Genomic DNA, 214,389 nt, shown 5'->3' with positions numbered 1-214,389 from the left:
GGAGTCACTTAGCCAACGCCGGGACACAAAAGCCTACTCAGCTGCTGGCAGCATCTGGAAACAAGCTCTCTGCTGCTTCTGCTGCAAAGAGCCTGGTATCTGAAAGCTCTCCTCCTGGCACCACGCTGGAGGCAGGTACTCACTGTGCGGGGCAAGCTCTTCTGTCCTTTCTGTGTGGGCCTGCTGCTCATAAACAGATGACTTACCACTGTGACCTCCGCTTTCTACTTGTCTTCTTTCAGCCGTAAACCCAAGAGAAAACAAATCCAAACAGGTGAACTAACCTGTCCAAGGTCACATGGTTGGTCTTGGCTCTCGAGCTCAGATTCCTTCTATTACAGTCTCCTCTGTTTGCCCATCTCAATTTTCTCATTCCTAATTTCCCCTATGACTTGTAAGTAAATAGTGTCTTTTAAAGTGGTTTTCGCTTTACTATATTAAGCCAATAAAGTGGGGAGTTCTTGGAAGAAATACAGTGTATATCACCAATACTTGGAGTAGAAAAGAAGGCTACGGAGGCACATTAGAAATCATCTGTTTCCACCCAGCAAGGGTAAACACTCCCCTCACATCACACACTGACAGCCAGAGCCCAGAGCTCCTCACTCCAGCCACAGTTCACCCCGCTGTACCAACCCTCGGCCTGCAAAGACAGAGGCTAGTGACGGTAACTGATGGTGGTGGGCGCCTCTCTGACGTCCCTGGGTCAAGCATTGCGTGATGGTTAGTCGCGTGGAAGTGTTTTGTACACATGTGAACTGTGTGCCAGGAACCTGGCGATCAGGACTGGACCTTGGCAGTTCATAGTCCAGAGTTCCGGTAGCTCCCACTCTTCTCTGGAGTAACCGAGTGCCTCTCTGGGAAGTAAAGTGCTTAGTATCATGCATGGCTCATGATAATAGCTAGTTTTTCATGTGCATTCTGGAATCTCTTAACAAGGGATGGATGAGAATGGTACTGTTATTTTCCCCACGTGCAGATAAAGAAACTGAGGTATGGAGAGCTAGGGAGTGGTGGAACTCGCTGTACAGTCCATATTCTTAATCATTTTTAAATGTTTATTCAGTTTTGAGAGACAGAGAGAGAGAGAGTGCAAACGGGGGAGGGGCAGAGAGAGGAAGACACAGAATTCGAAACAGGCTCCAGGCAGAGCCCGACACAGGGCTCAAACCCACAAACCGTGAGATCATGACCTGAGCTGAAGTCGGCCGCTTAATTGACTGACCCACCCAGGTGCCCCTTAATTTTTTTTTTTTCTTTTTTTTTTTTTTTTATGAAATTTATTGACAAATTGGTTTCCATACAACACCCAGTGCTCATCCCAAAAGGTGCCCTCCTCAATACCCATCACCCACCCTCTCCTCCCTCCCACCCCCCATCAACCCTCAGTTTGTTCTCAGTTTTTAAGTCTCTTATGCTTTGGCTCTCTCCCATTCTAACCTCTTTTTTTTTTTTTTCCTTCCCCTCCCCCATGGGTTCCTGTGAAGTTTCTCAGGATCCACATAAGAGTGAAACCATATGGTATCTGTCTTTCTCTGTATGGCTTATTTCACTTAGCATCACACTCTCCAGTTCCATCCACGTTGCTACGAAAGGCCATATTTCATTTTTTCTCATTGCCACGTAATATTCCATTGTGTATATAAACCACAATTTCTTTATCCATTCATCAGTTGATGGACATTTAGGCTCTTTCCATAATTTGGCTATTGTTGAGAGTGCTGCTATGAACATTGGGGTACACGTGGCCCTATGCATCAGCGCTCCTGTATCCCTTGGATAAATTCCTAGCAGTGCTATTGCTGGGTCATAGGGTAGGTCTATTTTTAATTTTCTGAGGAACCTCCACACTGCTTTCCAGAGCGGCTGCACCAATTTGCATTCCCACCAACAGTGCAAGAGGGTTCCCGTTTCTCCACATCCTCTCCAGCATCTATAGTCTCCGGATTTGTTCATTTTGGCCACTCTGACTGGCGTGAGGTGATACCTGAGTGTGGTTTTGATTTGTATTTCCCTGATAAGGAGCGACGCTGAACATCTTTTCATGTGCCTGTTGGCCATCCGGATGTCTTCTTTAGAGAAGTGTCTATTCATGTTTTCTGCCCATTTCTTCACTGGGTTATTTGTTTTTCGGGTGTGGAGTTTGGTGAGCTCTTTATAGATTTTGGATACTAGCCCTTTGTCCGATATGTCATTTGCGAATATCTTTTCCCATTCCGTTGGTTGCCTTTTAGTTTTGTTGGTTGTTTCCTTGGCTGTGCAGAAGCTTTTTATCTTCATAAGGTCCCAGTAATTCACTTTTGCTTTTAATTCCCTTGCCTTTGGGGATGTGTCAAGTAAGAGATTGCTACGGCTGAGGTCAGAGAGGTCTTTTCCTGCTTTCTCCTCTAAGGTTTTGATGGTTTCCTGTCTCACATTTAGGTCCTTTATCCATTTTGAGTTTATTTTTGTGAAGGGTGTGAGAAAGTGGTCTAGTTTCAACCTTCTGCATGTTGCTGTCCAGTTCTCCCAGCACCATTTGTTAAAGAGGCTGTCTTTTTTCCATTGGATGTTCTTTCCTGCTTTGTCAAAGATGAGTTGGCCATACGTTTGTGGGTCTAGTTCTGGGGTTTCTATTCTATTCCATTGGTCTATGTGTCTGTTTTGGTGCCAATACCATGCTGTCTTGATGATGACAGCTTTGTAGTAGAGGCTAAAGTCTGGGATTGTGATGCCTCCTGCTTTGGTCTTCTTCTTCAAAATTCCTTTGGCTATTCGGGGCCTTTTGTGGTTCCATATGAATTTTAGGATTGCTTGTTCTAGTTTCAAGAAGAATGCTGGTGCAATTTTGATTGGGATTGCATTGAATGTGTAGATAGCTTTGGGTAGTATTGACATTTTGACAATATTTATTTTTCCAATCCATGAGCAGGGAATGTCTTTCCATTTCTTTAAATCTTCTTCAATTTCCTTCATAAGCTTTCTATAATTTTCAGCATACAGATCCTTTACATCTTTGGTTAGATTTATTCCTAGGTATTTTATGCTTCTTGGTGCAATTGTGAATGGGATCAGTTTCTTTATTTGTCTTTCTGTTGCTTCATTGTTAGTGTATAAGAATGCAACTGATTTCTGTACATTGATTTTGTATCCTGCAACTTTGCTGAATTCCTGTATCAGTTCTAGCAGACTTTTGGTGGAGTCTATCGGATTTTCCATGTATAATATCATGTCATCTGCAAAAAGCGAAAGCTTGACTTCATCTTTGCCAATTTTGATGCCTTTGATTTCCTTTTGTTGTCTGATTGCTGATGCTAGAACTTCCAGCACTATGTTAAACAGCAGCGGTGAGAGTGGGCATCCTTGTCGTGTTCCTGATCTCAGGGAAAAAGCTCTCAGTTTTTCCCCGTTGAGGATGATGTTAGCTGTGGGCTTTTCATAAATGGCTTTTATGATCTTTAAGTATGTTCCTTCTATCCCGACTTTCTCAAGGGTTTTTATTAAGAAAGGGTGCTGGATTTTGTCGAAGGCCTTTTCTGCATCGATTGACAGGATCATATGGTTCTTCTCTTTTTTTTTGTTAATGTGATGTATCACGTTGATTGATTTGCGAATGTTGAACCAGCCCTGCATCCCAGGAATGAATCCCACTTGATCATGGTGAATAATTCTTTTTATATGCCGTTGAATTCGATTTGCTAGTACCTTATTGAGAATTTTTGCATCCATATTCATCAGGGATATTGGCCTGTAGTTCTCTTTTTTGACTGGGTCTCTGTCTGGTTTAGGAATCAAAGTAATACTGGCTTCATAGAATGAGTCTGGCAGTTTTCCTTCCCTTTCTATTTCTTGGAATAGCTTGAGAAGGATAGGTATTATCTCTGCTTTAAACGTCTGGTAGAACTCCCCTGGGAAGCCATCTGGTCCTGGACTCTTATTTGTTGGGAGATTTTTGATAACCGATTCAATTTCTTCGCTGGTTATGGGTCTGTTCAAGCTTTCTATTTCCTCCTGATTGAGTTTTGGAAGAGTGTGGTTGTTCAGGAATTTGTCCATTTCTTCCAGGTTGTCCAGTTTGTTGGCATATAATTTTTCATAGTATTCCCTGATAATTGTTTGTATCTCTGAGGGATTGGTTGTAATAATTCCATTTTCATTCATGATTTTATCTATTTGGGTCATCTCCCTTTTCTTTTTGAGAAGCCTGGCTAGAGGTTTGTCAATTTTGTTTATTTTTTCAAAAAACCAACTCTTGGTTTCGTTGATCTGTTCTACAGTTTTTTTAGTTTCTATATTGTTTATTTCTGCCCTGATCTTTATTATTTCTCTTCTTCTGCTGGGCTTAGGCTGCCTTTGCTGTTCTGCTTCTAGTTCCTTTAGGTGTGCTGTTAGATTTTGTATTTGGGATTTTTCTTGTTTCTTGAGATAGGCCTGGATTGCAATGTATTTTCCTCTCAGGACTGCCTTTGCTGCGTCCCAAAGCGTTTGGATTGTTGTATTTTCATTTTCATTTGTTTCCATATATTTTTTAATTTCTTCTCTAATTGCCTGGTTGACCCACTCATTCGTTAGTAGGGTGTTCTTTAACCTCCATGCTTTTGGAGGTTTTCCAGACTTTTTTCTGTGGTTGATTTCAAGCTTCATAGCATTGTGGTCTGAAAGTAAGCATGGTATAATTTCAATTCTTGTAAACTTATGAAGGGCTGTTTTGTGACCCAGTATATGATCTATCTTGGAGAATGTTCCATGTGCACTCGAGAAGAAAGTATATTCTGTTGCTTTGGGATGCAGAGTTCTAAATATATCTGTCAAGTCCATCTGATCCAATGTCTCATTCAGGGCCCTTGTTTCTTTATTGACCGTGTGTCTAGATGATCTATCCATTTCTGTAAGTGGTGTATTAAAGTCCCCTGCAATTACCACATTCTTATCAATAAGGTTGCTTATGTTTTTGAGTAATTGTTTTATATATTTGGGGGCTCCGGTATTCGGTGCATAGACATTTATAATTGTTAGCTCTTCCTGATGGATAGACCCTGTAACTATTATATAATGTCCTTCTTCATCTCTTGTTACAGCCTTTAATTTAAAGTCTAGTTTGTCTGATATAAGTATGGCTACTCCAGCTTTCTTTTGGCTTCCAGTCGCATGATAAATAGTTCTCCATCCCCTCACTCTCAATCTAAAGGTGTCCTCAGGTCTAAAATGAGTCTCTTGTAGACAGCAAATAGATGGGTCTTGTTTTTTTATCCATTCTGATACCCTATGTCTTTTGGTTGGCGCATTTAATCCATTTACATTCAGTGTTATTATAGAAAGATACGGGTTTAGAGTCATTGTGATGTCTGTATGTTTTATGCTTGTAGTGATGTCTCTGGGACTTTGTCTCACAGGGTCCCCCTTAGGATCTCTTGTAGGGCTGGTTTAGTGGTGACAAATTCCTTCAGTTTTTGTTTGTTTGGGAAGACCTTTATCTCTCCTTCTATTCTAAATGACAGACTTGCTGGATAAAGGATTCTCGGCTGCATATTTTTTCTGTCTAGCACCCTGAAAATCTCGTGCCAATTCTTTCTGGCCTGCCAAGTTTCAAAAGAGAGATCAGTCACGAGTCTTATAGGTCTCCCTTTATATGTGAGGGCACGTTTACCCCTTGCTGCTTTCAGAATTTTCTCTTTATCCTTGTATTTTGCCAGTTTCACTATGATATGTCGTGCAGAAGATCGATTCAAGTTACGTCTGAAGGGAGTTCTCTGTGCCTCTTGGATTTCAATGCCTTTTTCCTTCCCCAGTTCAGGGAAGTTCTCAGCTATTATTTCTTCAAGTACCCCTTCAGCACCTTTCCCTCTCTCTTCCTCCTCTGGGATACCAATTATGCGTATATTATTTCTTTTTAGTGTATCACTTAATTCTCTAATTTTCCCCTCATACTCCTGGATTTTTTTATCTCTCTTTTTCTCAGCTTCCTCTTTTTCCATAACTTTATCTTCTAGTTCACCTATTCTCTCCTCTGCCTCTTCAAGCCGAGCTGTGGTGGTTTCCATTTTGTTATGCATTTCGTTTAAAGCGTTTTTCAGCTCCTCGTGACTGTTCCTTAGTCCCTTGATCTCTGTAGCAAGAGATTCTCTGCTGTCCTGTATACTGTTTTCAAGCCCAGCGATTAATTTTATGACTATTATTCTAAATTCACTTTCTGTTATATTATTTAAATCCTTTTTGATCAGCTCATTAGCTGTTGTTATTTCCTGGAGATTCTTCTGAGGGGAGTTCTTCCGCTTGGTCATTTTGGATAGTCCCTGGAGTGGTGCGGACCTGCAGGGCACTTCCCCTGTGCTGTGGTGTATAACTGGAGTTGGTGGGCGGGGCCGCAGTCAGACCTGATGTCTGTCCCCAGCCCACCGCTGGGGCCACGGTCAGACTGGTGTGTGCCTTCTCTTCCCCTCTCCTAGGGGCAGGATTCACTGTGGGGTGGTGTGGCTCGTCTGGGCTACTTGCACCGTGCCAGGCTTGTGATGCTGGGGATCTGGCGTATTAGCTGGGGTGGGTAGGCAAGGTGCTCGGGGGCAGGAGGGGCAGGCTTAGATCGCTTCTCCTTAGGTGATCCACTTCAGGAGGGGCCCTGTGGCAGCGGGAGGGAGTCAGATCCGCTGCCGGAGGTTTGGCTCCGCAGAAGCGCAGAGTTGGGTGTTTGCGAGGAGCGAGCAAGTTCCCCGGCAGGAACAGGTTCTCTTTGGGATTTCGGCTGGGGGATGGGCGGGGGAGATGGCGCTGGCGAGCGCCTTTGTTCCCCACCAAACTGAGCTCTGTTGTCAGGGGGCTCAGCAGCTCTCCCTCCCTTTGTCCTCCAGCCTTCCCGCTTTCCGAGCAGAGCTGTTAACTTATGACCTCCCAGACGCTAAGTCGCGCTTGTTGTGGGAACACAGTCCGTCAGGCCCCTCCGCTTTTGCAAGCCAGACTCGGTGGCTGTGCTTGGCCGGCGAGCCGCCCCTCCCCCCCGGCTCCCTCCCGCCAGTCCGTGGAGCGCGCACCACCTCGCCGCCCTTCCTACCCTCTTCCGTGGGCCTCTCGTCTGCGTTTGGCTCCGGCGACTCCGTTCTGCTAATCCTCTGGCGGTTTTCTGGGTTATTTAGGCAGATGTAGATGGAATCTAAGTGATCAGCAGGACGTGCGGTGAGCCCAGCGTCCTCCTAAGCCGCCATCTTGCCGCCGACCTCATTTTTTTTTTTTTTTTTTTTTTTTTTTTTAGAGAGGCGTGGTGGAGAGATAGTGTGTGAGCTGGGGAGAGCTTAGAGAATCCCAAGGAGAGAGAGAGAATCCCAAGCAGGCTCAGCACTGTCAGTGCAGAGTGTGATGAAGGTCTTGAACCCACAAACTGCGAGATCATGACCTGAGCCGATATCAAGAGTCAGATGCTTGACTGAGCCACTCAGGTGCCCCTAGAGTCCATAGTCTTAACCAGGTTTACATGGTTACCAAGGAGCATAGAGAGACGAGGCTGAAATCATGTTTCACTCTTAGACCAGAGCTTATTCACAGAACCTGAGCGACATACAGGAATGGTTGCAATCTCTATGTGATAAACTCAAAATGTTAGCATTCATTAACTCTTTCCGGAAATATTTGAGCACCTATTTTGTACACAGAGTTGTTTTCAGAGCTGGAGAGAAGTGGTGAATAAGGCACGACAGTCTTTATTCTCTTACAGGCAAATGACGAACGAGTGAACACTACTTTCTAATATGATCGAATACATTTAAGTGCTATGAAGAAAGTAAAACAGGCTGCTGTGGTAGCAGGTGGCTCGGTCTCCTTGGAACCAAGTAGTCAGGGAGGGCCTCTATGAATGACCGAAGGAGCCAGCCATGCAAAGATCTGGAGACAGTTCCAAGCAGAAGGGACAGTAAGTGCAAAGGTCCTGAGGAAGATTTTGCTTGGTGTGTTAGTGGTAATAGAACTCTGATTTTACACGAAGAGTTTTCTCCACACTGGCATTTCACTTCCTCATTGACCTTCAGCAAATTAAAAAGATGATCCATATGTTTGTGTTACCTTCAAAAGTAGGAACTAAATTTGGAATAATCAGGAACTTCTTTCCTGGGTTTAGAAACCCACCACCAAAGGCATTTGGACATTTTTCTAGCCAGCAGTTTTGTAAGCAGACCCATAGCTTTGTAGTCCATGTTTCAGTGCTTGCTCCGAAACCCAAGGGAAAGAGGGCAAGCAACCCTAAGAGGATGTGTTTTAGACAGCCCGGCAAATTCACGATGATCCGTGGTCCCTGAGAGTGTAAGGCAGCATACTGAGGAATAAATATGGAAAAGCTGATTCGCTGCCCAGCCTCAGGGCCAAGCACTCGCCTGAAGGGGCCACCTGTATCTTTTAATAGTCTTCTCAGGGACATACTGCCTCTACAGTGTGTCACTTGGAAATTTTGCTCGCTGCCCAACACACTTTGGAGAGGTTATTTCAACTTGCTGCTGCTTTAGGATTCTGTGATTGGTGGACTTCCAAAACCCAAAGAAACCTATGTATCCTTGGCCGCCCTTGGTAAGCGTGGAGAGAATTTCACTAGACAAAAAGCAAAGGTTCTGGATTTTGTCAGATAATTCTTGCGCTGACATTTTTGGGTGTCCCCGAAGCGTAACTCTGATAGCCGTTCTTGCTGTAGCTGCTGCCTGTTCTGTTCTTGGTTCAGACTCATTTCTTGCCAAGATCCGCCAGGAAAGAAGTGTTTCCCGCTGCGGGCCTCACACAACTAAATGGCACCAGACTGAAGTTCCCTGTTCAGTGACTAATTAGCCCGTGGCTTTAGGAAGTGGAACAAAGGATCTACATTTTTGTAGGATGTCACTTGAAAGTGTGAGCTGAATAGCGTCAGCTGTTCAAATAGCAAAGCTGGATACAGTGGGGTATGTGGAGGGGGTGGGTCCCGGAGTGAGGTAGCAGTCCGGGCAAGAAAGGTCTGGGTTTCTCTGAGATTTAAAGAGCTAACACAGAGGTGGCTGCACATTTTATTTTTCTCTAAAAGGAAGGCTGATTTCTAAATGGGTGAAAGGGAGGGGAGCTTGGGTGGCTCTTGATTGGTTAAGCATGCAGCTCTTAAATTTGGCTCAGGTCATGATCTCACCGTTGGTGAGTTTGAGCCCAGTCAGGCTCCGTGCTGACAGTGCTGACCCAGCGTGAGATTTTCCCTCTATCTCTCCCCCACCCCTGCTCATGCTCTCTCTCTCTCTCTCTCTCTCTCTCTCTCTCTCGCTTTCAAAATAAACAAACAAACAAACAAACAAAATGGGTGAAGGTGAGTGGGAGGTACAGGTTTCTAGTTATGGAATGAATAGGTCATGGGGATATAATGTACAGCCTGAGGGATATAGTCAATGGCATTGTCGTAGTTAAATGGTGACAGATGTTTGCTACGCTTGTGAGCACAGCAGAACATGTTGACTTGTTGAATCACTGTGTCATACACCAGTAACTAATGTAACATTGTGTGTCAACTATACTTCAATTAAATAAGTGAATGAATGAATAAATTAATAAATAAAATAACTTAAAAAAAAAGAAGCCTCATTTTGTTGTTTTTAGAGCACTACTCATGTGAACCGTGGGTTGTGGAGAGAGTTAACATTTCTCTTCCTTTGTTCAGGTGAGGTGAGGGCATGGCTTAGAGGGGAGGGATGCCTCTCGGTGGATGTGGGGTGGGAGCTGTTCCAAACTCAACCTCTCCCCAGGCTTGCTTCTGCACCTGAGAAATGAGAAGTTGGATGAGATCCGTTTCCTAGGCTTGCCTGTAGGTGAGTAGCACCTGGAGTGCTTATTCAACACCACTCATCTCTCCGGAATCAGAATTCTCAGGAGCAGTGGTCTGCCTCTTGAGCAGGCATCCCCAGTGACCTTCCTCCTGAAGGATGTCTGGGAACAGTGGCCTGCAGGATCTCTGACAAGTCTTCCGGCCTCAAGACCCTTGGCTAAGTCTGGAAGACAGTGATTCCTAACCAGTTCTGAGACCCTAACGTCTTTGCAAATTTAAGGACAGCTGTGGATTCTCTCTTTAAGAAAAATGTATGTAGACACAGAATACCGAATTCAGTTCCAGGGTCTGTGGACCTTGGTTAACAATTCATACCCTGCAGTTAGCTCTTAGAAGAGAATCTAAGCCTGTAGCCATGTGCCTGGCATAAAGTGGCAACTCACTGAATTTTATGCATACCTCCCAGCCCCTATGATACACTAGTATTATTTTCATTTTATAGATGAGTAAACTGGGGCATAGAGAGATTAACATACCTTATTAAGAGGCAGCTGGATTTGTACCCAAACATTCTGATTCCAAAGCCAGTGAACTTAAATTCTGAGCTAATAAAGTGGTTATCAGATTTGCCTACCTGAATTCATGGCTCTTTTCGACCCTAATATTGCTGACCTGTTCCCTAAACCTCTCCCATATTAGTTTCAATTAACTGAGCAGCTACTATGTACCAGGAACTATCCTAGGCACTTTCCACGCATATTGAAAAATGTGCTCAGAAAATGATGTACAGTATTAACACACACATAGAATCCTGTGTAAAGGTAGGAAAAAAGGTAAATTATATCCCAAGGCTCGGAAAGTTTTTTGGTTATTTGGATAATTTCTCTTCCACTATACAATCAGAGAACTAGAGATAGAAAAAAACCCTGAAGACTTCCTAGTTCAAATGTCATTTTCCTAGGTACCAGCAGAGAATAACACGCATGATCATTTGCAAGGATTAATTCATTCTAGATTCTTAAGTCTAGCCATAGTTTTATCCTATTTTCAGCACTTTAATACCACCAAACATCAGTTGGCTCTCTTTGCCCTGCCAGCCTGAGCCATGAGCAGGTGCTTTGTGCTGGCCCTGTGCACTTCAAGTGCCTTATTTGACTTAAGCTCACAATCATATCAGACCTGCATTTTTCAGATATCCCTTTCTGGCGAAGAACTTCAAGCAGAGATCTTGTCTGATTTCATGCTTACGGGTTTTCCAAGTGGGAGAAATGCACAATTAGGGAACATGCCCAGGGCTACTCAGCAAGCCTGGAGTGGGGCTGAGGGAGGGAAGGGGGAGAGAGAGAGAGAGAGAGAGAGAGAGAGAGAGAGAGAGAGAATGAATGGACGCCAGGGCAGAACTTGTGCCTTCCTGATGATGATTCCCAGGCCAGTTGGGTGGCATCACTTCAGGTTGACCCAGCCAAGATCACACACATCTTTAGTGGGGGGACCCCAAATCACAGATCACATGCTCCACTGATTGTAACCAATACACCAGAAGGGCCCGGCCCACTTTGTGTGGGTGAGACCTGGAGGGGCTCCCGACCTCAGCCCCACGTGTCGGTATGAGTGGCTATCCCAACGGCAGGACCCTCCACAGCCCCACCCTGGGACATTAGCCTCCTCACCCACCATATAGGGAGTGCAGCTGGAATAGGGCGCACCTAGGTGCAGCATTCTCTGTAACTTTTTACCAGGTCAGCCTTGCCCAGTGTGAAGCAACCAACCAGGCAACATCACATCTTAAACACCCATCTGTGCAGGACTCACCGATGAAGCAGGATTTGGGGGGGAGGCGGTCTGGGCCCCAAGAATGTTGAGCCTATTGTTGGGGGTGGGAGTGGTGCAGGCCACCTGGCCTTGGCCTCACCTTGGCAGACAGCCTCTAATTATGGCCTTTGAGGTTTAATAGTCATAGAAGTGTACTGAAATCGTTCTAAGTAGGAATGTTCTCCACGAACCTTTAAAGTTGTACAATGTTTCCTATAGTGGGCTTAGAATGGATTTCTTTTTTTTTTTTTTTAATTTTTTTTTCAACGTTTATTTATTTTTGGGACAGAGAGAGACAGAGCATGAACGGGGGAAGGGCAGAGAGAGAGGGAGACACAGAATCGGAAGCAGGCTCCAGTGTCTGAGCCATCAGCCCAGAGCCCGACGCGGGGCTCGAACTCACGGACCGCGAGATCGTGACCTGGCTGAAGTCGGACGCTTAACCGACTGCGCCACCCAGGCGCCCCAGAATGGATTTCTTTAATGAGTCTGCAAATTAACGTATGAATAGCAGCATCACACAGCATTGTGTGTGTTTGTGTGTGTGCATGTGTGTGTTAAGGTCATTCATTTGCTCAATGGAAAAAATACACCAGACTCTTTGTGTCCTATTTTGACACATATTTTTTCATGGATTTTGTTTTATCTAATTTTTTAATGTAACCTTTACACCCAACTTGGGGTTCAAACTCACAATCCTGAGATTAAGAGTTGCATGCTCTACCCACTGAGCCAGCCAGATCCCCCCCCCCCCTTTTTTTAAATGTCAGGGCTTCAGTGAGTGTAAGTGGCTCAGGTCATGAGCTCTAAGAGGCCTGGAAAGAGCACGGATTAGAGATTTCAGCAGAGGACCAACCCCAAGTCCCATTTCTGTAGAAGCTCTATCCCCAGTCAAGGCTTCCTGGCTACAGGACTCACCAGCACCCCGAATGCCCCACGCTTGGCTCAGCTACTAGCTGTGGGATCCCGGGTCAGTCACACAAACTCTGGGCTGTTTCCACAAGTGCAAGGCTGGCAGGAGAGCATCGTATTTCTGAGTACCCCTGCCTGTGACATCTTCAGAAGTTAAAGATTTGCTTAACAGCTTATGAAGATGTCCAGGGGGTATAGACTTCCCACAAGCCTGACAGGCAACCGGAGGGTGGTAAGCAGTACAGACAGGATGGGTGGCTTGGAAGCCTAGCCTCTTGACTCTGGGTTCTTGCTGGTAAAGCAGGAGAGATGCTGGAACAATTCTGGCTTGGAGAGACCATCAGAAGGCTGGGCTCAGAAGACTGGGCCACACCTCATTTGTGCACCAGAAATTAAGTGAGCACACGCATCGTTCAAGGCTCTGGTTATTTAACAGTGTACAGAGGAGGTTCCTCCCCTTTTGGGGCTTACAGTCTAGAGGTGAGGGGGGGGGGACACCACGATCTGAAATGATCTTATTTATGGCTTAATGCTCTTCTACAAAAGGTTTTGGGGCTCATCTGAACCCACGTGGGTGAGGCGGGGATGGCTTAAATGAGGGATGGTCAGAAAAAGCTAGAGTTCTTCCAGTTCTGAACTCATTGTGCCCTTGGCCCAATCATTTTCACCCCATAGGTCTCAGTTCTGGGTTCTCGATTTATGCATCCCACAAAGAAAGGGGTTGGCTTCCATTCTTGGCGCTGGCTTGGTCGGTCGGTCGGTCGGTCGGTCGGGTCACGCTCTGTGGCCCATCTCCCGCGCGGGCCAGGATGGGACCAGGCCGTGCCTTGGCTCCCTGCCGCCTCCCAGGCACTGACCGACCCCATCAAAAGATCCCTGAGGTTCCCAAAGGAGCCGGAGCTCCGGGCGGCTCGCTCGCGGGCGGGGCCCACCTGTCCGGGCCGGGTCCCCTCGCGGGCGCCCCAGGTGGCTCGGGCGGGGAGGAGCCGCGCCCCGCCCCGCCCCGTGCGGCCGCAGCCACCGCGGGCCCCCGGCGGGCGCGCTCGGAGCCGGGGCCGGGAGCCGGGCTGGTGCGCGGAGAGGCTCGGCGAGCGCGGGCAGCGCAGGTGAGCGGGGCGGGCGCGGCCAGCTGGGGGCGGTGGTCGGCCGGGGGCGGAGGGGCAGGTGAGCCGGGCGGCGCGGCTGCGGCGGGTTGTGCAGGGCCCGCGGAGCAGTGGAGGGCGGGGGTCCCGAAGTCGCCGGGAGGCGAACAGCTGGGAACATCTGGACTGGACGGGGGGCGGGAGCAGGGGGGCCCGCGAGGGTCTCCTGAGTGGCCAGGGCGCCGCCGAGCACCGCTTGCGTGGCGCTGGTGGGGAGAGGAGAGGCTGCGCGACGGGGCTGCCGTTGAGAGCGCGGGGCTGGGGCGGGGGTTCGCGCCGCGGAAGAGCAGAGAGAACTCCCGCCTCTCCTTCTGCGGCGCCGCTGCTGTCTGCCCTTCTTACTTTTGCTGTTGCTGGTGAATAAGCGACACATGCACAGGGGTTAGTTCTCTACCCGGGGCTTCCGAATGGCTGAGTGTGCGCGGCAGCTCTGACTCAGGGGCCTGAGGTTGGGAGGCTGCAGGGCTTTGTGCCTGGGGGCGTTGTGCCTGGGGGTTAACGGGTGGATGGGCGGCCCGGCCAGCCGAGGGAGAGGGGGAAAGGACTAGAGTGCTGTTTAAATTCCGGTTGCTAGCAGCTGTGTGGCCTTGAGCAACTTACTTAACTTGGCTGATTGAGGCTCCGTTTCCTCAAAGGCAAAACGGGTATTATAATCATTAAAATAGCCTTAAGTTATGTGATATTCATCAAGTCCATGGCACAAAGCTTGCTGGAAGTTCTCTCCGTTTTTTCCCCCCTATGTGATAATGTAACACTTTATGCCTCCCAGAGGTCGCCACACATTTCTGAGCAGAAGGGAGATCCAGGAGGCTCAGATTACCCTTTTTTAGGGGGAAACCCTGATGGTGGTGGTGGTGTGTGTGTTTTGGGGGTCCCTTTTTTTCCCCCACTCTTGATTTGTTCATTGCTAGGCCGCCTCCTCGCAGTCTTCCTGATACCATCCTAGAGGCAGGAGAGGTGCCAGGACACAGGCACTTAATATTGCCTGATGCAGTACAGAAATTGATTGGGTTACATGAATGAAATAGGCTGAGGGCTCTAGCTTCAGGCATAGCTGTATCCAGGGGCTCAGATAAGGCTGCAGGACTCATTCTCTCTCATACATATCTCGGCTCTTTTCACCCTCTGTGTTGACAGGTTTTTGGTATGGCGTGACAAATAGCACTGGCACCTGCAGATTTATCTGCTTCTTCAGAGAGGGGGTGGGTAAGGTGGGGGTGGAGAGAGTCTTTCTCTTCTTTCAGCTCCTTTGTCCTTATAGCAAATCTTACTGATAAACTAGACCAAAGCCAGGCCAAGCCATCTCGGTGGATAGGGAGTGGGTTTCCATGATAGGGGTGGATATTTCGTGCCACCAGTGCCTGGGGCATTAGTTCAGCTCCAATTCAGCTGTTGGAGAATGAGGAGGGGCAGTTCCCAGTAGGCAGATGAAAATAGGACATGTCCATTGATTGCACTGTCTCTGCCTTTGCTCACGACCACCTAAACGAAGTCCATAGTAGAGTGTAGACAGCCTGGGTGCCGTATTCACTCTGTCAGTCATTGTCTTCATCTAAGGCATGGAAGGCATCCTGTGTTCGTCTTTTCATTCATTGTTTGCTGTTCATTCATTCAACAGACCCAAAATGGAGTCGCTCGTGCTAAGCCCAAACTGAGACTTAATTACAGTATCCCAGGGCCTCTGCCAAGGGTGAAAATGCTTGCTCTTGAGAAGCTCACAGAAAGCAGATGCAGAGATGACAGTGCCTGGAACTGTTTAACTGTCTGGGGATGTTGTGAAGACCTCCCGAGGAAACTGTAGTTGAGCTCTAAATGGGAGATGGCAGGGCTACTCTAGGAGAAAAAGCCTGAGGGGCTTCCTAGGCCACGTGGTAGGATGTCAGTGCTTGCTGTTGTAAATAACACCGTTAGGTGAGTTACTTAACTGCGTCACTTAAGAAGTATGGAGGTAGGAGGTTCAAGCGGTCACGGCTCCAGGCTGGATTCTCTCGGTTTTTCCCTGCTCTGCCACAGGTTCACTGCAGCTCTGTCACAGCTTCAGGTGATAACATCCGAAGCAGAAAGGGAGGGCTTGCTTCTCAGTGTTTCTCTAGATAACAAAGGATGAAATTTCCCAGAAGCTCCCTATGGCATTAGGCAGAAGGGTCACATGCCCACCTTGAATCGGTCACTGATAAAGGAGAAGAAAGTGGGCTGTGATTGTGTTGTCCAAGCCATCTTCTGCAGCTGAGAGAGGGGCTCGGCTTCCCTGAGCACATTGATGCCCCTGTCTGAACAAAGCTGGAGCTCGGTTGGCCAGGAACGAAGCGAGACTACCTACCAGGCTGTTCGTCAGGCCGTCAGTCAGTGGTTTCTCCCACAGGCGGTGACAGATGAAGAAAGGCCTGGCCTGTCCGGGCAGTCAGGAGAAGTTCAGTACAATACAAGTACAGGGCGTGGCTGAGGGGAGAGAGGAGCTGAGGCTGGAGACAGGCAGTCGCAGGAGTACCCCATGTTAGAGACCACGCTGGCTGTCACTAAGAAGTGTAAATCTTGGTCCCATTCCTCCAAGAACTTACACTTAAAACCTGGAGAAGTTTTTCTGAGTTTTTCATAGTCTTGTTAGAACAGCAACAGTGGCTTACTCCGTGGTGATGATTCTGTAGGGGTGGCTTAGGGTTGGGGGTTTGGGGCTGCATGTACGATTTGAAAAAGCCTCACAGCTGTCCTTCTCTGCCTTCCACTCCCCACTAACTCCCCTTCACCCTCTCCCATATCCCCTGCTAAGAACACTTGCTTGCTCTAAATCATGGCTTCGTTTCAGTATCGTTAGCTGTCTTCAAACTAACAGGCTGGGACTTGGTGCACATGTAGTTAGTTAGTGGTAGATCTCAGATGAGAAAACAGTTCTCCTGACAGTAAATCCAGTGGATGAATACTCAACAGTTCTTTTGGTAGGAAACCAGCCTCTATTGCCTATTGCTTTTAAAGCCTTTAGGCTGTTTTCATTCGAAGTATGAAGTGAGTGCTGCTTTTTGTTTCCATTTGCTATGGTGGACACTGGTGGGCATTTGGAGTTAGAGTGGGCAACCCGGGATGCATCCTCTGTATCTCGTTAGCACAGAAATTGGCAAAAAGACTCGGTCACTAATCTGGAAGAAAGGAGGGAGTGGAGGGCAGCATATTTTGTTGTTTCCACCGGCAGTGCTGCTATGGGATAGCCAGGATCCTTGGGAAAACGTGAAGGGACGGGGTAGGGAGAGATGCCTCGGGAAGTTGTTGATTCACAGCTGTTTATTGAGCATCGACTTGTGCCGGACCCTGTTGTGGGTGCCGAGGATAAAAGAGTACAGGAGAAAGACAAAGTCTCTCTTCTCATGGAACTTACAATCTGCTGGAAGGAGACCTATTTATTTACGTTTTATCTCATATTTCAGGCGTTGAGAAGTACTATAAGATAAATAAAATAAGTTTGCCAGAGGGGTGGGTGGTGGAAGGATGGGCGGAATGAGCGAAGGGGAGTGGGAGATACAGGCTTCCAGTGATGGAACCAATAAGTCATGGGGATGAAATGTACAAATAAGGGACATAGTCAATGATATTGTAATAGTGGCATATGGTGACAGCAACTGTGCTTGTGGTGAGCTTAGTGGTGATGTGCAGACTTACTGAATCACTGTGTTGTGCACCCGAAACTAATGTCACATTGTGTGTCAAATATACTAAAAAAAAAAAAAAGACTCTAAAAAAATAAAATAGGGTAAAAAAAGAGTGAAATAGTTGGAAACAAGCTGGGCATAGTGCTGGAAATCTTCAAGGTTTATTCTCTCTCTGGTTTCCACCAGAGAAGTATGGCCTGAGCAGGTACGATATTGGGGTGGGGGTGGGGGTGGGGTGGGGGATGGGGAAAGACATTCACTTGGAAGAGGGTTACGTATTGAATAACTTGATCTTAAAAGATTTCTTTCATGCAGAATCTGTTTCTTTGTTGTACCTTGCATTGTTCCCAAACGTGATTTACAGTGACTTACAAAATATGGTACCAGGTGACAAGAAATAAGTGTAGAAATATGAGCAAAGGGGAAATAAGTCTTTTCTTTCATCATTGGATTCCAAAATTGTTTAGCTTTGGTATCAAGGAGAAGGAGGAAGTACGTGATTAAAAATGTGATTCATGCTCAGGGGTCATTATTTAAAAGGTGAGAAAGTACATTTTTATGCCTCAGAAAGTTATAACTCATTTGGGGTGTGTTTAAAGAGCCAATTTTATTTGATGGGAAAATTAGTCTCTTTACTAAGGACTTATGTAAAATTTATCTCCCGAGTTGAATGAAAACTAATAGTTTCTTTTTTTTTTAGGTCAATATAAAGTGCATCAAAGGTTAACAGAGATCAAAAGCCTAATTCTGGGTCAAATTATATGGTACAAAAAAAAGTTGGTGAGAAGTTATGTTTGGGCCCATAATGGACTGGAAAAAAATATACACATTCAAATAAAAGTTTCTAGCTTTTAAATGTTATGCAGTGGTAATTTTGAGTGCCTATTTTTATTGGGTTGTTTGTTTTCTTATTGTTGAGTTTTGAGAGTTCTTTACATAATCTAGATATAAGTTCTTTGTCAGAAGTGTGGTTTGCAAATGATTTCTCCCAGGCTGTGCCTTATACGTTTATTCCCTTAACAGTGTCTTTCTCAGGGTAGAAGTTTTTAACTTTGATAAACCATTGTATCAATTTTGATAGAAGACTTTTGTTGTAATATCTAAGAATTCTTTGCCTAACCAATTATTTTGAAAATTTTTTTATGTTTTCTTCTAGAACTTTCATAATTTTATGTTTTACACCAATGTGATCCATTGGGTTAATTTTTGTATAAGTTGTAAAGTGTGAGTCAAGGAATTTTTCTTTTTCTTCTTCTTCTTCTTCTTCTTTTTCAATTTGTCATGTGAAAGTCCAGTTGTTCTAGCATTATTTGTTGAAGGGACTATGCTTCCCTATTGAATTGTCTTGGCATTTTTGTCTAATATCAATTGGTCATAAATATAAGTCTTTATTTCTGGACTCTCGATTCTATTCTGTTGATTTATGTGCCTATATTGTGCCAACACTACCTCTCTCTTGATTATTGTGACTTTATAATAAGTTATGAAAGCAGATAGTATAAGTCTTCCAACTTTATTTTTATCCAGAATTTGTTGTGGCTCTTTTAGTGCTTTCCATATAAATTATAGAATCAGCTTGTCAATATCTATAAAAAATCGTGCTGGGATTTAGAATGGGGAATTGATCCTATACATCCTTGTGAATGTATAGTTTAATTTAGGAATAATTGACACCTTTACAATATTGAGTTTTTCAGCCCATGAAGATGATATGTCTTATCTCTTTTTTTATTTATCCTTTTTGATTTTTCTATTAGCATTCTGTGGTTTTTAGGATATAGATATTGCATGTGTTTTGTTAGATTTATACTTAAGTATCTCATTTTTGGGGTTGCTATTATTGCTAGAATATAGAAATGCAATTTTTTAAAAAATATTGACATATTCTGTTACCTTACTAACAGTAACTAAAGTTACTTATTCTAGAGGGTTTATTTGTAGATGCTTTGGGATTTTCTACATAGTCTTGTCATCTGTGAATAAAAATCTTTACAGTCTGGATGCCTTTTAGTTATTTATTATTTGCCTTGTTGCACTAACTATGAATTCTAGTACACTGTTGGATAAGAGTAGTGAGAGAGAACATTCTTGCCTTGTTTCTTGTCATGGGAGAGAAATCATCAATTTTTCACTATTAAGTATGATGTTAACTGAGGATAGATGCCTATAACGTTAAGGAATTTCCCTTGTATTCTAAGTTACTGAGAGTTATTATTATGGATGGAGTTTGAATTTTATTGAATGCCTTTTCATCGATTGACAAGATCATGTGATTTTTTTGTCTTCATATTTAATACAGCAAATTATATTGATTGATTTTCACATGTTGAGCCAGGCTTGTATTCCTGGGATAACTTGACTAGGTTGTGATGTATTTTTGGAAGAGACTATGCAAGATTGGTATTATTTCTTCCATCATCATTTGGTAGAATTCATTAATGAAACCATCTGGGCCTAGAGTTTTCTTTGATAGAAGGTTTTTACTACAACTTTCATTTCTTTAATAGGTATAGGACACTTTACCTATTTCTTGATGAGTTTGGGTAGTTTATATCTTTCAAGAAATTGTTCTACTTCGCCTAGGTTGTCAAATTTATGGAGATAGAATTGTTTGTGGTATTGTCATATTATCCACTTAATGTCCATGGAATCTTTAGTGATTTTCTCCTCTCATACCTCATACTGGTAATTTGTTTCTTCAGTCTTTTTCTTATTCTGTATAGAAGTTTATCAATTTTATTGATCTTTTCAAAGATCCAGATTTTGGTTTCATTAATTTTGTCTGTTTTTCTGCTTTCATTTTTATTGCTTTCTGTTCTCTTCTTTTTTACATCATTCTCTTTGCTTTGGGTTTAATTTACTTTTGTGTTTTCTTAAGGGATAGCTTTTATTACTGGTCTGAGATTTTTCTTCTGTTTTAATATAAGCATTTAGTGCTATACATTTTCCTTTAACCACTGCTTTAGATGCATTCCACAATTTTATTATGTTTACTTTCATTTTCATTTATTTAAAATTAAAATATTTAAAAATATTCCCTGAGAATTCTTCTTGGCTCATGTGTTATTTGAAACTATGTCACGTGATTTTTTAAGTGTTTGGGAATTCTCCAGAAGTTTTTCTGTTATTGCTTTCTAGTTTATTCCTTTATTGTTTCACAATATAATTTGCATAATTTCTGTTCTTTTAAATTTGTTCACATTTATTTTATGTTCCAGAATATGCTCTCTCTTGGTGAATACTCAGTGTGTACTGGAAAAGGATGTGTATTTGGCTATTGTTGGGTAGAATATTCTGGAAATATTAGGTCTTCTGTGTCCTTACTGATTTTCTTTTCACTTGTTTTCTCAATAACAGAGAGGCATGTTGGAGTCTTCAACTACAATTATTGATTTTTCCATTTCTTCTTTTCGTTCTATCACTTTTTCCTTCGTGTATTTTGATCATCCGTTCTTAAGAGCATACATATTTAGGATTGTTGTGTCCTCTTGGGGAATGGATCCTTTTACTATTATATAATATTTCTCTTTATCCTTGTTAGTATTCCTTGTTCTGGGTTCTACTACTTTGGGTGTTAATAATATAGCTACTCCAGCTTTCTTTTTGCTAATGTTTGCATCCTGTATCTTATTTTTTTACTTTTAATTTGCCTATGTCTGTATATTTAAAGCAGGTTTCTTGTAGACCTCAGATAGTTGGGTCTTACTTTTTTGACCAATCTGACAATATCTGTCTTTTAACTGGTGTGCTAAACCATTCACATTTACTATGCAATTAAACTTAATTAAGATCATCCATTTTTCTGCTGTTCTTTTTTTCTTTCTTTTTCCTATTTCTTTTGTAATGCTTATTTATTTTTGAGAGAGAGAGGGGGAGAGAGAGAGCGCGAGAGAGAGAGAGAGAGAGAGAGAGAGAGAGAAAGAGAGCCAAAGTTGGATGCTTAACCAACTGAGCCACCCAGGTGCCCTTTCTTTTTCCTATTGAGTCCTTTTTATGATTCCCTTTTATCTCCACTGTGGACTTCTTATTTATGTTTCTTTAACATTTTTAAGTGATTATGCTAAAATGTGTGTGTCTATATAAATAAATACATATATATATCTGTAATTCATCAGAATCTGCTTTCAAATTATAGTAAACTGTTTCCCATGTAGTGTAAGGACCTTAACAACAGTATATTTCTAATCCTTCTCTTCTATCCTTCGTGCTTATGGTTATCATCATTTTTTCTTTTACATGTGCTGTAAATAAAACATTGCTATTATTTTTGCTTTAGACCAGGAGTTAGCAAACTTTTTGTCCAAAGGACCAGAAAGTAAATATTTTTGGCTTTGAGGCCACATTTGTTCTCTGCTGCATATTTTCTTTTTTTCTTCAACAACCCTTAAAAAATATAAAAATTATTCTTAGTTCGCAGGTGATACTAAAAGAGACTATGGGCTGTATTTGGCTTATAAACCATAGTTTGCTGACTCCTGCTTTAAACATTCAGTTATCTTTTGTAGCAATTACAAATAAGAAAAAGATGAATTGTTTTTGACTTTCATTTATTCCATTTCCAGCACCCTTCAGGTCTTAGTGTAGATCCAAGTTTCTGACATTATATTCCTTCTGTGTGAAAAACTTCATTTAGCCTTCCTTGTAGCGTAGGTGTCCTGGCCATGAATTCTCTGCTTTTGTTTGTCTATGACCATCCTTATTTCTCCTTTATTTTTGAAAGATATTTTCACTGGTATAGTATTTTGGGTTGACAGTTTATTTTTTCTTTTAGCACCTTAAAGATATTGCTTCATTATCTTTTTACTTGCATGCCTTCTGACAAGATGTCTTCTGTAATCCTTATATTTGTTTTTATATTTAATGTTTCATTTGTTTCCCACTGCATTGAAGATTTTTTTTTACCTTGGTTTTCAGCTGTTTTAATATGCTATACCTCTCTGTGTGTGTATGTGTGTGTATGTGTGTGTATGTGTGTGTATGTGTGTGGCATGTGTGCACATTCTTGGGATTCATCCTGCTTGGTGTTCTTGAGCTTCTTGGATCTGTGGTTTGGTATCTGTCATTAATTTTAGAAAATTCTCAACAACTATTTCTTCAAATATTTTTTTCTGCTCCATTCCCTTTTCTACTTCTAAAATTTGATTACACCTAGGTTAGAAGTTTTGATTTGTTCCACAGCTACTGAACACTTTTGTCTTGTTTGTTTCATTCTTTTTTTTTCTTCTTGTTTTAGTTTGGGTAGTTCTGTTGGCCTATTTTCAAATTCACTGATTCTTTCCTTGGCTGTGTCAAATCTGCGGAAGCATGTTGAATGCAGTCTTCATTTCTGTTACTGTGCTTGCCTTTCAAGTTATTTCATTTAATTCTCTTTTACAGCTCCTATCTTCCTGTTAAAATTATACATTTGATCTTTCATGTTGTCCGCCTTTACAATTAATTAAAGCTATTTAAAATTTAGTGTCTGATAGCTTCAACATTTGTGCTATCTCTGAGTCTGGTTCGGTTAGTTGCCATATCTCTTGGCAGTGTTGTTTTTCTCTTGCTTTTTGCATGCTCTGTATGTTTTGTTGAGAACTGGACATCTTGTACAGTATGTGAGAGACTGAGATAGTTTTTTTTTAATTTTTATTTTTAGAAAGAGAGAGTGAGCGGGAGAGGGGCAGAGGGGGAGAGAGAGAGAGAGAGAGAGAGAGAGAGAGAGAGACAGAATCCCAAGCAAGCTCTGCACTCAGCGCAGATCCCAATGTGAGGCTCCATCTCACAAACCATGAAATCACGACCTGAACCAAAATCAAGAGTCAGAGACTCAACCACCTGAGCCTCCCAGATGCCTCCCAGTTTTTATGTGTGGAAATAGGAGTGCCTTTCTATTATTTCTGCTAGACCTTTAGTGTGGGGGGTTGATCGCTATAGTCAGGAGTTGAACTGGATTTGAGGTTTGTTGTTGGTATGGTTATTCTCAGTGTACCACACACTTTAAATTCCTCCTGTGATAGTTTGCTTTTAGAGTTGGGGCTGGTTTGTCAGCGTCAGCCTTTGCACTGTGCCTCAGAGTGGTCTGTCTCTGTGCTCTTTCAACTTTTCTAGAAGTACTTTGTTGTTATTTGTTACTGGATGTGTGTTAGCCAGTGTCCAGATACATCTGTCTCAGGGACACAAGTGCTTGCCTTCTTTCTTCCTGTGGATATTTGGTTCTCCTCAGATTTAGGGCTAGTTTGTTTCCCTGTGACCTCAGCTTTCTAGTGGATTCAAGAAGGTTCTGGACTTGCCCTTTATCTGGCTTTTTATTTGTTGTGAGCATCAGAGTGATGCTCTTTTCAGCTCTTTACACCCTGAGCAGGAATTAAAAGCCTTGGTATAATGTTTTCTAGCCCTTTTTTTTTAATGATCTTCATGTAAGACCTGGGGCTGTTTCCCTTCCCTCTGTGCTTTATAAAATGTCATTTATACATTTTATATCTACAAATCAGTGGTTCTCAACTCTTATTTTGAAGAACATTAAACAAAATATAAATTTTGGGTGCCAGTGTTTTAATTAATACATGTTGGGACCCAGGTATGGGTGTCTTTTAAAACCTTCCCAGGTAATTCTGATATACATCCAGGCTGAGAACCATGGTCTTAAAACTTTTCCTTTCACAGAGGTATTATTCCAGCATAAGCAACCAAATAAAATTCAGGCTATATACATTCACCCTTGTGACTCCATGAAATTATTTTCTCCTAATTGTGTGTTCAGTGATAGTTAATTGCCTGTGATCTAGACTGATAGTCTCGTAGAATAGGAAGGGAGCAGAGTTCTTCTTAATGCACTTTCTACTTAAATGAATATTCTCCATGACAATCTATAGCTTTGGTGGCACTGCTTGAAGTCTTCTGGGGGCTGGAAACTCCAGTGTGAGATAGTTTTACTTGTTAGAGGTGTTTTCTTTCTATTGACTAGAAGTATATCCATTTACAATCTCCCAAATAGTTTGCCTAATTCACAGCCTTGCAAGCTGTATGAAAAATATCTGTTTGCACGATCTACTGTGTGTTCACATGTGCATGCATACACACACACTCATACTCGTGACGGGTCTTTTATGAAACAGCATTTACTCGAAGTCTTGTACCTCTAGATTGATTTCATGACTCTCCAATGGGCTGTTTTTTGCAGTGTGGAAAATGCTCATCCAGCCCATCTTTCACTAGACAAGCTTTCATTCCGAAGGCTTCAAGACAGCTCCCCTGGTACCTCAGAGTTTTCCTGTGTGTGGTGTGATGCTGGTTCCTTTAGCTGAGTTTCAGCTTCCTCGCTGCTCCAGCCAGTGTCATGCATTAGTTGGGCTGCAATGTCTAGTGTCCTCTGCAAATTGGTGGCTGAGTTAAGAGGCCAGGGCTCTTCAGGAGGGCAGATCAGTTCAGAGTAGAAGAAGGTTCTTTGTCTTTTTCTAGACACCATTTCTAGTCCTGTGGTCCCAATTTAGCGGGAGGTAAATCGAATGGTTCTTGAGGAACATTGTTGATGGCTTTGTAATTGTTATGTGTCCTCCCACGTTTTCATGTTAATCAGGCATTATCCTAATTAGCTCTATTTGCATCTTGATTTTCTGAGAGACTATGAACTCCTTTGAGGTCAAGAAGAATATTTCATTCTTTTTGTCCATAGTGATCAGCCCAATAAAATTAATTCGTTGAAATAACCTCAGAAAATGATACTCCCAGTCAAGAAACTTTGGCCTTTTAGCATTATTGCCTTGCTAACGGTTGTGCTATCAGCCTTACCTACTTACCGACATACAGCTTGATAGCCGTGTATTTCCTTTGGGAAATAGATAAATTGGGTAATTCTTAATTTAATTTTTTTAAGACAGAGAGAGAGAGAGAGAGTGCATCAAGGGAGGGGCAGAGGGAGAGGGAGAGGGAGAGAATCCCAAGCAGGCTTCACGCTCAGTGTGGACCCTGATGCAGGGCTCAGATCTCACGACCATGAGATCAGGACCTAAGCCAAGATCAAGAGTCGGATGCTTAACTGACTGAGGCACTCAGGTGCCCCTAGATAAACTGGGTAATTTAGATGAACTTGTCACCTTAGTAGTCATGCATAAGACACTGTGGCAGGTACTCAGTGAGATGCATAGTATTTTACAGCTTATAGCTTGACTGGGGACACAGGACATGCAAGGTGGATGTCATGAGTACTGTAGTGGTTATGTGCCCCTAGAGGTCACAGAGGAAAGAAAGGTCACACAGGTGGTCAGGAAAGACTTGATTTGGGCCTTGAAGGTAAGTAAGCATCCAACACATGGAATGGAAGGTGTTTTGGGGAGGGAGGATTTGGAGAGAGGAGTAAGCTATTTTAGTAGTCTCCCAAGCTCTACAAAATCTCTGCTGTCTCTGGGAGTGACTTGGATCCATAGGATCTGAGAGAAACTATAGGTAAAATATGGAAGAAAATCTAATTTAAATGGTTTCTATAGCAAGGACAGACACCCACGGAAGGTGATATGCAGAGTGCCCCTCATCCCTGCCCCCCAGGTCTGAGCCTTCAGGGACTCTGACTCTGACGAATGTAGTTTATGTGTCTGTATCTCTGGGACTACTCGTCATCACGAGGTTCAGCTTTCCAGAGGTCATTTCAGGGATGGTAGCCTTAGCAGTGCCTCTTTGTGACTTCCATCAAGTTTTGGAGCCACCATCCATAGCCAGTGACCTAAATTTTTTTCTACTTTCCCTTCTCTGAGGCCTTTTGAACAGATGTTATATGTAAGTGATGAATCACTAAATTCTACTCCTGAAATTATTATTACACTGTATGTTAACTAACTTGGATTTAAATAAACTTAAAAATTAAAAAAAAAAAAAGAAATGTACATTCTTAAAGTATGCCACATCTACCATTCTTTTTTTTTTTTTTTCTTTTTTTGAGAGTGAGAGAGGGCGCAAGTGAGTGAGGGACAGTGAGAGACTCCCCTGCAGCCTCCACAATGTCAGTGCAGAGCCCAAAGCGCGGCTCGACTGCGCCCGAAGTAGGGCTGAAACTCTTGAACCGCGAGATCCTGACTTGAGCCGAAACCAAGAGTCGGTTGCTTAACGGGCTCAGCCACCCAGGCACCCCCATCTACCACTCTTCAAGATCAACTTCGTCTAGGAGACTGTCTTCTGAGTATTCTTGTTGGTAGTGAAACAGTGACACTGTCAAAATAATGCACAATTGGTGTCTTATTGAAAACATTCATTTGGGGACTATTTGCTATGATGGAAATAGGGATGGAAGTACATTAGGAAAAAGGCACTGTGTGTGTTACTTGTCCTTGAGCAAGGGGTGGGGACTACAGTTCTTAAGCAATAACAAGAATTAGAGCAAAAGGGAGGGTTGTGAGTCACCGCCTGCTGTGCTGTACTGCAGGGTAGGTATTAGCATTACCGAGCAATGATACATCATACATTTCTCTTAGAATCCAGTGCTGGAATGGTAGTTGATCTCCTGGGAAGAACTGGGAAATAAAACAGTAGAGATCTAGATAATTCTTATATTTCTCTTTTTGCCTTGGCAGCCAGGAAGCCCAGAGCCAAATGCAAAAATACTCAACTGTAGTAATAATTTTATTTCAAGTTCCGAGTACAGAGATTTCCTGCCTTAAGTTATATGATTTTACCTTAAAAAAATTTTTTTTTCTTATTACCATGGTGATACATGTTCATTATAGAAACTGTGGAAAATAATAGATTACCCCACTAATCAGCTGTTTTCCCACCACACAATAATAGCCACTGGTTTTTTTTTTTTTTTGAAGTTTATTTATTTATTGAGAGAGAGAGAGAGGGAGAGAGAGAGAATGCACAAGTGGAGGAGGGGCAGAGAGAGAGGGAGAGAGAGAGAGAATCCCAGTGCAGGTTCCACACCACTAGTGCAGAGCCCAACACGGGACTAGAACCCATGAACCATGAGATCATGACCTGAGCCAAAGTTGGACACTTAACCGACTGAGCCACCCAGGTGCTCCAACAATCACTGTTTTAACCATTCTCATTTCTTCTAAGCATGTATGTATACCGCCTACGCATGAAATGATACCTTTCATACTGTATTAAAACTCTTTTTTTTTAGCTTACCTTTATAATCATATTCCATGTCATTATATATTCATGTGAAACATTATTTGTGATGGCTGGTATATTGATATCTTCATCATGAGGATGTATCGTACACATTTAGTTTGAACTCAGCTTTTTGCCATTATAAACAACTCTGTCATGTATGTTCTTATAGCTAAATCTCTGAGCACATCCAAAATTATTTCCTTAGAATATAATTTCTTTTTTTTTTTTATTTTATTTTGGAGGAGAGGGCAGAGAGAGAGAGAGAGAGAGAGAGAGAGAGAGAATCCTAAGCAGGCTGCATGCCCAGCGGGGAGCCCAAAACGGGGCTTAATCCCACAATCCTGGGATCATGACCTGAGCTGAAATTGAGTTGGATGCTCAACCGACTGAGCCATCCAGGTGCCCCTAGAATTTCTAGAAGTGACATAATTAAATAATTAAATAAAATAAATAATATTTTTAAGGTCCTAGATATATATTTCTGTGCTGCCTGCAGAAAGCATGAACTAATCTATTGTATCACCTCAAGTTTTGAGAGTGCCTCTTCCCCAAGCCTCCTCCAGTACCAGGATTATTATTTGTGAAAATCTGTATTAGGAAGCAGGATTACTGGCTTTTGGTCAGGTGTGGAGGATTTGGAAGGACCCCATAAAACAACTATGAATCTGGACAAAATGAACAGCCTGTCACTCTGGTAATCTATCAAAGGCATATAACAATCTGGGAAGCATTTATTCTTGAAAAACTGCTGAACTTCGGGAAAGAACAGTAGGAGTCTACGGCAATCTTGCCTGCCCAGCTCGGTGGGCTCAGAGGTGGGCTCCTCAGTGAGGGAGACTGTGCAGACCAGCCCCTGTGCTGCCCAGATCACAGGGACTCGCTCAGTTTGCAGTGTCGGGCAATGTCTGTGCCTTCAGGGTATTTCCAATATTCTGATCTCGTAAACTACTTTGCAGATAATCTTTATAGCTAAAGTTGTGGCATTAGTAATTATTGATGGAGGGTACATTCTTAGACTTTGAATTATGGGATCAAATTCTATACCTTTTTTCAAAACTGTCTTTCAAGACATTTTACCAGTGAACACTTTCACCAGCCGTATATGCACATATCTTACCATAATTATTTTTAAATTGAGATAAACATACATCCCATACAATGTACCCTTTTAAAGTATACAGTTCAGGGGCACCTGGGTGGCCCAGTTGGGTAAACATCCAACTTTGGCTCAGGTCATGATCTCACGGTTCGTGGGTTCGAGCCCTGTGTCAGGCTCTGTGCTGACAGCTCAGAGCCTGGAGCCTGCTTCAGATTCTGTCTCCCTCGCTCTGCCCCTCCCCCACTCATGCCGTGTCTCTGTCTCAAAAATAAGTAAAACATTAAAAATTTTTAAAAAAATAAAGTATATAATTCAGTGGTTTTTAGTATATTCACAAAGTTGTAAATTATCATCAACATTATCTAATTCCAAGATGTTTTCATAACTTAACAAAGAAATCTCATACTCATTAGCAATCATTCCCCATTGCTTCCTCTCAGCCCCCGGGCAGCCATTTTCATGGATTTTCCTATTTTGGACATTGCATATAAGTGGAATCAGTTACGTGATCTTTTGTGTCTAGTTAGACTAGACTAGTTTTACTTAATATGATGTTTTCAAGATTTAAGTTTAATAATGTTTTCAAGGTGATAGCATAAATCAGGACTTCATTCTTTTTTATGATTGAAAAGTATTCTATAGTATGGATATAACACATTCTGTTTATCTACTCATCTTGATGGAGGTTTGGGTAGTTTCCATTTTTGGACTATTATGAATCATGCTTCTATGAACATTCATGCACAAGTTTTTTGTGTGGACATGTGTTTTGGGGTCTCTTTGGTATACACTTGGAATTGCTGGATCATATGGTAATTCTGTTTAACTTTTTGAGGAACCTCCAAATTGTTTCCACAGATGTTGTGCCATTTTACATTCCTGTCAGCGATGTTGTGAGGGTTCCAATACCCTCACATCTTCGCCAACACTGTTTATTGTCTAACTTGATGCTTATGGCCATCTTTGTGAGTATGAAGTAGTATCTCTTTGCAGTTCCAATTTGCATTTTCCTAATAACCTATGACGTCGAGCATCTTTCATGTGCTTATTGGCCATTTGTGTATCTTCTTGGGAGAAATATTTACTCAGGTCCTTTGCTGATTTTTTAATCCAGTAGTTTGTTTTTTTACTGTAGAGTTGTAAGAATTCTTTATATGTTCTGGTACTAGACCCTTATCAGATATACGATTTGCAAATATCTTGCCTCCTCCTGTACATTGTCTTTTCATTCCCTTGATAGTATCCTTTGAAATGCAAATGTTTTAATTTTGATAACATCCTATTTATTTTTTCCTTTTTTCACTTGTGCTTTTGGTGTCATAGCCAAGAAACCATTGCCTAATCCAAAGTCACAAAGGTTTACACCTATATTTTCTTCTAAGATTTTGTAGTTTTAGCTCTTCTGTTTAGATATTTGAAATATTTTGAGTTAATTTTTGTATATGGTGTGAGTTAGGGATCCAAAATCCTCTTGCATGTAGCCAGCCAGTTGTTCCAGCACCATTTATTGAAAAAAGTATTATTTCCCCCTTTGATTGTCATAGCTTGTCAAAAATTGGTTGACAATAAATATATATAATTTACTTCTGTTAATCTCAATTCTATTCGGTTGATTTGTATGTCTGTCCTTATGCCAGTACCACCTAATCTTGATTGTTGTTGCTTTGTAGCAGTTTTGTTACTGGGAAATGTAAATTTTCCAACTTTGTTCTTGTTCAGTATTGTTTTGTATATTCTGGGTCCCTTATATTTTCATATGAATTTTAGGATTAGTTTGTTAAATTCTGCAAGAAGCCAGCTGGGATTTTGATAGAGATTGCATTGAATCTATAGACAATTGAGGATAATTGCCATTTTAACAATATTAAGTCTTTCGATAATGAACATGGGATATTTTTCTAGTTATTTTGGTCTTCTTTAATTTCTTTCAATAACGTTTGGTAACTTTCAGTGTTGAAGTCTTGTACTTCTTTTGTTAAATTTATTACTGAGCCTTTAAATTTTGTTACTGAGCATTTAAATTTTCTTAAATTTATTACTGACCATATTTTTTTTCTAGTGCCGTGCCAATGAAACTGCCTTAATTTCATTTTTGGATTGTTTGCTAGTAGTGCCTAAAAGTGCAATTGATTCTTAGGTTTTGATCATGTATCCTGAAACCTTGCTGAACTTGGCGATTAGCTTTACTGGTGTTTTAGTGAATTCATTAGGATTTTCTCTATGTGAGATAGTGTTATCTGCAAATAGAGATAATTTTGCTTCTTTCTTTCCAATATAGATGCTTTTTATTTCTTTTTCTTGCCTCATTGCCTTGGCTAGAAGCAAGAATACAATGTTAAATAGAAGTGGTGAGAGCAGACATCCTTGTGTTGTTCCTGTGTTAAGTTCCTGATTAACAAGGTGGTCAGTATTATTTACGCTACTTTATGACTCTTTTTATAATCTTCAGAATGTGAGTGATGGAACAAGAGCTGCTGCCTGGTTTCTCCTAGGGAAGGAACAAACAAGAATTGCCTTGTTCTCTGCATTTGAAGGCTTGGCATGGTAGCTAATAGGAAAAAGAAAATTTAATTGAGGAATTTATTCATGTGACATTAGGTGCCAAGGAGTTTGATTAATGCTTTCTAGGATAGAAGCATTCATTATTTAAAAATAAAACTTAAATTTTCCCTGCTAGTTTTTTTTTTTTTTTCCTCCTGCCTTTCCATATGCTTGGCCCACTGTATGCTGCAGGTACTGTTCTGGGATGACAAAGAAGAGTTAAATGCACACTGTGTCTTCAGGATGCTCATTGAAAAGTCTTGGAGGGAACAGGAAATAGGAAGTTTAACATTCTGGCAAGCGGTTTCTATCCAGGGTAACCTGTCAGAAGGAAACGGGTAACATGTGGGTTCCTTCTTGGAGTTTTTGGGTCTCAGTTTGTTGATGGAACATTCACTTTTTACTCCACAGAATCCAAGAATTATAGAGCTGGAGGCTTGGAAATCCTTTTATCCAATGCAACATTGTTTCAATTGGAGGAACCTCTTACCTTATTCAACAGTTGCTGTTCTCTCCCATCAGCAAGTCTTTTTCTGAAATGTTTTATCTCACACACACATATACACACACCCCCTCACACAGCATTTTCCAGCGGGAGGCAGGCCATGTTTAGCCCACTTCTTGGCTCTGTTTATTGCGTCTGGTGATGGAACAGGAGCCGTGGTGCTCATCTTCAGTATGACTCATCTAGGATTCCTGCTTCCTCTTGACTCAGCATTGTCCTTTCCATGGGTGCTTATGACGTGGAACTGACAAGGATGGGGACGTTATCCGACCCCAGATCTGAGTTACTCAGAAAGCTTGCAGGAGGCTGCCTGTTCTATTTTATTGTACTTTGAATTTTCTTTGTAAAGAGCATATTCCATTTTAACCTTGTCAATTCAGGAGATTAAGGAGGATGCATATAAAGTCATACCTGTATGCTCACTGTGAAGTCATCTTTTCAGAAAAGAATGAAAGTGGTTATTAGCAAAAGCAATGAAATAGGCACACACCTTAGCAAAGTTTACAGTTTTTATTTTGTAAGTTAAGTCAGAATTGTATGCTACATATGTTTCCATTTTTACTTTGCTATTTAAAAAGAAACCTTTTATTCCAGCTTTATTATTTATTATTACAATTAAAATAACATCAGGTTACTTTTTATCATCCCACTGGTAAAATGGAATGTGAACCTTACGGTCTTAGGCTACAAAAGGAAATGAATTGTCCCCACAAACCTTTCAAGTTTAATTAACTTTTAAACAAATTTGAAGTTCTAGTTTCCTTTTTTCCTTTTTTATTACAAGGCATTTTTTCTTTTGATTACGTGAGGGGGTGAGATAAGGATGCAGAACTGCTTTCTGGTTCACATTGTTTACTGCATATGATACAGCAGACAATTCAATCAGAAGGGAAATAGGAAAATAACTACTCTATTTGTGCCTTGTAAGCGGTTTGTACAGTCCCCTCCAGTCCCTACGATTAAATGTTGGCTTCTCTCCTTGCAGGCGTCTAAAATGAAATTAGAAAGTGAAGCAGGCAGCATTTTAAGACCAAACACAAATACCGTGTAGGGACAAACCCAGCAAATTGAAGAATGCCGGCATTGCAGGTGGTCATTTGATTCAGGGCTGAGAGAATGCCACGGAAAAGGAGAGGGGATGGGAGCAGGTCCTGAGAAAGTTCTAGGTCGTTGAAAAGCCTCTGGCTATTTGTCCATGTTGAGGGTGGCTTGGGGTGGCGAGAGGTGGGGATCGATTGGTGTTTACAGCAGAGCTCTCCCTAATACATATGGTAAACACACCAGTGAAACATACTGTCACTAAGTTACTCATTACCTCAGTCTAAGCCCTAGAATGGCCCTGGGACTTGCTCATGGGAAGGGGGTAGTTTAGGGTGTGGAGGGCCCTTTCTAGGAAAGGGGGTGGCAGTGTGTAGAGGAAAGAGTGTTTGGACTGGCAATCAGGAACCTGAATCCTGTACTTGGTCCTTCTGCCTTCAGACCATCTGACATTGGATGTGTCACCTTACCTCTCTGAACCATGGTTTCCATACTGCAAGATGCAGGTTTGGACTAAATCTGTGATGTCCAATCCACATTCCCAAGCCTCCACCGAGCCATCTCAGAGGCTGTCCCTGCACCAACAGTCGGGGTTCCTGGCCCCTGCTTCCCAAAGGGAGCAGCCTCAGTTTCCTCCCTTCTGCAAGCTGTTGTGTGAACAAAGTGGTCACCAGAAAATGTTTGAAAACTCCTGGATGGCCTGATCTCAAAGATCTTATGGTTCTTGCATTCCCTTCGTCTATAACTTGGACATCCGGTCCTAGCTGCAGGTGGCAGCCATCAAGGAACACCCATTATTCTGGTCTTTCCCACCTTTCCCAGGAGACACAAACAACAGAAGCCCCATTCTTTAGTCACAGCAAAGCTGCAGGTTGGAGAGGGGTGTGTGCATATAGGATTTCAGCCTGAGACCTCAGGAGCCCACCATTTCTTCCCTCCTATTGGTATAGATTCTCTGTGGCTCCAAGATCAGGGCCTGGGTAATGTAAGTGGCCAGGAGACGTGATTTTTTTTTTTAACGTTTTATTTTTAAAATTTTTTTGAGAAAGTGCAAGAGGGGAGGAGCTGAGAGAGGGGATCAGAGGATCTGAAAGGGGCTCTGTGGTGACAGCAATGAGCCTGATGTGGGGCTTGAACTCACGAACCACAAGATCATGCCCTGAGCTGAAGTTGGACACTCCCCTGATGGAGCCACCCAGGTGCTCCTGGAGACGTGTGATTTTGAGGGCACCTGTTGCCTCCATCTTGTGGCACTTGTCAGCTCTCCACAGGTGCTGTGAGGTTGCCCAGCTCTGAATCTTTACTGGGTGTCCCTGAGGTTAAGGAATAATAACCACCTGTCAGCTGCAAGTTGGGATTCTGAAAGCCGCCTCTCCTGGGAGTCACTCGCTGGTTCGGGTTAAATAAGCCTTTTCTCCCCATGTCAAGTCATTACTTATCTGGGCCCTGTCTTGGGAATCTTTTCCTTTCACTCCTTAGGAATGTGCCTCCCTCTGCCACAAGCTTACCTCCATCTCTTTTGAAACCAGACTGTGTGCACTTCTGTGTTGCCAGGAGTGAGTGAAGTAAGGGAGTAAGCCTTCAATTTCCCTTCTGTTTCAAGCAAATATAGTGCCTTTTGTTACTCGTCCCAAGACGCTCTGGTGAACACAGAAGCCTGCGAGGAAAGGTTTGGCAGAGGAAGCCGTCATGAAAGAACTATTTTAATTGAAGAATATATAGCTGGAGACCCAGGGGTGTTGAGCAGTTTAATTAATGTTTATTAGAAACGAGACTTGCTATTTAAAAATGAAACTTTAAACCTCCTGTCTCCATATCCATTTCTCCCTCATGTCACTGCTCCTTTTGCCCCCTTTTTAATTTAGCAAACATTTATCGAGCTCCCACGATGAGACTAGGCACCTTGTTAAACACTGGGCTGAAAAAGATGAGTAAGACCTAGGCCTTGCCCTTAAGGAGCTCATGGCTAGGCTCAGAAATAGCTAAGCAGATGGTAATAGCACAAAGTGGTCCATGCTCTTTGGAGAAGGTCCTGGAAGCTGGGAGAACACTCAGGATGAGCAGCCAGCCACATGCTCTTAGCTGGGGACAGGAAGTGGTTTCTGCAGGAGGAACCCTAGGGACCTGTATTCTAGAACTAGGGGGGAGGGCATTCTGGGCAGCGGGAGCAGTGGGTCCTACGTGCGAGGGAGCTGGGGAGTTTGGTGAAGTGTAGGGGCTTAGTGTGGTTGGTTGGGGCAGACCTTGAGGGAGGGGTGAGGGGGAGAGAGCAGGAGCCTGGATGGGATAAGCAGGGATCAGGCTGTGAATGACCTGGAATATTTTACTAATGTGCTTGTCAATTTGGATTTTACCCCAAGGTATGGGAAGCCACAGCTAAATTTTAGGCAGCTTGGGACAGGAGGTTTGCAAGCCTGTTTAGCGTGGCAGTTATGAGCAAGTGCTCTGGATGCAAGTGAATGGGGTTGAACCCTGCCTTTACCACCTTTTAGCTGTAGGTAGGCTCCTTAACTGTGTCTCTGTTGACTCACCTTTAAAATAGGGATAAAATTCCTATCTGTCCTATACGGTTCTTGTGAGGAATTAATAACTAAATTTACCTTAAGGTCTCATAAAAATGGGTGTATAGTAAGCACTTATTAAAATTTAGTTATCATTTTTTGGGGGTGGGGGCATACTGTGTTTTGCGTGAGCAGTCACCTTATTATTCATTAAGGCTCCTGCAATTGCGGCTGGCTCTGGGGCTTGGCTGATCTTAGCTGGGCTTCACTGAGCAGTTGTGCTTCAAGCTATGGCCCTGCTGGGAATGCCGTTTGGGTTTTCATCGGCTTCAGGTGGCATCTAAGCTGAGGGCAGCTCTTGCCAAGGCAGTGGCAGAACTGGAAGGGGTAAGAGGAGGAAACCTGCAAGGCTTCTTAACGCCTGGGTTCTTTCCAGCCAAAGCCATTCACAGGCCAAGCCTGAAATCAAGAGGCAAGCGATTATTTTGACTCCCATCAGTGGGAGGAGCTGCACAGCTACTTGGGGAAGGGCATGAACACAGGGAAGGCCGAGGGACCGAGGTCAACAGTGTGAGATTCTGCAGGCTGCTCTCGTGTCTCCTGCAACTGCGACTTCCAAGGGGTTGCTCCGTGAGGAGTAAAGTCAGCACTCAGCCTGGGCAAACCTGAACCCCAGGGGCCTGGCTTCAATTAGCGACTGCCCTGCCCTCGTCCCAGTGCTGACCTCCAGGCCTTGCAAATGCATTGTTTCTCCCGCTTCTCAGAGTCTTTGGAGGAGACCGCACATTGTAGTGGTGTGGGTTTGACTCTAGACTCTGTGGGATGAAACAGGGATGCTAATTTTCTCCCATAATATGCATCGGAAAGGAGCAGAGGTGTTTCTACAGGATTGTTCCGCAGCCTCTCAGACTTCGCAGGCTGCAGTGATATTCTGGAACATGGTTTGTAGCAGATATGAACAGCAATGAGGAGGCTTACTGCTTAAACCCAAGAGTACACTAGGTGTGTGTTTATATGTGTTTTTAGATGCCTCTCTCCTGATACAATGGAAGGAATTGTGTTTTCCCTGGGTTCCCTGGCATTTGCTTTCTATTCCCTGGGAACCTCCTGTGAGGCGTGCCTGCCTCTCCAGTGGACACCCGTAGGCAAATGCTGAGAGAGAGGCAAGGGAGAGGCAGTCTGGTTAGTGTTTATGAGGATGTAACTCTGCCCCGGTCTCCCATACTCCTCGGGGCTTGGGAGCAGGATAGGGACAGTGGTGGGAGGAGTCAGATACAGTTGCTTTGCCAACGTGTAAGATAATCTCTCTGCTTTTCCTGGGCCTCCTTCTGCTGCCTGACAGACACATCCATTCTTCTCCAACAGAGAAGAGAGAAACAGGGACGGCGAGATGTTCTTATAGGTTAGACTTTTCTGTTTTATGTATGAGAAAGAAGTATATTATGAAATTAAATATCAAATTTCTTAACATGCTAGTCCTTTATTAGATTAAAAAATTAAGCAAGATCTCTAAAATTACACTTAATTATGCATAGTATCACACTGAGCAATCGTTTTAGAAATGGGGAGGAAATACTAAAATTTTTTGGTAATGAAAACACCACTGGAAATAACAAGTAAAACATTTAGCAGTATGATTGACATCTATAAAATGCTCAGTAAATTGTAGCACTGATGATGATGATGATGATGAGCATAGTGTCTAGAGAACTGGTCCCTTCATGAGTGTAGGGGACTACAGACAGAGATTACAGGGCTGAGGACTCTCACCCACTGCCTTGCTCCAGAGGAACCTCTCTCACACTTTCCTTCCCTACATGGAAAAACAACAGGCAAATGGACCCAGAAAAGCTCAGGTTCTAAAACCAAGCCAAGTGGCTGTGTACTTTAACGAGTTACAATTTTTCTTTTTTCTTGAAATGTTTTTTTTTTCTAAAAGGCACAATTCAAAATAGTCAGTGCAAGAACAGACATGCTGAAAGCCTAATGGTGCAATTCTATTTTGTTGAGTCAAAAAATAGGACTGGATAATGACGAGTCGTAGCTATGCAAATGAAAAGAAAGATCATCATGTCTTGTGCTTCAGGGTGTGAGTTGATGGCAAAAATCTGTCCATGTTACTTAGTAGGAGAGATGAATTCAGATGAAAACATTCAGTGGCATATTATATATATATATATATATATATATATATATATATGTATAATTTTTTTCCCCTTAAGCACTATTTATGGCTGAAATGCTAAAATAGTTGGTCCATTGTTAGCCTTTCCTGGGTGTCTACTGTGGGCAAGGCTCAGCAAACGAGTCCATCTTTCCTTCCTTCCTTCCTTCTCCAATAAACATAGCCTTTGCTTTCCAGGAGCTTATATGTTAATGGAAATGGCAAGATGCAGACATTAGAAATGGAAAAAAAAACACATCCAAATTTATATAGTACATACTGTGTATGGTAGGTTTCTAATATATCTGGAGGGAAAATCAATAGAGTGAAAATGATAGTTCTAAATCTTCACTAAATTAAGCAATGAATTCTTCAACTTCTTTTATTTTTTGTGTTTTCAGGCCATGGGGCATTCTTTTCAGGTGTATTGGGGTGAGAATAACATTGTGACCCAAGAAGTAGACCCTACCCATAAAATAAGCAGAGAATTCAACCAACGGTTGGTGACTCAGCTACCATGTACTTCTATGCCTTACAAATGTATTTTCAAAGCCTTCGACTAAATGGGAAGAACTAATTTTAAATAGCAATTATTACTTAGCTGACTGATGCCCCATTGAAGATGAAATGGCTTGATGATGACGATGATTTCATTTGTTTATAATCTTTTACTGAGATTTCTTATGAAACTACTATGTATATTTGGGTTTTTCCTTTGAAGTTTTTGTACTTGTTATTTAAAAAGTGAACTGGAATAATTTCCTAACTACGTATAACACCAATGTGCTAAAGTTTTCAAAATAAGGCAATGAGGAGGCATTGTCTAATAGATTAATTAAGACATGCTTTGGACATAATGAGATATCACTTTGTACCCCACCAAACATAGGATATCTTACAAATAAAGTCCAGAGGGTTGAATATTACAAATTGAATAATAGAAAAGCTAGCAGAAAATATTTATTAGGTCTGCCTAGGAATGACGATTTTTATGGCTTTAAAGCAAGAGAAGCAACCAGTGAAGAAAAAGCAAATTCACTTGCATATATTAAAATTTAAAACTTCTATATAAATGAAGAGACAACAGACTGGGAAAATTCACATTACATTTGTGACACATAAATGATTAATATGTGTCATAACTTGAATATATAACTTACTCAAATATATAAGAAAAGGGCTGGGGCCCTAAAGAGAGATGTAAAATATAATAGCTACCATTTATTGAGTATTTTTTATGCCTGCATAGATTTACAAAATCAGATTATAGTGATTGTTTTACATACAGAGTGTTTTTTAACGAGCTTTTCTCACATGCCCAGACTATGTTACTAATTAGTCTTCTAAAACATGGTGTTCAGTGGTTACAAACTATTTCACTGGTAAAGAAGTACAGCCCAATTTTACTTAACTAAGTTTTTAATGCTGGATGTTAAGGTTCTAGAAATATAACTTAAGGTGATTTTTCTAGTGTCTCTTCTACTTGTGAAGCCATGGCTGTTGTTAGAGCCATGATTATGGAAAAATACATCTCAGTGAATGAAATAGTGATTTACAAAGAAGCACATTCTATACAGTTTTTATCAACAATTTTATAGGTAGCATCTGCCACTGAAACCTGGTTTAGCAAGAAAGGAAATATCATTTGGGATCCCATGCTTTACACAACGTGCCATCATATTTACTGAAGGCCTTAGTGAAAGAGACACGTTAATTACCATCCCTGTGAGCAACTCTAGGATAGCAATGACTTGAGTATTCTACGAGGGCACTTTGTCAAGCATGTCATTCCCTTATCTTGTTTTTATAGCAGAGGAATCAAGGCACTAGAGAAATATCTTTGAGGTCACACAAGTTAACAGCAGGTAAACATTAGAACCAGCAGCTCCAGAATTCCCACTGTGTGTAATTACTTCACTGCAGGCAGGAAATGACAGCATTGGGGATAAATGGCATTGTGTTTAGGGACATGGAGGCTGGTGGGAATTCTCTGTGCTCTTCTGAGTGGTTCATTAAGTTAGTTTCTTGCTGAGGTTCTCAGTGCACAGAACTTGGAGGCCTCTCAGCCAGGGACCTTCTTCCTTAGGGTGAAAGGAATCCCCCCACGGTCACCCTCTATTGCTTTGATGGGTTGTCAAGGTGGAGGATATTGGGTGTGGACCTGAGTCATTTCTTAGGCAGTGCAATCTCTTACTGAGGCTTTACGGAGTTTGTGAGCATGTTTTTTGCTGTTAGCTCCTGATGGACCCTGAGGTGGCAAGAAGTACGAGGTTGGTAGTGAAAGGGCAGGCACTGTTCTGACTCCTTACAAGTTCACCCCTTTTCCCGTGCTCCAGAGTTCTCAGAGTCGCCTGGCAAGTGCTGGTAAGCTCATGGAGGGCATGTTTGCCTTGTTTTGTCTCCCTGTGAATGACAGATTTTGAATTTGTGGACTGCCTCCTATTCGTAGGTATCTAACAAAATCATCGTAGGAAACAATGTGGTTGAAAAGTACCACCAAGAGATTTGGTATGTTTGTGGATTCTAGGGTGTTCAGAGACTGTCTGCCATGCTTGGGACAAAGGCTGGTTCCATTGGTTGCTTTGACAAACTCATTCGGTCCTGGAATCATGATGATCTTAATTTCATTGACACCCCCCTTTTAAAGAACATAGCTAAGTATTTAATCACCAAGCGTTCACCAGAGCGAGGACTCTATGCCCTTGCTTTAGAATGTTGAAAGAAGGTGAAATTCTGAGTTCATTTTCTCTTTGTTCAGCCTAGAATGAGCTTGGCATGCTTCCTGGGAGAACACAGGCTGGACTCTACTTACTTCCTGTTGCTTCAAACCTGGCTACACCAAGTGAGGTCTGCAGACTGGCAGTGTCAGTATCACCTGAGAGTGTGTTAGAAGTGCACCTCCTCAGGTCCCATCACCTGTGTTTCTTTCATTAATTAAAAAAAAAAATTTAAATTTATTTATTTTGAGAGAGAGTGTGCACAAGCAGGGGAGAGGCAGAGAGGAGAGAGAGAATCCGAAGCAGGCTCCACTGTCTCAGCACAGAGCCCGATGCGGGGCTCGAACCCATGAACCATGAGATCATGATCTCAGCTAAAATCCAGAGTCAGATGCTTAACCGACTGAACCACCCAGGCACCCCAAACAAACAACACCCCAGAAAGCATAAGACATGCTCAAGTATAAGAAGCACTGGTATAGAGCATCTGAGTTGTTTAACTGTGGAAGGTAGCTTTCTCAGTGCTGAATCCTTTCTCCTGGTCATATTTTTCATGTGTACATTTTGACCCTTAATAAACATGTTAGTTCTTTGACATTTTAATAATTTAAACATCTTTCTAAAATTTGCTTTTTATTAGAAATTACCACATTCTTATTATAGAAGCTTCAGAAAATACAGAAAAGTGAGCATAAGGAGCAATTTATCCCTCAAGTACACTTATTCATAACATTTAAAGGGACATTTTCTGTCTTCTCTATGCATATTTTTTTTAAAACTTCATGTTTCTGTTCCCCACCCCCCCTCCCCTGCCCACCAATTGTAGACCTTCTATATTATGCTTGTGGAAAATAAAGGAAAGAGGAAAACATGAGAGACAGAAACCATCCTTTATATACAGGTGTTTGGGGGTTACATAGTATTATGACACAGTATTTCACTCTTTGCTTCTTTCTTTTGGTTTTAGAGGATCTTCTCAGATAATCTCTGTTTTTAGTTCTTATGAGACTTACAGGTTCTGTTCTTATTTTTTATTTATTTTTAACATTTATTTATTTTTGAGAGAGAGAGAGTGGGAACAGGAGAGGGGCAGAGAGATAAGGGAACAGAGAATCTGAAGCAGGCTCTCCCAGCGCAGAGCCTGATGTGGGGCTCAAACTCACGAACCATGAGGTCATGACTTGAGCTGAAGTCAGACGCTTAACCGACTGTGCCACCCAGGTGGCCCTCCACTTATTTTTTAAAATTTTATGTAATTTAAATAGATTTCTATTTATTAATTTTATATAATCTATTTTATAATCATTAATGCTTCAAATAGTTATTTCCCGGTTAGAATGGAGAATTTGTTAACTTCTTTGTGCAATTGAAAAATTTAATTGACTACTTGCCATTGGGGCATTGTTTTATATTATTTATGAATCCTCTTTGACCAGAATCTTCTTGGTGAGTAGCACAGCCTTTGCTTTTGACAATGTGTAACTACCCTGCTCTCAACTTGCCTGATAGGTTGTCTTCTGAAGGAGAAAAGGAGGGACTGGTTGGATTCCAAGATTCAATGATACCAAGAGAAAATCCTTTTTTTTCTTAGGTTTACTGAGTAGAAACTTCTAGATGATTGGGGAACACCACTGCAAGGAAGCAGGGTTTTGTTACTTGGGTTCTTTGCTGAGGCTGGAAAAATGGAAGACAATCTTTGTCCAAATTTCTGCTTTTTTAGGTAGTCTGGGAATAAATTGGCATGTGACTTTTAACATCTGTAGAATAACTGGCTTCAGCGTTTGAGGCAGGGCAGGGGACATCTGGTTGTGATTTTCCCTGTAACATCGTTACCATGCTTTGTTTTGAAATACATCATTGCCCTTGATATTGCAGAATGTATTATGTTAAGTAAAGAATTCACTGCATTTTTTATGTCCATGGACTAGACTCTTTCCCCAAGTCTGGTTGTTGCAAGTGTACTTCATACAGTTTACCATCCAGAGGAACACAGTTCAGAAGCTAAAGTAACTAACAGGTATTTCCAAATTTCGAACTTTATTTGACTTTTTTCAGAGAATATTAATAGGGATTTAATGTATATTTCTAAAAATTCTAAGTAATATCTGTAAAAATTCTCTCCCATCTCTCCTGCCTCGCACCGTTCCAGATCACCTCGTACCTTTCTGAAGTTCCAGTCACATCTTTACCTGCAGTCTTTATTATGTAGATCGCTTTAGTCCTACTGACTTCTTTTAGTTTTCTTTCTGATAATTTCCAACTAGAGATAGTCATGAAATGACCCACCAACAGGAGTTTGTCCATTTTGTGGGTGGGGAGGGGGTGTGGCCTTGAAGAACCTGATGGGGGAAGGATTGTGACTAGTGATTAATAATAGCTGTTTTCTGTTACACATGCTTCAGAGTATGCCCTGTGGTCCGTGCTTGTTGCCTTGGTGACACAGACTGTGTGTTCTTTAAGAACAGTGGAGTCACTGCACCGAACTATTGAGAATTTATGAGTGTTTTTTCATTGGAATACTGTTTACGAGATGCACGAAACTGGTTGATTAGGACTGAATGGAATTGAAAGATAGCAGATCTTAAGGTACCACCCCCAAACCCTGCTGTGTCACAGATCTTGGCTGATAGCATCTTCTTCATGTTGAGAAGCTGGTTGGGCAGGAAGGATGTGTGGTCTGGATATTGCATTAGCCAGCTTGGCATTTAAACTTGCCAAAGACTTTTGGGGCATTGCAACATTTAAAAAAATGTCCCTGTGGTAAATTTCAATGCTTTTCTCTACTGTAATTCTGCATGTTATTCTTTTATACCAGCGTGACATCTTTTTATAACATTGTTGCACATCTAGTTGCCCATGGTGCTAAGCTGTGTTCTCCACTGTGGTGCTCGGTCCCAGTTCTATAGAAGCTACTCTCAAAGCCACAAACAGTTTTCATTTTTATTAATAGAAACTTAGGATTTTTTCCCCAGGCAAATATGTTGGCTTTTTCTTTCTCTTTTCTTTTCTTTTGTAGGTTGGCTTTTTTTCTTCTTTTTGTTGTTCTCTTGAAATATAGAGATATGCATTTTTTGAAGAATAACTACTGTGGAGTTTTAAGTAAATGAAAATTGGTAAATGGGTGGCTTTTCTCTGTGATGGATAAACAGGTATGTGTTTTAGAAGCATACATCTCGCTCTCTGCTTCTCTCTGATTTTGTTTCTTACATCTCTCCCTGTGAATGTTAGGCTCCAGCCACACTGGCTTCTTTGATGTTCCCCAACATGCCAGCCGTGATCTGCCACAGGACCTTTGTATTTAATGCTGTCTTGAATGCTCTTCCCCATTTATCTGCAAAGCTGGCTCCTTCCCACTCTTCAGACTCAAATATGAGCTTCTCACTGTTCTTGGCTACCTGTAATTTCATCTGTAATTTCACCCCCTTCTTTTGGCCCGGTAATATTTTACATCCTGCTTCCTTCTTTTTTCTTTTCTTCTCCTTACCGCTTGTTAGCATTTAACACAGTACAGTTGACTCATGAACAACAAGGGGGTTAGGGATACCAACCCCTGGGCTGAAAAACCATGTTTAACTTCTGACTCCCCCAGAACTTAACTACTAATAGCCCACTGTTGACCAGAAGCCTTACTGATAACATAAGCATTCGATTAACACATATTTTGTATGTTATGTATATTGTTCAGTATATATATAATGTCAAGAATATCATAAGAAAGAGAAAATATGTTTACAGTACTGTACTGTATTGAAGAAAATCCACATGTAAGTGGACCAGAGAAGTTAAAACCTGCTGTAGTTCAAGGTCCAGCTGTATAAATTTTACTTATTGTTGATCTCTCTTTGTCTCTCATTAGAGTATAACTTTCCTGAGGGCATGGTAGGGTTTATTCCCTCTTGTATTCCCAGTGCCTAGAATGGTGCCTGTACCATCGAATGACTATGATGTCATCACATAAAGTAGTTGATAAATGAAGGCTGGAGGGAAGGAAGAAAGGCTGTGAGTGACTCTTGTTGGCTTCCCCCTGTCATAATTGACCTCCCCCACATTTTAGACAACCCAGTGTAAGCTAGCAATCAGCCCACTCCCTACACGGCACAGCCTGATCTTGAGGTAAATTTGGAGGCTCCCAGGTTCTGGCAGTCTTCACGGTTGGTGAATTGTCATTAGTATTTGGTGTATAGAGGCATGTTCCGTGAAACCAGTAAACGCCCCCTCTCTACACGGTTCTACTATTTCATACATTTCCAAGAAGTCAACAGGTAGTAATAGATACAGCCTGATTGATTTCTGGAAGGGTAAAGACAGAGTGTATTTGCTGTGAGATAGGTAAATGGAATCTTTGGCACTGAGATTCCATTATCTTTTCTCCACGGATAAAAGGTGTATGACTTACTGACCATTTAATCCCACACACAGCATTAACAGTAGTGATAGGTGAGGGGTGTGTGAGGAGAGGGACTTGTAAATAAGAAGATGATAGGAGTGTAAAACCCAGTTTGGCAGGGTCTGCCTGGGATTTTTCTGAGTCCCTGGCAATACTTAATTAACTGCAAACATTCTATTCAAGATAAGACTATAACAGTTGCCTTGGGGAAAATTCTTTTGAGTCAATATTTGTTTGATCTTTCATATAGTATTTTGGCTCTGCTGTTCGTGCTATAGCAAAGTTCCTATTATAAATGCCATTTTCAAGGACTTGCTGTATTTACACATCAGGTCAGTCCTGGAAGGATTAGAATCACTGTTTAAATAGAGACTCTAAGGAGTTTCAAACAAATCTTTAACAGTGGAAACCTTATGTTTCAGCCAGTTGACAAATAATTATTAAAAACTGGGTTAAGTGGTTCGGGGGATCTCAAAATACAGAATAAGATCTTTGCCCTCAGTTGGCTTATAATCTAGCTGTGGGAATAAGGCTTTAATCAGTCTATGTGAGACAAGATTTATGTGCTAAATAATAATGATGGCTACATTGCTGGATGACAAATAGCACTGAGCACGGTCTTAGGGGTTTTCTAACCACGAACTCACTCATGTTGTCTTTCCAGTAGCCCAGTGAGGCAGGCGCTACTGGCTTAGAGTGAATTTTGCATAAATAGACAGTGCTGTGGGAGTTTGGAGAAAGGGGGACCAGGGAAGCAGAAACACGTGAAGGAAAACTTTTAGAAGGACGTCTCTCAATCTACATCTGAAAACCGGGAATGGCTGTGTAAGGGGAAGGAGGAAAAAAAAGGGCATAATGGGCATTTGTTGCTTTTGCTTGTAAAATCGTTTGTGTCTCTTGAAAGTTCTTTTAGTCTTCCTAGACTCTCAGCACACGTGCTTCTGCTGAAGGGGGCTATAAACAAATACGTAGGCAAAACATACAGGAGGTCAGTGTGATAAGTGCTTTGAGGAAAAACAAAGACAGAAAAAGGAAAGAGTGCTGAGGTGGTGGAGGAGGGGATCTGTAATTTTAAATAGGGTGCTCAGGGAACACTAACTGAGGCATTTGAGTGAAGATTGGAGGAGAGAGAAAGAGCTCTCCTGTGGGAAGAGCTTTTTAGGCCAAGGGAATGGTGGGTGCAAAGGCCCTGGGGTGGCAACTTCCCTGATTTGTTCAAGAAACATCAGAGTGGGGCACCTGGGTGGCGCAGTCGGTTAAGCGTCCGACTTCAGCCAGGTCACGATCTCGCGGTCCGGGAGTTCGAGCCCCGCGTCAGGCTCTGGGCTGATGGCTCGGAGCCTGGAGCCTGTTTCCGATTCTGTGTCTCCCTGTCTCTCTGCCCCTCCCCCGTTCATGCTCTGTCTCTCTCTGTCCCAAAAATTAATAAACGTTGAAAAAAAAAAAAAGAAGAAGAAACATCAGAGTGGCTACAGAATACTAAGCAGGGAGGAGAATGGTAGCAGGTGACGTCTTCATAGGCAATGCATGCCTCGTCACCATTGCTTTTGGTGGTGCTGTGATGTAGGAGGAGCTGGTGAGAGTTTTGAGTAGGTGGAATGGGTCTTCCACAGCTGTAACTACTTTCTCCAGCCACGTGCAGCTGTAGCTCCTTTGGCTTTTAACCGGCAGCAGCTCTCAGTTCCTGATCCGTTGCTGACGTGGGCAGAGGTGTTTTGGCAGTTTCATACCCACTGCCTGGCAGGTAAGAACTCAGCCACACAAGCTCGGGCCCTGGGTGAGAGCACCCATATGCGCTGGAGACACCCTTGCCACAACCCTCACAATATATTCTCATTCTGCGTTTCTTCCATTTCCTGCTTGGCACAGGCATTCCTGCTGGAACCACAGCCCTCTTGGCTGGGTCTTTGGCTCTGTCTGGTTCTCACCATCCTCTCTGCCAGGACTACTCCTCTGTTGCTGGGAGTTAGTGCTGGTTCTGGGCTGTATCTGAAGCTTTTGGGGTCTCTGGGGAGAGTTAGGAAGAGCCACTACGCTGCTAGGGGCTCCTTTCCCTTCCCTCTCCTCCCCCTCCCCCCTACCAATGATTTTGGTTCTCTTTCTACTATTGCCGTGTCTCCCTAGATAACAGACGTGGAGACTGGAATTAGGTGTGGTTGACTCTGGGTCTTTAGACACACCTGCTGGACTGTTGCCATAACCCCTTTAGGCAGGGCTATGACATGGGTTTCCGTCCAGCCTGCATTTGTCTTTGATCCTTTACCTTTATCCGGTGCAGCTGGTCTGCTCAGTCACAAGCACAGAACATACCTGAGAGGGAGAGGATGGGAATCCAGGAGGGACTCCACCTGGGGTGGAGGATGAAGACCCCCACCAGGGCGACAGCAGTGTGAGTGGAGAAAGAGGGCGGAAGTGAGAGATCTGGGGGAAGGAAGCCTCAACAGAATGTGGTAGAGTCTGCTTTGTGGTGACTTGGTAAAAAATAGAGTCAAAGCAGGCATTTCAGGATTTACAGATGAATATCGATTCAGAAGTTGCTAATGCAGTGAGCACTTTCAGAGAGTCCTAGAGCTGAGTCATGACCAAGTTATTTAAGAAGATTGTGTTTACCCTGGAGACCCTGTGAGGGTGCAGGTGGGGCCAGGTCAATATGGGTTAAGATGAAAACAGATGGTCTAGTTAATGTTTACTGTAAGGGTCAGCTGGAGGGTCACTTCTGTGAGGACACACCCATGAGAACACATACTGACACACATAGTCTCGCCCATTCCTGCTTTTGGTTTCTGATTTCAGCTGCAGTTGCTTCTGTATTGATCTAAAAGTCCAACTTGACTGCTGTTTGTAGGAACAGTTATAGAGCAGATAGGTCCAACTCAGAAACTTAACAGAGGTTGGGTGATCTAAAGTTCTCTGCCATTTTCTCCCTGTTCCCAGCAGTGGGACTGGAGTTACTAGGGTGCACATAGAAGCTTTTTTTTTTTTTTTTTTATGAATCTAGTATGAAGGAAGGTATGCTATGGGGCCCTTCCAGTGCTGGAGAAGAGTAATTGGGTTGAAAAGGGTTATGACAATAAAAATGTAATGTTGGCATGATTCTAGAAGATGGCTGAACTAAGGCATGTTCCCTCTTTGAAGAAAAATGATAGGTTATTTAAGGTATGTGGTCTCCTGGGCTCACCATTTACTTTCCTGGGAATGGATTAATTTGAGTTAATGTTTATTGAGCTTTCAGAATATCCTATGAAATGCTTTAAGGTTTTAAAATATAATTTGTTTTCTGAATGGGTAATTGATTCATGTGGTTCAACATTTAAAAGCTGCAAAAGGGGCTTCTGGATGGTTCAGTCCATTGGGTGTCAGACTCTTGATCTCTGCTCAGATCTTGATCTCAGGATCATGAATTCAAGCCCTGTGTTGGGCTTCACAATGGGTGTCAAGCCTACTGAAAAAAAGAAAGAAAGAAAAATAAAAGCTGCAAAACAATATTCAGTGAAACCCTCCCACTTCTCCAGTAGGCCAGTTCCTTCCTCAAGGCAACCCATGTTACCATTTTCTGATGTATTTCAGGATCTATCAGTGTTAATAATATTAAAAAAACAAAACCAAAAACAGTGTGGGGCACTTGGGTGGCTCAGTGGGTTAAGCATCCCACTCTTGATTTTTGGCTCAGGTCACGATCTCACAGTTCGTGAGTTTGAGCCCAGAGGCTTTCAGCACAGAGCCTGCTTGGGATTGTTTCTCTCCTCTCTAGCTCTCTGCTCCTCCCCCACTTGCATGCATGCACACACACTCTCAAAAATAAATTTAAAAAAATGTCTTCTCTAAGCAGCTTGCCTTTAATAAAACAAAGGGAGGTAATCATTTATAGCCATTTTGGAAACTTAATTATAATTCCACTGATTTATAAAATTCCTAGATGCTGAAATCTATATATTTGCTACACAGAGTGTGGTCTACACTCTGAGCCCTGGGGGCTTGCTAGGATGCAGTATCTCAGACACCACCCCCAACCTCCTGAATCAGAATCAGACTTTCATAGATCACAGGTGATTCAGAGGCACATGGAAGTTTCGAAGCCACTGCTGTGATTCATTTCCACAGCATTGGTCTCAGGTGGCAGAGTGACTGAGGTCCACATGGAATGGGGAGGGGGAGACCCTCTTAGAAGTAGAGTTCTCCCCCACATCACTCTTCATATTTGTTGCTACAGTTACATGATGGTGATCGCTTCTTAATTTGTGGCCACAGATCTAGGTGGTCTATACATTTTGTGATTATGATCGTGAAATTGAAAATTTTTCCCTTTCCTTCATTTCTCATGAGTTCTCAAATCTTTGGCACTGGCTGTAACTTCCTTATGGGGCCGTGCTGGTGCTAAGTAAATACACTATAAACAAATAATAGAAAAAACAGCCAGTCAGGTTTACATTGACAACTTGTATTTTGATGGATACATGTGTTTATGACTGTGGTTTTGTATTGTTTTGCAGTATGTGTACACTTGATTAAACTTCATGTTTCTGAGATGAGCCATTAGTGTATATGTTTGGGCTAATCTCAGTGTGATGGAATTAAATAGGTCATGGGATTCTGAAAAAAGACCAACCTTTAAAAAGTGATCAAACTTCTGGCGGGGTTGGGAGGAGAAGGAAACTTGTTCTTTGTGAATGGAGAAAGAGGGCCAAAATTACTGGAAGCCTATGATGGATGTACCTGTAAACTAGTGCAAACAATTAGACTATGACTGAGTTTGACTAGGAACTTGTGAAAAATTTAACAAAAAGGAAGTAAGAATGTAGGTCATAACTATATTTAGGGAAGGTGGGTAATTAAAAAAATGTTTCTAATCACTAAAGGATTTATATTCTACAGAATATAAGAGATACATATGAGATACATATATAATCCATAAGTATCCTAAACCATGCTAATGGAATACTTTGGAGGAAGGTCGTGGCAGAATTGGAGGATGAATGAAAACCAGCAGAAACAAAAGCAAGCAGTAAGGAAACCTTACCCTCGTACAGGTGAGACAACTACTGCCTAGGCAGTTGGGGCCAATTCTGCAGAAGGAGGCAGGAGGCTGAAGGGAGGAGCAAGTCCAGGAGAGGAAGGGATTTTATAGGGAAGAATGAGTTTCAAATATGGGAAAGTGAAATGTCAGGATTTAACACTGAAATGCATGAGAACCTTTTTGGCTGTATGTTACTGACAACTGCAAAATCGTTTGCTCATTTGGATAATTACTCACACCTGGACTAATTCTAACTCTAGAAATATATTTTCAAGCAATCTGAAGTTAAAAAAAAATCTTTGGCATAAAGATGTTCTTTAAGGTATAACTTACAATAAAAATGGAAAGTGAGTTAATTGTCTAACCAAAAGGGAATGGATAAGTAAATTGTACAGCCATAGGATGGGATGCTTTACAGCTACTGCAATATTTATGATGTGTTCTAAATTAGGTATGAAGCAGGACAACGATTGTTTGGAAAAACAGGAAGCAATGTTAGTGGTGGTTGTGTGATGGGATTTTCTAAAGACCGTTCTGGATCTAATGTGCTATAGTGAGAATGTACTATGTGAAAAAGTAAAGAAATCCTCACCCTAATTTTAAAAAAGGACTAAGAGTTGAAAATGGACAAAACTTGTGTGTCATTATTCAGTGGAAGATGTTATAATGAATATTTGAAATCTGAGGTGTTGAAGGCATTTTTGTAAATTCCTTAGAATGTGCTGGGGTTGGAGTTAGTTATGTAGAGAGGTGGGAGGAGGAAGAAGCTCTTCATAGGGAGAAGTGAGAACCTTCCTAACCTAGAATGCGCATAGATGGCCCCCATGGGCTTCTGGCTGTAGATAGCCAAGCCGCTGGCTGGCTGGAATGGACAGCCACGGACGACTTCGTGGCCAGTGTCCTGTTAAATGCCACAGAATGCTCTGACAGCTCCTTTTTAATTCCCAGGAAGTCCCTTGCAATATTGAGGTGATGAGGCAAGAAATCCTAGTGGGGGTGCACTCGAGCATTAGTGGCCCCCAGGGATGTCTGCAGGAAGCTCTGGAGAGCAGTGCAACTTCAGGACTTTGCAGTAGCCCAGGGAGGTGACGGCTTTGTGTCTGATGTGGCTTAAATAGCCATCTGGACATAATAGATTAACTTTAAGGGGGCGCCTGGGTGGCGCAGTCGGTTGAGCGTCCGACTTCAGCCAGGTCACGATCTCGCGGTCAGGGAGTTCGAGCCCCACGTCAGGCTCTGGGCTGATGGCTCGGAGCCTGGAGCCTGTTTCTGATTCTGTGTCTCCCTGTCTCTCTGCCCCTCCCCTGTTCATGCTCTGTCTCTCTCTGTCCCAAAAATAAATAAAAAACGTTGAAAAAAAATTTAAAGAAAATTTAAAGAAATCTGTTCCCTTTGTATTGGGAGACCATTGTATTTCTGTAACACTTTTTAAAAAAATTTTATTTATTTAAAAAGACTGACATAGAGCAAGAAGTAGTAACTATGATTCTTAAAAATTTCTCTAGGACTCTACAGGAGCCACTCTAAGGGCTGTTCTTTAAAGTGATTTGAAGCGAGTGGCTTTTAAGGTTTTTGTCCTTTTTTCTCCTATATATTTAATGCCCGTGAGCATGTCCACATGAACACATGCAGAGAGGATTGCCCCATGTTTGGGCTTACCCGTGCCACAGTGAAAAATCAACACCATTAATTAGCACAGTGTGTGAGCCCTATCCTCCAAGTGCTGACTCTCTTTTCAGTGGATAAATTGTGAATTTAAAAACATAAAACTGAAGTTAATCACACTGCCATCTACCTTTCAGCTTGTCATTTGCTGAAAGTGATCTGATGTCATTGAGGAAGAAGGGCAGTTGGAATGCATCCAGTCCTGGTGGTGTAGCCTGTGACTAAAACTGAGCCGCTGTACCTTGAAGCAAAAGGCTGCTGCTGGTTTAACAGGCTGTTTATGAACTGTTCAGCCCTCCATGGGAAAGGGAAATCCTAGAAGTCACATGAATGTGACCGTGAACACTTAGTTTGCCTGGTAGGCTGGCTGGACAAGGTCGGTCACAGTGCCACAATGTCAGGGCCAGAAGAGGGTCCTGGAAGGACTGAGGTCCTATGTAGGTGAATGCTGCCCTCACCTTGCACCACTGCCCTCTGCCTGCCCCCCCCCCCCCACTCCAAAGGTACCATGATCCCTGGATAGAGGCCTGTTTCCCCCTCTGTAACCAGATCCGCATCTGTATTGATCTTTGCTTCCCTCTCTGTTCATGAAATGTTTTGCTCATACCATCTGTCTGTATGTTGGGGGCCATAATTCCTTTCTGTAAAGCAGTGACTTGAAATGTGGAGTTGTCTGCCAGGATAATAAGTGCAGTCTCTTGAAGTTACCTGGTCCTTCGGGTCTTAAATCAGTGACCTTGGTTTGTTCAAGCTATATATTGGTCTGCTTCTAAGGTTGGCACACACACTAAGGGGAACACTCCTGTACATTCTACCTGAGAGGAGCCTAGGGCCCAGCCTCTGCTACTAACTTCAAGGAGAGTCACGAGAACTGACTAATTTTAAAATTCAGAAGAGCAAATCGAAATTTCTAAGATAGCAGTCATTAAATTTTCACCTTTATTTTAATTTTTTTTTTTAACATTCATTTTTCAGAGAGCATGAATGGGGAGGGGCAGAGAGAGAGAAAGAGGGAGGGAGACACAGAATCCGAAGCTGGTTCCAGGCTCTGAGCTGTCAGCACAGAGCCTGATGTGGGGTTCGAACTCATGAACTGGGAGATCGTGACCTGAGCCCTAATCGGACGCTTAACCTACTGAGCCACCCAGGTGCCCTGAAATTTTCACCTTAAAGACCAAGAGATATTATCACCCTGTGGGGGTACCACTGAATTCTATTTGTGAACTCTGTTCTAAGCTCTATGAGGGCAGGCTAGGGTCTATTTTATTCACCCCTGGATCTGATTTTCGGTGCATGGACTGGTAGCCAGCATTCACACGTGCTCCATACTTCTTCCGTGAGTATATTTCCATTTCATAAAATTTAACTCTAACCATATTGTTCTAGCTAATACTAAATTTAGTCTAGATATCACTGACACTTGCTGTAATTTGGACTTTAGCCATAGCTGGCTCATACCAGAGATCAATTCATAAAACCCCCCCTAACACTGATTGCTTTTAGAGGTTCATTTGTATTTTCTATGGCTGCATTTGAAATGGACACCATTGTGCAAGGTTTGCTGGATGGATGTTTTTGGAAGACATTGTGGATTAATTCCATATTAAAGTTCAGAAGTGAGTCTGAACTCCTAGCCTCCCTTAAAGTCTTATTACTTATTAAAATGCCATTTCTATTCATATTTTTTTTCTTGCCTCAATTTTCAGTAGCTGCCTTCTTTTTAGTAGATTTAGGCCTTTGAAAGTAATTCATTCCTGCAGTGGAAATTATGAGTTTGCGGGGGGGGGGGGGCGCGGGTGTCGATGGTGAGATTTGTAGGACTAGGAGGCACCTTTCTCTTTAGACAGAACCACCCTAAGCCATCTCAGAGGAGTTAGCAGACTTCCAGGGAAGGGAGTTTGTAATTTCTTTCATGCTTTTACTTCTCACAACTTTTTGCAGCAGATTTTTTGTTTTCTTGATTTGAGTTCTAATCTTGGTCAGTGAGGGCTTGGTGTCTAAGCAGTGTCCTTTATTTCTCTGTCCTGGTGTCTTCATCTCCAAGATCAGGCTAGAGCCGCGCTCTTAGTGGACGGTACCAGGCCTGGCTATGGAGATGTGTGGTCTGCTAGGGCTGTCCTAACAGCAACTCAACTGGGCAGCTTAAACAATAGAAATGTATCTTTTCACGGTTGGGAGGCTGGTAGTTTGAGATGTAGCTCTCAGCAGGCCTGTGCTTCCCTTTGAAGGCACTAAGTAAGGAAGAGGGTGTTTCCTGTGTCTCCCCCAGTTTCTGGTATTTTCTGGGGCAGCGTTAATTCCAGTCGTCACACGGTGTTCTTTGTGGGGTGTGTGTGTGTGTGTGTGCGTGTGTGTGTGTGTGTGTGTGTGTGTGTGTGTGTGTGTGTGCGCGCGCGCGTGTGCTCAAGTTTTCCCATTTTTATAAGGACGCCAGTCATGTTGGATTAGGGCCCACCCTGCCCCAGAATGACCTCATCTTAACTAGTCACCTCTACAATGACTCTACCTCCAAATAAGGTCACATTCTGAGGTACCAGGTGTTAGGACTTCAGTGTATGAATTTGCGGGGAGGACACGGTTCAGCCCATAACATTAGGCAAGAAGGGCAAATAGAATTGGGAGATCTGAAATAGCAGGCTGGGTTATTTCTCTCAAGTTCTCTGTTCTTCCTTGCTTTTTAAGAATCCAGTATAATAGGAGAATGGCCAACCTGGGATATATGCGTTTGCTATCTGACTGGGATCCTATCTAAAGATACCATACAGAAGTGGTGCCTGGAGGCTCAGTGGGTTTAGTGTTCAGCTCTTGATTTTGGCTCCGGTCATGATCTCACAGTTCAAGCCCTGGCTCGGGCTGGGTGCTGACATTGTAGAACCTGCTTGGGATTTTCTCTCTCTGCCTTCCTGCCCCCCCCCCCCCCCCCCCCCCCCCCCCCCCCCCCGGCCCCAACTCATTTTCTCCTTCCCCCCAGCCTTTCAAAGTAAGTAAATAAACTTAAAACAAAACAGACTGAAGTTAAGGTACGTGGAGTCTTGATTTAATCGGGATGTTTTTATATCAGGGCCTTAGTAACATCCAGTCTTTTTCTGACTTCAGCTGCTACTGTGCAAGGGTGCAGGGTCTGGGTCTGCTACTGTAAACAGGTGGAGACACAGCCGCCTCTTCCAGAGCACTTCTGGGCTTTGTTGGTTGCTGGCTCCTTTGAGATCCCAGATAGAAGATACACTAGAGGATCAAAGGCCTTTGTAATTATTGTCCCCCACCCCCAGCAATTCCTGCTAATGCCTGCAGAGTTATTTATATGGCTATTGCAGGCACTGTGTCTAATTTCACTTTACATACAGGTTTAAATGTTGGCTCCTACGTGCCTTGAACTCTCACTTGCTTTAAAAGTATGATGTGGGGGCGCCTGGGTGGCTCAGTCGGTTAAGCGGCCGACTTTGGCTCAGGTCATGATCTCGCGGTCCGTGAGTTCGAGCCCTGCGTCGGGCTCTGTGCTGACAGCTCAGAGCCTGGAGCCTGTTTCAGATTCTGTGTCTCCCTCTCTCTGACCCTTCCCTGTTCATGCTCTGTCTCTCTCTGTCTCAAAAATAAATCGTTAAAAAAAAAAATTTAAAAGTATGATGTTGTGTAACAACATCTCTGAGGTGGTTTCAGAAGTCCTGTCTCTTGGTGGCATATTTAATTGACTTCCTAATTTTTACATTTTACATTTTTTGAGATACAATTGACATAAAACATTAGTCATTACACATGAGATGCGCAATGTAATGATTTTTTTAAAGTTTATTTATCCTGAGAGAGAGGGAGGGGGGTAGAGAGGGAGAGCATGCATGTGTCCAAGTGGGGTATGGGGGGGGGGGAGAGGGAGAGGGAGGGAGAATCTCAAGCAGGCTCTGCACTGCCAGTGCAGAGCCCAGTGAGGGGCTTGAACCACAAACCGTGAGATCGTGAGCTGAGGTAAGTCGGATGCTTAACAGACAGCCACCCAGACACCCCTGTAACTATTTGTTATTTGTATGGATTGGAAAATGATCACAAGTCTAGTTAATATTCTACACTACATAATAAATCTTGTGTGTGGTAAGAACTTTTAAGATTCCCTTAGCAACTCTCCAATATAGTATTTGTTTTTTTTTAATGTTTTTATTTTTGGAGGAGAGAGAGAGAGCATGAGCGGGGGAGAAGCAGAGAGAGAGGGAGACAGTTCGAAGCAGGCTCCAGGCTCTAAGCTGTCAGCACAGAGCCCGATGCGGGGCTCGAACCCACAAACTGTGAGATCATGACCTAAGCCGAAGCTGGACGGTCAACCGACTGAGCCACCCAGGCACCCCTCCAATATAGTATTAACTGTGGTTCTTGTTCTGTATGTTAATCTCCCCATGACTTATTTTATAACGGGACATTTATACCTTTTATTTTTTTAACTTTAAATTTTTTTTAATGTTTATTTTTGAGAGAGAGTGAGCAGGGGAGAGGCAGAGAGAGAGGGATCATGACTTGGGCTAAAGTCGGTTGCTTAACTGACTGAGCCGCCCTGGTGCCCCAACATTTATACTTTTGAATTCCCTTTGCTCATTTTCCCTACCACCCACCCCTGCCTCTGACGACTGCCTATCTGTTCTCTGTATCTAATGAGCTTGGTTTTTTGTTTGTTTTTTTAGATTCTACACATAGATGAATTCATAGGAATTTCTTTCTTCATCTGACTTATTTCACTCAGCATAATGTCCTCAGGATCTATCCATGTTGTTGCAAAAGGCAAGATGTCCTTCTTTTTTATGACTGAATAGTAGTGTTGTACATAAAAATGTGTACCACATTTTCTTTGTCCATTCACCTGTTGATGGACACTTAGGTTATTTTCCTGTCTCGGCCATTGTAAATAATGTTGTAATGAACATGAGGCACATATATCTTTTCAAGTTAGTGTTTTCATTTTCTTTGGGTAAATAGTCAGAAGTGGAATTAGTGGGTCATATGGTATTTCTATTTTTAACTTTTTGAGGAACCTCCATACTGTTCTTCACAGTGGCTGCACCAGTTGACGTTCCCAAGACCATACAAGGGTTCCCTTTTCTCCACATCCTTCCCAACACTTGTTATTTCTTGTTGTTGTTGTTGTTGTTTTTTATAATAGCCTATTTCACAAGTGTGAGGTGATACTGCAATGTGGTTTTGTCTTCATATTTTTAATTAAGCTTTTTGTTGAAGTATAACCTATAAATGGTAAAGTGCACAGAGAAGAATAGTTTAATGATTTTTCGCTCGCTGAACATACCTGTGTAACCATCACCCTGAGACCCTCCCCTGCCCATCGTGCCCCTTCCTACTCACTACTCCCTTTCTGAAAATAACCATTATTTTGAATTCTAACAGCATTAGTGATTTTTTTTTCTTGGTTTGAATTTTATTTATATGCATACTTAAAAATACATTTAAAGTATCTTAAAATTCTTTAAAACTTTTTAAGTGTTCATTTTTGAGAGTGTAAGTGGGGGGAGGGGCAGAGAGTGAGGGGGTCAGGGGATCTGAAGAGTGATCGACAGCAGTGAGCCTGATGTGGGTCTTGGACTCCTGAACCATGAGATCATTACCTGAGCCCAAGTCAGATGCCTGACTACCTGAGCCACGCAGGCATCCCTAAAATTTCTTAAAATTTTAAATGAAGTGCTTGTTTATATAGTCCCAGTATGTACTTGATGGTGCCTGGTTTCCTTTGGTCATCATTATAGGAGATTTCCTCCAGGTTGTTGGTTCTGAGGATATCCATTTATTCTATAAGGGACGATATAGGCTTTTCTTTCTGCTCTTCCGAGTTCTTGGCTGAGAACCTTGTAATAAAGGAGTAGCCAGAGAAAAACAGTGGTTTGTTAACATGTACACCTCATACATACACCAGAGACACCGAGGGAAAAATAAGTAACTCCTTGAGGTGGTTCAGAATTCAGGATTAAATATGATCTTAGGAAAACGGAGGTGACATGTAGGCCTCTGAGGGGAAGGCAAGTGGTTTTCAGGAAAGATGAAAGGGCCTTAACAGAACAGATGAGAGGTATGATAGTATGTGACAAAGTCTGTCTCGGTGTGGTGTTAACTTCCAGTCTTCTTTCCTGTGATAACCGTCAGTCTTCCTAGTTAATGAAACTCCCAGGAAGGGACTTCTGGCAATTGAGCTCCTTGTGGAGGACGAAGCAGATATGAGAGTTCAGACGCAGCCTCTCCTTGCATTTGCTGGTTTTCAAGAGCCTATGGCTCAAGCTTACCACATCCTAAGTGCATACTTTGAGTGGCAAGTCCTGAACTCCTATGGTCCTATTTTGGGGTGCTATATTCTGCAGCTCTTCAGTTCTAGTCACTGTAGGATACTCCAGCGGGGCCTTCCCATTGGTTACTGCTTTCTGTATAGTTCCTATGTAGATAAATACTGCAGTCACTTCCTGAATGGCTTGCTACCCTTTTTTTGTACGTGTTCACGTAATTCAGCTGCTGCCCTCCAAGATTCGAATGCCTGCCTCGCTTCCTTGGTGTCTGAAGGTCTTTTTTTCCTCTTTATTCTATCCTCGTGGCATTTTGAAGCTTAATTTTACCCTCTTAATAACTATCTGCAGTAACTTCGAGGAGGGAAACATCTGTTCTAGTCTTCTGAATTTTCTGCCACTAATGTGTGAAGAGCTGTGAGCAATGGCAAGTGGCCGATTCGCAATGGCCCGATTAGCGATGGCTGGGAGGAACAACTGGGTAAAGTAATACATCTTTGCTTCTCGTGCTTTGATTGCTGTGGTAGCCGTCAGGAAGCAAGCTGTGATTTTAATTGTGGTACATTCTTTCCGATGATAAATGGTTATGGATGCCTAGACATGCAAGAATTTGAGGGGTGATTTGCATTAATGGTTTTTAGGGGAGAAATAGTGAACCTCCTTCTGCCCACCAGTACCAATTACCATTTTTTTTTTTTTCCAAGAAAAATGATTTACTCAGCCTTCGGAGTAGGAATGATATTACCAATTACTTTTTAGCCTTTGTTTACAATGAGTTTGTCAGTGGTTGATAGTAGTAATGATGATTTGATAAAGGTTGACCACATTTGGAAATCCATACATTGTTGGACATATGAGGCACTTAGAACAGGGTCTGGCACATAGTAAGGACTCAAGAACTGTGTGTATCATTGTTAATTGAAATTATTGGGGATTTTCCTTGTTCCAGCAGGGGGCCCAAGGCTGGTTGGACTCCATTGTGTGGTTAATAATTACCATGTAGTTAGGCAGCTGGAAAAGCTTGTCAGCTGAACCTGGCTGGCTACAGCCATAATTCAGGCCTCCCTTTCTACCTCATTGCCTGTAGGAAATAAGGAATCCAGGGTGTGGAACAGCTTTCTCTCTGCTTGCCTGGGTGCACCTGGGTGTGCCTCCAGAAAGGAAACCTGATGCCAGCACAGGGAGTAGATGCAACTGCTGTTAGATAACTGAAGCCAGTGCAGACATCTATGTTTCCAGGTTAGAGTCTGGAGACCCTGGATGGAGTACCATTAAGTGGGAATAAAGTGGCACAGTGGGGGCATAACTATAGAGCAGTTATGACAAATGGAAATCATGTCATGCATACCCTGCCACTACACTACAACAGCAAATAGCACTTTGCTCTATCTGCTCTTGTCTCTCAAGTTTGACATCAGAGCATTTCATCCCTAGATTAGTTCAGAATGCATCTCCTAAGAATAAGGACCTTTTCCCTTCATTACCAGATATAATTTTAAAAATTTTATGTATTTTTAAAGTTCATTTTTGAGAGAGCATGAGCAGGGGAGGGGCCGGGAGGGAGGGAGGGAGGGAGGGAGAATCCCAAGCAGGCTTCATGCTGTTAGCATAGAGACCAATGCGGGGCTTGAACCCACGAATCATGAGATCATGACCTGAGCTGAAATCAACAGTTGGATGCTTAACCAACTGAGCCACCCAGGAATGCCCAGACTATAATGCTATACCAAGAAAATTAACAGTGACTGTTTTGTTATGTAATACCCAGTATTTTCAAATTTCCCTGTTAATTCAGAAGTGTCTTAGAGCTTTAACATTAGGATCTAATCAAGGTTCATTCATTACATTTGTCATGTGTCCTTAATCTCTCTCAGAACATCCTGTACACCTTCGTCTTTAACTTTTTGGGGAGTTTAGGCTAGTTGTTTTGGAGTGTGTCCTACATTAGGATTTCTTGACGGATTCTTCATGTTTTATTTACATATTCCTATATCTTATGTATTTCCTTTTAAGTGGAAGTTAGGTCTAGAAGTGGGAATCGATTCAGGTTAAACATTATCTTGGTCCATTCAGGCTGTTACAACAAAAATTCCATAGACTGGGTGGCTTATGAACCACAAGAATTTTTCTCACGGGTCTGGAGGCTCACGGGTCCAAGGTTGGGGTGCCAGCAGGTTGGGTGAGGGCCTTCTTCTGGGTTGCAGACTGTCCTGTAGCTAACATGGTAGAAGGGGTTAGGGAGTTCTGGGGGGGCTTTTTTATAAGGCACTAATTAATCCATGGGATTAGCTCTACCCCCATGACCTAATCACATCCCAAAGGCCCCACCTCTAATAATAACACCTTGGGAGTTAGGATTTCAACCTATGAATTTGGGGGGACACAAACATATTATAGACCCTAGCAAACATTTTTGCCCAAACTGTTGTAGGTGATGCTGTGAATTTGCTACTGCAGAATGTCCCGCTGTCCTAGTGTTAACTGATAGAATTGCCAGATCTTTCTACTGTAAAAGCACATTTTCCTTTGCAATTAGTAAGCATTTGTGGGGTGGTTTTTGGCAAAGTGCAAATACCCTGTTTCCTAACAACTTTTCAAACAGGATTTTAGCTTCCTTTGATCCCTGCCTCAATGAGCTATTACACTGGAGTTGCAAAATGGAGATTTTGTAATTCTTTCATTGCTTCTACATGGCTGCTGGCATTCTTTAGAGAATTTTCCTCACTCACCCTTCTGAGTATCACTATAGATTGGTGATTTTTGTATATTTACTTTGTAAGCAATTTTGGCCATTGTCCTTCTTGATCCTCTAGGTGCCCTCTATGTTGAAGGGCACAAAGAAGTTTTATAAACTGACAAGTTCTGTTTGTATAAAGGTGGAGCCCTTTCAGGTAGTTTGTTAATTGTAGGCAACTGGCTTAAAAACTGGCATGTTCAAAAGTATTTAGAATGTTCCAGCCATGGGGTGTATATGTGTGTGTGTGTGGGGTTCTCTTTAAGAATCAACTTTGTTTGGGGGTGCCTGGGTGGCTTAGTGGGTTAAGCATCTGACTTAGGCTCAGGTCATGATCTCATGGTTCATGGGTTCGAGCCCTGTGTCCGGCTCTGAGCTGTCAGCAGAGCCTGGAGCCTGCTTTGGATTCTGTGTCTCCCTCTCTCTCTCTCTCTCTCTCTCTCTCTCTGCCTCTCCCCTGCTCATGGTCTATCTCTGTCTCAAAAATAAACATTTAAAAAAAATCAGCTTTGTTTGGGGGCAGTTATAAAATTGAGGAACCCAAGAAGAGCTTTGATCCTGGGAATTTGCCAAAGAAAAGAGGAGAGTGAGGATTTCATCTAGTGATTTTCTTTCTTTCTTCCTTTTTTTTAAAGCTTATTTTAGAAGAGAGAGTGAGAGCAAGCACGGTAGGGACAGAAAGCGGGGGGGGGGGGGGGGGGGGGGAGGGGGAGGAGGAGAGAGAATGAATGAATATCCCAAGCAGGCTCTGCCCTGCCAGTATGGAGCCCAGTGTGGGGCTTGAACTCAGGAACTGTGAGATCAAAGCCAAGAGCCAAAATCAAGAGTTGGGTGCTTTATCAACTGAGCCACCCAGGTGCCCCTCATCTGGTGACTTATGTTAAGGTGACTTCAGTCTGTTTGTGATTTGAAGCATTATCCTTTCTCAACTTTTTTGTCATGGATACAGAAGAATGAGGAGAGGCCCATGGAAGGGGACAGGAAGGTAGCTCTGTTCCGAAAGCTCATCAGTGAGGACTGGGATTCCCCCAAGGAGGAAGTTAGGCTCTCCATGCCTCTGGGTTAATACTGGCAGCAGGAGGAAGGCCCATTAAACAATTCTATCAACCTCCAAGACATTGCGCAGAATGTTCTCAGGTGCAGTGCCTGGGCTTTCTCCATGCATGGGTACACCTCAGCTGAAGTGTTTAGACCAGAATGGAATGCAGCCTTTTTTTTTTTTTTTTTTACTTCCAAAATGTTTGCAAAATATACTTCCCCACCCCCATGCACATAAACAGTTCCCTAATGTAAAACAGCCTATCCCTATTCTCATACATTTAGTAATAATAAAGCCAAAGGTGGCCACATTAGAAAATGGAAAGGAGCCTCCCCTGGTCTCCTTGATGAGAAAGGCAAGGAGAAAGCCAGTTGGTTTGGTTTGTGAATTGGGGGCTTTCTTGCAGTCCTCCACTTCACACATCCCACTCTGTCCTTCCAGACCTAGGAGGGGAAGAGAGCCTCAGGAAATGAGTTGTCATGGTGTCCTGAGCATCAAGGTATCACGAAGTGACAAGTTTAAAATCCGGTGCTTCCTTCTCTCCTTCCTTTTTTCAGTTTTACTCAAGAGTGTCAGCTCTGAACAAGACTGGCCTCCTTTCAGAACTAGGACAAGGTACATTGTCTTAAGGTATTAAGTGTAAAAGAATTGCCTTGCTTTTTGTGTGGGGAAATGGATTAGTTTTCTAAGGCTGCCATAACAGAGTACCACAGGTGGGTACTGGGTGAACAACAGAAGTTTCTCACTGTGTGTGAGTGTGGGTCTGAGAGTGCGCGAGCGAGAGTGCGCGTATGTATGTTGTGTAAGTCCCTCATACAGTGGAGAGCCTTGCCAGACAGATACTCAGTTACTTGGTAGCAGCTATCAGAATTAGGACCTAGAGCTCAAAGGAAATTCTGTGGCCTCTCTGTTTGGTAGCACCTTCATCAGAATCACATGTGGTGCTTTTTAAAAATGCTCACCTGTGGGCACTACACCGTATCTACTGAATCAGTGTCTTTGGAAGTAGGGCCTAGGAATCTGCATTTTAAACATGTCTTAGGAGATTCTCGGGCAAATAGAATTTGAGGACTGCACTCGTGCCAGGATGTGCTGTTCTGTGTCACCGTGAAGTGGTGACTGTTCTCTCACTTCTCATAAATACTGTTGTAGGGAAATTATGTAATGCTTTGGTTCCTGGTCTCGCTCCTCTTACTTTCACATCTACCTTTAATTGGAACAGGGTTGATGTCTTCTTGCCTTCACACCCCTGCTCTTTGCCTCTGCAAGTATTCCATTTCTGTGGGATCATGCTTCTCTGTGATGGTGGGTAGCTTCTAGAACCTTCTAGGGCATCTAGAAAACGGTAGGCATGTAACTCTTTTGGAGGTTTTCTTTGAAAAGGACCAAGGATAATTGGGTACATTTTTTTCTAATTACTTGTCTGTGTTCAGTGTAGGCTAGACTACACCATCTCACAATATGGTTGTCCTGGTAGGGGGAGTAAAATATCAATGGATATGTTAATATAATAAATGTTCTTTTGTCTCAAGTTTATCTTTTAGTTTTAAATTTTAATTATGTGAGCATGTTGTCTTGTTGATAATTTCTTCTTTGGACCATTGGTGACTTAGAAAATCATAACGTGGAAGAGGAAATGCCAGCCACAGTGCCTCGTCTCCTGCTTCTTGGTGGTGGTACCCATGTTTTTAACAGCCTAAGAACGTGATCACCATGTGCATCTCTACCACACTGACATCCCTCCTCAAAGTATATATATTTTTTTTTTTTTTAGGTAAAGGAATTCTCTGAAGCACTATTTCATTTTGGATAGTACATACAATAATAGGATTTAAACTGAGCGGTCAGTATTTTAGTGTTAGGACCACATGCAAGGGTTAGAGTGTTGTGTGGAGTTGGCCTGACAATTTAGGAGATTTTCATAGCACTCCTTAGCTTTGTTGGAGCCAAGATAGTAAGACGAAGAGTGTGAAGTTTTACTGTCAAAGGTAAGTAGTATCAAATAGACAGTTTGGGCTTTTGAGAAGAAAAGGGGAGACGGTACATTGTGGTGGCTCAGAGCACAGTTTTAGGAATGAGTACTGAACAGATCTACCACATAGTTCCTGGGTGTCATTAGAGGACCTATTTCACGTCTCAAAGTTTGCTTCCTCCCCTCAAAATGGGGAAAATAACCATACTTAAAATAGTGAGGATCAAAAGATCCAACACATGCTTTGCCTGGCATATTCTAAGTGCATTTGTGTGTATGTCCAAGATTCTGTGAATGTTATTTTTTAATATTGAAATGGTTACTTGGCGTGTGGTGTAACAAACATGGATAGAGACTATTTTAGGCAATTAGTTCATCTTAAGTTGTTTGTAAATATATTACACATTCAACTCAGAGTTAATATATTTTCAGGTTGAGAGGGGCTAAATGTGCTGCTGGGTTGGGATGGTGAGGCTGTTTCTGGATGCCATGGGAAGTGCTGGGGTTGGCTGTGTCTGTTCCAGTCCCAGAGGGAAGACTGGTGGCATGCATCCATTTCCCAGTCTCCTAACTCACAGCTAAGCTCTTTGATCTAGTAATGTTTTCTTCATATCCTTTTATACTTGATATGAACAAATGATTCTGTAAGATAATTAAAATACTAAACTCTGATCATATTTTTTCTGGCTGATCCTCCACACTACATATATATATGGTTTGAACATATTACATCTCACTGGATATGCTTGAAAATGTAAGGAAAGCCTCATTTTGAATAAGTGGAGGAAGTAAGTTACTCCTCTTGTCAATTAATCCCTGGTTTTTTGTTTGTTGGTTGGTTTTGATTGTCCCTGTGCAGTCTTGCCCATCTTATAGCTTGTAAGGCTTTTCTTCAAAACACATACTTCAAAATATTTAAGTGATTCAATAAAAAGCAATAAAAAAAGAACTGTTGAAAAGACAAAAATTGCCTAATTGTGCAGAAGCTGGATGAGGGAGTGTTTGGAACATGGTTGTGTGGCAGCCAAGTGCATTTTCCTCCATAGCTGTGGTAGAAATCTTGGCCCTTGGTGCTCCTATTCTACTTCCCTTAGTCTGATGGGGATGGAGACCACCTCTTCTGGGAACCTAAAATCTGTGCCTCTGCCTTGATTTGTATATTGAAGGAGTCAGGGAATTTTTGGTTCTCCCTGTATATATTCCCATTTTCCCTGGAGTGACAATTTTGTGTTCTCACAAGATGCTGAATTAATGATACCAAGTGTATCCTGAAAAAAAGATTTAATATTTCAGAGATAAATGAATCCATCCTTCGAAGGACTTAAGTTTGGCCTAAGGCATTAACGTAACACAGACTCACATGCAGTTATATAGGCTTTTTAGCAAACAGACTGACCTTCTGGGAGTGGTTCAATTTTCAACTGGCCACTGGATCCTAATGACTTACATGGCAAAATGAAATCAATGTGCACTTAAATAATATGATTAAATCAGTCTTTCTGGATCACTGCTTTCCATTTTAGGTTTGTTTTGTTTTGGCTCAAGCCAGAGGTCAGAGGTATTCATAGAATGTTAAGAATGGAAATGATCTTTATTGATAGGATCAGTACTCTTAGCTTTTTCATGCAGGATTGTTGATATTAAACCAGACATAACACAATTCTACGTATAAGACTTAAATAAGTGGGGGAACCTGGGTGGCTCAGTCTGTTGGGTGTCCGACTTTGGCTGTGGTCATGATCTCACAGTTCCTGAGTTCCTTGCGTCGGGCTCTCCACTGTTAGCTTGGATCCTGGAGCCTGCTTTGGGTCCTCCTGTCTCTCTGTCTGGCCCTCCCCCACTTGTGCTCTTTCTCTCTCTTAAAAATAAACATTAAAAAAATTTTTTTAAAAGACTTAAATAAGTGGACCTCCTATAAAAATCTCTTATTTGGAAGAATACTCTGTTTCTTAAGGTTATCTCAGACAATTAGAGAAGATAATTCAGGAGAACAAATGATATTGCTTATATAAGGCAAGTGAAGGCATGTCAAATCTTTTAAACTTGATACAAAAGCACTAAGAGTTTGCATTTTTTAAAATAAAACCTTTTTTTGAGAGACAGAGACAGAGTGTAAGCAGGGGGGAGGGGAAGAGAGAGGGAGACACAGAATCCAAAGCAGGCTTCAGGCTCTGAGCTGTCAGCAGAGCTCAACATGGGGCTCAAACCCAGCTCAGATCATGACCTAAGCTGAAGTTGGACCTTAACTGACTGAACCACCCAGGTGCCCCTGTCTTTATTCAAGTAATTATTCACTTATTTCTAAAAAAAGTGCCTGTTACATGACAGGCATTGATCTTTTTGAAACCCACAGGTAGTATATATACTCCAGCATTCAGCAACATCAATGCACTAAGCATGGGGACAGATAATAATGATGCATTCCTTTCCCGTGAGTTTTGTGAAGTTACTTGTCTTTGAATTTGCTTGCAATGGTCAGAATTATCCTGAAAATGTGTGGGTGCCCTGCATCGAACACAGCGCTTGAAGTGTGATTACATATGGAATAAATTGGCACTCAGTTCTTGATGCCTTGTGTCTAAAAAGTAGAAGTAAGTTTGGGAGAACTCTTCATTCAAACTGAGGTTTTGCAGTAGAGTCTTACACATATTTTCACTTGTATAATTTTGTTCGATTATATCTCTGCATCTTGTGAAGTTGGAGTTTCAGATCTAAGTAAACGACCTAAGTGAAATGAAGGACTTTGTTTGTGCTTAGATGATAAATAAATGAGTGATGGGGCACCTGGGTGGCTTAGTCAGTTAAGCGTCTGACTTTGGCTCAGGTCATGATCTCATGTTTTTTGGGTTCGAGCCTCGTATCGAACCCGGAGCCTGCTTCAGATTCTGTGTCTTCCTCTCTCTCTCTGCCCCTCCCCTGCTCGTGCTCACTCGCTCTCTCTCGCTCTCTCTCAAAAATAAACATTAAAAAAGTGTTTAATACTCAAGCTAGTCAGAGTGGCCAAAATGAACAAATCAGGAGACTATAGATGTTGGAGAGGATGTGGAGAAATGGGAACCCTCTTGCACTGTTGATGGGAATGCAAACTGGTGCAGCCACTCTGGAAAAGTGTGGAGATTCCTGAAAAAATTAAAAATAGATCTACCCTATGACCCAGGAATAGCACTGCTAGGTATTTACCCAAGGGATACAGGAGTGCTGATGCATAGGGACACTTGTACCCCAATGTTTATAGCAGCACTCTCAACAACAGCCAAATTGTGGAAAGAGCCTAAATGTCCATCAACTGATGAATGGATAAAGAAATTGTGGTTTGTACACACAATGGAGTACTACGTGGCAATGAGAAAGAATGAAATATGGCCCTTTTTAGCCACGTGGATGGAACTGGAGAGTGTGATGCTAAGTGAAATAAGCCATACAGAGAAAGACAGATACCATATGTTTTCACTCTTATGTGGATCCTGAGAAACTTAACAGAAACCCATGGGGGAGGGGAAGGAAAAAAAAAAGAGGTTAGAGTGGGAGAGAGACAAAGCATAAGAGACTCTTAAAAACTGAGAACAAACTGAGGGTTGATGGGGGGTGGGAGGGAGGGGAGGGTAGGTGATGGGTATTGAGGAGGGCACCTTTTGGGATGAGCACTGGGTGTTGTATGGAAACCAATTTGACAATAAATTTCATATATTAAAAAAATAAAAAAACCCAGCACAGTCATGGCCCACATAATGCACCTAGAAAAAGAAAAAAGTGTTTAATAAGTGAGTGAATGAATACGTGATTAAAAAGACTATATATGTATCTATCCATCTATCTAGGTATGATAGATTGATTTTTTGACCGCCATTCTAGCCTATTGAAAGTCTTTGGATCTTGCTTCTGGCAGATTAATTTCATTCTTTTCATTTCAAGTGTTTGGTATTTTTAATAATCATGTCAACTGTATCCTCAATGTTAGTAGGACAAGTCCAATGATCAAGTCTTGAGTTATGCCTTTCATGAGCTTCCCTTGGGCTTATATTAATCATAATTGGCATTCTTTGCTTCACATCATTACAAATCCACCTAAGTATACTACAGTCCAGTTTATATTCCTCTTGTCGTCAAATCACTCATCTGTCCATCATTCTACCCACAAACTAATGAACATTTACCCATAAACCAATGTGATTCCTGTGAATCACATACTTTGCCACTTTTTGAACTAAAAGCTAGAAAAGACACAGGTTGTAATCAAATACAGGTGAAAGTAGTTTAAAAGGATAGTTTTGACACCATGTCACAATTCTTTTTCTTAATGTTTATTTATTTTGAGACTGAGAGATTGAGAGCAAGTGAGCAGGGGAGGGGCAGAGAAAGGAGCGAGGATCCCAATCAGGTTCTGTGGCCTGTGCACAGAGCCCACTGTGGGGCTCAATCTCCTGAGCCACGAGATCGTGACCTGAGCCAAAATCAAGAGTTCTATGCTTAACTGACTGTGCCACCCAGGTGCCCTTAGACTATGTGACCATCTTTTTGTGTGTTAATTTTTTTATGTTTATTTTTGAGAGAGCTCTGGAGCGCAAGCAAGGGAGGGACAGAGAGAGAGGGAGATACAGAATCCGAAGCAGGCTCTAGGCTCTGAGCTGTCAGTACAAAGCCCTCCGTGGGGCTCTAACCCACTAACTGTGAGATCATGACCTGAGCTGAAGTCAGATGGTTAACTGACTGAGCCACCCAGGCATCCTGACTATGTGACCATCCAAATCCAATTTTGAGGACCACTGGTTTAGCCACAGTTGATTCAGGATGGCGATTTGCTGGGAAGGTAGGGTGATAGTTCATGTGAGCAACTGTGGTGTCCAGATTGGTTAAGGGGGGGAAGGTAGGGAAGAAGAGTAAGTAGGAGAAAGATTGCTAGAAATCCTGACAGACTTGGGGAGGGGGCGGTGGGGAATGCAGGTTTTAGGGCCTAGCCATCTTAATGTGTAGAAAAGTAAGAAAGCTAGGAGGATGGGAGGTGAGGATTGGTGTGGGAGGTTGAGTTTAAGATGTCAAAGATCATGACAAGATCTAGTATAGGAATAGAACAGCAGAACTGCAGGGAAGACTAAAACGTTGGTGTTAAAGGAGCCAAATAATTGTGATGCTAAGGTGCCGAGTAGGCTTTTTGCATGCATGACGGTAATCTTCGATAATAGCAGGACTTGGGATGTGATGAAGACTCTGAACCAAGCAGGTGTCACTGAAAATGCGGAAGTGATGAGGCAATCTTTGTAAGCCAAGGCAGGTGTACAGCTGTGGAAACAACCTTGGAATTTGAGATTCATAGGAGGCAGATATTGTGAGTTGACTCCTCATATCTGTTCTTCCTTGACAATATAATCATGATTTTTAGCTGAGCATGTGGCTGCCCAGAGTAAGACGACATTTCTCAGCTTACCTTGCAACTATGTAAGGTCATGTGATTAAGTTCTGACCCATAGACTATAAGTAGGGGAGTGCTGCTCACAGTGAACACAGAGCTTCCTTAGAAAGGAAATTTTCTCCCTTCTGCAAACTTGAATGTGCTTGTGCTCTATTGTGAAATGATAGCCCTCTTGTACCACGAGGTAGAAGATACTGCTGAGGGTGGTGGAGCAGTAAGATAAGAGCTAACCTTGGCTCCTCCTGACTTTGTGAAGTCCACCCCTAGATACTTCTTATGTGTGTGTGAGAAACAAATATCTCCTATAACCATTTCTATCTTGGGGTTCTGGGGTTCTATCCCTCATAGTCAAGTGAGTCCTTCACATAGCTCAGGACTGAGAGGAGAGGATAGGTAGCCTCAGCAGGGGAAGAAGCAATAGCTCTAAGAGAACCAGATTTCAGTTTAAGGTGCAACCCATATTCTGAGAAGAGCTTATGGATGCTGAACAGCTATTTTACTTGGGAACAGGGTTGCCAGAAGGTACAGTGGAAAGCTTTGAGGGAAATAGCTGCCAAAGAAAGCAAGAATGGGGAATAGTTTGGGAAGGCAGAGATAGGAATTTACCTCTTGGCAGAGATCAAAGAAGTCAAGGATGCAAGGCAGGTCATTGAAGCTGACCTCAAGGACTCCATGTTTGATGTGGTGGGTATTGGTACAGATACAGCCAACCCTAAACAGGTGGGAGGCCTGACGACCATAGCAAATTGGAAGTAACGTCTCTTCGTGCTGAGGCCTGGGACAAGAATAAGCCCTGGTCTAAAGGGATATCATGATAGTCAAGATACCCTATCAGAATTTTTGTGGATAAGATTGGCAACAGTGTTCAAAAAGGAAATAAAGGTAATACAGTGCCCAGTGTACTGGGATAATCTCTGGTGGTTTCTCACGATCTCTGCTCTTTCTCCAAATGCTTATAGGCCATCTCTTTAAAGATCAAGGGTAGGTATTTTACCTTGGATTTGACATTTTGAGTTGCACATGGCTCACTGTTCGTTATCTGGACAGGACTGGATGTCTTTATTCTCTTTCCATCTGTATATGCTAACATCATATTTTTGTCATTACCTATGGCTGTTAAAATCTTTTTTTCTCTTTCCCTAAGACTTTGCTTTGATATTTATTGCATATATTAGGAATCTGTATTTTACTTTTTCAGCTCTTATTGGTGAATAATTTGATTTTTTTTTTTCTTTTGCTGATTTACAGTTTTTTTTCCCACTTACTACCAACTCCACTGGTTTGGTGATCTTCATCTGTGATTCTTATCAATCACTTTGAGACTCCTTTACATCAACTTTGTCTTTCTAATTATAATGGAACAAGAATTTTCTTGACTTTTTTTGGTACCTGATAGATTCTAATGGAATATTACTTTGATATCATGGAGTTGATATAAAGTGGTGAAGCAATAAACGGGTAAAATAAACATGTATAATGAATGAGGAGATTTCTCCCAGCAAATAATTATCTACTTAATTTTCGGTCCTAAATCAGGACCAAAATTTAATTATTTTTGGTCCCTGTGTGTGAATGAATAGACATAAATAAATAGTATGTAGAGTAAAACTTTTTTTTTCTTCCTTTTTAAATGTTCACATGAGGATTTTAATACCAGAAAGCAATTTCACTAAATGTGAATGAACTTTTGACATAGGAATGATTGGACTCTGGCTCCCATAAGAAAAAATTGAATCAAGCTTTGTAACTTCACTTCTGGAATGCCAGGGATATGATATAATAATCTAGGGGACATACTTTACATGTAGAGATCACAATTAGATTTGCAGAAGCTAATATCCAAAGGATTGTCCGAAAAGTATCTCCTGAACCCCAGGCAGATGGAAATGAATAGAGGCGATGGCCACTCTGGGGCTAACCACTTGGGTATTAAGTTTAGGATATTGGTAGCTATTTGAGCAGAAGCTATTTTGTATTTCCCATAAGACTGGAATTCTTGAGACCATTCATTAACTCTCAGATGGATTCTTCTTTGGAAAGAAGAAAGAATAGAATTAGATTTTACTTTAAACTTATTTTTTTTATAGAGTTCATAATCTTTTATGTTTTTTTTAATTATTTTTAGAGAGTGAGTGCGAGCCGGGGGGAGAGAGGCAGAGGAGGAGAGAGAGAATCTCAACTAGGCTCTATGCTCAGCATGGAGCCCAACACAGGGCTCAATCCCACAACCCTGGGATCATGACCTGAGCTGAAATCATGAGTTGGATGCTCAACCCACTGAGCCACCCAGGAGTCCCTACTTATTTTAAATCACATTTATGGACAATAAGAACATAAGCACCATTTGCAATTGCTATTTTCATGTCTGATCCTTGTCAGTTGGTAGGCCTAACTTGTTCATTATATTGAGGGGGCTTCAAATTACCATGGTGTTCCTTTGTTTGTTTGGCATTACTTAGCCACTTGTTAAAGGACATTAAAGAAAGATGGGCTTGTATCAAGTAGCAACTCCAAAAATAGGTATCAAAAAATAAAAAATGCATTGTTCTGGATTGTGTGACTTTACAAATAATTTTGCATCTTATTTTTTATGTTTTGAAGTTTGAGAGAGAGAGAGCATGCGAACAGGAGTGGCAGAGAGAGAGGGAGAAAGAGAATCCAAAGCATGCTCTATGCTGTCAGTGCAGAGACCAACATGGGGCTCAGTGTCATAAATTGTGAGATCATGACCTCAGCCGAAATCAAGCATCGGCCGTTTGACTGAGCCACCCGGGCGCCCCTTGTATGACTTTGAGTGTTTAAGAAATTTTGTTTTAGAAGATGACAGCATAGACAACATAGCTGATGGACTAAGAGAAAGACAGAAGTTGAAAGGATATTTCCCTCTTTACAAGGGTGGTGTGCAGTACCATGTGATAGCATGTTCCCAGATACAGTTAAAGACCTTTCATTCTCTCAGTGAAAATGCGGGGGTGGGGTGGGGTGGGGGGCTTTTTTCTTCCCAAATGGGAGTTTGGTTAAGTACAGTAGTGATTTGTATGTACTTGGTTTGCATAATAAAACTTAATCTTTGCTAATCTGGTTAATTATTGCTCTGGTTGATGTTGAAGCCATTGGATTCAGACTGACAGCCAACACATGAATGGGGTCATGCAAGAGAACACAAGACCTAGCAAGAGATGTCGAGGAAGTAGAAGGGAGGGAGGGCCAGTGTAACAGTGAAAGGGGGAGAAAGTGATGAATACATCAATGAAGGAAACCAGAGGGACCCACAGATGAATGGGGTGGGGAGGAGGAGGAGGTGATGGTCACAGAGAGAGGGAAGGAGGGAGTGAATATGCAGAAACAAGCCCAAGCGGGGGAAGGACAGAGCGGGGAGAAAAGTAGGAGGTAGGGAGTGAACAAGTTTGAGGAGGTCTCGTGTTTGTTACTGTCCAAATGCCCTCTTGGAGAGTCCTCATGTAGCAAATGTAAGTTTATTGGAAACCAGTTAATGAATGGAAAACCATTGGAGTCCAGTAGCAAAATTACCCTATGAGTTAAATTTATTTCCACTTAGTCCATGCTTTCTGATCTGGAACTTGGGTCCTGAGCCATGTTAATCATTACTGAATATTAATATGGAAATGAGTTTACCCTGTTGCAAGTCCCAGTTTCAATCAGTAAGTAATTATGAAAATTAGTCTTAAAAAGGCTGTGAAAAGGTGTTGCTTTCCAGGCAATAATTAAACCTCTCAGGCATCTCTAGGTGGTTGATTTTTTTTTTTTAAGTTTTTTTTTCTTTTCCAAACTTCTGCAGGCGGAAAAAAATCAGTTGCTGCCGCGTTTTTCATTGGAATAGTAGGTAAGGTACGGTCAAAAGGAGAAGGGAATGAATGGAATGTTTTAGAACTGAAAACTAAAAGATCAGCTGTTTTCTTGCCCAAAGGAAAGTTTGTTTTTTTAAATAAGTGTGAATAGAAATTTTAAACCCTGTTTGTTTTCATGTTTGTGTATTTTTTTGAGCCAAATTTCAAAAATGGAGCTGTATCTCCATCCTCAGTGGGAGCCAACCCAACATGCTAGCCAATTTCAGTTTCTGGCAATTAGTAAACAGGTGCTCAAAAATAGCAACACATGATTATTGTCATCATCTATAAAGTGCCATGGAGCTCTGCGTCACTGCAGAAGTAGAACTTGAAAGACCTGTAGGCATGCTGCTCTGGTGGCACCATGTACCTTGTCTTCCTGCTTCCCCGCCTCCTCCCCCCAAAAGAGAACCTCTTCCACCATGACAGCAGGACAAAGCCCCTTTGAAACTCATTCAAATAGGAAGCCTTCAAGGACATGGTGTAGATGTAGACACAGTTCTTCAACTTTACACTTGCAAAAGTTCCAGTATCAGCAGGGTGTTAGGAATCTCCTTCTCTGCACGCCATAAGCAGAAACTCCTGAGGGAGAGGGGGAAGGGTTGCCAGATAAAATGCAGGACACCCACTTACACTCGAAGTTCAGATAAACAAATAATGTTTTGCTCATTGTTTATCTGCAATTCCCAGTAAATGAAAAAAAGTACTTAAAATATAGTATGATCCCGTTTCGACTTTGGATTTCTCAGTAAAAGGCAATGGCTGTTGACCCATCCGGATGGACTTTAACTGCACACCCTCTGTTTTGTTGGCTCAACTGGCAACCCAGGTTGCATCCCCTCCTTTGGGGAGTGTCAGACCCTGACAGTCTTGGTTCGGCAGCAAGTGAGCCTTTCGTTCCCAGGCTTATGATGTGTTTATCTGTTCTAGAATCCTTATACCTTCCTCCAGAAGGTAGCATAGATATAACTGGGAATAACTATAAAAGGAAGAAGGCAGAATTTTTGGACTGGATCTCATCAGAGGTTTATACAAGTTAGAGCAGGCAATGAAACAAGCCTCTTAAATTAGGTTGCTGTACTGACGTTAGGAAAAGTCAATGGCTGTTGATTCATCAGCAAGAATTACAAGTGTGCTTGAATCTAATCATCAGCAGGTTTGTTTTGTTTTGTTTGGCTATTGGGTCATTCCATCATATACTACCCTACATGATTTTTAATGCACAGACACAAGAGTTATTTAACAAGGAAATGGAAGGGAGTATAATTTTTAAAAAAATGATGGAGTCAATACTGTTTTTTCTCATTACTTTGAGGCAGTATCTTTTAAAGAACTTGCAAATGAAAATAGTAATTGCTTACTTGTTGTAACCTTGCCTTTTGTTTGCTTTTTAAGGGAGTTAACATAGAGTGGTAGAACATCCTAGGAGTCAAGAGACCTGGCCCCAGTGCTCTTTGTGAACAGCATCAGTGTTTATACATGCTGAGTTTCAGTGTGAATTCCTGAGACTTAAATCTTCTGAGGTTACCCTAACTTTTACGTTCTCAAATGGGTTTGGATCCATCTTTTAAAAGCCTATTTTCCCTATGTGAGTTGTATAGTGCATAGACCAAGGGGGATTAAAAATGGGTTGGATTTCTTGCACTAATTTCTATGTTAAGCTTGTTTGCTTTTTGAGTACAGTAGAACCTTGACATGTCTATATAGACAGAGATGTAGAGATAGAGATATATGTAGATAGATATTTTAAAGTCACACTGCTTCAACAGTGAAAAGTTTAAGACAGATGTGAGATGACGGGACTTTGATGCACTGCCACGTCCTGCACTTTTACAAGGCTCTCAAATGCCTTTCCCACATATTGAACTGTCACAGCAATGATCAGTGGCTCAGAATGCCTCCTGAATTCCTGACCAGCTGCCAGAACAATTGCTTAAGTAAATGTTTCCTGATGTCCAACCACCATTAATATCCCCTCTATACAATTGGTTATGAGCTGAGATTCTGAAGCTGTACTGTCTATACTTTAGTGAAATCTATAAAAATTGGTGAGTGTCATCCACTGGACTAGGGAAGGCAGGCAAAGCCCCTCAGAGGGACAGAAGCACTTCTTTGGCATCTATTTCTTCCGAGATTAGAGTGGATCTCTGAACTGCCTGAAGACTCGGGAGGGCCACACTAGTGCCAGTGAGAGGTAACACATGTTCAAAGATCTCCAACGCCTGGCCTTCAATCGCCCGTGAGGAGCCTGGAACCCAATAGATACCATTGTTGAATACCATACTTCCGAATAATGGAGCGTCCTGGTAACCAGGATGTAACGATGCCCATCTCAGGCTTCTCAGAGATCTCCAAAGCTCTGTGTGTAGCACCAGGAGCAATGCCCAGTCTGGGATTGAATGCTGCTTTTTGTGGTGGCTGATCTTCAGGAATATAGTCTTAAGCCCAGGGACTTTCAAAAACCTTATTTTCTGAAAGAGGGAAAGACAGCTAGCACATGGGTGAGGGGATACCTGATTGCTCAACCTGAGTTAGAGCACCTGTAAGCTTGTTGGCACAGCAGTGTAGTAGTTACTAAATAAGTGGCCAGGGGGGCGCCTGGGTGGCTCAGTCAGTTAAAAGTCCAACTTCAGCTCAGGTCATGATCTTGCAGTTTGAGTTTGAGCCCCGTGTCAGGCTCTGTGCTGACAGCTTAGAGACTGGAGCCTGCTTTGGATTCTGTGTCTCCCTTTCTCTGTGCTCCTCCCCTGTTCATGCTCTGTCTCTTTCTCAAAAATAAACGTTAAAAAAAATTTAAGTGGCCAGGGCCTTTGGTCAAAAGTTACTTCTTAGATTCATAGAGGCCACAGAGAGCTATTCTCAATAGGAGTGGTCTCTCCATTGTTTCAGGGCTGCTGCTCTGAATGGGCAGTTTGTCCTCATTATGTTCAGCATGCAGAATTTTACATTCTTGTTGTAAAAAGGACCATTTATGCCAACTTATTTCCTGTCAGGAAAAGACTGATTATTGATATCTGCCAGGGGCTGCTGGGAAGGGATGGGGTGTGGCAGAGGGTGTGATAGTCTAAACGGGATCATACTATATTTTAAAGTTATTAAAAGAGTTGTAGCCCTTTTGGGCCCAGGTGTGTCCCCAGAATGCTTCTCAACTCCGTGTTCCACATAGTCACTGCTAATTAGTTGTCCTTGACACACGAGCTGATGCCAGTTTGCCATTTGAAGTTTAGAAAGTTTTTTTTTTTTCTCTGCTGACTTCTCTAGAAATTTGCCTCCAAAAGCAGCTCTGTGTGTTTTTAAAAAGCAGGCCTTCAGCCTTGGCAGAAAAGGGCCAGGTCTGGAGACAGAAGGGTGGTCTGTTTCAAAAGGGATCGGGCATAACGAACCCTTGTCCTGTTACCAGTGGGTGGTGGGCCATTGTGTTGGGGCCGGAGGACCCTGTAGAGGCTTAGTATCAACTAGAACTAATCAGCCACCATCCCCACTTCTGGGGTTGTTCCTCCTCCCTACCCAGGGCTTTAGGAACCAAGTCTGTTTTACTATATGGACTTTTAAAACAGTAGCTAGGTGTAAGCTATTGTAAAAAGCTAAATGAATCCATTGTTGACCTTACAGTTTAAAATCCTCCTTTCAAAATTATCATGCAGGCTGGGCTGTGAGTTGCCCAGAATTTGGAGTGTAAAAAGCAAAGCAATCAAAATCTGCTTCCCGTCTGAGCTACCGGTAACCCAGGAACCTCCTGCTACCCACCTCTTTGTGGCATTAAAAAAAAAAGTTTTTATTGGGGCGCCTGGGTGGCTCAGTCAGTTGGGTGTCTTACTTTGGCTTAGGTCATGATCTCACAGATGGTGAGTTTGAGCCCTGCATCAGGCTCTGTGCTGACAGCTCAGAGCCTGGAGCCTGCTTCAGATTCTGTGTGTCCCTCTCTCTCTGCCCTTCCCCTGTTTGTGTTCTTTCTCTCTCTTAAAAATAAACATCAATAAATTTTTAATGTTTAATTTTTAAAATTTTATTTTTGAGAGAGAGCACGCACGAGCTGCCAGCACAGAGCCCGACGTGGGGCTCAAACCCACACCTGAGCTGAAGTTGGACGCTTAACGGACTGAGCCGCCCAGGTGCCCCTCTCTGTGGCATTTTTAATTCTCCTGTTGTTTGAACCTACCCTTGTCCATGTTCTAATCTTGCAATGCTGAGCTGTGTCTTCACACAGAACACATTCACTTAGACAATAGACGCTCTTGTTGTCAGTTCTGCTGCTTTCAATAATTTATCTTGACTCGATGTTCATTAGTGCATGCCATTGGCAAAAGCAGAGTACCTCCAAACTCGGCTAATTACTCAGCTTCCAATATCTGCACAGCTGAAAGGAACCTAGCCATTTTCATGAAGGGGTGCTTTTCTGCCAGAGCCAGCCCTGAATGTGGCAGGTGACGGTGACGGGGCTAGCAAGGATGTGCCAAAACCAGAGGAAATCTGGAACCGTCAAGGAAACTGGTGGCTTCCTTTTGTTCCAATATATTCCCCTTCTGCATCCCCATGGAAGCCCTGGCACAGTTCAAAGGCTGGAAAGTAAAAGAAATTTCGGTGTGGGGAGGGTCACCGCAAGTAGCCCTAGAAATTCAGCCACTGATTGACGACTTTTGTAGCAACTAGTGGAAATGCTGAGGCTTAGGTAATGCTTGGCAAGCCATCAAGTAGAGTTGTACCTATTGTTCATTGCACAAGGGCACCAAGCCAACGGGTTAAGTGGGGCCAAGATCCAACCCTTTCTCTGTCTGGCAGAAGGCGATGTTGGCCTGGATGGAGGGAGGCCTTTTTCAAATGCCCGCACAGACACTGTCGTTTCACCAAGCTGTGTACACACGCGCAGAGCTCATCTGCCCCTGGTTGGGCGCCTTTTCCTAATCTGCATAACAGTGCCATTTGGGCTAATGGGGGGCCCTAATGCTTGCTCCCTTGTCCTCAGAGTACATCAGACTGTTAGCTGAACTCGGAAGCCATCTTGGCCTCAGGAGCTTAGGAGATCTCAGAGATCCCCGAAGGCAAGAACCCCATGGCACGAGACGATTTCAGTGTGCACATGACAACAACACATGTAAGGAGTTCCTTCCCTTAACTCTTTGAGTTCTACTCGTTAGTCAAGAAGAAAGTGCCTGTTTGCTACAAGGAGGCATCAGCAAGTGCTAGCTTTAGTTAGCCACACCAGCCACAAAGAGAGGTGGACTTAGAGCCAGAGGCTTTGCAGGAAATTCTTGTAGGCATTTATTCCCAGCTTTAATATTCGGTGTGTTTATATTTAGAATGAGCTATTTTTGCCAGTGAGTTGATTTCTCGTTTTAGTCCAAGTAAGTTGTCACTCCCATGGACTGAATTTAGCACACACCTCCAATTTCATGTAAAAAGACCAAATGTGAGAAGGAATTATTTGAGTGTGAAAAAGAGAGGTCTTTACAGTATAATACTGGTTTCTGATAACTTCTGCTAAGAGAATAAAAGGAAACATTTGCACTGTGGTTGGAGGGGTTTGGGGTTCCAATGTGCAAGTATGCACGTGTGTTACTGTATTTGTGTGTACTTGTTGCATAAACGAAAACTGAGAGGCTGTGAATGTTCTGAATTCCTGAGGGTGGGACTAGAAGATATAGGAGATGCATTTATTTAGATGTTAAGTAGTTGACCCCACATTTTTTCTGTAGGGAAGAAATGGCTGGATTAAAGCCAGAAAGTTCGAGAAGAGGAACACAGCTATTTGATACTTGACTTCATATGTCCCTCTGTGTCTCCTTCATTTTCTCTTTCTCACACATGAGTGTGCTCCCACACACCCCCTCCCTTCCCCACACACCCCCTCCCTTCCCCACACACCCCCTCCCTTCCCCACACACCCCCTCCCTTCCCCACACACCCCCTCCCTTCCCCACACACCCCCTCCCTTCCCCACACACCCCCTCCCTTCCCCACACACCCCCTCCCTTCCCCACACACCCCCTCCCTTCCCCACACACCCCCTCCCTTCCCCACACACCCCCTCCCTTCCCCACACACCCCTCAGCTAGTCCACCAGTGATTCAGATCTGCAGTCTTCCTTGTAGAATGTTATGCACAAGGGACCTCCTGACAGGCAGAACTAAGGGCATTGTTTTCAGACCTCTTCAGGTGAACTGACACATTCAGCTGTTAGTGTGCATATGGTTGAGATAACTGCAGTAAAAGCATTGTTTGGTATCCAGTGGCAACATTAGCTTATGTTTACATAAAGAAAAAAAAGTGTCGTCTGATATAATCTCAGAAAACTGCTGCCACAGGCCTTTGAAACAATTAGTTGAGACTATTTCACAGAGCATTAAGCTTAACAATGTCAGTCTGTTCCTAAATGCTCTTCAAGAAATTTTTTGCAATGAGGCCAAAACTTGGGCTGGCAAAAGGGCAACCTCAAATTGGCAATCTCATCTTTTTCTTTTTTTTTTTTTTTAACAGATTTTTTTTTTTTAGATAAAATTGACCTACAATAAACTGCACATATTTAGAGTATAATTTGCTGTTTTGACATGTGTATATCTGTGAAACTGTCAGCATAATCAAGATAATGAACACCTTCATCACCCCAAATGCTTTGTGTTTTTTGGTTATCTCAACCTCCTGCTCCTTTCCGTGGTGGGGGAAATGCCTTCTGTTATTATAGATTAGTTTGCATTTTCTAGAGTTTTGCATTGAAAGTATGGTATATGCTTATTTGTCTCTGGCTTCTTTCAGCATAATTTTGAGATTCATATACGTTGTGTGCATCATTAGTTCATTTTGTTTTACTTGTCAGTAACGTTCCATTGTATGGTTACGTCACAGTCTGTTTATCCACTCACCTGTTGATGGACACTTGGGTTGTTTGTAGCTTTGGGCTATTACAAATAAAGCTAATGTGGACACTTATGTGTAAGTCTTTGTATGGATGTATATTTTCTTTTCTGTTAGGTAAACACCTAGGAATAGATCATATGGTAGTTGTAGGTTTAATAAACTACCACACTGTTTTTGAGAGTTATACCATTTTATGTCCCCACTAAAATGAATGTTCCATTTCTTGTGTATGAGCTTTCTAGTTCCTCTGAATCCTTGCCAATACTTGACAACCTAGAAGCCATTTTATTTCTTTGTGGTTTTAATATTTCCTGAGTAATGTTGTTGAGCATTCTTTATGTGCTATTTACCATTTGTATATCTTCTTTGATGTGTAAACATTTAAAAAATGGGTCTTTTTTTTCTCATTCATTTGTAAGTATATATTCAAGATGAAAATCTTATATCAGGTATGTGCTTTGTAAATATTTTCTCCTAGACTGTGGCTTGTCTTTTTATTCTAATGGTGTCTTTCAAAGAACTGAAGTTTTAAATTTTCATTAAATCCACTTTATTGATTTTTTTTCTTTTACAGACCTTGCTTTTGGTCTCACATCTAAGAAATCTTCACTTGATCTTAGCCAAAAGGCCGAGAAGCGATCACATCTAAGAAATCTTTACCTAACCTAAAGTCATAAATATTTTCTCCTATATTTTCTTCTAGCAATTTAAAAATTTCAAATTTTACATTTGGGTCTGCGATCTGTGGTGATTTTCATTTTTCTCAATTCATGCAAGGTATGGATCAAGGTTAAACTTTTTGCAAATACACATCCAATTGACCCAGCACTATTTGCTAAAATGTTTTTTTCTCCATTGAATGGCTGTTACACATTTGTCAAAAATCAATTGTTCGTATATTAATATGTCTATTCCTGAACTCTATTCTGTTTCATTGATCTATGTGCCTATCCTGACTTGATTACTTCACTGTGTAGTAAGTCTTGAAATTAAGTATTTGCTTCTGTGACTGTGGGTCGTCTGCATTTTCATATGAATTTTAGAATCAGCCAGTTACTTTATATAAAAAGCCATTGTAATTTTGATTGGATTGATTAAATCTATGGACTGATTAGGGGGGAATTGCCATCTTAACAATGTCTGTCTTCCATGAATAAGGCCGGTACTCTCTATTCAGGTTTTCTTTGCTCTCTTTCGGTAATGTTTTGTTTTCAGTAAACCATCCCTTCACATTTTGGTCAGATTTATCCTTCAGTGGTTTTTGTTTTTAATGATACTTTAAATGACTTAAAAAAGTTTTAATTTCTGATTGTTTGCTGCTGGTATATAAAAATACAAATTTTTAATACTGATCTTGTATCCTGAAACCTTACTAAAGTCATGTCTTTGTAGTAGTAGTAGTGGCAGCGGCAGCTTTTTTGAGCTGTTAGGTTTTCTGCATGTTTGGTCATGATGTTCTACAATAAGATAGTTTTACTTCTGTCTGGATGTTTTGTTTTTGTTTGTTTTTTTTTTTCTTAGACTTGACTTGCTCTACTGGCTAGATCCTTTTGTACAGTGTGGAACACAAGAGATGAGAAGAGATATACTTAATCATAGAGGCAAACATTCAGTCTTTCACTGTTAAGTATGTTAACTCTAGGTGTTTCATAGACACTGTATGATACTCTATCAGCTTTAGGAAGTTCGTTTCTGTTACTAGTTTGCTGAAAGCTTTTTTTCTTTTTATCTGCAGTAGATGTTGGATTTTGTCAAGTGATTTTTCTCTTGAGATAAACATATGGTTTTTCTTTTAAAGTTTCTTAATATAGTAAACTACATTGGTTTTTATTTTTCTGGTGACTTTTACACCAACCTTCTAGTCCTGCAGTAAAACCTATATGGTCATGATACATTATTTTATATGTTAAGTTCAATTTGCAAAAACCTTTGTTTAGAATTTTTGCACCTGTTCTTGTGGGTATGGGTTTGAAGTTTTCTTTAATGTCCTTTTCTGCTTTGGGTACCAGAGAATTGTGGTCTCATAGAATGAGTTGAAAAGTATTCTCTCCTTCTTAGTATTTCTGGAAGAGTTTGTGTAGAATTTGTACTATTTCTTCATTAATGATTGGTAGAATTAATATTGAAAGCATCTCGGTATTTTATTGTTATGTTTTTAACTACAAATCTAAGTTCTTGAATAGATACAGAGCTATTAAAGCCATCCATTTCTTCTTAGCAAGTAAGCTTTGGTAGTTGGGTCTTTCAAGGATTTTTTTTCATTTGATCTAGGATTTTGAAATTATTGCCATAAGTTAGTTCATAATATTCTCTCCTATTTTTAACATCTATAGAATATGTTCTGATGTCAACTCTTTATTCCTTGATATTTAATTTTTTTTTCTATTTTCCTAATCTATATACAGGGTTGTAAAATTGATCTCAAAGAATAAACTTTTCTCTATTTTTCTGTTTTCCATTCTTTTAATTTCTGCTTTTTTCCCTTCCTTATGCTTATTTTGGGGGTTAATTTTCTCTCATTTTTAGTGGAATGAGGTCATTGGTGGAAGCAGAAGTCATTGATTTGAGGCTTTCTTGAAATAGTATTTGGGCATTTAGTACTATAATTTTTTTCTAAGAATCCCGTATACCCTGCATTGTTTTCATTTTCGCTTAATTCAGAATACTTTCTAATTTTATTTTTAACCTCTTCTTTGACCCATGGTTTATGTTTTAGGTTTACAAATATTTGGGGGACTTTATTGCTGATTTCTAATTTAATTCTATGTAGTCAGAGAGCTATGACTTGAAATATTTTTAATCTATTTAGATTTGATTTATGGCCCAGAATATGTTCTGTCTTGCTAAGTATTCCATGTGCATGTGAAGAGAATGTATTCCACTTTTGATTGGTAGAGTATTCTATTATTGCCAACTAGACCAAATTGATAATATATTCTTAATGGTTTTCTATTTGTTTCATCAATTATTGAGAGAAGGATATTGAAATCTCCAGTTATCATTATGGATTTGTTTAATTCTACTTGCAGTTCAAGCAGTTTTTTCCCCACATACTTTGAAGCTCTGTTTAATAGCCTAATAAATGTTTAGGAATATTCTGTCCTCTTGATTACCTAATGGCTCTTTTTATTCCTGGAAATAAATTTATATACATAAAAGGTTTTTCTTTGAAATATACAAGGTCTGATGGTCTGATATTTTATATATATGTGTGTATGTATATATATATATGTGTAAGTGTGCGTGTATGTATATATTTGTGTGTATATATGTGTATATACATGTACACACACATATATATACACATACACATTTGTCTCTGAAATGTACATGGTCTGATGTTTTGACTCTTTGGGTTTTTTGTTTTTTGTTATTTTTTTTGTTTATTTTTTTTATTAGCATGGTGTATCTTCTATCATTTTAGTTTTATTCTATTTATGTCTTCATATCTAAATCGTGTTTCTTATAAACAGTATATAGTTGGGTGTGTCTCTCTTTTTTTTTTTTAATTTTTTTTTTTTCAACGTTTATTTATTTTTGGGACAGAGAGAGACAGAGCATGAACGGGCGAGGGGCAGAGAGAGAGGGAGACACAGAATCAGAAACAGGCTCCAGGCTCTGAGCCATCAGCCCAGAGCCTGACGCGGGGCTCGAACTCCCGGACCGCGAGATCGTGACCTGGCTGAAGTCGGACGCTTAACCGACTGCGCCACCCAGGCGCCCCGGGTGTGTCTCTTTTTTATTCAGCTGATAACCTCTGACTTTCATTTGGGATGTTAGACTGCTTATATTGAATGCGATCATTGATATGGCAAAGTTTAAGTCTTTCAGCTTGCTGTTTGTTTTCTAATTGGTCCTTTTGGGTGTTTTGTTTTGTTCCCTTTTCATGTTTTTCTGGCTTCATTTGGACTGAGGTTTTTAAAAAATGATTTCATTTTAGCTGCTTTATTAGCTAAATAAAGCTTACTAGCTCATTAGCTAATTAAAAGCTTATTAGCTTTATTTGTTTTAATGGATGCTAGGTTTTAAATTATGTCTTTAACTTATAGTCCATCTCAAAGTGATAATATGTCAATTCAGTGTAAAAACTGTAGTATACTTTTATTTCTATTTTTCTCCCCAGCTTTTAATGCTATTTTTCATACATTTTAGTTATGTATATGTAAGAAACCCCACATTATTACATTGATAGAATTTGTTTAAGTATTTTTTTATTTAAATCTCTTTTATAAGTGCATCTTATATATTTATTCTTGTACTTATCGTTTTGGATGTTTTTCATTGTGTAGATCCATCTTCCATTTAGTATCTTTTTTTCTTTTGTTTGAGAGACTTCCTTTGACAATTTTTGTAGTGTAATTCTTAAAGGTTTTCAACTTTGTTTTTGAAATATTTACTGGGTATAAAATTCTATGTTGATGGTTTTTTCCTTTCAGTACTTTAAAGATGTTCAACCTCTTCTCACTTGCATTGTTCCTGGTGAGAAATCTCTGTCCTCCTGACCTTTGTTCCTCTGTACATAATGTGTCTTTTTACTCTGACTGCTTTTAACTTTTTCTTTTTTACAACTGGTTTTGAGGAGTTTGATAATTATGTGTCTTGCTATACTTCTATTCATGTTTCTTGTGCTCTAGGTTCATTGAGTGTATTAGATCTCTAAGTTTATAGTTTTCATCAAATTTGGAAAATTTTTAGCCTATGTTTATTTCTCCTACCCTTATCTCTTAAGAGAACTCCAATTATATGTATCTTAGGCAACAAAGTTGTTCTGTAGTTCATTGATGGTCTATTTTTTTAAAACAATTTTTATTTTTTTTAAGTAGGCTTCATGCCCAGTGTGGGGTTCACACTTATGACCCTGCGATTAGGAGTCACATGCTCCCCCAACTGAGTCAGCCAGGTGCCCCAATGCTCTTTTTGTTTTTAAAATGCTTTTTATTTGTTTCATTTCAGGTAATTTTTTAAATGTTTGTTTATTTTTGAAAGAGAGAGAGGAAGGGGGGGAGCAGAGAGAGGGGAGGACAGAGGATCCAAAACAGACTCTGCACTGACAGTAGAGAGCCTGATGTGGGGCTTGATTTCCGGAACAGTGAGATCACTACCTGAGCTGAAGTCAGGTGCTTAACTGACGAAACCACCCAGGTGTCCCTAATTTCGGGTAGTTTTTATTACTATGTTATCAGATTTTCTAATCTTCTGTTCTGGAATGTTTAGTCATTAATTGCATTCAATGTGTTTTGCATCTCAGATGTTGAAATTTTCTTTTGTAGAAGTTTGACTTGGAGCTTTAAATTTTTTTCCTATATGTGTTGACTTAAGCAGATACAGACTTTAGTTATAATAGTTTTAATATCTCTGTTAATTCTAACATCTGTGTCTCTTCTGGGTGGTTTTGAATGATGTTGTATTCTCCTGCTTCTTAGGGCTGATAATCTTTGTTTGCCAGACATTGTGAATTTCCCCTTCTTGGGTGCTGGATGTTTTTGTATCCCTATACAAATTCTTGAGCTTTGTTCTAGGATGCAGTTAAATTTTTTGGAAAGTTTGACCATTTTTAGTACTCTTTTGTTATTAGCTAGTCAGGACCATAGTAGCATTTTTTTTTTAAATTTTTTTTTAACCTTTATTTATTTTTGAGACAGAGACAGAGCATGAATGGGGGAGGGGCAGAGAGAGAGGGAGACACAGAATCGGAAGCACTCTCTAGGCTCTGATCCATCAGCGCAGAGCCTGACACGGGGCTTGAACTCACAGACCGTGAGACTGTGACCTGAGCTGAAGTCGGACGCTTAACCGACTGAGCCACCCAGGCGCCCCGAGTAGCATTTAGTCTAGAGTGAAGTATTCCCCGTTGTTGAGTGAAGATGCTTCTGAGGACTATATTCTATGCCCCATGAATTCTGAGGTACTGCAATGTAACTAATGGAAATGGCAATTGGTAGACCGTTATATATTATACTCCATTTTAATATAAAATATACACATATTACAGATGCTTCCCTTATTTAGTGATTGTTTTATGAATACATATACAATGTGATAGGAATCAGGTCTAAAAGAGCAAATAAAACAAAATCCTTGCCCTCAAAGAGTCTACATTCTATGACTGGAGACTTACAACAAGGCAATAGGTAAATAATAGCTCAGGTAGTGATATGTGCTTTGAAGAAAGTAAAGCAGAGTAAGGAGAGAGGACATGATGGGGAGTGGGAGAGGGTACAGTAATATGAGTGGGAAAAATTCCTTGAAAAGATGACATTGGAGCAGAGACTAGAATATGAGATAAAGGAACATACCATTCTAGGAAGGACATTCTAGGTATTTGAAATAATAAGTGCTGAGATGGAATAAGTGAGGAGAATGGGTTTGGCTTGCTGGAGGAAGATCAAGGAGGCTAGTATGGTTGGGGTGCTGATAGAAAGGAAAGGGAGGAAGGGTGGGGGTGAGGGCAGAGAAAGAGCATCAGGACAGTGGAGATCGTAGAAAGCTTTGCTGCATGTGGTAAGAACTTTGGGTCTTACTCTAAGGGTGAAAGAAATAATTTAGGGGTTTTGAGGAAGGTAATGGCATGACCTGCTTTACATTTTTAAAGGCATGTAATGTAGCCATAGGGAGAACTGACTATAGGTAAAGGGCAGTAACAAGGAGACTAGATTAAAAGCTGTTAAAATCACTTGGGCCAAAGGAGTTGGTAGTAGTAAAGGTGATAGGGAAATAGTCAGATTCAGAATATATTTAGAAGTTAGAGCCAGCAGGATTTGCTGATGGGTTAGATGTAGGATTAAGAGAAAGAGAATGAAATTAAGAATGGCTCCTCAGTACTTTTCTTGTTTGGTTTTTGCCTCTTCTCCTTGCGTTCCTAATGCTCACAACAAGAAAAAAAAAGTTGCCATTACTAGGATGGAGAATACTGGTAGAGGAGAATCAAGAGTTCAAGTTTGACATGTTGAGTTTGAGATTCCCTATACGATGTCCAGTTAAACATACAAATCTGGAGTTCAAGGGAAAAGTCTGGGCTGGAGTGTGGGTTGAGAGCCATCAACATGTAGAAGGCATGTGAAGCATAGGCCTAAATGAGATCACGTAGGGAGTAAATATACATGGAGAATGAAAGAAGGCTGAAGATTAGGATTATCCTACATGTAGAGATTAGGAAGATGAAGAGGAGCCATCAAAGGTGACCATGAAGGAATGGCCAAAGAGGAAGGGTGATACCTGGGAAAGGGACATCCTAGGAGCGAAGAGAAGAAAGTGATGCAAGAAAAAGGATGGAATATACTATGTCAGTTACTGTTCAGAGTTGAAGAAAATGACATCTTAGAATTGACTTTGGGATTTGGCAATGTGGAGGACATTGGTGGCCTTGACAAGTGCAGTCTTGTGGAAGTGGTAGGGATGAAAGTCTGATGGGATGAGTTCCAGAGAGACCGGGGAGAGGAATTGGCAACAGTGAGTGTGGATGGTCTTTGGAACGTCTTATGAATGGGAATACAGGAATGGAGTGTAAGCAGATATATATGCCTGACATGCTTAGATGTCTTAAAGGAGACACAAGAAAGGGCACCTCGTGGTTACCTCTGGAAGACAGGGTGGGCAGACTTGGGTACAGACTACATAGAGAAAACATTGTGTATTGTTTGATTTTTCTTTCTGTTCCTTCATCAAGCTTGCAGTGCTCTTCATATCAATACATGAATATATGTATAAAGATAGAATATGGTATACATAGTGTGATTAGGATAAACCATTGGAAAAAACCATGCAGAGAAAAGACAGGAAGAAAATGCATAAAATATTTAAAATGTATAAATGCATTGAACTTTGGAATTGAAGTACTAGGAGCTTCCATACAAATCACTTCATGCCTCTCGGCCTTGGCTTCCTTATTTGTAAGTAATATATAAAAATACTACCATCAAGGGTTAGTGTGAAACTCAACTGGAATAATATGTTAAGTGCCTGGAAATTGGTAGTTCCTGGGCCATTATTGTTCCTTTGAATTTTCCATATTTTTTCATGTTTTATTTATTTATTAAAAAAATATTTTTTGAGAGAAAGCATGGGCAGGGGAGGGGCAGAGAGAGAGGGGAGACAGAAGAGCTAAAGCAGAGTCCAATGCAGGGCTCGAACTCACAAACCATGAGATTATGACCTGAGCTGAAGTTGAATGCTCAGCCAACTGAGACACCCAGGTGCCCCCTATTTTCTCATGTTTTAACAGGAACAAGATATTCATGAGTTAGTCGTATAATTAAAAGTTAGAAACATTGAAAACAGACCAGAACAACAGTTAGTAGTGTTTGGTTCTAGGTGATTTTCCATTCAGTATGGTTTCTGTGCTTTTAAAAACAAGCCAACAAATAGTTTCTTTAAATAGAAACAGTAGGTGATTTTTTTTTTTTTTTTCTGTCCAGGTCACCACTGTTTTGTTGAACAAGGGCAGAGGGTGTATAGAAAAGGAGGAGGGACTGCAAGCTCAGATGGTACCTACCATCTGAAAAATTAGTTGGAGAAAATCCAAGGCATCAAAAAATAGGTTAGTGAAATGTGACTTCATTTATAGAAAGCCTTCAAGGCCTGCATCTGTTGCCTGAGTTGAGGTCTAATGTGGGGCTTGTGAAGAGGGTGCCTCATAAGGACAGTTCCAGTTTGACTGTTGCCCTGGTGTCCTTACTTATAAAGTCCCCTTTTACTTCCAGAAGTGTCCCAGTGTGGATGATAAATTCAAAGGTCCCCCTATTTAAGGGATGTGGAACCTGCAGAAGTTTTCGCAGGACTCACTAAATGCTCTTGGATGGTTTTGCTCAAAGATTTGTTTATTGAGATGGAGAGTTGGATGGTGTCAGTCAGATTAAAAGGATGTCCAGGTCATCTTCCAGATTTCAATTCTGTGATGAAATTGAGAAAGGTAACACTTGAGATGGAACAGTGCAGTTTTTTTGTCCTGGCTAGATGGGCAGTATAAGTGAGGGTTCTTAATATAGGTCAGAGGGAGCCATGGTAAGTATGATACGTTGCAGACAGTAAGGCTCTGTTCAAATGAAAAGTGCTGTCATCTGGACTGTTCCATTTGAGTCTCACCATAATATCTAGTTTGGTGTTCTAAATAGGTTTGGGAATCACTAGTAACTGATCTTAGAACAAAACCCAAATCTCCTTAATGCTCTTTCCATTGTAACACACACGTCGGAAAGTCTTTGCCGTGCTCTCCAGGGAAGATTTTTTTTTCTGACTAGGACAAAAAGTGAGTTTAGGTGGCTTCCTGGGAGTGGACTTCCTGGTTCCTTGTTTAGGAGACCAAGTTAACTTCACTCCCTGAGGTGGCTTTGCTACATAAGGTATTGAGAAGAAGTTGAGTTTTAGACAGGAAATCCTTGCCCATTTCCAAGATGTTTTTAAATACAAATGAGCCACCAAACAGAATAGCAGTTGGTTGACTACTGTCAGATTTGGATACCTGCCATTTATTTTAACCTTGGAAATTCCATTGCACCCTTTTCCTCCTCCCAAAAGCCCAGTAAAGCAAAGGGAAGGAAAGCTGTGGACAGAACAGTTAGAAGAGCTTCAGAGGGTTGACTTGATACAATCTGAAGCTCTTGCTTAGTACTTTATTCACATACCAAATTCTAAATTAAGGGATTATACTATGGAATTTAAGGATTGAAAGAAAAAATAGGAGCTTATCACTAATTGTTCTTTGAACTTTTTTCCCTAAATGCACAGTCTTTGGAGAAGTCTTATCAGTATAAATAATGCTTTTATCTCCATGCCAAGTGATATTTCATTTTGATCTAGGAATTCAGGGCTTGGATATATATTTCTTTTTGCAAAATGTTACTTTGTCCTGATAAATTAAGTAGTGAAGAAGAAAAACTCCAAAACAGTTCTTCCCTGCTATCCCGAAATCCTATCAAGACCCGATATATCTGAGAGAAGGAAATTATACCTTAAGATTTAACACAGAAGTCGTAAAGGCTGGTCTCTGTTAAAGCTGGGCTGTCAGCAGCCTGCAAATTAGCACTCTAGGGAATGTTGAAACTTAAAGTTCATCTTTAACATAAAGGGGGTTCACACAATGCTATTCTGAGGGCTAATCTTTAGTGACAGATGCAGAGACAGGAGCCTGAAGTGTTGTTACAAAAACCCAAGCCTTCCCTCCTGAGCACTTTTGACTTTTATTTTAGGCATCAGCCAGTCATTGCCAAGAATATGTCTGAAGGGACTGATCCTAGCTGTTTGAAAGGGCTTGCTTTTGTATACAGTACTTAGAAAATCATGTAGTATTTTGTTCTCTGGCATATTTTATTTATAACATGACCACAGATATCAGTGATCCTAATGATTTTTTTCCAAGTTGATGGCAGCATGGACTTGTGAAAAGAAAGCTCATGGAGCTGGGAGGCAATCCTTACTACAACAATTTAAATTAGATATTATTACTAATCAGACAAGTTTTTTTAAATGTTATCTCAATTTTCACATCTGTAACCTGAGATTCTAATCACTTCACTTTCTGCTTTACTGGAATATTTTCATGATCAAATGGATGATTAGATCCCTTGAAAAGTGGAATCCTGGCTTTGGTAGACTTACAGTGCTCACCTGTATCTGTTTCATCTTCATGGGAAAAGTTCTCTCCCTGGCTCCTCCTGCAATTGGGCAGGCCATATGACTCTTCCTGAGCAGTGGCTTGTAGTTGGACACTGGTCACTTCCGGGCCAGACTGATTAACCAATGTAAGACCGTTTAGGGCTCTTTGCCTGTCGTGGTGATTGTGGAAATATGGTGCCACATTTAGAGCTGTCTGGAATGGTAAGACAGCACATGGAAGCTCGTTAATCTGGGAGAGTTTCCTGGACCCACTTGGGCTTCGAATCAGCCAGAGGTAGACCTACTGTGTCAAATCAGACACTGAGGATTGTTTGTTACGGCAGCATAACCCAACTCATCCAGACAGGTCTAGGTATAAAGAAGTTGTAACATGAAAAAAGGGGTGGTATGTGCAAGAAGTACTGTATCTGCATTTAATGAATAGCCAACAAAACTTTATTGACAATAGGAAGAGAAACAGGATGATATGGTTTTTACCGGTGATCCCATGTGGCAAAATCAAGTAGTCAACACTCAGTTCTCCGCGCACTTGGCCTTGAAGGCAGGGTTTGGCAAGTTTTGTCACTCCCATTTTCTTGAAGTTCTTTTTGATCCTTGGCTACCTAGACACCAGAATCTTGTAGTTTTCCTTCTGTCCTAGTGGCTACTCTGTGATGTTCTTTGTTGAATCCTCTTCTTTTTCAACGTTTATTTATTTTTGGGACAGAGAGAGACAGAGCATGAATGGGGGAGGGGCAGAGAGAGAGGGAGACACAGAATCGGAAACAGGCTCCAGGCTCTGAGCCATCAGCCCAGAGCCCGACGCGGGGCTCGAACTCACAGGCCGCGAGATCGTGACCTGGCTGAAGTCGGACGCTTAACCGACTGCGCCACCCAGGCGCCCCTGAATCCTCTTCTTAATATCTAAATATTGGAGTGCCCCAGAGCTCAGTCTTTGGAGCTTTTTTTATTTGAATCTTTCAGTCCTATCTGCTGTTTGTTTTATTATTGAATGACTTTATGGATTTAGGCATTCTCTTTTATATAGAGTATTAGCCCTCTATCATATATTGCTGATAATTTTCCTCATTTGTCACTAGATTTTTACTTTACAGTTTGTCCATGTAGGCACTTTACATTTCTATATGATAAAATGTCATTTTAAAAAAGGTTTTCAGAATTAGTGTGGGATTTGGGGGATTAGTTAATGTGTGATGTGATGATGCTTCAAATAGGAAATTGGTTTCTATGCTAAAGCCACATATCAAGGACATGTTGCTCACCCATCATAGTTTGGACATGTTCTCTGGGTTGGTAGTTACCTGGTGAAGAATCTTATCATTGCAATCCATATTCTTGCTAAATTACCCTTGTTACTATAATGATTCATTGCTGTGTAACAAAGCCCCCCAATTTTAGCTGCGTCAAGCACCAATATCCATTTATTATCTCTCATGGTTTCTGTGCATCAGGAAATCAAAAGTGGCTTGGCTGGGCAATTCTGGAGCAGTGTTTCCCACCACGTGTATATACATCTCAGGTGACTCATGTAGCTGGCAAGTTGGTCTCCCTTCATGTGGGCTTGAGTGTCCTTATGACATGGTTGTTGGTTTTCCCCAGAGCAATTTATCTAGGAGACCAAGGCAGAAACTCCAAGGTCTTCTATGACCTAGCCTCAGAAGTCAGACATGATCGCTTCCACCTCATGTCATTGGTTGGTTGTATAACAGACCAGCTCTGCTTCAGAGTATGTGTTGGATGTTGGGGAGGGCACTGCTAAGGGCACAACTACCATGAGGTGAGGCTGGGGTACCACAGTAACCAAAGGGTATTATGTGTCTGAGATGTTTTCTTGGGTTTGATACACACTTTTAAACTTAAAATATAGGAATGCGAACTGATGAGTATTGGGTTTTATCCAAGGCACTGTTAACTTGATGCTCTATTAAAAGATACGAGGTCGATGAGTGTCGGGAGACTGAGTAGATGTCATCAGGACAGGTGTTTAGGATTGCACCAATGTAGGACCCCAATACTGGGGTCTAATGTTATTCTTGATTTTTCTACTTCCTCCATACCTCTCTGAATCCAAATACTTTGAAGAAAATAAGTCCCATAGGGACAAGACAATGTTTAAGACAGAGGAAAATAGCTGCTAATAATAGCTATAACTTTTATTTATTAACTACCTGCTATGTGCCAGATATAGAACAGACTCTTCATAAACTACATCTTATTTAGTCTTCTAATCGCCATTGATGGAAGTGGGTATTATCCTCCTTGTAAGTATGGTAAAACTGCTGATCAGAGTGATTCATCCAAGGTCATGGAGTAGTAAGATGGTTGAGCTGAGATTTGAACCCAGGTTCGTCGGTCTCCAAAGGCCATGGTTATTCTACTGCCTATTACTGCATCCTGTTGATATAAACATAGGCACATAAAACCTTTGGGCATCAGAAAGTTAAAAAACTAGAGTTGTGTGTTATCTGGAAAAATTCGTCAAAGGTAAAAGATTCAGGAAAATGCAATCCCAGATATGAAGGCACTCTGAAAATGAAAAGTGCTTTATAAATGTAAGGTGGCAGTGTTATTAATATTATTCAGATCAGAGAAGAAAATGAATCATGTGTAATTCCTCTATTTCTTTAGTCCGATTATAGCAGAACACCTGCCCATTAATCCTTACCCCGTTAAAACAGTAACTGCCTCGCCAGGTAGTACATTGGAATTAATGTGTAATTAAAGAAAATTATCATCTGCTTAGCTATGAAATAGGAATGGCAGTATTTCAAGTTAATATATATTCTAGGCAAATAAACGTTTTAGTCAGGAAACTCTGCTAAAATGTATAATTTAGGAAGATATCAAATCATCAGTTTAAAATTAAAGCATAAAGAGCTTTATGTCTGTAAAAGCATTTTGTTGTAGCGTTGATATGGTGTCCTATTCATCTTCAGTACGAAGACATTGTCTTTCTGACAACTGCTGTGTAAAGAAAACCAGCCTTGGGAATGGGGAAAGCAGGTTTCTCGTGGATTGCCTCTCTTTTGATGTGTTTGTTGGTGGCATTAACACATTAATGATTAACTGAGATGGCGGTCCTGAGGGTGGGGGACGATGTGTAGTCCTCATTATTGCTCCTTGGCACCTGGCCCACAGACACTAGCAGCAGCAAGAGCCTTGATTTCATTTTAAAAGGAGTTGGAAGAATGTGAAGAAGGTCATAGCCATCAATCTGTTATCACTCTGCTAGATGGGATCTCTTTAAGGAGGAGCATGAAACATATTTTAAAACCTCCAATGAAGGCCCCCAAATGACAATGTTCATCTTACCGCTTTCTAATGAAAGTGCTCAGTCTCTGAAGCAGAGCTCACAGTCACTGCACCACGAAATTTGTCTAAGAAAATGATTTCGTTTTAAATTGTCCCAGCTAGAGTCGGCATATGCAGTTAGTACATACAATGAGGCAGATATACAAGAGCTATATATATATATATATATATATATATATATATATATATATATATACACACACACACACACACACGCATATATATGTATACACACACACATACACACACATTTATATTTTTGCAGTTTTATTAGGTTTTGTTAACTTCACATTCTTGTAAGTGGGCCAGTAGTCCTGCTGCAGAGGAAAGAAACGGAGACAGACGTTAAATGTCTAGCTGAAGGCTGCTTATTGATCGGAGGGTGGGAAATAATCTGGAGGAGCTTTAAATTCTCACAGTGTCCCTCTCCTATCACTAGCTGTAGGCATGACGTCTCTGGATATTATGCCCTTTGTTTTATTTCTTTTGTTTTTAAGGAAATTTTAGAAAATAAATACACAGTACTTAGAATTGGAATCCTCCAGCATGGAATTTAGTTTTGTGAAATTTATTTAATTTATTTAATTATTTAATGTTTAGGCACATGCATGTTTGTTTTTGCACAATTAAATTGTATGTTCAAATGTATGGACAAAATCTGTTCAAATACCCATCTTATAAAGTTTTTTGCTGCTATAAAGTCTTAGTAGTATTTCATGGTAGCATCCTAGTCCTTCAAGTTGATATGTCATAATTTATTTTCTTACTGTAGAACATATAGGTTGTTTCCAAAATTTCCTCTGCTATAGATGATAACATAATAAACTTTTTCATGAATATAGCCTCTTTATTTCTCAAGGTATTATTTTTGTAGCTAAAATTTTCACACCTGGATTTAAAGGGTCAAGGCCACTTTCATTGTTTATTGATTATCTTCACGGGTTTGCTTCCCTGAAAGATGGTGATTTTCTTCTCTTTTATATTCTTTATTTTTAAGACTCCATTCTGTACCTAGGGGTTAATATAGTACTGATTTGCCTGACCAAATTTGATGATTGTGTCAGTAAATGGCCGCAGCAGGACATAGAATTCACACCATTGGTTCAAATGAAAATAATTCAGTGGATTGTACCCACAGAGTCAGTGCAGGGTGAAAGGACAGGGGAGTACAGCAGTAGAAATCCATGTGAATCCCAAGCTGAGGGGACAAGAGAAAGAAGAAACCTTCCATAAGGGCTTGTGGTCAGCTCTGGGCAGAAGAGACGAGGGAAACAGTGTTTCGTGAACGCTCAGAGCCGTGGCTGTGGAGGAAGCACTGCCTGCTAGGGCTGGTTCTGCAGAGGGATGCCACTTACCTGGTGATGTTGGACTTGACTGACTAACACCCCCACCCCCCCCCCCCCCCCTCCCCTGCCAGCCAATCTCCCTTTCTTCCCTGGCTCTGGTCTTCTGCCACTGCCTCCATTAGCCAAACCCAATCGGAAGTCAGCTGCCACAGGAGCCTGAGTGATCTGGTCTGCAGGGTCACCCAGGAGGGGGAGACAGGGCAAACCATGGATCTCAGGCTGGTGGAGGTGAAGGTACATATGACAAAAAAAATAAAAACCAAAACCCAAAACAAATAAAAGTAGCATAGTGATGATGGAAAGTTTGTTTCAATGGCAGTAAAGGGCTTATTTTGTAGAATCCTAAGTTTGGATGGATGATATTTAACATGTCTCCGGACTCTAGTTTCTGAGAAAGGCCTTAAATACTGCATTTCCTTTATTATGAAAACTAGGTCACGGTAAGAGTGCAGGGGACTCAGAAAGAACACTCGGCACTGACGAGAATAAGTCTCGAGTCTGTAGGCTGTTTTTGCTTTTTTGGCAGTCTTTGTAGTTACCTTAGGTCAGATGTGATGTTATTCCTTACACTAGCTTTTCCACATCTCTTCCAGCTCCTGCCCTCACCCCTCAAGGTTTTTTTTTTTCAACGTTTATTTATTTTTGGGACAGAGAGAGACAGAGCATGAACGGGGGAGGGGCAGAGAGAGAGGAAGACACAGAATCAGAAACAGGCTCCAGGCTCTGAGCCATCAGCCCAGAGCCCGACGCGGGGCTCGAACTCACAGACCGCGAGATCGTGACCTGGCTGAAGTCGGGCGCTTAACCGACTGCGCCACCCAGGCGCCCCACCCCTCAAGGTTTTGATCCCAGTAGGTTTCTAGTTTCAAGGACACACCAAAGGCAGATTATCTGTAGGAACCTGGTCACAGACAACATTCCACAGGGCAGTTTCTCACATTGGGAGCTGAAGACCTCTGAGCCTCTGTGACCTTGGGGGTTTGTGAGTCTTATGTAAGAATTTTAAGATGTTGCTTTCAGTTGGATTGCAATAAAAATTTTATCTAGACCTATCGTGATCATTAGATAACGGTCTTATAACTGAGCACTGGAACATGATTTCCAATCTACGTTTAGGTTTGTCTTCAAATGAGTGTTGAATAGAACCTATTTAAATGTGGAGAATTCCTAAGAAAAATCAGGGTAGAATTAATTTGATGCCAAAGCACTGTTTACATTTAAAGACCAAATGCCTGCAGAGTAGGCTGATGTAGAAAGACTTCACAGTAGTTCTAGAAGGAGAAGTGAATGAGGAATGCAGACTTCATGTAGAACATGGCACTTAATGCTGAGCTCAAAAGAACCCATGCCGCAGCACTCAGGGACCAGTACCATATGTATTCTCATTGGGGCAGAAGGGTGGTTTCAGCAGAACATCATCTAGCATGTTAAATTACAGTTTTAATTTGAATGCTGTTGAATTTATTGTTTGAGTCACATTTGCTTATACATGTGCCTTGGTTTGTATAGATAAAGGGTGATACATGTAATGATTTTGTACCCAGTTTTCTAAGGAACACACTAAAAACAATAAAGTTAACATTAGAGAAATTAAGGGAACTTGTTTGTTTTTAAAAATTTTTCAATGTTTATTTTTGAGAGAGAGAGAGAGAGAGAGAGAGAGAGAGCATGAGTGGGGGAGGAACAGAAAGAAAGGGGGACACAGGATCTGAAGCAGGCTTCAGGCTCTGAGCTGTCAGTACAGAGCCCAGTGCAGGGCTTGAACTCATGCACCGTGAGATCATGACCTGAGCTGAAGTCAGATACTTAACCAACTGAGCCACCCAGGCACCCCTTTTTCTTTTTCAAAAAAAGTCTGTATATAATTTGAGTTGGACAATTACCATGGAGTTAATTAACACTGTACTGGTAATCTGTCTCTGAACTAAGGGAGGAAGGAAGGAAGGAAGGAATTTTTTTTTTTAATATTTGAAATTCATTGTCAAATTGGTTTCCATATAACACCCAGTGTTCATCCCAAAAGGTGCCCTCTTCAATACCCATCTCCCACCCCCCATCAACCCTTAGTTCTCAGTTTTTTAAGAGTCTCTTATGCTTTGTCTCTCTCCCACTGTAACCTCTTTTTTTTTTTCCTTCCCCTCCCCCATGGGTTTCTGTTAAGTTTCTCAGGATCCACATAAGAGTGAAACCATATGGTATCTGTCTTTCTCTGTATGGCTTATTTCACTTAGCATCACACTCTCCAGTTCCATCCACGTGGCTACAAAGGGCCATATTTCATTCTTTCTCATTGCCACGTAGTATTCCACTGTGTATATGAACCACAATTTCTTTATCCATTCATCCGTTGATGGACATTTAGGCTCTTTCCATAATTTGGCTATTGTTGAGAGTGCTGCTATAAACATTGGGGTACAAGTGCCCCTATGCATCAGTAATCCTGTATCCCTTGGGTAAATTCCTAGCAGTGCTACTGCTGGGTCATAGGGTAGGTCTATTTTTAATTTTCTGAGGAACCGCCACACTGTTTTCCAGAGCGGCTGTACCAGTTTGCATTCCCACCAACAGTGCAAGAGGGTTCCCGTTTCTCCACATCCTCTCCAGCATCTATAGTCTCCTGATTTGTTCATTTTGGCCACTCTGACTGGCGTGAGGTGATACCTGAGTGTGGTTTTGATTTGTATTTCCCTGATGAGGAGCGACGTTGAGCATCTTTTCATGTGCCTGTTGGCCATCTGGATGTCTTCTTTAGAGAAGTGTCTATTCATGTTTTCTGCCCATTTCTTCACTAGATTATTTGTTTTTCGGGTGTGGAGTTTGGTGAGCTCTTTATAGATTTTGGATACTAGCCCTTTGTCCGATATATCATTTGCAAATATCTTTTCCCATTCCGTTGGTTGTCTTTTAGTTTTGTTGATTGTTTCCTTTGCTGTGCAGAACCTTTTTATCTTCATGAGGTCCCAATAGTTCATTTTTGCTTTTAATTCCCTTGCCTTTGGGGATGTGTCAAGTAAGAAATTGCTACGGCTGAGGTCAGAGAGGTCTTTTCCTGCTTTCTCCTCTAGGGTTTTGATGGTTTCCTGTCTCACATTCAGGTCCTTTATCCATTTTGTGTTTATTTTTGTGAATGGTGTGAGAAAGTGGTCTGGTTTCAACCTTCTGCATGTTGCTGTCCAGTTCTCCCAGCACCATTTGTTAAAGAGACTGTCTTTTTTCCATTGGATATTCTTTCCTGCTTTGTGAAAGATTAGTTGGCCATACTTTTGTGGGTCCAATTCTGGAGTCTCTATTCTATTCATTGGCTGATGTGTCTGTTTTTGTGCCAATACCATGCTGTCTTGATGATGACAGCTTTGTAGTAGAGGCTAAAGTCTGGGATTGTGATGCCTCCTGCTTTGGTCTTCTTCAAAATTACTTTGGCTATTCGGGGCCTTTTGTGGTTCCATGTGAATTTTAGGATTGCTTGTTCTAGCTTCAAGAAGAATGCTGGGGCAATTTTGATTGGGATTGCATTGAATGTGTAGATAGCTTTGGGTAGTATTGACATTTTAACAATATTTATTCTTCCAACCCATGAGCACGGAATGTTTTTCCATTTCTTTATATCTTCTTCAGTTTCCTTCATAAGCTTTCTATAGTTTTCAACATACAGATCTTTTACATCTTTGGTTAGATTTATTCCTAGGTATTTTATGCTTCTTGGTGCAATTGTGAATGGGATCAGTTTCTTTATTTGTCTTTCTGTTGCTTCATTGTTAGTGTATAAGAATGCAACTGATTTCTGTACATTGATTTTGTATCCTGCGACTTTGCTGAATTCATGTACCAGTTCTAGTAGACTTTTGGTGGAGTCTATCGGATTTTCCATGTATAATATCATGTCATCTGCAAAAAGCGAAAGCTTGACTTCATCTTTGCCAATTTGGATGCCTTTGATTTCCTTTTGTTGTCTGATTGCTGATGCTAGAACTTCCAACACTATGTTAAACAACAGCAGTGAGAGTGGACATCTCTGTCGTGTTCCTGATCTCAGGGAAAAAGCTCTGTTTTTCCCCATTGAATTTTTTTTTAAAAAAACCTCTTTTAGTGCTAAGAAGACTTTATGAATCTTCATATCAAGAATTTGTGAGGTTTTGAATGATTTAGTAGTGCATATTTAGGAAATAGGATACTAGCCAATAGGATCCCCGTGGCTCATTTCCTTCATGATTTTCTTGTTCAGGACTCTTTGCTGTGGAATCCAAGGCTGATTCTTTCTATTGCTGCCATAACCACGTAGTATAGTGAAATCTTGTAAATGTTTGGTGACTGATTTTTGTGAAGCATTAATTTCATTGGTGGAAAATATTATAGAATGTCTCTTAATTCCTCATTGTATTGCCCCACTCCCCTGCCATGTTGTGTGGATTTTGAATACAGCACTTCTTAAGGGATACCAATATATAGTCTTCTTTGGGGCTGGGAGAAACTGCCTTATAGTTACCAGTGACAATTTTTCTACTGGGCATTGTCTTCTCTGTGCTCATAGCAGATAATTTACATTAACACCCAAGAATGTTGCAAGCACTTGGGGTAAAAACAGGTAAAGCTGTGTTTGGTATTAATGCGTGGGTCCAGTTTTTAGACAGGGGTTATAAAACACATAATGTAATGGAGGCATTGCATGATACCATGAACAGGTGCACATGCTGGAGTGGCCTGGTAGTCTTAACTGGGCAATACATTTTTGTCCTTAGCTGCTCTCAAGACTAGAATAGCTTCTAATGCTTCTCAGGTTGTAGTAACAGGGTGTTTATTAACTGCTGTCTCTGCTCACTGATTCTTCTAATGGAGATCCTCAGAAGCAGAGATAACCTAAATAATAGATAATTCATAAATAACTTGGAACTGGCATTGAAACGTGTTATTCAGTTGCTCCCTTGCCAGTGGACCTTCTACTGTTTGCCTGAGGACTATGTGAAAAGGAGGCTGCATTCCATAAGTTAGAATTCCACTTGTAGGGCGGCTCCTCACCTGCTCCTCCTGTATCACCCCGCTGTCCACATGATGAAAAGTGAGAAAGATCTGGCCACAGGAAGCTTCTTAGGGTTGGCCTCCAGGAAAATTACCCAAACTCTCAAGACCCACGCTCGGTAACCAAATCCCAAGGATGCCTTTGAAGAAGGAAGGCCTGGGCCTAATGTGGGTTGATGAGGTCAGATTGCATCGAGCAGAAAAATTCCAGGAGGAAATAGGGTTTTCTCAGCCAGAGTAGACCTCTCATGTCACATCTTCCCTGCCACCCCAAAACTCTTCTGTTGGTGAGACCCAGGAGCCCATACACATCCTTACCTACTAGTTAGTGCGATGACTTTACAAATCCTTGGTCTCCAAGCCTGTTTGTTGAAGTCAAACAATGTCTAGCCCCAACAAAGCCCTTCACAAGTCTGCAAGTGAATAAGTGGATTACTTTCTAGACACAGCTGAAAGCTTGGCTGCCAAAACACTGTCCTGTCCTCCACCTTCAGGCCTTTTCTTGGCTCCGACTCTTCATCTTCTCTCAGGATCTGACCCAGGAATCTCATTCTGTCAGGAAACCCGTCAACTCTGCTGGTTTCTCCCCACCTCCCTGCTCTTCCCACCTAGATCACAAACTGGGGAGGGGCAGGTCTAAGGTGAGAGGGAAAGAGGGAGTCCTGGTGTGGTCCAGGCTGATGAGGGCTCTGGTGCCCCCTTTGTGCATGGGGTTCATTCACAAAGCGGCACAGCCTCTCCGAGTACTTGAATCACTCCCGTGAATTACACTATTGTCCAGTATTTTATCTCTGACTTCTTTTACCACCACAAGATCCACTTTAGCTTTAGTATTGTTTTATAGAGACCAGTAAAAATATCCGTATAAAATTACCTATGTATTTACCATCTTTTCTGCTTGCCATTTCTTGTATGTCACACATTCCTTTGAGTTCATTTTCTTCCTTTAAAAAAAAATGTTAAAGTTTGTTGATTTACTTAGAGCAAACTGGGGAAGGACAGAGAGAGAGCAAGATCTCAAGCAGGCTCCATACTGTCAGTGCAGAGCCCGATGTGGGGCTTGAACTCATGAACCATGAGATCATGACCTGAGTCAAAATCTAGAGTTGGATGCTTAACCAACTTAGCCACCCAGGCGCCCCTCATTTTCTTAAAGTGCATCCTTGAAGGCATTTCTTCAGGGAACTTTTTTTTTGATCATCAACTCTCCATTTTGTTTATAAGAATGTATTTGTTCCATTCTCCTTTAAAAAAAAAAAAAAGGCTTCATTGGGTGTTATAGTAAGAAAAAATTCAACCAAGTACATCTGAAGATTTAATTGATTTTATTAATGGATTCATGACTTGGACAGTATCCCCTCAAGCTCAGTAAGTAGAGGGGAGCCCTGAGGAGTTGTACAAAAGGGAAGGTTTTGGGGGGTGCCTGGGTTGGTTAAGCGGCTGACTTTGGCTCAGGTCATGATCTCATGGTTTGTGGGTTTGAGACCTACATCGGGCTTTGTGCTGACAGCTCAGAGCTTGGAGCCTGCTTCAGATTCTGTGTCTCCTCCTCTCTGTGCCCCTTCCCTGCTCACGTGTGCGCACGCGTGCTCTCTCAAAAATAAACATTAAAAAGAATTTTGTAAAAACAGAAGGGTTTTATGGGAAGGAGAGTGGCTCAAGAAAGTTATTAGCAAAAGAAAAGATAAGATTGTTCTAGGCAAGGTCACCATACCTTAGGAGAAGGCTAGGGGTCTTACTAGGTGATTTTCCTCATCTTCTTTTGGGAGATGGGAGATCCATATGACAGAGTACTTCATTTGTGCTTATCAGAAAATTCCTGACTGACCTGTTAAATGCTTACGTTTCTGAAGGAGATTGAAACTGCAGTTAGGTGGTAAGCCCCGGTTTGGTGACTTGGCCTAAGTGATGCCATTTTGGACCTGTGGGTTTCTTTTTAACATAGTTAAACATAGTTTTTAACATAGTTTTTAACATAGTTCTTCTCCTAGCACTTTGAAGACTGGATCATTTCTGACTTCAGTTGTTGCTGTTGAGAAATCTTTCAGTCTAATTGTTGATCTTTTTCGTGGCGGATTTTATAATGTCATTGTGGTATTCTGCAGTGTCACATAGACGTGGAATACCTTTTATTCTGCTTAGTGTCTAGTGTTTTCTGTGTCTTTGTATAGGTGTCAATCACCAAACTTGGCCATTATGTCTCAAAACTGCCTGTCCTCCAATCTCACTTCTCTCCTAGGGCTTCCATTGGACTTATGTTCAGTTTTTTATTCTACCCTCCATGCCTCTTAATATCCTTTTAATACTTTCTCTTTGTTGCATTTTGATCACTTTTTTTCTGAACTCTTATTAGTTCAGTGATTCTGTCTTCAGCTATGGTCAATATGAGGTGTATGACCTGTTCATTGAGTTTTCAATTTCAGTGATTTTACATTGTTTCTAAAAATTCTTTTTGACTAATTTGCAAATATTTCTGGTCATTTTTTTAAAAGTCTCTTACTGTTCATTTTTCCATATTTTATTACATGAAGTATTTAATTTGAAGTATCTACATGTGAGACTGCTGAATATTTGGAAATTAAGGGTGTACTTCTGTTTCTGGAAATTCTCATTTATGTTGGTTTATTCTCTTGTGTTTTGAGGAATTTTTTTTTGAGGGCTTATGTTTGATTAAATTGTGTCTCTGTGTCTCATTGTCTGGTGTGTGTGCTCTCACTTTCTCTCATTCTTTGTATTTGTGCATATGCCCATTTGCATACTTCCTGTACTTTTTTGGTGGTCAGGAATGCAAGATAAAGTTTGTTCTATTTATCCGGGATTTTGTTATAGCAAGAGGGCCTCTCTGAGTATGGGCTAGAAGCAGAAAATTTGACTGATCTCTTTAGAGGATGCCCCAGTTCCTTGTGTCCTCAGCCATTAGTTATAGCTAACTTGTGCCTGATTATAGTCTGAATCCTGGAACTACTTTTGGCTTATGGGGTATAATGGTGCCCTAATCACCCAACATTTCACATATTACCTTATCATCTTCTTTACTGATATCCCTGAGGTCACTGGTCAGGGGATGTTTTCAAAATAGAGTACTGCATAGGCAAATGACTTTTTTTTTTCCCCCAAGGAAAAATATCGGATCCCATGATTAGGTATTGAATTTCTTTAAAATATCTATTTTCAGCTAACATATGCCATGTAACTGATTACTTAGAAGAAAAAACATAGCCCATTATCCAAATGGCTCTTTCTACTTGGATATGGTATTGCCATCATTTGCTTCTTGAAACTTAGGTGTGTGTCTCATTTTTTTTTCTACCTGGCTTTGCCTACCATTTGATAGATTTTTCTGGAATTGAAGTACATTTTTCTAGCTGGCTTTTCAGAGCTCTGGGTATGGCATGTAGGGTTTTTTTTTTTTTTCCTGCAAGATTTTATTGAATTCAGACACAAAAACTGTATCTTCAGATAGCATTTGAAATCTCCCGATAGGCCAGTCTCAATAGAGCAGGTTATTTGGCTTCAGTTATAGATCCCAATCATGGACTTGAGGTATATTTCCTGGAAACTGATTCTTTGTCCTGGTTCTAATTACTGGTACTGCATCTCCCTTCATATTAATGATGGGCAGCTGCTAGGATTACTTGGGAGAGTCTCACAAGGATGGAAAGTGGAGATAGAACTGCATTTTTTAATTTGATGTTAATTAAGGCAATCTTCAGTGTTTTTTGCCTCATCTGGATAGACCTTTGAAAGGAGCATGCAAGGTACTCTGTGTTCTCAGTGAGTAATGGTAAGAGGGTCTTTGAATGTGGAACATGTCCTAAATTTTCTCTTTTCAAAAATAACATTTCAAAGCAAGTCAGAATTTCCTTTTTAAAATTTTTTTCAATGTTTGTTTATTTTTGAAAGAGAGAGAAACAGAGTGAGAACAGGGGAAGGGCAGAGAGAGAGAGAGAGAGAGAGAGAGAGAGAGAGAGAGAGAGAGAATCCAAAGCAGGCTCCAGGTTCTAGCACAGAGCCCGATGCGGGGCTTGAACTCACAAACCACGACATCATGACCTGAGCCAAGGTCAGATGCTTAGCTGAACAAGTCAGAATTTCTTAGGGCAATTACAGAGCCATTACCCAGCAATAGGCTGGGTGGTAGAAAGTTCTGTATCTGTTTACTGTTCAGGTGCTCAAGGACATGCCAAGGAAGGGGCGCCTGGGTGGCTCAGTCTGTTGAGCGTCTGACTTCAGCTCAGGTCATGATCTCGCAGTCTGTGAGTTCGAGCCCCATTTCGGACTCTGTGCTGACAGCTCGGTGCCTGGAGTCTGCTTCGGATTCTGTGTCTCCTCCTCTCTCTGCCGCTCCCCGACTTGTGCTCTGTCTCTATCAAAAATAAGAAAAAAAATTAAAAATAGGGACATGCTAAGGAAGAACATAACATCTCTCTTTTATTTTCTCTTGAGAGGCTGCTCTAATCTTGCCTAGTGTTCTGATCCTTTTGATTGTACACCAGAAGAAAATCTGATGAGAATTATGTAGGCCACCTCCCTTAACCTCACAATGAGAGGAAGGGAGAACTCGCCAGGGGAATCTCCTCTCTTTTCTGATGATAAATTGTTAATTCCTGATTGATTGAAATGATATCCTGAGTGGGTGAATAGTAAAAAGCATATGCAACCTTGGGTCCATTGCATGCTTCCTAAAGCTCAGCATATGGGGAATGTACTTCAAACACAGGGAGGTCCTCTGCTGGTTATCTCCTGGGGACATGCAGGGCGTGAATGACCAAAATCTGTAATTTAGTAAGGTTCTTGAAAAAGCCATCTCCTCTAGACTTCTAAGACCCTCATAAGAAAACAGATCTAAGAGTTACTGCATGTGGGATTATTTAAAGCATTAATGGTTTTCCAAGCTTGAGAAAATATAAAATATAGCAAGAAGGGTATTTTTTAGGAGCATGGCCTGAAGGAATTATGACAGATGCCAGGCCTGGGCTGCCCTCTGTATTCGCTTCCACTCAACTACTTTTAGGGAACCAATGCTCAAATTTGCCATCTGAAAAATCTTCTCTTTGGGATGGATCCAGTTAACTCCTTTGTACAGAGGTACAAAAGTTGATAATCATTCAGTAAGGGAATGCAACTCCAGTTTTGTGTAATAGCAAGGATATCTACTAGGGAGGGGAAGTTAACTTGGGAAGGAGGAGTGGGGAGAGCTGAGTGCTTTCTAGAGTCCCAGGCCTTTCTTGTGATGTTGGCAGGATCTGCACCTGGTGGTGATCATGAGCTAGAGGAGACCCCGGTGGACTTTATCCAGCTTTTCTGCTGGGCTTTGTATCTTCAGGGAACCGTAGAATTCTTTTGTGTCCTCTGTTTTTAACTCCATGCCTGGTGCAAGGTAGGGGCTCTGTGTGTACTGACTATTGAGTGGATGTCAGCTCACGGCCTGCCAGCAGGGCTGAGGCACCTGGGAAGGAGGAAGAAGGAGGCATAGAGACAGGTACCTGACATGGAGGGCTGGCATGCTGAACACAAACCTTGTTGTGGTCTTCCTTTTGTCATGGTCCCAGTCCTTCTTGGTACTGTTTTCCCTTTTGCGAGGGGAAAAAAAGGCTCTTTGTTTTTACTCCCCCAGATTTACACTTCTGCTCCATCCCAGGCCCTCATCTTGGGTCCAGGAGGACCTTGTGCTCAAATATAGTAAATGCATCTGTCTCTTCCCTGGATGCCCTCAAGAGGTCTGTTGCACCAGGACTTTGAGCAGCAACTCTTCTCCCTCCACACCTTAGGACACATCTTGCCTTTCTCTGCTTTGGATGTACCCAGGACACAGCCAGGAGCTTTGGCTATTGCTCAGCACGTAGTTTGTGCTGCTCTGCTGATCTGTCCTCCAGCCCCTGCTGCCATAATGGCAAATTTCCAGATGTATTATGATCCTATTGTTCTAGGAAGTAAAAATTTAAGTGCCTTTTGAAGGGGAGGGGAAGGGGGAAAAGTCAAGTGCTTTAATTTGGACATCAGACTGGTTTGGCTTGTGTCCTGTAGCCATTCCATAGGAGTTTATTTAGGCAGACATTTGCAAAGTGATTAATCAAGGAGGGACAAAAGTTAGTCATCTATCTTAGGCACCTGGCAAATTGTTTCACACCTGCAGGTACAGTTCAAGGTGCTTGCTGGGAAACCAAAGGCTTGTGCCTCTGAAAGAGAAGGTCGCACTGAGTTACAGCAGGGCCAGATTAAGTTATTCTCTGTGACTGGGGGGTAGAGGAGCATCCACTGTGTTCCTCCTCCTATTCTAACCACCACTTGAAATTTCCATCCACTTCATCTACATCCCACCAGATCTTTCTACCTGGGGACACAAGGATGCTATTTGAAGTCCGGGTCATTCTTACAACTGATGCGTGACTGGGGAAGGTTACTGAGCCTAAGGACCTCCTTGAGACTCGCCCTCTGCCCAAAGTTTCCTACTTCCTTAAAATAAACTTTCATCCCAGATGTCTGTAACACCAGTTATAATGATACCTTTCCATGTTCACTTGTTTAGATACACCACACTTCTGCCTGCTGTTGGCAGCCCTCCTGAACTAGGCTGTTTTTGTTAATCACGTGGATGCTGTGAGTATTATGTTCACAAGTGGGTGTAGAGAACATAATTTGATTGAACTCCAAATCCTCACCACACGAGCTACTCCTGCTTAGCAAAGATATATTACACAGTTGTGATCTGGAGTTACCTTAATCGCAGGGGTTCTGCCTGCACATGGGTTAAATACTGTGGTTTCTGTATCTTACTCTAATCATCGACTTTTTATGAAAGAACTTGTGACACAAAGCTGTGTCTGAGACTGTTTCGACATGAAGGTGGTTGTTGATCTCAATTTGCGATCCTGAATTCATTTCATCTCCTGTGCTTTTATGTTACGGCTTTCTTAATGTTGTCAACATGAATGCATTTCAAATAACTTTCAGTCCTAATCTTGTGGTTCTGTTCAATGAAGATAAGCAGCAATTTCTTATTTTCCTCTGGGTTACCGGTGGGTCTAAATAACTCCCTTAGTTGTGCTGGCAGGACCAAGTGAGAAAAGATGAGAAAGATGGAGGGGAAAAAAAGATCGAGAAAATATGAGAAAAATAAAGAGAAGGGAGAGAAGAGAGGATCATTTTGGGAAGGTCACTAATTAAGGGCTACAAGTCTCCTGCATCATAGTTTACAAGCCAAGGGTTAGCAAGGGTCTCTCTGAAGGTTCCCAGAAGAAAGTATACGTATGTGTCTTAGGTCAGTCTCTTTTGTGACTTGAAGAGTCATACAGAATATTCTCCAGCATAAGGCAAAGGACATCTACTAGCCCAGTCTGGGGATAAATAAGGTCTAAATAGAAAGGCCAGGAAGAATTGATGATGAAAATACTACTTTCAAAGAGAGATCCCAGAAAAACCCACAGAACCAGAGCATCTTAAGGTCGACAGCAATCTCAGATAACATTTGGTCTCACTTTTTTTTTTTCTTTCGAGATGGGAAAACCAAGACCAAAAGAAGAGAAGTGATGTGCCCAGTGCTGCCCAGTGGGGAATGAGCAAAGCTGTGTATCATGAGCATTTTCCATACAGTCATGCTGACTTTTCTAGAAATGTAATCATAGGCAAGTCAGAGCCGTGTCGCACAGTATCACATACAACTGGGCAGGCAGGAGTTTGATTCATTACATCAAAAGAATAGCTATGGTAATGTGGAGTTCATCTTTGTGAGCAGATGATAGCATTTTAAACTCCTCTTTTTCTTGGCTGAGCCAGACTCTCCCCAGGCACAGCAAACAGAAGCAACACTGTAAGCATAGCCCAGGCTTACACTCGAAAGGTTGACGTGGAAATGCACTTCCCTTCCACCCACCACCATTTGATTTCTGTTTGGGCAAGAGGAAGGGGGCTTAGAAAAGGTATCTAGGTTAATAACATGTAGAAGAGGATTCCGTGTATTCTTTCTCCAGGGAAGGGATCAGATGCAGCTTGAATTTCTCAATTCATGGTAGCTCCAGTGGGTCCTAGGCAAAGCCCCACATCTTGGCAGCCTCTTCTCTTCACAGATGGAAGTGAACTCATTGGCAGCTACACACTGAGAAGGAGCAAGGCTTCAAAACTCTTTCAGAGCTACTTAGTGAGGAGAGTTACTGCTAAAGACGAGGACAACGTATTTCCATCTTACAGATGGGCAGTTTGTTAAGTGCACTTGGCCCTGCCCCATTAAATTAGCCTTCCAATCTCAGTAGCTTGTTGAAAGAATTGCTAGGGCTCTGCTTCATTGCTCCTTGGAAGGCAGTTTAGTAGAACACTTGAGTAGCAAACGTCAAGACAGAATACTGAGACTTAGAATTATGGTCTGCTCAAAGCCCCCTAGCTTCTGTGGACTGATGTTTTTATTTATTTACTCATTCTTAAAATTTTTCCTATGGTATGTGCCTTTGTAGCAACAGAACCAAGAACAATTATGGATCAGACACTTGACTACTTATTTAGTTGTATTTCACAGTTCTTAGTAGATTCTAGACCTCCTGTAATTCAAGTGATTCATGGTCTCTCATTTCTTTAAAAACAATTTTTTAATGTTTGTTTATTTTTGAGAGTGAGAGAGACCGAACATGAGCAGGGGAAGGGCAGAGGGAGACACAGAATCCAAAGCAGGCTCCAGGCTCAGAGCCATCAGCACAGAGCCCGATGCAGGGCTCGAACTCATGAACCGCGAGATCATGACCTGAGCTGAAGTCAGATGCTCAACTGACTGAGCCACCCAGGCGCCCGATGGCCTCTCACTTCTTGCATATCTGGGTTGCTTCCTCTTAGCTACACTTAAGACTTAAAGGGCCTTACAGACTCGTATTCAGGAAGGTGAATGGTTTTAGCTGGAGAGATTCTGAAGTGTGAAGTAGCTGTAGTAAACTGGAGCTGTGTGGTCAATTTAATGAAGTTCATGCACATACAGTGTCATGGATAATCACTGGTCTTAGTCCCTTGCTCCCTATTAAAATGCTGGACAGGGAGTCAGTGGGGTGACTATAAATTAGTCTTGTTTTAAGGTGATAACTAGATACAGTGGTTGATTTCTCCTTTGGAGGAACGCTTAGAGAACATTTTCGGGAACCGTGCCGAGTGGGCAGGTTTCAAGACCGTCAGAGTCAAAATACATTCAGTTGTTGCTCTGTAAGGTACAGGTAGTTCTAGATGTGTTGCTGCAGGATTAACAGAAATTCTTGGGGCATTTGTTTCAATCGGATTTCTCTTTTTTGTAGAGAGCTGTTCTTTGCTAGAATAAGGGAGAAGAAGATGTTAGGAAAATTTCTACCTTCTCTGGGCCTTGGTTGCTGTATTGGGATTCTCAGGTTGGAGCGCTGTGAGCTGAAAGGGTAAAAATAAATAAATAAAAATCATACAATCATCAAATATTTATTGAATGCCCGCTTGGTGCCAGGTGTTGGAGATAAAATATCGAACAAAACATAGCCTCTGCTTTCTGGGCATATGTTGTATCCGGGAAGAAGGAAAACAGGCATGTTTCCAGTGGTAGTAAGTGCTGTGCACAAACAAATACATAAATGGAAAGAAAGCATTCAAAGCAACAAGCAAGCAGAGAAAGGGGGCTGGGGAATGCTGAGATTGCTATTTTAAAGAAATGTGGTCAGGAAAGGTCTTTCTGATAAGGGGACACTTGGGCAGAGAGAGCCAGAGGGAGGGAGGGAGGAAGCCCTGTGGATATCAGCTGGAGAATGTTCTGGGCAGAGGAAGCCCCAGGAAGTAGTCCGCATCTCCCTGAAGCTCTTCCCTAAAGGCACAACTTATTTTCCTTGCTGCTCCTGATTTATAAGCTGAATATTATCACGTTTACCATAGGTTTGTGCAGTAGTTACTATTAAGTGAGAATTATGCATATAATATACTTTATTAGAGCAGTTGTTGTTAAGCACCGAATTCATCATATTTCTATTACATGGAATTCTGATTTTTTTGAAAAACCACAGGCACAAAGAGACTCCAACCCACCAAACTCTTTATTGCTTCTAAGGTATTTGTAGGCATAGAAAACTATTCCTTTGGGGATGGGAATGCTACATAAATGTAGAATTGTTTTACTGCCCCTGCGATTCAGATCACTAGAGTGTTCATCTGAAATAAAAGCAGGTTTGCTTGGGGATAGATTTGAATCAATGATATAACTTGAAATTATGCCAGCAACCCCATTCTCTCACAGTGTATGCTGTGGCAGAGGGAAATGTTGGTGCAGGGGGAGGCAAAGGAATGCACTGGTTTAGCATTAGCCAAATCTGGAAGTAAGCCAGGATCCATCTAGAAACCATGTAGTTAATCCTTGTTGTCAATCACTATCTACCAGCCCAGAGCTATTGAATCGAGATCTTTGGGGTTGGCATACTGGTGTAAACAGTAGTGAAGCAGACAAAGTTAAGCCTATGCTAAATTAATAAGAGGATACCTTCATATTTTTAAACCAAAGTCATTTTAGAATCATGGGGAATATTCATGGAATATTCAAGAATCAACTCCTCAAAGCAGATTACTCCTAGTTACCTCTGACTTTTCCCAGGGTCTCTTGTAATACCCCATTGTAAGCTGTATTTTGTAAATATTGAGGGTTCCTCTAGGTTAAAAGGATATTAACCTTTTAATACTGTTACTGTTTATTTTTATTTTTGAGAGGTAGTGCACCAGTAGGGGAAGGGCAGAGAGAGAGAGTGGGTGGGGAGACACAGAATGTGAAGCAATCTCCAGGCTCTGAGCTGTCAGCACAGAGCTTTACGTGGGGCTCAAACTCAGAAACTTTTGAGATTATAACCTGAGCCAAAGTCAGATGCTTCAACCGACTGAGCCACCCAGGTGCCCCTAAAAGGATATTGTTTAGTGTGTGTATTTAAATATGCTTATGAATGAATAAATATGTATTTTTCAATCTATTTCTATGAAAGCTTAAGACATTTTAAAAGAAAGATTCAGAAACATCAGAAGTCAAATGAGAGCTAATTTACCAAGAAGCAGAGCTGATAGTGTTTTTAACGGGTCCCTCTTTTGATTTTTCCTTTCCATCTCCTATCCCCCCTCCACCACCAGGCTTCATGAGATGTCGTTCCCCTGAGCTCTCAGAGCATACTAATGTAAATCCCAATGATAGTAATGGCCACTTTTTTTTTTAACGTTTATTTACTTTTGAGAGAGAGAGCATAAGTGAGCACACATGGGGGAGCAGCAGAGTGAGAGAGAGGGAGACACAGAATTTGAAGCAGGCTCCAGACTCTGAGCTGTCAGCACAGAGCCTGACATGGGGCTTGAACTCATGAACTTCAAGATTATGACCTGAGCTGTAGTCAGATGCTTAACCGACTGAGCTACCCAGGCACCCTGGCCACTTGTTAATTCTGTATCTGTCCAAGTCTTTCTGAAAAACTGATTATGTCCTTGAGGACAGAATTGCCAGCACTTTGTGTGATACTTGACATGTAAAAGGGACTCTATATATGTTTATTGAATGGATGAGTGAATGAATGAGTTAAGGTATATATCTGGTTCTGAACTTCCTGGTAACCAAAGCAAAAAAAAACCGTGTGTGTGTGTGTGTGTGTGTGTGTGTGTGTGTGTGTGTGTACAATGTATATATATATCAATTGTCCAGTTCTCCTAGGCAAAGAAGATTAAACAGCGCTACTTCAGAAGGTACAATTCTTTTCTTGGCGCTAAGTTCCTGAAAGTATTTATCTGATGAAACACAGTATCAAGGCGGTGAGTTTCAAGAAATGTCATTTTCCATATGCATTATGCTACTCTGGCCCTGGACTAAGTGAAGGAATTCACATAAGCTGCTTCAGTAGAGCCTTGCAGCTGGAGGCCAGCTCTGGCACCAAGAGAATCTGGGTTTTCATTAGCTTCGAACTGGATTCCCTGCCAGAATGTCACTTTCCCAGATGGCAGTGGCCCCACAAGGTGGCTTCTCTTATGCCCCCTGGATGTTATTCTCATGATTGCAACTATCTAGCAGATATCCTCCTGAAAGATTTTACTGTGCCTGTAGGCTGACTGTGTGTGTGAGTAATTACTATAACTGATGCATGTGAATTAAGCGAAAACATCCAAAGGAAGCAAATTGTGAGGTTGCTGTCATCAGTGTAGGATTTGCAGCATGCCTGAGCAGGGTGTGGGTCCTCCTGTTTCTGTAGACGAACTGCACTTGCTGACTTGTAGGCTTTCTGAGGAGAGGACTGTTTCGTGGAGACAAATGTGGATAGCAGAATACAGGTGAGAGTAAGCTGCAGGATGTCTGCTAATGAAATATTTTTTAACCAATTGCCTCTGCGAAGAGGGTGTAGGGCTAAGAACAATGAAGGTATAGTTGCGGAAAGAGGATGGCTTGCTTTTTGTGTGGGTGAGAGAGGAGAAAGGGGATACTGGAAAAATTCTTTGATCCAGCAATAGTATTTACTGACATGTTTTTAAAGGATGTATTTTCTTTTAAGTTGGATGATCAACTAGTACAGAAGACACTGAGTGGCTAACCGTTCTGAATCCCAAGGCATTCTAAGAAGGGGTGAGAAAGAGATGTTTATTGAGTGTCTACTATTTTCCAGGCATTTGTAAAGAGTTTGAGACATTTTTCTTTTCCTCTGAACTCTTAGGGTAATTCTGTGAGTCACACAAGGGAAAACTGCATTAACGAGGGTAAGGAAATTGTTAGCGTGTACTTTATCAAAGGCAATATCACATCCGCTTCCTGTGTTCTAGAGCTTAGGCTGGTGTTATTTTTTTTTTAATTTTATTATTTTATTTTATTTTTCAACGTTTTTATTTATTTTTGGGACAGAGAGAGAGCATGAACGGGGGAGGGGCAGAGAGAGAGGGAGACACAGAATCGGAAACAGGCTCCAGGCTCTGAGCCATCAGCCCAGAGCCTGATGCGGGGCTCGAACTCACGGACCGCGAGATCGTGACCTGGCTGAAGTCGGACGCTTAACCGACTGCGCCACCCAGGCGCCCAGGTGTTATTTTTAAAGTTTAAAAATACTCCAGTGGTTTCCCCTTTGCTCTGAACCCACTGGGGCTTCAGAGCTCTTGCAAGGGGCTTCATTGAAGGACACATCTAGCATTATCTGTGTATACAAAGTATGTGTCTTACAGATACAGGTATGTATGTGTCTCAAAAATATGTAGCCATTTTGGAATTTCCCACTAAAAACTTATTTACAAGCATTCCATCTAGACTGGAAACTCGACAAGAACTGGGATTGTTTTGTGCTTTGTGTTCTATAACTCAAGCACCTAGAACCAGCCTGGACATCATAGTGGCTTAATAAATGCTTGTGCACTTGAAGTGAAAGAATCATTATAGTTGTTTATGCCATGCTTTTTTTTTTAAGTTTATTAATTCTGAGGGAGAGAAAAAGAGAAGGGAGAGGGACAGAGAGAGAGCATCCCAAACAGGCTCTGTGTTGTCCCTGTGGAGCCGGACGCAGGGTTCAAACACACAAACCGAATTGTGAGATCATGACTTGAGCCAAAATCAAGAGTCAGACATTGAACCAGACAGAGCCACCCAGGAGCCCCATATGCCATGTTTTATTTAGTCAACTTCATGTTAATAACATTTACATTGTTTCCATTTTTTCTTCCAAAAGCAATACTAACACATGCTACAAATAAATCCTTTATATATACATCTTTGCCCTTTATAAACAAATATTCTATTTCATTATAATTGATTCCTGGGAGTGGGATGGCTGGGTCAAAGGAATACCTATTTTAGGTCCTGATACAACATTTTGGGGGGCAGTTAGGCACACTGTATCAATGACACTACCTCTTACAGCATGTAAGTGATCTGTTCCTCAACCTGGCTGACATCTGGAGCTCTCAGGCTTTTCCTTCTTATGTATGCATGTATGGTTTTTTTAAGCCAATAAGTTTTTACTTAAGGACTTTGACAAGTAGTTTCTCCCACTGCCAATCACCTTAGTTCCTCCAAAGTCTGAGTCCCTATCTTTAAGATAGCCCTTCTAAAAGAACTTTTGCTCAAACCACAGTTTTCATTGTCAGTCAATCCATAGTGCTTTTAGTTAGGTTTCTTTGATCTCCACTTGAATGTGGACATAACTCAAAAATTCCCCACCTGAACTTACATGAAATGTTCTCTGATCATTTTACTCCAAAGGCAGCGACCCATGTTTCAAATAACTTTTACTGTAGAGCTTTCATGTTTGAAAATATAGCACAGATCTCATTTGGATGGATGTTCAGAAAGCTGTTTTAATTCAGCTCATTCGCTTTTTGTTCTTTTGCAGTGTCCTTAAATTGCAAAATTTGGAAGGTTTCATGATTCATCTAAGTTTCTATTTGTCCTGCTTAGAAGCTTAGGACGATATAGTATGGCTTTTTCCCTCCTGGGTTGAAAGTATGTGGATGATATTATTCGATAAGTTATGTCCTCTTTATTACTCTCTGCACCCTTGTTTGAATACAGGGACTTTGTCTCTTGTCGTTGGTTTAGAGTTTGCTATATGTCATTAACAAGTGGAATCTGCCCTCCTTCTGAGAAACCATGGATGCATTTCTAAACTGGGGGAATGATCTGCCTGTGGGACCCTGTGCTCTCTTGTTCCCAGCCTAGCCAACCAGTGCGAATGAATGAGATGCCATAGGGTGTTCCTGTTGGCTGTTAAGGATACCTGACCTTGATACTTGTCCCAGAAGCAGAGTGGATGGGAAAATATATGGGTAACCAATAGGTCCTTCCATCTAGCAAATACTGTAAAGAGCACAGACTTGTTGCTGGCCTTTTTCATGGGCTTTCTGCAGAGGATTTTAAAGAACTCACAGAAACTTGTGCTCAACATGCTTCAAAACAATGTTAGCTGTACTTTATCTTCCGGAGCGGTGTTCTCTTCCTTTATTCACACACAAAAACTGTGCGAACCAATATATTCCATTTTTGCTTTGGTTACTGGGAAGTTCTGAACCAAATGTAAATCTTAATAACTCATTCATTCATTTATTCAGTAAATATACATGGAGTCCCTGTTACATACCAAGGACTCTAACAGTGCTTGTGATTATGAGCTCGAGGACACAATGTCTGCCTTCCAGCAAGGTGGTTCGAGTTCCAACTCAGGAAGGAATATCTTGCCTCCTTGAGCCTTGCTTTGGATGCTTGCCCTAGAAGGGGAGAGCCCAGCTTTTCCCATGGAACATAACTCCTCTCTCCACTAAACTTATTAGCACTAGAAAGGAGGCAGCTCATTTTCCTCTCAGGTGTAGACAAAGGCTGCTGTTGTCCCAGGGTGAAGGGCCTTTGGTGAGTTGATTAGCACACAGCCTGGACTGCACTGATTTTCAGATGGAGACCATCAGATATAATCTGCCACCTCATTAGGTTGACACTGTTCCTGCCCCCTCTTGTAATAATGTCACTGGAGCACTTAATAATCTTAGGTAAGTGCTGCAAGCATGCACTGCTGAGGTAGCCCAGGGTCAGTGGCAGCAAGATGCTCGAAAAAGCAATTGTTTTCTCATTCTCTGCTCTGTTTAAAGAATAGCTAGCAAAGAAGTGTAATAATTGGGCAGGTTTATCCCTCTCTCTCTACCCCTCCCCTATTCACGCTCTGTCTCTTAATAATAAATGTTAAAAAAAATTTTAAAAAATAATTGGGCAGGTTTAAATGTTAGAGGAGGAGAACTTGCAATATAACTTTTTATCTCTGATTCACACTTGTACTTTTTCAAGATCAAGGGGACAGTGAAGGAGATTGGATGATTGCCATGGACTTACAGAAGAGAGCTCATTTATTTTAGAGAAGAGAAGGCAGAAAGGAGCCCTTAAGTACTTGAAGATATATAAGATAGGCAATAATTATGGACTTCCCTCTTTTTCCAGTGAAAACAGAAATCTAAGTCTTAAACTGATTCAAGGAGGAATTAGGTTAGACTGAGAGCTCGCTGAGTATAGATTAGAGAAGCCTGTGGGTGGGGGGGTGATGCAGACTCAACTATTCCTTTTATATATATATATAATATATATATATATATTATATATATATATATAATATATTAAGCAGTTACTGTCTTGATGGGAGTTGGGTTTCAGGAGCGGTTTTGGGGGTTGATACCAGACTGTGTGCTAACTCACCAACGTATATAACCTGTCCTCAGAGAACCACATGGGTGTGGTGGGAATTGGGGTGGTCATTCTCTGTTTAGTGGGTTACAAGGATGTAGTGGGAAGGGCTGGGGACAGCTGACATTTGGCTCAGTGCCATAGAGCTAACACCATCTTCTATTTAGGTTGGAGCTGGGAAACAGGGTAACGGATGAACTTGTGACTCCATGCTTAAGAGGATGGTGGGGGCTTCCTTCAAAACAGACCTGTCTGGAAGCAACGGGGTAGAGAGACTTCTATGTGTCCATGGATCCTGGCCTAGATTAGTGCCATTTCTCTGATAAGTGAAGCCTAGAGAAGGAAAATGGGAAAAACCTAATAAAGAGCAGAATTTTATATGGATTGGGGGGTGTCCTCCAGGGGACAGGAAGCTGAATCCTTGACTCTCAGAGCCTTAGCCAGATCTGACTCACCTGCTGGACCATGAAGGTCAAGGTCCTTCCACATGCTTAGATTCAAACTTCTTCAAACTTAGCCTTGTTTTAGAATCCTTTTGTAGCATTGGGTTTTTATTCCTCATACTGTCTGAAAAGGATTCCCCTAACTTTTATGATTGGATGACTGAGAAAATAAATGCTGATTCTGAACTTGTAACATATTAGCCTGGCGACTTTCAACAAAATCCAGAATCATGGTATAAGTTCTTTCTCTGTTCTTGAGTCTGCTGTTTCTCCAGGGAGAAGTTTCCTTTGTTTGCCCCAGTTTTGATCATTGGCTATGCATAGAAGGAGAAAAAGCTACAGGTGGAAAAAATAAATATATGTGAGAGAAATGTGAGATTTATAGCTAGAACATAAATTTATGCTATAGGTTTACCATCTGCAAATTTTATTTATGTGACATTCATTTAGTGCCTACTGTGTGTTACGAGGCACTGGTGGGTAGCAGTTAACCCTGCCTTCATGGAGCTTATCTTCTAGTGTGGGAAGCAAACAAATAAGTAGTGAAATCATGTCTGGTAGTGATAAGTAAGGAAAAAAGAAATAAAGCTGATAGGGAGATACAGAGGGTCTGGGAAGGTAGTATTGTTTTAGATCAGCTGGTCATGGAAGACCTTTCTGAATAGGTGACATTGGAGCAGAGATCTCAGTGAATCCAAGGAGTAAGCCATGTATTGTTTAGTGGGGGTGTAAGGGGATAGGATCATTCCAGGAAACAGGATAGCACATGCAAAGGTCCTGAGGCAGGGCCAGAAAGTACTTGATATGTTTTTTTTGGGAGTAGGCAGGGGAAAGAGATCAGAAAGGTAGCCAGGATTCATCAAGTTGGTTTTGAATGAAAGGAAGCAGTCTTCCATTTGTTTGTACTGGTTCTGTTTTGCAGTTTTTGACTGAGCACCTTTACATATACCAGTCAGATAATGAACCTCTTGGAAACCTTGTTGAACATGTTCACTGGTTTAATTGCACAGACATGTTAGCCTTGACAGTTCATCAAAAGAAGGAATTTAAAGGGAATGTGCAAAGGAATTTGGAATTTCTACAGTTTATTAGGATTATCACTAGAGACTTCATTTTATTTAGATGCAGTATTTTTTAAAAGTTAATTTATTTAGAGAGAGAGAGAGAGCGAGCATGAGCGCGAGTGAGCACAGAGGAGAGACAGAGAGAAAGACAGAATCCCAAGCAGGCTCCGTGCTGTTAGTGAGGGAGCCGGATGTGAGGCTAAACTGTGGTACCATGAGATGATGACCTGAGCTGAGATCAAGAGTTGGACACTTAACTGAGCCACCCAGGTGCCCCTAGGTGCTGTATTTTAAATGAATAATGTGACTAAAAGCTTTCTGCCTATTTATTTGAATAGTAATATGAACATCATAAAAATGCAGATACCATCTTTTAGTGAAATTAAATCTTCCCTGTCTCTCCGTACTTACAGAAACAACTACTGTTAGCAGACTGTGTTAGTGGGGTGTGTTTCTAGAATGTGAAGACTTGCAAGTAGCGTTGACAACACTGACTCTGTCTTTGGCCCTCCATCCTGGTCTCACCTCAGAGGCACAGGTGGTGCCACTTTAGAGAACTAGCCTGTGACCTCACCATCATGTCTCTAGCTCCATAAAAGTTGGGTGCCGAGAATAGGGGCAGAGAATAGCCACATATTACCGCCTCCTGCCCACCCACCTGCCATATTGCCCCTGTCTGCGAGTTACCCTGAACAAAACTGTGTAAACAGTACGGAATGGCTTGCTTTGTTTTTTGGCTTTAAAGAACCTTCTCAGTCTGGAGGATACATTACATTACTGACCCTCCTCCACCTTCTAACAAATACCCTTCCCCTCTATTAAAAAAAAAAAGTTTAATGATGTGACTGTACACATTGTTTCACATCTTGCAGATATTAGAACTCTTCCATATCATAAACATTGCATTGCCTCATTCTGTTAATATTCGGTTATCTGACAAGACCATAGTTTAATCATTCCCACATTGATGGACATTAAGGTTTTTATGTCTTTTGTGGTAACAATCAATACTGTGATGAAAATCCTTGCACACTCTTCTGTTTTTGCACATTTGTAAGTATCTATAGGGAGAAAATCCTGGGAATGGATTGGTGGGCACAGGGCAAATGTGCATTTTAAATTTTGATAGATACTGCCAAATCATATCAATTTTCATTCTCACCCTGGCGGAGAGTTCATGTTTTCTTACAACCTAACCAACACCTTGTTTTGCCCTATTTTGTGTTTCTAATATAGGCAGAAAGTGCTATTTTATTGTAGTTTAATTTGCATTTCTCTTAGAGTGAAGTTGAATTCAGAGATAAACAATATTGTAGTTTTGTTTCCTCAAGATTTTAAGTAATCTCCACACCCAGTGTGGGGCTGGAACTTACAACCCCAAGATCCAGAGTTGCATGCTCTACTGAAGAGCCAGCCAGGTGCCCCAGAGATAAACAATATCGTATTTTGGTCAAGGAATGTGGTGTGTATGACCAGGATTCTTTGAAGTCTGTTGAGACTTCTTGGAAACCTAGTACATGGATAATGTTATAAATGCTCCCCCATGCTTTAAAAAGAAAAGTGAATTTGTTTCGTTGGGAATAGGGTTTTGAGCACATTTTTAGATTAATCTTACTGGCAAAGTTCACATTGTCTCTAACCCTACTATTTGTTTTCTGCATATTTTCTCAGATTACCTCTTTCAGAAGAGAACATCTACCACTCAATACATCTTTCCATTTGTCCTTACAGTTGTCAGCTTTCGATGGATATTTTTGTAGGCTATGTAGTTTAGGAACATTGTAGTTATTTCTTCTTGGGGTATTCTAAGCATGAATTGTTTTCTTTTTGTCTTAGATATTAATATTGTTACACCAGCTTTTTCTCTCTTCATGTGGTTTTGGTATCTTTTTTCACATTCTTACATACTTTCTATCACTTTGTTCTGATATTCCAAAAATGTTCATTGAAGACTATAAATGAATCACATTTGTAAACCCATTTAGCATTTTGTATTCTGATAGATGAGTTTAATAGGGTCATAATTTCTGAATTACTGATACACTGAATTTTTTTCTGCTGTATTTTGTATCTGTTATATAAAGCCCTTTTTCCCCTTTTGCTACTTAAAAAATAGTTTCTAGCTTTTGCTGGATTGATCTGATCCCCCACCCCCACCCCACCCCCACACACCGCATTAGAAGCTCATTTAGTTTTCTAGGGCACTGTAACAATGTGCCACCAACTGGGTGGCTCAAAACCCTAGAAATTTATTCTCTCACAGTTCTGGAGGTTAGAAGTCTGAAATCAAGGTTTCAGCCTTGTTCCCTCTGAAGGCTGGGGGAGGAATCCTTTCTTGGGTTATCTTTGCTGCTGGTAGTTTCCTGGAAGTTGTTGGCATTCCTTGGTTTGCAGCTGCATCGCTACAATCCCTGCCTTCCTGGTTCCCTATGGGTCCCTGAGTGATTTCTGCTCTTAGTTTATCATTTCCTTCTCTCTGCTTGCTCTGGGTTTATACTGCTCTTTTTCTAGAATCTTGAGGTGGGGGCTTAGAGTGATTTGCGACCTTTTCTAATATTTGTATTTAATACTATGAATTTTCCTCTCTGAACTGCTTTAACTGTTGTGCAGATTTTAATATATTGTATTTTCATTTTCATTCAGTTAAATATATTTTAATATTTCCTTTAAGTCTTTGTCTTTGACCAGCAGATTATTTACTTTTAATGTTTATTTTTCAGAGAGAGAGAGAGAGAGAGAGAGAGAGGAGAGTGAGTGGAGAGTGAGTGAGTAGGGGAGGGGCAGAGACACAGGGAGACACAGAATCCAAATCAGGCTCCAGGCTCTGAGCTGTCAGCACAGAGCCTGACGTGGGGCTTGAACTCATGAGCACTGAGATGAGATCATGATCCGAGCTGAAGTTAGATGTTCAGCTGACTGAGCCACCCAGGCACCCCTGACCAGTGGATTATTTAAAACTATGTTATTTAGTTTTCAATTATTTGAGTATTTTCCTGGTATTTTTCTGTTACTGGTTTCTGGTTTGATTTATTGTGGTTGGAGAATATGCTCTGGCTGATATAAAATCTTAAAAGTTTGTAGAAGCTTGTTTTATATTCCATGATCTGGTCTCTCTTGGTCTGTGCTTCATGAGAATTTGAAAAGAATGGGTGTTCTGTTTTGGGTTGGAGTGTTCTATAAATGTCTGTTAGATTCTGTTGGTTGATGATATTGTCCTTTTATATTCCTCTATATCCTTGCCAATATTTTGTCTAGTTGCTCTATCAATTGTTGAGGGAGGGTGAGTACATTTTTAAAAGTTTTTACCCCAGAATATATTTCTCCTCTTTGAGGACTAAAATAGTATCTGAATTTATAGGGAGCACTTCTTATCTGACCGTCCAATAGACCTTGGGGGTTAGGTGACTGCGATGTCCCCTCCTTACACCCTTAAAAGCAGACTACACGTGTCAGCTGATGGAGAGAAACACAGTGAATTACGCTGTGGAGGAAGAGAAAATAGTAATGATTTGAAATTCCCACATCCGTAAAAAATTAACTGATCTCTTAATACCCAGGCTTGCCCTGCTCTAGTTCATCTTCTAGGCTTATCGTATATACTCAACCCTGCTGCATGTTAGAACTCCTGGGATGCTTTTTAAAAAATACTGATGTTTTAGCCCCCACTCCAGACCAATCAAATTAGAATCTGTTGGTGTGCCTCTGGGCTTTGGTCTTCATTAAGAGCTCCCCAGGTGAGTTCATTGCCCAGCCAGGGGATTGCCTAGCTAATCTCTCCACATGTTTGTGAGGCACCTGCCATCTGCAGGCCGTGCTAGGTCTGCGGGGGCGCAACTGAGGAAGGTCCTTGCTTTTTCTGGGAATGAGGTCCCATAGCATTTTCTGAAGGTCTTCTACTTGAGACTCAGTTAACATTTCTTACTCGGTTGACCTAATCACAAGTCACTAATCAACTACCTGTGATATGAGTGAAAAAAATTAGGAGGGTGAAGGGAGTTGGAGGGTGGCATCCCAGCATTTAATCAGGGAAATAAGAGATACTGCATCCTTAACATTCCTTATTTTTGCCACTTTTCTGTTTGCTGGGTGATAGGCTTACCCATCTGTACACCCCATTGATATACTTTTCTTATTTCCTACATTTTCTTGGACTAAAACTCTCAAATTCATCCTTTCTCTCTCTACTTGATTGATTAAAATTTACAGATCTTAATTGTTTTCTTTAGGGACTTCTGTTTCTAAAAATTAACATTTTACTTTAAGTTCTAGATGTATAGAAAAGGTGAAAAGATAGTGCAGTGAGTTCCCATGTACCCTACACCTACTTCCTGCTGTTATTACTGTCTTACATTAATGTGGTACATCCATCAAAATTAATGAGCCAATGATAAGTTATAATTAACTAAAGTCCATATTTATTCACATTTCCTTGGTTTTTACCTAATGTCTTTTATCTGTCCCAGGACTCCATCTAGGATGCCACGTTACATTTGTGGACTATCTCTGGTCTTTTAAAATTATTCATAAAGTCAAAGAGTAGCTGTCTTTCTGATAAAACAAGAACATCAACACACTTTAACTCCCCTTGGTTTTTGCATCCCAGCTTCTTGGCTAGTGTCATGTAAATTTTGGTTCCGATTGGGTTTTCAGAACATAAATGCCATTGAATTTTTCATCAGGGCAATAGGATGTTTGGTGGGAAATGGCTGTTCTTGGTCTTCCTGTACAGAGGATGTCAGTAAAAACCACAAGTCTACACCAACCAAGTTTTGGCTATCCTGTTTGATGGTTTTAGAAATTTGTCTTATGAAACTACAGAATGATGTTTTCTCAAATCACCCCACAAGAATGGCAAAGGAAATTAACTGTGTGTGACAAAAACTTGTCTTTTCAATGCCGGTAGTTTCTAGACCCTGATTTCTCTGTCTGATTCTCTTTTGAGGAGCAGAAAGATGGAATCATCATGAGAGGCAGTAAATAACACCCACAGAGTTTAATTGTTTTTAAAATTGCAATGATAACTAATGAAATGCTAAGATGTGAACAGCTGCACAAGAATATTTAATGGATTTCTTGGAGCCATCCCCACTTTTGATGGGACTTTTAAAAAGGCTACTTCATGGAAACACATAGTGAGTACTTGTTTTATATTTCACATATAAAGTGAGAAACCAGCCTGAGGATTGGCAAGAACAGAATTCTGTTTTTTCTGCCCAAGCCGCTCATCTTCGATCTCTTCAGCAGGTGGACAGCACACAGCCACAGCCTAGGTGGGGGCCTGATGGTGGTCAGCAGGCACTGCCAGGTGAGGTGAGATCCGTTCAACCTGGAGAGTGAGGGTTGTCTCTGTGGAGGTATCACCTGAGCTCAGTCTTGAAAGATGAGCAGGATTTTTCACTTGATATGCATATATTAAGCTTGGACTGTGTACCTGTCACTGTTAGGACTGGGACCCTTGGGTGAAATAAGTTATGCCTTTCGCCCTGGGGGAGCTCCCAGTTTGGGGGGGGGGCACTGATGCTTCAGTGGCTGCAGCCTAGTGCAGGGGATGACCAACCGTGGCCCGTGGGACCCAGGCTATCCTGCCATCTGTTTTTCAGTGGCCCATGAGCTGAGAATGATTTTTATAAGGCAAAGAGCATACAGAGATGGGTATGGGGTCCCCCACCACTGCTTTTTTGGGGGGTGCTTCTGGCTAAAGCAGAGCCCCTATCTGCCCCTTTAGATAATAGCCTAGTGTTTTATGGGTTAGAATTGCAGCACACTTGTGGGCTACATGGACACAGCTAGATCAGACTGGGGATGTCAAGGAAGTAACCCCCATATGAGGAATTGCAGAACTAAACATCTGAGTCCTTCCACTTGGTATGCCTTCAAATATACCAACTTTCCTCTTTTCCTCCTCTGATTTTTTTTTTTCCTTTTAAGACTTATTCTTTCATCTGCTCCTTAGAAAACATGGCTTCAGTTGTTCTTGTTGCTGTGTATTGATTGTATTCCTTTTTCTCTCTGTTTCTCTAAAGCAGGGTTTCTTAAATCTATGGCTGGGGCTTCAGGGGTTCTGAGAACCCCTAAAGTGAAAGCCAACCGATGCACTCGTGTTGACCTGGACATAGGGTTCATGAACCTGTCATTAGAATCTCTAAGAGGTCCGTCATTCAAAAATGTTGAGAAAAATTTTTTTTAATATTTTTAATGTTTATGTCTCTTTGAGAGAGAGAGAGAGACCGAGTACAAGTGGGGGAGAGGTAAAGAGAGAGGGGAACCCAGAATCCAAAGCAGGCTCCAGGCTCTGAGCTGTCAGCACAGGGCCTGACGCAGGGCTTGAACTCACGAACCGTGAGATCGTGACCTGAGCTGAATTCGGACACCTGACCAACTGAGCCACCCAGGGACCCTGAGAAACTGTTTTAAAGTGGATTTCTCAAAACCGCAGTCAGTCCTGCTGATGCTGGGTCTGACCAGTGCAGAATCAAGCAGAGGGATTGTGAATTCCCTTCTGTTAATCCAGGCCAGGATTACAATAGCTTTGTTCTCTCCTTTGATGTGTAGTGAGAAGCTCCTCTCAAAGTACTGTGTTCTTGGGCTCCAGGTGCATTTTGTGTCTTTCGGGGATACAGGGGTTATCAGAGGATGTCGGTCTGGATGCTCGAGAAAGCAGGATGGAGAAGGATCAAGGTGTCAGTAATTTATTTGGAAGACGCAAGCTCCAGGTGTGGGCACCAGGGAAGAGCAGTGGGACAGGGATGGAGGTGCTGCTGGGGTGTGCTGGCTGGTACCTTTCCACAAGCCATGAAGAACTGTATCTGTCTCCCAGTAGCTTGTTCACCTGGCCCAGCACTTCTCTAGGAGGGTTCCACAGAGGGGCTATCCCTCCAAATGTTCCTAGGAGGGAGAAAGGAGAATGGGTTTATCTGCTGGCCTCACTTTGTGTCCTTTTCATGTTGGTGACTTTTCATGTGAAGCGGCAACTCTGCTTTGTCTGAAGCTGGCATTCTCCACCCTTCACGACCTGGTCAGGAAGCTGGGTACTGCACTCCACAGTGTGGCAGTCTAGTCCAAAAGTGTGTGTGTGGGGGGTGACCAGTGAAAGTGGAGATGACAGTCACACAAAGGGAAATTGGGGGTAGACTTGATGGAATCAGAGAAGGTACACGAGGCTTAGTTTCTAGTAACAGAAAAGGCGGACCTCTGAAGAAGCAGCAGGTGGAATGGGGGCAGAACCTTCTGGGCAGAGGAAACCTATTACCACAAGTAAAAGTAAGAGAGTGGAGAGAGGCAAGGAGCTAGTCCTGCTGAGGTTGTGTGTTCCTCCTCCTGTGCGTCCATGTGATATTTACTAAGCTTCTAGTCTGTGCCAAGGGGGTATAGGGGTGAACAAGAACAGACATGGTCTGTCCTCTCACAGAGCTTAAAATCCAGTGCCAGAGATGGATATTAATCACTTCATCATACTAGCAAATGTAAAATTGCAACTGTGTTAAGCACTCCCAGGAGAATGAAAAGTAGACTTCTTTGAGAGCCTTTACTAGATAGAGTTGAGCACAGTGAGAGAGGTTGGAGAAGGCTTTCCAGGCAAAATGGCTCACAAACTGAAATAGGAAGGACTGGTAAGAGCTAAGGGCAAGAGAAAGAGATGGGAGAGCTTTCTAGATTGGGGGACACCATGTCCAAAGGCTTTGTGGTAGGGTGGAACATGGAAAAGGTGAAGGTCAGGGAGGAGGCCAATGTGACCAGAGCAGATAGAGCACCAAGGAGAGCGGTTGGGGTGGAGATTGGGTGTATGTGGCCGGGCCATGCCAGGCTGTGTGAAAGGAGTTTCTCTTTTCTCTGAGGAGCAATGGGAAATTGCTGGAAGGATTTAAGTAAAATGTTACAATCACATTAGGGGTAAGAAAACCCCCAGATTTTGTAGACCCTCTGAGCTTGAGACTGTCCTATGAGAACTGTGGCTTTTGGAGCCATTCCTGAAACACTCAAATATTAATGACCCCAAGGATGTGAAGGAAAAACAACTCCAGGAAAATCCCTGAAGTAACAAACGAGCCATTAGAGACTTTTGGACTGGTAGCTGTGGGAGACCCTCACACTAACTTGCTGGCCCTAGGAACATTTTTCAAAGTGATACAGAGCTTTTTTTTTTTTTTTTTTTTTTTTTTTTTTTTTTTTTTTTAAAGACTATTATCTCTTAGACTTCCTAGCAACATTGTCTAGTAGGGAGAGAAACTGGGGGTGCCCACATGGAAAGTTCTAGAACCGAATGTGGAATACAGACCTCTTTCTGAGGCCCCATCTCACCAGTGGTAATGCTGGGTGATGGGCAGGTGAAAGGCTTCTCCCACTCAGTCTTGGACCAGGACTCTGCACGGGAAGGTGCACAATCCCAGGTTCTTAATGGTTCCTTCCTCCCAACCATTGACTCAAATTCTGTTTGAGAATTACTGTGCCTGAGCCCCCAATGCCTATTCTGCTTCTAGGAGCTTTGGGGATCGTTTTGTGGCCCATAACTCTGTACATTCAAAACAAAGCAAAGCAGAAACCCATGGTGAAGGAATTTGAGAAAGAATTTTTTTCAGTATAACTACCAAGTTACCTTTGGCTTGTGATAAACAGAGTAATTCAACTCATTAGCCCAGGAGAAGGTATCTCTGAAGGGCAGCCTTTCTATCTCTTGAAAAGCTTTGAACAGAATTTAAATTAATTCTTATTTGGCAGAATTTATGTATGTATTGTGATTACCTCCAGTCAGAACAAATTGTCTGACGACAGGAAGCCTTAGGATTGGGTAAAGCAGGTTTGGCTGATTGCAAATGTATGCACATGAGCCCGTGTGTGTGTGTGTGTGTGTGTGTGTGTGTGTGTGTGTGTGTGTGTGTGTGTGTTCTTCTCTAATCAAGTCAGTGATGTTAGTAGTCACGTGTTTGAGCTGTGAGTACTTGCAATTCTTCCTTTTTCCTTTAGGATATTTCTAGATGGCTGCAAGAGCAGACCTCTCCTGACCCATTAATCTATGTAGTTTCAGTGTGCAAGCAGTGATAGGGTAATATCTGTATGCAAGGTTCCAATTCCTCACATTCCCTGGAGTGCTCTGCATTTTCTCTTTTGAACTGGGTAGCTGCATGTGAGAAGTTGATTTAACACATCAAATCTTGGATATTCCTTCTAAAAAGCTTTTAGGTACACTCTAAACTGTTAGATTTTCCCTAGAAGATGTTGAGAAAGGAAGAGGGCCTATTTCAAGGCTCTTACCTTTTTTTTGAGTCATAGACCCCTTTGTGAATCTGGTAATACCTCTGAGTGCTCTCCTCGAAAGAATGTCTAGGCTCATACTTCCTTGGCCTGTCTCTTTCTTGCTCTTAGCTCCAGGCTCCACGTGAGTCTAGAACTGCCAGGCCTTTTAATTTTGTAAGACAAGTTAGAAATACAGATTTGTGTGTGTGTGTTTTTAAAAAATTCATTTCTTTAACGGAAAAAAAAAGTGGCCAAATTAATCTCTCTCCAGGCCACTGTAGTTTCTAGATAGTTCTAGAGTCTTCATCTTCCATAAGGTCTCAGTTCCATGTGATGTGTTTGTTTAGTTTCACTTCACTTTTTCACGTGGGAGGCTTTCCTCAAATGTGTGGTGATCCTTGACTGAAAATTCAGTGTGAATGGGTGAGGAGTATATACAGATGCTTCTCTTTTTCAAAGAAGAATGATCCAGTCAACAAGGGAGGAGGGGTGGGGTGGGACATGAAGGGAGACCGGGAGGGAGAATGCATGTCTTCCTATAGTTGGATGCTACTGTTATAGGAGCAGCTTTTTTAGTATGTAGATTATTGCTAAACTCCCAGTTTTCAGTTTTATACTTCATCCCACTGTTCAGTGTGCCCAACACTTCTGAATCCAGAGAATCTTCTTGTTAAATTTTTCCAAAATACAAAGCCCTAGTCTTCTGTAGGAGATGAGGAGATGCTCCAAAGGTCTAAATTGCTCTGCTTTTAAATAATTGCTGTTTTCAACCTGGGATTGGCCCCTGCCTTCTTGCTACTGGGTGTCCTCAGGCATTGAATCTCTGAAGAATTCTACAGAAATAAGATCTTTTCAGTTTCTTTACTGCTGGTTCCTTTCTCATATTCTATATACTCAGATCTCCTGTTTTAAACCCTAAAATAATTATCCCTCCACTATTTTTTTTTTTTTTGACTGCAAGTTTCAACACTGAAGAGTAGCTTAATGTTGCTGCTTCTGGTATTTTTCAGGCCATGTCACACTGTGACCTCTCCCGCCATGATTGCTACTACTCCGTGGAAGGTCCTGATTGTCCAATTTTGCAATCTCTCTTGGTCCTCCTCTTTATCACACTCAGGTCATGGTGGATTCTTGACCCTTGAGCCTTCCTGTGGCTTCCTGATTCCGGTGGCCCTTCTACTCCTGGCCACTTCTCTGTCTCATCAGCTTGCTCTTCATGTGCTCTGCCCTAAATACATGCATCCCTGAAGGACATGCCCAAGGGTCTCTTCTCTCTCTTCTGAAACAAACCTATCCAGCTCCAAGTGCACGGCTGTTACTTGTAAGTAGGGAATCCTGGATCTGTGTTAAGATCCCCAACCTTCTCCCTTGATTTAATCTAGCTCCTATCAATGCTTGTTAGAGATACTTATGTGAAGAATCTGCAGAAATCTCAGATGCACATGTCTAAAACCAAATCCATCTTTTCTCCCACGGGCAGCTCTTTGGTTTCTGTGTTTTCCATTTTTGTTAAGCATGTCACTGTCCTCCAACTCATTCAAGTTAAAATCCTTAGGGCCATTTTTTACTTACAACTTCTCACCCCAGATTCTAATTCATTGCAAGTTTCTATTGCTTTTACCTCCACAGGGTATCACAGTCTGTCCCCTGTCTTTTTTTTTTTTAATTCAATTTAGTCAACAACAGTGTTGTCTTGGCTTCAGGAGTAGAATGCTATAATTCATTTCTTATATATGACACCCAGTGCTCATCCCACAAAGTGCTCTCCTTAATACCCATCACCCATTTAACCTATCCCCCTACTCATCTCCCCTCCAGCAACCCTCAGTTCTCTGTATCTAAGAGTCTCCTATGGTTTGCCTCCCTCTGTTTTTATCTTATTTTCCTTCCCTTACACTACATTTATCTGTTGTGTTTTTCAAATTCCATTTATGAGTGAAATCATATGACATTTGTCCTTCTCTGCCTGATTTGTTTTGCTAAGCATAATACCCTCTAGTTCCATCCACGTTGTTGCAAATGGCAAGATTTCTTTTTTTCATTGCTGAATAATATTCATTTGTGTATATATACCACATTTTTCTCCATCAGTCAATGGACGTTTGGGCTCTTTTCATAATTTGGCTATTGTTGATAGTGCTGCTATAAATATAGCACATGTGCCTTTTCAAATCAGCACTCCTGTATCCTTTGGATAAATACCTAGTAGTACAATTGCTGGATTGTAGGGTAGTTCTATGTCTCCTGTCTTTTGTTAACATTTGCATTGACCTTGCTTAGGACTGCGTCACCCCTGCTTGAATTATCATTCTTGCTGTTCTTCCTACCTCTGCTTGATCTTCTCTTTGGTTCATCTTCTACTCCCATGACTCCCCAGTCCAGGTCTGGTGACATCAAAATGAACAGGAAGTTTTTAAAAACTTCATATTTCTAGACACCTCTGCTCAGGGACTGTGATTCATTAGATCTAGGTGAGATGCAGGGATCTGAATTTTTAAAGATTCTTCCAGTGAGTAAGGCAAATTTAGAGCAATATTTGCTAAATGTATTGTGATTTTAACACAAAAAGCAGTATTATATAGTTTTTATGGACATACACATGTATCTACGTGTTTCTTTCTTTGTATCAACATGGACCAGAAGGATATGCACTAAAGGGAAGTGTTTATTTCTGGGGAAGGGAGCGAAAAGGAGCTCAAGAATATTTGTCTTATTTATCTTAAAAATTCTAAAGCCAAAATGGCGAAGCATCAACGTGATTTTATTGCGAATGGAGAATTGTCATATTACGTGTACTTTCCTTCTATATTAAGCAATTTTGGAATTCTACAGATGATTCTGATACCTATCCAGTTCAGGTCCTGTAGTACTGTATAAGTGCTCATCTAAAGATGTGGATGTAAAAAAAAATAAATAAATAAATAAAAAAAATAAAGATGTGGATGTGACCACATCACACCTGTTTGAAAGCCTTCCATGATGCCCATCTCCTACAGAGTCCATTTCAAATTCCTTGGCATAGTATTCGAGATGCTGGCCTACCTTTCTAGCCTTGTCTTCCGTTACCCACCATTCAGTCAGTCAGTGGGCCAGAAAGCTCTGTTCTTCATGGAAGCTGGAAAATGCTGTTTGCTTTCCCTGGGCTCTTGTACAGATGCTGCTGCTTCTGTACTTTATTCTCTTTCCTGACGAACCACTTTTTACTCATTGTTTATTCTTCAAGATCTCTCTTAGGTTCTACTTCTTCTAGGAAACTCCTTTCCTTTTTAAAATTCCCTTTCTGTATTTCCCACAGAATTTCATCTATATTGCTTCTATGATGTGTATAATATTGTATTAGCCTTTGTTACCCATCTTTGTGTGTCCCTGTCCTCAAATGTAACCTGCTTGAAGGCAGAGACTATATTATTTCCTTGATGTATCTTTTCTTAAGTGTATTTATTTTGAGAGAGAGCCATGAGTAATGGAGGGGAAGAGAGAGGGGGAGAGAGACAGAGAGAGAGGATCCCAAGATGACGGCTCTGCACTGTCAGTGTGGAGCCAGACGCAGGGCTTGATCCCACAAACCATGAGATCATGACCCCAGCCAAAATCAAGTTAGATGCTTAACCGGCTGAGCCACCCAGGTGCCCCTCAATATAACTTTTATTGATCAGCTATTTCTGAGCACATGTGACATGCAAGGAGCTGTTCTAGATTATGGGGGAGATGGACATGAGTAAAGCAGAGTTCTACCCAGACTCTGTTGCAAGTTTTGTGACAAGTGTTCAAGTCTCTACAGGGAGGGGAGAGAACATGCCTCTCTGTCTGGCAGACTTTTAAATTTTAAAAGTCCAATGTGGTTGATGAAACTCACTAAAGACTCATAGATGAGTTGTCTTTTGAGTTGAGCTATTCTGTGTAAGACATGGACAGGGGGACATAAGTCAAGATAGAAGCTTGTTGAATTAATAAATCCTAGGCGGAGGGACTTGAAAGTCTTGGAGGAACTTTGAGTTCTACTTAAGATCACTCAATGATTTACTTCCACTGCCTCTGGACCAAGTGGAGGGGAGCAGTGGAAAATAAGGCTGAGGGTAGGTTTGGGCTCCTTCTACTGTACCTGGATGCTAAACTGTACAGAGATTGGGCTTCATTTGGTTAGATGCCACTGAAAGTTTGGGGACAGGGTTGCAGCATGCTTGGGCTCTGTTGAAAGCAGCAGCGTAGGGCATGGTAGTTAAGGAAGCTGGCAGAGCAGGTAGGAGACAGGAGAGTCAAGCTGGGGGCAGGCTGGTTAGGCATCAGGCCTGGAAAACGGGGGACAGGCATAAGTACTTTTGTAGAATAGAGCTGATTGAACTGTACTTAATCACTGCGAATTATGGAGCTGATTGGAACTGGGGAGCAAGTAGGTGAACGCCCTTGACCATGACTCAAAGAGTTCAGCCTGGGTCCTGAGTAGGAAATGAGTCCATTAATATGAAGAAGAGCATTGGGAAGAAGATGGGGTCTTCTGGTACAGAGGATATGTTCTGACTTCGAATTTTAGTGGGTTTAATAGTATTCTCCAAACTAGATATATCTAGTTAGGAAACCCCCAGTACCTGTGAATGTGACCTTATTTGGAAATAGGGTCTCTGTGGGGCACATGGGTGGTCCAGTAGTTTAAAGGTCTAACTCTTGATTTCAGTTTGGGTCATGATCTCTCAGTCATGAGATAGAGCCCTGAGTAGAGCTCCGTGTCAGGCTCTTTGCTGGGGATGGAGACTGCTTAAGATTCTCTCCCTCTCTCCATTCCTCCTCTGCTCATGCACTAGCATGTGTTCTCTTTCTCAAAAAAAAAAAAAAAAGTCTTTGCAGATGTAAACAAGTTAAGGATTTTAGGATGAGCTCATGCTGGATTTAGGGTAAGCCCTAGGTCCAGTGGCAGGTGTCCTGAGAAGAGAGAGGGAGATGTGACCAGAACCCCAGGAAAGGGGCATGGGCAGATAGAGGTACAGAGTGTAGGTACAGTTATACAGACACACACAACGGAGTGTCAGCAGCCACCAGAGAGTAGGAGGGACATGGGCTCTCTCTGAGCTTCCAGAGGGCTTTGGCCCTGCTGACACCTTGATTTTGGACTTCTGGCCTTCAGAACTGTGAGAAAATAAACATTTGTTGTTTCAAGTCACTGAATTTGTGGTATTTTGTTACAGTAGTCCTAGGGAATATACAGATATGCTCAGATTTTAAAACAGGACAAGAATTTACCAACCTTGAAGCTCATCTGCAATTTTGCTGTCTTCTATGATCGATCCACTGGATCCTCTGTGGACATTCTTGTGATGATCCTGTTGGTGTTCTCAGTTCGGTGAGGGGGTGGGGGTCAGAGAGAGGATGGAGTTGTGTTTTTTATTAAATGAAGCAGGTAGAGTGGATTTTCTCCTTTCCAGGGAAAACTTTTTCAAAAGCAAGCAGCAAAAAAAAAAAAAAGTTAATGAACCCTTACTGAGTTTGCATTTTGTGTCCAACACTATTCTCGGCCCCAAAAAGGAGATAAGAATAAGATTCTCTATAGACTCTTGAGGTGCTCATGACTCAGTACTTGAAACAGAGCCATTAGCAAAGTGAATGTGTAATAAGTTGTTAGAGGTATAAGAAAGATTGACCTGGATAAGGAACCTTATTTTATTTTATTTTATTTTATTTTATTTTATTTTATTTTATTTTATTTATTTTATTTTATTTTATTTTATTGTTATTAATTGGATACTTAAATATTCATCATTGAGTTTCAGATTCTGTGACAGAGTCACTCAACAGTATGTGTCCCTTGATTCCATTAAGGTCAAATTACCCCTTGGTTGAAGGCACCATGCATGCTGATTTAACAGCGGAGCCCTGGAATTTGTAGGCTGAGAAATCATCCTTCCTTTTCTTACTTCCTTGCTAGGAAAATGCTGTGCAGCCCGCAGAATCAGCAGGGGGTGGGAGCACAATCACCCTCCGGTAATGGGAACTGAATAAATTCAAGTGCTGTCTTATCTAAATGGTTTGACAAGTTCCCATTCGCCTGGCTAATTGCATCAGTCTGTTCTCCTTTTTCTTCCATGGGGCTGGGACTTGGCAGGCTTGAGTGTTAGCCTGAGTGTTAGTGGTCCCCTGCCACTGGAATGCACCCTGGACAGGAGCCCCCACCCCATGACCACAGTCCAGAGGGGACCCAGGAGCCTTGTTTGCTGACCCCAGGAGTGCTTGGGGGTATTACTTCTAATAGATTTCACATTTGTTTCAGGACACTCCAGGCAAAGCCGTGTCGAGCTTGTGTTGGCTTGGGGAGGTGGCCAGAGCGAGACTGAGAGCTGGAGGAAACTAACAGAGCTGGAACATGAGCACAGGCTAGGTGCCCCCTTGTGCCTCCTCTGTCACTGGTGACTTCCTGCCAACAGTCCAGTCTCTGGTTCAGTCTGTGGTTCCTCCCCTGAGTGCAATGCAGTCTCCTTCAAACCATAGCACCTGGAGCCAGACCCAATGCCTACCTATGCTATAGGCTAAACATTATCTATGGAGAACAAAAATTAGGCTATGGTGTTCATGGCTCCCAGCACTAACAAAGGACTTCGGCTCTCCTGTATGAACTTCTCCAGTGAAGTAGAAAGTAATTACTTGTAATCATCTTGAGGCAACTAGGAGTCCTCTTGCCCCTGATAATCTCTTGCTCTGGACTTGTTTCTGTAATGTGCAAGGCTCTCTGGTGCCCAACCTCTCCTTTCCTTTTAAAAAGAGAGGGAACTAATGTGGCTTAAAGCATCTGAGCCAGCCTTAGGTATTAAGGCAAGAGAAATTTAGACATGGTTTCTGGGAAAAGTATCTTAAAAATTGTTTGCAGGCTGACTTCTGGTTAGTAGAGAGCATTTGGGAAAGGCAGAGAGAGTTCCTATAGTTTTGGAAGTCAGAGGTCTTGGGACAGGCATTGGTCCCCTGTTTTATAGTTGGGGTCCTCAGGGTATTTGTGAGGTGTTCTTACTTGTCACTTTGGATTTAGAGATTGCCCTGGTTGGGGATAAGGAAATGAATGACAGCGAGGCCCTTAAGAGGAGTAGGAGACAAGAGTGTCCTTGCCACCTGTACAGTCTCCTCTCTGCAAATCAGAGGAGAAAGAAAAGGGGAAGGAGTATTAGTTGTCTTGGGCTGCAATAATAAGTACCACAGACTAGGTGGCATAATCAACAGAAATCTCTTATCTCACAGTTCTGGAGCCTGGAAGTCTGAGATGAACGTGTAGGCAGGTTTGGTTTCTTCTGAGGTCTCTCTCCTTCACTTCCCATGGTCCTCTTCTCCCTGTGTCGTCACATGATCTCCCCTCTGTACAGGTCTGTGTCTAAATTACTTCTTATAAGGACAGCGGTCGTATTGGTTTAGGGCCCACCCTAGGTACCTCATTTTAATTTAATCACCTATTTAAAGACCTTGTCTCTAAGTATAGTCACATTCTGAGGTACCAGGGGGTTAGGACTTCAACATATGAATTTTGGAGGAAAGAGGATACAATTCAGCCCATAACAGAAAGTAATTGGCATTCTACCAAGTTCAAGTTTAATTTTGTATCCTCTGATGAACCCTGATTGCCTTATTGGGTTCTCATCTTTGAAAATGGATCCAGGCCACGGGACAATATTTTTGAGAGTATGTGTGTGTTTACACACAAGAAAGGTTTGAATGAACTTAACAAAAGTTGGAGGATCCGAATGATTACCACAGATGACATTTTCATACTCAAGTTGTGCCCCCATCCACATCCCAAATGCATATTATTGATGCCCTTGGAAGAGGGGTAGAGTAATTACTTGTGACAGAGAACTGAGTGCCTTCTCATGCTGGGGTTTCCTGATTAGACTAGTTGGAGATCCTTCACTTCAGCATCCTACTTTCAGCCTGTTTGGGGCCGGCTTCTACAACCCATGGAAATATCTCTTGTTTCAGAGGCAATGGACTCTTTACCTATATACTAAAAGGCACAGTCTTAACAGTGTTCATTTTGTGTTTATCTACAAAAAACTCTTGCTTTTGAAGTCTGTCTTAAAAAACATACAGGAAGGGGGCATCTAGGTGGCTCATTCGGCTGAGTGTCTGACTTCGGCTCCGGTCACGATCTCTCATTTCTTGAGTTTGAGCCCCATATCGGGCTTGCTGCTGTCAGCTCAGACCCCACTTCAGATCCTCTCCCTCTCTCCCTCCCTGACTTGTGTACTCTCAAAGTAAGTATTTAATTTTTTTTAATGTTTATTCATTTTTGAGAGAGACAGTGTGCTTAGTCGGACGCTTAACCCACTGAGCCACCCAGGTGCCCCTCACGATAAATAAAACATTAAAAACACACAGGAGGAACTCCAGGCTAAATTGTCTATATTTTTGTAAAACCACTTTTGTTGGTCGGATGACATAGTCCCCGTCAACCGAACACAAAAGTAGTAATGAACTTCAGCTCAGCCAATTGTTAACAATCTGGGATGACAGCAGATCCTCCCAGCTGAGAAGTTTATGCCGAACAAAGTGGCCTCGATCCTCTGTGGTTCTTGATTTTTGCCTGCGATTCCCTCATCAGTGTACAGAATTGGTTGTTTCTCGTCAACTTCCCGTGGACATCTTTTGATGACTCATCCTGGGCCACTTTTGTGAATTCAGGTGTGTGGTGGCGTCCCCCCTTGGCACCACCTGCTCTTTTATACCCTCAAAAGGTGAAAACCGGAGTGAGGTGCAGGTTCTCGCTTTCTCTTTCAACTGTTACACTGTCTTGCTGGGGAGGTGCTGTGGAAACACCCATGTTTCCACACAGAAGGCTTGTTCCCTGATGGATGTGCCTAGAAATGCAAAGCTGATGCATGGCAAGCCAGCTACGGGAAGATGTGCTTTTCTAGTTGATTCTGTCAGGGTATTTTATCTGCAGGGATGGAAGTTTCTGGCTGTTGACATCAGCTGTTCGGCTAGAAGCTCATTATCACTGGGTCGGGGGTCAAGAATGACACTGTGTAAGCTGTGGGCACCATGATAAGAAGCACTGTGGAGCACACTGGCCGCATAGTGGGGGTACTCTGGTCTCACTTCAGCTTTGAACATGAAGAACATTCATTAAGATTGTGCGGGAGATTCCCCTAACCCTTAGGGAGGAAAAACTACTTAGACTTTTGTTTCCTTGCTGCTGCTACCGGTTCTGAAATGAGGATTCATGTGATTAATTGGCTCCTTGTGGAGTAGCACTTCTGGCTCTTACATACTGTTCTTAGAATAAAGTTAATGTTTAAAAAAATCAAACTTCTCACATTGTAAATATTCAATACTTGTTGAATTAATTATATTTAAAAAATCATTCCAGGGTAAACAAAACATGGTAAATACTAGCAATGGAATATTATTCAGCCATAAAAAATGGAATTCTGGTACATGGTCTAACATGGATGGACCTTGAAAACATGCTACGTGAAATACTCGAATGGGCAAATATTACATTGCTTCACTCATGTGAGGTACCAAATAGACAAACTTAACAGAGACAGGAAGTAGGATAGGTGTTACCTGGGGCTGTAGGAGGGGGCGGGGGGGTCTCATTGTTAATGGATACAGAGATTCTGTTTGGGATAATGAAAAAGTTCTGGAAATGGATGGTGGTGATGGTTGGATGACATTGTAGATATAGTTAGTGCAACACACAGTTTTACACTTAAAAATAGTTAAAATAGGGGAGCCTGGGTGGCTCAGTTAAGCGTCTGACTCCTGATTTTGGTTCAGGTCATGATTTCACGGTTGGTGGGTTCTAGCCCCACGTGGGCTCTGTGTGGACAGTGCAGAGCCTGCTTGGGTTTTTCTCTCTCCCTCTCTCTTTGACCCTCATGTGCATGTGTGCGTTCTCTCTCTCTCTCTCTCTCTCTCTCTCTCTCTCTAAAAAACTTAAAAAATAGTTAAAATAGTAATTTTTTTGTTATGTATATTTTACCACAATAAAAAAGTCTTGAAAATTGATTCCAGTGCAGGAAGGATCTATAAGACTTCTACAGACTCAAACATAGTTAAACCTTCCCTTTTTTAGACATGCATTGCCTGAGCTTTATTAACCTGTCTGAAGGCAGTTTTTTGGTGGCTCTGCCCCTGATCATCAGTAGAGAAAACCTTTACTCCAGGCAGTTGCCAGGGAACACAGCCTAAGGTAGTGTAGGCCACTTCCCACCCAGCTTTGCAGTGGAGAAATATTTCTGGGAAATATCTCAAAGGATATGGGGTTCATTAACTCTTCCAGAAATTCTCATTTTTATCCCTGGATCAAGCCAGATGATCAGATTGCTGTGTGCTTGGGCTTCTTTTTGGCCTTGCTAAATCACGTTAGTGAATTGTGCTTTGGCATCGTGTCTCACTGAGGGATGCAGTAAGAGGCATTATAGGAGACTCTCTATATATGTAGAGGCCCTTCTAATTACTTTGCCTCCTGACCCTTCAGTGTGGATGTTAAAGGATACTTGAAGAATTTACCCAAGGAGGGGAAGGTTAACACCTCGGGAGAGATTTTCTTTCTTCTTTCTTCCTCCTCCTCCTCCTGCTTTTCCTCCTGCTCCTGCTCCTCCTGTTCCTCCTCCTCCTCCTCCTCCTCCTCCTCCTCCTCCCTGTCCTTCCTCCTCCTCCTCCTCCCTCCTCCTCCTCCTTCTTCGTTTGTTTATTTTGAGAGGGTGGGAGGGTGCAACATCCCAAGAGAGGGAGCTAGAGAATCCCAAGTAGGTTCGTGCTGTTAGTGCAGAGCCCAACATGGGGCTTGAACTCACAAACCGTGAGATCATGACTTGAACTGAAACCAAGAGTCAGATGCTTAACCAACTGAGCCACCCAGGCACCCACCTTGGGAGAAATTTCTTAACAACAAAAAAACACTAACGGTCTTGAAATGCTTACATTGTGTTTTATCTTCAAGTCCACGTGATTATCTTGTGTCTTTTTTCTTCATTGTGTTGGCCGATAGGATGCTCAGAACCTAATTTATCAATCACATCAAGAAATAGTTTAATGCCTTACAAAATACATTTCTGTGGACTAATTTTCCTCATGCTCTAGTCTCTTTTCTGTGTTGTCCTCATGTTGTATACATATTTTATAAATTAATGCATTTTTTTTCTTGACATTAGGTAGTATATTAGAGTTCTGCAGAGAAACCTGACCAATAAGGTGTGTGTGGGTGTGTGTCTAGCGATTGATCAATAGACTGATTTTTAAGGAATTGACTCCCATGATTATGGAGGCTGGCAAGTCCAAAATTTGCAGGGCAGGCTGGAAACACAAGGAAGAGTTCATGTCCTAATCTCAAGTCCAAAGGTGCATAGAGGCAGCATTCTCTCTTCTTAAAGGAACTTCAGTCTTTTCTCTTAAGGCTTCAGCTGGTTGGATGAGGCTCACCCATGCCACCAGGGATAATCTGCTTTACCCAGTCTACTGATGTGAATGTTAATCACATCTAAAAAATACCTTTACAACAATGTCTACACTTGTGTTTGACCAAACAACTGGGCACCATAGCCCAGTCAAGTTGATTAAACACATGAAATTGGCATCACAGATGAGGGCTATAAATATATAATAGGATTTCCTTAGAATTGGGCACAATTGTTGTCTTTTACATTTGCAGATTTGAGTGCTTGTAGAAGAAGATTGCACTTCCCTCCCACCCCCTTATTTGGGTTCAAGTCTCGTGTTGTCATTATTTCATCAGCTGGTAGGGCCGTCTTCCAAAGCAGGGTTAGTTAAATGGCATAGAGTCTTCTTTGTGTGTGGACGTGTTGAGTGTGTGAATGCTCTGACCTGCCAACATACCCTGATATATGTAAGTGTTATACAAAGTTCTGCCAGCTCCTTGGTAAACAGCCATTTTTGTGGAGGGACGTGATGAAGTGTATGATTTCACCAGTTATTACCATTCCCAATTAGGCCCCAAGTGTGTGTTAATAAAAAAGTTAGCTCACTCTCTGTAACTTTAACAGTCTCACCTGACTTGATTCCAGGGATTTCATTCATTTGTATTGTTCAATTGATTATGTTGCTGCTGTTGTAGTCTGAAAGGTCTTCAAACATCCAGAGACCTGCTTTTTGTTAGAAAACATTCCAGATGTGGAGGAATGTAACTCTTCGCCAGCAGTGGTTCTTACCTTATCTTTTTATCTTTGGTAGGCTGGTTACTTTGTTTGGGCACAGACCTCATCACCATTGGAGAGAGGAGCCTGACAGCCGTGTTCTCTCTGAGGTAAGAATGGAAGCGATTACAGACAGTCGTTGGCTTTTCATTTGGGAGCTCAGGGTTAGATGATCAGGGATCCACGCGGACTCTACCTTTTCCCTGTCTCCGGGTGATTTGCCATGTTTTCTAGTCCATCCTAACCATGCGTTGCTCACTTGGTCCTGGGATTTGGAAGGCAGATTTTGGTTTAAGTCCTGTTTCTGGTGAACCCAAGGAGGGAGTCCCCATGCCCAGGGAATGATTAGTGGATGAAAGACTTTTCTGTTTCCCATATACTAATTTGGTCAATTACAAGAGCATCTTCTAGAGGAACTATCCCACTGATGGGGGCAGGAATATGTGGGGGATAGGGAGTGATGCTCAGAAATGTCTGTATCAAGTGAAATACGTTGCTAACTCTCCTTAGCTAACTGTGTGCATTAATTATTGAGCATTTGTAATTATAGAACATTTAAATGTTAAAGATTAGAAAATATTTCCTGATCCAAAAGAGGATGAAGGTGTTACCCCAACAAAGAAGAGGCAAGAGCATGTTTGTCTACTTGGACATGTTTAAAGTTGTACGTTTTACTGAGGACTGCTTTTTATTTCATTCGTTTTTGCCCTTGTGGGTTTAGGTATGGTGCTTAATACACATGTTGACCAGGTTCATTTGTCAGGCCTCTCTTTTCTCAGTGAAAAAAACCAAAAAACAAAACTGAATCTGAGGTCTGGTTTTCTGATGTCAGGCAGCCAAGGCCACAGAATGTCTCTTTGAGGATTCAGGGACCTGAACCTGATCTACTGAGGAATCTTCTTCCTGGTATGGGCTATTAGCTCCTAGCCCAGAAACCTTTTGCCTTGCAAACAGACCTCCCACCTTGCATCTGATGCGTGGGGGAGGCAGCCTCCAAGAGAAGTTGTCTCCCATCAGAGCTGATGGGGCCAGAAATCTTCCTGTTTCTTGTCTAAAGAGCAGATAGAATTATTAGCACCCATGTTTGTTAATGATAATTACATGTTTCAAGTACAAAGCAGAATTCTGTAGAATATCTACTAAGATGGTTTGCTCCTTGCCTTTGTAAAAGGGATGACATTGTACTATCCTAATTAGGCCCCAAAAAACATGTAGGAATCTATATGTTATCACTGTTTCCCCCAGGGCGTGCTGGGTGGTGTGCAAACTGTTACTTCAACTTAAGAGTCTACTACTAATAAACCGAAAGAGTATGGAGATGAGAGAAGGGACAGGCCAACAGTGAGATATATGGAGAGCTTTGGGCTGTCTTCCAAAGCAAGGAAACTTAATGCCTTTTTAGTTACAGCGTTAAACAGTATTAGGAACATCATAATACTGATAAGCATAATAATAATGATAACAATGGCAATAAAAAATAATAACTCTATTAGCACCTCTATCACCATCATCATGACAGCTAACACTGGCTGGCTCCTACTTTCTGCCAGGCGCTAGACTAAGCATTTTGTTTTCTCTCTCCATATGCACAGCTTTCCTATGAAGAAGGTCCTACTAGTGCCCACCTTTTGCGGTTGAGGAAGTGGAGGATTAAATGAAGTAGGTGAGCTGCCCAAAAGTTAGCCAAGCCGGAAGTGGCAGACCAGGAATATAACTGACCGAACAGCACAGAGCAGAGTCCAAGCACGCTGAGGCTTTGACCCACCTGCAGACATTCGGGGCTGGCACTCCACCTGACTTTCACGCTTGCCCCTGCTCACATGCCCTTTGCCTCCTGACCACCACCTGTCACTGACAGTGTGTCTCTTCCCAGTGAGTTGGCCAAGACATTAAAAAATATATAAGCAGCCCAAAAATGTGGGGGGGGGGGGGCGCATGGGTGGCTCAGTCGATGGAGCATCCAACTTTGGCTCAGGTCATGATCTCACCGTTCGTGAGTTCAGATGCCACATCGGGCTCTCTGCTATCAGTGCAAAGCCTGCTTCGGATCCTCCCTCCCTCCCTCCCTCTCTCTCTCTCTATCTCCCACTCCCCTGCTCACTTTCTTTCTTTCCCAATCTCTCAGAAAAATGAATAAGCATCTTAAAAAATTAAAAAAAAAAAGAATGTTAAAGAATGTTTGGTCTATAGGGAACAACAGAAAGATAAGGAATTCTCCCAGTTTTAAAAGATGCCAGCGTTACAGTCATGAACATGTTAGTGTGTTTTACTGCTGTTTTTACCTTTGTGTATCGTTTGTTCACATAGTTCCTATGGATTTAAGTTTTGAAATTGAACAAGTATTGTGCCTTTGTCTCATTAGCCTATTTTAAGGGCTGCTGAGCATTTGAGTGTACGTGGTTAGAGGGCTCTTTAGTTAATTCCACAAGAAGTTTTATCTTTGGGTTCTTCCCATGTGACAAGTGCAGAGTTTCTGCTCATTATGTTGGATAGCTAGTGTGTCTACTGCAAGATGGGTTAGAATTGTGGGGTATCTCTGTGGTCTCACACTGTAAATACCTTGTGTCTTGAGATGGGTCTCTATGGGGTTGGTGGAAGTCCTATTGGACTGAGACCAGGAGACCCAGATTTGGCTCTGCATTGAAACCAGTTGTGAATTCTTGGGTAAATTACTTCATTTTAGTATCTTCATCTGCAGACCAGTTACATCCACTCAGCTCTGTGATTCCATGAAATCAGTTTTCTGAACTCCCTTGATTTATAACATGATCAGTTCCAATCGGTGCAGCAATTTGGGCATGGCTCAGCTGGATTACTCTGAATTGCTTCAAGCAGGAAATTTTGTTTTTCGAGATAACCAGACCTGTAAGCTCTTGGAATGTGGAATGTCTTAGCTACTTTTATATAATCCTTGCTATCTTCACTCGTGTGCTTTCCTCCTTCCTCAACTTTCTCATTTCTAGACACCCACAGAACTGTATGGTACAAAGTATGTGCTCAACAAATATGGCATGAATAAACAAATACGTGGACGGATAAATGCTACTGGTCTTCACCTGAGAAACTTTAGCACTACGGGTAATCCAACTTACCAGATTAATAAGATTGCTTTCATTTAGATGTGGTGGTTTTGCTTATAACAGACAGGAACTTAAGCTTCCAAAGTCTCTCCTAATGTATTTCAGAGTGATTCTCCTACAAAGTTGATTATCAGTTCTTACCACATGTTACAGATGACAGAACACTGACTTATGGAACTTGGCATTTTTTTTCCCCCTTTTGTATTGTGGGGTGAGATAGGTTTTTTGGTTTGGTCACAGCAAAATCGAAGCTTGGAACGTGATCATTCTCTTGCTGTGACCAGCAGAAAAAATGAAGATGTTCTGGGCTCCCTGTATTCTTGGAGCCACATATCAGGACCATGGGGCTTATATGGTTGATTCTGACTGGCTCCCCCTTATTCTCACTTGGTGATGCTGACCTTGAATTGGTTTGCTTTTGCCTTGAAGGCATCTATCCACTTCGTATAATATCTAAGACACATGGTATAAAGCTACCTCCAGGGAAGCCATATCTTGCCATTTCGGGCCCTGGATTGTATCGTGGACTAAAGGGAACAAAATCCTTTTTTCCATGCCATCCACCTTACCCTCTGCAAGGACCTAATTTGGCCCCTTCCTTGGCACAGAAGGCTTGCCTCTGTGTCTCCAGATTTGATCATGCACTGGTCTTAGCTTTTCCCAAGTTAATGTGCTGACTGTGGTGGCCTTACTGGCCCTAGGTGAGTGGGATGAGATCTTGGAAGCACCACGTGGAGGTTGGTTAACCTGCTGACAGACAAGTGGCCTGGTTTCATGTGAACGTTTGTGTTTGAAATGCTATTGATAATAAAGCCTCATTTGTTTAGGGCTCTGTGTCCGTTATCTGTTGCATATAAGAAATCACCAGAAACTTAATGGCCTAAAACAACAACCATTTTATTTGCTCATGATACCATGGGTCACCAGTTTGGGCTAGGTTCTGACTCCTGTTGTCCAGCATCCCTCATGCCACCATACCTAGCTGGTACCTCTGAGGGAGTTGAAAATAGACTTCACTTCTTTTTTTTTTTTTTAAATTTTTTTTTTCAACGTTTATTTATTTTTGGGACAGAGAGAGACAGAGCATGAACGGGGGAGAGGCAGAGAGAGGGAGACACAGAATTGGAAACAGGCTCCAGGCTCTGAGCCATCAGCCCAGAGCCTGACGCGGGGCTCGAACTCCCGGACCGCGAGATTGTGACCTGGCTGAAGTCGGACGCTTAACCGACTGCGCCACCCAGGTGCCCCTAGACGTCACTTCTTAATGGAATAGCTGCAAAGAATTCATGGCCAGGTAAAAGTTCTCATAGGTTCTTAACTTTGATCTGAAAGCAATCTGAATTTTTTTTATTTTGCCTTAAACTATCCTGGAGTAGGGATGGTATTGTCAGCCCACCCGAGAGAAGTCTGGGAAACAGTATGCTGTGTAACATACTCAAGAATATAATAATGATGATAATAATAGAGATAGTAATAGTAACATCAAATATTAATTTGTTCTTACTATATGTCAAAAGGACTGTTTTAAGTCCTTTACATATCATAACGCATTTGGTCATTATACAGTCTTATGGGTAGGTACTATTTTTATGCCCATTTTATAGGTGAGAAAACCAAGGTACAGAGAGCTTAAGTAACTTCCCCCAATGTCAGAAAGCTACTCAGTGGCAGAAGTGGGGTTCCACCCAGGCACACTGGCTCCAGAGTCTGCATTAACCCGAAGTGCTTCTCAGGTTAATGGAAATGAAATCTTCTTGACTCTTGGCAGAGTTCTCCCTTGGACATGTAGTGTTTCTAGAGGCAGGGACATTGGCTATTTGGAGAGAGACATAACCTTTCTGTATATACATGTGGCCAAAAATGGATCCCTAGTTGGAGATAGTAATGACACTTGTCCTATGGAATGGAGACTAACTCTCCTGAAAGAGGGTGTGTGTGTGGGTGTGGGTGGAGATGTCTAGTGATGGTGGTCATGGTCATGCTGTCACTCTGCTCATCTTCTGGGGGAGATGTTTGAAGGACGAGAATATTTAATAATGTCCTCGCTAGCCTTCCAGATAGTCTCTTGTTCTTGGCTTCAGGTAATCAGCCTAAGCTCAAAAGAAAAGAATGTATTCAGCTTCTTGTTTAAGGATGACCCCAGGGAAAGGGTGGGTTGACAGCCGCTTCTATACAGCATTTGTGGTACTACATCGAGTCCAGTCTCTAGGTGGCGTCAGGTGGTTTATGTAAGGAAAATGACAAATTTTACTGACATTTTTAAGATTACCCTTGTCACCATGGGTGAAGTGGCCCATAGCCCCTTCCTTAGTTTGACAGGTTCAGAACACATTTAGGGGCCAGGACTTTGCAGTTGGCAGTAGAATGGGGGAGACACTCCCAGGCTAAGACTTGAGGGCACTTATTCCTGCCACCTAGCATCTTCTCCCCATCAGATCTCATTGTTGCCTCTTGGTTCCACAACTAGCCACCTCCTTCTGATGTCCTTGCCTTCCTACTTTGACTCAGGTTAGCATCACTGACTGCTCCCCTTGCTAGGAGGTGTTTGCCACAACTTCTGCATATGTGAGAACCTGCATGGTCACCCTAATACAGACTCCATCTAGAATCGGAGCGGAACAGTAGGCAGTCTAGACGTGCACAGCCCCACCAGGGAGGGTGGAACGTGGGGTAGGGACGATGGAGAGGACCTTGCTGGTTGCCCTCCCCTCCCACCACCCCTCACCTTCCCACACCAGGAACTTCCCTGAAAGCCACAACCCTTGACTGTCAAGACATCCTAGTGATGCTGTCTCCCTACTGGTGAAAACCATTATATTTATAGTCTTTTCCTTCAGCTAATCTTTTTTTTTTCTAATTTTTAAAATGTTTATTTATATTAGAGAGAGTGAATGAAGCAGGGGAGGGGCAGAGAGAGGTGGAGACAGAATCTGAAGCAAGCTCCAGACTCTGAGCTGTCTGTATAGAGCCTAACGTGGGGCTCGAACTCACGAGCCATGAGATCATGACCTGAGCCGAGGTCAGACGCTTAACTGACTGAGCCACCCAGGTGCCTCTCCTTCAGCCAATCTTGAACAGAGTTCATAATCGTGTCCTGCATCAAATACGTTTTCCTTTTGGGGTACTTCCTTTTTTTCTGATTTGAACCAGCTGGGACAGTTTAATCTGTCCCATAGGAATGAAAACCTGACAGGCAGGTCTCTACAGCAGACATGCTGCAGACAGTGCCTTACTGTCCGTGGTTACAACTGAATGGTTCAGCCTGTCTTTATGATAGAATTAGGGAACGGAACACAGGCAGGAAGCTTCTTTTGTTTCCAAGGCCTTTGGGGCTGTTCTTTCCTGGCTATAAACTTAATTGCTTCCTGGGATGGATCTGTCCAGCAGGCCAGTACCTCGTTAGCTCCCACCTGTGTGGCCAACCGGGACTACCAAAGCCTGCACCTTCGTTTTCCTGTAGGCTTGGTTGGTTGATGAACATTAGCTTTCCTTTGGCTGTGGCTAACATTGCCTGTTTTGGGGCACTGTTGATGCACAGGAGTGGGATGTGAGGATGGAGGGGGTGGGTGAAAGGCAGGTGGGCCTTCTGCGTCAGCGGTGGACAGGATGATGTAGTGCGCTTAGAAAACTGGTTTGCCACAGGGTCCTTGAGTGCACACAAAAGTCCTCCTGTTTCCCGAAGGGGAGGTTGAGTCACCTTATCCCCACAGAGGACATTTCAGACATGGTATTAGCCTGAATCCACTACAGTTTTGACTCCACCCTAGGATTGCTGGGTTTCATTGTTCGCCTTTCTCATTGGTTTTATGACCAATGTTGTAGGAAGACAATACCTGAAAGTTTGTATAAGCCTTTCCCCCTTTTTCCCCTCAGCAGTGAAGAGGATTGCTTAACAATAAACACAGAAAGGGAGTTAAAAAAGAGAGAGAGACGAGACAGAGCTTTGCTCTAGGCTGGCTCTTGGCAAGGGAGTCTGAGTTGGAGAAGGCATTTTCAGTGGTTAGAATGCACGTTTACCTATCTGCACATGCCTCCCTCAGCTTCTAACCCATAGCACCAGGCACTTCAGTAACTTTCTTGTCATCCTCAGTGGCTCCTCCTTGGAAGGTTGTTAGTAGTCCAGCTAAAGCAGAGCATTTCAAATTTAACCTTAAGCAGCTCTTGCAACTGCATCTTCAGGAAATCTTTCCAGAAGAGAGATGAAAACTTCCTCTGTGTCTAAACGTGGCAAGCCCATGCATGATTCTCCTGTTTTCACCATGATCACTTTCCATATTTTTACTGTGAACATCAAGTCCTGTCTACTTCTTAGCCATGTTTCCCACCCTTTCTCCTATGTGGCAGATCTGCATTAACCACTCACTGTGGCACCACCAGCTGGGTGATGAATAAATGTCTTTGCACAGGAATATTACCCACAACGTGTACTCAATCCCAGGAGCCTAGCTTCTCTTGTGCTATTAAGTTTCAGGTATACTTTGGATGTGTGGTCAAACCTTTTTACTTAAGTTTACTTTAGTCTCAGCAATATATTCAATCAGATTTTTACCAAAATCGCACATCGTATGTAAACCTATTCAGTGCTCAGGGCACCTGGGTGACTCAGTCAGTTGAGTATCCAACTTTGGCTCAGATCATGATCTTGTGCTTTGTGAGTTCAAGCCCCACGTCAGGCTCCATGTTGACAGCTCAGAGCCTAGAGCCTGAGATTCAGGCTTTTCAGATTTTGTGTCTCCCTCTCTCTCTGGCCCTCCCTGACTCATGCTCACTCACATGCGTGCTCTCTCTCTCTTTCTCTCAAAAATAAATAAAACTCACAAAAAAAAGCCCTATACTGCTCTTATCCAAAGGAACTCTAATATGAGTTGCCTGCCATCTATTAAATCAGTTTATTTTTTGCCTGCCTTCAGTAGCATTTCATTTGTAACTAAACAGTATTTAAAATTTTTTAATTGAAACATATTTGACATATAACATTGTGTAATTTAAAGGTATAAAATGTTGACTTGATACATTTATATATTGTAATATGGTCACCATTGTAGTGATAGTTAGCATCTCTATCGTGTCACATAATTACCATTTCTTTTTAGTGGTTGGAATAATTAAGATTTAGTATTTCAGTAAGTTTGAATATAACACACCATTGTTTATATTCACTATGTTGTGCATTAGCTCCCCAGGACTCATTTGTCTGCTAGTTGCAAGTAAACAGTATTTTAACGTCTCTCTCAAAAGGGTAAATTAGAGTAATGCAACATGGAAAATAGTGGGGAGATGCGGATTAATTAGGAAATGAGAATCCCTAATGCACTCATGGATTTACTCCTGAGATGGGTTATACTCAGAAAGATTTTCAAGTCTTTAAAATGAACTGCCATGTTAGAGGCTTTCGTACATCGGTTTGTGTTTACTCTGTTAGAAGAAGGCCTTGTATTAGTTTTATATAAAGGATTCCTAAAATAACCAAGCAGTGACCAAGAGCAGAGAGCCAGATGCTGTTCCTATAGGATTTTGCTCCACTAAGATTCCAGATGTCCTCTCTGCCACCTCTCCCCTATCTCCTTCATAGTTCTGTGGATAGCTTTCCTTGAACCATGAGCTGAAATGCAGACTTTAAATACAGAGTTCTGATATGTTAGGGAGGAAAGTGACATTGATTTATTTGTTCTGTTTTTGGCCAGCCTGAGGAACCTGTCTTGTCAGGTAATGAACAACTGCTTTTATCCTAACTGGTGACTTCAAGAGAACGATTACTCATCCCATCATTACCATTCCCCTGAGTCATCTAGGCTGGCTCATATTGGTTCCAAATGAGTAAGAGTCTTCAGGCAGTGGACTTGAGGGCCAAGGTACCTGTTTGGTAATATTAGTTATATAAACGTACCTCGGACATGGAGTCATGTCTCATTCTGGAACGATACTTCATAGGTGCAGGTTTCAGCCGTGTGTCTGTTTGGTACCTTGTATCATCTGGTATACTCAAAATTGGCCATTATAATGGTCAGTATAAAATGATTATATGACTTACCAGACCTCTAGCCTGCCTGCTGTGGATCTAAAGGGCAAAGATATAGCTATTAAAATGAATGGTGATTTGGAGCATCTCTGCCTGCTTAGTGGTCCTGTAGGTTGATCATGGAGTGTTCAGTGGTCATCTCCATAAAGCTACTTTAAGGCCTTGTCCTTGTGATGGTGGGGAGAGCACCTTAACACTTAAGAAGACCTGTGCCATCATAGATGGGTACATCTGCAAGGCAGCTGGAGTCATTTCCATTTTATACAGATACTACCTTGTGGTACTGTTCTTGGGTCCAGTTGTATATGATTTGGAGGACAAACATGAGACTTTCCCAGATCAAATTTGGTTATATGGATAACTGTGGAGATCAGTATTGACTGGCATATGTGTTCCAGGTCTTTCCAAAGTTCAGTTTATTTCAGAGTTCTTTCTTTCTTTTTTAATGCTTTATTTACTTTTGAGAGAGTGTGAGGGAGGGGGAGACAGAGGATCTGCACTAACAGCAGCAAGCCTGATGAAGGGCTCGAACTCATGAACTGTGAGATCATGACCTGAGCTGAAGTTGGACACTCAACTGACAGAGCCACCCAGGTGCCCCAATTTCTGAGTTCATAATATTTATATTCATTACAGATAGAAACTTAGCTTTGAGTCTTAACATTTAAGGCTCAGTTGAGCCATCCCATGTTTATAGGACAGCTTGACATCTAGAAAAGAAGAACATAAAGCAAAATGCTGAATGCAAGTTTGTGGGTTAGTTTAAAATCCTACCTCTTTTACATATTCATAACTAATCCTTTCCAGGTTTAAATAAAATCAGCAGTTGCTTTAATAACAGCTATTCTGTCACCTTTCTCTGTCTTTCAGGCACTTGTAATACATCACTAAACGATATCAGAATTAACCCAAAGTACTTTAGACTGAGCTGCTTGGGGCAAGAACCTTGCCTTCTTCATCTTGAATTCCTAGGACCAAGAAGGACCAAGAAAAATAACACCCCCTGCCCCCCATCACCCACCCAGCCCTGTCCCAACTCTGTTTTATAAGCAGGTATAAAGTAATCATGAAAATAAAGGAAATTGTGATCCTGACATCCTGGCATTTGACAACATGTCCTGTAGTGTAAGTGTTCGGTGGGAGCCAGGGTAAAGGCGGGAGCAGCTGCTCTGGGATCTTTGGACGGGGCCAGCATGGAAAGGCAATAATGCATACCCCACGGTAGATGGATTTTTATCATTGCCCCTGATTCCTGTGTTGAAACAGGAAGGCTCAACCCAGACAAATGCTAAGGAAACAAACCCAACTCTTTTATTACACTCTCCAACATTTATAGCCAAGTCCTATTCGATGCCCTTCTCCTTGAGGCATTCTGGCAGTCATCTTAATGATTTATTTTCTTTTTCACAACCAAAAAACAAATAAAATATTTTATCACCTTTTGGGTAGACTTGATGTCTTTCTCTTCATTTCATCACTTTCTGGGTCTATAAAATTCCTCGTACCTTTCAGTTTTTATAACTCAAGGAAAAGAATCCTGTTTTTCTCATTTCTTATGTGAAGGTTCACCCCACTCCCGGACCTATGTGATTTTTTTTGGGGGGGGGGGAGGGGAAGTAGGATCTATATCCTCAAGCCTGTTGTTGTGTGTGGAGGGGGTGGAAGAGACGGGGGATGGAAAAAGGGGGACTCGAGAAAGGTCATGTGAATTGCAGGGAAAGGTTTTCAATTAAGAAAAATTTTTTTCAAAGCTGTTCTCCACTATTTAAGGTATAAAAACTGTGGAGCCATTGGTGGTGAAGTGTAGTGGGTTGTACTGGTTTAAGAAGAAAATTCTCTACAGCTGATATTAGCTCTGTGGTTTCTTTCCCATATCTACAGTAAAAACCAATGATCTGTGTGAGAGCCCACAGCACTGTGATTACCCCTCTCCATTCTGAATTGCAGGTCTGCACCCCAGCTCCCTGCTTTATAGCTGGCAGGCTCAGTTTTTCTACTCTTTCCCCTTTTTCTCATTTCTGCCTCATTTTCCATATGGCTCCTTGCATTAAGGTGTCAGCAGCAGGATATTCAGACCAGTCATTGTGAGTCACAAAAGCTACTCCACCACATGTGGGTTCATAAGGGGCAAAGCTGTTCTCCGGGAAGCGGGGTCTCAAGTCTGAGTTGATGCAGCACGTGAGGGTGTGCAACTGAGTTTAGTGAGTTTAGTGTGCAACTGAGTGGTCTGAGATCTCTGTCTCCTGCCCCTCAGGTCCCTCCCCCATCAGCTCCCGTGAAGACCAGAGAATTGAAAGGGAACGCAGGGTCCTTACCTTCAAGGATCCTTCAAGGAGTTGATGATTAGTTTTAGGAAGAATGGGGAAGCATTCAAAGAAAGGAATAAAGACTATTGTTAAGTGGCTGGTGCCTAGATTCCGGACCCTCGTGTGCCTAGGCCCCTCTGTCTGCCACTGTAACTTCCTGCCTGCCAGACGTGTGACTTGTACTTGGTCATGTTAACTATTGATTTTTTGCCCTTACCTTAATTAGTTGACTCACAGACTTCCAAACTATGTCTGATTTTTTACTTTGGAGGGGCATTTAGTCTAATCAGGTAAGTAGAGATGATTGACGGGACTTGTCTGATAGTCACCTACATCCTAGCATGACAGCCAACCCGTGGATACTACAGAAGGCAGTAATATTATAACCCTAAAGGGCATCACCAGTCATATAGGATGCATATCTGACAAACTTTAAAATTAGGGTAGCACCTGTCTTTGAAACCAACAGTAACTCTACTAAAAAGAGACCTTCCCCTATACACACACCGCCTATCCCCATGCCTTGAGACACCCAACGCTCTTTGCTTTGAAATGTTTCCTTGATTTTCGTCCTCAGTTGAATTGTTTGGGGAGATTTGAAGTGGATCAGTGGAGCTGTGTTTGCATTTTTCTGGAGCGTGAAAAATAGTGTTTCAGTTATTACATGTGGAGAGATGAGGCAGCAGATGTACAGCCTGGTTTTTAGATTGCAGGTGGAATCAGCAGCATCGGTAGTTAGAGAAACGGCCCCCAAGCATGTGAGCTATGTAGATGCATTCCGTGCTGTGTAGACAGAATAAATCTGGGACACCACAATGTGGTTTTCCTCCCATGCCTTTCTGACCACTCCCCATTTGGTGGGAAAGAGCTTTTGTTTTTCTACTGTTGGGCCTCTCTTTCCATCAGATATGTAGCCAGCTGGCTGAGATCACAACTTACAAAGCTGGCTGGGATCCTGTTGTTGGTGTCCTGGCAGGAAAGTGATGTTTGTTGTAATCGGGCACCTTTGTTGTTCTTTCATCTGGCCATTTCCTCCTGTCTCTTACTCTTCTTCACTTCATTTTTTGGGGAGTCAGTAGCATTGCTTTTTATATAGGAAATGGATGTAAATGACCAATGGCAGTGAAATCGCTCATGCCTTGCTTTTTGGCTTAGAGGGTGGACATTTTGGGAGTCAGTAGCAAGAAGCTTTGCCGTGGGGTCCACAAGGGGTTGGGATAGATGGCTAATGCTCTGAACCAATCTCTCGCCTGTTGGGCACTTTATTGCGCTTTCCCTGTCATGAGAGACTTCAGTAGGTGGTACACAGAGCCTGTTTACAGGACCGATTGTGGTTCAGCTAAATCTGCTGCCCCAGCAGCAAGAAAGCTCAAAGAGTGTCAACTTCTTACACTACCTGGCTCTGTCTCCTTCCTCCAAGAATTTCTCTGCTGCCGCAATCAAAAGTGGAAAAACAAAAATTGGAAGGGAACTAACATTTATTGAGTACTTAACTATAGTTAATTCACTTAATTTTCACTGTCCCTTATTTCCTTCTCACTACTGTCCTGAAATTTAAAGTGCACTGTCATGATTTACAGATGAGGAAGTGGAGACTCTGCGGACTTAAGCAGCTTCTTGAGGTTAATCGTTTCCTACCAGTGGTGATGAGAACCTAAGCTCAGGATCGGAACGAGGGTTCCCCGACTCCAGTTAAATGCAGAACATACCACACCTTGAGAATGACTTGTGTTCCACTGGGGGCTAGAGACTTAAATACTCCAGCTGAGAAGCAATTAGGCTTCCAGCATAGCCTTTTATGCAGAATGCAGCATATAGGCAGCCGTTCCTTGTTCTTCCCTTTGTTGCCATGTAGTAATGTCAGAGCTTTATTGAAATTGTAAAATGGTAGAAGGCATCTTGTCACCGCTGGGATCTAGGGATCAGCGCAAAATTAATTCACAGTTTCTGATCATCTCGCCTTCTCCTGCCCTTCCCAGATGAGACTACACCGTGCTCCCTATGTGTCATGTCCTTTAGCCCATGACAAATAACATAATTGATGAAGTTATGCAGAAGCTATACCCTGTTCACAGAGCAGTCTGTCAGACTTAGACTCTGCATCCCCAGCAATTTGACAAACACTGGCAGCTAACTCACCTTGCTTTTGAAATTTTGTTTTCCTTTAAACTTGAGAAATGCCTTTAATACTTTCCTCCCGATACTGATACATGGGAGACCTGATCTTCTAAGCCGAACGACTGTTTTATGAGGTCCTGGAAGCCTGTTGGTGGTGTACGTTCTTCTTTCTCAACAAAAGGTGTGTCCCTACACTTCCTCCAGCCAGTAGGTCTGGTCAATAAATCCATCAAAGGCCAGGCCAGTCTGGACAAAGCAGGCTTCACACCTTCCCCAGTGGGATGAAAGGCAGCGCTTTAGAGCTCAGTGGGATGGAAATTACTTTTCTTCTCCAGCTCTAGAATAAAAGTGTACATATATCCGTTTTCATTCTTGTCTGGCTCTCCAGTGGGCAGGAGGTTACTTACTGTTTCTTCATTAGCCAGTTGGTAAATACCCAAGGTTGGAGGTCAGGAAAGAGCGTTCTGGCTGTGCCCACTGAAGTCAGATTCCTCCACTAGTGGCAGGCAAAAGAGAGAAGTACGTGCTGGGGGGTCTGCTTCCCTTTCCCACAGTTACGCTTAAGTGCCATCGTTCAGGAATAATTGAATGGGAGGTTTGTGCCTCCAGTTACCAGGCCGGGGATCAGAGAGCCTTACTTTATCCTGACACAATTACAGCTCTGCGACAGGGATTAGAAAGCTCTGCAATTATGCAGATGAGTTACAAAGGCCCCAGGAGAGATTTCACCAAGTCCACCATCTGAATGACTGTCGGTGAGCTGATGGTGCCGATGACCACATTGTGTTGTGAGGTCTACAGCTTTTGTGTAGAATTGCTCATGAAGCATAGAGAGCTATGTCCCATATTTTAAGGAGATTTTCTATTTCTGACAAGGGTGATTAAAAAAAAAACAGGCTTTATTGCTCAGATCAGCACATAGGCCACAGACATGATTCTCTTTCCTGGATTTCCAACCGGGTGTGTTTCTGTTTGCCACGTCGGTGAGTCCTGGAAAGGTGAGTTGGATTTGTTTTTTTGTTGTTGTTTTTTTTTTAAGTGGGCGTTCTGAATATGGAAGAGTTAGTTCACAGAGAGCTGTTAATTCATAACTCTCACAGCCTCTTTCACCACTAATGTCATTGGAAGCGAAGTCATAGTCCCCTTGGGATCCACCCTGAAATGGCCCCGCGAGGGAAAAGGCTCATCTGGCAATGGCCGGTTTGTATGCCATCTGTGTGCGCTTGGGTTTTCCTCAGTTTACAGTCCGTAGCATGGTTCCTTTAGGGGTTCTTTTAGTTAGCTGAGGTAATTCACAAAGCTGGCAAGAAATAGTTGAACCTAAATTAAAACGGAGACAGCTGTATCTTCAGGAGACCTTTTCTACCAAATTCTATCACCTTTATTTATTTTTCCTGACAAGGAGAACAGGAGAGGACACACCAGAATTGTAGTCCGTCCCTTTGTACCTGGCAAGAAGGTGGATTCTGGTCTGCCTAACTTTTCTCTGGGAAGATTTAATCAGCATTTGCTGTCAAAGAAGACAAATGTTCTAGCTTTGGTGAAGACACTTTGTCTGTCTTGATAAACACTGTTAAGGTGACGTTATGCCCTGTGTGAGAAAGTGAGGGGAATACTTTTTTATGATTAGAATACAAAAAGACAGATTTACTAGGGGCTCTGCCGGGCCTTCTCCCTCTAAACTTCCTGATTCAGCGGGCAGCGCGGTCTCCGGTACGGCGTTATGTGCTGTTGTACAAGTGAAACCAGCGGGTTTAATGATTCTCTGCTTCTGGGTCATAATTCTTTGGAAACAGTGAAAATTCCAAACCTGCAGCACTTCTTTATCTTCTCTTTCTCAAGGTGGCTTTTTTTTTTGGGTGGTGCTGGTGGGTTGGTTGGTTTTTGTTGTAGTATGGGGGTGGGGGGGGTCGACCTTAGATGGTCTTCAAAAGGGGACTAAAGTGAGGGAAAAGGAGAAGTAAGCAAATACTGAAAAATGAATGAGTTGGAGAAGAGTGTTAAGCAGACCCTTTTCTGACTAGAAGCACCTTATGTTTCATTTGTTGGTGGGAGGCTTCCCACTGAAACCAGCTTCTGCTGCTTGGGCCCAGCCTGGCCATGTGTTTCCCCATGGCGGCCCTTGGCTGCCTGGGCTGGCCCGCTTGGGGCATTGGGGACCGGCTCTGCTGCAGGCATATGAACGGGCCTGGAGGGAAGCCTGGGTGCCAAAGGCTGTGAAATGATTTTGTTTTTTGAGTTCTCAGTGGCCCCAATTCTTCTCCCTCACCCCCAACTTTACTGAGGTAAAATCGGCAAATGTAGTTGTCTATAAAATTGACAAAATTGTGTGAAGCTATACAACGTGAGGATCTGATACATACATGTATGCATTGTGAAACGATTACCACAATTCAGTCCGTTAACACCTCCATCTTGACCTCACAGGGTTGCACCTCCCCCCCCCCTTTTTTTTTTTTTTTGGCAAAAACGCTTAAAATTTACTCTTAGCAAATTTTAAATATGCAATACAGCATTATCAACTATGGTCATCATGCTCCACGTCACAGTGCCACGACTTATTTCTCTTAGAACTGGAAGTTAGTGCCCCATTTCCTCTATGCCCCAGCCCCTGGCAACCACCATTCTACTCTATTATTTTGACTTTTTTCAATTCTACCTATAAGTGATGGCATACAGGATTTGTCTCTCTGTTTCTGGCTTATTTTGCTTAGTATAATACACCTCCACTTTCATTCATGTTGTCACAAATATCAGGGGTTCCTTTTTTATGGGTGAATAATATTCCATATGTATATGCCAAGGAAATGAATACCATACTTTCTTTAATTCATTCATCCATTGATGGGCACTTTGGGTGTTTCCAGATCTTGGCTGTGGTGAAGAATGCTGCAGTAAACATGGGAGTACAGATATCTCTTTGAGATAATGATTTCATTTCTTTTGAATATATTCCTAGAAGTAGGATTGCTGGATCATATGGGAGTTCCATTTAATTTTTTGAGGAACCTTCATACTGTTTTCCATAGTGGCTGGGCCAATTTATATTCCCACCAACAGTGGACAAGGTTCTCCTTTCTCCACATCCTCACCAATACTTGTGTCTTGTCTTTTTTGATGACAGCCATTCTGACAGGTGTGAGGTGATATGTCATTACAGTTTGACTTGTATTTCCCTAATGATCCAATTTTTTAATTGTATTATTTGGTGTTTCGCTATTGAGTTGTACGAGTTCTGTATTTTGGGTATTAATCCCTTAGCAGACATTGCTTTCTAAGTGTTTTTTCCCATGCTGCAGGTTGGGAGGTTGCCTTTTCATTTTGTTGACTGAAGTTTCTTTGCTATACAAAAATGCTCCTCAGGTGGTCTTCCTTGCCCTGTGACCTTGAACAAAGCCCTTCAAGGGCCTATCTCTGCTTCTTCCTCTGTTTGGGATGAGATTAGACTAGATCCGTGGCTTTTCAGACGTTTTAATCTATGGAACCTTTCACGCATATGAAATGTTGTAATCTAGCCTAATAAAAGCAGTTTTACAAAATCTGACCTATTCTCATTTAAGTGTAGGTGAGGGACCCAGAGTTCCCCCTACCCCACTCAAATCCCCTTAATCTGTCAGAACTCCAGCAGTCCTGTGGGGCCACCTCCATTCCAATTTGATAACAGGCTGACAAAATGCAGAAAGTCGAATTAATGCAAAGCCTAAAAAAGCGGGTGATTTTACCTTTGTCAAACCTGAAGACAGTGTATTTTACAACTTTTAAGTCAACCAACCTAAAATGGCTTAATCCATCATAAACTTGAAAGCACCAATCATTCTTCTCTTTTATATACCCTGTTGCTTGTAACCAGAGTATTTTTAGCTTTGCTGTTGTTCAGTGATGTGCAAATGAACGTGGGTGATGAATTCTGTGAAGTATACCCATGTCAACGTTTCACGATGCTAGCCCTTCCCCCACCCCCGCCTGGATTCCAGAAACCCAGACTCTTTGCCGCACCCCCCCCCCACTCTAACCCTGTACTATACAAAAAGTATATCAACTTTCTCAACCTCTGCATTGATCATGTCAGTCTCCCCCCCAAAATAACCGCATTGTTTGAAAGACCAAAACTCACCTCCTGATACCAACTTTCTGAAAGATCCATGATTATTTAATTTCCTCTCAAACCCTATTCCCCACTTCGTTTTAATATACATTCTATTTTGGTAAGTCATTATTTCCCCCAGTCTCTGCCTCCAAACCTGTGGTCATGCTCTTTGCCCATCTCTGTCTGTCTTGTTTTCCCCATAAAGACCCTTCATCCTTTCTGTTGCCTATAGCTCATCCTTCTGGTCCTTCCATGCTCCGTCTTCTCCCTCCCATGGTACTCAGCAAGGTGGCAGCATGGTGTGGCAGCAAAACCACACAACAGGGAGACCACACTAGAACTACAATCCTGGAATTCTCCCACTTATTCGCAAGATGTCCTTGGCCAACCCCCTTGACCTCTTTGGGTCTCAGTTACCTCATCTGTAAAATGGGGTTAATATCTCCTTTGCCTACCTCACCATGCAGTTGTAACAATCAAAAAAAAAATTATAGGTGAATGCACTTTATCTAATTAGGGACTCTTCATTTTTCATTTTTGTTCTTAAATAATAGTAGGGTATTATTATTCCTTACTGTCTCCTCCTATAGCACCTGACCCTGTACTCACTGCAGTCATTTCATGTGTGATATCTAGTCTGGCCAGTTCTTTAGGTCAAAGATTTTTCTTAAATTTAAAATTTAATTCCAGTGCAACTTTACAGTGGTTATCACAGTGCTGATCACATATTAGGTAGTTTGTGTGGATTTGTTAAATGGAAAATATTGGAGGTCAAAATTCCAAGAGCCAATCATTTTTGGGTGCTGGCAGAAGAGGTCACTTAATTATCAGAGCATACTTGAAATTCTGGCATCCTCCCAAAACAAGACTGAAATTCTAAGGATTTAAAATGGGTGTGGAAGATCTTAGAAGCAAGGTAAATAAGTTATCTGGGTGAGATACTCTTTTGAAGATTAACTGAAGGTAGAACTCTGTTCTGGGACCAGTCATAATGAGGCTGGCAGTCAGTCCTTGGTCAGCATAGCCTTTTAAAAACTTGGCATGCTTGGGACGCCTGGGTGGCTCAGTCAGTTGAGCATCCGACTTCGGCTCAGGTCATGATCTCATGGTTTGTGGGTTTGAGCCCCGCGTCGGACTCTGTTCTGACAGTTCGGAGCCTGGAGCCTGCTTCGGATTCTGTGTCTCCCCCTCTCTCTGCCCCTCCCCTGCTCATGCTCTGTCTGTCTCTGTCTCAAAAATAAAACGTTAAAAAAAAAAAACACCAAAAACTCTGCATGCTCACAACGAATAAGGAGAAAGTTCCAGTGAGTGAGGATGCCACCTGGGCTGTCAGAACTGCACCAGGATTCACTGAGGAGGCTGTGTCTCTGAAATAGAAGAGTGAGTGCTGTTAGTGTCTTAGTAAGTGGAGGGCGAATACTTCTTCATGGAAGTGAAAATTACTTCACTTTGAATCATCAGGGAAGATACCATTTTTTTTTAAATAATTGGAATAACTTCAGGAAGATAAGGTGAACATGCTGGTATAAACTCTCAGGGGGCAGGAGAATGCGGGATACCTTTCACTACACTGGAGATTTAATTTGAAGTGGGTAAGCTGGTGATCAGTAAAACTTGATTTCCCTGCCTCCAAACTTGACTTAGTGTGTACCTGATGCTTCTGGAAGAAATGAACTTGTTGGCTGGTGAAATTTCTTTTTGTTTCTTTTTTGAATGTTTATTCATTTTTGAGAGAGAGCAAGAGACAGAGCGTGAGTGCAGGAGGGGCAGAGAGAGAGGGGGAGACACAGAATCAGAAGCAGGCTCCAGGCTCTGAGCTGTCAGCACACAGCCCGGCGTGGGGCTCGAACCCATGAACCATGAGATCATGACCTGAGCTGAAGTTGGGTTCTTAACTGACTGAAAAACCCAGGTGCCCCTGGCAGGTGAAATTTCTGAGCCAAGAATTGGGGGCATGGGAGCTATTAAGTGTTGGAAATCCTCAAAGTACCAGGCTATCCAATCCCTAGTTTAGGATATGGAAACAGAGCATCAACATAATAGTCTGCAAACCTAAGTGCACCCTTTCATTTATTCTGGGGATATCTGTGGAAAGTCTCACCCAGGCTGCTTTTTTTTTTTTTTTTTTTTAAGAGGAAACATTTTTCCTGAGGCATTTCCTCTACTTGGCCAAACTAAATGTGTTAGATCTGTTCTTTTCAGATTTGCTTATTTCTGGCATCCTCCCTGCGTGGTTTCAGCATAAATAATATGCCTCCCTACCTACTACAAGCTATAGGAATCACTAGCATTTTAGAAAAGTGATGGTGGTAGAGTTAGTAACACTCTATAATCCATTGTTTCCATAGCAACTGGTGCATGTTTGCTGTTTGTACACGGACTGCCTTCACAACTCTCTTCAAACCACTTTAGAGCATGGACCATGTCTTAAATTTTTATTTCTGGTTCCTCATATGGTGCACAGTAGATGTTCAAGAATGCTTATTAAATGCATAAAAAAATGAAATAAAAATGACTAAAATGAATTTTAAATGTGTATATATTTTTGTCTGCAGATATGTGTATATATATGTATGAATTTTCCATTTTAAAAGTTTATTTGATGACTACTTTCTCAGCTAAGAAAAACCTCCAAAATAAATGTGGATTGATTAAGTCAAAACATAACACTTCTAATCCAATACTCAACATAATTACCCACATGAAAGGAAGCCAGATAAGTGAGGAATACATTATGTGACCATGCTGCAGCTGCAGAACATTGCCACATTTTCTTAGATTTGTCCTGCAGGGCCCAGTGAACCCAGGCCTAAAGGAATTCTTATGACAGCTCTCCCACCTGTCCTTCATGAGCTACCATTGCCAAAAGCTATAGAAAGTTAAGCAAAAAGCCTAAGCAGGGGTAGCAATATTTAAATATACAACCACCTAGTAGCCCTCATTTAGCTATTAGATTCCTGTGGTTCTGGAATTTTCCTTGAAGGATTTCACAGCCAAATCAAGCTCATTGGAATATTGATTATTCTTGCCACTGCTTTCTCCTCATGGAAGCTCCTGTCAGTTTGATACTTCTGTATATCAACCTCTATCTCTTATATAGACTTGAACCTTTAACTGTTTGGGGTTAATGGTCAGAAATCAGATGTTGCTGTAAAGTATGTCCTGAGTACTGGCCATGTCTTCTCTACATTCTAAGTGTAGTATATAACGTGCATATCCCCTGTGCAAGTTTTTTTTCCCCCTTGTTAAATCCATTGTCTCATAAAATGCTCCTTAAAATGTGCCTTTCACATCTCCTTTCTTCATTTCACAATAGTCAGCAAACATTTGGAGCCCTGCTCTGTGCCAAGCCCATTGCTGGAGATGAAAGACTAGACTAGGCCTGCCTTCAGGGAGCTTGAATTTGGTAAGAGAGAGAGATAGGACCCCCTCCCTTTGTGCCCACGTTCTTCTCCCCATTGAAGAATCTGACCACCTGGTCCAAATGGCTGCATGGGCTTGTGTGGCATTCAGGGATTAGCCAAGTGTTTTTCGGTAGACCAATTAAACGAAATCACTGAGAAGAATAATTAGGGTCCAAAGCCCCAAACTTAATCTCATATTAACCTGGAAAAATAGCAGCAGTGATTGCCATCTGCTGACATGCCACCCACAGACAGACAGTGAATGTTCTAGGCCGGCCAGGCCTCCCATGAGCAGGACCAGGAAAGTACCCCTGATTAGAGCAATTAGAGCAGCTCCCTGGGCCGGTTCTTAATTTGCTTAATCACACTTCACTGGACTATGCCTTGGGCTTAGGGAGTTTTAGGGGAAGAAAAAATGCAAGGTTTGGGGAAAGAGAAAGGAAACAATTTGAGAGAGAGAATTCGAATTCTCCTCTCTAGTCAGTTTAGGGTTGGCAGAAAAGGAGAATGACATCAATGACAAGGTGTAAATACGAGGAAGCTGATTTGGAAAATGGGTCCTTTGAGTCTTGTTTGGGTGAGAATCATTGAGATCACAAAAGGAAGCAGCTGGTAAGTTCTGGAAACCTTTTTGTGTTAGCCCAGAATCTGAATAATGCACTAAGTGGAGTGTAGTGCATATATTTAAATATTTATGTATAATTGGCTGTTATTTCTTAGCCTGCTCTGCCATGGTCCCATGACTTGATACCCTTGCTTTTAAATGATCGTTTTCTAGATGCTAGAAAGGCATTGTACAGAAAAAGAGAAGAATCCTAGCATACCAAACAGGGAAAATGCAGAAGGAGACCAATTTCAAACCAGAAATCCATCATAGCAAGCTGTCTTTGAGAAGTTTTGAAAGTACTCTAGGGTGGGGACCGAAATGGAGGCGTTTGGAATTGGAGCCCAATTTAAATTCTATCCATGACTTACTTTGTAGTCTTGAGCAAGTTACTTATCCTCTCTTTAAACTTTAAATTCATTGTCAAGTGGGGAGGACAACAGTGCCCACCTTACAGGGATGTTGTAAGAACTAAATGAACTAATGGTGTTAGGTACCTGACACCCATAGCCTTCAACAGATGTCAGCTTGGAAAAGGAAGTCATCCTGTGGGGGGACACATGGAGAAAACCAGCCAGTCGCTGGAAAATCGGCTCTCTGAGAAGAAGGAACTTTATTTTAAGCACTGATGCAATGGCTGTGAACCAAGGTGCTCCATAAATATTGATTGAATAACTAAATAAATGTAGTAAGTCCATTTAGAGTGTTTAAGTTAGGTTATTGATGAAATTAATGTGCATTTTAAATGACTATAAGGAAATAATGGGTGAAAATTTCAAGTGTGGCAAAGGTGTATTTTTGAAACTTTTAGCCAGGAAAATGTTCCTTCTCCCTTTGCCCATCAGGGACACAGAGTTTGATTCCACTTTTTTCCCTAAGACCAAATGATTTGGGGAGCGTTTTTGTAACATTCTAGATGGTCTCTTCCTAGGTGCGGATTCCCCGTTCTTTTGCTGTCCTGTTTGGATTGTGTAGGAGTGAGAGAAGCACACGTTTAAACTACTGATGATAAATACTCTTCTTCCATTTGCTTCCAGAGTGTGACAATTTAGTATCCCCTTGTGATGGAGGGCAGAGGCTCAGAGGTGCAATACCTCTCTCTCATATGTAAGTAGGCCCCACTTGGGGGGTCTCTTCTGAACCAACCATCCATGGGCTACTTGGTTCTGCCCTTATCTGTGGGCAGTGTCTTCCTCTGGTCCCTGGGGTTTCAAGCTTTTGCACAAAGGGAGGGGAAAGGGATTGGCATTCTCTACCTAACCCTAGCCTGAAGTCATTTCTTACACCAGACATGATGAACGAATACTGCCTTTGGAGGAAGGTGTACAAATTTGCCAAAGAAAGGAATGCAGTTCTGGGACCTCCTAGCTACAGGATTATGTAAATCATTCAACACCAGTAAAGCTTAAGTTATGAAAGTAATTTCCATTTGTAGTGCAGCTAATTAGTCTAAGGAAATGGTGGCAGGGGATGTGTTCTGTAACTTCTCAGGAGGTAGCCCTGGCTCTAAAGAGAGAGTTTCAAACTCACCTCTAAGATGTTACATGTGGATAGCTAATATTTGAGTTCGTAAGTTCATACTATCTTCCAGACATTATTCTAAGTGTTTGAGACATATTAAGTCACTCACTTGAGGTCATTATTGTTTATCTCCTTTTTACAATGAGGAAACTGAGGCACAAGGAGGTTAAGTGATTTGTCCAATGCTTGCACTAACTTTTAATGCTTAATTACGTGTAAGGGAACGGAAATCCTGAGAAATAGACCAGGTATAGAAAAATATTTAGCTTGTCACTCAGCCAAAGAGCAGGAATCTGCCCCTTGCTTTAGGTGCACAAGGAACCATTGCTTCCTTTCCTATGGAAGCGAGTCATAGCCCCCTCTTACCATGAAGACTTGATGCTAGGGACTAAGAGAAAGGGTTCCCAGGCTGCTGCCTCTTTTCTACTTGAAAGCCTGAAATCTGGAATCTCAGAATCTCTAACGGAGTCATGGGGATGAGCTATTTCTAATATTTCAAGGAACCTAACAGAAATTGTTCACTTACGGGCAGCCAAATAACCTAGGCTAATAAGTATATAAAAACATTTTGTTTTGCGTTTGTCAAAATTATATATCATGTTAATAATTTAGTTATCTTGTGTGGGTCAGATATTTTCATGGCAATTGTATGTTTTTAATCTTAAAGATGGGTAACTATCCTCTACATATGGTTTAGCTAAATCATTCTAAACATGGAATCTAGGGTCTGGAGTAGGGGCAAAATAGAAATGGACTTTGGAGATGGAAACATTAGCCCCTATTGGCCTATTGTTCAGAAGATGTGTTGCTTATACTCAACAACCACAACATACTCAAATGGATAGCATGTTTCTCTTCTGCAGGAAGGCAGTGCTTTCTACATGTTTATCTATCTTACCTACTTTTTTCTGTTCTTACAGATCACTGTGACCGTGTTCTTACTAAGGTCTCGGGGAGACTTTACTGATGAAATCTGTAAAATGTAATCAGGTTGGTGAATTCTCTGATGTCCACATCCCTACCATCACATCATACACTTCAAAACCAAATAAAAAATGCTATTTTGTGTCATCTCATCTTTGGCTTTTCCAAGCCCCTGGTCCAGTAGAACTATTGAGCTTTAACTAGATGGTAGGTACTCAATCATAAACTATAGAGCCAAAAGAATTCTTTGTTTGAATTTAAATTTTGAGTCTTTTATGATTTATGTGGGTAAAAAATCAAACCAAAAAATGGGGTATACTCTGAGAAGTCTTCTTCCTACTTTTGTCCCCTCTTACTATTTTTTTAATGTTTGTTTATTTTAGACAGCTCACGTGGGGGAGGGACAGAGAGGGAGACAGAGGATCTGAAGCAGGCTCTGCACTTGCAGAGCCCGATGTGGGGCTCAAACCCATGAACCGTGAGCTCATGACCCAAGCCGAAGGTGGGCACTTAACTGACTCAACCACCCAGGCACCCCTTATACTATTTTTTACCCTGTTCCTTCACCTACAGTTCATCGCTCCTATTAGTTTCCTGTATATTGTTACTGAGTATATTTATGCATATATAAGTAAATGCATATGGTAATTCTTTAAGTTTATTTATCTATTTTTGAGAGAGAGAGAGTGCACGCGCAAGGGCGAGCACATGAGCAGGGGAGGGGCAGAGAGAAAGGGAGACAGAGAATCCCAAGCAGGATCCATGCTGTCAGCACAGAGGCCGACGTGGGGCTCAACCTCATAAACCCATGAGATCATGACCTGGATCAAGAGTCTGATGCTTAACGAACTGAGCCACCCAGGTGCCCCCATATAGTAATTTTTATTGTTTTCTCACCAACACACAAAAATAACGTGATATTCATATCTCTAAATCTTTCTCCATTCAGATATATATGTATATATAATCTGTATCCTAGAGCTTTTTCACAGCATCATACAGGGAACATCTTCGCTGTGTTCTATTCCATTGTGTATGTAGAGTTTTAAACATGCACACACACACACACACACACACACACACATTTTGATGGACACAGATTGTTTCCAATCCTTTGCTATTATAGTGCTGCTATGACTCTGATGACAGTGTATCATTGTGCATGTGTACCAGCCATCTTTTGAAGAAATTCCAAGAAGTGAGATTTTGGGTAAAGGGTAAATACATTTAAAAGTTTAATAATGTTACCAAATTGCTCCTAAGGGGTTATCTTTCCACAATCAATGTATGCAAATAACTGGTTTCCCATGGTCTCCTTAAAACACAGAATTAGAATACATTTTTATATGAGACTAGTCAAAATCTGAAAGTTTAAAGTATACTTTTGGTTCTCATTTCTCCTATTTGAAAAGATGCTTAACTTTTCTCCTGGTGTTTAAAGACCATTTTGTTTATTTTTCTATGAAAAGGCTGTTAATGTTCTTTGCTTATTTTTCTGTTAGGTTACTGATAATTTTCTTATTGATTTCTAGTAGCTCTTTCCATATTAGCGAGATTATCCATTGTTTTGTCTGTGACATAAGTTGAAAAAAATTTTTTTTCCAGGTTGTTACTTGTTTCTCGATTCATACTATCTTTTGGTCATACATAACTTATTTAATATAATTGAATGTATCATAATTTAATTTTATACTTTCTGAGTTTTGAATTACAAATGGAAAGGCCTTTCACCCCTCCAAGGAAGTCACTCATATTTTGTTCTGGTACCTTAAGAAAATTTTATTATGGAAAATTTTAAGCACATTAGAGAAATTAGGATAATAACAGATAATAACAGATTCCCATGTGTATTTGAGTGTATTTCTGGATTTGCTGTTCCATTTGTCTAACTACTCATGTGCAAATACTATGCTGTTTTAGTTACTATAGCAATAGAGAATGTTTTAATGTCTATCCAGAGTAGTTATTCCCTAAATGAGATAGTCATCTACTCCAAGTCATGCTCTATAAAAATGGGAGAAAATTATAGTTGGTAATCCAACCTCCTCAGGTCAGGGATAGACTTGATTTAGAAGTTGACAAGGAATGGGAATTGTGCGAGTGAAGACGGTCCCCAAGGAGAGTAGTACTATTAACATACTATAGGAAGGTAAATAGTAATTACATAAGAGCATGAAACTCAGGGCAGGTCCTCATCTAGAAGGTGGGATGAGGAAGAGGAACCCACGAAGGAAAAAGGACATGGTTCTGGTGGTTGAAGCTTGCTTTGCCCTTTTAAAATAGCCAATCCTGGTTCTCTTTGGCAAAGTCGGAAGGCTGATAATAGAGAAGGTTGAAATATTTGCTGTATGTATGCTCCGGGGAACTGATCAGAGACTTGAAATCTGTCGCAGAGCAACAGCCCGGGTGAAGTGTGTCAAGGAGCCCATGCTGTCATTCTGCTCTCGGCAGTTCACAGGTCTGGACTCTGTGAGCAGTCTGTGCATAGACTTGTGTCTCTGTGGGTGCAAGGGTGAACCCCCCCCTTCCCCGCCCCCCATGCATATCTCAGGAAGGGCAGTGAAGATGATACTTCTCAGCCTTCTTTCCAGGAGACAGTACTAAATCTACCTAACAAGATATCTTTGCTGAAAAAGATCTGAGAGCGAGGACTTCTAATACGAGTGCTCCTTGGGGGGCGTCTTGGTAGCTCAGTCGGTTAGGTATCTGACTTTGGCTCAGGCCGTGATCTCACTGTTTGTAGGTTCAGGCCCTGCATTGGGCTCTGTGATGGCAGCTCAGAGTTTGGAGCCTGCTTCGGGCTCTGTGTGTGTCTCTTTCTCTGCCCCTCCCCAACTTGCACTCTCTCTCAAAAATAAAAACATTACTATGAATTCTCCTTGGAAATATATCCAAAGTATTTAGTAGGGTCAAATCATAATTTCTCCCCCCTTTGAAATGCACATATCTGCTATACTCTGTCTATACCCTCATTAAAGCCCAGAGAATGTTAAGATGGTCAAAACATGGGGAAAAGGCCTAGGTTTGGAGTGGGTATAGATACTGAACCTGGATCACTGCTTTATGACTTCATTCCCCAGCAGACACCCTTAATAGCCTTTGGCACAGCCCATGACCTTCTCATCTCCAGTTTCCTCTTTATAACCTGCAGATGAGCACAGAAAACTTACCTTTCACAGGGATGTATGGGGAAGATTAATTAGTTTTCAATGGGAAAGTTCTTTGACAATCAGTCATGTGGTATAGTGTGCTAATTTGAGTCTGCACAGCCATGACTTGGGGTAGCAGCCTGCTGCCCAAACCCTGACACTAGAGGGTAAGTGGAAATCGGTCTGCCTCAGCGTCAAGGATATGGACTTTGCAAATTGAATGAATGTGTGAAGTCAACCTTAGTCAAGCATTTATTCAACACCTATTAGCTGTCTGCCCTGTGCGAACAGTATGAGGCACTCATAGTGGGTGCTGTGTGCATTGGGGGGGGGGGGGTTACCAAGGAGTGGTAAACCTGAAAGGCAGGTACTGTACTTACTGCTAGAGTGGTTATTACCCACAGTGTCGAACAAAAGCCCAGAACTGCAACTCTGGACTAGAAATCATCTGCCATCAATAGTGTGAGCTCAGCATCAATTACAGTGGGCTCCATGTTCCGGCGTACTGAGTAGTAAGTAGGGTCATGGGTGCTTACTCAGTTCTTCACTTTTCAGGTGCTATCCTTACCACATCCCTAAGCTAGTCTTCCCCTTAAGATGCTTTCAGTGAAGGGAGTCTTTGGATCCACTAACAAAAGGGAACTAGAAAAGACTCCCTTTTTTGGCCTTTTTGACTTTGTTGTTGCATGCCACTGTTTTAAAATCTACATTCAAGGTGTGCTTTAAGTACAAGGTAAAAGGGACTATTTTAGGCATTATCATAGAACACTTTCTCTGCCAGTAAGGAGTTTTATGGTCTGGAAATTGGTACAGAATATGGATGAGATCTCCGTGTACATTTTGAGCTGAACTTTTCCTCCACCCTCTTTCAGTTGTCCTTGAGTGAGGGTAGGAGGGAATGGAAGAGAAGGAGGGGGAAACAAAATTAAGAAAGGTGGGTATGAGTAACCTTGGGAGGTGAAGTAAAGGGCTTTTCTGGGAAAATGAGGCTACCAGGAACATTGTTCCAGTAGGAAGGTTTGGTACCACAGAAGATGAGAGGTGTTACCAGATGCCTAACCAAAGGGGGCATTTCAAGAAAACATAGTCATGTAAAAATTAGTGTTGTTTCTCAAAATGTAAGATCTTAGGAAGGAGACTATAGGGCAAAGCACCATTACATTAATATAGGATTCCAGTTTACAGTGGATTTATTATACTCAAGTACACTTACATTTCTGTGTAGTTATTTATAGGTGCTACAATGCAATAGGAGGTACTATACTGAAACCTGAATGTACTAAGGCTTCAGTGGGCTTCAGTACTGTGTCCATAACAACGTGTGTTCTTTTTTCGCAGCTTCTTGATTGAAGTTCAAGAATTTTGCCTATCCTCTGCTTACTTATTTTTTAAATTTTTAAAAAAATTCATTTCTGAGAGCCTGCGTACACACACTTGAGCAGGGAAGGGGCAGAGAGAAAGAATCCCGAGGAGGCTCTGGGCTAACAGCTCCAGGCTTGAGCCCGCAAACCATGAGAACATGACCTGGGCTGAACTCAAGAGGAGGACGCTTAACGGACTGAGCCACACAAGTGCCCCTATCCCTCTGTTTGTTTAATGATACTCTTCAGTGATGGTAGGAGCAGAAAAAGCTGAATTTTGATGGGTTTGTGATATTTGCATGAGATTATAACATATTCTTCAGCTAGATTTATCTATTTAATATTCCCATTTTCTTTCAAAAGCCTTTGTTCTTACCTCGATTGGTTTATAGCATAAATTCAATTGTTGCTTTACTATAAGCCAACAGTAATATTCGCTCTTATGTTCTCCTAGTAAAGCAGTACTGTTTATTCACTACAGCTGTTCCTACTATAAGTCTGCTATAACAATAAGCCATGATACTTTGGTCCAAAGTGACTCTTGGTATTTTAAGACTAGATTCAAGGCTCAGTCAGACACCAGGCAGGCAGATGGCACATTCAAAGGTATATTCAGTCTGGTGAATTGATAGGAGGTTATTTATAATGGTATGGCTAGCTTTGAGAAAACCAGCAGGAGATAGTACCGGACGCCAGAGTTCGCAACAGAGAAGAGTTATTTCTGTTATGTAGGCTTATAGGACAAGGAGAGAGAATGGCTGTCAGAACCCAGGAGAAGGTAGCTCTGGAGTTGGCCACCTGACAGGAACTGAGGGATGTGCTAATAACCAGGCAGGGAGTGAGTCAGGGAACAGGTACCCCAGTCTCAGTCTCTTCCCATTCTCCAACCTCCCAGTTTCTGCCATTACCCAAACCAAATTAGAAGCCCATGGGAAAAAAAAAAAAACTATGAGTGGTCTTCATAACTTGGCTTCCCAAGGCACAGAGCAGCATAGAGAGCGATGGAAGTTGGGTCTCAAGGGGCAAAAGGTGAAACCCGGCAGGGTTCACTTCCCTTCCATCCTGTGAGGATAGCTTGGGAAGATGGTCATAGCATTTTTAAAGCCTGACATAGTGTATGTTGAACAACATGAAAATAGACTAGGTTGTAGTTGAGTAGACCTTCAGTTGCTGAAAATAGAGTTCTTACAATCTCCACATGGTTAACCTAAAATCTACACAAACAATTTAAATGGAAGTTCTTTTTTTTTTTTTTTTCAACATTTATTTATTTTTGGGACAGAGAGAGACAGAGCATGAACGGGGGAGGGGCAGAGAGAGAGGGAGACACAGAATCGGAAACAGGCTCCAGGCTCTGAGCCATCAGCCCAGAGCCTGACGCGGGGCTCGAACTCCCGGACCGCGAGATCGTGACCTGGCTGAAGTCGGACGCTTAACCGACTGCGCCACCCAGGCGCCTCTGGAAGTTCTATTGGTAGAGAAAATGAAAACTTTAAAAAAAATTTTTAATGTTTATTTCTGAGAGACAGAGTACTAGTGGGGGGGGCGGTGCGGTGCAGAGAGAGAGGGAGACACAAAATCTGAAACCTGCTCCTGGCTGAGCTGTCAGCACAGAACCCAACGTGCAGCTCAGACTCACGAACCGTGAGATCATGACCTGAACTGAAGTCGGACACTTAACCCACTGAGCCACCCAGACACCCCTTTTTTTATTTTTTCAATTTATTTTTATTGGTAATGCCTACAGTTGTGTGAGACCTTTAGAAATTTTTGGCTTATTTACAAGTAAGGACTAAAACTTGTTGTGCCCAACCCAGTGCTAAGCAAGAAAGGATATGGTCTTATGTCCCCAGACAAACCCAAGCTTTTTTCAGAGTAGAGTCTAACCCATGGGCTGGAACAGACACGGTAAGGTTAAATGAATGAGAAATATTGGAACTAGGCCTTTAAAGAGGAGTTGTCAGTATGGGTAAGGATGCATGTGAGAGCACAGAACTTGTTACTTTTTAAAGCAGACTTTGTAAGAACCATTGCATCTTATGTAAGCACAAAGAATACAGATTTATCAGAAAACAGATAAATGAAATGCTCAACTTAGGCCCATTGTGCCACGTGTGTTCTAGGGTAGTTTTCCTAAAATTGTTCTTCAGGAGAATTTTACAAACTTCTCTCATATATGCTCAGACAATCATAGAATTTGATAGCTGTAAAACGTGTATTGAATTTCAGTGTTGAGTAGGTGTTGCATGATCTTAATATTTTCCAGTGTGTAATCCATAGAAGAACCAACCTTAAATTTCTACTTTTAGCTTTCCAACTGATTTAATAATTTGACAAAAACAGCAATGGGTAAGGACTTTTCCTTCAATTTTCATGACTTTCTGCAAAACAGATATTTAATATCTCTATTTTATTGATAGGGAAACAGAGTCTCAGAGAAATAGAGGGGTTTGTTAGAGTAGATCAAACAAGTGACAGAATCAGAACTTGCACCCAGGCCTGCGTGCCTACAAAGGCCATTCTTCCCCCGTTATACTAGACAGCATTTACACTTGACTTTATCCTTGTGGGATTATGAACCACTGCTTAAATGCAGTTTTTCTTGTTGCAATTAAAACACTATTTAATGCACATAATTTTTCAGTTTCCTCTGGGAATATGAAATTATGCACATATATATCTTTATATATGTACACTTCCTTCTGCTCCAAGCGGTAATAGTGACAATTTATAGAGCAAGTGACATGCTGTAACTTTGTTATATATGCAGAATGCAGAAATTTTTTATTAGGATTGCTTTTATAAGCTTGTCAGCTTCCAGAGAGTTCTTTGAATAATCTGTCCTGAATTTTGTGACTATGCAAAAGTCAGCATGATAGTCTTTTGCCAAAGCACATAGTTTATTGTTGTTTTTTAAAATGCCCTCCTGTTTTCAGAATGAAACCCACGAACATGTCCTTTACTTGTGTGATATATTTTTAGCTGTAGAATCGAGAATAAAGTTGAGCTAGTGGGAGCTCTATAAACAATGGTCAGTGACATTAAGCCCTAGCACAGGAGAAAGATGACAAGCCAAATGTATAGTAACAATTCTATATCCTGAAGATCTCCCAACTGAAAGATAACAATATGGGTCCTGGAAACAGCTGACATGATTGGTAATACAGTCTTTTATACAGAGTTCTAGGGACACTTTTACAACCTGGCACATAATTAGCACTTAAACAGTCAAGTCATTCAATAAAATAGATCTATGTTTGTGTAGAAGCACATACGTACATGTATGTATGTGGGTGTGCATATATGCATGCACACATATCCAAATGAATTTATTGCCGAAGATTTCTGTTTTGGCATAGACATTCTCTTATGTTAGAATTTATACAGAAAGGTTCAAATGAGAAGGACATCTGTATGAACGCTTTATTTTTATGGTCCCTTTTTTATGTCAGCTGAGACTAAATGAAGTCAAAAGTCCTAGCCATCGCCTGTATGCTGACCCTGAAAGCTAAATTTTCTCAGTTGAGTTGTGTATGCCACATATTAGAGAATGCATGCTCGGCATGAAACATTCTTCCACTCAACAAATGTAGAATAATAGATTCTTAGCCAGCTGTTGGACATTCCAGCCTAGATTTCTATTATGAGAGCTTTGATTGGTTATTAAAAGAAATGGGTTCGGCAAAGCAAGCAAGGATACGGAACATAAAAACAATGCCTTCCATGCCCAGCCTTTGTTGCTGCTTGGTTTATGTCTATGTAGTTCTGCCAGTGGAATTGCTCGTTAACAGTACCAAACACCTGTGCGCCCACAGCTTTCCTGCAGAACTTCAGTCCACTTGTATCTTTCTCTCAAATTTAAAGACCCCCTGCTTCCATGGAAAAGAAAATAATCTCTCTCATTTACCTCCCTGATAGCAGAAATACCTCTATAGAATTAATATATGCCCTTGGCTTTTTTTTTTTTTTTTTTTTTTTTAAGAAATGGCCAATTGAAGGATGCCTCTGCAGCTCTTTGAAACAAATTTCAGGCATTATCCATATGTTGTTTGGTGCTCTCTGTATAACACATAGCGCCCATTAGTTTGAGAATTAAATACCAGGAAGAGTTTCATTTTATCAAATAATGAGAATATGTGTCCCATATGCATTTCCCTTAACGCCTGAAAGGTACAAAGTGAAATGTAATGCACAGCAGAGGAACACCATGCATGGATGTTTAGTGGTTCAGATCTTTCCTCTCTCAGGGTTTTTACTCTGTATTTTGAGAGCCTTAATGTCGAAATGACTTGGCATAAGCCTCCTAAAAATCGTTTGTGGATACAAACTGGGCAACAATTATTTCACCTATGTGAAGGATACTCTCAAATTTAATCAGTTAGCATATATTTATTAGGTTCCTACCATTTGTCTAAATAGTTCAATAAAACATGGCAAACCCATCTGGATTCTTTTTAAAAGGAGTACATTTTCCAATTCCCAATCATCTAAGCTTTTTAATCTTGTTCATGTGGTGTTCTTAACCTTCTCCTCTAGTGTCATCAAAGCCTTCTCAAAAAAGATGTAAACTTGTGTCTTTGACAAAAATGCAGCTGAAAAGCTATTACTTGGGAAGGTTTTTTTTAGTTTTTTTCTTAACATTTGAATCACATTTAGAAAGTTGCCTTTAAAATTGATTAGATTATTTTTTACCCATTGAACACTTATTGCCCCGTATTAACTCATGATTAGCTTTAAGGTTGATTTCCATAATAACTATTTTAATATTAACACTGTTTTTAGATATTATTTTATCAGGTTGTATGTAGTAGAAAAAATCATCTTTAGCACTACAAAATGTACAGCCTTATGCTTAGAAATGAAATATTCATTTCTGTGAAGTTTTGATCCTATGATGAGATTTTTAAAGTTATCCTTGTAAACATTATAGCAGGGATCTGAAATATGGGAATACTGTATATGGTATAACTGGAATTTTTATGGTATAACTGGAATTCTTCATTAATATCCTTCCATAGAAATCATAAAATCCTAGAAGGGGAAGGAACCTTGTCAGTCATTCATTCCAACTTTTCATTTGATTGCAAGAAAGATAATTCCTGAATCCCCTTTAGAAATTAGTGCATAGAACTCAACACTATTTACCAGATTTGGTCCAGCTAATATGGAATGAAGTTGGACAGTTATATCTCTTGATCTTATCTCTGTTCTCCTGCTAATGATATCTGAAGAACTGGGAAGGAAGATACATGAGGGGAAGCAGACACTTAACATTTCTTTTTTTTTTTTTAATTTTTTTTAATGTTTATTTATTTTTGAGACAGAGAGAGACAGAGCATGAACGGGGGAGGGTCAGAGAGAGGGAGACACAGAATTCGAAACAGGCTCCAGGCTCTGAGCTGTCAGCACAGAGCCCGATGCGGGGCTCAAACTCACGGACCGCGAGATCATGACCTGAGCCGAAGTCGGCCGCTTAACCGACTGAGCCACCCAGGCGCCCCCACTTAACATTTCTTTAATGCCATCTAAGTGAAAGGTACTTTATCTATGTAATTATACCCAATCCCCACAACAGCTTAAGAAATTTATCTACATGGCTCTAAGCCTCACTTATCTTATTGACAAATGGGGTTATGTGGCTAGTAAATGTAGAAACAATTTGTAGTTTTCATAAGAAATTGAAGATGATACTAAGAAATGGAAAGACATTCCATGCTCATGGATTGGAAGAACAAATATTGTTAAAATGTCTGTACTACCCAAAACAATGTACACATTGAATACAATCCTATCAAAATATCTATCAAAATCCTATCAAAATACCATCAGCATTTTTCACAGAGCTAGAAAAGACAATCCTAAAATTTGTGTGGAAGCACAGAAGACCCCAAATAACCAAAGCAACCTTGAAAAAGAAAAGCAAACTGGAGGCATCACAGTTGAGACTTTAAGTTATAATATAAAGCTGTAATAATCAAAGTGGTATGGTACTGGTGTAAAAATAGAAACATAGATCAATGGAACTGAATAGAAAACCCAGAAATGAACCCACAACTATATGGTCAATTAATCTTTGGCAAATCAGGAAAGAATATCCAATGGGAAAGAGTCTCTTCAGCAAATGGTGTTGGGAAAACTGGACCATGTTCTTACACTATACATAAAAATAAGTTCAAAATGGATTAATGACCTAAATGTGAGACCTGAAAGCATAAAAATACTAGATGAGAACACAGGCAACTTCTTTGACATCAGCTGTAGCACCTTCTTTCTAGATGTGTCTCCTGAGGCAAGGAAACAAAAGCAAACTTCAAAAAAAAAAAAGCATCAAAATAAAAAGCTTCTGCACAGTGAAGGGAACAGTCAACAAAACTAGAAGGCAGCCTGTGGAATGGGAGAAGATATTTGCAAATGACATATCTGATAAAGGGTTAGTATTCAAAATCTATAAAGAATTTATAAAACTCAACACCCAAAAACAAATAATCCAGCTTAAAAATGGACCAAAGACATGAGTAGACATTTTTTTCAAAGAAGACTATACAGATGGCCAACAGACACATGGAAAGATGCTCAATGTCATTCAGCATTAGGAAAATGCAAGTCAAAACTACAGTGAGGTATCACCTCACGCCTATCATAATGGCTAAAATCCACAATACAAGAAACAACAAGTATTGGCAAGGATGTGGAGAAAGGAGAACCTTCTTGCACTGTTGGTGTGAGTGCAAACTGGTACAGCCACTCTGGAAAACAGTATGGAGCTTCCTCAAAAAGTTAAAAATGGAACTCCCCTACAATCCAGCAATTGCACTATTAGGTGTTTACCCAAAGGATACAAAAATACTGATTTGAAGGGATACATGCACACTGGTGTTTATAGCAGCATTATCAACAATAGCCAAATTACAGCAACAGCCTCCATGTCCATCAACTGATGAATGGATAAAGATTGGAGGGGTGTGTATGTGTGTGTGTATATATATATGTGTATACATATATATCTCTATATCTCCTTCTTTATATACATACACACAGGAATATTACTCAGCCATAAAAAAGAACGAAATCTTGCCATTTGCAATGACATAGATGGAGCAAGAGAGTATTATGCTAACTGAAATAAGAGAAAGACAAATAGCATATAATTTCACTCATGTGGCATTTAAGAAACAAATGAGCAAAGTCGGGGGAAGGTGGGGGTGGAAAGAGATAAACCAAGAAACAGACCCTTAACTATAGAGAACAAATTGATGGTTACCAGCATGGAGGTAGGTGAAGAATGGGTGAAATCTGATGGTGTGATGAACACTGGGTGTTGTATGGAAGTGTTGAATCACTATGTTGTACAGCTGAAACTAATATTATGTTGTATGTTACCTAACTGGAATTTAAACAACAACTTTTAAAAAATGCTGATCCTGTAAAACAAAACAAAAAGGAGAACCAGAATTTTATTCTGGGTGCCCTTTCTGAATCTAAAGCCCATTGTTTTTCCTCCTCTCTAAGATGATTGTATTAACCCTTGGCAGACACATCTCAAATTGAGTTTTTGGCCCCAGTAATGTATGTGAGTACAGACATTGTGTCTCTTATTTATTGTTTTCTGAGTGCTTAGCAGAATACATGGTATAAATGCAAGATTTATCATCCTAATATTTTCAAGATTTGGATAAGCTGGTATGAGTGGTTGAATCATGATCCTACTTTTTCCTAGTGAATGTTGTTAAGAATAAAGTCCATGGTACTCCGTGGGTATTTTGTATTTTCAGAGGAAGACAATGGATTGGGTGGGTATAAGGTAAAATTCTCTCTTGTATTTTGCTTCCGGCACTTAAAAGAGCTAGATTAAATATCTCTAAGGAAATTCATATTTAAACTTAGGAGGACAAAAGAATTTTTTGTGTACCAGAAACAGAACACCTGTTAGAGAAGGTAGAAGCTGCAGCATAGGAGCTGGGCTCTCGATGCCCAAGCAGGTTAGCAATTGAAACTCCAGTCCCCCTGCAAGGAAGGGAACTACAACAGGGTCTCAGCATAGATGCCATGAACACTGTTCTTAAATGTAACAGGAACCAGAGTGTCTCCATTGGCCAACCTGGCCTAATAGCCAGAAGCAAGTAACACAATCCTTGTTGCAGATGATAAAGTTTTTTTTGTTTGGGCAGATTTCTTCTTTTGAGAGGAGTGTTTTCATCTATTCTTGTCCTTCTTAGTAAAATTTCAGCACTCATTTTGAATTTCCACTTGGCCTTCTATTTTTACAAGGGAAGCCGGGCCTATTAAAGTTTGTCATTAAAGTGTCTTACTGTGGGATAAGTGATGCTTTCAGGAAAGTGTGAATATGAGTGTTGATGGGCATGTTGGACTTAGTAGAGCTGCTTCCTCTAAATTATCCATTTCATTTGTTTTATTGGCAGTTGGAGTTAGCCTTGGCTTGCTGACTCATTTTTAGCAACTGTGCAGGAAGTACCAGTATTTACCGCATTGTTTGGTCTCTTCTTTTTCAAATCTCCCTTTGAGTCCATTCCTTTTGAGACCATTTCTTCATCTTTGGACATTCCATCAACTCCTTACTGCCCACAATCTTTGTCTTGTTAAGAAAAGAGTTCCTTAAGATCATAGCTAAGATGTTGGTTCTATTTTTTTAAAAAGTATTTATTGGATATTTACCATGCACTGAGCCTAGACCTAGGGACTTAAAAAATAGTTTAAAAAATAATGTAGGTAATTTCCCTACCCCAAAAGAGAGTTTATGATGTCAAGGACATGCAGCTTGTTGAAACCCCCATCATCTTTGCATATTTTCCGTGGAGGCAGAAAATGCCACATGTAGGATAAGATGCTGATTATTAGACCTGGGAAATAGTCACGCTTCTGGACCAAGTGCCGTGTAGGTCCTTTACTCTGGGCAGTAATAGGCCAGGTGGGCTTTGCAAATGTACACATCTGGCTACCTGCCATTCCCTGGAGTACCTGAGAGTTGCCCATCTCTGTTGAATCTGCCTTTGCAGAAAGCACCCCTTTCTTTTGGCATTCTGGAGCATATCCTACTTGCCAAAGAGAGGATCATAAACCAAATGGAAGGCCAGCACCACAGGTGAGGGGTTTTTGACCAGGCCTACCATCTGTGGGGAAAAATGGATAAAAATATTGTGCTCTGCTGGGGAGGAATGATTTGAGCCATCCTTGAACTTGAGTGTATACCAGATACCTAATGTATATGTGGAACTTTCTTAGTGTCAACTATAAAACCATCTAAGTCACAGGAAGCCAAATCCTGACAGTTGTATTCTGAAACAGCAAGCAGCAGTTCTTAACTGTTATGTTAAGATTAACAGATTCCTTAACAGATTCCTTTTGAGATGCTCAGCCCAGGGGGAAAAATCTATATAGACACAATATTTTGCAAATAACCCTAACAAGCTTACAAGTCACCCCTCCCTGCTCTGAAGAACTCTGCTCTGTGTGATGGTCCTGGAGAAAATACCAGAATGGTTTAGTCTGACTCATCTTAAAGACTTCTTTTTTTTCCTTCTGGAGCAAAATACAAGCTCTACTGTAACCTTGTTCTGCAACAAAGACTGCAGTGAGAGCCTACTCAGCAAAGTCTCAGCAGATAATTTTTAGTTCAGAGTCTTCGTGAAATGATTCTAAATGTAAAACAACTTTCAGATACCATAGTTAGTCATTTGCTTTTTCATTATCCTAATGTCTTTTGGTTGTGAAAGATAAAACAGTCATGTTAACACAAACCTATCCACTGCAGAATAGATAGAGATAGATATAGGTACTTAGGGGAAAGCAGTATTGGTAATAGATTATAAAGCCGGCTCTGGAAAATAGCAGACATTTTTATTTAGTGTTTTGTTTGTTTGTTTCATTTGATAGGTAAAACCTTTGCAGTTCTGGCGAATTTTGGTACAATAAGGCTATGCTGTTTTAGCTAAAAATGGAAATAAAAATATACTAGTCGATATGGCAACTTTTCACTGTTGTTTTGATGGGGTTACTGTGTTCCAGGAAGTGTGCTAGGATCTTTACACACATTGTCTCCTAAGCTCACTTGTACAGTGGTAATGATGCCACTTTCCCTACAGTCCTGTTTTGAAGAATGCAAAAAACAAAATACAAATCTAATCCTTGGGCTTGCTGTTCATTTGGTTGTTTTAAAGAAGTCTGCCATCCAATCACTCTTTTATTCAGAGAAACCTTTGTGAATCCTAAATTCCTCTATGTTGTCTGTTATTGGCATCCCTTTATTCTGGGAGTGAGAAATAAGGCTAGGGATTTGGGACCTGTTGCTCTGCAGAGACCAAGCATTTTTTCAAAATCAGATAATCTAAAACCAAACAGTTCCTTGGTTTTGTTAGATCCCAAATCCTTGCCATGGCCTGTAAGTAAGTGCCTGTATGATCTGGTCCCACCACCTCTGACTTTGTCCCTGCCCCCTCCCCCCTGCACGTGCACTTCTTCCTATCTTGGAACCCTAGTGTCTTTTCCCTTGATTCTTTGCTTGGGTGGTTTCTTCTCATACTGGGTCCACTGTATATGTAAAGTAGGTCCTCCTATTCACCCACACATCTCTCTATTGTACTTATCTCAGAATCATGACTATCTGAAATTACATTTTCCACATAGTTAGTGTCTGTCTTCTCCTTCTAAAATGCACACTTCATGAGAGCAAAGGCCGTGTTGGAGGTCCAGTAATAACAATTTCTTTCTATGCACTACATGTCAGTAATGACATTTGAATGAATAAATGAGCTTCTGTCTCACATAGAGATTACATGAGGAAAACCAGGGGTTCTGACTTGTGATTCCTGTTTGGAGATATGTTCTTAACAGCGAATGCTACCTAGTGAGGATTGAAAACTGGCGAACACAGCTAATTAGATAAGTGCTTTATGTGTATTAACTAATTCCTACAACCCTCTGAGGTAGGTATTAATATCACTACTTCCATTCTATAGATGCAAAAGTTGTGGTACAGAGAGGTCAAGGAACTTGCACCAGTCTATAAAGAGAGTAGATTTAGAAGCAGGTATTTGAGCCTGTACTCTACCTGAAAGTGCCCATGTGCCCAGCACTCGGCTGAGTGCTTCATACACATGATGTCATTTAGTCTGTGCTTCTATACTCTGAGGTAGAGACTGTTATTGTGCCTCTTCTACAGATGGGCAAGCCGAGGCTTGGAAAGTTGAAGCAATTTGTCTGAGGCCCCATATTTGTTAGTGATGGAAAAGGGACTGAATGTAGATGATAGGACTCTGAAATGTATAATCTTAGGCATTATTTCCATATTACTTGAATATGGGTTGCTATTGGAACACAATGAATTTGAGATTTGTGAAAAAGGGACGAGTCTCTCCTACTCAAAGTTTCTCCACTGGTGTAAAGCAGGGGTCTTCATTCCTTGGCTCCAGATTCACAATTAATATGGAGCAGTCCAACTTAGAGAAAGGAATAGGAGAAGGAGAATTTGTACCAGCATAATGACTCGTCTGTAAGGAATAATATAGTTAGCTATTAGAAATGTCCATTTCTTCAGAAAGAGCATAAAAATAAGATTTAGAAATCTAATAACTGTGAACGATCAATTTTGGTTTCTAAAATGAACCAGGACAGAATTTTATATATGTATTTACATATCAGTAGGTCGCATTCTGTCGTGAGCTGAAATGCAGTATAGGAAGTTTAGCCCTATTGGCTTTTGAAACCTTCCAGGTTTTCCTTTACACTGAGTACTTCTTAGAGACTATGTTCAATTGGTGGCAGAAGCCATCTATAGGGATGGGGATGCTGTTGGCTATATTTTGTCTGCTATCTAGTTCCATCTTTGTAGGTAGGCATTATTAGCTATACATGCAAAACCAATATACTCACAACACAACAGGGGGAGGTAAAATCCCTAGATTCTGTGCGTTATTATCCTGGCTTCAAACAAAATATCCATGTGAAGGATTATGCTCATATGTGCAGAGATCAAACTTTTCTTCTTTGAAAAATTTCCTAAACCCACAGAGACCGGCTGATTCAGCAAGAAGAAAATGAGTTCAGGCAATATTATTGAACTCTAAGGTTCTAGCATTTTCACAGACTTGTATTACAAGTGCTGTTACTTTCACAATCCTATGTGATTCTACCTGAGCCTATATTTGATGCTTACAATTATCCAAACGTGTGGGCAGAATGGGTGTTATTAAACCACTTTGCAGATGAGGAAATTGAGGTTAATAGAGCTTAAAGAGCTTGCCCAAGGTCAGACAGCTAATAAATAGCAGAGCCAATACCTGAACCAAAGTCTTTGGACTCCAAGTTACATCCTTTTCTGCTTCCCACACCTCTCCATTGCCAAAGAGAACCTGTTTGTGGTGATCCTGTATGTTCTCAGCATCTCTCCTGAAGATTTTCTTACTACCAGGTCTGCTTCTAGAGGGTAGAACCAGTGGGACTTAAGATGTACTGTCTTCCTCGGTGCGCTGTGGACGTCTGTTGTTTCACTGGGTATCAAACCTGCCTACTTCACCTCTTTGAAAGCAGAAGCAGTATTTGTGGGCTAGGACTAACATCACATCAGCATTTCAAACAACTCTTACTCTGTTTTCTCTAGAACCTCCTGGCAGCTTGTTGCACCCAGTGTGACAGACACAGATGGGGATGGCATTGTCTTTGTGCTCTGGGGTCCAGCAGAGACTCTATTTCCCAAACTCGTTGTACATTTATGCACTGCCCTTCCTAGTGCTCTGACTCTTAAAGTTTCTTCCAGGTTTTGAAAGCGTTGCAAAATTTCTCAAACACAAGTGTTTACTCAGAGTATGGACTTGACAGATAGGTGTTTCAGTAACTTCAGGTGAACGTGCCTCTGAACCCTGTTTGTTAAGTGATTGGCTGATTCAGCACAAAGTACGCCGGCTAGCCTCAGGCAGTGAGGGAATGGGGTGCGGCCACGCCCATGCTGTTCCTTGTTCTTCCGGAACCTGAAAGGCCTTTGGGTGTCCTGCTAGAGCTTAACTGGCTAGTGCAGAGGCCTGACCAGTAGAAGGCAGTAATTACTTAGCTTTCATCTGTGAAAAAGAGTGCAGTTTGCTTACAGGTACGGGCCCTATAGAACAAGTAGATGGTTGGATAGATTTGAATAATCAGGCTTCCCAAATGGAAGCAAAGCCTGCTCCTCCTGACAAACAACATGCAGATAAATGCGACCAGTCTCTCTTTTCATTGTAGATGTGAGTTTTGGACTTTCCCATAACCAAGGTCAGAATGCTGCCCCTCCGTCATGCTCTGGCTGTAGCTGTTGTCCAGATCTTTATCTTGTCAGAAAACTGGGCATTGGCCAAGAACATCAACTTCTACAACGTGAGGCCTCCTCTGGACCGTAAGTAGTGGTTGTGTCCTGGTTCACGACCGTAGGGTCAGGGCGACAATTCGAAGTCCCTCTTTCCACCTATAATAACTTTGCCTGCTCTGGAATATTTGGTTTATACCTAGAATAAGCCAGAGAGTCTTCACTACTTTGGTGAGGAGGAGTAGTACATAATGACAGAAATTTTCTCCATTTCTTTAAAATGCTTTAGCTTTCTGCTGAAGTCTCAAAATGGTTCTTGGTTAAAATACTCTGTTTGGGGTGCCTGGGTGGCTCAGTTTAAACATCTGTCTTGGCTCAGGTCATGATCTCACGGTTCATGAGTTCAAGCCCCGCGTTGGGCTCTGTGCTGACAGCTCGGAACCTGGAGTCTGCTTCTGATTCTGTGTCTCCCTCTCTCTCTCTGCCCTCCCCCTACTCACGTGCACTCGCTCGCTCTCTCACTCTCAAAAATAAATAAACATTTTTAAAAATGAAAAAGTAAAATAATCTCTTGAACACTGTCACCACGAATGGCTTAGCAGACAGTGTTCTTTGTTGATCTTTTCAATGGAGAAGCATATTGGCTGTAGGAAGGAAGTTTCTCCGTATATAATTTATATATGGTTGTGGAGCCCAACATGAGGTTTGAACTCATGACCCCAATATCAAGACCTGAGCTGAGATCAAGAGTCAGATGCTCAACAACCGAGTCACCCAGACACCCCTAAATGATATATTCTTTCAAATGACCATTAACAATTTTGAAACAGATTTGTATATTTGAAATTAGGTGGGAAATAATACTTGGATTTTCATTAATATGCATAGTCACCATTAGAAAAGGCTGTATAAAATTCAACTTCTCCACTAATAATTTACACAGAAGCAAATATCAGTGAACATTATCTATAGGATAATATATTTTATATGCATACATGTGAATATTTGTACTTTTATACATATATCATCTCCTTTCTCTCTTCAGACAAGTGAGACTTCTCTGATATACTTTATTAGAGAAAGATTATAGACACCAATTGGTATAAAGATGAATGGCTATAGTTCCCACACCTGGAAGAGTATCAAAATCATGATAAAAGCCTTTAAAACTACATATTCCTTGGTCTCCTCTGCAGAGGTTCAGTAGTCAGAAGGGTGGGATGTAAATTATATTCTTTTCTTTCCCTCCCCCAAACCCTCTTCTTTTTAAAAAAGCTCTTCTGATACTATTCATGCACAGCCAGGTTTGGGACCCACTGTCTTTATACCACTTCTAAATGAAGCCTATATATTACTTTTCTTCCCTTTGTGCTTTCTTTATTATTTGTTGACACTACGTGTATGTGTGCATACACACGTATATTGCATATATACCACGCACACCTTGAACTATCATTTATTATATATTTCTAAACTGGTAATGATTGTATACTAATAGCTTAATGACATGGCACAAACACATTGAGATTTTTGTAAAATCTAAATTATAGACAAATTTTGAAACTTTAAGCCTAATAAAATTTTATGATTAAAAAAAAATCATTAAAAAAATAGAAATATTTGACTAACATGATCAGTTTACTAGGATGGTCGGACATTTTCCTTAATCTTTATCCATCTTATTCTCCAAAAATGGAAGAATTGGAAGTTTTACATAAGGCTTTATGCCATGGCTTATAAAGAAATGTCAAATTTATTACACTTTTGACTTCTTGCCCATTAAAATAACAAGATACAAGTTTGGGAAAAAAAAACACAAAAACCTAAAGACCAAAAGGACATTCTAGTTACTTTCAATCCAGACTGCCAGCAGTCATAATTCCTGCTTTCTGTAACACCAGCATGAGCATAAGAGCCTGAGAATTGCTATCATCCTTACATTAAAAGTTACATTCCTGATTGAGGTCTAATGTTGTGATAATTGACGTATATCAAGTGAGATTGCTTGATTGAGGTTGAAGATGGCTGTAATGGAAGTGCGTGTAGACAGAAACCAGCAGGATTTGATGTGCCAGGGACTATGCTAGATATTTTTTATTGCAGCCTCCTGTTTAATCTTCATGATTCCTCTGCAAGTCATGGGGATATTCACTGTTAGCATTTCTCTAAATATTATTATTTCCTGGAAGTTAAAAATGATAAAGCTACTCAGTAGGAAGAACAGAATTCAAGCTCAGGTTAATCTGACTCCAGTTCTTTTCAGGGGCCACACTAAACCAAATCATTGGTTCCAATCCCGCCACCACCCTTTCCTGTGCTCTCAACCCCCACTTATTCCCAAGTTATAAATTGTAATGAAACAATACCATGGGTGTTTCAGAGTGGCTTGTGGAACCATTTTCATTACTCTATAGTAGATAAGCACAGACAAAATATTTAAAGAAAAGAGAATAAATAGGCCCCGAAGTCTGGCAGTTAACTCCAGCTCCTTGGCAACGAAAACTCTAAGGATGATGGTTTGTAAATTTCGTTTGATCTAATAAAAGTTGCTAATTTGTGCGATCTTTGATGTTTAAAATTTTTGTCTTTTTTAACCTTTCTGTTTCACTGTGCATTTTTCTTTAAAGCTACGCCATTTCCAAATAGCTTCAAGTGTTTTACCTGTGAAAATGCAAGGGATAATTATAACTGCAATCGATGGGCAGAAGACAAATGGTGCCCACAAAGTAAGTGCACTGAGTTTGGAACACTCTCTGGTGATTATACCTCATTTAGGTCTCTCTTAACTGGCCGTGAGCAGACCTGCCTTATATAATGGGATTAGCATATATCAACAGGCTGATGATGTTATATCAAAATCAGATTTCTTTTAGTAGACTGTGCAGGTATCAGACTACTCTGAGAGTACTTGGAAACTGATGGTATAACCTCAGTTTGTGTGTGCTGTGTGTGCCTCCAGGGAGGATTTCTTAAATAGTATTTATCAAGCAGAACAAATAGTCCACAGTGTTGTCTAAGGCATTCTAAGAATTTCAGAAATGCTTGATACCTCTAGAAAAGTCACACTTACTGGCTAAAGCAAAGAAGGGTTTTTTATACTCTTGAGATACATTGGTGCCTTGGTAACTCATTCATTCATTTGACAAACATTTGAGAACTTTTTAGTTTGCTTAGCTCCCGGATACATCCCTAGTGGTTGGGGACAAAAGTAGAAGGGAAACCAAGTGGGGTCTTTTATTGTCTTTAGGCGGGAGAAGATGACTACCGGGACTATGGTGGTAGGGATAGAGGGACAAGAAGTCGAATGATTTAACATATATAAACTTGGAGGTAAAGCAGACGGGATGTGCTGAGGGATGATTTGGAATTGGAAAGCTCTACTTAGAGCTATAAGATGAGGCTATTCAGATTTTTAGGAAGTACTATTTTTTAGGTTTTCAGACCTAAAAGGCCAAGAAAAGCAAACCAACCAACAAACTCTTCTAGAGCTAAAGATTACCAGTTTTGGTGTACTATTACCTTGACTCTTTTGGAAATCTTTGTACCATATTCTTTTTTTTTCAACGTTTATTTATTTGTGGGACAGAGAGAGACAGAGCATGAACGGGGGAGGGGCAGAGAGAGAGGGAGACGCAGAATCGGAAACAGGCTCCAGGCTCTGAGCCATCAGCCCAGAGCCGGACGCGGGGCTCGAACTCCCGGACCGCGAGATCGTGACCTGGCTGAAGTCGGACGCTTAACCGACTGCGCCACCCAGGCGCCCCTGTACCATATTCTATAAAGCAATAAAATAGCCTTACCTCTTCCAGATAAAGCCAGTGTATGGTACCAATGATTAGTACACACTGCAGACCTCTATGGGGCCTGAGACTCTTAGGCTGTAAATTAGCACAAATGGTTGTGACATCTACTTGGAAAGTATTTTTCTTTTTTTTTTAATGTGTATTTATTTGGAGAGAGAGGGAGAGCGAGCAAGCATGAGTGAGAAGGGGAGAGGAAGAGAGAGAGAGAATCCTAAGCAGGCTCCCCATTCAGCATGGAGCCAGATGTGGCGATCAATCTCACAACCACGAGATCATGACCTGCACCGATACCATGAGTGGGTCACTTAACTGAGCCACCCACGTGCCTCTGGACAGTATTTTTCATGATTTCTTTTCAAGAGTAATTAATTATTTTAATTTTGTCTTGAGGTTCTTTTACATTTCTGTAGAGTGACCTTAAATTGTGTGTGTGTGTATTTGAGTACATTTATGTATCTTGTGCATTTGGAGATTTGTTTCTACATTTTGCACAGAAATTTATCTTAGTAATTGCAAAGTTTTTAAGGTTGGCCAATGCCTCTCTTTTAATTTTTTTTTTCAACGTTTATTTATTTTTGGGACAGAGAGAGACAGAGCATGAACGGGGGAGGGGCAGAGAGAGAGGGAGACACAGAATCGGAAACAGGCTCCAGGCTCCGAGCCATCAGCCCAGAGCCGGACGCGGGGCTCGAACTCACGGACCGCGAGATCGTGACCTGGCTGAAGTCGGACGCTTAACCGACTGCGCCACGCAGGCGCCCCAGCCAATGCCTCTCTTTACTAATTTACTTCAGAGGGTGGGTACCATTCTTAGCTATTTGCTTTAAATGCCCCTGAAAAACGGGTGGTAAGGATTGTAACAGTAGCAAATTACGGCACTGATGTCCAACTCCTTGTACTTCGTCTTCATGGACTATATCATTTTGAATTGTATCCAAACACTGTTCCTACTAGGAACAGTACAGTACTCTGATTTGTCATTCATGAATCAAAGCCGTCTTGAATGGGAACGTGCGTGGATATTTCCGGGTTGCAGAGTTTCATCTCTGTTGAAACATGTGAGCAGAAGAAGGGAGCTGCAGCTTTCCATCAGCAAGGAAACGCCAGAGATGGGAAGGGTGAAGGAAGTTGGCTCTTCCAAGTCCAACTTGAAAACTTGACTCTTAACAAGACTGCCACGGAACGACCCTATATTCCAGTGTGCATGACAGTACATTTTTGACTGTGCTCCAGTCAAGCCCCAAAGATACTAACCATCTGGAATTCTACCTGAGGGTATAATTTCTTGCTTTGCAGTTAGTCATCATTTAGGGGCGTGATAGTCAACCATTTCTCGGGGGCAGACTGGCCCACAGCTATTGTTCTTTGTCAGCTCAGGTTTCCTTTTCACCTTAGAGCTTTACTTCTGTGGTCTGTCAGTGTTGTTGAGAGAGGTTCTCTGTGTAACAGGATATGACAAGAATGACATTTCTTATTTTACTTACCCTGGCTTCTATTCTGACTTTCTAGGGTGCTTTAGCATGTGTGGCATTTTATACGAACACATGCAGCTACCAGTTTCCGATTCTTCTTTATGTGAAGTATAGGTCGAAATGCCTTTCCCAAACATTCAGTGGTTCCCTGTCCTTCTAAAGGCAGAAGTCAGCTACTCTCCTAGAGCACAGCAAAGCATCATCTAGTTTAACACTAGGTATGCTGAGAGGCGGAATAGTGTTCTGGCTAAGAGTACAAACCCTAGAAAACTGCCTAGGTTAGAATCCTATCTTCCACCACCTTCTGTCTAATGTTAACTGTGGGCAAGAAACCGTGCCTTGGCTTTTCTATCTGTAAAAATGATATTAATATGACTTGCCTTAAGGCTTATTGTAAGGATTGACTGAGTGAATACCTGTTAGAGTGCCTCGCTGATGGCGTGTTAATATTATTTGAAGCTTACCACAACCCTATCAAAATGTCGGACACTTGTTATCATCTTTTATTCAAAAGAAAATGAGCTTTAAGGACCTAATAGTGCTCACATGTGACAGAATTCTCTAAAACCAAGTGCTCTCCACATTAGTCAGGTTTCCCCCCATTTTATGACATTGCTGCTGTAGTCCCTTCTCAATAAACTAAGGGGCATTGCATTGGTCTGAGATAACTGGAGAGAGATGCAAAACTGAAGTGGCGGGTCCTAGCATATTGGATGAAATCACTTTCTTTAAAAGTAGTAAAATGTGAGTACTTAAAGTTATAGGGAAAACTGTAGACATGAGCTAGCTCTGTGCAGAGAGGGGAAGAGAGAGTAGGAAAATGGGAATACTCCGGAAAAGTCAAACATGCAGGGAGGATTAGAGCATGAGTAAGAAGTGGATGGGTCAGGAAGGTGGTCTTGATGTATACTTTGAAGCACCTGTTTTCATTCTATTCCACCACATGTCTGTTAGTATATAAGAAACAAATGCTGAATAATACACCAAGTTGTGTTCTAACCCACTGCATTTTACGTTTACAACTCTCATTTTATTTTGGAGTTCTAGAACACGTGCTTCATAGCGAGAGAGACAGAGACAGAGATGCTGGCACTCTCATATGAAATGAGCAGACCTAAGGTGCTGATGAAAAGCTTGTTCAACTTCTTTCTCAACTTTAGCTGGCACCAAAGGAGAGGCATCCACTCCTGCCATTAAACTTCTTGCCTAGAAACCTAAGGATCATCCTGAGTTTTAGTCTTTCCTGAAGTGATTGTTGAGTTTCTCTTTTGCAGTGTGAAACATGACGTTGCCTTTTCTCCCCCTGCCTAGATACACAGTACTGTCTGACAGTTCACCACTTCACCAGCCACGGAAGAAGTACATCCATTACCAAAAAATGTGCCTCCAGAAGTGAATGTCATTTTGTTGGCTGCCACCACAGCCGAGATTCTGAACATACAGTAAGGAGTGTGTGTGTATGTATAAGGTTACTGTCCTAAGGTTTTTCCTACTGGTCATTAGTTATACATAATGGAAAGGCAGGAAAGATAAAGTAACCTGTTATATACATGTAGTCTTTAAGGAAAGACTCCCTTACAGTGATGTAGTGGAGACCAAAGAGAAATTGAAGACTTCCTGTCCTTCAACAAAAAATGTCACTAAAAACAAATGATAATTCCCGGACCACAGAGCTCCATCCTAGACCTCGAACTTGATTTGTTTGAAGTCTGTTCTGGAAGCCCAAGAGCTAACCATCCATGAGAGAGTGATGAACGCTACAGAACCCAGCTCATGTATTTTGTTTATGGCCAGATATCACCGAGAACAATGCACAGGGTAGCTGGGTTGTGGAAAGAGGGAAATGGGGATGCCTTTTACTAAGGAAACCTGGTCTTAACCCCTACCTCTGCTTAGATGGGGACGTGAGAGTCTGAAAGAATTGATCTTAGTTTAATAGGATGAAGTATAGATATATTTCAGATCAGTTGATCTCCTTAATTTTTTATCATTCTAAAATGAGCCATTTCACTCTTTTATATGCCCGGAATTGTGAAATGTTTGACAAAAAAATTACTTGAAAAGTATGTTAATTTTATGAGATTTTAGAATTTGATTTAGTTACTGTGTACAGAACGTGCTTCTGATACCAGTAGCTTTTAGCTCTGGCAACGTTGGAGAGTCACCTGGGGAGTTTTCACAGCTATATTGGTGGTGGTCAGGGAACATCCCAGATCAGCTGAAACTGAACTTCAGGTGGGGTCTTGGGCATTAGGCTCTTTTTTCTTTCCTTTTTATTTTTTAAAAGTTTTATTTTTGAGAGAGAGAGAGAGACAGACAGACATATAGAGTGCGAGTAGGGGAGGGGCAGAGAGAGAGAGGGATACACAATCCAAAGCAGGCTCCAGGCTCTGAGACATCAGCACAGAGCCTGATGTGGGGCTTGAACTCACGAACAGGGAGATCATGACCTGAGCCACCAACAGAGCCACCCAGGCATCTCTCTTTTCTTTTTTAAAGTTCTCCAAGGAGATTCTGATGTTCTTACTGCCAGGGTTGAAAGCAGCTGATAAAGACATGTAGAATTGCTGCCCTTTTCTTAGCCATCCTGGAAGCCTCTATGGATGGCTAAGTTTATCAGGTTGAAGCCTTATACCAGGTATTATGACAGAAGATTGCTTCCTCTGAAAACACCTTGTGCTGTGAGGGAGCAAGCCTTTTCCACTCCTCAGCAGCCATAATTAGCAAGCCCTTGCTGTTGTAATGATAGAAATCAGTTGTTAGTATAGACAATACAAAGTCATTATTATCCCTTAACAAGTCGTACTGAGAAAGAAAATCAATGGCCAATCCAAAAGGTTCCTAGCTTTCATTTTCATGTCAGTGTTTTTCCTTACAAACCTTAGAAGATTTGTTGACTCAATCAAGCAATCTTATTCAGTTTCTCCTCCTCTTTTTTCCTTTGCTTATGCTTGGCTTGCTACAGATAAATCACTGTTAAAATGAAAAGACTCTCAAGATAGTCCTTACTTTCGGGTTAGTGGGGGAAAGGTACTCAAGGGCCTGAGTATCTCATAGACCGGATGAGTTGGGTAACTAATTCTGTCCGTCCTCAGCGCTATGGAAGCATTCTTTTGTTCTTTGTTTTGCCCTTCCCACTCCTTCCCATTACTTACTCTCTTTCCCCTCTCCCCTTGCTTCTGTAACAGGAGTGTAGGTCTTGCTGTGAAGGAATGATCTGTAATGTAGAGTTACCCACCAACCACACTAATGCAGTCTTCGCCGTGATGCATGCTCAGAGAACATCCGGCAGCAGTGCCCCCACGCTCTACCTACCAGTGCTGGCCTGGGTCTCCGTGCCTCTGCTGACATGAAGCCACTGTTCCTAAGAGAGACAGAAACCGCCCTCCGAAGCACAAGCCAAAAACTGTGTGAACGCTGAACGTTTGAGTGAAGACCAGTCTTGCACTTGGTGAAGAGTGCACCTTGGACGACCCCAAAGCAGAAGCCAGTTGTTCGCTGAGCTAAAGCACTCCTATGTCGGGCCACAGGATGGAGGAAGGGCATGTAGCAGGAAGTGAGGGGATTGTCTGGCTTCCAGGCTTGGCTTCCTGGTCAGAGGGGCTGCATCTTGTCTCTTCTGCAGGGAGGATCCTGCCAGTATCTGCAACAGAGAGGTTGCAGCAGCCTGTTTTGGTCCTGCTGACCAGGCCTTTAGCTGAATGGACTGCTTGACCTCAAGACTCCTTCAGAATCTGCTGGGTCAGACTCTCTCATTTCTGTGATTAGCTCAGAGTGTCCCTATGAAATCAACTCTTCCATCATGAGAAAGCAATTTTCCCACCAATGACACAGTCAGTGAGAAAGGCAGCTAACTATAGGAAGAAAACTTCAGTTGAACTAATATGAAACCCATTTACTATTGTGGGGGGAAATAAAGCTTTTAAATTATACAGTATAGAATGCATGCTTGTGTGTTTCTTGACTGACCTGGCGACCTCGGATAAAACATTTACCAGTGTCGTAAAGGAGGTCACTGAAGTTAAGTTTCCATGCACCATGGGTGATCTATTCCAGCTTGAATTATGAAATTCTCTGCCAAAGTGACTTAGCTTTTTATTTTTCAGGAAGGATACTTCTTAGGATGCTAAATGGTAATTAGTCAATTGAAAAGGTCAGGAAACCTTCCTGATGGAGGAGGATGAAGCCCTATCACATGTTGTACCCTCAGGGGTAGCAGCTTCACTTCAAAGAAATTGGCCAGAGGGCCCCTCCCCCATGCAGTCAGCTTTTCTCTGAATGTCAGGGCCACCAAGAGAACCTTTCTAAAAACATGCTAAAATGTTTGGTCCCTTTGTCTCCTCTTTCCCTTTTATAATAGTCTCAGCAACTTCTGTTTTCAGAATCCTGATTTCCTGCCTTTGCAGTTGGGGTGAGCTCTAAACACTCTGCCCTTGTATGTATGGTGATAATGGAGTATTTTTGTTTGTTAATTGAGCATCTACCATCGGGAGACTGAGTACTCCATCAAGTCAGTCCATTAATGACACTATCCTTACCATGTGGGCTCACCTATGGTGGGAGTCCACAAACTACGGTTCATCAGCCACATACATCCTACCACTTTTAGTCTGTTGGATTTCTGTAACAAATACACTATTAGTTTTGTGGCTTAAAAAAATTTTAACCCTTACAGTTCTGGGGGCTGAGAAGTCCAAGATCAAGGTGCCAGCAGATCGGGTGTCTGAGGAGGGCATTCTTTCTGGTTTGCAGACCACCATTTGTATTCATACAGGGCAGAATGCAGACAGAGACTGGCTGTTCATTCCCTTATATGGCACTATTCCCATTCATGAGAGCTCCACTTTCATGACCTAATTAACTCCCAGAGTCCTCATATCCAAATACTATCAAATTGGGAATTGAAGCTTGAACATATACATTTTGAAGGGACACAAACATTCAGTTCCACAGCAGCCACCTATTTTTGTGAATAAAGTTTTATTTGGAACACAGACATGTCTTCATTTATGTGTTGTCTATGGCTGCTTTCATGCTACAACAGCAAGGAGGAGTAGACACAACAGACAGTATATGGCCTACAAAGTCTAAAAGATTCGTTCTCTTGCCTTTTACAGTAAAACTTTGCTGATGCCTAACCTATGGATTGGTAAAACAGAATAGGGAGAAACCTGCTTGCTTGGCAGGGACCATGGTTCTTATATGGTGGTTACTCAGCCTGTGCAGTGGTTTGCCAAATTGCATCCTTTATATTCTTTGTCTTCTGCGTCAGTGAATTTTTCTTCTCTGTTTTGATTTTGTTCCACTGATTTGATTCAGTTTTTAGTTGTTATGTGCTGATGTCAGGTGCTGGCCTATATGTGTCTGTCTTCTCGTCCTTGATGCACTGGGAGCATCTCGTCTTAAGGCTCTCTTGAGCTTCCAATAAAACAGGGAGGGAGCAGACATTATCTCCCTGTCTCTGGCTTAATCTTAGACTCACCTGGACGCATTGGTTTTGAAGCCTGGTGCAGATTTATCCTTCCTTTCACTCAGCACCTTGAAGTATTTGAGTTTTCATAGCTTATGCTTGTTTAAAATTAATTATATATGGCTTCACTTGGAACATTTTAATAGCATCTTTGGTGTCTTTTTATTCCCCAGGGTTTCTTTTGACTGTATAATTGACGAATCGTCTGCTAAAAAGCCCTTAGCAGACAGTATTTTTTTCCTTCCTGATTTTGTTTCTGCTGTCTCGATTAATGAAGTTTCTCTCTCTCTCTCTCTCTCTCTCTCTCTCTCTCTCTCTCTCTGTGTGTGTGTGTGTGTGTGTGTGTGTGTGTGTTTCCTGAGGAAATCATTTTCTCTTCTTCATCCTGCATATCCTGTTTGCATGGATTTTACTCCTCACCACCACCCTCTTGAGCATTTAAAATAGGGCTGTGTTAAGCAAAAGGGGGAACACACAGAGGAAACAAACTCTTCACAGATATACAGCTCAGTCACTAGGGGTGCCAGATGTACAAAAAAATATATATGGGATACCCCATTAAAATTGAATTTCAGATAAATGATTTTTTTAGTATAAGTTTTTCATAAAGTCACAAATCTGGCTCATCTAAGGCAGTGTTTTCAAATCCTTGTAATCAGAAACTTCTGGTTTACTTCAAAACAATACAAATTCCCAGAGCATCCTGGAGATGTCGATTCAGTAGATCTGGGGTGAAGCAGAAGCCTAATTCCAATAACTGAGCGTTAAAGAAAATAAAAGCTCCTAGGTGATTTTGATGCTCAGCCAAGTGTTACCCTTGATCTGAGAGGATAATTCCTTCCTCTGAAGCCCAGGCCTTGCTTGGCCATGTAATATAAGAGCTAATGAATAATAAACATGTGTACAAATAACCTAGGTTAGAGCTGTGGTTCTCAAAGCATGGCCCCAGATCTACATCGACATCATCTGGAAACGTGTTAGAAATGCACATTCTCAGACTCCATCCCAGACCTACTGAAAACTCTGAGGGTTCAATCTGTATTTTAATGAGTCCTTTAGGTCTCTCTGAAGCACATACAAGTTCAAGAACCACTAGACCAGAGAAGTGCTTCCCAAATGTCTTCAGTAAATGGGTCCTTGGTGACTGCATAAGATTCACTTAGGCAGCTTGCAAAAAAAAAGAAAAAAAAATTCAGATTCTTTATGTTGGAGTTGAGTCAGAAAATCTATTTTTAACAAAATCCTTGAGTGATTCTGATACACAGCCACTTTGGGAGCTACTAGAGAGTGGAGTTGGAAGTGGCAATGGTGACCAGAAGGCCCAGACGTTAATACCTGGCCTTTGAGTTCTAACATGAAAGCCCTATGCATTATAAGTTGATTCTTGGTGGTGTCTCCAGTGTAATTTTAAAACTAGAATCCAAGACATAAATCCAATCATTAGAGTCCATTGCATGAATTTTTTTAGTCCATTGCATAAGAATCTGGAATGGTGGCCAAGTGTCCCAGACTTGTACTAATTTGCCCCTCGTGAGCAAGAAACTGAAAAATACTTTGGTGTCAAAATATCCAATGAGAACTGGAGTAGTGGGGGCAGGAAAGAAGAGGTAGGTTTGTTGTTAGAAAAGAGGATTAATTATAAATAGGAGGGTCTGAGAGAATGAACTCTCAAAAGTCTGTTTTGTCTAGGCTCCCGAATTAATAGATTCTAGAATAAACTTTCAATTCCCTTCCATGACTCATTTTCTGAAAAAGAAAAGAATGGTACTGAACACTTTTTTTCCCCATCTGTGTCTAAACTCTTTCTACATCCATTTCTGAGTGAAGTTAACAGAAGTTATAGGTGTTATTTTCCATACAATCTACATTCTGTTGTGTCAGTCACTGTGAAATATGTATTTCATAAGAAGAGGGAAGGAGGTGGGTGGTTTTCTCTTCACTGGGAAAGAATTTCTAAAGCCACACGAAGCATGAATTGAGCGATATGAACTGGCACGGACTTGGGAAATGAGGTGTGGTGTGGGACTGGGAAAATGTATTTCACATTTGTGAGAGTACTCTTAGGCAAAAGTTTTGTGACATGTAGATTGCCATTTTATAAAACTTTGACCTTTTGATCTTGGACATTTTATTCTTCACCTACTTGTCATCGACTCTATGATTTGTGGACAGATACATCATGCTGCTGGGCATGTCTGGGTGCAAATCTTGCCAGAAGCAAAAGCTTGTAGAGCATGCACAAAGGTAAAAGTAGTGAAGTTGGAAGGCACACGGCTGTCATAATTTGCACCTGCCTCTGGGCACAACTCCACTATGTGCATCCGAAACCATCCAGCATCTTCCCATCATGCTTCCTGATTCTCTCTTCACCTCGTAATTCTGTCTCCTTCCCAGACCCCCTCTCTCACTGCTTTGGCCTCTATTTCATCAGAGGCTGAGGCTGGAAGCCAAACTGTCTTTGGAGTAATCCAGAATGTGAACTAGTCATGGTCTAGGCTGTGAAAACGAGGGCTTTCATGGCTTAAACCCGGGAATACTACTCAGCAAGTCTGGGGATCTGCATTTCCAGCCAGCATCTGATCATGAGACTGGTGATTTGGATACTGGTCATTTGAGGGCATCATCTTAGAAATAGTAAGCTGAGAGCACTGCACAACCCCCATGCCTCCATATTTGTGCTTTTTTGGTCTATGAAATTTGGCCTCAGCTAAGGGGAGGACACAGGTCTGCCCCTGGAGGACACTTGGTTTGGCAGAGCTGTCATGCTGGGAAGGGTCCTGGGAGGCTAGGACAAATGGGAACTCTGGGAAACCTGGGGCCTCTTCCACGCAAGCTGGATGTCCATGGTTCTGACCATTGACTGAGGCAGGAAGAAGCAATGTAAAGCAAAGGGCAAGGTGAGCTCGTCCAGAGTGGCCAAAGACTAAAACTCAAATCCAATGCAAATATTCTTCAAAAAAGGATAGGCAACACAGGGGAAGTAGGTCCTAGTAAGGTTGGTAAGGGTCCCCAAGGTGTGTACCTTTAATAGAAAGCTGTACCCATCAGGATGTGGTCACCCTTGGCTTAGTTCAGCGAAAGGGAGCTCACTGTTCCCTGAGGCATGTGGGGTGCCTGGCAGAGGGTAGATATCTGAACAAAAGAGGAATTTAAAAGGAGGAAGGAAGAAATGGTTCTGGGTGGGCAGCCAGAAATGTCTGCTCCAGAGCCCCACAGTCAGGCCATGTCCCAAGGCAGTTGTTAAGGTGGCTGAGAAAATACTCTCATGTTAGAGAGGAGAGAGCTGAGCCCTCCAGAGCTGTGCAGATTTGCCCTAACCACACGGCCAGCTAGACGGAGACCTTATCTAATCTCCTACCTGCTGCGATTTCCACCACATTGTTGATTAATGTACATTGTAAATCCCCAAGGAGTGGAGAGGGTTTGCAACACTTTGTCAACTATTCTATGAGAGAAGCTTTTCTTCCTTGAGCATCTGGATTCCATAGAACATACTTTGTTTAGCCAATAGTACTTCGCAAATGTAGAGAAATAAGGGAAAGAAAATAAGAACATGGGGATGGGTAAGACACTGACTCCTAAAACATGCATATATCCTAGGGACTTTAATGAGAGTGTTTTCAGTGCATGAACCTTGAACCCTTCAGAAACACCCATTTCTCCAAGACTGTGGGCTCTGTCCTGTACAGACCTATTTCCAATATCCTTAGTTAAGCAGAGGTAGAAAACTGAGAAACCCACCTTAAAAGGGGGTAACTTCAAATACTTTGTCTTCGGCTTTGTTCTCATGTTTGTTGACCTATTCATTGTCCTGAGTGGATTTTAATTCCACTCAGCAGTTTCCTCTAGGTCTGGAGAGCCCACGGCTCCTTGGGCTCCACTCTAAACCAATCAAGAATACCATGTTTTCAAAGGATTATGTTTTAGTGTTGTCTCTCTTTCCATATGCCCCCTGAAGAATTATCTGAAGTCGTCATTTGTTATTTGTAAATATTTTTGATTTGTTATGAAATCAATCTTGAGTCAGAGATGGGTCTTGAATATTAATTATTTATCTTAATTTTTAACTAATTACTTTAAACTAGAATTTATTAGTGAACTGAAGACGAAGATTTGTCAGGGATGTGATCAGATTCTCAAAGCAAGTTCTTCCATATGTTATCCAACAAAGGAAAACAAAGATACAACTAAGTTGAAAGTGAGGGAAAAACATAGCATTTTGCCTAAGTTAGGTAAACCTGCATTTCTTTTGATGGATCTTTTCTTGCATTTAATCAGAAATCCAAGTGTCTGACATTGATTTTAGAAGATGTTTTTCAGCAGTGTTCATGATCTGGGTCTTTTATACTTAGTTGGCTTTAAAAATTCTGGAATTTGAAGAAAGACATGAGGGAGATTTTGATCAACAATGTCTCATCTTTAACTACCTGGGGCCAGGGAGTAATTATTTGATTGATATAATAGATTAGTCAAATAATTCTACATGACATCTGTATTTTTCTTTTTAATGCAAAGTTTCAAAATGAAAAGTGAGTTTAATTAAGTGGAAAGATAATCCATGATTAAATAAGATAATGAAGCACATATTGCAAACAAAGGAACATGGTAAAAACTTAAGAGTTCATGATTAGGGAGAAAATAGTCAAATAGTTTGAGGCAAAACCTTCTTGACTATTATTTTTGTTTAAAGCAAGAATGCTAGATTTTATCTACTTGTGGAGCAAGGGAAGGGGCAAGGCCTAGCATTCCCCATTTCAATATCAACTGCTCTGCAAATGTAGTTACCTGATGTGGTTTGGTGTCCCTTGTCAGACGTGGGGACATGTTTGTGCCAACAACGTAAGGGCAGTGTTAGGTACTCAGGGTGCAGCTCTCGGGGCTCACGTGCAGAATCCTAATAAGCATTTACCTCTTTTACTCAGAGCAGTCCGCAGTGCCTTGAGGGAAATGTAATCTGAGATTTGCACAGAAAACCTCAAGTGTGGAGGGGCTCCACAGTGCTAGCTCTCTTGGAATCTGTGCTGGGGCTCAATGGCACCTTACGGGCTGCAGTCATGGCTGGCCTAACAGGTCACGTACACTTGGGGAGCTTTAGCCATGGCAGCTCTGTTCAAACAGTTTAGCTCTAGGAGTGGTCAGGGTCTGAATGACTTATGCCCTAACATCCTAACCATACTCAGGACCAGGTGGTTGAATGGGCATGGCTCTTATTCCCTGTGGTTCTCTCTGACCGAGGATGAGTGGATGACATTGAGTGGGTCAGTACGTGTAAACGTGAGTTATTTACAAGATGGGAGTAGGAAATGGCATTGCAATATAATATATTATCCCATTTGAGAATTAGGTTCTTCCCAGCCCTTGTTTTGTTCGGTGAGACTAAACTCCTTCCCAATTTTTATGATAAGTTTCTAAGACTTTGATATCGTACCCAGGTTCTGATGTGTTTGTCCTTTATTGGGAGCAGGTAGAAACCAACCTCTGGCAGAATTCTTAATAAAAATGGACAGGCAAGAAGGGAGGAGGAATCAAGAAAGCCTAGAGCCCAACAGTCTTCAAAACTTCTGGCATAGCTCTTAAAGAACTGGATGTGGCCTGGGCATATGACAAGAGATATGATTATGAACAAAAACTTGGGCACAGAGGGTCCTCAACTTCCTGTCCCTCCCACCATGCCCAGCATTGATTCCTGTAATAGGGCCAATGGCAGGGAAACCATGGCTTGGCCCAACAATAAGTACATTTCACAAAGTCCTTAATATCACCAGCATTTGATGTCCCATTTGTGCTTATTACTTATTCCTCCTCCTCCTCCTAGGCATTGCAGAGGAATAGTTATGACCCTCAAGTACTGGTAGTCAGCAAGTGCTGCAAACAAGTATGAACCGATTTATCTCCATCTTATTTAAAGTCTATCTGTTACATTCTATACACTACCCTTTTTTTAAATTTAAGTTTATTTGTTCATTTCGAGAGAGACAGAGCAAGCAGAGGAGGGGCAGAGAAAGAGGGAGAGAATCGTGAGCAGACTCTGCGCTGTCAGCACGGAGGAGCCTGACGTGGGGCTCAGACTCATGAAACCAAAGATTGTGACCTGAGCTGAGACCAAGAGACGGATGCTTAACTGCTGAGCCACCCAGGCGCCCCTATACACTACTCTTTATATTTTCTGTGGTTTTGAAGTCACTAAGATGCTCTTCCTGTACCCTCATCAAATTGATTTCATTTTATTGGCAGAGAGATTCTCAGTTACTTTTCACTGAGGTTAGATTTCCTGAAACTTCAAATGCTTGTTTTCATTTTTGAAAATAATAGGAGGTGTAAGCTGTACATTATGCAATGTGCAGGGCTTCCATTCCATTAATTGTTTGCCTAATTTTCTTTTAGGCAAATAAGCAAATTAATTTATACAAGCTATTAATCCAATTATTAATGCTTTTCATTTTGTTGGTTTCAGCAATCTCTGCATGACACACACTGCAACAAAATGGAAATTGATTTCACCAAGTCTGGCAATACTGCAGTGTTTTGTAACCTTTGCAATGATGCTGATTTGAAAGGCTGGTTTTAATTATCCTTTCTTTGTGTGTGTCTACATCTCAAGATGTTGATGGGTAACAGTTCTATTGCACCTGACAGTTAAAAGTAAATTCATCTCAAGTGTTCCTATACTGCCCTTGATGCTTGTCACATAAGGAGACTTTAATATGCCCACTAGAAGAGCATTAGCCTAACTTATCTGCATCTTAGCATATGTGGGGAAAAGAAACTTTCTCAGCTACAATGCAGTGTAGGAATCAGGCCTCCCGGCAGAACAGAACCTGATTTAGGCGGATCTCTTTGAGCCTGGAACTAAAGACCCCCTGGGATTCAAGACCCACGTAAAGCAGAAGAACTTGGATCTTCTGTCTACTGTGCTGCCTTTAATGTGACGTTCCCACCACACTGCTTTTTGGTGTCTTCTCATTCTGCCCCTCCTCCTGAGGACCGGTTCTCTGACCCTCTCTGTTGTGTGGCTGCTGCTTACTCAGACATTTGAATCCTTCATGACTCTGGCTCTCCGGACCCTTGTCACTTCTCAACCTCATGACCTTTCTGCATTTACTCCTGCTGCACAAGCTGAATTGCTCAGCACTTCCTTGCTTTGGAAGTCATTTCTATGCCAGGCTTCCATGGGCCCTTGTCCTTTTAGAGGTTGGCCACCTCAGTCCAGGGAACTGAGGTCCACAAGTGGGCAGGGGGAGCATGGCTCACAGGTGTGAGAGCAGGCTCCCTGGGTTCTCTCTCTGGAAGGCAGTGAGGCACAGCAGTTTCCCTTGTAGTGGTGATGGGTGAGCTAGCTACTATGATTGGTCAGAACCCCAAATAAAATGTGAGGCCATACCTTGGAGGATCTTTTTAAAGCTAAATATGACAATATAGGTACATCTTTCTCTCCTGGTCTCCCTTTTACCTTCACATCCCAACCTTCCCCAACATCAAATTCATTCCACCGGCATTGGAATTTCAATTAAGGAGACCATGACTTGCCAGCTATCACATTTTCAATGGCTTAAAATTTTGAAGTGGTGTGGGAAACACTCTGTGTCCTAATGTTCTGCACAGTGGGGCTATGTTTATAAAAGGATAAAATCCCAGAGCCACAAGGGAGATGATAGAGGTGACAGACCAGAATGCTTGCTTTTCCTTTGAGCCTGACCCTTTTATTAGTTGCTCTCAGTTTTCAAATCAACACCTACTCATGCAGCTGAGCAAGAGGCTGCAAGCCCAGGGTCACTCTGACTGCAATAGGGAATTAGAATGTGTGAGATTATTTATATGCATAGCATTTAATTAAATCTCATAGAGGTGAAGTCCATCTTGAATGTACTCAAGCTGTAACTCACTGCCTGTTTGCTGGTGTTGCTGTTGTGATAATTGATATAATATCCATCGGTCTCTCCAAGTATCCATACTAAATTGGAAGATAAATGTGGCTCTACTTCTGGAGACTTACGATCTAAATATCTTAATGCAGCATTTCCAATTTCCTGTTCATCTTGCTGGTGGGTCTTTCTGAGAACAAAAGCCAGACTGATAATGTTTGCTTTAAGAAAGAGTATTAAAGAGTAACAAGATAGTTTGTTTGGTCAATATTCAATTAGGCCTTTTTGTCTTTATCCCAAAGTTTTAGATGGTGGGATTGCATTTCTTTATTCTCAACTAGGATTTAGTTTTCCTAGGAGAAAGTTTCTGAGAAATCTCTGACTGCAAGATAACCAGATTTTTGCAAAACAAACCACAGGGTTAAGGATGTTTAGTAAAATGATAGAACTAATGAAAATGAAAACCTGATTAAAATGTAAATTCTTGCTTCTGCCTGACCTTGTGGTGTATGCGTCGGTAAAGCTTCAGGGCAAGGTCCTGAGGAACAGCCTGAATTCTGGAAGTTAAGTCTGCACCAGAAACCATCTAAGTAGCATTTCTTATTTCAGGGATAGGGTCTCTTTCTACTCCCATCATGATATTATTACAAGGTCTTCGTGTCACTTATCACCAGACATGACTTGTTGGTCCTCTTCTCATTCTGCCTGGCCTTGCTCTCCCTTATAATGGATGAGGGCCCTCCCTGTCTTTTGGATTTACCAGTGGGTATGGCAGTTCAAGTGGAGGTCTCACATAATACCAGTTTTCTGGATCATTTGATTTATTTAAGTATCTATAATGCCAAGGCCCCTGGGCATTCATCCAACCAACTGCTTATGTTTCAATAAATAATGTCAGCTCTGGGACTCAACTGAATTAGGCCAAGGACTGGCTAAAGTGTTGTCTCTCCTGATCCCTGAAGGTTAAGAGATTTGGACTGTCAGTGGATAAGACCTTTTTCAGAAAAACATTCCAAGATCAAAATTTTAGAAATATTGTCTCATTCATTATTCAAATTTCAAAGCATTTCGAAAATCTGTGTGTAGGTTTTCTTTTGGTTGGTGTAGAGCAAGAAGCTCTAGAAATTCATGAAGAGAATTAGAATTTAACACCCAGTAAAACATTTAAATAAAAGACAAAGTCCAACAAGTTAATGTCCAAATGGCAGTAAAGAATTCACAAATTGAGGAATTACATTTTCAAATGCCAAGGTCAGGGAGAAATTCAAGTAGATGTTTGAAAGTTCAAATTCCTTAATATTTGCTTCTGGACCTTAATGATTAATACAAACACATCATACTAGTGTAAAGGAACAAATCATTAACCTTGGTCACTGCAATGAACCAGCACCATAATCAATAAATGGTATTTGCTCTTTCCCACCAAATAGGAGATGAGAAGTGTCTAGACAATATTTGCAATCGCCACTCAAGAGAGGGAGCAATCACTTCTAGGTGGCCTGCTACTAAAGGTTTCTCTTGAGTTATACAGTGTTCACATCACCATGCAAAACTAATAGATGTAATTTCATGTAACCAAAGATACCCACGAGATGCTCAGCACACGCACTTTGAGGGGACTTGGGACCAACAAATAAAGAGTGATTCTAGTCATTTCTAAAAATTCTCCCAAAGTGTTGTTTTCTGTAGGAACTAGTCCCTTAAGTCCTTCTGCTCCATTTCCCCTGCCCCCAACACAATCTGCTCTACTGCCTGATCCTCTTAACACCATTTAGTAGTTAGAGAGCAGGGCATGCCCCACCCCCCATGTGAATCTTCTCCCTTAATCCTCCATAGCTAAGACCATGCTGCCAATTTGAGCAAAACGTCATTGAAAGTTAGATGATCTTGGAGAAGAGGTGCAACACTGAATGACTGACTGCTGATACTCAAAGGGGCTGCATAGGGTCACTCCATGGAGTCCTGACTCCCCCCTGGCTTGCTTACCTAGTGCCAGCAGCCAGCTCATGGCCACTGCCCATTCTCTACCTGGCCCACAACATCTCAACATCCAGAACTCCAGTGGGCATCTTAATGCTTTAATTATTTGAGGATCCATTTGTACCTGGCACAGAGAAAGGAAAGTGTCTTCTCTTTTGTTTACAGTCTGTCTCCCAGGCCTCTGTGCCTGCCCCAGGATGACCACATAGGAAAGTCTACTTCATTTAAGAGACTCCACCCCCACTTCTTATGGCACATTGCGGTCTGTTGATCTCAAAAATAATTTTTTAATGTTTTTATTTATTTTGAGAGAGAGAGAGACCGGGTGCAAGCCGGGGAGGGGCAGAGAGAAAGGGAGACACAGAATCTGAAGCAGGTTCCAGGCTCTGAACTGTCAGCACAGAGCCTGATGTGGGGCTTGAACTTGTGAACCTCGAGATCATGACCTGAGCCTAAGTCGGATGCTTAACCAACAGAGCCACCCAGGTGCCCCACCTCAAAAAAAATTATATAAAACATAGTGCTAGTTAAACCTGAAAAACTAAGAATGCACTGATGTCAGACCATTCTTTGACCTATTCCAGATGTTAATTTGGGGGAGTGGAAAAAAGAGAAAGATGCAAATATTAGGAGAGTAGGAAAGGATAGAAATGATATTTGGAGCTATTTATTGTCTTTCAGCATTGGGTCTCAGATGTTTCTCCCCTGTGGCAGCAGCTAGTCAGTTGAGACAGCAGGTATTACTTGCCAGAGTGGGTGGTAAACTCTCTCTGAGTGTCTTTCACCAGCCTGGATAGGCTTTGCTGAATGTTTTTGTATAGGCATTTTGCCTTAGCTCTGTTGTATACCTTCACTGCATGCATGATATTGGTGTTGCCTTCTTATAGCACCGGGGGGGGGGGGGGGGGGTCATGTGTGTGTGTATATGTGTGTGTGTGGTGAAAAATCCCTCAGTGAACTCTTGGGCCTAGGCTGTGAGATCATCTTTGCTTCTCATTATAAAAAACTAAGTGGATGTCTTTTTCTTGAAGTAGGTACCACTTTTCATTGGCTACAATAGTTGTCACCCGTTTGCTTTTACTCAATAAACTGAGCATTGTGCTTATAAGAAAGAAAGTATGATAGCTTCTCCCAAGTTTGGAGAGAAACTTTATGACCACAATTTAAAAAACTCTATCAGGTAAACTACTTATCTTCATTTCATTAAGTTTTCTTCCTGAGGTTTTATCTTGTTTTTTCAGTTGGAACATATTTCTGTTTTTTTTTTTTTTTTTTTTTTGCTTGACTCTTGGTTGGTTTCCACATGGTAGATGAAACTACCACCTCTCTCAGTCTTGAAATCTTGAAGGGGTGTCCTCATGTAGGAGATGAATCTAGTCATACAACCCTGCCTCAACTCTCGGCTGTCTCTTGAATTTTTGTGATTGTCCAGGCAGCCCAGTTTATTTTTCATAACACATTCCCAGTAGTTGAGGATGTGCTAAAACCTGTTAGTGTCTCTGAGGGGGAGATCTCAGCACCTAGATCCAGGCTAGTTAGAAGCAGTCCTGTGGGGCTGCAAACCAAAGTCCTTTGGCCACCAGAGCCAGGAGGTGGGGGTGGGGGAGAGGGGAAAGTGGGTGATGGGCATTGGGGAGGGCATTTGTTGGGATGAGCACTGGGTGTTGTATGTAAGTGATGAATCACAGGCATCTACCCCCGAAACCAAGAGCACACTGTATACACTGTATGTTAGCCAACTTGACAATAAATATAAATAAAAATAGGATTACAAAAATAAATTTGTTCATTAGAAAAAAAGAAAGACAGAGGTGTGTTTCAGCCTGTGGTCTGTGCGCAGTGCCCTAAGGGTGGTAGCCTGCTGAGAACTGTCTGTGATTGTTAGAGCCCCTTGGGACCCACAATGCAAGTCCATTTGGCCACCAAAGAGTGGCAGTTAAGGGATGTCCCTGGGAGGGGGGGGGGGGGCACCACAACAAACAGGGCACCAGACACATGCAAAATCTCCCCTCCAGGAAACACTGACATTCTGGAGCTCTGAGGAGGGGGAGGCCATGAGGGAGAGCCCGAAGCTAGCGCCCGTCTCTGAGGTCTCTGGAAAGGAGGAATGCGGTCAACTCTTAGACGCATAGTTAATTAGAAGCCTGCCCCCCAGGCCGCAGCCATGAGGATTAGCTAATAGGCCTCCCTCACAGGACAGCTGGGCCCCTGGGTCTGCTGCCTCTCACCATGCCCTGGGCAGTAGTGGTTTAAGAGTTCTTTCTCCACTGGTTAAAGTCCTGTGGGGCCTGCTAGCAAGCCCTGCTGGCCTCCAGAGCTGGGGCTGGTGGAGGAGTTCCCTGGCGGGAGGTGAGAAAGTCCTGGTGCCAGACAAAGGTAACAGCTTCTTTCTGGGTGAGACCGATCGTTACAATCCCATGAGTCTCAGGAACACCAGCTTCCCTGGCACCTACAGCCAGGCGAGCTAGGGTTGTCCCCTGGCCGTGGCCGCAAATATTGGGGCACTGGATGTGTGTAAAAGCTTTCTTCTGGGAGGGACTGGTGCTCTGTAGCATGGCAGAGGGAGAGTGTGAAGATGGCGCCCACTGGAAAGAGAGAGAAACAAAAGGAGAGAAACGAAAAAGGAAAAGAAAGGAAAAAGAAAGAAAAATAAAGATGGCGCTTACCAGTCTCTGACCTCGGGGTGTTCCAGCAGGCTCCTACAAGTGTGAGTTAAATTAGCAGTCTGCCTCTCGGGGCCTCTCGTTACTATAAGCAAATGAGCCTCTTTCAGTGTGAGCGGGGCTGACTGCTTTGTCTGAGTTGGGCCCTAGGGCAGGTGAGTTGGGCCCTAGGGTGGGGTGAGTCCCAGAGGCCTGGGAGAGCTGGTTCCCCGATGGGTATAGTCTAGTAGGTCTTGTGGGCTTTGCGAGTCTTGTGGACGAGAGCCCTGTTGTTTTTCAAAGCTAGATGTTTTGGGGGTTCGTCTCTCTGGTGCAGGTGTTAAAAGTTCTGGTGATGAGATCAGGCTCACATCCTTGGCTCCTCAAGGAGAGGCTCTAGGTTGCTGTGCCGGGAGTGGGTTTATGCCGAGATTGCGTCCCAGCCTCTTCTACCTTCTCAGTGGCCTTTAGGTTTCTTTTCCATAGGAACTTCCATCTGTAGCTATAGACTCACTGTGTATTTCTGAGGGGAGAGGCGAGTCAGGCTTCCTACATTGCCTTCTTGAACCGGAACCTGAATTTGTGATAGCTTAAATGGATATTTTCTGGTACCTCATTCATTTATTCAGCAAATATTTAAGAACCTGACAAGTATGAGGATATGGAAGGTGCCAGAAATACAAAAAAAAAAAAAAAGTTCCTTTCCCCAAAGAGCTGAGTCTAGTGGAGAGCAAGATATAGAGGAGAGATTAAACAGGTACGTCCCCCTTCACAGTTTACACTTGTTTTTAATTTTGCTTCCCCAAGGTTTAATTGTTTTCCGAAAACCAAACCCTAAAAAAGGAATTTGAGTGGGAGCCTCTCCCTCTCCCTTTCCAGAGGGGAGCTAGTCCCAGGAAGCACTTTTATTTTATTATTACTTAAAAACTTTTTTTAATGTTTATTTATTTTTTAGAGAGAGAGAGAGACAGAGCACGAGTGGGGGAGGGGCAGAGAGAGAGGGAAACAGAATCTGAAACAGGCTCCAGGCTCTGAGCTGTCAGCACAAACCGTGAGATCCCACAAACCGTGAGATCATGACCGGAGCCGAAGTTGGACGCTTAGCCAACTGAGTCACCCAGGGGCCCTTATTTTCTTTTAGAGTTAGCATGTAAGTTGGGGAGAGTGGAAGAGGGGGGGGGATAGAGAGAATATGAAGTAGGCTCCTTGCTCAGCACAGAGCCAAACTTGGGGCTCAACCCCATGATCCTGGAATCATGACCTGAGCTGAGTAAGAGGCTCAACTGACTGAACCACCCAGGTGCCCGACAGTCCCAGAAAGCTCTGAGGGAGTGGGGAAGCAGGACAGGGAAGAGGGCAAAGCCACACTGGAGAACATGAATAAGCAGGTTACCACTGGGCAATTGGGACTCAGTCTCCCTCAGACCTTATGATAAACCGTGTGGGTTATACCTCAGAATGGTCTCCTTGAGAAGTGAGGAACCTGAGGCATTTTTCCAACAATTCCCACCATTTGTTGGCCGAGGTCACTCTTGGGTGTGAACTCCAGCCCTTCTGGGGTGTCCTGCGTGCTGACTGAACATGCTCCTGCTCCCTCCAGAGAGAGCTTCTGGAAGCTCTGCTCTGTGGGGGAGTTGTCTGCACATGACCTCTGGGTCTGCCAGGGGCCATGGGTAGCCCAGCCCCAGCTTCAGCTCAAGGCCCGGAATAGCAGCTCATTACTTTAAATAGTCATATTAAATGCCACAGAGTCTCATTCTGTCGATCATAAGTATATTGTTCTTCTCTCCCACATGTTCTCCTTCCTGGGATTTCTCCAAAAACTCCAGCAGTATTCACTCTGCCCCAGGATATAGTCTTTTGTTGTTGGTGGTGATGATAATCTTCTATTGACAGAAATCCAGGAAACCTGTTCGATCCACTAAAAGTCCTCTTATTTTGGGGGTAGTTGTTGCTGCCTTTATGCTGTCAGAACACTGATGATCGGGCCACCTGGTGCCATGCCAGCCATTGCTGGAAACTGCAGTGACGTGGAGACGTGCACAGCACTGAAGTCCAATAGCCGGGCAGCCTGGGGTGATAGCTGCCCAGTAAAGAAGAGAATTTTGGTGATGTAGGGCCACTGATCATATGTTTATCTTCATCTTCTAACGTATCTTTATCTGAAGTCCTTATTTTCAATTGTTTTGCTCACTTAAAGTCATTCCAAGCCTCCCCAGAGCTGGGCTCCAAAAGTTACCGGCTCTTTTGAGTTATAAGTACACATGTCTTCCCTGGCACTCTTATGGTACCATGGCAGGTAGATGGGCCTAAGGGATTTCTAGTCTTGGCTAAATACAACATCTAGAATGAGCCCTTCTTTTCCCACCTCCTTGAGATCAGATATGATCTTTTGCTCTTCAGTCCAAGGCCCAACATTCTTTTCCTGCCTTGGGGTGAATGACATTATTTTAAAAGTAAACCACCATCTTTTCACAGGGATACACTGAAGAAGAGGTAGGGTTAAGTAAACTCCTTCCCCTTCTCCAAGATCAATTCTTGCTGTTCCTTCTGAGTGGAACGCTTTCCCCTTTACCCAATAAAGTCTTCAGATTCTGAGAGAACCAGGAAGTTAAGGGTGAGGATGAGGAGGTGCTCATAAATAGAGACCTAGGAATTGAGACAACCCCTCTGGAAACTAGTTAAAGAGAAAGTTGGAAAGAAGCTGGAAGGGCAGAGACACAGAGGAAAGGGGGGAAAAGGGGGAAGCACATCTCCTTTTGTAAATATGGTAATGAGAAAAACAGGACTCATATATATGAAAATACTTTGATGTCCACAGAGGAAATACACAAGTCAGTGCGAAGTGCTGTGGCCGCAAAGGGCCATGCAGAGAATTACTCTGGGATCACAGATGTGTGGTGGGGCACAGGGGGAGTATTACCATTGCTACTATTTGGGCTGCCTAGCTGTATCATTTACGGAAGCAAAATCTGGATTTTTGTCCTTTAATATTTCTGATACAGTGATTTCTATATATTGAATATATTGCCAATTCACAGTATTTTTTTCCTTTAGAAGTGTATATTCGTATACCAGCTTCCTTCCCTTTGAACTGAGATACAATTTGCCCCTTTCCGTTTTCTGTTGAAGTGACTAGAAAAGCCATTGGTACACGCAGCCATATGAAATAGCATCCAGGAGGAGAGAAATGAACCTGAAACTCCCAATGGTGCTGCTACTGCCAACCGCGACATCTCTGTTTTATTTGTCACTCTGGAGTGAATCTCTGCAATATGCCAAGACACGCTATGCTCAATGTAGTGTCAGTAGAGACTGTTATGGGCTGAGCATGTCCCCACCGCATCCCAGATTCGTATGTTGAAATCCTAACCAGCGGTGTGATGGTATTTGGAGGTGGGGCCTTTGGAAGGTGATTGGTCATGAGGGTGGAATCCTCATGAATGGTATTAGTTATAACTAGTTATAAACGAATAGGATTAGTTATATATTACTTACTAGTTATAAAGGGACCCCAGAAAGCTCTCTCATACTCTTCCTGCCACATGAGAATACAGCAAGGATACAATGGTAGTCTACGATCTGGAGGGCCATTACCAGAACCTGGCCATGCTGGTTCCCTGGTTTCAAACTTCTAGACTCCAGAACAGTGAGATACAAATATCTGTAGTTTATAAGCCACCCAAGCTGTGTCATTTTGTTATAGCAGCCCAAGCCAAGACAGAGACCAGCTATCAAATGCCTCTCTGTTTCTACAAGTTCTGTAAGAACTCTTACAACATTTTGATCTAGTCAACTCCTTGGCACATTTTTGGAAGTCAGTAAATTCTTTTTATTTCCTTTGTCCTGGAAGCATTGAGACTCTCTTTTTTAGGGTAGTGCTATTAAAAACTTAGTTTTAAGAGTGGGTCTGATCGTTTTTCTTACTCATGACATTATTTTAACTCTTACTTTTTATGAAAAACAGATGGAGAAGATGAACTGTTATCCTATCACAGATCTTGGATTTAAGAGGTTACAGCTTTAATTTTCTTACCAGACATTAGTTGTCTTCTTTGCTTGCCTACATCCATTCACTCAACAAATCCTTCTTAAATACATGCTACATGTCAGACATTGAGGGCATAAACAAGGTTTTATTGGTCTTTGTAACAACAGGTTCTACTCTAAGAGCAGCAGGGAAGACTGAAATAAAATAAAATAAAATAAAATAATCAAAATACAAATTGTCAAAAAACCAGAGTACATGGAATGGGCACCTATCTTATAAATGGGAATGGCTTTACCTTCAGACGGTCCTTTTGGGCAAATGTATATGAGATGATTGACTTTTTTGCTCTTCCTTTGTGTAATGAAGAGTCTTAAAAAACAAAAGAAAACACCATACTGTAGTTTGCTTGTTTAGCAAGCAAGCATGAAGGAGGCTGGGCTGCTTTATTAAGGATTTGTGCTGGACATGTTGAGTTCAAGTTCTAACATGTATGCTGCTCTTCAATATTACTTCATTGGTCCAAAATATGAAGAGTACAGTAAGTTTCTCCAGACTGTATTTGTAAAACACATTTGAGTGTGATAAACTCATTGTGGGGGGGCGGGGCGCCTGGTTGGCTCAGTCAGTCAAGTGTCTGACTTTGGCTCAGGTCATGATCTCGCGGTTCGTGAGTTCGAGGCCCGTGTCAGGCTCTGTGCTGACAGCTCGGAGCCTGGAGCCTACTTTGGATTCTGTGTCTCCCTCTCTCTATGCCCCTCTCCTGCTCATGCTCTGTCTCTCTCTGTCTCAAAAATAAATTTGAAAGCATAAAAAAAATTTTTTTAACTCATTGTGATAGGGCTTCTGGGTACATGCTGCTGCTTTGTTCCTGAACAAACCCAGATGCATGCTGATTGATAAAAATAGCTCTAAGACTAATTTCTCCTTTAAATTGAAAAACAGATATCCCTCTGTACATTTGTCAAATGTATTATGTTGACCTGGTTTAAGGATAGTTGGGAATCTAGACCTAGGACATGAGTTAAAAAGAACTCTTTCGGTGGATTAGATATTGCCATTGAAGTAGAGTTTATCATCAGCTTATCCAAGCCTGTGTCAGAGACCTTTGGAAGAATCACTCATAGTTTTCACAAATCATTTTGCTGCCGAAGGAACAAAATATTTAGGTCTGTAACTCTAGAAGTCAGTTCTTACCTTCTCAGGGACTTTCAAAACCTGTCTTATCATGTTTCCTCTCTATTCGTTTCAGATTTTTCCAGAAGTTCCATTCTCTTTTCCAAGGATCTATCATCACCTGGACTCTTCTGCATACAGCTTGGCACATGTAGTTTCTCTCCTCCCTCAATGCCCTTTCCTGGTACCTGGTTCACCTTTTGTCTCATAGAATTTCTCACCCCCCAAGCCCTATTATTCACTTGGTACCCTAACATCTCAGTTCCTTGACCTACTGCACCACAGCCCCTCCCGTGTTCATAGCCTAAGTGTCTCTTCGTTAAAAACTGTACCGAATTTAAATTACCGGTTTTAAACATCCCATCCTTTAATTGTGCCCAAGGCTTACTTCCTGGTGCCTCTACGCTCACTGCACCAGTCTTCAAACCCATCAGTAACTTTCACTTCGCTAATCCTAACACTTTCTCATAAGTGATCAGTTCTTTTGTGTCTTCACTTTGCTCTGTATCCATTTTTTTTTTTTTTTTTTTTACTTTAGCCCTATCCTGGGTATCAAGTGCACTCAAGCCCATTACCACTCTCTACCTCTGTCATACCCCTCTGAAAAACTTTAAATTATCTCTATTAATGTAGCTCAGTATTATGAGAACATCATGAAAACAGTCTTCATATAGCAAACTGTGCTCATATCCTTAATAAAGAAAACTTCTGGGGCACCCGGGTAGCTCAGTTGGTTAAGCATCTGACTCTGGATTTTGGCTCAGATCATGATCTCGTGGTTTGTGAGTTCAAGCCCCATGCTGGGCCCTGAGCTGGGCCCTGCACTAAGATTCTCTTTCTCCCTCTCTCTCTGACCCTCCCCTGCTCTCTCTCTCTCTCTCTCTCTCTCGCTCTCTCACAAAATAAACTTAAAAAAATAAAGGTTTCTCTTAAAAAAAAAAGAAAGACAACTTCCTACTTTTGAAGATAGCAACTCATTACTATCTTCTATCTCAAGCTTCTCCCTTCCTTTCTAGTTGACAACATGCTTCATATTTCACTGAAAATCAGAAGCTATCAAACAGCGTTCTGAAATAGCCTCGCGAAAGAATCTGAAAGCCCACCATCATTTGCACCAGTCTTCTCTTCTTGCTCTCTTTCATTATGGAATTGCTAAAGGTAAATCTCTCCTCTTTTTCACCAGATCCCATTTCCCTTTTGTTCTGCACCTTCCATCTCTCCTTCTATATTATATAATTTTTGAAAATCTAGGACTAAAAAGTTATAATAACTTAAATAAAAAATGTATTGGGTGGAATTAATATCAGACTGAAGATGGCAGAATAGTCAGTGAGATTAAAGACAAATCAATAGGGGTGCCTGGGTGGCTCAGTTGCCTGAGCGTCTGACTTCAGCTCAGGTCATGATATCACAGTCTGTAAGTTTGAGCCCCGCATCGGGATCTGGGCTGACAGCTCAGAGCCTGGGTCCTGCTTCAGATTCTGTGTCTCCCTCGTTTTCTGCCTCTCCCCCACTCATGCTCTGTCTCTCTCACTCTCAAAAATGAATAAATGTTAAAAAAAAATTAAAGACAAATCAATAAAAAGTATTCAATCTGGAGAACATAGAGAAAAGAAGAAAAATGAACACAGCTTTGGGGGTCCATAAAATCGTAAGACAGATGCTTAACTGACTGAGCCACCCAGGTGCCCTTCTTTTAAATACATACTTTTAAAGTGAGTTAATGGATAGGTCGAGCCCACATCAAATAACATTCTACATTTCTCTTCCTGGCCATTGCTTTTTCTTCTGTATTCTGAGCTCCTTTTGTAGCCTATGAGAGAATGAGATCTTTCTGAAACAAATACTCTTGAGAGTTTTCTCTTAAAACAAAACAAAACAAAACAAAACAAAACAACACACAAAAGAGGTTATGGAAATCAAACCAAACCAAAGGGAAGGTAGATGATGATCCTCTTAGGTCTGCCTCAGATTTTTATTTGTTGGGGATTTATGAATTAGTAATTATTTCCATGATTGCACAAAGGCTTATAGTCATAACTGTTGAATCCAATTAACTGCTGAAACTATTTGGTACATTCGATGATTTTTTTTTTAATCATAGAAAGAAACTCTTATTAAAATTTCAATATATGGAAACTGGCTTTTAGGTTTTCCCTTTATGTTTCTAAGATAATAAATCAAGCAATGGTTTAGTCATTGAATAAATATTTTTTGAATGCCTACTATATTCCAGGCATGCTCTCAGGTGCTGGGTGTGTGGCAATGAACAAGTCATAGTCTTTGCTTTATGGAATTTATCTTCTAGTGCAGGGAGACAGTAAGCGGCACACAATCCAGGAAGGGAGATTGCTAAGAAGAAAACTAAAGCAACCTCAGGGGAATGAAGAGGGGTAGAGTGGGTGTGAGTGATCAAGGGAACCTGTTTTAGGGAGGTTTTAGGGAGGGCCTCTTTGAAGATGTGACATTTCTGCAGAGGCGGTTAAAGTGTTTGGCCTTGAAGTCTGTTTGTCTTATATTTGAGTTCCAGGCAATCATGGGTTGAATTCTCTGCAAGGAGATGCTGAAACAGGCTTCAGGATGCATGATGTTAATGAGGGATCAGCACCTGTGAGAGAAAGGGAGGGGAGCAGGATTGGGCAGAGGGAGATATTGAAATATCATGCCACGGCTGACCTGTGTCTATCACATAGTTTTGTGGTTTGTTTTGTTTTGTTTTTTACAGTTCTTTTTATTTTAGTTAAGTTTATTTAAGTTTATTTATTTATTTATTGGTGGGGGGAGGAGGGTCAGGGAGAGACAAAGAGAGACAATCCCAAGCAGGCTGTGTGCTCAGCACGGAGCCGGACGTGGGGTTGGATCTCACAACCTGAGCTGACACCAAGAGTTGGATGCCTAACCGACTGAGCCACTCAGGCGCCCCTACACAGTTCTCTTTAAAACAGAATTTTTCATTATCGCTTTGTTTATCCCAAAATGAAAATAATCAATATGCTGCTAAATGAATCACTGAACAAATATTTAAGAAATATCTACTCTGCACTAAGCACCCTCATAAGGACTGTATGGGAAGAAGAAGCAAATGTTCTGCCCTCATGGAGCCCTCGTATCCCAAGGGCTAGACATACGTGAATAATTACAATTCAATCCAGAAACTGTTTAAAGGAGGCTCTCAGAATGCATTGAAACGCACGGTTAAATGATTTACCTGGAAGTACATTTTGTAGCTGACTGACCTGGCAGACTCATTGGTATGCAGCCTTCCTCAGAAATCAAGTATTCCACGGGAACACTATTAAAGTTATATTTTGGAAGCGGCGGAAAGTTGATAAACCCTGTCCTCAGAATCTTGCAGATCTAGAACATCTCTTCCACACTTTATCGTTTAGGGCCCTGGGACTTCAGCTGATTAGTTTTGGGAACATTTGAGCAGATAATGAATACATGTAACTTTCAAGGAAGAGAACAGGTTCTGTATTATTTTTCCACCTAAGGCCTTAGTTACAGGTGTACACAATGCATAGACAAATAATTCCCCTGCTCTCAAGACATTTCTCTGTAAAGGAGCAACACGTAGATGCTTGGAAGATATTTATATGTTACAACACCTATTTGTATTCAACTAACGTCTAAGGGTTCTGTTGAAGAGGTCCAAGGAGACAGCTCTTCCCAAACTAAAGTAAAATTAATCTGGAAAATCTAAAGAAATAAACAATGTGAAATAAGTTGAGTAGAAAATTAACCTCCTGAAGGGGAACTACATACAATTTGCATTAAGAAAAATCCGGAAGCTTTTTAGAAAGCTTTTTCGAAAGAGAATATGTCAACAATATAATTATTATGACTATTTTCTGTGAATTTTTATGCAAATAACATACTGAAGATCTCGAAGAATATTTGAAAAATAAGGCAAAATATAAATAGTACTTATAGTTTTATAGACAAGAATTACTATCTTTTCTTATAGTGTTATTTCTATGTATCATAGTTTTCCATTTAATTAAAAAAACTAGTATTTTTTTTAATGCCACTATGTAATGCAGAGGTGAAAGTGCTCGAATGGAAGAGTCATTCCTGTGGGTTTGAAGGGTAACTTGTCTATGAAGCTCTTAAATTCAGTTTTAGAATTGTGAAAACTCGACCCCCCCCCAATCTATGTTTAATCTTTAATCCTATAGAAGAGAGTGATTAATATCGAGAAGAGGACAGAATGAATTTATGTACGGAGAACAACACATTTAGGGATTTTAGTTTTTAATATAAGGGTGTGGAGGCAGCTCAGGAACAAAAACCTCCTTATTGGAATTGTTTGGTCTTCTAATCCCTTCCTCCTCAGCTGCCTTCCTGAGTGAGGTGTGCCTTTACCGAGAACCCCATTGAGCTAACTGCTGCCTGGGAAGCTTGAGGCAAATCATCCATTGTCTGATGAAATTTGTCCTCAGGCTAAAGTAATATGCCTCTCTGCGAAGCAATGCACAATTTTAGGCTAGATAAATGGGGCATGTTAAAAGCACACACACAGAGCATCTTCCTGTTTTTGAGGTTTTTTGAGACCATTATTGAAGAAGAGGAAAATTTTTACCCGTGAATCTGTTTTACTGTTTGTCAACCATCTAATATGCTTGGATGGGATCTTAAGACTGCATTTTACGTCTGTGCCTTTCCTGGGATGACACAGTTGATATGCAATCTTTGCACAAGGAACTGCAAAGCACAGACATAGGCAAGGTTTTCCAAAGTGTCAGGTGGGTTGTAAGTGGTAACATTAGGGTTCTCTCTGAGACCTTAGCAGGAGACTGTAAGGAGTTCACTCTGCAACGTGTAGAATGAAACTCCTTTTGTCTGACAGGTACAAAGTTGCTTTCCACCCCCCATTGGCAATGATCTAAGTCAGAAAATCAGTTTTCCTGGAAAGCACTTTCCTAATTACTATCTTTCCCTATAATATCATATCTTTGTTGTCTCATGAAAAAAAAATCAGCCATAAAGGGGATCACTGTAAAGTTACAGCTTCCTTTTTCTTTATTTCATGAGGAATAGAATGTTTTCTAACGTTTGAGTTGATTTTCTTGTTGTTTCTGAGCAATGCAATGTGACCAAAATAATAATGAAATAGTAAAGCTTTGGTTAAAAAGAGATTAATTAGAGTACCCACTCCATCATTTGGGGAGCACATTTATGAGAAATTCAATCCTCCTTGGTAAATGGTCACAGGAGGCAAAGTCTAAAATATAGTTAGGTCCCTCTTTTCTTGGGCATGTTATACATTTGTGGAAAGGGAGGTACTGCTCTAACATGTCACTTTAGAATAATGGGATTATAATTCTGTTAAAGCACAAGAATCTTGTCTGATTTCCATTGCCTTCTACAAAATTAGAGGTTTTCAATACATCACAAGGGGAGAGGATCAGCAGTTGACACAGAGATCAATTTTCTCTCATCGTGGATTTTGGAAATGCCACTCCTAGAGGTGTGGAGATTGGGTCTAATTCGCCCTGAATGACCATCATCACCCTACCAACACATGCATAAGGAATGCATCCCATGCCATTCCTCGTAAAACCATTTGCTCCAGCAACTGGTCTTTGCTATCTTAACCTCCTGACTTATGTTAGACATAAGACATAATATAAAAACTATAAAAAAATTTCTCCTCATCCATACTTTCCAATGTCAATTATTCCTTATAGAAATGAAGGTTTAAAAACAGAAATATAATAAGGGTTTAAAGCATTTTTTTTCATTTTGAATGTCAAAGGCTTGGTTTTTGGACCTTGGCCATCATTGTC

The 214,389-nt window shown here is 41.6% G+C and overlaps 1 protein-coding gene across 10 annotated transcripts; it reads left to right on the top strand.

The window, feature by feature from the left end:
• The first annotated feature begins 13,461 nt into the window (after positions 1–13,461).
• LYPD6B (LY6/PLAUR domain containing 6B) lies at positions 13,462–189,408 on the top strand. Of its 10 annotated transcripts, none has more exons than XM_047871517.1 (8): positions 13,462–13,557; positions 138,384–138,456; positions 161,002–161,071; positions 162,406–162,475; positions 180,147–180,297; positions 182,835–182,933; positions 186,794–186,939; positions 188,671–189,408. In XM_047871517.1, exons 5-8 carry the CDS (start codon positions 180,183–180,185, stop codon positions 188,833–188,835), a joined length of 525 nt encoding a protein of 174 aa, XP_047727473.1. In that variant the 5' UTR covers positions 13,462–13,557; positions 138,384–138,456; positions 161,002–161,071; positions 162,406–162,475; positions 180,147–180,182; the 3' UTR covers positions 188,836–189,408. The 10 variants fall into 10 exon arrangements, with proteins under 10 accessions (XP_047727473.1, XP_047727476.1, XP_047727466.1 ...); XM_047871512.1 differs by lacking the exon at positions 161,002–161,071 and adding an exon at positions 105,872–105,942 and having other exon boundaries at positions 13,517–13,557; XM_047871520.1 differs by lacking the exon at positions 161,002–161,071 and having other exon boundaries at positions 186,794–186,924.
• The last annotated feature ends 24,981 nt before the right edge of the window (positions 189,409–214,389 follow it).

This window comes from Prionailurus viverrinus, chromosome C1 (genome assembly GCF_022837055.1).
Source record: "Prionailurus viverrinus isolate Anna chromosome C1, UM_Priviv_1.0, whole genome shotgun sequence".
NCBI lineage: Eukaryota > Metazoa > Chordata > Mammalia > Carnivora > Felidae > Prionailurus > Prionailurus viverrinus.
The sequence above is the reverse complement of the archived record's forward strand: the minus strand, read 5'-3'. Positions and strand labels throughout refer to the sequence as shown.

Bases quoted from the DNA above. Each gene is read 5' to 3' on its own strand.
- LYPD6B (XM_047871518.1), top strand. From the start codon at position 180,183: ATGCTGCCCCTCCGTCATGCTCTGGCTGTAGCTGTTGTCCAGATCTTT. The intron at 180,298-182,834 runs GTAAGTAGTGGT...TTTTCTTTAAAG, and splicing joins CGTGAGGCCTCCTCTGGACC to CTACGCCATTTCCAAATAGC. The intron at 182,934-186,793 runs GTAAGTGCACTG...CCCCCTGCCTAG, and splicing joins AGACAAATGGTGCCCACAAA to ATACACAGTACTGTCTGACA.